The sequence below is a fragment of the Denticeps clupeoides genome, chromosome 12, assembly GCF_900700375.1.
Source record: "Denticeps clupeoides chromosome 12, fDenClu1.1, whole genome shotgun sequence".
In the NCBI taxonomy this organism is placed as follows: domain Eukaryota; kingdom Metazoa; phylum Chordata; class Actinopteri; order Clupeiformes; family Denticipitidae; genus Denticeps; species Denticeps clupeoides.
In genome coordinates, this window is record NC_041718.1 from 6,311,084 (window position 1) to 6,599,441 (window position 288,358).

The 288,358-nt window shown below is 41.6% G+C and overlaps 12 protein-coding genes, 2 long non-coding RNA genes and 1 other non-coding gene across 30 annotated transcripts; 8 read left to right on the forward strand and 7 right to left on the reverse strand.

Annotated features, from left to right (window-relative positions):
• Positions 1-4,335: 4,335 nt before the first annotated feature.
• Positions 4,336-31,804, reverse strand: angpt4 (angiopoietin 4). Its single transcript, XM_028997987.1, has 9 exons — positions 31,366-31,804; positions 16,323-16,478; positions 16,131-16,252; positions 14,636-14,868; positions 13,250-13,362; positions 12,128-12,229; positions 11,444-11,610; positions 9,551-9,681; positions 4,336-7,301 (listed from the first exon to the last, which is right to left on the reverse strand). Exons 1-9 carry the CDS (start codon positions 31,675-31,677, stop codon positions 7,141-7,143), a joined length of 1,497 nt encoding a protein of 498 aa, XP_028853820.1. The 5' UTR covers positions 31,678-31,804; the 3' UTR covers positions 4,336-7,140.
• A 12,191-nt stretch (positions 31,805-43,995) lies between these two features.
• On the reverse strand, positions 43,996-53,870 carry rspo4 (R-spondin 4). Its single transcript, XM_028999148.1, has 5 exons — positions 53,781-53,870; positions 49,353-49,541; positions 48,745-48,882; positions 48,170-48,346; positions 43,996-44,729 (listed from the first exon to the last, which is right to left on the reverse strand). Exons 1-5 carry the CDS (start codon positions 53,845-53,847, stop codon positions 44,629-44,631), a joined length of 672 nt encoding a protein of 223 aa, XP_028854981.1. The 5' UTR covers positions 53,848-53,870; the 3' UTR covers positions 43,996-44,628.
• A 7,462-nt stretch (positions 53,871-61,332) lies between these two features.
• Positions 61,333-66,047, forward strand: psmf1 (proteasome inhibitor subunit 1). The gene is made up of 7 exons (XM_028998615.1): positions 61,333-61,505; positions 61,947-62,099; positions 62,179-62,261; positions 62,344-62,520; positions 64,741-64,794; positions 64,902-65,060; positions 65,148-66,047. The coding sequence occupies exons 1-7, from the start codon at positions 61,377-61,379 to the stop codon at positions 65,197-65,199; spliced, it is 807 nt and encodes a 268-aa protein (XP_028854448.1). The 5' UTR covers positions 61,333-61,376; the 3' UTR covers positions 65,200-66,047.
• Positions 66,048-69,185: 3,138 nt separating this feature from the next.
• Positions 69,186-73,437, reverse strand: tmem74b (transmembrane protein 74B). 2 transcript variants are annotated; one of them, XM_028999024.1, is made up of 2 exons: positions 73,370-73,437; positions 69,186-72,100 (listed from the first exon to the last, which is right to left on the reverse strand). In XM_028999024.1, exon 2 carries the CDS (start codon positions 72,037-72,039, stop codon positions 71,311-71,313), a length of 729 nt encoding a protein of 242 aa, XP_028854857.1. In that variant the 5' UTR covers positions 72,040-72,100; positions 73,370-73,437; the 3' UTR covers positions 69,186-71,310. The 2 variants fall into 2 exon arrangements, with proteins under 2 accessions (XP_028854857.1, XP_028854858.1); XM_028999025.1 differs by lacking the exon at positions 73,370-73,437 and adding an exon at positions 72,927-73,012.
• Positions 73,438-74,646: 1,209 nt separating this feature from the next.
• Positions 74,647-76,798, forward strand: blcap (bladder cancer associated protein). Of its 4 annotated transcripts, none has more exons than XM_028999220.1 (2): positions 74,647-74,784; positions 75,494-76,798. In XM_028999220.1, exon 2 carries the CDS (start codon positions 75,630-75,632, stop codon positions 75,891-75,893), a length of 264 nt encoding a protein of 87 aa, XP_028855053.1. In that variant the 5' UTR covers positions 74,647-74,784; positions 75,494-75,629; the 3' UTR covers positions 75,894-76,798. The 4 variants fall into 4 exon arrangements, with proteins under 4 accessions (XP_028855053.1, XP_028855054.1, XP_028855050.1 ...); XM_028999221.1 differs by lacking the exon at positions 74,647-74,784 and adding an exon at positions 74,814-75,004 and having other exon boundaries at positions 75,540-76,798; XM_028999217.1 differs by lacking the exon at positions 74,647-74,784 and adding an exon at positions 74,818-75,004.
• A 249-nt stretch (positions 76,799-77,047) lies between these two features.
• On the reverse strand, positions 77,048-102,569 carry ripor3 (RIPOR family member 3). Of its 2 annotated transcripts, XM_028999215.1 has the most exons (23): positions 102,286-102,569; positions 91,968-92,076; positions 90,013-90,162; positions 88,988-89,066; positions 88,767-88,790; positions 88,340-88,393; positions 87,478-87,627; positions 87,048-87,111; positions 86,924-86,967; positions 86,706-86,831; positions 86,179-86,324; positions 84,671-84,800; positions 83,826-84,422; positions 82,658-82,797; positions 82,342-82,380; positions 81,729-81,897; positions 81,485-81,614; positions 81,227-81,388; positions 80,936-81,094; positions 80,373-80,575; positions 78,368-78,451; positions 78,120-78,210; positions 77,048-77,891 (listed from the first exon to the last, which is right to left on the reverse strand). In XM_028999215.1, exons 2-23 carry the CDS (start codon positions 92,063-92,065, stop codon positions 77,791-77,793), a joined length of 2,940 nt encoding a protein of 979 aa, XP_028855048.1. In that variant the 5' UTR covers positions 92,066-92,076; positions 102,286-102,569; the 3' UTR covers positions 77,048-77,790. The 2 variants fall into 2 exon arrangements, with proteins under 2 accessions (XP_028855048.1, XP_028855049.1); XM_028999216.1 differs by lacking the exon at positions 82,342-82,380.
• LOC114801492 (U1 spliceosomal RNA) lies at positions 89,703-89,873 on the reverse strand. The gene has a single exon (XR_003751539.1). It is a non-coding gene; the product is annotated as a U1 spliceosomal RNA (small nuclear RNA).
• A 3,691-nt stretch (positions 102,570-106,260) lies between the features above and the next one.
• Positions 106,261-148,542, forward strand: chd6 (chromodomain helicase DNA binding protein 6). Of its 4 annotated transcripts, none has more exons than XM_028997431.1 (38): positions 106,261-106,521; positions 110,413-110,462; positions 120,537-121,066; positions 124,815-124,962; positions 125,098-125,247; positions 125,368-125,433; positions 125,507-125,565; positions 125,811-125,928; positions 126,058-126,144; positions 126,536-126,670; positions 126,812-126,933; positions 127,136-127,379; positions 127,485-127,661; positions 127,819-127,962; positions 128,071-128,326; positions 128,426-128,636; positions 129,733-129,928; positions 130,487-130,651; positions 131,423-131,602; positions 131,720-131,830; positions 132,522-132,724; positions 133,294-133,493; positions 134,004-134,163; positions 135,054-135,143; positions 135,296-135,399; positions 135,763-135,892; positions 135,995-136,070; positions 136,185-136,239; positions 138,017-138,251; positions 138,603-138,811; positions 139,122-140,984; positions 141,490-141,641; positions 141,761-141,976; positions 142,095-142,577; positions 142,709-142,966; positions 143,252-143,395; positions 143,484-143,588; positions 143,999-148,542. In XM_028997431.1, exons 2-38 carry the CDS (start codon positions 110,436-110,438, stop codon positions 145,100-145,102), a joined length of 8,913 nt encoding a protein of 2,970 aa, XP_028853264.1. In that variant the 5' UTR covers positions 106,261-106,521; positions 110,413-110,435; the 3' UTR covers positions 145,103-148,542. The 4 variants fall into 4 exon arrangements, with proteins under 4 accessions (XP_028853264.1, XP_028853260.1, XP_028853265.1 ...); XM_028997427.1 differs by lacking the exon at positions 106,261-106,521 and adding an exon at positions 106,653-106,811; XM_028997432.1 differs by lacking the exon at positions 106,261-106,521 and adding an exon at positions 106,653-106,811 and having other exon boundaries at positions 142,095-142,211.
• Positions 148,543-149,956: 1,414 nt separating this feature from the next.
• On the forward strand, positions 149,957-154,212 carry LOC114800964 (mitogen-activated protein kinase kinase kinase kinase 5-like). Its single transcript, XM_028998901.1, has 15 exons — positions 149,957-150,030; positions 150,695-150,897; positions 151,372-151,432; positions 151,612-151,699; positions 151,860-151,933; positions 152,018-152,073; positions 152,162-152,209; positions 152,326-152,368; positions 152,483-152,552; positions 152,654-152,785; positions 152,979-153,029; positions 153,160-153,241; positions 153,363-153,428; positions 153,617-153,814; positions 153,868-154,212. The coding sequence occupies exons 2-15, from the start codon at positions 150,763-150,765 to the stop codon at positions 154,210-154,212; spliced, it is 1,449 nt and encodes a 482-aa protein (XP_028854734.1). The 5' UTR covers positions 149,957-150,030; positions 150,695-150,762.
• A 146-nt stretch (positions 154,213-154,358) lies between these two features.
• Positions 154,359-156,627, forward strand: LOC114800272 (uncharacterized). Of its 4 annotated transcripts, none has more exons than XR_003751365.1 (6): positions 154,359-154,581; positions 154,698-154,760; positions 154,970-155,372; positions 155,540-155,676; positions 155,924-156,030; positions 156,113-156,627. XR_003751365.1 is itself a non-coding variant. In XM_028997435.1 (6 exons), exons 3-6 carry the CDS (start codon positions 155,247-155,249, stop codon positions 156,489-156,491), a joined length of 780 nt encoding a protein of 259 aa, XP_028853268.1. In that variant the 5' UTR covers positions 154,360-154,581; positions 154,698-154,760; positions 154,970-155,246; the 3' UTR covers positions 156,492-156,627. The 4 variants fall into 4 exon arrangements, 3 of the variants coding, with proteins under 3 accessions (XP_028853268.1, XP_028853266.1, XP_028853267.1); XM_028997435.1 differs by having other exon boundaries at positions 154,360-154,581; positions 155,893-156,030; XM_028997433.1 differs by having other exon boundaries at positions 154,363-154,581; positions 155,890-156,030.
• Positions 154,371-157,324, reverse strand: LOC114800274 (uncharacterized). The gene is made up of 3 exons (XR_003751366.1): positions 157,113-157,324; positions 156,101-156,503; positions 154,371-155,587 (listed from the first exon to the last, which is right to left on the reverse strand). It is a non-coding gene; the product is annotated as an uncharacterized LOC114800274 (long non-coding RNA).
• A 14,430-nt stretch (positions 157,325-171,754) lies between these two features.
• Positions 171,755-175,156, forward strand: LOC114800965 (mitogen-activated protein kinase kinase kinase kinase 5-like). The gene is made up of 13 exons (XM_028998903.1): positions 171,755-171,975; positions 172,450-172,510; positions 172,690-172,777; positions 172,938-173,011; positions 173,096-173,151; positions 173,240-173,287; positions 173,404-173,446; positions 173,561-173,630; positions 173,732-173,863; positions 174,055-174,105; positions 174,262-174,343; positions 174,465-174,530; positions 174,719-175,156. The coding sequence occupies exons 1-13, from the start codon at positions 171,841-171,843 to the stop codon at positions 175,154-175,156; spliced, it is 1,344 nt and encodes a 447-aa protein (XP_028854736.1). The 5' UTR covers positions 171,755-171,840.
• A 622-nt stretch (positions 175,157-175,778) lies between these two features.
• LOC114800933 (uncharacterized) lies at positions 175,779-178,809 on the reverse strand. The gene is made up of 3 exons (XR_003751450.1): positions 178,598-178,809; positions 177,586-177,988; positions 175,779-177,072 (listed from the first exon to the last, which is right to left on the reverse strand). It is a non-coding gene; the product is annotated as an uncharacterized LOC114800933 (long non-coding RNA).
• Positions 175,781-178,112, forward strand: LOC114800932 (uncharacterized). 4 transcript variants are annotated; one of them, XR_003751449.1, is made up of 6 exons: positions 175,781-176,066; positions 176,183-176,245; positions 176,455-176,857; positions 177,025-177,161; positions 177,409-177,515; positions 177,598-178,112. XR_003751449.1 is itself a non-coding variant. In XM_028998860.1 (6 exons), exons 3-6 carry the CDS (start codon positions 176,732-176,734, stop codon positions 177,974-177,976), a joined length of 780 nt encoding a protein of 259 aa, XP_028854693.1. In that variant the 5' UTR covers positions 175,781-176,066; positions 176,183-176,245; positions 176,455-176,731; the 3' UTR covers positions 177,977-178,112. The 4 variants fall into 4 exon arrangements, 3 of the variants coding, with proteins under 3 accessions (XP_028854693.1, XP_028854690.1, XP_028854691.1); XM_028998860.1 differs by having other exon boundaries at positions 177,378-177,515; XM_028998857.1 differs by having other exon boundaries at positions 175,783-176,066; positions 177,375-177,515.
• Positions 178,810-180,539: 1,730 nt separating the features above from the next.
• Positions 180,540-191,520, forward strand: rbl1 (retinoblastoma-like 1 (p107)). 2 transcript variants are annotated; one of them, XM_028998141.1, is made up of 22 exons: positions 180,540-180,796; positions 182,944-183,077; positions 183,295-183,495; positions 183,601-183,665; positions 184,110-184,238; positions 184,415-184,581; positions 184,952-185,016; positions 185,392-185,578; positions 185,675-185,841; positions 185,942-186,054; positions 186,134-186,237; positions 186,519-186,656; positions 186,818-186,982; positions 187,278-187,443; positions 187,650-187,877; positions 187,952-188,130; positions 188,434-188,610; positions 189,252-189,323; positions 189,411-189,495; positions 189,587-189,732; positions 189,827-189,991; positions 190,518-191,520. In XM_028998141.1, exons 1-22 carry the CDS (start codon positions 180,638-180,640, stop codon positions 190,686-190,688), a joined length of 3,183 nt encoding a protein of 1,060 aa, XP_028853974.1. In that variant the 5' UTR covers positions 180,540-180,637; the 3' UTR covers positions 190,689-191,520. The 2 variants fall into 2 exon arrangements, with proteins under 2 accessions (XP_028853974.1, XP_028853975.1); XM_028998142.1 differs by lacking the exons at positions 189,252-189,323; positions 189,411-189,495; positions 189,587-189,732; positions 189,827-189,991; positions 190,518-191,520 and adding an exon at positions 189,054-189,243.
• Positions 191,521-288,358: the final 96,838 nt, after the last annotated feature.

The window sequence follows — 288,358 nt, forward strand, 5'->3', positions numbered from 1 at the left end:
GACACACCTGTTCTCAAAACAGCCCGCACTCTTTAGATTTTAAGGATGCATTAATGAGCCCAGCAAGGACCTGGCTGTGTCTCGCTGCACAAATCAGAAGCGGACCCTCAGGAAGACAGATAACAGGCAGTGACTGTGTGTGATATGAACCTGTTTGAAGCAGGGTGGTAGTAACCAAGGGGTAACACACTCGCCTGTGAACCAGGAGACCCAGGTACAAGTCCCACTTACTACCATTGTGTCCCTGAGCAAGACACTTAAACCTAAATTGCTCCAGGGGGAACTGTCCCTGTCACTACTGATTGTAAGTCGCTCTGGGTAAGGGTGTCTGATAAATGCTCTAAATGTAAATGTAAATGTCTATGTCTGTAGGTAGCGCACGCAACTCAAATTTGTCTCCTTAATTACACTTTCTTCTGTGTTTTCCATAACGCGACTTTAGTCTGGTTTACACCCGAAGAGTTGCGGCTGATACTGACCATGTCAGGACCAGCAACATGCAGTATACTCTATCTGACAAGGGCCTTTCATCTTCTAAAGGGACGAGCGAGCAAAAGAGCGTGAAAGAGGGAGGGAATGGTGGAGAATTGCTCTCCCCCTCACAGGCAGGTGATTTATCTCCTCCCATTACAGTCTCACAGCTCATATATTTACTTTACAGCCGCTGGACAGCAGATTGGAAACATGTAGTGAAAGGTGACGGGGACGTTTGCTATTTTTGAAATCTTAATGCTGGGGTTAATGTCGCCAGAGAGAAACATGTCTGTTATTTCCAAGGTAGGGGAAAGTGACTGTCGTGGATAGTAAGGCATGTTTTTATACGTACTATGCCTCCGCTGCTGGTAAAAATAAGCGCGTGGTTGTAAATCACAGCACACGTTGTTCTATGAAATAAATAAAGAAGCGTGTTATTCAGATTTCAGCATGCAATTCAAATAGGTAGCAGACACCGGCCCTTCTGGAGTAATGGTGAATCACAGCATGTCTCTTCTCTAACTGGTTCTTTTTTCAAGGTTTCGCCACTAGGGAGGCTGGCAAGGCATTATGTGGGACAACTAGTGTCTCAGGTTATGCAAAATAGACGGAAAACTGGGCCATTGCTGAATTCAGGTCCTACCGTGCCTTTGCTCTGTGCCAGTATAAAAAAATGTGTACATTTACCCATCCATGCACACCTGCATGGTAAAAAAACAGAACATGGCATGAGTATGTGCAAGGTGCACAGCCAGCTCTTTTTCTTGGTTTGAAGACAACCTTTTAAAATAGATGAAGCCCGTATGGATGATTGACGGCTCTCACACACCCTTCTTCCTTATTCTATATTATTTAAATGCCATCTCATCATTATGTTCAACTCACAAAGCAGCGCAGCACAGTCACTTCTCCTCTTTTCACACTGGGGCATCAGCAGGCATCACAAACGCAGTCTCCAAGCGATCTTCTGCCGAGCCTAACTTGCTGATGTCATCGCTTTATTCCCAGCATTCCGATTAGTTAATTAGTGAATGGCATGTTACCCACATTCCCCTGCACTATGTCTTGTAGAGTGCTGTGAAAATTCCCCCCAAATGAGTATTCTTGCGTAAGCACATGGGTATCTTTGCAGTCTCACTCATGGTGAACTGCCCAAATAACAATGATGCAATGAGTGGGGTCAAAACATCAATTGATCACTGTGATTGGAGGATTGTTCTGTCCTCTCTGCATTACTAGCTTACTAACCACATGAAAAATGGCTTATATCTGGAAAATACACACTATTGTTCAAAATGTTCCCATGAATAGAAAAAATACAAGAAAAATAATAACGAGTCACTGACAAAACCGACATTTGTTGATTAACTAGATACTGCACTAGTGCAAATTTGGCTTGTTATAGTGTTTATTTAACCAGTGCAACTGTTTTGAGCTGAAGTGAAAAAATTTAAATGGGTTTTTTAATCAGTGATGCTTTTAAAGTGACAGACTAATGAACACAGCATTCCATTGAATGCTCCTGTCTATGTATGCAAACACATTTTACAAAATGAACAATGTCTGGACTGGAGTTTAAACCCATTTAGAAGGACCAAACAAATGTATGGTAAGCAAATGGCAGAAATGTAAAAAAAAAAAAAAAAGAATGAATTAAAACATTTACATTAAAAACATTTTTTATTATTATTATATATATATATATATTTTTTTGTCATTTATTAGCCTAAGTGTAATTTGATCAAGTGTAAATTCAGACTGCTGCCCTGCCAGCTTACGGGCTCTGGTCTTTCGTCTGAACCGGTGAGTGTGACAGAGTCAGACAGCTGCATCCAGGAATCAACCCCTCCTGAGTGTTTTGGAAAAAAGTGGCAGGGCCAACATTACTCTTAAATCTATTATGGGCATGGCAGAGTGTATTCTGACGGGGACATAGATTTCAAAGCACCACAAAGAAGTCTGTTGCAAGTGGAGAGTCAAAGCATAATGTGGGAGTCAAATATTTATGAAACAGCGACCCACAGATCCATCAAATTAATTTCATTTAAGCTGTATATAGAGTGTTGCTGTCCTAATTTAAATTGCTTTAATTATAGTGATTAACTGCTAGAACACTCCCAGCAATGCAATGGGTTGGCTGAGTTGCATTATTCAGCACTGCCTCCTTCTGGCTGGTGGTAAATAATGTAATATATAGTATTTTCAAAGTGTCTGTGTGTGAGATTAATGATGAAGTCAGGTCAAAGATCCATATTACAGTAGGCGTTTAAGATGCAGCATATGGCCTTGTTGCTAGGCACAGGGTGAACCTTGAGTGGAACAGACATTTTAAGAAGTTTTCTCATGTTGAATGGAAGTGGAGCACATTTGATAACCTTCATTTCCTTCTACTTCTTCCAGAGAAACATGAAACACTGCTGCAGGGACTAAATGAAAAGAGAGAGAGGGAGACAGCATTGAGGTCAGAAAGAAAGCAACACTTCCAAAAAGCCAGAATGTTTAGTCACAGATTCTGTTCCACTTCTTCCCAGTTCCTGTGATCCATATACAGGTGCACATTCACCTCCCCAGTTAAAATACAGCTAGAAACCACCTTCAGAATGCTGCACATGTGAAAACCTCCTGTTTTGCTGCATATGACCTCATCATACTTACATCATACACAATGATAGAACATCCAACATCCAAGCATCTTATTTATAGACTTTAGACTTGACTAGCCATGTCTGCTCTTGCCACCAGGGAGCAACATTTCACATGTCTGGCCTGCAAAACATGAGGTCTACGTGCAGACAGTCTGCTACATGAAAACCAAACGGCTGCACTGGTACCTTACTGGTCTTTAACACTCTACATGGAACACATTAATGCACACGCTTAAGTTGGCGTCAAAAAAAAGGATGCAGCAAGAAAATCTAAATGAACAAATCAATACAATGTATACAAGACAATCATAGAGTCCTAGTGCCATCTTGTGGCTCAAAGGTGTTTTCATGCAATATAAAAAGTAAAAGAGCATCCTGGAAGCAAATCGTACCCTGTAGTTGCATCATGATATGTTCAGAATAAATGTCGGCAAGCTTTTTGTGTGGTTGTTGTTGCAGGTCGCCTCGAAAGCAGACTTTTTTTTTTTTACATGTCCTTTAAGTGTACTAGGCTGGACAATATTCAGATCAAAGCTGATTAGATCAGTAACACTCATTTTTTAGTCTATTCAGAGCAGAGTGATAGACCCATGCATGAATAAGTCTATCAACGGCCATCAATTCACACAGTGATTCACAGCCCTTTTTCATGACTGTCAAAGAAAAATAAGTCCATTATTTGGGGCAACTCAGCTATTTCCATGGTCCAAAGATGGCAATGGCTGGTCATTTAGGGATTGTAATTATCTTTCTTGTCCCAGCATTCTACCACCAGAGCAAGCGCCAACTGCTATTACCAAAGGAAAGGGCCCAATCTAAAACAAAAAGCAATTTGGAGGTTGAAACTTCCATTTTGCCACATCAGGAAGTCAGCTGGGGAGTGCAAAAGTGTGTTTGTGTCAGTGTGCTAAAATGCAACATTTCTGCTAGAAGATGGGAATAGAGACAATTATCCTGGGCAAAGAAATACCACACAGATAAATTGATGTTTATATTTTCGGAGTTTTCAAATAATAAGACAATGATTATGCTACACTTTATGAAACCTTTATTGTAATGACTTTATTGTTTAATTGAATTGTTTGCAGGGGGCCTTACAACAAGTTGCTGGACCTGCAATTCTGGACATGCTAATAAAAGCTAAAAGCTAATGTCAGCAGACAGCATCGCTTCGGCAAATGTTCAAGCGCCCAGCCTTCATGAAAATTATGGCAGAAACTTAATATCTTAAATGATGATTTTATTACTAACTCACTCACCCACTCAGCTTAGTTTTGGCATGGGAACTAGTGCAGTGGAAAAGCGTTCACTCCAATTACTGTCTTACTTTAATTACTGTTTAATTCGGACCACGCATCGGATGAATTAACAAAGACTTTCATATTTTGTAAACGGTGATAAGATGCTTTTACATTATAGGGAAATATTATAGCTTTTCCAGTTTACGCTAAAGGAGAATGGCATTTAAATTCTTTTTGCATTTATCTGCTTCCTAATCTTGCAGTTATTCATTTTGGGTCTCTTTACTATAACTGTTTATATGCTGACAGATTTCACCACTCATGTTTTATGCTTAACCCCTCTAACATTACAGGAAACGTTATACATAGATAACGTAATTTAAAAAACAACAACATGCCATCTTAATCATTATTCATATGAGCAGATTTGCATATAAATTCAATCTGCCATGCCATTTACAGTAATTTAAAGCATATCAGTACACTGCATGTCGTACAAGTTAATTAGATACGTATATTGATGCCTCCTTGGGGGTTCAGTATACATATGGCACCATCTGCATTTAATATTACTACTACTCATAGTCTTAAAAAATTAATTGGGATGATGGAAATGCTTCTCACTGAAGTAGAAATATAAAAAGTCTTAATGATTCAGAACCAAGTCCTTGGGGAAAGTCTTTCTGAACATTGGTGAGCTGTGTCTACATGATGAGAATGCAGATATCAGTAAGACTGTAATCAGCATTTTAATTGATTTAACTTTTTCAAGTCATATATGTATATGTATGGTTTCCAAAAATACCACCAATTAATAATTAAACTATACTGAATTAAATGTAGTTCTAATGATTATAATACTCTTTTCATAAGATTATTTCTCATAGATCTTGTGCACTGTAAAATCCTGTAATCTGTAAGTGTTACACAGCTAGAAAAGAGAAAATGAAAGAAATTAAAATTCTAAGCGAGGCTTGCTTGCTGGAGCAAAGCTAGCCTTGTTAAATAATGAATAAATGAAAAATAGTGTTTTAATGTGACAGGCCTTTGTGATGTAATGAAGTGACTTTCAGTGCTCTTTTGTTACATTATCAGAGACATGGTGGGAAAAATAAATAAAATCAGACCGTTAACTCTGCACAAAATGTTGTTCTCTCATTCAACAAAATCTAAAACACTAACATTAAATCTTGCAGTGTTGTTACTGGATCACTCCCGGTACTGCTATGTGCTGGCTAAAAAGGTTATCAGAAATCAGGCATTTAACTTTATCTTGGCTCCTGGATCATTTCATAATTGTGCCAGTTGACTTGGAAAAACTGGTGTTGTTTCTTGGCTTAATGTGCAATTTTAGACTTATGTACTTTTTATTGTTATTACACTATTCTGTTTCTCAAATAATGTCAATTTGGTTAAATCATGTAAAATCACCATTTGCTTCTGCAATTAAATGAACAGAGGGTGTATATCCCAAAATGTTTGCCTTGATTGGTCAGCACATTGGCTGAATGGTGAGGATTGGTGGATTAATGACCTTACCAGGCATCACGAAATAAACTGACACTCATAAATAACGGGACTCTACAAAGGACAAAAGAAATGCTTAAAGCTAACTAGCTTATAATTCTGCTTAAATGGTAGGTATTGAGGATATTCAGTCCTGCGTCTGACCACAACTAAACCCATGTGCATGATACAGGGGATGTATTGAGTAACATAAATTCTGCTTTTTGTTATTTTAAAGTCTTTTAATGTGGAGAGAATAGCGCAAAAGGAAATTAATATTAAAGCATCTTCAAAAAAAGAGCACAGGTATACGATGTGCAGAATGAAACACCAGTGCTGCAGAGCGCAGACGACCTTTATCAGATTGATCACCCCTTGCTATGACATTCCTTACATTTTGGTCTCTTACTGCAAGGATAGGCCATTCGGGGAAGCAAGAATTATGTAAAGTGCATCTTCAGAAGGTGAAACTGACATGCCCCATTTGACTGTGAACTGCTTTAAAATGCAACACACACGCTTCAGCTGCACACATACATACACACACATACACACACAGCCATGCACACGTTTAGACAGATGCACAATCCAGTTATTATGTTGAGTGAAGGGAACAGAAGATCTTTTGGTTTGTTTTTACGATATGCTGAAAAAAAGATGAAAACATACATTTGAAGGAGTGTCAACATCATTCATCACTCTTCTCCCACGTCTCAAATTGGGTTGTGATAGATTCCCAGACGCTGACACCCTCCCCATTTGTGCCTCTTTTTCTCCTCATCTGGCCAATATTTGTCTCTGTCAGCCCTCATAAACCCGTGGGTCGCTCAACCACATCTCCCCAGGCTTACTTAACGCCGTCCTGACGACGACAGCTCCAGACTGCAGCGAAACAATGACAGAGTGGAGGAATGCTGTTGAGGCAATCTGTTGACACGATGTGGTACACAGTTTGAAACACAATGACAACGGGACTTGGATTGGGGAGAGGCAATCAAGCGAAGCGACCGTGGCCAATCCAGAATGTGGGAAGCTGCCAGAAGATGGAGCCTCAGACAGTCTTTTCCACTTGTCGCCCGACTGCGGCTCTGCTTATAGTAAATCTGATCCAACCGTCCAGTAACTGACGGACTGTTTGTTATTTAATGTGTTAATTTACAAATGTTTTTCTTTGTCCTCCATCGTCCCCGTCCCCCCCCTGTGCTTCCAAGGCATCTTGGCCCCAGGCCTAACGCTGGCTGCCATGCATACTGGCTCCTCTCCAGGGGTGCGCTTCAGAAGTCGGCCGGTCGGATCATCATGGCCGTGGAGCGCAGGGAGTAGCTGGGTCCTCGAAAGTGGTGCCACTTGATGCCATTGAGCTTTCGGACGTTGTGCCCTACTGTGTAATAGATGCCGTTCAGGTTGGAGAGGCCACAGGCATCAAACCACCAGCCTGTGAATCAACAAGTGACAAGGTCACAGAGGGCAAATCACTGCAAAACATTGTCATAAATGTGTTGCAGTATATAAAAATAATGTCTTCAGCTTACATTTGTACAAATAAAACATGGGCATTTTGCAACACCTCTGGATTTGACAGTTACCTTTTGCATCAGCATGAATAAAATGTCAGGATGAATATAATTTTTACTGACCGCCATCCACATGTAAGTGGAGAAGCGTGCCTGTGTAAGCGCTCACATTAATCTTACAGTACAGCCACGGTCAAAATTTGCCAACTAGGACTAATCAATTGAAACCATTATACATTCATTTAAGGCAAGTACAACACAGCAAGTACACCACAGCTGGCAACTGGTATAGCAGCTTCAAAATTAATATTAAACTAACAAGAATATTGTTATTTTACTGACTGTTGTACATGCAGCAAATGAGTGCTTACATTAATTAAAATTAATTCAAACTATGCCTTTTGTAAAGTTCTGAATTAGTAGCGCTGTTACACGCATTCGGTTACGTCCCATCCCTGGTTACAGGTGCAAGGCTGTCCGTCTCGCCGCAGGAGAGGTGGAAAGGGACAGTTAAAACGAAATGGACACCTCAGAGCGGCATGTGCAACCTGCTCATCCTGTTTTCATTCCTCCTCAGTCGGCGGAGTGTTTTTATGGGTCTTATTTCAAAGCAAACTCCGGTTCGGTGATGAAGGTCAGAGTCTGGCTGTGCAGACGGACAGCACACGCTCACCTTTGATTGATGCAATATCACTCCGCAGCATTTTTGTTTAGATTGGACAAGATTTGACCACTGGATTCTACGTAAGGTCTTTGATTGTGAATCGCTATGCAAACAGCCTCGAACCCCCAAAGATTTCCAGCCGGGCAGCTACAATTAACTCGGACAACTTTCAGAATCAATCAAGAAGCACCGGATTAAAAAGCTATTTGTCTTGGAGTTGATGTGGAGAGCCAGATCTCCCTGACGTTGCCCTGGAGTGAAAAGCTTTGATTGGAGAATGTTGTTTGTGTGAGGAAACTTTGAACTTTGATGTGTTGTGCATAGTACTGTGACAGGGTTCGGGGAACCTTTATCAAGATCAGATGAAGATGGGGAAGAATGTGTTTGTGAGATTTTTGCAGCTCTGCACTGGAGAATGAAGAATAGTTCGGGAAAGTACTGTATGGTACAAGCACTCCTCCACTCCGCATGATGTATGCAAAGGAACAGCAAATAATTTAGACTGTATATATTAACCATCTAATGGTTATTAATGAATCAATTAGAAGAGGAGTGAGATTGTTGTACATGTCAAATTCATTAAATGTTCTTTCAATGGCCACAGTGTAATGAACATTGCATATTTCTTTTGATGTGAGAGGCTGTTAATGCATATGAGAAGTAGCAGTCTTTTATGTTCCTCAATCACACATTCATACACTTTCTGTATACATAACATATATACATATAGTATATTGGGTTATCTATTTTTTCAGTATTTTTTCATACTTCCAGGAACATTTTGGAATGTTATGTAAGACATAGTAAATTGGACATGTTCAGGGATTTCTAATCATTTGAGGCTGATAAGTAATCTAGATGTTTAGTTTGGTGCCAACTGTGGTCCAAAACATGTGGTCCAAAAAATTATTTTTTGTTGTCTGCTGACAGCGACATGATAAAGCTCTAAATTGAGGACAAAAACTGAGGTTTCTGAAGAGGGGGGAGGAGAGAGGATCTCAGGGTTGCCAGACTGGGCAGATTTGCTCATTGAGAACAGGTATTGAGGAAGTCTAATCTAATTTAACAATGTGTAACTGCAGATAAACACCTAGTTTACAATTCCAGCTTTTTGTGTGTTTTTGGGCAATCAGATATTTGGCACTGCTTATTGGATTATGCACATGTGAAGCAAGTCAAAGTATGGTGCATGTGCATGGAGAGCTGTCAATCATTACCCTACCTTATTTGACCTTCTTTATAAAAACGTGATTAAAGTTAGTATTTTTTCTCTGCCTCAACATACAGATGACTTCAAGTGATTCTTTCTTCTTTATCTAAAATTGACCTGACATTAATGAACAATTCCCACATGCTACATCTATCATTGGTAATAGGGCCTCTATTTTTTTGTTTTGTGGTAATACAAATGCATTCACCAATATATTGAAATAATTTAACCATACCATATGCAGAAAGTGCAGTGGTGTTGATTTGCAGTGTTTTTTGAGATGCACAGAGATTTACCTCCTGTAAGCATGAGGGCACATTTGCAGAGGCAGTTGTCATTATCTGAGTCCCGGGTACTAAAAGCTGTTCCATGGGAAACCAGGCTGCTCTGCTGCCCTGCTGTTCCACTGTAGCCTCTGAGAAACAACCTAAAGGGAGGAGAAAAGGTGAAGAAACCATGCTAGTAGAGCTAAGAGTAGTGCTCATTTGTGAGAGGGACCACTAAATACAGTGGGGCAAAAAAGTATTTGACAGCAACTGATTGTGCAAGTTGTTCCACTTAAAAAGATGAGAGAGGTCTGTGTTTAAAAAAAGAGATTTAAAGAATTTATATGTATAATGGTGCAGAAAATAAGTATTTAGCACCTACAAACAAGCAAGAATTCTGGTCCTCACAGACCTGTTACTTCTTCATAAAAAAATCCTTCACTCGTTACCTGTATTAATGGCGCCTGTTTGAACTCATTATCTGTATAAAAGATACCTTCAAACAGTCAGACTCAAACCTCACCATGGCCAAGACCAACGAGCTGTCTAAAAACACCAGGGACAAGATTGTTCACCTGCATAAGTCTGGGATGAGACAATCTACAACAAGCAAGTGCCTTGGTGAGAAGAGATCAACTGGAGAAACTATTATTAAAATATGGACAACCTCCCTTGACCTGGGGCTCTATGCATGACCTCAACTCGTGGGGTAGAAATGATCTTGAGTACATTGAGGAAACAGCCCAGAACTACACAGGGAACTGGTCAATGACCTGAAGAGAGCTGGGATCACAGTAACAAAGTCGTCATGGATTAAAATCCTGCAGTGCTTGAAATGTCCACCTGCAAAGCCAGCACATGTCCAGGCCCGTCTAAAGTTTACCCGAGACTATCTGGATGATCCAGAGGAGGATTGGAATAATGTTACATGGTCAGATGAGACCAAACTAGAACTTGTGTTTGGAGGGGGCAGAATGCAGAGTTTCATCCAAAGAACACCACACCCAATGTGAAGCATGGGGTGGAAACATTATGCTTTGGGGTTGCTTTTCAGCAAAAGGAACAAGATGACTGCTCCGCTCCGATGAATGGGGTCATGTATTGTGAGATCTTCATCAGGGAGAGCATTTAAATGAAATGGGGCTGGATTTCCAGTATGACAACGATCCCAAACACACAGGGCAATGAAGGAGTGACTACATGAAAAGCATTAAACGGTTCTAGAGATGCCTAGCCAGTCTCCAGACCTCAATCTAACAGAGAATCTGTACCCAGCGACAGTCCTGAGACATCACAGCTCTTGGGAAGATCTGCATTGAAGAACAGGCCAAAAATACTACCTTGACATTTGATCTCTGTCATTGTCAACCAAGGTTACATTACCATGCATTGAGGTGAACTTTAGCTATTCATACAATGTGATTTCTGGAGTTTTTCCATCTTTTCTCATCTTTTTCTGTCGGACAACATGCACAACCTGTGGCTGCCAAATACTTTTTACACCACTGTATAGCTGAATACACAAATCTTTGTGAATATGGATTGTAATATTTCTGTATATTAGTAGATATATTTTATAACTATACTATTGAACTTTACTGTCTTATCCTGGATTGTACAGAATTGTGCAAATGTGAAGGAGAAACAAACTTCCTGGATTCCCCTTTGGTTCCACTTTAAAACATTTTCTTCCTTGGCCCATGTTACATCATTCCATGCTTTGATGCTGCATATTATCACAATGGTAGGTCAGATTAATGTTTCTTTTCCCAGCCTCTGCCAAAGTTTTTCTTTCCAACACTTTTACCACCCGCTGAACTCATTATTAGACCATTAAGAAACACTATGGGCTGATTAAGTTCTGGCTGGAATGAAAAACCTGTTTGTGACCTTTTTTTAAGGTGAGAACAGTGTGGCACCTGCCTGTAATGCTGTTTCTCGCTGGCCAGTTGGAATCGCTCGTACTGGGAATAAGGTGCATTCCCCTCCCAGTCCTTCAGTTCCACTCGCAGAGAGTAATGTGCCTGACTTGTCATCTGGTGCACAACTTCATTACCTAACCAGTGCTCTGCCACAGGGTCACCGAATCCCTGTAAGAGACACACATTGTCATGGCAACCCCTATCTGATCGCAAGCATCGGCCCATGATATATCATTTATCATGAACAAACATCTGCACTCCAGCCTTGAGACAAATATAAATACATGTCTGCTGCTACTCCCATTTTTGCTCTTGCTTTTTCAAGTTTAAACAAGTAAATGCAGAGTTTTCTCAACCACTCAAGCACAAATGTGGTGCAATATCAATAGACCCTTCTGACAAAAGCCAAGCTCACAGATGTGGCTGCTCTCTCCATTGTGCATGTCTAGTGATTCATCTGAATTTGGCAGCCCCTCTATCATGATTTTCACAGGATAAGTTAGAAAACATTCCTTAATTTTCAATCAAAGTATATTTTCGATTCACACCGTGCACCGAAAGTTTAGCAGACAGTTTGATGTGTTTGAACATGGTCATCTCTAATGGATGGACGGTGAGCCAAGATTAACCACAGATAAACTGCTCCAGCAGGGAATTTGTTTTCTGATACAAGGGGAATGGTTACCATTTTGTAGTCATTCCAGTTCTTTTGGAAGTCAGTACTTCCATCAATTCTGAGCTGAAACAACGTCCAGCCTCCTCCGCTGGTTTCCATATCACAGTAGACCTTCAAGAAATGGAAAAAGATGCATTGATAATCTCTTATTTATAATGTGAGTTTGTCCATTCACTGTATGCTACCAGCCATTAGGGTCTGATCAGAAGACAAGTTCACACTATGCTGTGAAGAGCCGCAAATACAAAACAGCTCACTCTGTTTACAGTTTACAGACATGTTATTTCATAGTTTTGAGAAGAAAATGGTAAAAATGGTCATTAAATGAGTAGGTGTGTTACCTGGTAATGTGTTTTTATATTCAATTGTAATTAGGAACCACTCAGTAAATTTAAATATTCTGACAGAGAAAGTGCATCTTTAAGAGCAGAGTATAAGTTAATCAAGCTGAGACCCATAGCTATCCAGCATAAATCAAAATAGTCTATCTGATATTTATTCAAATGTGTTCTTGTCTGTGTATAGCACCAGCCAAAAGTTTGGATGCACTACTCATTTATGAGGCTTGCATTTTTTACATTATTAAACAAAACTGAAGACACAGGACTATGAAATAACACAGTACACAGTAAACACAGTAAAGGACAAAATAGCAAACAAGACAAAAAGTTGAACATTTGTGTCTCTCCAAATCAGGGAGCATTTTCTGTGTTGGCAGCATTTCACACTCTTGGCTTCTCTCCACTGCCTTAAGTCAGACAACAGGGACAGTTTCCTAGAGGTTTATGCTAAACACTTTTTATCATTCACTCATGTTAATGAGCGTCTCATGAAGCAGCTTTTGATGATGACAATTGTGAACAAAGCAGCAATGAAGGTAAAAAGAGGCGACTCTGAAAAAAATGATTTATCAAACATACTTCACTTTCTCCTGATACAAAATATAAAAATATCTTTCTTGAATCGTCAAAATGCCCTTCGTCTTAGTCTCCATAACAGCCACAGAGTATGTGTGTCCAAAATTTGACTGATAGTGTACGTCCACTGCCACAAACCTGATTTGTTCATATTTCTTTTGCAGCCAGTTCAGTTTTGTATTTAATTAATGTCAAACACAAAGTGAACCATCACCTTGATAGACTCTGTCATGTTGCCGACGTAGATGTGGTAGACTCCACTGACATTATGTCCAGCTTTAAAAACCTGGGCACAGTCGCGAAACCTCTGTTCTTTCAGTATTGGCCCTGGTGATAAAAATACAACAACATAATAAAGGACACACGACCAATGCGATTATTCAATTAACATTTGAAAAGAGCATTTGAATGACACACGTTAGCATTTGAATGACAAATGGGAACATAAACATATTTTGCATTGAGAAGCTTTTTACTAGAGCTTTCAAGTTAATTGTCCAGGGGATGTCTCATCAGTCACTTATTTTGATGAACCTTCAGGTAAGAATAGTGGAATTACAGTTGGACATTGGGGTCATTGTATATATACATTTGCTTTAAATGATGCATTAAGGTTAATTACAAACTTTAACTCTAGGGTTAATGTGTGAACGTATGAGTGCAACTGCCACACTCATAAAGGCTTTTCATAATTCTTCCTCTCATTAGTTTCACCTTTTTGTGGTGGAACAGCCATCCGCACATTTTTTTTTCAGGAAAGCTGTCTTCCTGTAACAAACGTAGAATGACTGGGACCAAATCCAGCCACATCTGTCTGTGGAACGTGACGTGTGCAAAATATCTTTTAATCCATATGAATTCACGCCAAGGTTAATAACATTGCAAAAATATATAATAAAATGACTGTGAATGGTTCACCCATGTTCCCCTTCACGTTCTCTTATCATCACACATGAACTCACTTTCTTTGTTAACATTAAAACACCGCACTTATATTTGAACCAGCAGCCAAGTTGATAATGTAGCAATCACATCACTATCTGTAGTCTCCTTATAGCTGATGTTTTCAATCATCTACAACCACTAGAGAGCTCTAGGCAGTTCTAAATACACTTTTGAAGTTCTTAAAAAAGGACATGTTTTTGTTCACACACTGGAAGAAGTTGAATGTGAATTTTCCTTTTTAAATACAGATGTACCCCTCTTTTTAAACTCTCTATCTGAAACCTGATCAGTTGTTGGGTCTCCTGGGATGATCATTAGGCCTTAAAAATGAGTTTTGTCCAAACTAGCAGAAGTTAATGAACCGAATGTGTGCTGCAGACGGGGCCTTCAGACTCATTATTCATGCCCTAATCATAGCTAATAGGGCACAGATCCCTAATTGATGCAGATAATAGCTGGATGTGGTTGTTTCGAGGTTCACACTCCTGCGGAATAATAATATTGGGGAGCACTGTTTTGTTATCCCGCACCCTTGACTCCATCAACAGAATGTAAATCACCTGCGAACTGGAAATATCCTCTGAACAAACTCATAAAAAAGCGAACTGTCAGCTCAGAACTGAGATGAGTACAATGTGTTCCAAGAAGGAGGTACCTGAGCCCCCGTGCACCATGCCGATGAGAGTGTGCACGGAGCTCATCAGCTGCTGCTGCTGCCTCTGCAGGGCCGAGTTGTTGGTGCTCGCGGCTCGTAACTGCCCCTCCAGAGCCGCGATGGCCTCCATCTGCTGCTGCACCAGATCCTGCAGCCGCTCCTTCTCCTCCTTCATGTCCTCCAGCTCAGTGCGCTGCTGCGATTCCAGGAACAGCACTTTGTTCTCCAAGTGGCTAAAGAAAGTCACAGCCAACAGTGACAAATTGTACATGGCACCCCAATTTCCATCACTCAGACCATTTAATTTTTCAGGTATTTTGAAATAGATTTTGAATGATGATTATGAATCTGATGACCAAACCCCTGAAGAAGATACCAACAGAAGCCAACATGAACAGCAGCTATACATTCCAGTAGCACCTCTGGAAGTTCGCACTTTTCTGCTTTAGTGCTTTGGTGATATTGAACCATAAAGAAACATGTTCAGACTGCGCTGTAGTAAAAGAGTGCAGAAAAGAATTGCTAAACAAGATCCTGTTTCACCAGATACCCTGGTGATGCTCTGCCAAGTCCGCACTGCCTTCTTCAGCATCCAAAATGCTCGGACAGGGGACTAATTCTGGGAGTCAGCCTTACTTTTTATGATCTTTATGAATCCCTTTGTTGCCAAAGCAGTATATCTGAGACCATCTGCTCCAGGCAGTTCCATTCGTTCTGTGTGGTGGGAATTGTGGTTGGATGACAGCACTGCCAAGATTGATTATTATATAAAAAATGTAAGCCAGTCACTGATCATCAGACAGTTTGACTTGTTGCTCATTCTTTGGAGAACTTTCACCACATCAGTCTTATGTATATTTAACCCTAGAACAAATGGTGGAGTGTGTTTGTTGGACTTCTTTCGTCTTCTTTTTTGCATTCAGTTATCAACAAAAGCTACCTTTATGGTGGCATGCTGCAATTTGATTTTTAAGTGGGAAATTATGAATTATTATAGTTAGTCATTTGCTGACTTGGCTTTTGGGAAGCATTAATCGTTAGCTTGTGAAGGATTTAGGTTGTTTTTGCACACTGTGAGAATTTTCTTCAAATGGCAATGAAGGGTTGACCAAGGAATCCCCTTGTGGAGATCGTTTCGGTGTGATGTATGTGCCTAATTATAATTGTCTGTTAGACCCCATGCGGACCGCCAGCTAAACAAAACAAGCTTCAGCTGTGAACTGAAAGTTCAGGAAAGATGAATTGCAAAAGTGTATCTTTAAAATCTAAAAAAAGTTCCATGTCAGAGTGCATGATGTGGACTTTTGTCCTGCAATTATTCAGCACTAAATATAGTCATTTAAGAAAATTAATGTTTCCCATTTCCTTAATATTTATTTCAAAGTGCGCTTTTCAGTTTCTTCAGCTTTAAAGGGCTTCAGTTTTATCTCTAGATTAATATGAATATTTTGAATACTTTCAGAATGCATTTGTTTTTTAAATGTATGCGTATTACCTGTTTTTGTCCCGGAGTTTCGAAATCTCTGATGTCTGCATCATTAGCTCCTTCTCCAGTTTGTTCGTGGATAGTGAGTTCTCCAACAACTGAATCTCAATTCGTGAGGTCTGGTTCATGACCTTAGAGAAATCCATTCACAGTGAACAAAATGTCTGTTTCTGGACAAAAAAGGCGTGAACATTACTTTACCTTGGCCTCAACTATATTTAGTTTCAGCGTTTGTTCTGCAGTCTTGGTCAGCAGGTTGGTTCCTATCTCCAACATGGTCGCTGTTTGGTTGTGAACAGCATCTGTGTGAATTTGCACAATCTCTGTCTTGATGTTCTCCTGGATGTAGTTTTCTAACTAGATAAAAGAACAAAGAAAAAAAAGTGGACAAAAGGGGAGGGTAGGTTACAGTAAAAAGAGTGGCCCTATATGTGTGAAACTTCAGCCCTCTGAAATTCTTGAAAATACATGACTAAAAAATCTATTGGGTTCCCCACACAGATAAAAAGAAAAAAAACTTTGATATCAGTTGTCATCTTCATTTGTTTCAAAATGTGTTGAATTCACAATTAACCTGTTTATTTATCATATCTTCTAAAATATTCAAGCTAGGTATCAAACGCAGAGAATAAATATGAGAATATAAATGCAAGCAATGTGTGAATACGTATGATGTTACATTCTGAAGTAGGATTCATTCATTCCAGAGCAGACTCCAGAATGATGCCAGAAAATCATTGATGTGGGGTGACCCTCAGTACTGGAGTTGAAGAGGGATGAGATAAAAACAGCCAAAATCTTCGCCCTTCTAAAATAAACATGCCCCGTTAGATCCATTGTGCTAGTTTATAAATTAATTCTTAGGAAAATGTGGAATCCAGCAAATAAAATGGAATGCGTGTTTCCCGTTGACGCTCAAGATGTTCGCACAGCAATGCAACGTAAACGCATGGTCAGCCATGGCGAACCACTCGGTTCCAATTGGTTTGCCAAACTCGGCAGTTCATGCAAACAAATCAGCTGATTCAAGAAGTGATTTTATTAACATGGTTCTAGTTCATAATGCAAGTGGGTACAACTTTTTCTGTATTTGATACATTTTTAGATTGATTTCAAATGTGAAGGACTTTTATATAAAAGATTTTAAGCGCAAACATTCAAATGGCAATTCATTTTGCAACTGGCAATGCTATATTCAATCTGAGCATGTAATTTGATATAAAATTTTGCAATTGGCAATTAAATGTGCGAAGTTCTGATGTAATCCTTAGTTCATTTCAAAGTGTTTTTAATAAAAAATAGAACAACAAATCACTGAATTGCAAATCTTTTTGCAATTTTTTTACGACTTTCAGAAGCACCTTGTTGGAAAATGTGTACCAGTACATTTATTTAAATAAACAATAATACATTTCACAATTTTAATATTTTATGAAAACATTTTTAGTTTGTGATTGAAATTTCTGATATAATTTCTGATATAATTTCATTTTCATTTTTCTTCTTCTAAAAAAAACATTGACATCGTTTAACTCCAACTGTTTATTGTCATACATGCATGTTCCTTGCCTTCATAACCCCATGTCCATGGGAACGGGTCTTTCAAGGTGCAGTTTGATGAAACCACCGTTCCTTGTGCAACTCTTAAAATCGCGAAGAAAATAAATACGGCATCCCTGGGATATCAAACGCACAGATAAGGACCTTGGTATGATATATTTATCCTTATTGAAATAAACAGGGCAGTCCCTGGGGCAATTTCCCCCTCCTGATGTGGTCAGCAGACATTTGGACGGGGGCTTTTTGAAGTTGTGCGTATTCATCAGCGTTAATGTGTCCCCAGATCATATCTTTGTTTGACGAGATGTTTAAACAGAAGGGCTGCTGGCTTAAATTATGCAGTTCTTTTCTGTTAGGATATACTCACCTGAAGTCATATGAGTGGCTGCCTGATGACTGTGCTATAAAAATTAATTGACACAGTTTTTTGGCTGTTTCCTCAAGAGGTTGTGTGCTTTGACCAGTTAATTGACCCTAGCTTCCTGTCTTTGGATTAAAATTACACAAGACATGCCCATATTCAGAGCTTGAGAACCCAGATAGGCTCTCTGAGTGCTTGCTTCAGCACTGCTAACCTAAAACAGATGTGTTGTTTCATTTGGACTGGAGTAGGAGCTACAGAACAGGACATGCTGTGACAATAAGGTAGAGAGAACAGTAAAACTCTTTCCCTGCAATAAAAAGAACACATACATGAATCTGGGATTATCAATCGGAGATTTTCATGATTGAAAAATATATGCCAGGGTACTTTTTCATTTTTGAGTTCGGGACAAAAATAATTAAAGTGCATGTATGTCAATTGTCATTTAACAACTGACTTTGGGTTGATACTTTCATGTATCATGAAAAATTTATACTTTTCATGACTTATTTCATGATTTATTAGAATATGGTTTGTGTGGATAATGAAATATGGGATAATTGAATTAAATGACAATATATAAACAATATGTAGCAAGACATGAGGTCAATGGTGTATTTTAAACTTGTGTTCTAGACATATATATGTTGGTTATGGCAATGATAAACAATCCTGTTGACAGAAGTTTTCGTGTATCTCCGCTTCCTCCCTGTGTTCATCCTTCAAATACTAGCAGTAAAAACATTTCATTCAAGTCACCATGACTTGAACTCAATTAACTCTCCTCAACTTAGGTGTAAACACCAATCATCAAAATTGCTCACTCATCAATCAGAACATAAAGAATATAAATAGGCTGGTCAGAGGCAGGTCAATGTTTTTGGAACAATGGATCCAAACAATGAGAGCAAGAGTCCAGCCTCTGCTGCTCAGTTTCATGAATGATTCGACCATAGATTTCCAACGATGCATGTCCCTGTATTCTCTCCATCATAGGCACATGGATAGCCTCTAAAATGTGCATATGCGGTGCTATCATTGGAGCGGAAGCCGAAAACCAACCAACTACAGCCACATACAACCACATCACATTCATACATTTGGTTTATTTATAGCAAATGAAAGGTCCCATGACATAGATTTTTTGCTTTTCGGTCTATATATCGGTCTTGTTGGTCCCATACGCTATCTGAAATCTCTTTCCAAAATTCAGCCTTGGTGCAGAACTGCAGCCACTTTGAGCCAGTCTGTGTCCGTAGCTTTAAATGCTAATGAGGAGACGAGGAGGAGAGCAGCCTATAGAACTGAGGGGGCATTCTCGTAAATTACGTCAACAACACCATTCACCAACCACAATGTTTGGTGCAGACAAGTGGTGTCATAATTTTTCCAGATAAATAAAAAAAAATTCAGAGGCTCGCTCCTTTGGAAGCCATGACAGTCAGTGGATTTCCTTTTTTAGGGAAGGTGTGCAAAATTCTCTGGGTGGGCAAAGCATGAGAAAGGGGAGGTAACCTGACGACACAAACTGCCACTTTCCGAATGGCGAAGCAGAATGAACAAAGCCCTCTTTACACTTGTCACAATTTATAGCCACGGCAGGACCATAGACAGGCTAGAGGAACTCATATTAATGTTAAATAATCTCACAAAATGAAATTCATTGTGATAGAAGAATTAAAGTCCAAATAATTGACAAGGGAAGTCCAGTGTGTGGACTTTAGCTAACAAAGTGCATGACAAAATGCATGACACAGCTAATACATGCCACATCAGCATTACGGTTTATTTTTTATTCTTTTTACTGCACTTGAGAACATATGGCAGGTGTAACAGCAGATGTGTTCTGAGAAGTATTCTAAAAGTAAATGCTAATGCACGCTGAACACAGACACTTCTTCATGCTGAGTGCTCAGTACATGTATTCCAATCTCAAACTCGCACTGGTTGTAAACCCATCAAATATTAGACAACGTTCACTGAAATAAGCTTTTCAGTCTCAAAAGAAAATGCCTTTTGTAACTGACTTGTTGTTTACTATGTAGTCCTTGTCATTTTGAGTTTTTTGTGAATTTGTAAGCTTAAGTGTGTTTGGCATGCTTATATACAATTCCATTTCATAAATAGTACTTAGAATATTTAGTTAGTTTTGTTAGTTCGATTCGATTTTATATTATGATATCTAATTTATATTATTTTATTTGTTTCATATGATCACAAAGTTTGATCTTGTTATAATAGATGAACATGCAGTGTTGCAATTGCATTGATAGCTATGGGGGAATTGTTTCATTAAGAAAAATTGATCATGTGCTGCACACGGGCGTTTCCCTGATTAAAACCCCACAGTCCATGCCAGCATTATTCTACATCACAACCTGAGGGTAAAATGTAGTCACTGCAAGGAAACGATTAACTGCAGTTAGGATATTGATCAATTTAAAGTGGTGTGACCTTTTCTTCTGAGTTCCTCTCCCTCCCTTCTGCACAATACTTCATTCTGCTTCCTATCTTGATTAGTCAGGGATTGTGTGGAATAATCAGCAATCAAGCATGTCAAACCTAAGATGTTTCTTTTGAAATGATGTAGAACTGTGACATTGACTTTTGCAGACTGCACTTCTAGATTTTTACAGTTTTAATGACACTGACTTACAGAAATAATATTGCGTACAGTAGTAATGTTAGATGCTTTTAACACACGCTGTCAAGGACTCTCAACCGTGATTCAGGAGACCAGACAACTGTATGAGAAAAATGTCTGAAGTGCCAAGGTCATTATTCAAAAGCTTCAAGCATGGCAAGATGAATAAAAACTTGTTCCACACAGTTTTTGCACATTTCTCTGAAATCAATCCTGATTATGTAACTCAAAGTTTGTTTATCCATCTGTCAAAAAAAACATTTGCTCATCTACGATTGTGAAAATGAGAGATTATCAACTCGGGGGCTTCCAGTAGCCTTCGCCCTTCACATTTGGCTGATTAATTTCAGATGGGGATCGAGCAGTGGTGATATGTTACAGGGTTATTTCCTTCAGTGAGAACAGGAAATAAATTTGGCCTCAGGAAGGACCGTATTATAAACTAACCAGATGTGTCAATCAAAACCCTCTGAATTGTGTGACTTGGGCTGTGTTTGAGTAATTTATAATAAATATCACATAGCAAATATGCTGTCTGGGAGAGATGGCAGCTCTGGCTCTCATGCCCTCGTTTGAAACATGGGCTGTCTGGAAATGTTCTCTGCCCTGTATTTAATATAGCAGGCTGCCTGTTGTTGTTTCAGCATCATATATTACACCAATCACAGCTAATTAAATGTTGCAGTATACATGACCTGTAATGGAGAAACCAGTTCCCTGGTTGGAAAGAAGCAGGATGCCAAAGGGATAAATATTGAAACATACATACAAAAAAAAAAAAAAAACCTGATGGAGGCTATAATTTTTATGCTGGATTTATGTTTATATTAAAAGGTACATTAAAACATACAAGGATCTTGTCTACAAGGGAACCTTCATAATAATGTAACTTCTGCAGCTATATTTGTCTGATGCAATGAATTTCATACATGCATATTGCATTTTGAACAGGGCCACTGTTGCACCATTATCCAGCAACAGTAGGAAGAGTAATAAATTACCTTTTTTATTTAATACACATTATTTTAAAATAATTGTTGTACATATGTGTTGCTGGAAAATAACTAAGGATTTTTTTGGTTTTTAATTTCAAGTTAAGTTTAACCTATTTGCTTTAAGTCAGATGTAGATGGTAACCTCATTACATTCAAATAATCAACTTTGAATGCAAGGGGGTGTCAAAAAGGGAAGTGAAGTACATTTGAAATAATCACATTTGCAAAAATTTGCAAAAAAAGGTTGGAACATACAAACCCATGGACTGAGCAGATATTGACGAATAGAGACACATCTGCCTGTTTTGATTGTGACATTTATTTATTCAACTTCTTCCACTGGCTCATGCCCTTGGCCAGAGTTTGTATGTGTGGTGGATGAATCAAAAATCCGGTTGTGTATCCAAAATGACAGGTTCAGATCCAGAGGGACAGAGGTAACTGTGGCAATACATTACAGAGCATTTCAAAATGTTTATTGGAATCAAGGCCCACCCTTAAACATGGCTGGAAATTAAAATCCATAAAAACTGTGCTGCAAATATTATGATTATGCATTAGTGTTTAATCCTGTTTAATTCAACTTCTCAGAACAGCATAGTTTTTATAAGGAGTCATGTGTTTTACTCGTTCACAAACTCACTTTGAGCAGTTCTTTTCTAGAGAAAGTAGGTCTGAGTTGATGAAGATGTCGGTGTGGGAATGTTCATGTAAAGTAATGGTTTTCAGGTGGTTAATATTGATGTATAATCCAGAGTGAGATTAATCTGTTATCATACACAAGCACATTAACCCCTGTTCCCGCTTCCAGAACTTGGAGCGAAATGATTACTTTCACTGTATGTGGAGACGTTTTGATGTGAGTGTTTTTCCCCAGTCCAGAGGGGGGCCAACAAACCTCTCGCTCATGTGGACCTCAAATCAGGTGCAGATGGGCAAAGTCAACACCGGGTACTGCCCACAAGCTAAAGGTCTCTTTTCATGTCCTTTCTCAGGCCAGCGTATTTATTTGTTCACTTGCCCTCCCCTGTGCCCGCTGGTTCTAAGGCCCGTGTCAAAACACCACCCAATAATACATCACCCTTACCCATGGCTGCTCCAGTGCGCCGAGCCCGGCAGTTCTATTTTAATGGAGCCAGTGAAAAGCCTTGCGTGATTCCATCTCAACGTCGAATTTATAGTGCATTTCATCACAACATGGTCGGTGATGGTTGGGTGAGAGAGGGATTATTTAGAGTGGCACGGTGCCCATCACCCCGCTATGCTTATTAAAGCATGGGTGAATGTAGCTCCAGAGGACGCTGCCCACAGGGGATGGCAGGCTCAGCCTCAGTGCCTTCGGATAAGATCTCCTTAATTGAAATCACATTATGATCTGGACACTAAGTAGGGGCAGAGTAAAGGTCCTCCCCACAAATTCCAAAATAGTCTTTCTGTCATAACAGATACTTTTGACTGGATGTCTGATGCCTTTTGACACGTTTATGTCTTTGATCGTTGAACACTGTATAGCGGATTATCTTCCGTTGCTCCCAGACATTCAGTAATTCCCAATAGGAACGAGTCACCTTTCCACAGCAGCAATTACCGCTCCGCCACAAATAGTACTCGCATGAAGGATAAAAGATCCTGTCCAATTAAAGACACGACCAATTAAAATCTGTCATTTTTCTAAAAATGTGGCCATTGTGCACAGAGCTTTGTCGGCAAAGGAACAGAAAAGCTAGTTAGACGGGGCAATAGAGAGGAATGTTTAGCCCCTTCATGGCTGAGGACCCTGGCCTGATGCCAGTGGGTGGAGGATGGAGGGATGGGGTGAGGGGAACCTGGGGATTTGGGTGGAAGTCCTGAAGCTCCTCTGGCCCTTTTGGAAGGACGTGCAGCAGGAATGTCGCCTCCATCTCCTGACCCCCTGTTGTATTTCCATGGTTACAAAGGGCTCTTGGTCTAACAGGGTTAATTTTGATAAGGATTCATCCCAAAAAAAAAACTCTGTCCTGAAAATTACAAATTTTGTTGAATAAAGATATCAAGATTTATAATGCAGCCACACAATGTGTTTAGAGGCGGACAGGCAGCATATGGAAACAGCTGGGGTTTTTTTTCGGAAGACACAATGGAGGAGGGTCCCCAGTGTGTTCTCGACTGGAAGCGGCCCTCCTTTCTCAGAGCAGAATTCATTAATGAGCCAAACGCTGCTGTGGTCTTTAGACTGTTAGCCAACCCTGTGATTACGAAGGCCGTTCAGAACCACTGCTGGTTTTGTCATCTGAAAACTCCCCCTGAGCTGGTCTTGCTTCAAAGCTTGTTGGAGAGGATGCTTGGGGAGAAATGAATTCAAATAAGAAATCCAGAAGACGATGCATATATCCTTGCTTCCTGACAGAAAAGATGTATGCTATGATCCGTTGCCTTAAAATATGATCCACCATGGGAAGTAATAGTCGTAGCAATATTCTGTCAGGCATGTACTACGAGGCCTGCCTTGGATGAGTATTTATGAATGTTTTTTTGACCTAGTAGCTACTTGCTTTGGATAAATTTTCTCTTCCAACAGTTGGGATCTTTCAGATCCTTTTCGATAGGATGTTGCAGTTCCTAAATAAATGTGTTCCAGTGCACTCAGTTTCTCTGCTCCGGATGTAGAAGTGATGTGATTTGTTTTATGTCTATTTACAGAATGTGAACCTCTAAATGCGACATATTATGCACTCTGGCTTCTTGCTGGGTTAAGCAAAGGCTTGGAATACACTGCTCAAAAAAATAAAAGAAACACGTAAACAACACAATGTAACTCCAAAGCATTTCACTGCATATCATATTGTGTATGACTGTGTATGTGACAAATAAAATTTGAATTTGAAGTCAATCATAGTTCTGTGAGATCAAACTGTCCAACACTGTTTGACAATCAATTTGACATGCTGTTGTGCAAATGGAATAGACAATGGAAATATAGGCAAATGCAGGCAATTAGCAGGACAACTCCAATAAAGGCGTGGCTCTGCGGGTGGTGACCACAGACCACTTCTCAGTTCCTATGCTTTCTGGCTGATGTTGGGTCACTTTTGAAATGCTGGTGGTGCTTTCACTCTAGTGGTAGCATGAGACGGAGTCTACAACCCACACAATGTGGCTCAGGTAGTGCAGCTCACCCAGGATGGCACATCAATGTGAGCTGTGGCAAGAAGGTTTGCTATGTCTGTCAGCTTAGTGTCCAGAGCATGGAGGCTCTACCAGGAGCCTGTACAGAGACGCGGTGGAGGCCGTAGGAGGGCAACAACCCAGCAGCTGGACCGCTACCTTGCCCCTTACCTGGGGCAAGGAGGAAAATGCAAGACAATTCTAGACCTCATGGAGTGTCAGCAGTTTCTGTAAGACAAAGACATTGATTCTATGGACTGGCCCGCCCGTTCCTCAGACCTAAAAAATCAAATCACCCTAATGAGTGTCAGGTGATATTTTACCTGTATTTATTGGCACAGAAAATCAAGGCTTAAACCTGGCTCGCAATACAGGACACATTCTCGTGCTTAAAGGTTATTTTCCATTTGACACTCATGACACACATTAAGACACAAATATGAGCTCCATGTGTTGTGTCAACAGCGCTCAGCCTGAGGATGCTGGGTACTATTTACTTGCTGAACATCAGAATGGAATGATGGAATCAGAACACAATTCTTTATTTTTGCACCTGGCATGAAGGGGTGAAGGTTGATAAATGAGTTTGATTGGGCCAGATTCTAACATTAATTGTCATTACCGCAGTTGCACATTTCTGCTGGACGGGAACCATGTTTACTTTGGGAATCTGTTCTTGCTGCAACCAGGCTCTGGGTCACTGCTGACCCTGTGTAAAGGCAAAGCGCAGCTGTAGTACGGGAACTAAGATTCCTCTCCCAAGCTAACATAAACAAATCAAGCTATGTCTAATGGACACCGCTGTGAATAATGCTGCACGGGGACCGGGCAGAAGGCAGTCAACCGAGCCCAGAACAGACGGGCGCAGGCTTCACCAAGGACACATTGAAGGGTTTGTATAGGATGCTCTTTTCATTGAAAGGTCTGTCAGATAGGATGCAAACAGTGGTCCTGAGTGTTTGGATGTGATTGATAAGAAAAAGATTTGAGACAATATACACACGCTTATGGAGCATTTTTGTGAATCCCTTTGCTTCATCCCTTATGAAGCAAACATATATTGCTATATATGAGAAAATATATGAGAAACGTCCTTATATATTTGCGATGCCTTTTTCAATATATAATCTCATTTATCCCAATATATATCCTAATCCCAATATATCCCAATATAATCCCAAAATATACCAACATACAGTACTATGTACAATTCACAATATATGAATACACACAAAATATATTGTCACATAATATATTGGGAAATATATTTTTGTTGTGTATGGGATGGTATATATGTGTGGCGGATGCATTTATATTGTGAACACACAGGATCATAAGGTAATGGCAGCCAAGACACACATATATATATATATCAAACATACACATTAAAAAAAACGTTGAAATCCAATTTTATTGGCAGAGTTTATGAAGGACACACATTGAGAAGTTAGCAGAGAAAAAGTGTGAACAATTATTTCTTGCAACATAGTAAACATAGTATGCACTGTTATCCATGGTACCTAATTTACTGATAATTGTGTGAATACATAACAATATAAAACCTGCCTGAAAACAGAACGTAATGAAGAGGAGGCATGTTATTAGGACAGTACTAAAAGACTCTATCCACAGCATCACTAGGTCCCCTGGTATGATGTCATAAATGTATTTACTCGTAGTAGATTGCAAGACAGATCAGGCCTAGACTGAGTACAACCTGTATAGGGGTGTACTGTGCCCTGCTTTACTTCTTTTGGGAACCCGGCATTGTGCCCTGTGAATTTTACACAGACTCTGGTTTAATGTGATACTAAACAGTATAACCCTAACCCTAGGTTGCTGTAGATGGATGATGAATAAAATAATTCATGTTTGCTTAATGTTATCTGTTTTGCATCAGAAATGCATGGGATCAAGGGATGATATAAATTCTGTGACTTAATGCATGCTGTATTGAATCAGTCTGGCCATATGGATTTTTAAAAACATTTTTTTTGTGCATGTGCATAACTGAACAACCACTACAGTCTGTAAAAGAAATTAGGTGGACATTTGGTGTACTAGCGGTTTCTAGAGGAAATTATTGCATTTTCAGGAGAAGATAAATACTGTATGTTTTTTGCTTCCACTGAGATTATGTTACTTATTTTGTTGCCATTTATTTTTTATTCTATAGACAAGAGCAAAAGGTCAGTTAACATTGAAATAAGTTCACTTCCCATAAACTCTCTAGTAAACATCAAAATTACACATAATACTTTACTTAAGAGCTTTCATCAGTTAATCGAAAAGTGTCCGCCGTGAATAATCAACACATAAACTTTATCAAAGCAGCACACCACGTGCTCCCAAAATCTCCCATCAGTCCATTCAGTTCCATAAAAAGAACTGTTTCAGTCGGTATACTGATTTGTTGCTTGTGCCTAGTGTAATGTTAAAGTGTTTTTGGCTGTGCATTTCAAAACCTCTCAAGTTCTCCACAGTTCCAAAAAAAAATTGCTTGGCAACAGGTAGACTTCATAATCTATCACGCTGCTAACCGTCCTTGACCATCCCAGCCAAATTAATTAACAGACCAGGCCACACAGCAGCAGATTTTCACCCTGATAAAAATCTTGGCGACTCCACCATTTATCGAGTGCTTGAAGAATATTTCATACTACCAATAGAGTTGACTTTTTTTTATGTGTGTGTGTTTGTTGCAATGAGCCACCAATAATACAGTTAGCACTCATTGCACAAAAATATTCACCAAATATTTTGCTCTAATGAGAGACAGTAAGAAATTGTCACTGTATTTAATAAAGAACAGCTACTAAATGAGAAGGTCCATGAAATCAGGGTTCCTCTTACAGGTTGATCAGGCCCTGATGTTTATTTCTAATCAGTCTCTGAATTTGCTCTTCTCAATCAAAGGCTAACTGCAGCGTTTGAACTTTTCCACTCCTATCTCAAAAGCAGTGGAAGGACAATGGAACCATTGCACAAGGCTGACTGCAGCTGTTACTGGAAAAGGAGGCAGTGGTTTCTTTTTTTTATCCCTACTTTCTACAGTGCTGAACAATGTCTTCTTCATTTGGCTCTAATACCCGTGGACTTGCCCCTGACCCTAACTTTTAAAGGATCGCTTCAGTAGATCAATCATAATTTAGCTTCTGGGCAATTCCATGGTACACCAAGCCTCCAACAAACGATCCAGTTCATTCACTGTCACAACAATAATCATTGGTTGATTTCAGTCCTCTATACCTTTTACAGCAGTTACAGCAATTCAGCAAAAGCTGTGTACAATAAACAATAAGATGACACATACAACATACAACATCTTAGATAAGATACATACAACATACTATATGATGCCACAAATGATCATGTGTACAACCAGCATTTGGTACACTACAATAAATAATAAAAACATATCTGGGACCATTAAAAAAACATACAGTAGATATAGGCCATTAAAATGAGTCACAAGCCAATAAGTTTAGAATCTCGCCTGTGAACCAGAAGACCCAGGTTCAAACCATACTTTCTTCCATTGTGTCCCTGAGCAAGACACTTAACCCTTGCTTAGGGGGACTGTCCCTGCTGATTGTAAGTTGCTTTGGATAAGAGTGTCTGATAAATGTAAACTCGATTAGAGTGGGTGTCCATGCTAAATGTGTGGCGTATCAATTTCATTTATTAAAAAAGACTGAATGAAAAATCTGCACATGTGCTAAAGAAAGCTAGTAAATAATCTAATCAAACCCTGGAGTTATTTCATTTTTCAGGCATGAACAGGCCAGACTGATCCCTGAATCACCTTCAGTGAATCGCCCCCTGGTTCATTCGTCCACGTCTGTGACATCGGTGTGTATTTGTGTAATCTGGTTGTAATCACGGCTGAACGATTGCTCTGAGGCAAGAACAGGCGGACCGCTCTATTAGAGGTGATATCGGAGCGACGCGAGACGCCCTTATCCCGGGGTGGGAGGCGGCCGCAGATAGCAGCTCGCTCTCATGTCGACCGGTATCTGGCCGCACCGCTGTCAGTATCACCGCCGTTCGGCTTTTCAGAGACACTTCCTCAAGAATGATAAACACGAGGGCAGTGTTTATTTAACAAACCAAAGCCGGCTGCGCGGCTCTAAGCCCGTCTTTCGCGCACAGAATCCATCAGGCCCACTGCGGGCCTGGACCCGGCTCGAGGTTCGAGTGTTACAGCATCAAACATTTTGAGGAGCACAAACTTTTTTTTGGTTTTGAGATGGTCAAACTTTTTCTACGTCTTTCCCTCGGCATTTGCTCACATTCCTCACATAATTCAACCCTTGTCCCTCTGGTCTCATAAATGTGTCTCCTTGTTCCCTCTGAACAGTTTGACACATTCAGATGACCTGATCTGAACGTCTCCATCCACATTGTGAATCGTTGCCTTATTCGTACTTGAATTTTTTCCCCCATCGCTTCTCAAAACTAATTCCATATCATATTTCTGGACTCCCAGAAGGGCATAATATTTATTTTGAGGTTTTCTGCTGCAGCATTCCTCACGACAACAAGCATCCAGCTGTGGTGACTGGGATGAGCTTCACTGCTGGGATTTTCAGTTTTTGACAAATGAGCAATCAGGCGGGGCCTTCGTCAGACTCTGAGGGAAGCCCATTACGAACGTCTTTATGAGGCTGTAAAAAACACTGGAAAGGCTCCCAGTTCCCTATAAACTCCACGGCAACGATTCCCAGCATCTCCTCCCATCCTCTGCTCAGTTCCCCAGAAGTCCCCAATGAAAAATCAAATGAGCTGTAACCACGAGAAAGACGCTTTGGGGACTGTTTAGTGAGCTGTTGAATTAGGAGGAACACCCTGTATTAAAACAATCACACAATTGCGGTTGTTTCAAGGAGTGACACGTTTTTTTTTTTTTTACAACCCGATTTCCTGGACATTCAGAACATCTCGGGTAGAATGTTTGCTTTTGCTTTTATTGTGCCTCAAAAGTGCATGGATAACAAGTCCTGATTGCTTTTGCCATTAACCATTATTAGGCTGATATTAAGCCATGACAGAACCTTTGTGCAGACAAATGTGATTTTAATGACTAACATTTTTAGTGCAAGGTTTACTTTAAATGGCAATTCTGAAGTCTCCAAAATGATGAATTTTTAAACTAAATGTTTGATTTAAACCTAGATGTAGATTATAACCTCCTCCATTAAATTCATTAACCCTAAGCAGGCAAAAAATTAGCTTAAAAATAAGTTACTTACATTTATGTTTAAATGTATGGTATTTGGGAGGAGCTCTTAAGCAGAGTAATTTACCTAAGTGCACACAATTTTTAATCAGTGAATACAGCACATTCAGTAGGGCCCAGGTTATTCATAAAATTATTCTAGAACTGGCCTCCAACAGTGCAACTGAAACCATTTTTTAAGGCATTTGGTAGAATAGACACTTCTAACAGTGTTACCAACGTTTTTTTTTTGTTTTTTTTTTGGATCTCCTGCTGCCCAGTGCCCCTTTAAAGGTCAAATCTAAACCGTGGGGCATAAACTAAGTGAAGACTTTTATTTCCCCTCTGCAAAGTGGACAGGCTTCACTCAGACCTGGGTCTCAGCCATATCTCAAGCGGTTCTTAATGGGACATACAATCACTAATCCTCCACCCTTTGAAGGTGGGTGAGCTCTTTTTCAGAGTAGCCTTTGGTGCTCAGCCTTCAACCAAAAAGAAGCAAACCTTCAAATGGCTTCCTGTGAATTCTCTCCTTTTGTCTTCAGAGTTTCCATGCTGAAGGTTGATTGTCACTCTATATCAGGTCAAGAGCGCTCCACCGCTTCAAAGCCAGAGTGGCTTACATCCCTTCCAGGGCATGGCTTCATTTAAACTCAGCCATGTGGCATCAAACTAAACAACCCTGTATTTAGTGCTGCCTCAACGCCTGTGTTTATCGGACGATAGCTACTGAACTTTAATCCCGGCCAAAATTTTATACAAATAGTTGTTAGTAATAATGAATTGAAATTAACCCATGAGAACTTGAAAGATAAAAAAAGATTAGGATCTAAGGGAGGAAAACAGGAAGTGTTTTAAAAATTCTATTATTTTTATCGGGATCTGACCCCTATGTCAGAGGTCACACTCCTCACGCTGACATGAGCCATTCTCGGACTCTGTACTTGACCCGTGGCTTTTTATCGACTTGGGTGGTAAGCGCAGATGCGTTCCCGCACAAGTGTGAACAGACGGCAGCTTTATCGCTACCGCCCATCAGTCGCTTCAATCAAATCAACCGTTTGGCAATTTGTTGTTGTTTTTTTTTTTTTCAATATAATTCTGTCATTTTTTCATATGTTTTAAAAACAACGTAACCTGTCACTGCGAGCAGAGCATGTTGATCCTGGCATGGAATCGTTACATTTAACAAAAGTGAAGAAAGCCACATGTACGGTGTATTAATTGCGTTCCAGTGGTTTCACATGAGTTATGGATAATATCAACACGGCCCACCCAGATAATCGTCCCAAACCACAAAGCAGCGTCCAGAGTCTTACCTTCTGGAGCCACTGCGTGTTGTTCACCATGGCCGTCTCCAGGTGCTGCAGCTTCCGAGAGTCGCTTTCGGCCGGCGGCGCGTCCCTCTGCACCAAGTTGACGCCGCCGTATTGGTCAGGGCTTTGCTGGCAGCTGTCCACCTCTGGCAGGATGAAGGTGTAGCTGCAGCGGCCGTGCTGGACGCGGTGCAGCTTCCTCCGTTTCTCGCCCCTGTTGCCGCGCTTCGGGCCCCCGCCTCCACCGGCCCTGCTGGCGTCCGCACTGGCCGCCACAATGCTGGCCACCAGCAACCCCCAGCCGAGGACCTTCATGGTGACCCCCACCGTCGCCAGGTATGGGGCTCGGCTCCTGGATGTGAGGTGTGGCCGTACCTGCAGACTCCTTCTGTGGGTCCCTCGCTTACACTGTCACAGTGATGATGCTCATGGCTCAGCGAGAGATGCTGGAGGTCCCCCCCCCCCCCCCCCCCCCCCCCCCCCCCCCCCTCCTGCTTAATTTCGCTCTTCCTGGTGAATTATCGTCTGCTTTAATGTTGTTTTCACTCTGAGCATCGGTCTCCTGTCTCTTAATAGGCAGGGTTTTCCCGCAGGGTCCGGTTTCCTATAAACTCTCGGTGGCCTCCACAGTTACGTGAGAGAACCAGAGTCGAACGCTGACCCCTCAAGAAGCCACCAGGAGAGACTGGATAGAAGGAAGAAGGGAGAGAGCTGCTCCAAGCTCTCTATCTTCAATCTCCACAAAAAAAAAAAAAAAAAAGGTCTCAGGCAGAAGAGAAAATGCTTCCCTCTGTCTGCAGTGGCTCGAGTTTCAGAAGTGACCACGACTCGACGGCTCTGCCCCCTTATCTGGGGGGTTGTAAGGGAAGGGGGTTGGGGGGAGTCTGAGGGAGGTCTGTTACAGCACACTCTGTCTCAAAATCCCGTTCCTGCTCTGCACCCTGCCACCTCTCGGATGAATGTCTCGGATGCTCGGCTCCCTCATCACCATTAATCGCTGCTGTGTGTGATTTTCAGAATTACGAATGTCTGCGTAAAATACTCCAGCTACGGACGCACGAGTGTGCACTGTTTACCACAGGAGCTGGGATTTGTGTGACTGCGTGTGACAACCCCATCTCGCATTAAAATACTGCCACCTTGTGCACTTTATTACCTGCGCATGTTTTATTGTTCTGCTGCAGTTTATCTTCGCATTTTTATAGCTTGCAGTTTTATGTCTGTTTTATGTTTGCATTGAGTGAAAAATAAAAATTTGAGTGTTGTGGAGTACAGAACTGGCTGAACTACATATGCATTAGTTAAGAAGTAGTTAAGTAACAGGTAATCCAGTCTCGTTCTTTTTTGCAAAGTGATTTAAACAGTTAAAAACAGGAAATTCTCACATTATACCATAAGAAGGGTTCAACAGTCAGAACAGGATGAAACCAGAGGGTTCAGTCCACAGCAGAGGTGAGATTTGGTCGATCTAATGATCTAATTAGCAGATCGTCATGTTAGGTGATGTGTTGATTCAGGAAATATTGCACATGGAATGGTTAACACAGGAACCTTTTAACACTCCCCATCCCCCTGGAGTACATGGTCAAATATCGATTGCAGCACAATTTTGTACCCACTGCAGTTATCAATATTTTGCATTCCTGAAGGACATTCAAGAATGTACATATGGACTGGGGAGGGAATGAGAGTCATTATATTTCATCAATCTGATACTAATGTTCTGGAACGTCTGCAAATCTCTACAACGTGAATTAAAACCATAAGGTGCACTCACTGAAAGCCCTGAATTCAGTCTGTACTCTTGCCATGCGCCTGCGTTGCCAAGTTTTGGGCCCGTCTCTCACTTTTCAGTCCGCTGTGTTCGTGTGACTGTAAAGTACCGTGCCCTGTGCCCACGTATTTGTTTTTACATAAAGCTTATTTTCGGTTGGGTTGTGGTGTGCCTGTTCCCCTTGGGGAAGGAGGTCAGGCACAGTGACTCTTTGCCCTCGCAGAAATTATTCACATGGGAAAAAGGAGAAGGGGGAAGACCGGCTCTCTAACGTTTTATTTTGATTCAAATTTAGATCTTTTTTTCATCCAACACTTTCTCTTTTTCAGATGAAACTTAAACTCTCCTATTCACCTTTCCTTTGGGAATGTTCAGATGCCGTTGGATCTAGAATCCATTTCACATGGAGGCCGCTTGAGTCAAGGACACTGCAACGCTTTGAGAAGATCCCTATGGCACCCACAGGAACCCTCCATTGCTTTTCTGCCGAACAGTTGGAGAACAGAAAGGCCAGCACTGTCAGTGCTTTCACTTCCATTTTGCAAGATGTTCTTCAGTGTTGACTTTTCTCTATTCTTCGTTTTCCCCCTCTGTCGGGACCTTTTCCCTTTGGCTGTTACATGATTTGTTTTGGTGGGAGTTCAGGTCCAGGTATGTTTAGTAAAATGATCTGTCTTTTTTTAAACAATTTCAGACATTTGTTCAATATTACATTGAATTATACACATTGGTAATTGCCACAGCATTAAAACCACCTGCCTTGGGCTCTAGACCCCCTTGTGTCACCAAAATATTTGCTCTGAAGGTGTGCTGTGGTATCTGGCAGATAGACATTAGCAGCAGATCTTCCATGCCCTTTTAATTGCACAGTGGGGCCTCCAAGGATCGAATTTATTATTACAGCATATTTGACAGATGCTCTATCAGATTGGGATCTGAAGAATTTAAAGGCCATGTAAATGCTCTGCCTTCTCAGACCATTCCTGAACATTTTATCTGTGTGGCCAGACCGAAAGAGACAAGAGGGAATATCACGTACATGATGGGGTTTGTGTGGTTTTTCAACAGAGGTGGTCCAGTTTTGTCAGAGGACAGTTTGGCATGACCAGCATTGTTATTTTTTATCAGTTTGTTCTTCATCTGACGTGTGCTTGCCTTCATTTTCCATGCTAAACAAGAATCAATCCCAGAGCATTCCTTTTACAAAATTTCACAGGTACTAAGATCTACATATGGGGAACATATGTAGATATTACTTTTGAATTGGCTATTCAGTCAGACTACTCTCTGTATACATGCACAGGAGGGATTTATTGACTGACTGCAGCATTTCCCAAGGCTTGACTTGGGTGACAGTGGTCGATCTCCTCCTTTCCTGAATTGCTTTAAAACACGCTGGTTGAGCCATGTGCTCTTTTTCTAATATAATTCATTATACTTTTTACTGTATTGCTATACATCATAATAATAGAGTTGCATTATTTTTGTACCCTGGGGTTCTGTTCTGATGTGTTTTTTTTCTTTAGTTCATTACATTCAACACATCTGGATATAGAAATGTCCTTATCATAGTGGATACACTGTATTTCCAGCACAAATGATGTGTTCTATTGGTCAGCCTTGGCTTTAAGTTGATGGCATTTGGGCCTAGAGTTTTAATGAGGACAAAGGATTATTTGTTCTTATCCTGCCCTTTGTTCTCAATATAACATTTTGTTATATTGTACTATAATGAATCTCTTAGAAAGAAATTGAAAGTGTTTAAAATTAGCATTCTGCTCCGAAGTTGACCCCTGGTGGTCCACCCTGAATGGCTTATGAATGGGTTAATGAAACACTTTAGAGGAGATTTGAAACATTTTAGGACATATTTTGTTTTGCAATGCAGCCTAAAACGTAGAAGCATTGCATTATTTAAGCAATACATCCCTACACAAATATAAACCTGAAAAGAAATTCAAAGCACCATCAGGAAGAAACTGGATGCCATTAGAAAACACACTGCAAAAGCTGCGATGGTGCCCCTGCTCTGTCCAGGACCACACTGGCGACCCCACTGTTATTTTTCTCCTTCAGTCTGTTATTTTTAAATTTCCATTCATTTTATTTGCAGAGATTACAAAGCAGCATTGCTGTGACGCTACAATTGCAGAGGAAAACGTTCTGCTTATGAAATTGAATGCTGTATCTGACGTTTGATTGTTCTGATGCTATCGATTCTTTTATAAATTTTATATAACTGCCCGTATCTGTCTTATTGAGAAATAGCCACGTTTTAGGACTGCTCAAAAGTCGAATATAAATAAATATTGAAATATTATACTTGCCTGTAAGAACCGTGGACATGTCCCCATTTACCAAACACAGATATGAAAGTATTCTCAGAAAAATATCTTCAAAACTTGATCCTGTGAGGTTATCAATTAGATAATATGTAATGCACACAAACATATTTCTTTGTATTACAGAGCAATACAAAGAGAATGATTATGTCATTTTTATGTCATCCCTTTGTGGGCCATTTTATTGATATCAGACAGATTTGTGCTGAAAGAACCTTTCCATCTTCTAAACCCTTCTGTGTCCATCATACTAATGTTCTGTTCAGATCTCATGTTTAAAGTCATGTCAGACAAAGTAGAGTTCATCCTTGAGGAACACTTACATTATTTCTTGAAACATCTCAGTTTATCTCTTTCTCAAAATCTGTGACTTCTTTAGCTCCCATATCTTTTTAGCGCCAAATAGGAAATGTGACAAAACTGGTTGACAGGAATGCTTTTAGGGGATTAGCTTGTGGATAAGTGGAGACCTATACATACATCGGTTTCCTCCTCTCTTGAGGAGCTGCACACTAAACGGCCTCTTAGGAATCCAAATCTGCACTGCAGATAACACCTAGGTCCATCCTCTCTATCAGCACGTACATAAATCTGGTGGAGAGGGACTGGAGATGAGATGAAACAACTGTTTGAGATTCTATGAGAACATGTTGAGTTTGCACAGTGGTAAAATAAAATAAGATTCTACTGGCACCCAGTGTATAGCAGTGTATGCGGTCCACACCATAGCATGAAAAGCAATTTTACAGGTTTAAATAATGTTTCTGACATATATTTTTCAAATGTTCCACAGTGTTTCAGTGATCACTGGATAAAAGTTTGCCTAAGGCTGCTAATGTGTCAGTGAAATAATCTGTATGCGTTCATATAAACCGTGTTGCATTATGAAGAGGTGTTTATGGGAATTATACTGCAGCTTAGCCATAATTACTCCTTAATCGACCTAATGAGGCACGAACGCTGGGACCTCGTGCGGCTGAAGTGCGGCACAGCCGTTGGAGACGCCAGATGTCCTCGGACTGAGTGATTTTGACGTTTTAACAGGAGCGGCAGCGGGACGCTGAGGTTTAGCAGCCACAGAAGCAGTGTGTTGCCGCTGCTAACGGGCAGCTTCAAGGTCCCAACGTAAACGTTCTGCAGCCCCATCTCTGGGACGCCTGTACCCTCTCATCCATCAAAGTCAAGACTCAAAGTGATTCAGAACTTTGGATTCCCCTCTGTTTGCTTTAACGTTTTATCTATTTGCAGGTACTCGATTACAAATCTGACCTATAAGCCCTGCACTCGTCGTGTTTTTATAGAGACCCATGGGCTCCTCTTGAAGAAGTGAAGGCTGCTTTTTTTTTAAAAGTGTATTTCGGAATGGTGCCATGTGCACTTCTGGCTACAGTCTGGAGGCCTGCGTAAATCCTATCTTATCAGTGTTTTCCTTACCAGATTGGAGGCTTTTCTCTGATATCAGCTACACTTGTAAACACTTGACTATTGGTTCTGTTTCACTTGGAGTTGGCTGAATATACTATATTTGTAAGTTCAGAGTTTTGCCAGTAAGTATCAGTGTTTTGAAACGAAATGAACGTTCATCCCAAAGGCTGTGTTCGTAGTAAGAGAAGAAAGATATTTAGGGAAATTGTTGTAAAGCTATTAATCTTTCACAAATATTTTATTGGAAATGTAAAGAGACTGTGTGGAATGTCTGTGGCCATTTTCACATTTTGACATTCTCAGTTATTGACCTGCTCTTTACTCTTTACAACTGGATGTTGCCTGAATGCATCTGCTCTAATATATTCAAGTTTTTTCTTTAATTGTTGCTCTTCAATAACCATTTAAATTAAATATAATGCAGTTCTAGTTCTAGTGACAGTGGCCTGCAAATAATTGAACTCTGCCCTAAATTTCAACCCCAAGTCACCAAGTGAAACAGCAAGATGTACTTCTTCCTTCCTTCCTTCTCCCAGGAGACTTGTTCTGTACCGCTCAATCGCTGTGCATTAACGCTCAGCTATTGCACACATATCTGTCTCTAAATGCCTGTGTGTCATTCTCTATCACTGTCATCCATGATTAGCATACTCCAGAGAAAGAATGCACTCTGCACTTTAATATGTTCCAACTGAAAATTGAGCACAGTCACACAGTCAGGGATCATTTAAGTCCTGAGTAAGCAAACACATTACGGCAGGGTTGCCACTTGTTTGGTGTTCTGAAATGTGAACATCTGCACGGGGGAAAGAATCAATCTAAAAAAAATCAATACAAAGACACACCAGGGAGTTATGATGACAACCTCTCTCAAATTATAGAGATTACAGTTAAACACAGTCAAAGGGATATACATTTATCTGGAAAAGAGAGTAGAAAAGGCAATAAATGTGGTGATTAAAAACCTGTCTTTTATATGGAACAAATGTGGTATGGACCTTCAGTCAGGAGATCCAATGACAGAATGTCATAGAAATGCATAGAATCAGTACATGCAGTGCTTTTGGGATGGAGATGAGATGAAAGCTGACTTTTCCCTATGTGAGCTGCACAATGTCTGACTATTCCCCAGCCTGTGGTGTGCAGATGAAAACTCTGCTCCCATGCCAAGCAATTATTCCAAGAAGGATGATTAGAGTACAATGCAAGGACATCTGATTGTGACATATTGGTGTATTGTATGTATGTGCTTCTCGTGGAGGAGCTCTGCGGGTCTGTGTAGTGTTAGGACTTCATCCATTAATCCTCCTACGTGTTGGCTGCTTCCTGTTACCAACAGCGACCTTCCCTTGGGAATTGTAATTTATGGAACTCTAAGCAATTGGTCCATGAATCGCGTCCACAAAATGTGCTTAGCCAGGGAAGGGTCGAAACAAGACAATGTTTCTTCTGAGCAGGGCTGGTGCTTTCACAGTGAGGAGGTTTCACACATTGTGTTTTGAAAAATGGTGTTGATTCACAGAGCAACACAAGACTAATAAAAGCATATAAGATGCTATAATGTATGACTCTTTGTTCATGTGTAACTGTACAAGGGGTAAATCTTTTTGACAAACTAGCACAATAAAATGTAGCATCACATCTTATACATTATCAGAGAAGAAGAAGATAAAAAGGGCAAACTGGTTCATTCCTCCAATCCAAATACAGCTAACCAGCAACTAGGCTTTTTCTTGTCCTCTAACAATCATGCTAGTTGTTAAAGAATGTATTTAAGAATTTAATCAATTTTGGAATAAGACTGTAACGTAACGAGACATGCAGAAGCTGCAAGTCTTAAGGCAAAACCAAGAATGTAAAGAGCTTGAAAATGATCTTAATATGTAATTCTTAATATGCATTTGTCATGGCCAACGCGCCTCCAGCCCGCTAGAGGGCGCCTCACCAGCCTGGGAGACGACGACCCGGAAGAGGAAATGGAAGCGGGCGGTGGCAAGTATAAAAGTGAGGTAACCCCAAGGAGACACGCCCGCTCTTTGTATGAGTTTACTTGCCAGAGACGCTAGCTCTCTCACCCCCGACCTAAGATAATTGTGATTCCTGAAATACGACCTTCGCCTGCCCACGACTTCGAGAATTGCCTGATCCCCTGGAAACCACGAAAAGAACCCCGACCGGAACTTCCTGGCTATAACCTCTGCCTGCCCCTGACCTTGAACCTACCTGACCCATCGGTTAAGACGGGATTCCATGCTCCCCTACCTTCCTGACGCCCAAGACCTACTCCCGTCCAGTCCAAGATCCCGGACCATCCTGAAACCCGCCGTCTTCCGGTTCTCCTCTGCCCCGGTCCTTCCCAAAGATCCCAAACTGACTCCCTGCTGCGTTGCAGCGCGTCCATTGCGTCCTCATTCCTCGCCGGCCAGGCGCCTCCGGTCCTCCTGCCCCGCTCGCCCAGTGTCCTCTACCGGTACGACGGCTTATCCCCACGCCCAAAGTATGTCTGCAAGTACGTCATCGAATTCCCCTCGTGACAGCATTTATAAATGAACCAAAACAGTTGAATGTTCAGGCTCAGGTGCCAGATATTCCAACTCAAAGCACTTGTTTGTCCCATAAAGACTACATCCAGTCCCAGCAGGGAGCTATCATTATGATGTGTATGATATCATTCGGTGATATTGTGCACCCGTGTATCGTGATACGTATCGTATTGTGAGATCCTTGCCAATACACACCCCTAATATATTTTACAATACGATACATATTACATGGGTACACAATATAACAGAAGGATATCATACGGGTATACGTATCACGATACATGATACAATTATATCAAAATATACTATTATTGATACTGTACATATTGCAATATTCAGTTCACTATGAATTCACAGCTGAATTACAAGATGCTGTGTGCGATCATTCATGTTTTGCAATTTCACACTGCCTGAAATGCCAAGCAGTAATTCAAAGTACCCAGCTGTACAGCGCCATCTACAGGAGTGGAGGCTGCAGTCGCACTGACTCTCATCGCTGATGACCTCACTAAACGCTAGACAGCACCACCCAGTGGACTAAACTATATCAATATGTGATGTCCCTGTATAGATAAAGTATCACCAACTTTGAGCTTCATGAAAAAGGCTGTGAATACTTATGTACATGAGATTTCTCAGTGCCAAAACCTCAAGTAAACTTTTGTCATTATGAGGAGTATGTAGAATTCTGAGGAAAAATGAATTTAATCAATTTTGAAATATTTGGAATAAGGTTGTAACATAAAAAAATGTGGAATAAGTGATGCGCTAGAGATACAGCCAAGCTCTTACTAGACTGAAGACACCAATTCAGGTAATATCTATAAAGTGTTGATTGGCCAAAAAATATGCATGTGGAGACTGAGCATTGTTGCCAAATTGGATGGCTTTCTGCGCAGTTTGGCAGATTTGAAGGGCTTTGGTGGACAAACTAAAATTTGACATCATGCAAATGTATTATTTCACCTTATTTTAAACAAACCCTTAACAATTCATCACATTTTACCCAGAAAATGTATATAAACAGTACTGTTCAAAAGTTTTAGGTAGGTGTGAAAAATGCTGTTACCTAAAAATGCTTTACATTTTTTTTATACAAAATGTAAAGTAAGCAAAAAATTCTTAATGTGTTACTACCCTTTGCCTACAAACCAGCATCATTTCATGTTCTTTTTCTGCCCTGTTGCTGCACTTGTTATTATCCCCTGTTTTTGTATTCCTGTACATACACAAATGTGTCTTGGTGTTGTGTCCTGTGGAGAGCTGTTGATGAAGTTGTGCAAATGCATCCTTCCATGTCTGCCATGCAACCCACACCGTGATATAGGATTATATATAGGTTGTGGAAGACAGTTTAATGACACAGGACATACACCATGGCAAAGCTGAGCCCAGCAACAAGACACAGTAATACTGCCGGAGCAAAGTCCAGATTTTCCAGATTTCAAAGCAGACTGGGGTTTCAAGATGTGCTCCTTCAAGCTCTTTTGAAGGAGTACAAAGAACCGAGCAATGCTACACACAGTGGCTGGCCCAGCAGATGAAAAACATATCAAGCTTTTTTCCTTCAAAATCTGAATTTGTCAGAAGTGAAAAATAAACTAGTGACACATTCATTTTGAAATCCTCCAAAGTTTATAGCATTTTTTCAGACCTGCCTAGAACATGCACAGTACTGCATGTACAGTTCAGGCCAAATGTTTGACACACCTTTTAATTCAGTGTGTTTTCTTTATTTTCATGACCATTCACATTGGTAGATTCTCACTGAAGGCATCAAAACTATGAATGAACACATGTGGAGTTATGAACTTAACAAAAAATAAGTGAAAACATGTTTTATATTCTAGTTTCTTTGCTCTGATTACTGCTTTGCACACTCTTGGCATTCTCTCAATGAGCTTCAAGAGGTCGACACCTGAAATGGAGCCTTCACTCTGGGGTCCAGCTCACCCCAAACCATCTCGATTGGGATCAGGTCCGGTGACTCTGGAGGTCATGTCTCCACTTTTTGTTAAGTACATAACTCCAGTGATGAAACATGTGTTCATTCATAGTTTTGATGCATTCAGTGAGAATCTACCATGTAAATGGTCATGAAAATAAAGAAAACACATTTAATGAGAAGGTGTGTCCAAACCTTTGGCCTGTACTGCATGTGCTGATAATTAGCACATACAGTACAGCACATACAGATAACAAAGTAGTCTCAAAAAACAACTATTTATGTCTTTTCAGCCTTTCAGTTTCTCAATTTAGTTTCTGTTTGGACCATTTTTTTAACAATATTGACTCACAGCTATTCTAGATCCACCCTTCAAGATTACTTTGGAATGGAAAATCAAGGGAGTAAAAATGAGCACATAAACATTGTACCCAGTTGGAACTTGGTTTTCTTCTTGTAGCTGTTCTTGGTTTGTTTTGTCAGTGAATTTGCATTTTTGTCCCTCCCCTTATACCACATTTCTGTCTTTCCAAATTACTCATACCACTAGATGTTACTATGTGAGGGGTCAGGACAATTAACCAATTTACTGTATCCGCTAAATATGGAGCACACGGGCCTGTTAGCTTAAAATAAAGCCACAGCATTTTTGAGGTATCTAATAATTTAAATAAATTACACACTGGAACCTGAGTAAAACGTGTTTAATTTCCGAATGGGGTCACCAAGCACATCCCCCTCTTTCCCCCTGCTTCTCTGTGTCTCGATGGTGCTCATGTGTGTACTGAGACTACTCGAGTTTCCTTGCTGAGTGATAAAAATCAACATGCAGAAACAGAGCGTTCTGAGAAGATAAAGAAGTGGGATGGAGCTTCCAGTAGTTGATCGCAGATGTTTGTATCTTGTGTGAATTCGCTCAGAAAATATACAGCCGCCGAGGAATGAGGGGAACGTGCCAATTTTCTGTCATGGTTGCGGAACCAAATTATTTCCAATAAAAAAACAATCGTATATGTCAAACAATAAGACAACAAAGTCTATAAAATACCAACTACATAGCAAAATAAACGATAATTATAGATCAGATGAATCATACTACAGATTGCATCATGGTCTTTGAGTGTTTTCCTTTACACTCTTTATTGCATAATGAAGTATATATATGTAAAAAGACCTTTGCTGTGATTAGAAGGCTTAAAAAATAATGGTAACATGATGGTGCACGGTTTATTCGCGTTGTCATGTTAATGCTGGAAGTTGCGTTGGGCCTGGTTCTTGGCCGTTGTTTTGCTGCCCCCTGTATAACCTTTTCTGATGCCTCTCCATGTGTCCACAGCTTTTAATACGCTCTGGATAAATATTGACCCTTTTCCAATCTGGACAAAAGGTCAGCATGTCTGCTGCACAAGCGGTTCATTTCTCCGCTGGGACTGGATGTATGGCTTTATTGGATTTAGCAAGTTTGAATTCAAGACTTTATGGTACAAACACATGCTTTGAATTGGAATAATGACACCTGAGCCTGAATGTCCAACTGTGCTGGATAATCTATAAATTACATATTAAGATCATTTCCAAGCTATTTACAATTATTGTTTTTGCAAATTAAGATTTCTGTGCTTAGTGAATACCGCCCCTCTGTGGTCATACAATATGTTCATTTTTATAAGAAAAAATGTGACCTGTTTATTGAAAAGACATTTAAAGCCTTGAATACTAGGACATATTTTGTGGTGTAGCTGAAATTTAACTGGGGTCAATAAGAAGAATCATACTTTATTTTTAGAGTTTACTGATATGAGAATGGATGAATATGGATGAGTGTTGTTTATTTTATGTATGTACATTCATTGGCTATTAAATATGGTCTCCTTTCTCACCATATATTAGCTTTGTCCGGTTTTCACATCTAGTCAGTTGGCTGATTTCTAAACTTCTGAGATATTGTAGTTTAATCATGGATTTTAAAGAGTAAACCTTTAAGAGCTAGTCTTTTTGATAATATCTGTTAATATCTGCTGGACAGTTTTGAGTAGCATATTCTGGCAGTTACTTACTACCATTGTGTCCCTGAGCAAGACAATTAACCCTGAGTGTCTCCAAGGGTACTGTCCCTGTATCCACTGCTTGTAAGTGTCAATACAAGCGAATGTGTGAATAAGGTGCTTCTATTTAATTCAGATTTCAAACAATCTAATTAAATTTTTTTTACCGTTGAGTATGTAATTTTGCATCCATAATCAGATTTGGAGAAAGGAACTTGAGATAGAGGGTAAGGCTTGAATAGCTGAGTGATGCTAATTCTCTTTCACACTCTAGAAGAAAAAAAAATCCTTGTCTTAGACACATGAGTGTCAGTTCTTGAATTTGCAGTAGCAGCCCAGAGCCACAATGTGGCGCAAGAGATGCAAATCTTATGTAAACAAGTATTTAGTATTGTATTAAAAATTTTAATGGTATGTTTTTCAATGAATGACATACAAAATATTTATTACAGTTAAACTAAAAATACATTCTTAACCATCAGAAAATAATCAGTTAACAATTCAGAGTAAACAATTTCTTCCACTGGAATATATATGAACAACGTATAAATAAGCCATATACTTTTTCCTGATTAATTTAGCATTTATAGTACATAAGTTTATCTTGGAATGAAATGCAACAGGAATTATCTTGAATCTGTATGTCTTTGTAAATTTCTTCACATGTAGATTCTAAAAGGAACAATCACCCACCAGCCAGTCTCACATAAAAATTATTATGAAAAATACACTTTTTTTTTCAGGTCAGCAAGACCGAAACATTTGAACTGTGAGCTCGGTATAAAACAAAAGAATGAAAATCTGTATAAAATACTGCATTGAGAGCTTCACAATTTATTTTTAATTATATTGGACAACTTCATGACATGATCCCAGTATTAATCAGCAAACAACATGATCGACAGTTTCCTTGTCTTGTACAATAAGAATAATGCATTTTCATTTTTTTAGTGGTCATTACTGCAAATAGATGCATTTTCTGTACGACATTGTACATTCATTTTGGATTCCTGCTTCCAATGTAGCTTAAAAGTATATCTGTTTGTAGTAAACATCAAAAGTATGATAATGACTTTCTTCGTCATTCTGCAAAATAAACGTTGGCAAAGAAAATATACATGCATTTGTAATTTTTTTCAAAATCACCTCATTGTGCCCATTTATTTATATTTTCTTCACTGGTTCGGCCATGTTAAATTCGCCCAGCCACTTCAGAAGGGTCTGTCACTGTTCTGTTCTTCACGTGCTTCAGCAGTTTCTGTGCTTTTTGTCTTCTCTCGTGTTTTCTCATGTCTGCAGAGGGACGAAAGCATAACACATGCAATGGTACTGTATTTGTGTACTGTGGCTCTAGTAAATGTAAGAGATACAGAAACATTGATGTTATGTCAAAAAAAAAACCATCTGACATTGTGGTACTAATTCACAATCAGTTCGAAAATTCAGTGCAGATATTCAGTTCTTGGGTGGCCTCAACTAAAAAAAAAGAAACACTAAAGCATTTCAAAAGGGAGGCAAACTGCCTCCAAAAGAGCAGGACACCCAGGATGCGCCTTTTACCTCATGATAGTGATAGTTTTAATTAAATATCTCAATTAGATATATAATAAAATTGATGATTCTAACAGACACTGGTTGGTTAGTTATGAAAGAGCTCTGTGGGGGTCTTTAAGGAGCACAAAGAACATATGAACCTACGCTTATCCTTCTGCTTACGCTGGTGTACAACAAGAGTGGGGGTGTAAATGAAATAAACACCCAGGACCTTATTATAATCCTTATATCACTAGTTAAGGATAACCTAGAAATGTCCTTATTTTTGAGTTGTCACTTCATTCATTATTAGAATAACTCCAACAAATTGACATCTAGAATTCCCAAAGTCTGACAGGCTGTAAATGGGGCAAATGGAGATATATTTTATGTAAAAAAAAAAAAAAAAAAGTCATATTGTCTAAGTCATATGTCAATTCCTATTTCATATTCATTTTGTAATGTATTCGTTACAAACCTATTTCATGTTTTTCATGGAGCAGTGGTATGAGTGCGGTAGTAAAGGTGCTCTCATCTCCAACTGATTTCTGCTTTTATAAAATATCATTGACATTATCCCAAATCTGGCCACTGATGATTGATGAAATGAATTGGTTTTAATAAAATAGTAAAAATAATAAAAGTCTAAATCAAATATGATAATGTCAAGAAGATGGCATGAACAGTGCATCAGACTCTGTTTTAGTGTTTCAACCAAAATAAGCCACAGTTTATTGTCTTAACTGCCAGAAAGCTGAGCGGCACATTTGTTTTGTAAGATTTAAGACACATGTTAGAAACCAAACTGTTTTGAAAGGAAGAAAATGTTTTCCACATGCAGTTTGTTTGAATGAAATATGGTATTTTGGTTGGTTTAATCTCCCCTTTTAAAATTCTTATTAGAGTTGTATAATGACCCTGGCATCCTGTATTAAAAGTATCAAAAGGTCCCAATGCCATATTAATGTTTTATTCAAGTCAAACCCATGAATTTTGAACAAAATATGTTTAGTTACATATTATATTATATATATTATAAATATATATTTACCAAAATTGAGCACTGTTTTGTTAACCTCATAATTATATACATGGTCAACAGAGAGTTTAAAAATCTCCTTCCTCCTGAAATCTTTCTTTTAGCAGGATGTTTAATTGATTGTTGACATGAAACTGCCCCCAAATGTCATAAAAATACCACATATAATTTGCTAAACAGCCTGACAGAGGATTGCACAAGTGGGAAATCTGGGTGACTGTACGGATTATAACATGCAGCCTCTCCTAATGAGGCCCAGAAGACCTTCTGTGCCTGATGTCCATCAAGCTTTTCAGATCCTTCTGTAGTCACCTCATATGTAATAACAGAGTATGGAAAGAAGATTTCCAATCAGATCATCCATCCCGCTCCTTAGACAGACCACCAGGGAAATGAAAAACAATACAGAGCAAGCCTGCAAGTTCCATTACTAGGGGTGAAGTAGTAACTTGTTTCAGAGTCGAATGTGATATTGAGAACTTCAGGAAAATACAAAATGAGTTAGGCTGGTGTCACTGTGTTAAGTGAAGTAAATTATGAAGTAATAACGTATTAAGCATCCACTTTTAAGCTGATTGTACAAGTCCACAAAGCAGGGTCCGGGATTCAAACTCAAAACTTTAGAGGTCACCATGCCACCATGCCAACCCACCCTCATACCATAAAAAATATCCAAAAACTTCACACAAAAATACAAAAAAAATTAAATAAAAAAATTACTAAATTAATCATTGACAGGCACGAAATCTGGGTGACTGTACGGATTATAACATGCAGAGTAGACAGAGGACATACTGACTACAGGACTGACTGTCAAAGCCCTGTTCCAGGGGCGTTCATGCCAAGTGAAAGTGAAGTGATTATCAATGTGATACACAGCACAGCACACGGTGACACAACGAAATGTGCCCTCTGCTTTTAACCATCACCCTCGGTGAGCAGTGGGCGGCCATGACAGGCGCCCGGGGAGCAGCGTGTGGGGACGGTGCTTTGCTCAGTGGCACCTCGGTGACACCTTGGCAGCTCAGGATACGAACCTGCAACCATCTGATTTTGAGTCTGCCTCCTACCCTGCTAGGCCACCACTGGCCCGTCATGTTTAAAGCACGTTTATCCCCATGCTATCAATCGCTCCCTTCATCACTAACCAAAAGGCTGGCATCACAAGCTCATCTGAAAGCAATACAACTGGATAGAAGAACTCTAACTAATCTGGGGGGCAGCTGAAGAATGCCTGTGAATAGTATGTAGCCTTTTTGGGGCATGTGGGTGTCATTAAGGGGCTGGAGATGGCTGTTTTGCAGCTTAGTGAGCGAGATCATGTTTCGACCTCTCCTAATGCCCCTGGATGTCTGATCCACCCCTGATAATGATAATTACAGCTAACAAACGATTCCCAGTGCAGCATCATCTTCGAAAGCTGGGCCAGGTCGGCAGGGTTCCCGTTTTTTCTTCGGTGTTGCTTCCTAAACGTTTTATCACAAAGACATGAAACTGTCTTAGTACCAGGGTTTTAACTTGTGACTAGCTTCCACCCAGCCATCTTGGATCACATCTACTTATTCACTTGGCTGAGCACAGTTTGCGCGAAAACCTAGCAGACAAAAGCAGCATAGTATGCAACAAAATAGTTATCCTCATATTTACACAGTAAAGCCTCCAATCTTATCGAGAAAGGGAGATAATGTCATGTCCAACACCACGGAAGGAAAAGTCTCTGCTTCAGATGCTGCTTAGTAATGATAACTACGGATAGGGTGGATTGTGGCAAAATCATGTTTGTACTTTTGAGCACACTGAACAAATTATGATTGCTTCAGGAATCAAAACAAGGACCCGGGTGGAGATCATTTTCATTCATTAGGTACTATGTTGCCAAGTCCTTGCATGTCAAGTTTGAGCCTTTTTAGTCTGAAATACGGGCGTACAAGCCAGTTTCTTCCCACAAGCCATCAGACCTTTAGTCAGAACTGGATCACGCACACACTCCACTTACATAGCCACTTGCTAAGTGGGCAACAATTGTCACCTGTCACTCCTGTCACTAAACTATATTGCTTTAATAAAAGAGCAAAGATGAATTCCTAGATTGTGTACTTTTTCTTTGCAATGTGCAAATGTATTTGCAGGCAGTTTGAGATCCACGCTGCCTTCTTCTCACCTCTTGAGCACCTCTTATTGATGCGACACCTCTTCCTCTCACTTTGCGGAGGATGCAGCAATGCCGACTCTTCGCTAACTTTCCATGGGAGGAGGCGGGTTCGAATCTGCCAGCCCCACTTGACTCCGCAGCTTAAACCGTTGCGTTGGCAAGGACTCCACTGACTCCAGTTCCCTTCTGGATGAAATAAAAAAGACGCGTTTCACAATATGATCTAGGGTGAGAAGATCTGTATCATTGGCTGGGAAAAGAAACAAGTAGCACGATTAAAAAATATATCTAAATTTGATTTCTTACTTTCCAGCACTTCCGGTTTTGTAAAGTACTTAATGAAGACCATCTTACGGTAATATAGAAATACTGATTTCTTCACATGCAGTGTTAAAGACTAAGATAAACTGTAATGATCCCTTACAGTTTATAGCATTTAGCAACGATCACATGTCCGGACAGGAGGTAAAACAGAGTCAAAGCTGGTGTACAGAACCACTAATCAAATGAATCTGCATCAACAGCACATTATTAAGGGTTAACTATCATCTTTTTGGAGCCAAAAATACGAAAAAAATACCAACCAATGCAGTCTGTTAGGTGAGGGACAGTCCCTTCTGGACAGCTGCTGAAACATCTGCCTTTGAAGAGCAGAAGTCCTCTTTTACATTTAGTGCAGAAGTCTTTGTTAAAGCATCTGTCGCACTCAGGGCCTTTGCATTCTGTGGAAAATGTCAGGATTCTACTATTAAAAATCAGCTGCCATATTGTGTACAAGCACCGTTTTCTTATCCTTCGCTTGTGTCTGTGCAAAATAAAATCAAACATGTTCTTTATTTTTCTTTAATCAAAATCCTAGCTGCCATCAAAAACTTGTATTATCTGAAATTGGACAAACAATAGAAAAAACTGAACAAGGTTAAACCCAATATTGAACTAGACTGAACTAGAGTAAACAGGAGGGTTAAGTGCAAAGCAGTGGTTCTCCAACCTTCCCTTGCTTGGTAAGATTTGGTTGATCTGATCATCTAATCAGCTGTTCTTCAACAATGGACATGGAAAGGCTGCCGTAGAAAAGCCAAGCCTTTTTTCCCAGAGCTGTGCAGAGACTATCCATTCAACATTTCTATGAAATTTACATTTGTAATCATTAAAATGTATTTTCGGTGAACCTGGAAGGCAGCGTGCTTACTCATGCAACGGTTCACGTCTTTGCCACGTTGGCCGAAGTGGCCGGCTGGGCAGGAGTGCAGGCAGGACCCGCGGTGGGTGATGCCCCACCTCTGCAGGAACAGGAAGAGCTTCTCGGGGCAACGCACACAGCCATTTTCCACGGAGCACTCAAGGCAATTCCAGCAGTCCTGCACATTGTCTTTTGCGGCTGCAGAAAAGTGACATCATCAAAAGTTCTGCTCATCTTCTGTGTTAACATCTTGCTTTCTGGTCCTAGATCCAAAATCTAGTTAATCTAGACATTTCGTGGTTTCACTCTTGTGGCTCAGCTGGTGAGGTACATTGCCATCAACACGCCAATAACAGTTTCATATCTGTAAAAAAAAAAATGGGTTCCACCAGCTGAGCCAAAAAAACAGGCTAACTGATAAATGTAAATACAGGGACCAAGCAGAACTAATTGGCACCTCACAAGGTTCTTTGCACAGAACCCGTGTGCCCGTCTGCACATCCCAATGTGTTCCCTTTCTGACACCAATGCAAAAAGACATCTAACGTGCACGAGGTTAAACCGTGCTAAAGCCGGAAAAAAATGCATGTGAGGGAAAAAAGAATTCACCGCAAGATCGGCTTTGGATAAAGAACGGACTCAGGTATTCACATTCTGTGTTCAGCACATCAACTCAGCATTCAGCATGTCATTTAATTACAATGATTACATATTTCTGAACTTTAGGTTACTTCGATGGTGCAACATCTTGTGTCTACAGGAGTCCTTGATGAAGAAAATATCTGATCTATAGTTTATAAGTATAGCCAGAAAAGCATAGGAAGCTAAATGTAAAAATGACCTGACTCTAAATCTGTATTTCTAATATCATTTCAGTCTTAAAAATGCTTGTAATTAAGTCCACCCTATACACCTGCAAGGTGATCAAATACATTATTTTTCATTTTCAATTGTGACAGTAAACAATTAAACTGCTACAATAATTAGGACCAGCCCCCTTCTAAAACAAACATCCCACCCCCATTCCATCCCTTGTGCTATTTATCAATGAATGTATAGGTCTATTGAGTAAAATACCATGAGGAAGAGGGCGAACTTGACAACTTTTTTTTATTTATCTCTGTAAGCGGCATAGCAGGTGACGAAAGGGGCGGCCCGTGGCATAGGCAATATAGGCGAATGCTAAAAGCAACATCCTTCCAGGGGGCGCCACAAATAATAATGATACGTAAATTTCCTACGAAGCCACTGTGATGCACCCACCCCCTTCCCCCTCTACTCGGCAAGCCAACAGGGCCAATAATCGGCAGAATTACAACACTTTTCTAAAAGTAACACCATAAAAAAGGGAATTATTTTGCAATAATGTAAAAGCGTTGCACAAGCCTCAACGGCGCCGTTTTTTTTACATTGCTTAGTGGTAAAATGCTGTTCGGTGTTCATGTGCAAGTGCTGTAAAAACATTATTAATAGTACTGATTAGGAATCAGATAGTCTACTGTTGCAGAGACACTTTAACACGAGAGTAGGCTACAATAGGAGCACACACGCCTGTATTTCAGTGAAAATTCTTTGGGAGTAAATCTGACACATAACATCCACACCGTGCATGTTGTTTCAGGATAGTAGAAAATATTAAATATGTTTTCCCTTAATAAATACAAATAGTACACAATTGGACTCCCACCATGTGCACAAATCATAAGCATAAAATATGTTTGATAAACCTTGTTTTATGTGTTGTTGTTGTTTTTTTTTTTTTTTTTTTTTATTAGTTTACTTAATTAATTTTGTTTTGGAAGTTTATGAATATTGAGGTAAAGGATGGATTTTGTTAAAACCAAGCCATAATGAATTCTTTTCAACCCAGTGTGTCAGTATGTAAATTCATTGAACAGGTTTTTAGTATTTTCTGGTACTCAGAGATGCTGTCTGCTGTCCTCAGATCAAAAGGAATCCTCAATTGATCAATGAAATGTGAAATTTAAAGCAGATATTTAAAGATATTTTAAACCATTATATAATAAAATGTTATTATGCAATATATAAATAAATTCATTAAATCTATAAAACTACCAAAATCACCCATGACATAAGATTATTTGGAATTTGAAACAGTTTGTCATTGGATAGAATTAGAAGCTGTCCTCGTTTAGTCATCCTAATGGTTCCTTGTAAACAATATAATCCACCTTCAGAGTAAATACTGGATATCAGATGATCTGGTGCAGACTGTGACTCCTCTATATCGAAGAAATGTTTGGAAAAACCATTGGCTCCGTAGAATATTTATGTGAAACAGATTTTTATCCAAAGGATGCATGTCTCAAATTACTGGATTAAATGCAGATGACACTCTGCTAATATTGTCTGTCTTTTGCTTACTGCTCTTTGGGTAAATGGAAGTAATCTAAAAAAAAAAATCGGGAATCTCGAAAATACCCCAGATGGCTTAATGTTCAACAAGTGTCAACATTTTCTGGGGGTCGGATGGGGAAGGGCATCAACAACTAGCCCATTCAAACGCCATGGGCATAGGGCAATTGCTGAAATATTTTATTTAAAGAAATTCATCTCATTTCGAATCAGCACTGACCAGTGTTCGGTCCATGACAGTTTTATACGGGTTTTTGAATAAGAATGGCACAGGATTAAATGAATAGACCAAGTAAGATCGGTATTTTGGACTTGGTCGTGACATCTTCAATTATCTGTATATGATATATAATTTGGTTTGGTGGAGGCGGTTGTGATGGCTGGTGCTGATTCAGCTGTGTGAGGTTGTGGTCTCCACTCTTTGAAATCAGGATTGCCTCTCTTTATATCCTTAACAAAGGACAGGATGGTGATCAGAAACATGTGCCCCAATCCCAGAATGCCTTTGGGCTGTTCCTTTGGCAAAAAAAAACACACACACACACACAAATAATGGGGTACTATCTCCTGCTCTGTCTTCATCTGACCTCCAACAGGCATGAGCATTAGGAACACATTTTGCCCCTGGAAAGAGCCCTGCGTTCCACCATAGTGCGATCTGACAGGGCGGTGGGTATATTCAGCTCAGCGGAGTTGGATAATCAGCATTTGATCATTTTGCGTTTCGACCGCGAGGCCGGGAAATGCTTAAAAAAAAAGAAAATTAATTACTTTTGGTACTACTGGTGTTTTAGTGGGTTTACATTTAGGTCCACATCACAAGACATCAGGTACTAGAGTGACGTTTTCTTCATTTCAATTTTTTTTTTTTTTAAGTGGAGATTTCATATAAATTTATAATATAATATCAAAATACATGAATTGTGAATGCACTAATTGTACCCAAGCTGTTTTGAAAGCTTGGCCAAATTTGAGAACCGTGTATTTCCTAACTAGTGTGTTTAAACGTGGTCTCTACTTTATCATATCAGCAGTCAGTCCTTTTGATTTACCTTTGAATCCTCTGCATGGGAAGGAATCCAGCTCAGAGTCTTTTTTTTTACATCAAAGCAAGGCTGAAGTGAATTTATCTCATTATCAGAACTGAGATACGGCCTCTTGAAAGGCGATAAATCGAAGGGAGATGAAATGCTCATTAATAGAGCACATTTTACGCAGACACGTCCATTTCTCCTTTTCTGCCATGTGTCACATAAAATAAAGTGACTTACGAATAAAAAAATAATAATCTTTCACATACAGGACTGCTTGAGACATTTTAGACTATCACGTTTTTGCTATACGTTTCGGAGCTGGTACTGGTTAATTTAATGGCAGACGGCCAGGTTTATCAGCCTAGAGGGTGTAAACATTACCAGCTGCCACAGGCCTACGGCCCGTATCACACCAACGAAAGCTTTACCCTGGCTCACAGGTTAAAAATCATACGAATCCACACCAGAAAAAGGGGTTCAACGGTGCGATCAAAAACCAACGGGAAGTCATTAGTTTAATTGCAGATTATTTCCGTCATTTTAATAGGCTATATAATATTACCTGCTATTTTCACGAGAACCATGAAACATTTAGTGCGCCCCGGAGGGAGGGCTCTTGAATTTATACATCATGTCCATTAGCAAAGATCATAAGCATAATTATGTTCAACAACAGGCCAACAAAACATGTATGTGTGTATAACTTATTATATTTGCTTATTAACTCCCTGGAATCTGTGACAGAGATTGTTATTTCCCATTTTAAGAAAAAAAGATTACTGGGACATAACAGGCCTGTGTGTTGGCAAGATGAAACACATTAATGTAATTATTTACGCATTTTATTACGCAATGCAGTTAGTCTGTAAAGATTACATATATAAAAATAAAACGCATCTTACAGAGCGCACATTAAACTGCGTCTAAATCGAAATAAACTCGGTAACCTAATTCGGATCATCCACGCATCACAACACGCGGTGCGGGTGGGGGCGTGCGTGCGTGCGTGCGTGCGTGCGCTCCTCACCTCGTCGCGCCGTCGCGATGAAGACGCAGTGCAGCAGGCTGAGCAGGGCGCGCAGTCGCAGATGCATCTGTGCCGCTCCGCCGCGCCGCTCCGCCGGTTCAAGCCGCCTGCCGCCTCCCCTCTGCTGGAGGACGTCAATTAACCCCACCCTCCCGTGGACTAATCACGAGCCGTGGAGGGCTCCAATGTATGTGGCTGCCATTTTTTGGTTTAGAATATTTGATCAAGTCAGGAATAAAAAAAAAAAATACTTGTTGAAGGGGCTACATCTTATTGGCCCGCAATTGTTATATAAAGCAGTCAAAAATGTCATTTTTTAACTTTTAACTCTCAACATCTGCACGATGGGATCGTCATTCTCATTTCCCCTTGTCCAGCAGTCCCTTTCTTTCAGTGGCCCGCTGGATGGTGCATGGTGTCTGATTTGATTTGCTTCTCTTTGCTCCAGTTCCAGTGCACTTTTATTATGGGTCTCGAATGTGACTGGATTACTGGAGGCACTTCTCTTCTGTGTTGGGGTCAGCATACATTTGTAAAAATGTATTATTTTAGGGATGAGATTAAATATCGTCAAGGCGTGCATTTTAATAAATGATCTCAAATCAAACATACGATACCATCTCCATGTCGAATTAAAGGTCCAAATCCGATTTAGTACCGAGTAGAAAGTAGCCCAAGTCCAAGGCAAGTCTCTATTCGTGAATATATAACCTGATTATTGTGCATCACTGCTGATTGAATGGAACTTATTTAAATGTGGCGATCCAGCGAGCGCATTTACTGTAAAACTGTGTTAATCTGCAGAACGTGGCGCCGCGGTGACCAGGCCTCGGCCCCATGCACACCGTAACTGCCTGCATGCGCTGCAATTCGAGATAAATCCCTGGGCAGGGGGAGCCTCTGGAGGGAGCCGCGTGATCGGGGCTGCCTTTGATAAGGGAGCCGGGGAAGGGAAGAGGCTCTGTGTGCGCATGACAACGTGCTGAATGTGCAACAGATGAGGGCCTCTGTTGTGTGAGTTATGGGCTGGTTAGTGCCACGACACGGTGCCGGTATCTGCGGATCGTGGCGTGGACGCTACGCGCTGCGTCTCATCTGGGGGCTTCCCTTGTGGTGGCCGCTTCTGGTTTACAATAATTCTCTGGAGGCCTTCTTTTCAGTGCCAGCTGCCCGCCTTCCCTTGTTAAAGTGAAGACAGTCGCAAGACGCAGGGATCGATTTTGGAACTGCGTGGGGCGTGTCACCTCGTGTAAGGTCAGGCATCCTCAGTTATAAACTGGTTCGTTCTTGTTAATTTTGTTTTTATGGACGACTCTCACACACACACACACACACACACACACCACGTCCTCATTATGGATGATTGAAACCCGCACCCGTCAATATGCTGCATGTTTCGTTATGTTTTTAGCGCCAGTTTGATGGCAATTTGATGGCAAAAAAAAAAAAATGAAGATTATTTTCTGGAATAATTTTCCATGTTTGAGCAGCTCTAGAAGTGTGTCTATAAGATGTGATACTCATAATTGTCAATACTCACAATAGTTCAACGAACAAATATTTTTGAATACTGAACTGAATCAATTATTTCACATACAGTATGATGAACATGAACATGAGTGGTGTTACCTCTGACAAAAGTTCACTGCACACCGCATGCTGCCTCGTTATTGATCCACAATCAATCTAATCGTGTCTAATCATTCTCATGAAATCAGAGTGGGCCGCCATTACAGATCATGTACTGACACCCAGCATGGCTGGGGCTGGCGGAACTGACAAATCAGCTGAAGTCACTTTGTACCATGATTTGAATCAGTTTTATGAACAAAGAAGAACAGAACTGTGGCCTATTTAACACAAAAAGGAACACATGGTCATAACAAGTTCAATTTAAAAGAACTATGAATGTGAACTAGTCCATTTTCATTTTTATGGACTAAACGCTGGACTAGTTTATTTTTCAGTGTCAACTGGCATCGCACTTTAAAGTGTGTAATAATATCCAGCTGCTTGTGTCCTAAAGCCTTTCATATGGGTTAGCTTTTACCTTCTGGATCATGCATTATAGGTTCTGGCATCTCTAATAAATCCTATTTTGTTCATACTTGTTTTCATCTTCATCTTGAGGACTGATCATAATCATAAATGCAGACATACTGACAAAAGTGAAGGAATGCTGGGAAGATTGCTCATCAGGATTCACTGTTGTGATGAAAGGGATTCCATAAGGTCTAGACCAGGAAGCGCATTTCTGTTCTTACAGGGAGGTCAGCTAATTGTTTTGCCACTGCATACAGATTTCACTATGAGGTTGCATGCAGCCTTCTGCTAAACGCGCATTATGTATAACACATTTTATATCGACACTGAATAAATAAAAAAAAAAAAAATTAACGGATCTGTGAAGACCATGAAATCGATCACTTTGTCTCTTTTTCACATTTAATGTCTGCATTTGCTGCAAAAGGGATGTTTCCCTAATGCTATATATAAGACACAGTGCTCTGGTTATTGATGAGTGTTGATCATCTATTTTCATGTGTTATTTGGATGTCTTGATGTGATTACAACAGAGATGAGATTTTTAAAGTTTGTGGACCGCACCGTGAACCGGTGTCATTATGAGTGAGAAGAACTTGCGTCAGATTGGCCAGTTTAAATATAATATTTCAAGGAAAGCTGAGGAATCCAACTCTTGTTAAGGTGTGGCAGTTTAGGCAGTTTTGTGCATGTTTCATGCATTTTTGGATGACTGTGGGAGGAAAAAATGTCTCTTCACTTGCTGCCTTATGTATCCCACTTTGAAGAGTACTAATTAAACAATGAACTAAACAATGAGTGTTATGTATGTCACCATCCGTGGCTTTAAAGACTTTAAATTTATTGAGAGTAACTTGGAAAAACTGTCTGCAAGTTCTAAAGAGCTTCTTTAGAATATAAATAAAAGTGTCCTTAATAAAGGGTCATGTTAAGTTTGTACACATTTATCTTAAACTACATATTTAATTTAAAATATTGTGAATGCTTTACTTTATGACCAAAAGTCTGATGAATGGGTTCTGGTAATAAGATTGTACGTTTTTAGTTTGGACACTTTTGCGGTTTGCATGTTTGTTTTAGGACGTTTCCATTTGGCCCCAGGAGGTGACTCAAAAAGCAGAAAACGCTGGAGTATCAAAGGGACTCGACGAGAAGCAAACAAGAAAGGTTCAACCACATAAGAACATAGTTTAGCAAAGATTTACACAGGAGCAGAGCGCTGGAATCAGGACCAGATGCTGCACCTGGGCATTGTGTGTGTGCCGCATGTGCAACACACCATGTGTATGTGTGTGTGTGTGTGTGTGTGTGTGTGTGTGTGTGCCCCTGCAACACCACGGTTCATAGAGGAGTGGAAGTCCATCACATCATCAGATGAATAGTTTGCAAAGAAAAAAATGCAACAAAAATCAACTGTCACTGCATTTTGTGTAGATCTACTGCGCAGAATCAAATGCTTCTACGCTGAATGTGTGATCACTTGCTTCCAGCCATTTATTTCAACCTGGGTTTAAGGATGGAAATCAACCTGCACTCAAAGTTCACGTGGAGGAACTGTGTTAGGAATGCGACAGGAAAAGGGCCGTCCTGGCCTCCAGTTGTGTTGTGTCCCTTAACAAGCTCCAGGCCTGACTCATCATTACCATTTTTTCTTTTTAAAGGACCTGTGCTTTCTCACGTTAGACCGCGGTCAACCTAACGCCGCCACATGTGGGACCACGTTCGCCGAGAAACTGAGGCAAATGTTTGCTGAGAACAAAAGACACTGGGGCTCAGCACAGGAAGTAAGAGAGCAGTAAAAGTGTCCGCATCATACCAAAATGCAGCAGTCATCCAAAATACTTCCCAAATAGCCAGCAGGTGGCCCGGCCTTGGAGATATAATTTCTTTAAAATAATGACTTTGTGAGCAGTTTAAGGTTGAGCAATTGTGTGTTTCTGTTTAATGGTAGACTGATTTCAACTGTATTTGCAAAATTATGTGTAACCACTTATTACAAGGTAAAAGCTTCTATTAAAAACAATTCTATAAAAACACAAATTAATATTTGCTGTCATTGTTTTCATAAGGTTGGTGAAGAACTTGCCAGGTCTCATTCCTGTCGCCTTGTAAAACAGTATTGTTGACATAATTTACAGAAATGAATCGGTAAAAACAAGATATGACTGCTTGCTCTTTTTACGAAACCCTGTGGACATACTTTGATGCCACAGCAGACAGCCCTTTGGGGAGCACCAGGACATTTTATGGTGGCTTTGCATGCCGTGAGCACATTGATTACCATGCCAGTGGTGAGTGCGGTTATGACATTTCATAAAACAGTAACCAACAGCCATTTCAATTTCTTTTCACCTTTCACTACTGAAAAACACACTACTTGTGTTTATTTCTTGTTTTTCTCTAAGTATTAAGTATTTTTCTATTCCCAAATTATACCAGACTTTCAGATTTTCAGATGTACAGGGTTGGCCTAAAAATTGGTGGCGATAGTGGCCTAAGATGAAGACAAATTTACAGATTTAGGACTGGGTCCTTTCCCATTTTAATGATTATTTGGGGGAACTTGTAAGCCCTATATGTTGCAGGTGTAGAACGGTACCTTCCCTTTTTCAGCATTCTCTATGGTCATAAAACTGGATATAATAGTCTTAGCCCACATGGTCACACACCTACCTATGAACCAGACAGCCACAAAGTTATATATTCAAAACCCACTTACTACCATCGAACACATGTGGAGTTATGTACTTAACAAAAAAAGGTGAAATAACTGAAAACATGTTTTATATTCTAGTTTCTTTGCTCTGGTTACAGCTTTGTACACTCTTGGCATTCTCTCGATGAGCTTCAAGAGGTCGTCACCTGAAATGGTTCTCCAACAGTCTTGAAGGAGTTCCCAGAGGTGTTTAGCACTTGTTGACCCCTTTGCCTTCACTCTGCGGTCCAGCTCACACCAAACCATCTCGACTGGGTTCAGGTCCGGTGACTGTGGAGGCCAGGTCTCCACTTTTTGTTAAGTACATAACTCCACATGTGTTAATTCATAGTTTTGATGCCTTCAATGAGAATCTACCAATGTAAATGGTCATGAAAATAAAGAAAACACAAAACAAAGGTGTGTTCAAACATTTGGCCTGTACTGTATATTATGAGTCCATTAATCCAAGCATGATAAGAAAACTAGTCAGTGTGGTGGTCTGGTGGGTAAAGAAGCGGATCTGTAATTGGAAGGTTGCAAGTTCAAATCCTGAACCGCCAAGGTGCCACTGAGGTGCCACTGAGTAAAGCACCGTCCCAACACATTGCTCCCTTGGCACCTGCCATGGCTGCTCACTGCTCACCAAGGGTGATGGTTAAATGCAGAGGACACATTTCCTTGTGTCTCCGTGTGCTGTGCTGCGGTGTTTCACAATGACAATCACTTCACTCTCACTTTCCTAGTGCTTGCCAGGACACTTGAACCTCTCTTCTTGAGGTTTTTGATGATCTGATAAATGGTTGATTTAGGTGCAATGATAGTAGTAGCAATATACTTGCCTTTGAAGCCCTTTTCATGAAACGCAATGATGACTGCATGTGTTTCCTTGCAGGTAACCATGGTTATCAAAAGAAGGACCATGATTTCAAGCATCCAGTCTACTATTCTAACTCAATCAGCATGACAAAATGATCTCCAGCCTTGTGCTCCTCAACACTCTCACTTGTGTTAATGGGAGGATCAAATGATCCCAGCAGGTCCTTTTTTCTGGCAGGGTTTAAATGCAGTGGAAATGGATTTTTGGGGATTTTAAGTTCATTTTCATGGCAAAGAGGGACTTTGCAATTCACCTGATCATTCTTCATAACATTCTAGAGTATACGCATATCCCCATAATAAAAACAGAAGCAGCAAACTTTGTGAAAACCAGTATTTTTATCATTCTCAAAACTTTTGGCCACGACTGTAAACCCCACAGGTTCAAGCCAGTATTCAAACTCACATCTTTGGAGGTGTGAGAACTTGTCTATAAATGCCATGCGACAGTGTGACTCCCTAAGCCTTTCAATGTCCCAAAATCGGCCATTGTATGCTAGAAGCAGAAGCTGGTCTCCAAAGCTGCTAAAGACATACATGAGCAGAAAAGGCCCATGTGCTAACATTTTAATTAATTGTACCAAAAGAAGGGCTGAAAGTCAGAAGCAGCCTGAATCTCAAAGATTTGCTTCTGTTCAATCTGTTTGCTATATTTGCAAAGGGGAAACAGATGACAGGGTTATCGTTCCTGAATGCAAAGACCACAATGAACGTGAAGACCACATTCTTTAATGATTTATTTTAGCACAATGAACCACAACAGAAATGCTCATATGTGGTTATCTGTGTGTAAAATGGGCATCACAGTGACTGGGTGGTTTTGATTATTAGGGGTTGTTTATGCCAGTGTTGAAAAGTCAGCTGTTGCCAATGGTGTTGTCTGTGGGGGAAGTTGTTCAGGAATGTTATCTGTTAATCAGGACTGTTTCATACATATATATACACACACACACACACACACACAATGATTTCTTAAATCAGTATAACCTATGAAGCATTTACATTTAGCAGATGCCCAGAACAACGTACAATTAGTAGGGACAGAGAAAGGGTCAGTCCCCCAGGAGCAGCTCAGGGACACAATGGTTTTAAGTTGAGTTTGAACCACTCATTATATCCAGTATTATATTATTCAACCATTATTAAAATTATACATGTAGAGACATTCACCTTTATCTTCTCCCCAATTGTCTCTCACACAACTCGCCCATAATTTTTAGTAATTTCTCATGTATATCTACAGCTATGTGTTAAAACGTTGTCTGTGTGAAATTTGGTATATGTGACTTAGACTCAGTTTTTAAAATATATAATGTTATTCTGAAATAATTAATTAGAAGAAATATCATACATTATCTATGTGTTATCAATGTTTTACTGGTACATGCGTTTGCTTTGTAATACATAAGCTGAGCCCATTATGACTCATTTAGGGTAAGCTCAGGTATACAGATGGTTTTAAAACTATTCTATTAATATTAACAATAATAATAACTTAATAATTCAGTATTTCTTTGGATTTGGCACCACACCACAACAAAATATTTTTTAACATTGCCTTTAAGTTTAAAGATTTACATTGGAATAATATGAATATAGAGTTTATTTATTTCAATTATGATATTCAATATTTTAATAATTATTATAATTATGCCTGCATTCATGTGCACTGCAGAATATTAAAGATATATAAACCTCTCCAAATTCATGCAGCTCACAATATAAAACGGTTCAGCACTGCCATCTACAGGACACACAAGCATTTACCGACACATAAATATTCATGCTTGAAATGATACGCTTTATTTACCGCGAAACAAGTGAGCTAAGTGCTTGTGTGACATGTTGGGACTTTTTTTCTGTTTACTGATCGTCGCCAGTGCAGCTGCTGCGGAACGTTTCTTCTCCGCCGCGTTTCCGCCCGGAGCGCATTCGCGGCCGGAGCCGCTGCCGCGTTTGTTTTGATCCCCGCTGGAAAGATGGCTGGGCTGGAGGTGCTGTTCGCCTGTGTGTCCGGTGCCGTCGCCCGGCCGCAGGATGCTGCGGTGTGTTTCGTCCACTGGGAAATAATCAGAAACGGCTATAAATGTCTGGGGACCGGGGACGAGGTGAGGTGCCTCGTCGAAATGTAAAAGGAATTAAAAGTGACTCAGGAGGTGCAGCATTTTCGGATTTCTGTGCAGTGTCGTTTATTTAAACCGTGGCATGTAGGTTTCATAGAGCAAAAACTATTTTTAATGTCTGCAGCCTGCATGAGCATGACTTGCAAAAACTGTCAGTCCCGTTAGAAACGAAAGTAAAACTTAACGCGAGGTTATTGTGGGTTTTTAATTCGACGGAAAATTCTGGAAAATTAGTCTCTCGTTTAGAATTATGCAGACATCTACACGTAATCATAGCATTTCTTACTGAAAAGCAAACAGCATAAAGTCACGATCACATTACATTAATCCAGCATCTGAAATGTCTATATATAAAAAAAAAAGAACCCTGTAGAACATGATGTCACGACATCGGTAATATCTTGTAACTTCTTGTCCCTTGCGCAGCCCCGTCCCGGAGAGAAGACGTCAGAGCTGCTTCCTCCTGGCTGGAATGCCAGCGGCGAGTTGTACACCTTGAGATACCGATCCAACGATGGCAAAACTAATTTGCTGTTCAAAGCTGTAACTGTGGACTCCACACTCATATTCAACTTAATGGTATCGTTCGCAATCTAGACATTCGTTGTCGACCTGTACTATAGTTTTTTTAAGTATTGAAGTTTTTCCCCTCATCCAGGATACGATTACTGAGCAGGTATCAGATCTGACGGTCAATGTCAGTGATTACATCGACTCAGAACATCTGAGGGAATTTGAAAGGTCTGTTGGAACAAAATATATGTTATCTGCTGCATTCAATTGCACTTTTTGTTTTACTCATGAGCCCCTCCATTACTCATAGTGTTTTCAGGAATACAGATGACTTGGCTCAAAAAGTGAAGTCCAATCTGCTGCCATCACCGAAGGTTGAGAGCTGTAAGAAAACAGAAAAGAAGAGCAAGAGGGACACGGCAGCAGTAACCCGACCAGATATTGACCCTTTACGCATCCCCCAAAGACCGGGCAGACAGCCAGACTGGTGAGCTGTCAATTCAATTATTGGTTCCTTAGCATTTTTTTTTAGATAATTAAAAAGAAAAGAAAATCAAATCAACATTTTAAAGAGGAAAAGTTTCATGTTCACTAGGAGCAACATTAGATCAACAGAATTGGATTAAAAAATGAATTGAACTGACATCCTCTCCAGTTGTAAGTAATCATGAATTGAAATTCCTAAAAAGAGAATGACTAAAACGGACTAACGGACTTGATGCAACAACACTCTTATTGTCTTCATGTTTTCTTTTTCAAATCTGTCTATCTGTCTATCTATCTGCTTGTTTGTTTTTATTTATTTATTTATTAAATGTTGCAACAGTCCAGGAGGGACCGAATACTGCAGGTCAAAGCAGGACCAAGATGAAAGTGAAATATCTTTGGCCTTGTTGTTGACGCCTACCCCCATCCCAACCTCACATCTAACCCCAGTCTATTTTAACTTCTGTAAGCAGTAATGTCTAGATGTCAGCTAGTATTTTTGGAATGTGACTCTTAATCAGTATCCAAATGTTTTATTATTTCATTATTAATTTCTTGTGCACCTAGAAGGTGGACAGATAAAAGTATGCACCTGATTATATATAGTCATTCCACCAGGATTTAACTTAACTTTTTTTTTTTTTTTTTTTTTTCTTTTGTGATTTTCAAAATTTGATAATCTCCCCTGGTTAACCCCATCCAAAGTCTACATAGACCTAGTAAAACACTAAATGTGTGAGAGAAGAACAAAATTGACAGGCAGACAGATAAATCGCATGACAATTCTAAAACTGGATGGCTGGATGCAATCTCTGGGTCAAAGATGACAGCAGTGTTGCCAAACAGCTGGGACTTTACATAAGGGTATTTTGGGTCTTTTTTTTTAATTATGCAATAGAATTGAAAATATGCAGCTTTGCAAAATTAGGCAGTCATTTACTATTTTTGCATGATTTAATGATCAGTATCCCAATCTTGCAAATAACTGGAGAGACTATATATATAATTTTTCACTCTTTGTTATGTTGCAGCCATTTGCTGCAATGCAAGTTAAATTTTTCATATTTAATGTACATACAGCACCCCATATTGAGAGAGAAACACAGACCTGTTGACATTTTTGTAGATTTATTAACAAAGAAGAACTGGAATATCACATGGTCCTAAGTATTCAGACCATTTGCACAGTATTTGGTAGACGCATCATTTTGATTTAATATAACCATGAGCCTTTTTGGAAACCCCCCCCACAGGTTGGATGGTAAATGTTGGTGGGCAGCCATTTGTAGGTCTCTCCAGAGATGCTCATTTGGGTTTAAGTCAGGGCTCTGGCTGGGCCATTCAAGAACAGTCACATGGTTGTTGTGAAGCTGCTCCTTCGACCCAGTCTGAGGTCCTGAGCACCCCCGAGAAGGTTTTCATCCAAGATATCTCTGTACTTGGCCGAATTCATATTTCCTTTGATTGCAACCAGTCTTCCTGTCCCTGCAGCTGCAAAACACCCCCACAGCTTCACTGTTGGGACTGTATGGACAGGTGATGAGCAGTGCCTGGTTCTCTCCACATGTACTACTTTGAATTAAGGTCAAAAAGTTCTATCTTTTTTGGTGTGTGTGTGTGTGTGTGTGTGTGTATATATATATATTTATATATGTGTGTGTGCTCAGTAGAGGGCACCTCTGTCACTTTAGCTCATGTCCTCCATCGTATTCAATATTTACAGCTGTGGGACTAGAGTGTGGCTGCATCTATTTTTAAGCTGTGGAGGTTTTTTGGGAGGGCTGGATAGGGACTGGCTGTGGGGGCAGAGCACTGCAGAGGACAACTATCGCTGCCTGCCTTCCTAATTACCTGTCTGGTTCCTCGCAACCTCCACCTCCGTCTTAATCTCTCTTTTTTTTTTTTTTTTTTTTTTTTTTTTTTTTTGATGATTTCAGAGATTTGACAGAAGAAGTGTTGACCTCTCACCACCCTGCTGAATCACAGCATTAGCTCATGGAGAAGCAGATTCATAATTCCCTATTTCTTTCTATTATACTATGTTTGTGCCCCAATATAATGAACATAATACACATATTGTTATTAATATCTAAGTGCTAATAAACATTTGAATGTAGATTAACATTTTCAGCATCCTTATAATTTTATTTATGTTATAGCCATATGGAATAAAATCATCAAATGTCCTGCAGATAGGGTAATACATTGCCCTTTATTATAGGTCAGACCCTATGGCTCCATTTGCTGCAGGGGGAGCTGACCTTGATCCATTTGGGTAAGAATCTTACCCAAAAAAAGAATTAACAAATTGCTCCTATAATGACATTTTTGATTGTCAGTGAATTGGCCTTGTTTTGTGTTCCATCCATTCTGCATTCACAGCGGTCGATCAGGAGGGATGATTGTCGATCCGTTACGGGCTGGATTCCCTCGATCCGGGTTTGATCCATCAGCCGGTATTCCAGGAAGTATACCCCCGGGTGCTGTTCCACCTGGAGCACGCTTTGATCCAGTTGGACCAATGGGAAGATACAGACCTGGGTAAATTTCTCAAAATGTCCCTGCACAGTTAAAGACCTCTCGATGTCTATGTGTTTTTTTTTTTTTTATTTGTGTTTGTGATTTCAGCCCAGATCCTGATCATCTGCGCCCACCAGAATATGATGACATGTTCATGTAAAAGGAAACTGTCTCAGCTCACATAATTCCACCCCAGTGCCCGACTACAAGATGGAATATAAAAGATGTTGAAGAATCCTCTAAATAAATAAAATAGTGCTGCATAAAATAATGCTGCAAAAATAATGGTAGTGATACTAAAACAAATTTAGGCCAATAAATCTTATGCTCATTACTTGATTTTTTTATTTCTTTTACTTTGGTTCCCATGTTTTTGGAACTTGGATCTAAGGTTTTGGTGCAAATTATTCTATTTATAAGGACTTTATTTCTCCCTTGTTTTCCATTTACCAAAGTACTTAAAGTTTTATGTCTAAGACATAGTGAACATACTGAGTGTTGCAGCCATAGCTGTCAAAGCACAGCTAACAAAAACCCATGTTGGCAATTGTGCTTTTCATAGAATCAAAATAATTTTTTGGCGGGAGGGCAGGTTTTAATATGGTTGCCCTAGTTTCATCCAGGCAGGTTTTCAGATGCGTACATATTTGTAATTTTGAGGTTGCTTGAGGCCAATAGTATCCCAATGTCAGTCTTTTCAGTTCATAAAAAGATTAAAAAAATACAGTGGCCTGCTGTGCGATTTTTGATTTGCACTATACCTTTAGTTTTTTAAATAAACTGCAAATAAATTCATTTCGCAGATCTAACAGTCACAGCAAAGCTCTTTAATCTGTACTCAACTTTCATAGAAAACAGCTATTTCAGACATTCTTAGTTTTACCATCTAATCAGCTTTCTGTAGGAAGGAAGAAATCACTACTGATGTAAATGTATTTGCCTCTTGCTTAATTATACAATTTTCTCACTTTCTGTGCAGTTTGTTCTTAAATAAAAACAGCATTCATATTGCTCTTTGTTTTCTTTAATCTGCATATCTGTATACTCTAAATTATTTTAAACACAATGGTTTATTTTAGACCACTTGGTGGTGCACTTTATGGATCATCTGTACTGCAGGATGTGTGCAGACTATTCTGGAGTTGTGATTACCAGACTTACAGTGCAGAAAATAGTGTACAGTACAGTAATACTTCACAAGGCTTTTAAAACTAGATTCAATTAGAATTTTAATCACAAACATGCAGTGAGATGTAGATATAAATAACAAGCTTACAGAATGTGGTTAATGTGAGAATAATGTCATTTGAGTTTTGCACTAATGCATTATACTGCATAACTAAATAATGTGTTTACTGCAGTCATCTTATGCATTTAAGACACTCAGTGAGTAATTAATCTTTTGTATTTCTAAAGACTTTATAGTCATAGTCGAATTTTCTTAATGAACACTACAGTTTTCTTAGCTTTATTAACTCAAACCTCATATTAACTTTTAACCAGAAAGCTAGATACATTGGGTGATTTGTATTTTTTTTATTTATTTTGGGGGGGGGGGGGGGGGGGGGGTTGCTTGTGAGGAACCCAATTCTTATGTAAATGCTATGTAGCTGCAACAGTTAAATATTTAATAGGTTTAGCAGTTATTTATGTGTTTTAATGGGTTTATGTTGACCGTACATCTGCCCTTGCACATATGAAGTTTTGACCGGCGGAGGTCTACAATGGGGAAGTATGGTGCCTGAGTTCTGTCAGTCATCACTATGTCACCATTGTAAACACTCACTCAGTTACTATCTGTAGTCCTCTGCCAGAGCCTGGACTCACCCAGAGTGGGGCACCAGCCTGCCATGGCCTTTCATCATTTAGTTGGTCTTCAGAATTAATGTCGCTCAAACGATAAGGCCTTACGTCTGTTACAGCACTGGACTTGTCTCACCTTTTTGGCTGTTTTGACCCTCGGGTATAGCGTAAAATTGGCAGGGGCGGTCTGGTCTCCGTCAAATTCCTCTTCCGAGTCCAAATCCAGGCTTTGTGTTTAGCTTCAACAGCTGGTTTAAAGAACACGTATGTTTCAAACCCCTGACTGGCAGATGTGGCCTGTCAATCAATATTACCAAAAGAGGACAGGGCCGCTGGCCATGCTCCTGCCATAGAATTTCCCCTCGGCCCTTCCCGGTCAGGAGCCAGTGCTGTTTGAACGTGTGTTTACAATTTTTCTTTAAATTCAGACATTTTCAGACGTGCACAGATGTAAATAAGGAACCACTGACAGCAGCGCCCAGTGCAAGCAGTCCCGTGCCCTTGAGGCAGACACAGCTATTTGTCATTGGTGAGGAAAGCCGAAGCAGATGTAGCAGAAATCGATGCTGCTAATGGATGGCGCAGCATCCCTTCGCCAAAAAAACGTCGCAAGCCAAAGCGGCATCGGTCCCCGAGAACGAAGATGACGGGATGTGACCGATAAAGTGGAAGGAATACTGGCCTCGAATTTTCTTTGTTTTCGCGCGAGTGTCACCTCCTTCGAGGTGCTACTTGATGAGCCACGTGCAACCCTGTAGACTGTCTCTCGCCGCCGTCTCGGGGTCCAGACTGTGAGCAGTGAGTCCTCTGGTGACAGGCGGCCTGGATGCCAGGAAGCTCGGATTGCCTGAGGATATGTTTAGCTGTAGGAATGAGCCAATTCATTCTTGTGTGTGTTTCTGAAGATTACGGCAGGCCATGTGGCATTTGCTAAGCAAGCGAGCTGGAGAAAGAGTGGGAGGAGGCGGAATAATGAGAGAATTGTGGCAGCGCACTTCAGCTGATGTACTGTAACTCATTTTATTTATTGCTTAAATACATTGAGAATTATGAGACTGCCAGGCCTGCCCATGCGGCTTAAAAGCCTAATACATCAAGGTAGCCCTTGTGTTAACAGTGATTTATGTTGGTAATGTGTAGTAAACTTTACAATAAATCACCGACTCCACCTTTGCATCCAAATACAAACACGCTGCTTTTCTTGTTGAGATGAACAGTTGGGGCAAAAAATGTCAGTGTGTATATACAGTGGCTGAGTGTTCAATTTTGTGAGATCATAATTAACCATTCCCATCCTTAATGTGACCTTTAACCTGTGACCTGTACAACTCAACTGAAAAACAAACAGAAAGTTTAGCGGAAAAATGCAAAAGTCTGCATTTAAAAAAATTTAAATACTGTGCCACCACATTTATTTACCAGCGATTCAGCATGATCACAATCCAGCCATTCAGATCATACCTGATCATGAAATCAGGACAAAACACAGACTTTTGGGAGCAAGATTTCGCATCGGATCCTAAAACATGCTGACAGATATAATCTATCGTGAGTTCATGTATTCAGCACTCTGACTCTGTAGTGCCACTGATTCACCAAAGGCTCTTCAATGCTCTGACTCTAAATCAAACCTGTAGTTCACTGTCATATTTTGCACAGACCATTTATATTACACCTGCTTGAAATAAGAACACTGTGAACTCTTGCTTTGGAACACAGAATTCAAATTTTATAACTATGAATGCTTGTAAATATGTATATATTTATTGAAGACGTAAAACTTGGAATAATTTCGATGATATTATTGAGATCATGCAATACAGTGAAACATAGGCGTCATGTCCTGTCACTGGTGGCCCTTGGCCACAAGGGTCTGCTACAGAACACAGCACTGTAGGCAATCTTTCTGTCAATTACGTGTAAGCTGTCTCACTCTTTAGTTTATATAGCCCGTGTGTTTGCTTCATCTTCCAGACATTCTGCCAGTTTGGGGCTGTGGCACTTTTTTTGGTTTCTTTCTACTGAAATCTCTGTGCCCCCACTGGGGTGACCTCAACTAGTATAGTATGACCTCACTTTTCTAAACATGCTTATTAAAGGTACATATTCTCCATGTGCAGCACTTCATAGAAACAATCATCATAGTGCACACACATAGGAAAATTAAATTATATCAAAATAAGGTCTTTGTGCACTGAGATAAACAATAAAAGCGGCATTTGAACATACACAATAAAGGACATTTATGGTATATAAAATATAACATATAATGAATATAATGAAGCCAAATCAGAAAAGGGGAAATGGCCAACTCAGGAGGCATATAGACTACAGACAAAGGAGCAAGTTTGGTTATTTAATACATAGAAATAATAGTTTCAAAAAATGTTACATTGATGTTTCTTGATTATGGAGTACATGAGGTGCCAACCTCCAGATATCAAATTTTACGACATTTCACAAAGTACACATGCAACTTTAACACTTTTCTCCGGAGGGTTTTTCTGTCATGTTCGTGCTGCCTGTTTGAACTGTGCTCTTTAGAAATCAGGAGTAAATTTTATGAGATAACAGTCAGTGACTTTGACATACATTAAGTCTTAAAATATGTGAACATCATATTTTGGGCTTTTTCAACCTTAACTAAATGAAAATTTTCACTCTTGTGGTTATGTACTGTATAATACTCTTTGTTACATTCATAACACTGTCCTGTTGTGTGAAAGGTTTGTGTCAGCTGCACACTAGGGGAAAATCCACAGGCACAAAAGAACATTGAGTCTCTTTTCCCATCTCCACAACAATCGCTGCAGCCTCGACTGCCTTCAAGAAAAGAATTCGGGTTCAACTTGACAAAAGAAATGACTAATTTGGGTCAAAACATAAAATAATCAAACAATTCCAACAGGACAAGTAGCCCAGTGAATATGCATTATATACTCATGATCACAGATAGCATTTTTGTCTAATATATTCCCTTGGTATTCAGTAATAAGTTATTTCACAAATATGCTTAATTTAAAAGGAATGATACACTAATAACTATAGTCTAATAGATTACCTGGATGGACGGATAATGCTCAGTGAGGTGAGGAAACTGGTGAAGGGTTTATGTGTATTATGTTTATAATGTATATTCAGGCACATGTTCTTGCAAGTGATACGAGCCACTAAATTAGCACTGGTCTCCTCCGAGGCAGATGGGCGCAGACGACCTCAGTTTTCCTATTTATGTGCTTCTCAAACCGTAAAAAGTGACTCATCCAACTCCTGCCCTCTTCTGCCAATTATTTCCATGTGCTGTGACCCTCCCGGCCTCCCCTTTGTCGTTTTCCTTAGGGTGACATTTTGATGATTTTGAGTTTGCAGGCCTTGCAAATGGTGTGTACAAAACAGCGTACAGTGTATGGGAGAGGCACTGACTGAATTCCTGTGCCCACAAAACATCTGCTAATTAAAGACGGGCTTACAGTGCAGTCAAGCCCAAATGGATTTTGAACGGTGCATTACATATTAAAGAGGTTTTAAAGAGGTGTACTGTAATGATGCATTCCTTTAATAATTGAACTACAATACAATTATTGAGCCACAATACAAAAACATCTCATTAAAAAGACAATTGTTTCATATTTATGGAAACAGTGTCCTTTAATGTCAGGAAATACCATCATGTATTATTAAAAAAACATCTGCACACTAACAATAATTTGTACAATCATACTGGGGATAAGCATTTCAATTAATCTGTAGTAGTATACTTTATATAATAAGTAGTGTACATTATATGAATGCAAGAAATGCAAGGGTATAAGCATCAAAATGTCTCCCCACACCACAGTTCTCCACCCCAAAGGATACAATTGTCCTCTTCTACTCCTTCCCCAATATAAGATTTTTTTTTACCCTTCTATATCCTTAAAATTTGTTATAGGTCATATTCTGTTGTACAACACAATTTTCTCCAAAAAAAATCTGTCCTACACCTAAACAATAAAATGAGCAGATATACTCGTGGTAAGGTAAGGTACCTATAGGTAACAGTAACAAAATTGAATTGTGTATACATCCACATTTACACAAGACACCTCGACTTATTTTCTAAAAATCTGCAGCTCGGACCTCAGTGTGTACACAACATTGAGCGATTGTGTCGTTTAAGGCATATTGCATCATGTACAATTCCATATATGACATGACATCATTTGTGATGTGATATAGAGTCGATTATATAGACGCACATTTCAAGTCTGGAGAAGAAGCATAGCGTGTTTTCTGTCGTTCCCTTGTGTGCTTTTCGAAATAAATATCTTTCAGCCTTTCACTCGGCTGAAAGGCCACTGGTACGGTTTTAATGGGGTATTGGGAAGTGCTCATCCTCACACACCGTTAGCAGCTTATTTTGTGATATACGTTAGGCTTACCTTTTTTGTAATTGCTTAAAGCAGCTTAAATATAAGGTACCGTTGTCCTACTGTTCTTGCATCCCGCTGATCGACACTTGATTAGAAACGTCCGCACTCGTGTCCGGCCCGGTGCAGGCGCCGTTAGTTTCGCATTCCACCAGCGTCTCCCTGCCCTCCCCCTCCAGCTGCCTCATTCGGAGGTTTATAGATCCATAGGACTTCCTGGGTCGACCCGACATGGCGAAAGTCCTCTGGCGGTACAGCTCGCCTTTACATATGGACACCATGAGCAGGACTGAGAGCAGCATCCCACCAAGCGTCAGCAGCCCGAGGCCCGCGATGATGCACTTGTCGAGATGGGAGCCCAGCTGGGCATAGTACATCTCCAGCTTTTCCATCTGCCGTGCCGTCACTGTGTCTGGATCTACTTTAGCCTCTCTGGGAATGGCGTAGGCGATGACCACCAGAACAATTCCGCTGACCAGGAACACCAAAGCCAGAATGAACCCGTAGTCGACAGAGCTGCCGCTGAAGTCTGTCTCGTCGTCCGAGCGAGGGGACAAGTCGTCATGCTGAAAGTTCTGGGAATGGGGTTGGTGGTCTCTGTCCTGGCACAGGGTCCCTCGCACGTTTGGAAGGATGTCCAGAGTGAGTTTGGTCTCCTGCTCCTCATCCTGGTAGGAAGCGTTCTCAATGCCACCAGCCACTGTCCGTGGTGCTGACCGGGCCTCGTGGGTGGCGCGTCTGCGATTGTCCCCCAATTCTCTGAGCTCCACCGCATTCAAAGACTCCATCTATATTCAGGCAGGGCGCTCATGTCGCATCAGAAACTGGCACCATTCATTGTCACACTACCTGCGAGATATGAGTTTTATGAACATTACTCAATTACAATTAAAAAAACGTTATTGATTTCATTGCTTGTCATTGTTAAGAGTACGGCATTGTATTATGTACAGTACTGAAAATTTTAATTATAAACCTGGCCAGTGAGCAGAAGCACCAACTGAGTTTGTTCACGTCAGCACGACTATGCTGGTTAACCAACGTAACCTGTCCAAGTCAGCACAAACCATCGCTACCAGCAATGACCAGTGTCTGTTGTAGCTGAAGATGTGGGAAAAACAAGCAGCCCACAGAAATCTACATCAAAATTCAACACCAATACGCCTTCTTCAGCACGATTATGTTCATGAAACAGACCTTGTGTTTAATGGAGAGTAAGGTACAACACGATAACATTTTAAAATATGAATGCATTATTATCTGATGTCTCTAGTAAATATACGTTCATGGTTGACCCGGAATGCACATTCACAACATTTCTGACAGAACTGACTATTTTATCATGTTCTGACTGTTGAAAGTGTCATGTGGTTTTTTTTTTAATAATATAACCTGTTTATATTATAGAAACCTGCAATAAACCTATTTCTATTGTTTATTCTTTATAACAATATTCATATTGTTATGCATTTTTATGACGATTATAATTTTGATTCACATGTGATCATTGAACAACATGAAGAACATGTTATTTCACGATTTGTGAACATACAAGCGGATAAAGAAAACGTTTCTTCTAGAGCTGCTTTCCACCAGCAAAAGCAGCGGGCAGCCGGGATTTATTGGATCGTAGCGTGAATGTGAATGACAGTCCGCCACACGTTCCATCCATCACCTGACACGTCGGCGACAGTGATCACACGGCAGCGGGCTCGTTATTTCCACGGTGAAACCCACCACCACGCAGGGGCGGCAGGCGAGCACGGACCGGAGGCTTAAAAAAAAAAAAGTCGCAATCTCGTTTGGTGCACGTCCCCTATTCAGGATTCGAAGAATGGTCACCAAATATGCGCAAAGCGACACAGAAAACTTGACAACGATGTTGACAAGCGTGCAAAGCTATTCGTGTTAAAGATGCGTGGGATTAAAAAAAACAGATGACCTTGATGCCCGTTAAAAAAATCCCAGATCGCGTTTCGTGAACCTAATGTTAACATAATGTAAAAATGAAAATAACAACGCAAAAAATAATGTTATTGCGAGAACTAGATGAGCACGGATTACCCGAGCGTCACCTGAATATAAACACCGGTCGTGATGACAGGGCTGATCGCCTACCTGGATTTATCGATGATCGACTGATAAAATTGCATCGCTGGAAGATGCTGGGTGTTGCGAGGGAGACCGCTGAGAGAGAGGACGGGGTTGCCAGACTTGGCAAATCCACGCCAAACGATAACACTGTGAAGGGGATGACTGAACTGTTTTTTTTTGTTTGTTTGTTTGTTTCAAAATTAATCTTTTGCGTGAAATCATAATTAACACAAAACGCGGGACTAGTTTATGTCCAGTCTGCGGGGTCTTTTGAAAGTAGTTAGTGTAAAAAAGCAGAAAATACATGGCAATCTCAGCGGAGGGCCTGGCCATGCGCGAATGGACTACTACGGATCTGAGGATCCCTCTCTTGATATCTCAGTTCAGTATTTATTGTTCCAGATATTGTGTTCAGTTGGTTGGCCTAAAGCAGACATTATAAAAGTAGTCTACTTTTAATGAAACGTCTTTAAAAGTTACCTTTTTATGGAGTAAAGGCTGCATAATTACATCCAAAGGAAATCATGCATCATAGCAAACCTTTGGCACATTTCTTAGAAACTGATACTTTCACCCACTTAATACTTAAGACAAATTATAACACTTCACAAAATTTAAAAGCATATTTGTGTTAAATTAAATTTGGTTATCTTTATATTTACCTGCATTTGCTATGATATCTCAATTTTCAATATAAATATGAAATCACACTCAGCGTCTTAAAAACAGATTAAGACGAATCACGGGGCCGGTTCCCCTTTTTTTCATCTAATCCATTGGTTTCCTGAGCAGTGAAAACCCAGGAGAAGAAATTGTGGAATTGCCATGGAAACAGTGCAGAATCAAGCCAGTTGTGTGCATTATTTATGCTTGTGTCCAGGCTTGTTATATTTTAAGGCATTCACATGCTTATTATCGTTTAGTATGTTTATTATATATTTGCAGTAAATTACAGTGAATCAAATCCTAATATGTGTAATATATTTAATTGTGGTGAGGTTTTGTAATCAGGTATAAGTTATTTAAACATTTAAATCAAGGTTTACTTTAAATGTTGGTGAAAAATATTCAATGAGAGGATAATGCTGTCAGTTTTTTTTAATACCTGTTTTCAAACTGTCATTCGATGAAACCAAAGACAATATTAACATTTTATTAGTCACAGAAGTGGGAAATTACAGCCGTTTCTAATCCGAAGGTTAAATTAAATACAACACTGGTTAGTAGGGTGGATCTCGTTGCTTAATTCCTGAATTCTCTTATGTAACCTGGTGACGACCAACAGCAGGCGACAACTGGTTTTGCACCCATAAGAAGCCTTATAAAGGGAACTTTACACACAAGCCGTCCAGACGTATGCATGTACAGAACTACGGAACGGCGGTGACGGGAACGTGGAATATTCATAGAAAGAAATCTCAGCGAAGATTTCGGTTTAGGTTAGTACAGCTCGGTGGTAGGAATACGGAGCGTTTAAGTGCGCACGACTGAACGTGGGACGACTGAACCGACATTTAGATGCAGGCAACGCCTCAGGCACCTGAAAGCACGGGGTCCTTCGACAGCGCAGCAGCTAAAGCTACGAGACCAGCGGCCGTGGCAGCAGCGATGGAGTTGTGCTGCGCGTCCGAGCTCGACTGAAACCCGGAGCGATGTCAGGTCGGCCGCTTTCTTCCACACGCTTCCCGGTCTGGTTGACTTATATCGCGCGGTTCGTTACGTCCCGCTCCGCGATAGTCCCGTGTTAAAGCCGCCGGCTGAGCTGTCTTCTTCACGGCGTTCGCGCTAACGTGGCCCTTCGCCGCCGCGGAGCGGATCCGTGTCCGTCTGATTCGGGCCCGCTGGCGGATTCTGTTCGGTGGTGAGCGGCTTGTTTCGCACAGACGTAAAAAAATAAAAATAAAAGAACTCCTATTCGCGTTTTGTTTTCCTCCCAAGAAAAACAGGACTTACTGACGTCAGTGAGCAAAGTTAACTATCAAACTGCTGGGCCGTGATTCGATAATGGCTGCAGTTCATAAGATCATGTCTATAATAATTATAAATCTAAACTGTTGACATTATCAACCGTGCTGCTTAATTAATTGACTTTTTTTGACTAATGTGTGAAGTTTGCCGTCTTTTTTTTCATTTTTCTGTGTTCCTAAGGTCTTACCTGAACGTGCATATCAAACTTGATCACATGCATCTACAGCAGCTGTTGGCAGTCCTGTCGTGATCGCCATTCCACGCCTCCCTGGGAGCCCATTGTCAGACGCCGTTGCCCCCACATCTCAGAGAGACGATGTACTGCCTGCAGTGGCTGCTTCCGGTCCTCCTGATCCCAAAGCCTCTAAACCCGGCGCTGTGGTTCAACCACTCCATGTTCATGGGGTTTTACCTACTCAGCTTTCTTCTGGAGAGGAAGCCGTGCACCATCTGTGCCTTGGTGTTCTTGGCGGCGCTGTTCCTTATCTGCTACAGCTGTTGGGGGAACTGCTTCCTCTACCACTGCCACGATTCCCCGCTGCCGGACTCCGCACACGACCCCAACATTGTGGGTACCTAGGTTAGCTGCAGTAGTGCACCTCGTTTCATGAGACCACGGACCCTGGACAATCTTTATCTAGGCTGTGAGTAATGCCCTCACAAGGAGCTCTGCACTGCTGAGCCATGCCTTTGTTTCTCCCACACGGTCACCTTCTCGTTTGTTTCAAAGCTGCCACGTACGATCACCAGTTCTAAAAAATTGCATGGATTTCCTGCCCTTCCCTAGGTTCAGTGCATCCATACGGCATACACATTCTATTAACCTCGCAGAAAGGCTCCAGACGGTTTGAAAGATATATTTGTTTGTAAGTGTAGAATTACAATGTCAGTGGTTAGCCTGTGGCAGAAATGCGGTTTTAATGTGGTGGAATAGCCGCTGTACCTTTTTTTTTTTTTTTTTTCAGAGCCCAGGTGCCACGATGGCTTTTAATGAAATAAAGTCTCACGTTTTCTGATCAACAAGGATCTCTGGAGGGTGTGATCTGTGTTTTAGGGCTGTGCCTACACCACTCACCTTTGCAGTGGACTTGAAGGTTCCTTGCTGTAACAGAGCGAGCTGTGTTGAGGATGGCGGACGAGTTTGCTCTAGCACAGGATAAAAAGAAAAGTGGACCCAGTTCACAAGTGATTAAAAATGACCTCTGCCAGTGTTCAATCAAATATTGGCAGTAAAGGGCTCTTCATTCTTTATAGGGACTAGTGGGGTGTGTGTATGTATTCGGCCGTATTATTTCCCCTTTGAATTGTTGCACTGGATGGTGGATCTGCTGATTATTTTGCTGCTAATCGACTACAGACCCACAACACTGCTTCATTTCTTTTTGCATTCTCTGCTTACAAGAAAAACGTTGGCAATTGACTGAATCCAAGAGTACTTGTGAATTGTGGTGTGATTTGTTAGCCATTAAAAGAGATTAGAATACATATTTTACTATTTGTGAAACATTATTTGATTTGAAGTGGATTTATTTTTTTTTTCTCCCCCAAAATTTCCTAATGATCACTTGAATTATAACTATTTTTTTGTTTGTCAGTGCTTGAAAATGAGAAAGTAGTAAGGATCTAGGAAACTGTTGGTTAAAATTAGGTTGTATTGGTTAAATTTTATTTAGTGACTGGCACATTTACATCGTAGTTCTAGTGATTTATTTGGACTACAGGATAAATTTGTAACCCAGTAAATGGATCTTTTTTTTTTTTTTTTTTTTAAAGTAGTTCTTGATTACAATCAGCTTTATTCTCTTCAACATTTTCATCACATTCATGGAGTACACCATAATTCAAACAATTCTGCACAATTATGTACACTTATTGCTTTGGCCCCTGTGAATACACTTCATCTTAATATTGCTAAAAAAAATTGTAAGACCTATCTTAATATAAATATTTCCATAAAAGTGTAATATACAGAAGAATAAAGGGACAATGACCATATGTAAATGATCTTATCTAAGAACAAGAAAGACAAGTTTGTGTCTGTAAATGAGTCTCTGGCCAGAGATCTGGCCACTCAGCACCACGTTAGCTTTATGGCATTTCTAATGCGTCTTAAAATGGATTTTTTCCAAATGCAAAAATAAGTTAATGTTTCCATAGCTGTAATACCCTGTGGGGCAGTGGTGGTATTCCGAGCCACCAAGGTGCCACTGAGCAAGGCACCGTCCCCACACACTGCTCCCCGGCGCCTGACATGGCTGTCCACGGCTCTCCAAGGGTGATGGTTAAAAGCAGAGGACACATTTCGCTGTGTCACTGTGTGCTGTGTTTCACAATGACAAATCACTGCACCTTCACTGTGAACAGCAATCTAAGCTGGTTGAGACAGAGCAGCTCTTGCGTTTCAGTGAAGATCAGTGCTCCTGTATTTTGTGAGGTGGAGAGTGAGGGGAACGGAGGAGTCCCGTGATTTCTCATTTCTATAGAATTGTGATTTCTGTGTCCAGGTTCAGGTAAACCTCTTCCTGTAGCTCACTGTGAATTCTGTCCATCCTCTGAAATGCAACATACCCCTTCTTACCTGGAACAAGGAGAAGCAAGCCAATGTCAGTCAGGAGGTTCATGTGTTCACGGTATAATAAAATGTTCATCAGAGACTAATGATTTAAATGACAATAATGCACAAAAGCCTAGGCAGTTCTCAATGCTCAACTCAGCCAGTCCCTGCCCACTTTTGTGAAGTGGTAACATTTAAAGACTTAGTTAAAAATATGAAACCAATGAAAATGACTAAGGATGACATGGTTACCAAAAGACAACACAGTCTCTTTGGCAGCATTGCGAAGGTCTTCATCAGTTGAGCGCCACAATTCCGCCACCTGCTCAGCACTTTCTGAAGCCTGGAAATATGATTTATTTATTTTTTGTTAGTTAGAATTTACCTTCATCAACTGTTAAATTGCTTCCACATGCAAATTTATTTCAAATAAATGTTCTATTTATGACTTTTTTATATATACACCATTAACTTTCTGAAACAAGTGCCTCGTTTCTCACCTTGAGACACTTCAGAGCCAAACAGGCGGCCAGCTGGAGCTTCACATCACTATCCTTCAAGACCTCTGTGTAATATACTACAGCCTGAAGACAAATACATTTTTATGTGTTACATACATTTTTTTGTATTAAGGCAAATGATCAGAGCATCAAAGCATCACACCCTGGCTAACTACAGCCTACTTAGAGCTATGTAAGAATTGGTGTTTTCGTGTGTTAACTGATTTTGGGAGTCGGCCACCACTGGCCACGCTTTGCACCTCAAAATGCTGAAAGCAGCGATTGCCATAAATGTTTTCATTGTTGAAGTGTATTCTGTTACAGTAGATAGAAAGGATGTTTAGTAAAAGCAGAGGTGGCAGGTGGGATGGACGAGGCTGAAAAGGGCTGTGTGAGCAGAAATGACTCAGTACAAAGCATGCTGGGTATACAGGTATGGTGTCAACATTGTACAGATGCTGATGATCCTTGCAAAAGACTGAATATTGCTGTTGACTGAACTCTCACTGGTCACATTATAAGAAACACCTATTCTGTACCAACACTATGAATGTGTTGTTGTCACAAATAAACTGCTCGAACAATGAAAGGAACACTTTGAAAACACATCGGATCTAAATTTTGGGGGAAAAAACATACATAATGTGCTAGGAAAAAGCTCACATCTTTATCAACCTACAAGGGGCTTAATTCAAAGTCACCAAGAAATTTAAACTGATAAACTGATGCAACTTGCTAATCCAAATGGCTGAAATGTCATTGCACTGAAATGTCAAAATGATGCAGGGTGTCGTAATCTATACCTGTGTCCCTCCATGGATCTGCCTCCCCAGATCAACACTGATCCATAACCAAACCAATTGTGGTGAACAATGTTGCAAGTCCAGAATATTTGTTGTGTATAACTTCCATTGTGTCTTTTGTATTCGTGTTGCAGCATTTTCATTTGTGTGGACCCTTCTGAGCCACCGTACAAAAGCACAGGGTGCCAGTACTAGTGGTCTGGTCATAGTCGTTCATGCCAGTGGCCAAATGGAGGTCACTTTGTTGGGCCGTACTCATCCTGTTCCTCCCTGCTGAAAAGAAGCTGACACCGGTCCGTCAACAGTCCTGTCAAACTCTACAAGAGTAAATGTCTCGTGGAAACCCCTCCTTGCTCTTGAAACTGTGCTGGTAGACTCTGCAAACCTTCAAGAAATTGCACATATTGATGGCCTTCCAGGTGGAGCCTGCCTGTGCAACCTATGTAGGGTACAGACATCGTCTCATGCTACCAGCAGTAACGCTGTTCCTAGTAAGTGGGGTTTGAACCTGGGACTTCGTGGTCCTCTGGTTCATAGGCAGGTGTTCACTGGGCTAGTACCACCCCAAGATGAGGAGAGGACAAAATGTCTATGGCCTCCACCGGCAACACCCTTCCTTTTTTTCCGAACCGTCTAATTGTCGCTTTGTTAAATGTACCTGTTGTTAAATTTGTCCACACCAAAACAGCCGACACTGAGGAACAACCCCTCTGCTACATAGCTGACGAGATCCAAAAATCCTGGTTTACGGGCTGATACCTGATGCAAGTATCAGCCTTGGTTTAGAGCATGTTGTAAAATATAGGAAAAAAATACAGAAATGTTACCTAAAATAAAACAAAAAGGATTCAAATTATAGAACTTATAAAGCTGCAGTTATTTTATGCAGTCAATGCTTAGTTTTTCCCCCGTTTATTCACAAATTCAGATGTTATATTGTATGATTAATAAAAACCACACACTGACCCACCTAAACAATAATTGGTTAATAGTCCTATGTGAATGTTATCTATGTAAAGTGACATGTTTGGTTCACCATTGATTTGTGTGTTTTATACATTTGTCGAGCAATCGCCTGTACACCTTTACAGTCTATCTTTAAGGAGTTTCAAATAATGTGACCACTGTGGGCGCAGGTCATAAGAAAGCAACTGACACAATACTGTTATGGACAGCGGCGGTTTTGCTTGCCCCTTCTGTACCTTCGCCCTGAAGGATCTGCAGCCTGCAGCTCGGCACAGACAGGAAGCCGCCGCCCGAGCGACTTTGTGATTGGCGTCTGCCTGTAGGCCTGACAGGATTCGCAGGGTTCGTCCCAGAGGCTGTAGCTCGGCGATGCGCTTCCCTGACAGCTTCTCCAGCGCTCTCCTCCTCTTCGGGCTTTCTATGGCTGACTGCAGGTACACTGTAACACCCGGCAGTCCAAGGTGGGAATTATTATATGGGAACTTACAGCTTTCAGCATCACTATATTAGACCAAACTGTTAACCCCAACAGTCTCTAAAAAAAACCTTCTTTTGGTTAAGATCTAAAGGAAAAAATAAAACGTATACCACAAATATATCGTTCATACAGGAGGTAACATTTCAGCCAGAACTGGCAAGTGTGTGTGTGTGTGTGTGTGTATGTGTGTGTGTCAGTTGGGCTGTTTTGCTGGTCAACTCCACCATCAGTCCCTCTTGAGACACTGCTGGAGAACGCATAAAAAGTGCACGTTTTCCGTGCCCAATTTTTAATGACGTCGATTACTACACAGCAGCCTACCTTCTTTAGAGAGCCGCGAGATGTGCTCGCCAAAATCAGCCAGTCCCCATCTGCTGAAGTAGCGGAAAAACTGGAAGACGGTGACCCGGTCCGTGTTGCAGAGGATCGTGGGCACCATTCTACAGCTGGCCTGGATCTGCTGCAGCAGCTGCATAAACACTGCAGACGGGGGAAGACGCTTTATGACTTATGCAGTGAGATGACGGTGCACTGGGGCCTAAAAAAGGCCAGATCTTGGGGCACGGTGCCCACTAAATGTTTCATTTGTGCTTAAACGATTGAATCTCCAACCTGCATCTGGCTGGCCTGGCAATTTGGCCTTGACTTTGTGGATGAACCTTTTCCTCAGGGTCTGCAGAAATGCTTCAGCAGAGCTGGAGAAAGGCGATTCAGGGCCTGAACACTCCTCCCAAAATGACTGCAGGATTCTTTGTTTCTGACCAGAGGGGACGGCTTGAAAAAAAATGAAATACAAAAAATTACATCACTGGAAAACGTAACTAAAATCAATTTTTTTTTTACTTTTTGCAACCCTTCAACAACACTGACCATCTTTGAGGGACCATTCTCCACTCTTTCCCACTGACAACTTGCTGATTTCTTCCAGCACTTCAAGTTGCTGCGTGAGCTCCTCCAAAATGTCCTTCCGGACAAGCTCGGATTCTGAACTTCTCAGTGCCTATAAATACACGAAGGGCATAGTATCATTGCTCCAAAGGCAGATCAATGTAGTTTAAATGTGCTGTGAGCTCTGCGAGTGGAATATTGATATTCCAATGCTCGACATGCTCACCCTCAGTAGCACTGCGCAGATGCTCAGATGGGTCTCCAGACTTTGGTCTAGGCTGTAGATGCCCGTGCTCAGTGGGAGATGTTCTCCGACGTCGCGCTCTGTCTGTGGGGGAGACCCCTGTGAGATGAGCCCCAGGCTCCTCAGTGTGTTGTCCTGAAATGAACTGATCCTGTTGAGGAAATGTTCTTTTCATTTTTTTTTCCTTTTAATTCCAGCTCATCGCAGACTAACCCCTGAACCCCTTAATTTATTTTTTTTTTTGCTCTGGCCATGAGAATAGTTTAAAGTCATATTTAGTTATACATTATGAGCTTTTCATACAGGCTGTAAAATTATTAGTTACTCCCACTAATTATCTGCAAAGCATTTTCTGTAAACCATTCCCGTCATTCAAGCCTTCTGAGCCTGACATGTTCTGACCACTAGAGAGCACTGCTGGTATTTTAATCTGGCCATGTCCTCTCCATACAAGTATTCTAAACACACAAAAAGTTCTAAATATAACTTCAAAATATAAATAAAAAACATTTGGGCCAAAACTGTGGACTTTTTGTTATGCAGTTGCAGGTGTTGAATTACATTTTGTTCCAAATCTCCTACAATCCATACTCACACATTATTGGTGGTTATGCAGTGTGCATGTTGTATGTGTCTGTAAATGAGACCAACATACTTTTCAAATAAACATGGTTTAGATTGGCACTATAGCATGTTGTAGCTAATGTATGAAGATGGAACTAGCATTCTGTATTGGTCAGCATAGGTAAATTAGGTATATTATTTATGACAATTTCTGAAACATCATTAATTTCCGAATCGATTATTGATTTCTTTGACCAAAAAAAAAATCACCAACATCAAACATCAGAAGTGCTACAGGATTCCCTTTTTGTGAAAGAGAATATGAATTTGTCCTATTTTTCACCCACCCTGTGTCCCGGATGCGAACACTGCCCATGCAGGAGATCTCGTCTGCGTTAAAGTCCGTGGAAAGGAAGTCGAAACTGCCCAGGACTTCATCTACGGCCAGGGTCTCATTGGAGGAAGCCTTGGACGTGTCGTGCTCATTCTGGAAGAAACAGGTTCTCACTGTTTGTTCTCTTGTGCAGTGCAGTTGTCCAAAGTGACAGCTTAATTGTGAACGTAGCTGGGAAATTGCAGGTGTTGCATTGCTAAAGCATGAAAATATGCAGCGCTCGCTCCAACATACAGTATGTTCATTCTTTCTGCTGCTAAACCCATTTGCATCACTGCAACGCCTGAGACAACACTTTCAACCACAGAAATGAAGTTGGTTTATATACAAACGTGGACAAATAATCCATGTAAAGGAGGAAACCCTGAGCTAGGACAGGACAGTTCAATCTGATTGGTCATTGTCTTCTAGTCTTACGCTTTGTCATGAACGTGGTTCACAGCCACCAGTACTATGCGCATTGGCCCCAGTCCCTACAACAGCGGTAGACACATTTCTTCCACATTCCTAAATGTTGTTTTGTGATGTTCTGATTTCTCAAAAAAAAAAAAAAAAAACGTATGTGCTAGGCGGAGTTCTGGTGACTAAGAGGAATTTCATAAACTCTTTTTTAAAATGACGTGTTGTGATTAGATGTAATGACTGTTTCTTCTTTAGCTCAATGAGGTGTGTGTTTAGTCCATGTGAGCTTGTAAGGAATGCAGTGGCTAGAGGTGGTGAATTTGATGAAAGTCATTCAGAAGCTTTCACAGCCAGTCCGATTGCTGTAACAGTGCATGTGTTAATGTTAACGCTAGAAGTATTTCTAATCATTTCTTATAAAAGTTTGAAAGATCTGCGTAAAATTTTCTTGTGCACTGTACTGGTGGACCTAAACCATGCCACCTGTCTGCATGTACATAAAACCGCTTTAAAATTGACAGGCAGCAGATGTGAGATACAAACAATTACATACTTATCTCAGCACCAAAGCATGCCATACATCTGTTATGCTTTAGTTGCAAAAAATGTGCCGGCTCTTTGTGCACGGCCACATTCCTGCTGGGTGGCTCGGAACAAAAGTGGGAGATGGAACAGGGCGTGAGAGAAAGAGTAATGTCAGAAGGGTCGTCGGTGCTGACCTTTAAGGTCTGGCTGAAGTGTTGGACCTGCTTCTCCAGCCCCCTCAGCTGGGTCTCCGTGCATCCCTGCTCCTCCAGGGCGGAGTCCAGGGCCGCCAGCAGGGTGCTGATCCTCAGCGCCACGGCCCTCCTCTGCACGCCGCCCACCTTGGCCTGCGGCGAGGCATGCTCCGGCCGCGCCGTCTCCGCGGAGCGCGGCTGCTCGGCCTGCGAGCTCCCGGCCTCGACGTCCGTCTCTTGGCTCGTGTTGAGTGGACTGTCCAGGCCTGGGGGAGCCTGTTCCCCGTTCTGCCTGAGGATGTCGGGTGTGCTGTAGCGGTGGAACAGCAGCATGGACTCTCGCCGGCTCTCGTCGGGACTGGGTGGGCTGGTGCCGGGACGCGGGGGCCAGTTCTCACCCATCGTCTCCTCTCGCAGGCTCTTTGAGGGATTATCCGTCGGGGTCCGAGGGGATCCGCGTTTATCAAGCTCCATTTGCTTGCCTTGCTCATAAGCTTGTGAGGCATCAGACAGATAGCTGAGCAGGGACACCCCTCGGGACTCTCGGGAACCCAGGGAAAAGGAGCCCTCAGGGTCCTTGAGCTGCCTGACCATGGACTGCGGATAAAACAGAGGATCGGCCTTCAGAACACACACCTCTCCCTGTTTGCTCCACACATTACAAGTTCCAGATTTCAGGACTGCGCTTAATCTGAGGGAGAGGTCAGAAAACATTCCTGGAAGTGGCAGGAAAGGGGGCGGGGGGGGTCCTGCTTTGGGTCCCTCAGCATGTGTGCATAGAAGAGATCTTCTTGTGATGCAAAAGAAGCAGAAACATGTGTAAGATGGGTGTTGAGGTAACTTACGATGAAGTATTTCTCTGTGAAGCTGGGAGTGTTTGGGGGGGTCCAGCTGTACAGGGAGCCTTTCCTGCTGGGGAGGGATTGCCGGCTGGGCGAGGAGAACAAGGGCCGCACCTCTCCACTGTCGAATGGACTGTGGACGGAGAGCAAGAGGAGGGCAGTGGGGTAAAGAGTGTCGGAGAAACGTTACTGTTGCATCTGTACTGTAAACGTAAGAGCGGCCATCAAGGCCAGGCAAGGCTTTCCTTCCTTCTAAATAACAACATCTGACTCCTGAAGTTGCCCACTGACTGTTATTCATGTGTCATTTAATGAGCACCATGCCTTTCCATGACTTGAAAGCGACTGGTAAACAGCATTATTTCGAAATCTATCGTGTCTGTTTAGTGACATGGGCACCACTGTTGTTGATTTCTCAGAGGCCTTTCGCTGTTTACGGACTGGATTCGACTCGGAATGACAGAAACCGCTGCCGCCCTCAGATGAAAGAGAGCTGCAGCATCGTGGCCGGGGCGTCGCGTAGAAGGTCTGGACGGAGTGAGGCTGGACTTTTAAGATGTGTTTAATTTACCGAAGCTGTAAAAGGAAACCATGAAAATGTCCTGCACCTGGTGCCTGTAAGCCGGGCGAAATTGAATCCGCCGCAGCGCAAGGCCGGAGTGGCGTGTCGTGTAAGCGAGTGTATATATGTGCGCTGGGTCGGCGATCAGCTGTTCTCTACCGCAGCTGTACTGTGTTACGTGGGGGAGACTGACAGATGGAGAGCTAAGGCCCCCATTCACACTCCAACCGACCCAAATCTCAAACAGCTGCAGTGAAATAATAGCCATTCTCAGACCATTGTGCAATTGAGACCACTGTTCTGGTTTGGGGTATTTATGAAATATAAGTGAACGAGGTATAGTTTGTGTGGGCAATTTATTTCGTGCTGGCCGTGCAGACAACATATCTCTCATATGTTAATACAGGCTACACATAGGACACAGGATTTTGATATTGGTCCAATATTTTGACCAATAGGTATGGTCTCTCGTGAGTTTCAGTAGCCATAGCAGGCGGTGGCTGCAGTCACTTCCACCCTTCTGTCGAAACTGTGACTTCACCTACTGATTGTACTAGACAGTTCCAGTTCTAAGACTAAGACTAGGGAGTCTTAGTTCTAAATGTAACACTAGGTCAACACACACAGCACACATGTGACCATTTTTAAATCATTTAAGAAAGCACACAGGAGTGCTTACTTTTGCTGCCATGCTGCTAGCCAATCATAGCCTGCAAATGAAAAACACCTTGTAATGCTAAATTCTTTATTTTATTACGGTGTATATAAATGCACTGCTAGGCCTTTCACAAAAGATGTTTAAATGACTGTAAGTCACAGACTGCTATGCCTTGTTTTTTATAATAAATGCTACCACAGCACATGGATAATCTTCAGCAGTGGTGACCGTCAATGTTTTGCCATCGTTTTGCGGCGTTCCAGATTGCTGTCGTCAGTAGACTGTACTTACTTCCATACCACCTCCAGCTGCAGTTTGAGGGTGCCCAGCTCTGTGATGTCTACCACCATCATCTGTGGTTGGGTCATGAAGAAGTCTGCACTTTTGCATATGACCATGCCAACCAAAATGGAGCCCAGTCCTTTGACTTCCGTCACCTGATGATCAAAAAGCACCAGACTATAGTTATTGTTGCAGTTTTTTTTATTATTAGTACTAGTATATGTGCTCATATTTTTTAACAGGTTCATGCCATATTTATGTTGCTTTGGGCGTGTTATATGAAATGAATAAGCATTTACTTATTCCAAGAGGACAAATTCATCATTTTTGGATGAGATTGAAACTATAAAATTATCCATCTGTTCCAGCAATCTGCATAGTATCTGTAGTGTTCTAGTACAATGCATAGTCTGTCTATGCCAATGAGCCTCTAAACAAAAAGCAGGAAGCCATCCATCATTACAGCCAATAGAGCTGCTTTTTGACAGGAAGCTCTGTTTGTTCAGGTGTGTGCAGCTCACAGGATGCTGGCTTGCCTTTATCTCAAAGTTCTCATGGATATGAGGGAGGAAGATCATCTCCTCTTCATCCCACAGCTGTCTGTCGTCCGTCTGGATCTTCCCTCGTATCCGCCACCTTTGCCGTCCCAGCCTTATTACTACCTATAGATAAAGCGTGTGTGTGTGTATTTCACAGATTTCACAATCATTTTAAAATAAACAATTGTGTAATAAGAGCATAAATAAAATCATACCTCATACTGATCACCTGGACAAAGGCGGGCAAATCCTATCAGACCTAGAAAGGAAGTCGCTTTGATGAATACCAGGGTGAGTTAGATTTATCTTGCTATGAAATGCCTCCAAACAACAAACCACCTTTCATTTTGATGTGCAGCTCCCCCAAGAGAATCTCCAGCTCTCCTTCCATAGCACTCATATCCTGAAATGATTTTAAATGTCACTGTTGTTACTGCTCTTACTGAGGAAATGGAAGCACACTTTTGTTTTTGCTCAGTGAGTTTCTTCAGCTCTGTGCCAGGAATTTCAGGTCATCCTCTTCCATGTGTGACCTACATTTTGGGTATTTGAGCGGTACAACATAAGCACAGGACATGTGCCACATCTGTCAACCATATCTTGTATGGATAAGCATTTAAATGGCATTGAAATGGATATACAAGCAACAATAAGCTCAACATTTGGTTCTGCTTCAATGCAAAAGATGGCCCTGCAAGTCAGAAACACAATTTCAGTGGATAGTCTGCGTGTTTGCAGGTAATGCGTGTGACCCCTAGGTGACCCTTACCTCCAGACTGTGTCTGTGGTTGCGGCTAAGTTCCAGGAGGCTCTCTCGGGAGGCCCGAGACGATGGGGAAAGGGAGAAGGCTCGCTTCATGTTGACGGCTCCCTGGCACAAGCGCCACTGGATGCAGTATGTCTCATACAGCTCTTCCACCTGGACAGCAGACCAGTTCACTATACTAACTTCAGCATTTATTATACACAGTATGGGCTCAACTATACAGTCCTGATTATATACACTAAAGTCCCTGAATATACACATTTCAGATTATATGCCAATATATTATATTCCGATTATATGCGTCACAGTCTGAAAGACGTAAAATATATATAGCACAGCCCAGTTAACAAAATGGTAATGGAAATGAAAATGACACATGTACTGTACTACCTTCCGAACTATATATTAAGATGGCTATTGACGCTCACTTACTACACCTTAATTCAGCCTATGACTATAGTAATACATAAACTGATCTCAGGTTGTCCACCCAGCTTGAATATGCATTAAAACAGTTAACTATAACTGAACTGAAGGGTCTTCTCTATTCTCCTCCTCTGTGACATTTGAGGGAGTGGGTGTAGAAGGTGTAATTTCACCACCCATTACATTCACTCAATTTTCCCGTGCAAGAGAGGTGTATACTTGTACACTTGTATTTTGTCCCATTTTGGCTAATGATGCTCACGGCAGGATTCGCCTGTGTCTCATCTTGCTACAGCAACCACATTAAAATAACTACAGTGACACAATCCGCCAATCACGCACATTTTCCATCAGATACAACGTGTGCACAATTTTTTGTGGTATACATTTTCCATACAGCACAGTAAGTAAACTGTTCAGTGGTCGGAGGAAATATTACCTTGCTGATGTGGAAGTCCAGTCGCCTTATATATCTCTCTAATGCACGGATCTCCTGCCATTGTTGGAAGAGCTGCATTAGTATGTGATGTTTAAAGGGCCACATATTCAAACTGAAATGAATTAGATGTCTGACGCGTCTCTATTTAGACAGATGGATGGATCTGGATCTGTAGCATAAACAGCTAGTCTGTATATTATGGTTAGAGCTCTTTCAGACCAGAGGGAGACTGGATGCCAGCGAGAGGTTATTGATGCACAGCATTCCAGACCGCAGTATTAGAAGTAATTGTGCTATCATGACCATAGCAGAAAATGAAAAATTGAGCTTTGAATTTTTTCATTTAGAATTAGAGGGATTTGAGTCTTGTGTTTACTGAAAAGGATTCTCTTTGATGAGTTTCTCAAATAAAAAATTAAAGACTTACCTTTTCCAAATCATAAAGGAAAGCCTGAAAATATATATAGATAATTGTAAATGAAAAATATATTTATACATATTTGTTCATATTAATAAATGCATTGATTTTAAAACATTCATCTATGTAAGGCATCTATATCTGCTATAGATTTTGTGATATATCTGTGGTTGTAGCTCAGTATGTGCAGCACACTCAGGGAGATTGATGGCACCATGAGGACGCCTTACCAGTCTGGAGTTCCTCTTAGTGTCTCTCTGCTGGGAAGACAGGAAGTCCATCTCTGTCTGATGGGCCTCCAGGTACTCCCTACCAAAGCAGGAGCAGGAAGAGGCAAATGTGCTGGTCACCATGACAACTTTCTGGAGTGTGCATTAAAGCTGTATCAAGTACAGTTTTTTTTTTTAGCTATTACAACTACACAAAGCGAATTTTTTAGCTATTACATTAGTCTTTTAAGACTAATGTAAAGGTTCAGTCATTTTGAAATAAAAGTTATAAACAATAGCAACCTAGTGGGTAACACTCTCCCTTATGAACCAGAAGACCACAAAGGCCCGGGTTTAAATCCATTGTGTCCTGAGCAAGACACTTAACCTCCAGGGACTCTGTCCCCGTAACTACTGATTGTAAGTTACTCTGGATAAGGGCGTCTGATAAATGCCGTAAATGTACATATATATATATAAACTATGTAATGTAAATATACAAACATTGTGAAATCATTGTTGAAAGTGAAAGTGAAGTGATTATCATTGTGATACACAGCAGCACAGCACATGGTGACACAACGAAATATGTCCTCTGCTTTTAACCATCACCCTTGGTGAGCAGTGGGCAGCTATGACAGGTGCCCGGGGAGCAGCTTGGGGGGACGGTGCTTTGCTCAGTGGCACCTCAATGGCACCTTGGCGGATCGGGATTCGAACCGGCAATCTTCTGAGTACAGTGCCGCTTCCTTATCTGCCCCCCATTAGGCCACCACTGCCCTAAAACAGTTGAGATTCACACATTTGGGGAATTCGCCGGAGTCAGCACAGCCAGAGTGCAATGGCTGAACCTCACTCTGGCTGAACCGCCTTCTTGATCACGGTATTTTCCCTGCCAGGTACGTCATGTTAATTTCAGGCATATTTATTTTGAATTCATAGTACACTGTTTTGGCAGATCTTAAAAGAATCTTTCAAAACAAATATATTTTTTCCTTCCATTTTTTTCCTTTTTCTTTTTTTTTGCACTGCATTCTTATACTCACTTGAGTCCTTTGCGTAAAGCCTGGAAGATTCTGTCCACCTGCTCAGGTTGCTGACCCCAGATAGTGCCAGCCACCCGGCTGTACGCCGGCATTTTGGGAGATTTTCCTGACTGGCCTTTGGCCCTGAGAGAGCTGCGTGCTGACGAGACCCTGCAGAGAAATGGATGAGGAGAAAAGATGGATGGGATGGGCCTTGAAATAAACTTGTCCAAGAACCAGCACCTGAGACACATTAGAGCAACATGGGTCTCTGCATGTTTAAACATTTTTTGCTTCAGTCCTGCCTGATTTTAATCATGTTAAGAATTTTCCAGCACTTACTGGACGCTTGAAAATTACCCTGATCTGTTGTGTAAGGCCTCCTTGAATTCAGAGGGTTGAAGGGGGTGTGGTTTTGGAAGGAAGCAAACATTAAAACATTTCATCTCCACAATTATAGACACTAACAACATCCAGGCTTGAAAATGCTCGTTTGACACGGGTTGAACCCTCAGTATTGCAGAGATGAAGCATCGGTAAAAAAAAAAATTTAAATGCAGGGTTAGTCCACGACAGGACTTTTTCACAGCATTGTTAAAGTTCCAGAACATGGCCCCCCACAACCACTCTGTTCATGGAAACAGTATGTTTATGATTTTTTGAGACACTTTATGAGTCAGTGGTTGAAGCCTTACATTTAGTTTGGATCATATAGTTAAATTGCAAAAATAAACAAACCCCGTTATATGAGGGACGTAGTCAGTGTCAAGGGTCCCTTTGTTAGGAGCGGGAGTGAGGTCACGTTATTTAAACATGACTGTTTATGTGAACCTTGGGACACACACCAGTGGGCTCACTTTAGCAGCTGTGTTTCTTACGTAAGTGTGTCAAGCGGCCACACGCTGCCTCCTACGCACACAAACACATGCATAACTCAGCCAAAATTTTGCATTTTTGAAATATTGTCATGTTTTTGAGATTGTATAAATGTCATTATGTGGCTTTAATGGTTTGAACATGAGATTTATGTTCAATTTCTCCAAACACCTGCACATATTTGCACGAGTTATCAGCATTGCCGATACCAACCTGAATTTGACTTGGTATTGGATAGAAAAGGAAATCAGTGGTATAGCACATCCCTTTACTTTACTTTACTTTACTTTACTTTACTTTATTTTGCAGCTTTTATCCAAAGCGACTTACAGGAGGAAGACACCAGCAATTCTCGTTCGATTTCTATAGATTTTAAGTTTACAAAAACTAAGAGCCCTGATATATATATATATATATATATATATATATATACACACACACACACACACACACACACACACACACACACACACACACACACACACACACACACAATGTGCAGTGTGTACGCGTGTGTAAGTGTTAGATTTGTCTGAAATACTTTTTGAATAAGTGGGTTTTCAACTGCTTCTTAAAGGTGGTGGTAGTCTCGGCTAGTCGAATGGAGCAGGGCAAGTCCAATAAAGGAGAACAGAGTTGATAGGAATCGGAGACCCCGTGAAGAGGGAATTTTCAGTCTCATATCATTTGCAGATCTGAGAGGGCGTGCAGGAGTGTAGCTAGGTAGTATAGTATTGATATAGGAGGGTACATCCCTAGTGGAAACTGCTCCTGTATACGGATTCAGCTGCAGTGTCAAGATCACGTTTGGCAAGGTAACTGAAGCATTGCATTATGGGATCTGTAGTTTATCTGTTATCATACATATATAGATCTATATAAAGTGATCTCGCAGGACGTGGTTCTTGTGCCACAAGCTTAACACCCCTGAAACAATGTCTGCATGAGTTTCATCATGCTTGCAGTACAGTATTTTTGACCGATGAGGCTGTGATTGGAATACAGGCCTGGAGGTGCCGCAGAAGGGACAAATCACCCATATCCTTGTCAACCCTAATTTAAATTGAGTAGTTTCACGGTCTGGGCTGAAGCTGTGTTACCTGCGTCTGCTGCTCACAGAGCTCAGTCCAGTGAAGGATCGACTCCTTTGCACCATGCCTCCCTCAGACGGGTTCTCAAACCGCAGCTTCACCGACATCCCCTCTCTTCCTGGACACACAACAAATACCATTGCAATGTCACACTCAGACAGTACGGAGCAGTCAAGTTCTAACCTTCAAAGCACATAGATTGTCCACCATCACAGATCCTCTTTGAGGTTTTATGTCACTTCAAAATTTTAACCTTTCGCCCTGCCTGCACAACTCATTCAAAAATTAACTGGCAATATATATATGTAGGCAGGTTGCCGTTTTCCTCAGGTTCTTCTGTCCATCTGTGTCCTGAGACAGACCCGTCTCTGTGGTCCACAGCTGTCAGTGCTGTTGCAGAGAAGAGGAAGAAAAGGAGGACAAGGAGGAGAAAGATGCATAAGGATGTCTGGATTGCAAATGCAGAATCCCCTCCAGTTCCCCCCTCTCGCTTCCTCCTCCTCTCTCTGTGGAGCAACTCATATCTTGCCTCCTGCAGAAGAAAGGGGTAGCGCTAGGCACCTGATGTTCCATAAGATGGCTCACTAAAGGCTGCCTTCTGAATTTCACCGCGGCATCACACCTTTTCACAACTTCCTATTGAAAATGGCATGGAGTTCCAGACACGGTCATTTGGAAATGTCCACAAGGGAGATAGAAACTCCCTTTGCAATATACAGCGGAAATGTTTATTTCCATTAGTAAACATGTGTGACTTTGAAAAGCCATTATGACCGTTTTTAAGACTGCTTCCAATGGGGGTGGCAGAAAGAAATGTTAGGCTGGCCGACGTTTCTAGCATATGACGTTTTGCCTGTGTGGACTCTTCAATGGGCCAGGCAGAGCATTTGGTCAGGCAAGCTAGTTGTGTCCTGAAAAAGACATTCTGAGAAATGTTAAAATCCTTCCTATGCTCAGCTAATGAGACAAGAACATGGATCCATTTCCATTCATCTGAGAAACATCAGGTTCAGTGAGAAAGGGAATCAGTTGACACAACGGAGCCATCCCACATATGTTCTACATTGTTGAAATAGCTGAAAGTGCAGCACACGTTGTTCTAATAAACATCACTGGACTCTTCAATAGGCCTATGTATAGTCCCTGTGGTGTTTGGAGGATTCAACGCTTGCGTATTTGAATAGGGAGGGCAGTTTAGATGCATGTGGTGTGAAGGGGGTCATGTAAATAAGACTGATTGAGTCGATTTAAGCCCTTTTAATCTGAACACTGTGTTCAATTAGACTCCTAAACCCAGTGCTCACTTCATGACATGCGGGGTTCCTTAGGAGCCACAGCCAGTAGAAATATTAATGCAGGAACAAAGCCCAAATTGGACAGAGTGTTATATATTTTTTTTCTTCTGCATTTTTTTCTTTGGAAAAGAATACATAAAGTATGTCAGCCAGCGTATGCTACACTGCTGAAGCTCTCTGTGTGTGGGTATGTGTGTTACTTTGCAGATGGCTGTCATCCCATTAGCTGTTTTAGTGAAGAAACGTGAAGTTAGTGAAGAAGCAGCTTTTCTTAGTGCTCTGTAATGAATTCAGATCTGGCAGACAGAAACATACAAACCCTATAAATACAAAAGTCTTAGGACTCCAGAACGTTTAACCAACATGGACTTTAATGACACTGCATTCAAATACAAAGATGTTAAGCAGAGCATTGGCACCTTTTCTGAACCATAGACCTTAGCAGGTGTTGACCCCGCTCTGTAACTTTGCTTGGTCTTCTACCTCATGGATAAGTTGCAGTAGTTCCTAAACACTTCCACTTGTGCAAAAATACCACTCTCAGTTTACTCTATGCTATACAACAGGGATAAATCTCACAATCCACCTGATTGCAAGGGTACCAGGATCCAAAAAGAGAGTTCATATCCATGTGGTGAAGGGGCCCAGACACAGTTTAAATTATTAAGTCCACTTTATCACACTGCTAGTCACCCTTTTAAGCACAGACAGTGTTAAATTCACCTTAGTTAGGCTGTCCTAGTTAGGGTACCGGGCCACTGTTGCACAAATATACCACTATTTCCACATATTTCAGTATCAGTCGTACAATGTCACCGTCTGCCGCTGCTTCTGTTTTTTTCTCTCCGGGTCACCACAGCCACCACCACCGTAACAACTAAATTACAATGCTACTGGACCAGTAGCATCATAATGGACACAAGACACTGGACTACATTTTGGACTTCTCCACCTCTACAACTGTACAAGTGTGGGGGGTGTCAACTGTAGGCCTGTCAAAGCACATTTTAGGCTATATAAGAAATAAATATTGTTGTTGTTGTTGGTTTGATTGAAACCCATGAATTGAGTATGGGGTGTGTTCCAATACTTTTGTTGAGTCGGCGTATATTCTTTGGCCAACCCTAGTCATTAAATGAAACAAAAAGAATAATAGGTGCATTGTATTTGATCTTTGTGAAGCTATAAAGGATATTTTGTATATTAGCAAGAGGTAGTATAATTTTGTACACTAATGCCTTGGTTCTCAGCCTGTGGTACGTACTGTATGCCACTGATTCAGGTTCTGAGATTATTGCCAATTTCCCCAGTTGCTGTGTGTTTACATGAACTGTGGTTATTTTTCTTAACCTGACATAACCCTGACCTTGACCACTGTACTGACAGTGGATGACACTAAATAATATTCAAATTAGGATTAAAACCGTCTTTTGTAAAATCTAGTTAAATACGCCTATGATGCTCTGCTTATTCAGGTGGGGAGCCAAAAATTTTAGGAGGTAAAAAGTTTTAACCACCTTTATTGATTATCACTTTGTTTTATTGTTCTCTTATGCTTAATGCATAATTAATTTAAGATGCCTTTCCACCATGCTGAACAGACTGAATATTTGCTTTCTTGTTGCTTGGTCACCACTTAGGGACTAATGTTTCTTTCCTACTGCCATAAGATTTTTCAGTCATAGTTTTTCACCGAAGAAAGAGCTTGCAGGGGAGGTTTAGTCATGACTGAACCCTTACTCTGTCATGGCACCTCCACGAGGAGAGCTCAGCATGCTGGCCCTCTGCCACCGATGGACAGAGAGCCCTAATCCAATGCTCGTGATACGCTGCTGCTTTCTGACTATGAAAGAAGAATACATAAAGTGTGATCCAAAAAGGGACAAGGGCTGACCTTTTACTTGAAAATGAACTTATACTGCTGAAAATGCGCATAGTGCTGATGTTCACAAGCCACTTCTGAAACAAAACTAGATGTTGACAATTAATTAAAATTATATTTATGCATAAGATGGTAAATGATGGTCTTATGTTTAAGATGTAATTAAGTAAAAGTAATTGTTTTTTGTCATTTTAATACACAGCAAGCACAGAGCATGGTGCACACAACAAAATGTGTCCTCTGCTTTTAACCCAGTGGCCAGTGGTCAGCCATGAAAGGCGCCTGGGGAGCAGTGTCTGGGGATGCTACCTTGTTCAAGGAGACCTCATTGGAACCTTAGCAGCTCAGGAATTGAACCCACAACCTTACGAGTTACGAGTCCACTACCATATCCGCTACCGCACCACACCTATTTGAATCTCCAATTTGTGAAACAATTGTAACACCAACAAATGCTCACTACAGAAGTTCGATTTCCAGAACCACTCGCTGTCCCTCTGTCATTCTGATGTTTGATAAGTGCTATTACCACTGGTTTGAAGGAGCCTAGCTGAGTCACACTTGGCCAAACGTGCTAAGCTTGTGGGCCTTTAAAACAGATTAACTGAGAATTCATGAGTGGAGAGAGGCCATTAATCTTACTATGCACTGCATACCAATGCATATTTCTCTGGGCTGGCCCCTTTTAGCCATGGAAGATGACAAAAAATATGTATTCACAGACACCAAAATGTATTTTGCAAGGAGGCAAAAGGTGGGCAGTAGAAATGGAAATCTGAACCCCAGGCAGTATTCGGAGAGAAAGCCAACGTCTCATGCTCCAGTCAGAAATACATTTTGCCAAGTAGGCTACAAAACCATCATATATGACTTAATGTGCAGGGAGCGCCAAGTGATTTAAAATTTTTGCACTGGTTCCAAACATGTCAATAACCTTGTCTATCCAGGTCTGTGCTTTATTTCCACCTTCCCAAAAAGGTGGGGAAGTTTTGGGGAAGTGTCTTCTCAGACATGTGCAAATTGTTCAGCCCTGTGCTCTTTCTGCAACTGATAGACTGTTTTAAACAGTACCTAAGTAACTATGCATACAGCAGTAAACCAACAGGTTTTGATCTTAGTATTCTTCTTAATGTAGGCCACTTTATGACAGCTCAAAGACTGCAGTGTCATTAAAGTGCATACTATTTTGTAGCATAATTATAATTCAAATGTTAAGCGTTTTAGTGTTTTTAGCATATTTTTTGCTCTTTTTCTATGTAAATTCAGACGGCGTGCTACGGTGGTATCAATGCATTGTATTCTCTTTTGAGTTTGTGTGTCTGCTTACTTTAGGAGTCTTGTGCAAATACATGTGTGTGAGTAGTGTGTGTATATGGGTCAGTAATGTACAGATCTACAGGGGATGTAGATCACACATCCTTACACAACCCCGCCTAAAAGGCACATATAAATCATTGCAGGGTCCACAGCAACTGTTAAGACCTGCTCCAAAGTGGGACCCTGAGGAGTTTGCAGATAGAAACTCACACACAGGTCCAACTTCACCATACGGACACATATTTTAGATGTGGTTAAAGGAGGCCCCCTCATAAAGACCATGAACAGAATGTGAAGAGATTGTAAACCCCTGCACTAATTCTGTAACAGCAAACCCACAGAAACCCATAGCACTGCAAATCAGGAGAGAACCTCTGTAAACACGCTTTTTTTCACTCATGGGCTGGGCCATAAACATGTTAATAGTTTCTGGAGGTCTGCAGGATGGTGGAAACGTTTCTTCCAGATGCTGCCCCTCTGAAAGAGCTGTTGTCAGCTGGTCCTGTGAAACATTCCAGAACAATTTATGATGTGCGTTCCCAGTAAGTAAGTGATTGTTTTGGTTGTTGTGCCTAAAGACAGATAAAAATATCTAAAATAATATACTGTGAAATTACATTCATACGGCTTTTTCTGATTAAATCGCCCAGTGCATGTTTGGTGTCAAAATACATTTTTTCCATGAATAAACCAGTTGATTTCTAGCCAGTTGTTTCCAGATCATCACTTTAATGCACCTGTTTTAAAGTGTAATCCATGTTTTAGAAATAACTGAATATTGAATTATGGAATTAATAAAAATTACCAGGTCAAACAAGATTTGCATTAAGTGCGAGATAATTCGGACATCTGCGTATAGCTTTAAAAAGAGGTGACAGCAGGCCACCAATTTGTAGTCAGACGTGAGGATTTTCTCCCTCTGCTGGAAACGCGAGCGAGGCTGGAATTTCGTGATGCTGAGCGGAGCAGATTTGTTCTGACAGAGTGTGCTTAAGAGCCTCTGCACTAGTGGACCCGGACCTGCTGGACATATCTGCATGTGTTTGAAGGGTATAATCTTTTGCTTTTCTTGGCCTGGAGCAAAACCATCAATCCCTCTCTCCGTCCCTCTGTCCGAGCAGGTTGTGCAGCGCACATGCAACGCACAATCCGTCTACCCTGACTCAGACCAATCATGCTTTCTATATGCCACAACATCACAAAGTCTTCGCCACAATCAAAAAGAGTACGGAACATATGTTCAAACCTTTTTTTTCTTTTTTGAACCTCAGTAGATTTTCAGCATTATTACAAGCATTCAGCAATACGAAATAAAGCTCGAAACATGTCCTGAACAAATTTATTGAATTAAGACAGGAAATGGTTGGGTTGCATCCTGTCTAATGTTTGATTCAAAGCATAAACAAAGCAAGAGCAGAGTCGCGTTCAAAAAAAGATGCAAATATGCCCGTGGTATTTGAGCAACCACTTGAAAAGGCTGACTGGTCTGCGCAGACAACTAAAGAAAGGTTTAATTAAGGATTCTCTAGTTGACATTTTTGGGCTGCCTTGTTTTGTTTTTAATGGATCCCAGAGTCTTTGGAGAGCTGGGCATCCTGTTTTTGTGGAATGCAGTATGGGTTATAGGTTTGGGGTAGTTTGCTTAGGAGGACATGGGAATACAGGGAACAAAAACACAACAATCTTCCCCTTGAGCCTGAGCACCGTTGGGACATCTCTGCTCTTTAAGTGGGTTGTTTTCTTTGGTCCAAGGCACGATACGTTCATCCAAAGTCACAGAGTCAGTATATAAGTGACATTATAAAATGTGTAAAGAGTATCTACACATGGTATGCCTATGGAGTCTAATTCTGTCACTTATCCGGATATGAAACCAAAATTTGTATCTTCTAACTTTATCTACCCCTAGGCCAGGAAGGGGTTCCCTTTAGCAGACAAGCCACATTTACTTCTTGTTCATGTCCCGAATAACTAACAATGATCCCACTGTACTTGCATTCCCACTTTTCATGTCAGACTTCCATGGGTATGTATGTCTTTGCAACATAGAGTTAAGGTTTCAGAACAATGTGGGTAAATATTGAGAATCGTATGGATTTTCATTGCAATGAAGAAGACACTGGCTACAAACTTTGTGTGTATGTGTAATGGTGTTCTGATCAGTGGAACATAATACAGTAAGATCATGCATTATTACCATGCCTGGTTTTTAAATGATGTGTCTATGGAAAATAATCTATGTCTATTTTCGAATTCAGAATAATGTATGATGGTTGAATTACAACCTCTTTTCCAGAAGCAATAATTAGCCTTGGCCACAAGAGTTTAATAAATAAATTAAAATTGGACAAATAGGATGCTTTATGGAATAGAACACTATTCTGGGACTCTGAAGTAACAAATGTGTCTCTAATGTATATCTATTTATAACTTTAGAACTTCTCATTTTACCAGCCCTGGTGTAACCTTGTTCAGAACTTGTTGGTCATGAGGTCCTTTAACAGATTCTGATAGATTAGTGCACTCTCACAATATTAAATACCCACTCCCAGGGGTATGAAGAAGGGTCCAGGAGGATTGCTCCATCATATTCTGCTGCCCCCCGGGGGCATCTCAGCTTGGCTTTTAAGTAATTCTCTTTTGGCCTCAGTTTGATGTGCAAATCTTATCCTTCTTCCACTTCTCTCCTTATTTTCCTTGTCTGAATGGCTAAGGTTTCAAGGCAAGTCTGAATGGAAGAAAATGGCAAATGGCAAACAGAGTTCACTGAAGAAGTGAAGGCCTTCAATGAGTGGGTAACACAATGGGGAGCGCCAGGATCGAGGTTCTCCCACCCTTGGCAGAACTTGCATCTCGGGGAACCCGTGAAATCTTGCAATAAATATTCATGCAATACCTTTGAAACAGGCATAGTGACCGTTCCAACATTTTTAAACCTCAAGCCAGTAATTCCATACATGAATAATGGACTCTCTTTCCCTATGTTAGAAATTAGATCTTATATCGCGCTGTTATTTTTTCTCTCTTTTTAACTCAGATTTGGCTTGGGTCCCCACTCTTCCCACCCGGCAAAGCTGATTTCAGATGGAGAGGCTGTACAGTGTCTCTCCACTTTCCATACATCCTGTAAAACGGCCGCGCAAATTCCAGACTGCCATATGGTGTCCTAACATTAAAACCGTGACCATATTTGGAAGGTCAAGATTATACAAAATGAGCTATCAGCTGGGCTGGCTTGACCTGCTCTTCGTATCACCAGCAGCCTGTCATTTTTCTTAAGAGGTTTCTTTTTCACAGACTTGAGCATCAACACACCCACAGCACTACTTGATGGCCGCACGCTCACGAAAACATTCTCCATTCCTGTTTCATTTTTCTCTCCTCGTGATGAATATCCGCCATCTCCGTGTAAAAGGCCACGCGTTTGCGGACTGCTCTGTGTCACCCTGAGACCCTGAGCCTGCGCTGTAAGTGCCAGACGGACTGTGGGTAATTGGTTATCCTTTGTGGTCTGCAGTTGGCTGTCTGAAAGCGAGCAGCGGTGAAGGTCTGAGGGGATGCCTGCGCATACTGACACTAGATACGACCAGCCTAGATGCACGTAATGCCGCTGCTGCATCAACTATTATCAATGTGTCTTATTTTAGAGCCCTGTAGGATAGCTACACTTGAGTGTCCTGAACTTTCCTGGGTTTGAAATAACAAATGTCCAAAGGGGAGGAAGGGTTACATATCCTCTTCTCTGTGTTTTTTTTTTATTATCAAGCACTCCTCCAGATGAAATGTGATAGTGAAATTGGAAGAAAAATCAACATTGTAAGACATGGATATTTGTATGAACTCCAATGTACAGCATAACTATTTGTTATGTGAAGATTTTGGCCATTTTCATGTTGAGCAATACAAGCAAATAACTATCTGGCAATGTATTCAAGACTCCAAATTTGAAGAAAAAATTGTGGGAAAGACACATTTTTCCAAGAAGATTCCAAACTCTTTTAGGTCAAACGTTCCAGAACGTACATCGACTGAAAACATCTCTTGTTTAGTTGTAATAGACAACGGCTCATCGCTGTCATCTCTGCACTTCTTAAAAGGTATTCCCTTGTCTTCAAACAAATGTAAACCAGCTCTGTTTGATTCACAATATCCAAAATATTAAGAATCTACATTTTATAAATGTGAGCTGATCAACTGTTCTACTCCATTGTTCCTGGTGGCTTCTTGGTTGAATACTAGAGTGATAAACATTAAGCAGGACAGGAAATTTGACCTGGCCCGTACATTCCTCATGATTTGACAAGAATGCATTTGCACAGGAAATGCTTGTCGATAAACTTAGTTCTAAATAATATGTCTGATACAAAGCCAACATCATTCGTCATACAGCCAGCTTGTTGGAGGCCCTTTCTTTCAGGTGGGACAGGGGACACATGCCAAGATAAACTGATTTAAAAGTTGGTGTTTTTTGCGAGAACACAATGAGATTTCCCTGTTTCATTGTGTGTAGCTTTAAATGATAATGAGGAGGAGAGAGGCGGGACAATGAGGAGAGCGACCTACAGAAGTTGAGGGAGCATTCACGGAAATTGTGTCACCAACCACGATGTTTGCTGCAGACAGGAAAAATAAAATGAACCCACTGGTTCTTCAGAGTTTTGCATGACGGAACTAAGAAAAAATGCATTTGTGCTCATTTTTACATCCAATCACAGAGCAACTGCAATGCTTCCCAGGTTTGGAAGCCATGACGGTCGGTTTTAGGGGTTAACCTTTCCCATTATGATGATATAAGGGGAGAAATTGAGCTGCCGTTGCCATGAATGGCCAAAGCACTCTTTACACCTATCACCATTTCTAGCCACTGCAGGACCATAGTCAGGCTAGAGGAACTCGTACTACATTTACAGCATTTACCAGACGCCCTTATCCAGAGCGACTTACAATCAGTAGTGACAGGGACAGTCACCCCCTGGAGACACTCGGGGTTAAGTGTCTTGCTCAGGGACACAATGGTAGTAAGTGGCATTTGAACCTGGGTCTTCTGGTTCACAGGCGAGTGTGTTACCCACTAGGCTACTAACACCAATGATGAATAATCTCAAAAAGGGAAATGCATCATATGACATTATTTAAATAGCTTTGAAATTCACAAATGTCATCAGGTTCATAAAAAAAAAAAAAAAACATTCCTGCTTGGGAGTTTGACATGTTTTCTACTAGAGTTCGGTTTCGGGTTCTCACATTAGAGCACTGGCATCACTAGAGGGGTGAGGGGTAGGGGTGCATGAAACATGACGGAGGGCATATTTGTGGATTCAAAAGCACAGCTAACGGACCCTGTCAAGGTCTCGGTGCAGGACAGAGGGTTTCTCTGATGAGGTCAGCGCTCGACATGCCTCACTTTCACAATCGCCAGTTGTTGCTCGGTCTGTGAGGGAACGTTATACACACACAGGTCATTTCCGGCCGACCGTGGCCCCGGCTGAAGGTCCCAGTTGAGCTATCTGCCCCCGGAGACATATATTAGCACACGGTTTTCCATCTACACGTGCCAGCGGCTGAGGAGGAATTAAGCCGTGGTGTTTGAAATGGAGCTCTCCTTGCCACAGAGCAAGAGGAGACAAAGAAAAAGAATTCATTTTACGCAGGCCTCACAAGGAGGCAGAAAAAAAAAATGACAGCGGTGCTGCATGCATGACGGCGTGACAGAAGTTCCAATTCGGTGTCTGCCATGCATTCCATGTGCAGCCCAATCAGGAGAAAAGGAAAGTGGATCCCAGACATGCAACAAGACAGAATGAAGATGTGTAAATAGCAGCCGTGGTCTTACCTGCTCTAAAACACTCCTACTTCCGAGCCACGCTGCCTCTGACGGCGATGTGAAGCGCATGTGTGATCATCTCCAGCATTGTGCATGTGTGTGTGTGTGTGTGTTTGTGTGCGTGGGGCCAGGCATATGATGCCTGCTCGCTCCTGATAGCACAGTCCTGTCTCAACGCCGAGGCGTCGGGAGGTAGAAATGACACTTGATTCCAAGAAGCAACGCTTACAGGGTGGGAGGAAAAGAGGCTGGACACATCAAATGCAGCTCGCCTCGGTGATCCCGCTCTCTTCCCTCCCTCTCCCCGACTCCATCTTTCATTGTCAGTATTACATTTTTTCCCCCCCTCTCTTCCTCACAGAGACCCACGCGGTGTACTTGTCAATTCTGTCCGTTTCTTTCCCCCCATTTTGGCCCAACCATACGTGCTTGGCCAGTTTGGACTCGCACACATTTTGGCAGCTGAAGGAAAATGAAGATCTTGGAACAATCCCGCAACAATCTGTACGAGTCTATTTAATATCCTCCAAAACACAAAAGCATATTTTCACAGAGACGGTTGGGGAAAACTGCCAAAAGCGCTTCTCCCCGCTTTCTGAGGCACAGAATGGCCTCCTCACCCCCACCCCCCAGCCGAGTTCTGGGTGAACGCCTGGTTTCCTCGCCCCACATGCATGAGCTGATAAGGAAAGAGAGAGCCAGAGAGAGAGAGAGCGAGAATCTTTGTCAGATGGTGGTTAGGGGCAGATCCTTCACTAGCTGTAGACAAAAATCTACAGAAATAATGAGCGTCCTCAATGCTCATATTCTCTATAGTGCCTGAATGCTCAGTATGAATGAAGGGAGTGTTGCACTTGATAAAAGAAAATGAAAACTGTATAACTGCATACTATATTCATTTGTTAATGTCCCGTTCCATTTTACAGCAAGCAAGTGTGGTAGTAGCCTAGTGGGTAACACACTCGCCTATGAACCAGAAGACCCGGGTTCGAATCCCACTTACTACCATTGTGTCCCTGAGCAAGACACTTAACCCTAAGTTGCTCCAGGGAGACTGTCCCTGTAATACTGATTGTAAGTCGCTCTGGATAAGGGCGTCTGATAAATGCTGTAAATGTAAATGTAAATGTAAGTGGAAGAAATCTGACGCCACACTACTGCCCTCTACTGGGAATATAACCCTACATATGGTGCCAATAAAACAGTCTTTGTTGTGTACCAGCACTATGAAGTAGCAAAATCTAATTATTTCAGTGTTAACATTTCATAATTTATTTAACTATCTAGCTTTTTATAAGTGAGCCATTAGGTACTATTGATGAGATGTCTATTTTAAACATCTCATATGGACAACATAGGCTTGATGTTGATAAGGGATTTCCTGCTGTTGGGGTGAAGAGAGCGGACAGGGAGGAAATAGAGCAAAATGGTATAATTTGTGTCACTGTTTATGATGTGAATGTACTTTACATCTTTTTTTGGCACGTGACAAATAAACACGGCGAAAACATGATGAATTCTTATGACTAAGAAAGGGGTTGTTTCTGCCTTGGACCTTCAGATTAACAGAATATGACCTGAAAATTATTAATTGTCACGTGTGACATGCTACAATGCAGCACCCAGGTAAATGTGTCCTCTGCATTTAACATCACCCTTGAGAGGAGCGGGCAGCCATGAAAGGCGCCAGGGAGCAGTTTGATTATGGGTCCACTTCTTTGGTTCTTCACCCATAACCACTGGTCTGGACGTGACTTTAGAAAATGGATGGTTTATGGAACAAGTTTTTTTTTTCTGTTAAATTATTGGCCTTTTCACTTGATAATTAGTTCTTCTCCTTTCAGGCTTTTGAAATTACTCTCTATTGTACTAATAACTTTGACCTTGTTGCACTGACTGAATAGTATTGCTTTTATATCAATTTTACAAGATTACAATGTAAAATGTCGTTCTAGTTTCTTACATAAGAATTATAGGGTCACTTGAAAGAAATCTCCAGATTTCTACGATAATATAACATCACCATTAATTAAGAAAAACCCAATTAATCAAACGAGACAAAAATAAAATGACTAATCATGTTTATTGACAAAAAATGATCCAAAACTACATATGTGAACATTTGCTTTCAGTTTTACAGACTTGTGACTGCAATTCAGGATTCATTTTTCTATCATTGGTGTTTAGCTCTCCTGTCCCAGATGCATGAGAACAGTCCCGAATCCTGGTACCACCAGCACGTTTTCACAAGTTGTTATGCTGGAATTGCATTTTTTGGACTGGTGCTCCACCCAGGGTTAGTCCCCGCCCGTCCCGGCACGCCACAACGCAGATCTACATGTTAATGATTGTGAGTGTGTGGGCTGCCAGATGTTGCCATGTAAAACTCCAATTAGAAACCTCATTGGATGTTTCCTCTATCATACCGCTTCCCCCAGCACTCAAATGGATGAGAAAAACAGCTCTTCACATCGATTCATTTTCTTTACATCGAATCATCATCAGCCTGCGATTTGAAGGTTGTGGCTGATAAATGCATTTCGGCACAAAGAATCAAGCCTTCATATGTATTGCAATCACAAGTTCGTACATCTGACTGTCAGTTGTACAGGTGCAAAACCTCAGCTGTACAAAATGCGCCTTCCCAAAAGTCGCTCCCTTTGAGATGATATGTGGAGTAGAGAAGCCTTTTGCCGCTTTTATCCCAACCTGGCAGTGTTTAGTTACACTCAACCTATTCTGGGAAACGCTCTGTTGAGGGACACATGCAGAAGGGGCAACGGTGGCCTAGCAGGTAAGGAAACGGACCCCTAATCAGAAGGTGCCAGTTCAAATCCTGAACTGGCCTCCTAGCGGGCCTTTCATGGCATTTTGTGTGCACCGATGACAATCACTTAACTTTCACTACACACTTAAATCACGCATCTGAAAAATGGCCAATCATGACGTTAAATTTACAACAAAATGTTACAGGCAAGTGTCTTGAGGAACAAAAAATATAGGCTGATCATGTGCTGCTTAAAAATACATACAGTACAGGCCAAGTTTGGACACACCTTCTCGTTCAATGTGTTTTCTTTATTTTCATGACCATTTACGTTGGTAGATTCTCACTGAAGGCATCAAAACTATGAATGAACACATGTGGAGTTATGTACTCAAGAAAAAGTAGAGACCTGGCCTCCACAGTCACCAGGACCTGAACCCAATCTAGATGGTTTGGGGTGAGCTGGACCGCAGAGTGAAGGCAAAGGGGCCAACAAGCGCTGAACACCTCTGGGAACTCCTTCAAGACTGTTGGAGCACCATTTCAGGTGACGACCTCTTGAAGCTCATCGAGAGAATGGCAAGAGTGTGCAAAGCAGGAATCAGAGCAAAGGGCGGCTATATCAACTGAGGCAGCTCCATCACCCCAATCACTGACTGGAGCCATGATTTTAATTAAAGGGCCAATTTTAACCAACAAGGTGCAGGCTCAATCAACGCAAGAAGGTGGTGTTCGGTAGCAATGGTGGTTGGAAATTCAGCTCGAAGGCTGGCCTGGCATTGAAAGCAAAATGCAAGTTGAACCTAAAATGCCTCGCCAGTCGGATTCTGCATTATGCAAATTCTTACAGCAAATATGCAAATTACGCCAAGTTATTTATTTACCCTGTAAAGGCCGCATTAGACTGACAAATACTGCGCTTTCTACCTCAAGATCGCTCATTCGTCTCTGCTACCTAATATGAAACTGGTCTTCCCGTTTAGTCTATAGAAAGAAGAGGGAACCTTCCAAAAAATCTTCCAATGGCCGTCGTCTCTAAAGGGATTCGTGGCCCAAACAGTCTAATTTCCAGACGAGTCATCCCAGAGATGTCCACAAAACCGAACTTCCAGTCCTCACGAGTTCAGAGTCACGCCGAAAGTGCGAATTTCTCCCTATGAAGTTCTTTTCCGGCGAACTGCAGCGCCGTGTCAACGTGTTTGAATTAAACCCAGGAAATTTCACATCCGGGACATGAAACGCGAGCAAAGACGTGGAATGTTGGACCTTTTTTTTCTCTCCTCGGGCGCCGTAATGATGGAGTAAAAAGCACCATGATTGGTGGATTCAAGCAAGAAGAAACATAAAACCGCCGGAGAGCCGTAGCCTTCGGACGAAAATACGGTGAACGCTGACCCATCGGCGTCGAATTATCCCCAAAAAGCGCGACCTCGTCTCTCCCGAAGGCCGCCTTTTCACGCACAGCCGTCGTTTGCCAGGTATGGACGCGGCCGGGCGGCTACGAAGCTTCCATAAATGCTAAAGAACCAAAAGCGCACAATGGTGCTCGCAATATGTGGCTCTCGCACAAACTTGGAATGGCGCGCCCTGACTGACAGCTGAACGAACCAATGGGAATGGCGATCGACCCAGCTGCGCTGGGATGCAGCCAATGAGAAACGGGACAATTCGGGCCCAATTTATGTTAGGCTGCCGTTGCAGTCGGCCAGTGCTAAACTTCACCAAATAATAGCTGTTTGTGTTTTGGCCGCGGCAGTAGCCATTTTAGGTAAGTGGACGTTTTAAGTGGGTTCCTTCTTATTTCCGCGCGGCCGCGGAGGGCTCCCGCGCAGCGGGCCCGCGCCGGTTTCGTGCGGAACTCGTGCGTCCCTCCTGAATGAACTCCTCGGCTCCGCGCTGTAGTAGGATGAAGAAATCGCGCCGAGTTTTCTCCCCTCGTCTCCCCCCTCTCGCTCTCCCTCCCCCGTCTCCCACCCCCTCTAATTTTTATGCATTTTTCTAAACTGTCATGGCGTTTTTGTGCCCTTGGAAGTAGACGCGGCTGGGAAGCGCGGGGCTGGGCGAGCCGACGTCCGGGCCGGTGCGCGCCGCGCAGGTAGGTGAGGTCGCGGGCGGCGCGGGGCGGCGGAGGTGTCCCCTGCGAGGAGTTTAAGGGGCTCCCGACACGTGGAAAGGACCGGAATATGGAGCACCTTTGCAGTGACATTACAGCTAGCAAGCCGGCTAGCTCGGCGGCGGGCTAACGTCCGCGCAAGCGGGACGCGGGGCGCCTGTTGTTGTTGCATTTAAAGGCGATGTCGTTTAGTTTTACTTCCAGGAGGGCAGACGCTTTCTTAAGGGCCACGCTAACTTTTTCATTTTTTCCACCCCCTCTTTTCCTAAGGCAACTTATAGACTCGCAGTGCTCGGCGTCTGAGCGCTGCAGGCATATGCGACGAAAAGACAAATTATTGCAAATCATCTTAAATGTATTTATTTTTTTGTTTTATTCTCTCCCGTCGTCCCGAGCTTTGTTGTGTGTAATTGCGCGTACGCGGTTGCCGCACACGAGCATTAACGCAAACGGGCACAACAAAGAGCCAAGCGCAGGCAACCCCCCTCCAAATCTGGTCACACCAGACACCTGCAATCGATTAATATAATAATAATAATAATAATAATAAAGTCTTGCCGATTACCCTCATTTCGCGATGAAAAGTTGCCCACGTGTTTTTATTTTCCTGCTTGAAGCCCTCCCTGCTGGGTTTGAGCAGGTGATGAAAAGCCCACCTGTACCTGTACAAGGTGGCATGAAATGAAATTCTGAATTTTTAAAGATCTTGTTTTATTGCAAAGTACAGAATTGCATCCATGATTACACTGAAATAAAAAAAAGTGGTTCTGTTAGTTATGAAGACGCAATTTAGGTTAAAGCCCAGAAGAAAGTAGCTGTGCATCTTAATATAATTAGTATGTAATTAATACAAATATCTTATTAGTTTAAAATACTTCCTTTTTTTTACATAATCTAACCTGGAGTTAGATCTAGAAATGTTGGTTATAATATAATTATTATAAACTAGTAAAAAGCAAAGTGATTGTCATTGTGAAACACTGCAGCACAGCATGCGGTGATACAACGAAATGTGTCCTCTGCTTTTAACCATCACCCTTGGGGAGAAGTGGGCAGCCAAGACAGGCGCCCAGGGAGCAGTGTGTGGGGACGGTACTTTGCTCAGTGGCACCTTGGCGGATCGGGATTCGAACCAGCAACCTTCTGATTTTGGGGCCGTTTCCTTAACCGATATCCTTTAGATATCTTTTTACTGAAAATTGTAGGCTGGGTAGATTTGGCCAAAAATGTAACCATGGTTATTCATATTATCATATTAATTATTATTGGTTTGTATGATCATCATGATACCTGATTCACATTTTACTTCGGCATAATGGACTCATCAGTTCAACACAGCAATAAACATTGTAGTAGTGTATTAGAACAAAATGATAATAATGCTATTTGATGCTGTTAATGCTAGGGCTGCAATTAATTAAGTAATTTTGGAAGTGGACTAATCTGCCTTTTCAATTTTTTGCCTCTGTGGCTCACATGCACACCAGTCAATTTTACCCTGTTCTTCAGTTTCTATACTAATTTTAAATATTGATCCATGAAGCATGAATTTGCAGCTTGCTTGCTTCCTTTATTGTATGTATTTGTAATATAATCAAATGAACAGCAGCCTCTGCAAATGTACAAAATGAAATAAGAATAAAACCTGTCATACAGCCAAATGAATAAACCAAAATTATTCTCAATCCTGCTCGGTCCAAAATAATGCTTCAAATATAATTTTACATTTAGTTGGGGGAAAAAAAACTTGTGGTCAAAAAGGCCTCAAATATAAATGAAAACAATGCCTTAGTTTAAAATGACCATTATTGTAAATAGTTTACAACTGCAGTACAGGAACATTGCTCTGGAGTGAGGCTGCTGAGAAGAAATGCACACACCTTTGTGGGTAAGGAAGCGGACCTGTAATCAGAAGGTTGCCAGTTCGAATCCCGATCTGCCAAGGTCCGACTGAGCAAAGCACTGTCCCCACACACAGCACACGGGTGCTTTTCATGCTCACTTAGTGATGAGTTAAAAGCAGAGGACACATTTCATTGTCACCATGTGCTGTGCTGCATTGTTTCACAATCAAATTAAGTTTACCACACATAAGGTACTGCCTAATGCCAGTTAAATAATTTTCCTGATATATTTTTTTATTTAAAGATTCATTTGTAAATAATACTACTTTCCTAAATAACACTTGCCCTGAGTCTAAATGTCATATAAATTGTTTCTTAGTATTCCTACAACCTAAAGACTGTCACATGTGATACACATGTGATCCACACAATCACTTCACTAACTAGCAAGCGTTAGATAGCTTTAACATGAGAACTGGACACTGCAATAATTAGCTGATTTACTAACTGCTTACATATCCTTCAGCCTGATAAACTAACAAAGCATTACGATAACATTGGTACCAAAATATAATATCTTAACTTATCTTAACTTGCACAAACTTACCTATGTCGACACCCCATCTCCGCTCCACTGTGCCTCAGTTTCAAATGCTCATGCATCATGCTTTGTGCTGCCGTGGGATGAAAAATCCGTTCCACCATGATTCATGCAGGCTTTGCAGGCTGTAGGAGCTACTGCCTCCAGGACTTCCTGTAGTGCGTTGCAGTTCCAATTGAACATCAGGGGGGATGCTGTGTACAACAGTACCTCATGTCTATCGCATGTAATGTAGCCCTCTTCTCCAAATGGATTATAATCCATTCCAATGATATTTTTAATGCAATTTGTCAGCAATTTTTAAAAAATAATTGACTAATTGATTTAATTGTTTCCCCTTTAGATGAGTTTCCCCTTTAGCGTGAGTGAGACTAAGGCATATTGGGTTGTAGCTCCTTGATTTTGTCCTGTCCCAACTCCCAGGATATTTGAGGCCAGTAGCCTGTGCCTGTGAAATACCTGATTGAGGCGTGTTGGGTGCAGCAGAAACATGGACTGGCTGGTGACCACGGGTGTCAGGAGGCTGTAGGCATGAGCTTCTGCAGTGGAGGCAAAAAAGGAAAAAAGCCTACAGATTCTCGCAGTTTATAAAATACCCATGTTGTGAAGATGCAGCCTTCATTGTGATCCTAGATCTCACACGAGACAGTGTTTCAGTTCGACAATTTTCTAGCTGTTTAACACAACATTTATTTGCAATAAATTTATATACATTTCTGTATAAAAAGTTGTGTTCATCCCACTAATTTTGTTATAGATTTTTTTTTGGTGGCGTTTTAATCATTTTAATCATTCAATTTATGTTTTCTAGATGCAGTCCAGCTCTAGAGAAATATGAAAATTCAAAAGAAGGACAAACAGGTTTGTGCCTTGTGGACTTTTCTTATTTACACCCACTCTGGTTTTGCCGTGAGGTCGATCACACTGGCTTCATATTGAACAGAAAAAATGAGTCATGAAAATGTGGCAGCAGCATCCTGCAGGTGAAATGTGCATGAAACATCTCAGCTGTGATATTTTAATATGCAAAATATGTATCACGTCAATATACTGGGTTTTCTTCTTTTTTTTAAACCTCTTCTATGTTGTAAGTGTCACTACTCAGGGTGTATGTTAATGTGAGAAGTTTATGAGAGAATTAATGAATTTTAATTTAAGGTTAAGTGACTGATTATGTTGAGGGTAGTTTGTTGTAACAAACAAGCACACTTAAGATTTGAGTGGAGGAGAAGGGAAAGCATCCTTTCTGCTCTCCTGTAAGACTGCTGATGCGCTATCGGAAAATGCAAGATCACGTTTTGTCAAAACGTAAGCCCGGTGTGTGTTTTTCCTGCTCCTTTGGAAGTGCAGTTGCTGCCTCACCAGAGAGTAGGAATTTGAACATCAAAGTGTTGGTGCGAGACAGTTTGCTCAAAGTTTGTTTCCAAGTGAATGCCCAACATTGATTTTCACTGTACTGGAACATTAAATATGCAGATTATAGTTCAGCAGCCACCATCAATCAGATTTACTCTTTATTATAATATGGAAGCGGTACAAGTTTGGACTAGTCTACAAGTTTAATGTATATGTGGACATGTGAATGTATGTATGTGGCTGTCAGTATTGATTATATTGAATTATTGTTGTTGTTGAATTATCTGATTAATCCCGCTCAATCAAACCAGGGTATCCAAAATGCCTTTCATTCTCTGTAATTCTAAAAACTACTCAAAGATACACAACTTCTTTTGTCTTTACACTGTATGCCTTGGAATAGCGTTGTGAAATCATATACATTCTCTTTAATAGATGCGTATTGTTTATTAGCATTGAGCAGTGGCTTGTGCAGTGAATAATTGGTAGGGCTTGTGTCGCTCTCTGGGTTGTGATTTAATTTTGATGTCCAGTGCCGGTATTCTTCATCCAGCAGCCTCTAGTAGCACGACTTGGTCCTCGGGTTCGAGTACTGACTCCTTGGTCAGGAAGGGCTCTATAAGCTTTGAGGGAATGGGGGTCCCAGTGCTACTTCCAGCATGCTAAAAATTCCAGCAGTGCTTCATTCATCTGAATGGATTAGTCCATACCTGTTAGTGGAGGAGATTGTGGCAATGGTTTGCTGCACTTTCAAAACCAACAAGAATTACAAAGTAGCCAATCTGCAACATGTTTAACCATAATCACAATGTGTGTTGTCTGATTATCAAAGTTAATATAGAGCTTGGAAATCACGGCAGGGCTGCACGTGGCTCTCACATTTTTTGTTATTCCCACACAATCTGCTATCATTCGGCAGGGATTTCCATGAGTAAAGCAAAAAGTAAATAAAGATCTGTCTGCGTGTGCCATCAGCCATCACTTGCAACAGTTGTCAAAGTTTGACAGTGGTTAAACGCCTACAGTGGTTTGGGTAAATTCCCAGGGTTAAGTTCAGCTGTTGGGACATCGTGTCTGGATGGGCTGCAGTAGGGTAAACCTCAAAAAACAATGAATCCTTCCTTACTAGAAACACAAAACCACTTTTAATCTTGAGAACCACACTCACTTGAGAAGGTGGTTTCAAATCAGGCTTCACAAGATAGGGATTTTTTTTTTTTATTATTATTCCACTAACAAATTGCGTCTGTGTTTGATAAATCAGACCAATAGACACTAGTGTTGGATCTTCATCACTTCTTATAGAATGTTTTGCAGTTAATAGTCTTAAATGCCGTAAATGTAAAATGTTATCAGACACCCTTATCCAGAGCGCCTTACAATCAGTAGCTACAGGGACAGTCCCCCTGGAGCAACTTAGGGTTAAGTGTTTTGCTCAGGGTACACAATGGTAGTAGGTGGGATTTTGAACCTGGTTCTTCTGGTTCATAGGCGAGTGTGTTACCCACTAGGCTACTACCACCCAATGTGTTATAGACACAGCAGCCATAATGTTGTAACCACTTATTGTCGTTAAGTAAGTAATATTGATTGTTGTTACAGTGGCACATATTAAGCAGCATGTGTCCTTGAAGTTGAGTGACGGACGAACCTTATAGTGATGGCCTGATGAAGGAATGATAACCTGTAAACTGTCAACAGGATCAGGGGAGGCTAAGACTAATTGATGACCAATTGATGGGGAGTGCAGGATGACCTGTGTTGTCAAATCCAATGGTTGATCTGGATCACTTAAAAAGGTGTCAACACAGTTTGTGTTGAATGGAGCCCTTTTGCACAATCAAAGGAGCCCACAATGGAAACCGATCTCAGCCACAGGGCAGCAAAAGAAAGAGGCCTGGTCTGATTGATCAGGTTTTCTTTTATATAATGTAAAAGAAGGCATTTTCACCAAGCCACACTATGAGAAGAATGCCTGCCAGCAGTTTGAGGAACTCAAGTTTGGGGTGTTGAATTCTTCAGACCTAACAGGACCCTAGAGTGTGACCAAATTTCTCAATATTGCGATTTAATATTGAGGTCGCAACAGTGCAACCAGCTGTTCACCCAACAGACACATATTAGGTCCGTATTATACATTTTGAAGAGCGGAGCCCTCTTCTAATTGGTCGCAGTCCAGATATACTGGTTCACTTTGGATGTGCGCATGCTGCAGTCAGAGAGAGGTGAGTAGCCTGGACCAGTCATGGAGTGAATGTAGGCACAGATTAGTGATTTAATCAGGCTTTAAATCTGTTTTTACATTTTTAATTCTGAATTCCATGTTTTCTGTCATAAACATAGTTTTAGGAGCATAAATATGTGATTATGGAGTGGGTGGGGAAAAAAATAACCTGCAAATCACAATGACAAATCACTGTTCAACAGTGTTTGGACCCACTTGCATAATTAACAAGTTTTGAATCTGCTAATTTGTTTGAATGACCAAAAGTTTGCTGACATGAGTGACTCGTGCTAGTTTGCTTGTTTTTTTATTTTCGTTTCTGATATGAGTTATAAGAGTTGTTCTTCCAATTCCAAAAATAGTTTGTAATAGTGGTCCGGATTAGTCACTGACAGACTCTTTGACCATGCATTTACATTGCATTGGTGTTTGCAAAAGTCCCGTTTTATTTGTTTGGTTCCGTGATTCAGTTTGCGTTTTCCACCTCGCAGAAATCATAGGGCCATACTTTTAAAATCCTGAACCCATTGTGGATACCAGCCAGTGCAAAAATGACTGTACCAAAATGTTATGAAAAATGTATACATTCTATACAATGTCAAAGCATTTCAATTAGATGTGGGGAAAATACATCACCTGACCGCTCATTTACCTTGTGAACCTGGGCAAAATGATGAAAAAGCACAATGCATCTATAAAACACATTTGCTAGACCATGGCTTATGCTTGTATTTTCTCCCCCTGTAGTATCGAAAATATTATTGAGTTATTATTATCAGTATGAAGCCTGATATTTCAGTATTGTGACAAGCCTACTCTATACCGATACTAATGAACTCTATAAGTACTCTATAATATTTTATATATAGCAGGGGGGTACACAGGAACATTTTTTTTATATATATATTTTAAGTCCGAACACAATATTAGGGTTCCTGGAAAACCTGGAAAAGTCATGGAGTTTGTTTTGACATATCAAACAAACATATAGTGTCATGGAAAAGTCAAATTTGACCAATTAATGCATAACGAAGTACATAGTTCCCATAAGACTGAGAAACATGTTTTCTATGTTTACAACTACATTATTTAAAACTAGAGCAGTCTATAGTATCTTTGCTAGCTTTAAGTAGTGAACCACTTCATATGGTACTGCATGCGTTGTGAATAAATGAAAAAACGAATAAATGAAAGAAGTGTATTTTAATGTTTTTGATGCAAGCAAAAAAAAAAAATCACTCCTTATTTCTCAGTTTTGCAGTGGTTGGCCTAGCGGGGAAAGAAATGGACCCGTAATTGTAAAGTTGCCGGTTTGAATTGTAAACCACCAATGTGCCACTGAGCAAAGTACCATGCCCAGGAGTACTGCTCCCCGGGCACCAGTCATGGCTGCCCACTGCTCACTAAGGGTGATGGTTAAATGCAGAAGCCACATTTTGTTATGTACACCGTGTGCTCACAATGTGTTTCACAATGACAATCACTTTACTTTCATTCTGCAGAAGTGAAAAATATATGCATGTTGTGCAAACGTGGAGAGAGAAGTGACGACACAGCCATTCTTATAGTTAACTTGTTTGACCGTGGCATTTAAAATATTATGTTTGAATGTGAACTTTACTCCCTTTTCGAAACTCTGCATATAATTAGGAGTGATGGTCTTTCAAATGCTTTGCTACAGTGCATCCGGAAATTATTCACAGCGCAACACTTTTTCCACATGCATAACAGCCTTATTCCAAAATTGATTAAATAAATTTACTCTAAACACAACACCCCATAATGACATTTCTTTTTGAGTACTCACATGTACATTTAGTATTCACAGCTTTTGCTCAATACTTTTATTGTTTTACCAAGACTTGGATATGATGCCACAAGCTTGGCACACCTTTCCTTGGTTAGTTTTACTCCTTCCTCTTGGCAGCTCCTCTCAGGCTCGATCAGGTTGGATGGGAAGCGTCCCGTCGCAGAGTTGTCCAGAAGCCACTCCATTGATATCTTGGCTGTGTGCTTAGGGTGGTTGTCCTGCTGACAAATGAACTGTTGTCCTAGTCTGAGTTCAAGAGCACTCAGGATGTCTCTGTACTTTGCTGCAGTCATCTTTCCCTGATCGCTTAGTTTACATGACTGGCCATCTCTAGGAAGAGTCCTGGTGGTTTTGACATTCTTCCATTTACAGATGATTGAAGTCTCAACGTTAGTAAATTTGCCAAATTCTGAGGGGAAAAAAATTGTAATCAATTTTGAAATAAGGCTGTAACATAACAAAATGTGGAAAGTGATTCTCTGTGACAACTTTCCAGATGCACTGTAAGTTTGTTGTGCTGCTCACTTTGATAGCGACGCTTCTTGCAAATGGTCTTGTCCACACCTTTATCCATTCATCTGGTTATCTAAAATACTTTCCGACTAGGGCTGCACGATTTGGGGAAAAAGACATATTGCAATTATTGAGATCAATATTGCGATATGCGATTGCAATATGATAAAGGGCACTTGCTTGTATATCAATGAAAAGTCGCATACAAATTACTAATAGTGAAATGTTTAATTTCAAAGTGAAACATACAAAACTACTTATAACAACTTGAAATGCCCAGTGCTTTCAAAATACAATATTCTACAAAATTAAATAATCACAAAAAATTCTTTACTTTAAAAAACATTACTGTCAAACGACAAACCCTGGTTAAGGCTAAACAACTGTTTTGATTAATACGGGATTTTATAATGGCCAATATATATAGTTCTTACGTTTAACCAAAACGTTGTTTGGAGGCTGACTTGAAAACAGGGATGCATAGCTTTGCTAGCTTAGCTAAGGTTAAGATTTGTAAACTGAGGTGAAATTTCTAAATAAATTTCTTTAGGAAACCTTCAAAGTTTGAAAAAAGTTAACTAAACAGCTAAGAACAGTCTAAATAGTTAATGCTTTGTTTAGCCAAAATGTTGTTTGGAGGAATGCATAGCTTCGCTACCTTAGCCTAGCTTATCTAAGGTTAAGACTTATAAAACGGGATTTTATAATGGCCAAATATATTCAAAACAATTGTCCAGCCTTACCTATGAAATGTAATCCCCGGGATCTGGTTTGGAGCGTACAGCGGTTTGTACAGCCCCAAGAGTGAGGCATTTTTATGCACTTCTCTCCATAGACATGTATATGCTTCACGCCACAGCAGAGCCTATCGCAATATGGCGGCGACGTTGATGTACGTGTACCCATATGTCTATGTGAGTCACGAATCTGAGGTCTCCATTGAACCGAATCGAAAGTCATGTGACCAAACAAGTCACATTTAAATCGCAGCTTTTTTGCGTTTAAGTAATCGCACAGATTGACATCGCGATTACGATTGCGATTAGATTAATCATGCAGCACTATTTCCGACTAATTTTTTTTATACTGCATTTTCTGTCGAGCATTGTGCTGCAGAAGTTTAACGTGTCTCATGTAAACATGGAATCCTCCAGGTAGCTAGAAGAGGGGTTGCCCACTGCAGTGCCTAAAGAAAATAGTTTTTTTCTGTCATAGATTTCCTTGAACTGATAGATGCAAAACTGGAATTTAAGTATCAGTAGAGGGGTGATTTGATACAAAATTTTAGTATCTGCTCAACCATTGTCTGATTGTAGATGTTCCTTTAGTCTAGGGTCAGGTGTGTGGCAAATCTTTTTGCAAGGAGAAATGGCTCAGTATATTTTGAAGAATTTATTCCAATAGAAGAACTATGGAATAAGATCTAATGCAGTAGTTCCCAACTTGCATCCCAATATTTATCTTAAATGTTATACCATTTTTACCAGGATGCATAGCGGTTTTACCAGTGGTCTTATCTTCTCAGCAGTGTGTGCAATAATAACTATTAATGGTATGGTCAGTCGTAGATTTTTTTGTTGTTGATACTATGATAAACTGTGCCAGTTTTCTTTTTTTTTCTTTTTTTTTTTTTTTTTAATAAATAGAGACAGCGTCTGCCTCTAGAGACGTTCCAGTGATCTCAGATGAATCAGGCTGCCTCTGTATGATTGGGATCTCCCTCGCTTTTAGACACCAGCCTCAGTCTGCCCCTGATGTAAACAGATAAAAGTGCATTACACTTGCTGACTGTTGTCATTGTGATTTAAGAATGTGTGATGTAGCTACAGTAATAGTTCCCACCTCATGTGATTGTTGTTTGTGTTACACGCTGGTGTGACACGTCTTTGAGGCTCATCCGTTTTCTCTGGCCGGCCCCCAGTGAATTAGCCCTTCTGCTTGGGCCAGTAAAGCCTCCTGCATTCACCCAGGCACCTTGCAATAGACGTGTGAGTGTGTGAGTATGTGTTCCCAGAACACCCATGGGCAGCTGTGCCTGTATTGACCTGACTGCAGCAGATGGCGTTTGGCCATCGGAAGCCGATATTGATTCATACGGAATTTGATTGCAGCTACTGAGAGTGGGTGTGTATGTGGTGTGTATTGTGATGGTACTGCAGAACGTCACAAGGCCAGCGGGCTCTCTCTGTGTGTGTGTGTGTGTGTGTGTGTGTGTGTGTGTGTCTCATGCAGTCTTGCATGAGAGACATAGCGCTGTGCGGTGTGGCAGCGGCGTTTTTGTGCACTGGGAGCCTTGGGAAGAGTGGAACCAAAATGCTTGAATTCACAGTGTAATGGTTACACGCTGTACCATAGTTCCATACACGTGTATTTCAGTTCTAGAGTCTCCGGTGTTTAGGTGACTACTGCAAAGTTAGAAACTTGTGGCCTCATTGCTCAGCTGAAACTGACCTTGCCAATTCATTTGCCGTAATGTTGACAGCGGTGAGTTTGGTTACAGACACCCTGCATTCCGCTCCCCAAGTCATCGGGCCCACCCGGCTCGTGTCTGCTGTCAGATTCGCCCTGCTTCCCATCCACCACCCCACCCTCCGTCTGACAAGTGCAAAATGGAGGGGGAATCGTCACGCATTCACAGCGCCCTGGCCATGAAAGGGTTACCGCGGAGACTGCGTGTTTACGTTGCTGCTTCCTGCAGCTTGGTACAGAGCCTGTTTCCGTGGCGACGGCCCTGATTTCCAAGCCACGGTGGAGTCTGTGATTCATTGACATTATCCCCGTACCTGCTGCAGATAAACCGCGGCTGGACCGGGCCGGTGGACGCTTCCAAATGTATGCTGGCCAGTTGAAAATAACGCTGGGGTTAAATGGGACCGCCTGGGCTCATTGTCTCTTTCCTCTGCTCACACTTACCCGGCTCTGTCCGCACACTGCTCAACGATGCACTCTGGGGATACTTCAGGCATGGGACAGTCGTTTAATCATTCATTTTTATTTATAATGGCATGGGACAACATGAAACCCTCATTTAAGTACGAATGAGGTAAACAGCTTTGGTGACTATTTCATTCTTAGGTTTCTTCTGAGACTCTTCCATTCGGTAAATCTCTGGTTAAGAGTCTTAAGAGACACTAACCACACTAAACCATTACAGACCTTTTGAGGGTTCATCAGAAATGGCTGACTGTAATAAGACTGTAGAATGGTACAGTAGAGGTTGAGTGTGTTGGTCTTGCATATAGGCACTGAGGTGTAGTGTTACAGCATCAGGCCGGGACTGTTTTAGACGAAACAGTGCCTTGAGAAAGGCTGTTCGTGCTGGAAACAGTAGCTGTGCGTTACGTTCTGTCATTCATTTTCTCTTTTGGGTCTGAGCGGTTGAACTGTGTGGGGGGGTAGTAGCCCAGTGGGTAACGCTCGCCTATGAACCCGAAGTCCCAGGTTCAAGTCCCATTTTCCATTGTGTCCCTGAGCAAGACACTTAACCCTGAGTGTCTCCAGGGGGGGGACTGTCCTTGTAACTACTGATTGTAAGTCGCTCTGGATAAGAACATCTGATAAATTCAGTAAATGGTACAAGGTGTTGGAAGGACTACATACTCAAACCTATATATCTTCGTAGAGTTTTATTAATGTAAAGGAGTTGCACATTTGAACCTGATTCTTTTTAATCTTGGGGAAAGGTTTCATTACACTTTTCCATACATTTTCAGTGTGACTGCAGAGACCTGGATGTCTGCTGACTCCTACACTTCTGACAGGAAGCTCCTGGCTCTTATACCGCATGGAGCGCATTAGGAATTAAACACAAAGCCTCCGAGGACCTTTACACTGTCTGGATTCTGTTGCGACCATGTGGAATTAACCAGGCGCTGCGTTCATCACGTTTAGGTTCCAGAATCTTTGACTGTGAAGGAGGTCTGGCCTGAAAAATCATGCTGTAACGTGTCTTATGTGTGCAGATTTAAATTAGCATTTACAGACTTAATGTATGCGGATGGTTGAGGTCTCATTATATCTTTAGCTATTCCACGGGCCTTGCAGGAAGCAGAACGTGTTTTTGGTCTGTGCCGAGGAGTGTTTGGTTAGCTGAAGGTTTCATGAGCTGAGAAGGTGAGTCCTTTTGAGAAAAACAGAGATATCATTAATTTGATAATTTTTTTAATTTCAATGGAACGTATAATATCATAATATTTGGTACTTATTGTTTTGCTATTGTGCCTTGAAGTACCTACACCAGGGGTGGGCGAAGTCTGTCCAGCTGTAGGTTGGTACCGAATTGCCTTTTCCGAATTTTCATTTTCCGTTAGTTACACCAGGTGGTGCATTAGGTGCAGATAGAGCTGAAGATCTTTGCCAAAACCTGATGGGTTTTACACTGACTTGCATGGTAAATGTGGCAAGCACTCAGGGCCAATAACCTGGTTCATGACATGTTTTTATAGGTTGCAAAAAAAAAAAAAAAAATTTTTTTTTTATTTATTTATTTTTAAAGCCACTTTATAATAAAACGCAGACCGTTCTGAACACTCCCTCAACTGCATTTTTACGCTGTTGTGATTTACCATGTTTTGTTTTTTTAAGTGGTTACCTGAACAAAAGGATACACTTGTTTTACGAGGTGGCATGTACTTATTATGGGATTGAAAGAGGTTGTATTTCATACATGCATTTTCATTCCTTTGTTCTTCTAGATATACAGAAACAGATCAAATCATTAAACATGGGGACACAAACTGCACATATCTCAAACATTTTGTTCCAGTGTGATTTATAAAGTTCAAAAGTATGATTACTTTGGTGCAGTCGTTTGCAGTGTAGGAGATCTGTCCTTGACTTCCTTCATTACTGATTGTGAAAATATGTCTCATATGTATGCATATGGTTCTGGCCTGGCCCTTCTGTCAAATATTAAGTCAATGTGGCACCTGAGCTAAAAAGTTTGCCCATCCCTGACCTACTTTTAGTATCTGTTATTCATTAGTCCTTTGGAGCATTTTCTGACATCACTTGTACCTGTCTGTTCTTCCAGATGTGCGCCGCCCATCTGCTAAAGCACAGCCCTTCTTCAGCAGTCAACACTGCCACTGACCAAAACGCACAAACCACATTTCATGTTGGCCCACTGGGCAAGGAACAGATCCGCATCATCGGTGGACAGACCAATCACTGCATGGCCCATACAAAGCACTCTGGGGCATGGGAGGTGGGGCCCGCGAGTACAAGCCTCAGTTCATGTCCGCGGTCACCTGGTAACAGTGAGGAGGACGATGGAGGGGGAGGAACCCGGGTGAAGAAGAAACGGAAGAAAAAAGACAGGAAGGAGCTGAGTGCGTGGCAGATGTCCGAGCGAGAGAGTGAATCCAAACCAAAGAAAAAGAAAGAGGTGAAAGAGGGGAAGGAACTGCTGCCACGCAAGTCAAAAGCAGCCAAGGAGCCCAGGAAGACCAGGGAGCTGACGGCACCAAAGGAGTCGAAGAAGGGCAGGAAGCCCAAGAATAAGGCCCTGGGAGACTGCAAGGCCGTTTCATCTCTACCCAGACAGAGGGGCAGAAAGCCCAAGTGAGTCTACATTTCATTTTATTGTACAACATAATACACAGTTCCCCAAGGAATGTTAGGTTGTAGCTCATAAAAGAATGGTCTACTACATGAGACAAAACAAGGTTTCAAAGATTTTTCATACGTACAGAGTAGAGTGTACATGGCAAAAGGGTGGTAGTAGCCTGGTGGGTAACACACTCGCCTATGAACCAGAAGACCCAGGTTCAAATCCCACTAACTACCATTGTGTCCCTGAGCAAGACACTTAACCCTAAATTGCTCCAGGGGAGGACTGTGCCTGTAACTACTGATTGTAAGTCGCTCGGGATAAGGGCGTCTGATAAATGCTGTAAATGTTATGAACTGTTATGAAATGGAAATTCTTACTTGAATCCTTTACAGAAAAAGCAACAAACATATAACACATTAACAATGCAACGTGTCAAATACAAGTACAGCCATATAACAAAGCAGTATGTTGTTGAGTTAGGGTATGACTCTAGAACTGCATGTACATAAATCTATTTAAATGACTTTTATGTCATATACCAGCCATAAACACAAACTTATTTCTACTTGTTCAGCAGAGATCTTCAGTGAATCGCAATTTAAATGAACTGCATTTTGGGAAAATGCTGTGGTTTAATGTGGAGAATGGGGATACAATTCACAGTAAACTTCCTGTGGTTCACGCACCAGACACACATGTGGTACTCTAAACCAATCAGAGATCAAGAACGGTGGGTCCCGCCTCTGATTGGTTGTGGTCCAGATATTCTGCGTTAAAGCTCTAATCGTAATAGGGCTGCAACTAACGGTTATTTTAATAATCGATTAATCTGTCGATTATTTTTTTTTTTTATTAATCGTTGAATTCATTTCCAACCCTTTATTCAAAAACAGAACCAAAATCTTTAGAAAGTGCACAAACATGTTGCTCCTTGAGCTGTTATAATAATAATAAAATATAATAAAAATTGACTAACACAAAAAAATACACATGTATGCTTTACATCTGCCAAATATAGAACAATACAAATCAGGAAATTTAACAGGATTTGTTTGAATGTCAGAACTTGTTCTCTACACTACACTGCAGATGCACACACTCGCAGACGCACACACTCACAAACTCTCATACTAACACACACACATACACACACTGCAAAAAATGCTTTTCTAACTTAGTAGTTTTGTCCTGATTTCAGTCCAAATCTCCAAAAAATCTTAAATCAAGATACATTTACTAGACACATGAAATTGCATAAGAAATGATGTCTTGTTTTCTGATAAAACATCTCAAAATTAAGTGATTGTTTAAAACAAGCAAAATTATCTGCCAATGGGGTAAGAAAACTAATCTTAATGAGATATCTCAAACAGAAGTTTTAAGCATCACTTAATTTTCTCATGCCATTTTTCTTGTCTATTAATCTTGATTTAAGATTTTTTAGATATTTGGACTGGAAACGAGACAAAATTACTAGGTAAGAAAAGCTTTTTTTGCAGTGTAGCTATACATGACAACAGATTGAAAAATGAATGGTCCAAAAAAGGCTAGTGAATAAAAACATGTCTTTTGTCTTTTAATGCAAAGTAACTTATAGCACCCCTGCTTTACTACTGTTATTAAGGCGCTAACGCTAACTTGTCATGCTTGTCAAGCTGGATGACGGGTTAACATTTACATTTACAGCATTTATCAGACGCCCTTATCCAGAGCTATAATCAGTACTTACAATGACAGTCCCCCTGGAGCAACTTAGGGTTAAGTGTCTTGCTCAGGGACACAATAGGCGAGTCGTCCACGCGGAGACGCAGAGAACAGTCCGAACGCTGTTTCATCCCCCCTCCACACCTGTAGGTGGCGCTGTAAGTCCCCGTCTAGTTCTCCTCCGCGGCGAGTTAAACACCAGCACCAGGGACATTACGTTCCTCACTTCACAGCGGAACTAAAGTAGGATTCTGTAGTGACTTCCCCATGCTGCTGAACTCCCTTCCTCCTCATCAAACACGCGTTTCAGGTGCTAGATCATTGCCGTGGTGCTCCCGTGCCGTGCCATGTCGCTTTTGCATATTTTCGCGCAGATTTCTCTTCCTCCGCCATGTATCTGTCCTCTACCTCCGCACGTTTTTTTTTTTTTTTTTCTCCGCGCTGTCTATGACGCGCCAAACTGCTAGCATCTGTGCGCGAGAGAGACCGAGTGTGTTCACTCCGCTCCGCGCTTAAATAAAGTTTTTTTAAATAATCGAACGTCTCCGCGTCGCGCGACATAACGAATCGATTAGGAAATTCGTTGCCAACTCTTTTAGTAATCGATTTCAATCGGTTCGTTGTTGCAGCCCTAAATCGTAATATTCAGCCAGACTAACTGCTTTTTAAAAGTCCATATCCGACATTATTGTGGTGGTGGATGCCAACCAACATGCTTTACATATTGTAGTTTCAAATTTTTTTTAACAGCATTTAATGTTTTTGTTTTTTTCACACCTCAGACTTTGCTTTTTGTTAATAGTTATTGGCTAGCCTCCATTTCAGCGCCTCAGCATCCTTTGCATCTTTTTGCTAAACAAAATGAATCACTCGACCACTCATGGAAAAGCACAATGCATCTATGTTTTACATGCAGCAATTAAATGTACTGGCCCAGCGTCTCCTCTTTCAGTAACAGACAGCAGCAAACAGATCATCAGGCAGATAGATTAAATCAAGTTCAAGCCCTTAAAACACTTGCACTTTTAATTTAGATTTTTTTTTTATTTCATTTATCTTTAATTACAGCTCAGTGAAGCACTCTAATCACAAACACATTTGAGTTAGTTACCTTTCAAGTAGAATTGTGCTTCAGATAAAGAACTTTAACCAGATAATTAGTTAAATACGCTGATGTCGAAAATGATAGGAAAAATTAGATAAGAAAAAGATTGCACACCAGTGCAAAAAGTACAGACCTGAAGTGTCTTGCTAAGGGACACAATGGTAGTAAGTGTGACTGTACTCTTCTGCTTCTTAGGTGAATGTCCTACCCACTACGCTACTACTCACCATACTCCTATTCAGTCTCGATCATGGTATCTGCTTTGTTTTTAGAATTCACCTGGTCCACGCTGGTTAAATATCAGCCATTATTGCATCTTGTAAAACAATTTTAATATCTGACCATTTTGAGCAAAGCGAGAGTGTAATGGGAGACTGTCCTCAAGTTAATCATTTAATAATAAAAGCCAGAATAATCCTGTGGGTTACCCTTTTTTTTTTTTTTCTTTGAGTACATCTGCTCATTGCACACTGTAGTAAGTGAGGCATCTTGCGTGAATGTTAGCCAGCCCCAGATCCTACGGACTATGGGAGGGCTAAGATGCCAGGGCGGGTTTTTTAAGCCTGCCCGCGGGTGTTTGTGTGAGGTTGAGGAGTAATCTCTGAGGTCTGAGCTGCTCTAGGGAGGAGGGGTACAGGAAAATAAAAACATTTAAAGTGGAGTGACCTTGGTGGGTTCGTCTCACTTCTCCTGGAGCTGCGGTGTGCCATGTTTTCATTCCAGCGCAGCTCTGGCTCACGTGATTCTAATGATCAGCGGATTATCGAGCCCTTTATTAGCTGAATGAGTTCTCGTCGATGTGAGGCTTACAGGACAGAGGTTTGCAGGATGGAAAAGGTGCTTCGGACGGAATTGTGAAGAAATAGGCAAAGAATCACCCCTCCTCGGCCCGAAAACCATTCGGTAACGGCCTGAGAATAAAGCGCCGCATGTGGCATGCCTTACAGAGAGCATGGTGCAGTTCCACCGGAGAAGAAGAAAAAAGGGAAGAGGAAAAGCGAGGCACTGCCGGACGGCGGGGAGAGCGACGATACCACCTCGCTGACCACAGTGGGCGCAGAGGGCGAGGAGAGCAGTGACCCCCTGGACAGTGCTGTGAGTACTGCTGAACTGCATGCTGGGAGGAAGTCTACATCTGCTAGCCTTCCTTGCAGCAGAGGACCGATTAGCTGATGATCCCCCTATCTTTCTCGTCCCCTCTCCCACTTTCTGACCCGCTCCGCTGCGTAGAAGCGGCGCTCTGGACGGCAGGTGAAGCGCAGGAAGTACAACGAGGACCTGGATTTCAAGGTTGTCGATGACGACGGCGAAACCATCGCTGTTTTGGGAACCGGGCGGATCTCCGCGCTCTCCTCCTCTACCCTGGCCTGGCAGGCAGAGGTAGCACACTTTCACTCTCTTGTTTCTTTCGCGGCCTACTTCTGTCCAGTCACGTCTCCATCACATGCGTACATGTGCTCACCATGTCTAAAGTGACTCACTCCACCCGTCTGGTTTTAGGAGCCACCGGAAGATGAAGCGAACATCATTGAGAAAATTCTCTCCGTTCGACCAGTCAAGAGAGAGGTATTGTGTTCACCCTCTGTTTGATGTACTTACTGTTTAAATTTTTATCTGTCTTCTCTTTGGTCTCTTTCAGACAGACCCAGGGGATCAGCCCGAGGAGTTGGAGGAGTTTTATGTCAAGTACAGGAATTTGTAAGTCTTTTTAATTAGGTGTTACGTCCTTTTATCTTATTATGCACTGCTAAACCTTTTTGTGGTTTCCGAAATAAACAATGCACACTGTTCTCAATCTGCTGCTTACAATTTAATGACAAAATCTACCAAATCTGTTGAGTAATGACTCAGTTCATTAGCATGAACAGTCCTGTGAATGGCACTCAGCATGAGGTGTTCTGCCTTATTCTGAAGTCAGAGCTCTAACCCCTTTAAATTCGCAGCTCTTATCTTCACTGCAAATGGGCAACCCTGGAAGAACTGGAAAAAGACCCACGCATCCACCAAAAAATCAAGCGCTTCAGGAACAAGCAGGCACAAATGAAGCACATTTTTACAGAGGTAAATGTTCTCCTAATTGTTTTTTTAGAATTGTATTTTTTTATTTATCTATGTAATAGTTATATACTAGTAATAATACATTTCATATATCAGTGCATGGTTTATAGCTGCAGTGTCTCCCTTCTCTAGCCAGATGAAGATCTCTTTAATCCAGATTATATAGAGGTGGATCGGCTTCTGGAAGTAGCCTACACTACAGACACGGAGACTGGAGAGGTGAGGCTTTCCAATGTAACTCCCCACTTGTGCAGGTATGCATGTTACCCTGTACTGATGTGGAATGGGTGCTGATTAGGGTGTGCGTTCACTGGCTGAGGAAAGGGAGCACCATGCAAACTGCGTCTGCAGCAGAGAAGGCAATGTGATGAACAGTGAGGTGCTCTTCATCCCTGGAAGGAGAGACCTCTTCATTAGCTTCTTACAGATATGCTTGGAGGGTTTAACCCCATCCCTAGGACCATACGGAATGAGGCTGCTTGCATTAAACGTGTGTTTTAAAAGATTGGGGGGGGGGCAGATTTTCAAATGTTCATCAAGGTCATGGACCTCAAATATTTTTGTTATGGGGATCCTTAATTTTTAATTCTGTGTGATCATTTTTCTTTAGGAGGTCACACACTATTTGGTAAAATGGTGCTCCCTATCCTATGAGGAGAGTACCTGGGAGCTCCAAGAGGATGTTGACCCTGGAAAGATCCGTGAGTTTGAGGACCTTAAGAAGATCCTAGAGGTGAAACATGTGGTAAGTTAATTTTATATCATTATATAGTATGAGGGTTGTTATATGAATTTTCAATATAACTCTTTCTATTCTTTAATATACTGTAATATAAAGCAGAGCCACATGTATGTCACTGAATGAAGCAACTTTTTTGGGATGCAGGAGAGACCATTATCAGACCATTGGCAGAAGCTAGAGAAGTCTCGAGAATACAGGAATGCAAACCAGTTGAGGGAATATCAACTGGAAGGCATGAACTGGCTTCTCTTCAACTGGTACAACAGGTAAGCCAATGGTTACAAGGAGTCGTTTGCTACCTTATTACAGTCAGACCAGCACAGTTCAGTTCTTCATATGGTTTATGTAATTCCACACCCACAAATTCTTAATAAAGAACCTGTACTTACATTCATATACTGAAAATACTCTGATGTAACTCTATTGCTGGATCTGTAACCATGTGGCTCTGTCTTTTCTTTCTTTCAGAAAAAACTGCATTCTAGCTGATGAGATGGGCCTAGGCAAGACCATCCAGTCCATCACATTCCTGTATGAGATCTTCAGCATGGGCATACGGGGTCCCTTCCTCATCATTGCCCCCCTCTCCACCATCACAAACTGGGAGCGGGAATTTCGGACGTGGACTGAGATCAACGTCATTGTTTACCATGGGAGCCAGATTAGTCGTCAAATGATCTTGCAGTATGAGATGTACCACCGTGATGAGCAGGTGTGGTCACAAATATAATTACATGATATAAATACACAAAATAATAAAAATTCCAAAATACATAGTTGTAAATTAAGTTACAACCTTCACAATTTCTGCTTGCAGGGAAACATCATTACTGGGCTGTTTAAGTTCCACGGGGTGATCACTACATTTGAGATGGTCATGGCAGACTGTCCAGAACTGAAGAAGATCCACTGGCGCTGCGTGGTGATTGACGAAGCCCACCGGTTAAAAAATCGTAACTGCAAACTCCTGGAGGGATTGAAGCTGATGAACTTGGTGAGATGTTTTTTCTTCAAAAAGATGTTTTTTCTTCAATTTAGCTTAAATTTTGACCTAGTGAGCTGGAGCTGTTTGAGCCCAGCAAATGCTCTTTGAACATCAGTTCAGGTTGTTCACAATACATAACCTGTTTTTGATACCTTTCATCGTCCAGGAGCACAAAGTGTTGCTTACTGGCACACCGCTACAGAACTCTGTGGAGGAACTCTTCAGTCTGCTCAACTTCCTTGAGCCTCTTCAGTTTCCCTCTGAGAGCACCTTCCTGGAAGAGTTTGGGGATCTGAAGACAGAAGAGCAGGTGCGCATCATGGCTAAATTGTAGACACTAGCTAATTTAGGAAAATGCTGTAGTGTCTATTTACAGGATCAGCTTCCTGTTACAAACCAGTGTTCCTGTGTTTTCTAGGTGAAAAAGCTCCAGGCCATCCTTAAGCCTATGATGCTGAGGAGACTGAAGGACGATGTTGAGAAGAACTTGGCACCCAAAGAAGAGACAATTATAGAGGTGGAGCTCACCAACATCCAGAAGAAATACTACCGAGCCATTTTAGAGAAGAACTTCACCTTCCTGGCCAAGGGAGCAAACCAGCACAACATGCCCAACCTCATCAACACTATGATGGAACTACGCAAGTGCTGCAACCACCCATACCTCATCACTGGTAAAGGCTTCCTCTTCATATTAGATTGAGCACAGTAGGACCAGGTTTGACACACTTACTGAGGTTTTTTTTTTGTAACACATTATTTTGGTCTTGCAGGTGCTGAGGAGAAAATTCTGGAAAGTTTTAGAAAATCCCACAATCCAGATGCCTATGACTTTCAGCTACAGGCCATGATCCAAGGGGCAGGAAAGCTGGTGCTTATTGACAAGCTGTTGCCCAAACTCCTTGCTGGAGGCCACAAGGTCCTCATCTTCTCCCAGATGGTGCGATGTCTGGACATCCTGGAGGACTACCTCATTCAGAAGAGGTGAATCATGACTGATCAGTCTTACCCATGTGTGCACTTTACTTTCACAAGAAAGAATGTATTCAATGGGGGCATTTAATAAAAATAAAATAGTGAAGTTGTCATTTTGAAGTTGTCACACTATGAATACATCGAAATGTGTCCTCTGCTTTTAACCATCACCCTTAGTGAGCAGTGGGCAGCCATGACAGACACCCGAGTAGCAGTGTGGGGATTGTACTTTGCTCAGTGGCAGTTTGTGATTCAAACAGGCAACCTTCTGCCACAAGGCCACCACTACCAGTGTGGACATGAAATCTCATTTATTATATTCCTTAAATTGTTTAAACCTACAGGAAAAATACTGTGGTCAATGCATAAAAAAAAAACTCTGACAGCAGTTATTTATTAACATTAAATAACTGCTGAAATATAGCCTAGACCTGACTTGACTACTGGTATGATAGTAATACAGTTGTTATTTTATTTTTTCTTTTATATCGGTCTTGTTGGTCCCCTAATACTGTATCTGAAGACTCTTTCTGAAATTCAGCCCTGTTGCAAAATTAAAACCACTTTTAGCCAGTCACACAATGAGATTTCCCCAGAGTTCCCGGCGTTTCTGTGTCTGCAGCTTTAAATGCTAATGAGGAGGAGAGCGGCCAATAGTTTCTTCATTAGGGCAGGGGTGGGAAATTCTCTGGGTGGAAAAAGCATGAGAAAAGGGAGGTCACATTTACCCTTATGACTACATAAGGGGATAAATTCCAGAGCAGAGCGTTTGAGCTGCCGCTCTCTGAACGGTGAAGCGTAATGGCCAAATAACTATTTACACACATTCCCATTTCTAGTCACTGCAAACAGGCTAGGGAAGCTCATATTAATGTTAAATAATCTCACAAAGTGAAATCATGGGATCTTTAATATCTTGCAAATGCTCTCTTGTGTCGCCTGCCCACTACACCCCTGATTGGCTCAGGTTACACTATAGAGATGACCATGTATGAAGTAATTTTATATCATTTATAAATGTTGTATTTTCCCCCTCCATTGAGCTGTGGTTTTCATTGTGTGCCATTAGGTTCCAAAATTTACCCTTTTAATTTTCTTGCCTCAGGTACACCTACGAACGCATTGATGGCCGGGTCCGTGGAAACCTGCGGCAGGCTGCCATTGATCGTTTCTGTAAAGTCGACTCAGACAGATTTGTGTTTCTTCTGTGTACTCGTGCTGGAGGCCTGGGCATCAATCTCACCGCTGCTGACACCTGTATCATATTTGACTCTGACTGGAACCCCCAGAATGACCTTCAGGTGAGGTTGATGAGTATGGCACAAGTGAAAGTGATTATTTGTCACGTGACACACCACAGCATAGCACAAATGTTGTCAATGCTTTTAACTTATTCTCTAAGGGAGCAGTGGGCAGCCATGAAATGAGGTAGACATGGTGAGCAGTGTGTGGGGATGGTACTTTGCTCAGTAGCACCTCCTTGGCAGGTTGGAGTTCAAACCTTCCAATTATGGGCCTGGTTCCTTATTCGCTAGGCCAGCCACTGCACCGTAGTAGTAGCTTAGTGGGAAACACTCACCTATTAACTCAAAATCAAAAGTTCAAATCCCCACTTACTACCATTTTGTCCCTGTCCCTTAACCATGAGAGTCTCCAGGGCGACTGTCCCTGTAACTACTGATTGTAAGTCCCTCTGGATAAGGACGTCTCATAAATGCTGTAAATGTAATTCTGGAGAAGTCTTAATATTTCTCAGTAGGCCAGCCCTCTATTTGCATCTTATCAAATACATGAAAAGAATATGTAAATAATAATGGATTTGTCTCAGACTTTAGTTATATGCAGTACTTTTTTTTCAGGCACAAGCTCGCTGCCACCGGATAGGTCAAAGCAAAGCAGTGAAGGTATACAGGCTCATCACGCGCAATTCCTATGAGAGGGAGATGTTTGATAAGGCCAGTCTAAAACTGGGCCTGGACAAAGCTGTTCTTCAGGACATTAACCGCAAGGGTGGCCTCAATGGGGTGAGTACCTGCCAGTTAACCCTTTCCCATCCAATGCCATGGCAACAGACATATATATATTATTCTGTTAAATTTTGATGACCATAGCTCACTATATTTGTATGTGCATGGATTTGAAGTTGCTGTGACTTATTTCCATCAACTGAGTGCACTAAAAACATTCAGACCAAATGTGTCCATCACAGTGCTGTGCTCTGTTTTCTATGGGATGTGCGCCTGAACAGCATCTCGCACTGGGCCTAGCAGATGAACCAGCGCCACACCAAGTGGCGAGCAATGCTCCATGAGACTCTGCAGACACAGCAGTCAACATTGAATATTGTTGAATACTCCTTGAATAATCCTTGAACTCTTGAACACACAACCAGTAGAAACAAGGCATCGAAGTGCCACTCAAACCAAGATGGAGGGGAGGTTGATTACACTGATTTCATTCAAGTGCATGAACTTATTTCGACACCAAGTCAGGTTCTGAAGGTTCAGTTGCGTTTTGACTGTGAACGTTGCTCCTTGTTGGCAGTGTAGAAATTGCACGGGATTCCTATAGACGTACTTTTCAATTCGTTTACTGGAATAATTGTGTAGTTATAAAATGCATTATGTGGTGGGATCGTGAGGTGGTGCTCAGCAATGGCGTGGTTATCACGGTCACATTTTATTTTATTTTTGTTTCTGTAATCTGTGTGTGTACTTATTTCTTTCTGGGCGAGGTTGACTCAGGCAATTGTGGCATATTATGGACATGTTCTGACTACTTGGATGCTACCAAAGGTGCAGCAGCTGTCCAAGATGGAGGTCGAGGACCTGTTGAGGAAGGGGGCATATGGCGCCTTGATGGATGAGGAGGACGAGGGCTCTAAATTCTGTGAGGAAGACATCGACCAGATCCTACAGCGGCGAACCCAGACTATCACCATCCAGTCAGAGGGAAAGGGCTCCACTTTTGCTAAGGTATTGTTTTTCAGAGGATTGAGAGGCAGTGAATGATTTCACACAACACTTTGTATCGCGATGGTATGGTAAAGATTGTGTTTGCCCCCAACCTATTCCCTTTAATGTTATCCACAGGCCAGCTTTGTATCTTCTGGAAACAGAACTGACATATCGCTGGATGATCCAAACTTCTGGCAGAAGTGGGCTAAAATCGCTGAGCTGGAGATCGACTCCAAGGCCGAGAAGGTAAAGTGGGCTGCTGGGTGACTCAGCCGAGATCTCATTGGTCTCATTAGCATCTCATGCTGGTCTGCTGCCAACTCTCCATGTTGGGTAAGATTAAAAGACACAAGGAATGTGGCAAATTTTGGAGAATCGGGGGGAAACGATAGATGAGTGAGATATTGCGAATAGCTGGAGGGGGAGGTATGGGAGGCATGCGGAGCCGAGGAAGGAGACGAGGAGCTGAGTGACGAGTGGAATCATTTGAATATTTGGCTCTCGTCTTGCTATGAACAGATGGGTCGCATTAATGAGAAAAAAAAACGTATGAGAATCAGGGAAAGGAGAAGGTTGAGCTAAATGAGTCTTGTGCATTTGGTGTGCGTACGTGTTTCTGTTTTTAAACTGTGCTTTGGCTATTAGCGTTACTGCAATATGTTTAGTGCTGGTGTTACATGATGGACAGCGTGTACGTTGCCTGTAGTGTTTAAGACGCTTAATTAACAACAAAAATGTGGTAAAGGAAAGCCTGAAAAGTGAAATATTTAATCAAATTTTTTGGGGTGTGGGCTATTGCTGGGCTTGTTGTGGGGTTAGAACTTTGTGTGACTTTGTGGTCGTCTGCTTCGTAAGAGATTGTCTAACCCACTAGGCTACCACCACCACCACCCAATTACTTATATAGTGATGTATCGGTTCTTTGTGTTTTGGACAGGAGAGCCTGGTGATTGACACTCCACGGGTGCGGAAGCAGACGCGACACTACAACTCTTTTGAGGATGATGAGCTGATGGAGTTCTCCGAACTCGACAGTGACTCTGAGGACAGGCCCTGCCGGACACGGCGCCTCAGCGATAGGAACCGGCGCTACATGCGAGCAGAGTGTTTTCGGGTTGAGAAGAACCTGCTCATATTTGGGTACGTCCAGTTGAACCATCTGTTCAGCAGGTTTAAAATTTGTCAAGCCTGTGCTTATTTAAGATTTGTATTAAAAAGTTTAGCAGAGTCTTGCTAAAGGAAATGTAGCTATTCTTCACTTTCAGTCAAGCTGGTTTCAGTGTCAAACCTGGGTGTTATCTTGTCCATTTATAGTTCACAGATTTTTGCAGGTTTTGCTGTTTTTCATTTGGTTTTGGTGTTTGTAATTGCATGAATGCAATTTTAATCATAGGGTTATCTTTAATTATAATAATCAGTTTTGATTATTTATTATAGATAATAATGGAGAAATAATGCTTTACAATGAACCTCTACAGCAAAAACAAGTCTGTGAAGGGACAGCCTCTGCCTACAAATCTAGAGAAAGTGTTCGAGACTGTTACTTTTCCTGAACTCAGTATTGTTAAGATGCATTTTGTGACCGTGATCTCAAACTAATGCAGTTGTGATTAACATCTTGTTTACTCCTCTTTTGGCACATTGTTGGTTTGTGTCGACTGTTACTGCTTCTCGTTGGAAGACTTGTCCTGTCTGTGCCTTGTCTGCAGCTGGGGTCGCTGGAAGGACATCCTCACCCATGGGCGCTTTAAGTGGCACCTGTCGGAGCGGGACATGGAGTTGCTGTGCCGAGCACTGCTAGTTTACTGTGTCCGGCATTACAAAGGTGATGACAAGATCAAGAGCTTCATTTGGGAACTCATCACTCCCTCTAAAGATGGACACAGCCAGACTCTACAGAATCACTCCGGTGAGAAAATGCTGCCCATGTGTATATAATATACTTTTATAGAACTGCCTCATTGAAATTTATTTTAATGCTGTGTGTGTGTGTGTGTGTGTGTGATATCTCAATTCTTTAAAAGTTGAAGTGGAACTGTAATGGCAATTACCCGTACAACTTGAAACTGTTTCATTTTCATAATTTTCCTCCTGGCTTTAAGTTCTCAAAACTGCTAACCATGCTGATCATCAAAGTAGCTGACCCCTCAGCGTGGGTGTAGCACTCCTCTGTCAACTTTAAAATGGTTGTTTCACCAGATTTTCTGCAGTGCCGTGCCTCACCCTTCATCTTGTATTCTACTTTAGGTGCAGATTCATTGTCACCTTGTGCATCTGTTAATTGCCGCAATGCAAAAAATGCAAATAGTATACATTATCATTCATCAAATAAAAATATTCAAATTAGATTGCTGCACTTATTTGAGTCATTTGAGATTGTGCTCATGCCTGAAAACATGGATTGTTTGAACATGTTCAGGTTTGTCTGCTCCTGTTCCACGGGGTCGTAAGGGCAAGAAACTGAAAAACCAGCTTTCCCAACCAGAGCTGAAGAATGCAGACTGGCTGGTGCACTGCAACCCAGAGGTGGTGCTGCAGGATGACAGCTACAAGAAACACCTCAAGCAACACTGCAACAAGTAAAATTATCCTTACCATATCTTATGAACGTATGAACGATGTCTGCGCAAAAGCACGGGTAAAACTAGTACACAAAAGCAATGATTGGAATAACGGTGTTACAATGACTCTGTTACTGGGGGGCGGAGTAACTTACCATGTAACGGGTAATGAAACCAATTATCTGTTTCCATATTTAATGACTATAACATGTGGAGTGTTATAGTCATTTTTTTAAATCCGACTTCAGCCACTGTTGCAAGCAAACTTTTCTTTTCTTTGTTGTGGGTTGAGACAACAGTAAGAGTTATAAGTGGCTAAGGATAAACTTCCCATAAGCCAAGCAGAGGCAGAGATGGACTGGTTTTTACACAAAGCACAGCAATGGCGAGTTTTTCAGTGGAAATACAGACATGACTTTTCCCTTTTTGGAAATAAATGTAAGAATGGATATGTTAAATGTCTTTATCCACGTTGGTAGTATGCAATTCAGATCAGATGAAACTACTCTCATGCTTCATCAAAATTAGTGGCCAAGAATGTGAAAGTACTAGCCAAACCCAGATGAGGCTAACTTATGCTCAGCTAATGAAGGAGGAGGTGGAGCCATGCCCTATATATTTTTTGTATATTTTAACTTGTGAGATTACGTAACATTCACCTAGACTGTCTATGGTTCTGAGTGGCTAGAAATGGTGAGTTCTTTCGCCCCATCTAGGTTTGATATGACTGTGAGTGACATTGCCCTATGAAGGCAAATACTAACCTGCATGCATTTATGGCAGCTTAGCAGGGGAAAAAAAAAACAGAAACATCACACATGTCATAGAAAGAGATTAGAGATTTATGAAATGTATACCTTAACATGTAGCAGCATTTTAGAAACTTTTTATGATTTATTTTGCTGCAGGGTCCTACTGAGGGTGCGGATGTTGTACTACCTAAAAGTGGAGGTCCTGGGAGAAGCTGCTGCTCAGGCTTTAGAAGACATCCCAGCCAGGTATGTCCAGAAGCAGTGTGAGAATTTTCTGCCATTGCTGCCAGTTGGCCTTGTTAATCAGATCATGTGACTGTTGTCTGTCTTTTTTTTATTAATTTGACAGCGTTTGCTATGAAAACAGTGGTATAAGAATATTCTGTATTTTTCTGCAGCAAACTAGAGGTGGCTCTGCCTGACATCGACTACATTGAGATTCCCACCTGCTGGTGGGACGCAGAGGCAGACAAGTCTCTCCTCATTGGTGTTCACAAGCATGGTAAACTCTTGTCGCCTTACTTTTTTTTTTTTTTTTAATTACACTGATGGTTTGGGCCAATACTTTTAAAACAACGTTGTAAACAATTCATTTTACAGCTGCCAAGCCTAAAAATATTGTTTCAAACAACCAGTTGAGTAATTAGTCCAGAATCAGAAAACCACTTCTCAAATAGTTGGTTGAAACATAATTCATTGGTCTCAAAATGTACTTTCAGAATCTGAAATATCCACCTCTGACAGCCTCTGTCATACTGAGGTCCACAAAAGTGTCTCTCTTTGGTAAAATGAGACTAACTGCGTAAAGGCAGCGTGTATTCATGTACATTGATATTTTTTTATTTTTTTCTCTTTCCTCCCTCAGGCTATGAACGGTATAGCGCTATGCGGGCTGACCCCAGCCTGTGTTTCCTTGAGCGTGTAGGGATGCCTGATGTGACCGAGCTCTCTGCAGAGCAGACCGGTTCAGAGGTCGTAACTGACACCACTGAAGCGTAAGATACTTGCTTTTTGCTTAATGATACATATGAACTGTGTGAATGGGTTTGTTTGCTGGTCCTGAAGAATTTCTGCATTTTTTTTTTTTTTTTTTATAGTGTTTGTAAGAGCAGTGAGCTCAAGGAAGAGACTGAGAACAAGCCAGAGCAGTGTGAGGAGAAGGATGAACCCAAGGTATGGGCATTTTTAATGCTACAGCTGGAGTTATTTTTTACACCATAATTTCAGGTAGTTCTGTTAAATCTGTTTTTTGTTTTTTTGTTTTTTTTTCCCCCTCTGTTCTGAAAGGACGGGGCCAGCTCTTTTACAGATACTTCAGACAAACAAGTGAAAACTGTCTCAAGTGAGTAATGTTCTGCTCAGCATACATGCCAGTAGATATTAAACTTCATATGTTTCATTGGAGAAAAAAAACAAAAAAAACTGTACTTTGAAGAGAATGAGGCATGTTGTGAATACAAGGGAAAAGAAACTGCCTGCACCCAAACAACCCTGACTTGGGGACTCAACAAGATCTGTGAGCAGGATCCTTAATTCTGAAGTTTTACAATTATTAATCACGATTATTCATTATTTTAGGCAAAAAAAATTGTATTGCATTTTCTATTTTAAACCAAACCAAACAGATGTCCGAAGGCAGGTCACTATGAAATGTATTTATTTATTTATTTGTTTACTTCTTTAGAACATCCATTTACCTGCATATTTGGGAAAAAATAACCATAAACAGGGCATTGAACAGGCATTTTGTATAGATTTGTCAAGAATTTTTGACAATGAGCTAACTATGCAATATATAGTGGTGTCAGAACAGAAGAACAGGCTGAATGTGACATCTAGTGTATATGTCTATTAGGGTTGCCACATTTTTCCAACCCAAATGAAGGACAAATGAAGTAATTGTGCAGCCCTACTTGTAACCTCTTAATATTTTGGTGAATTTTTAATATATGTTTTTCATTATTGTGCATGATATTGGAATTGTGTGTGTGGGAGAGGGAGTCGCCAGTGGATGTGTTCTGTGAGAGTTCTCCTTATAGTAATAATTTCTCTGTTATTACTGAATCAGGAATAGCCTAGCGATGAGGCAAAAGTATAAAAAAACATTTTTATTTCCCCCAAGCTGTCAGTAATCCACCGGTCATGGTGCGCTGTGCTCTTACAGGTTCACTAAGTACAGTGTGTGCATGGAAATGACTCAAAAATAAGAAACTGAAAATGTCGCAGTCGCTCCCTAATGGCTTGCTGCTGTACAGGTACTATGAGTCTATTAACACTGACAAAGGCAAAAAGAAATCAAATTTTAGAAGGAAAATTAATTATTATTAATTAATATCAAATATTTTTTAATTACTTAAACCACAATTAATATTGTATTAGAAGAGCATCTGGCCCTCAGTGTCTGCCAAAAAAAAAAACTGGCCCTTGTACAAATGTAGTTGATTACTCTGATGCAGGGTGTTAAATTCCATGAGTGGCCTTTAAAAAAGGTCTTTAAATTTGGCTTCCTTAAACCTGCAGAAACCCTGTATGAAGGATTCAGCACCAAAATGTTTACATACAGATACAAGACTGTGATGTGGGGGTGTCCATTGAGAGAGTTGTTTTTCCATCATATGCCACAGATGCAGCTCTAAATTTGGAGAATTTGGAGGCCAAGCTAACGCTTTGAACTTTTTGGCACTATCCTGCTGAAAGAGGCAACTGGAATGTGTTGACACATAAGGGTATTTGTGGTAAGCAAAATTAGTAGGTTAAACAGGTCAAAGAAACATAATCTTTAAAAGGACCCAAGGTTACCTAGCTGGACATTGACCATTTCCTATAATGCACTTTGCTATAATAATCTCTATAATAATCTCTTCCTCAGATAAATTGTTCATACCACATGTCTGCTCACATGATCTAAAAGGAACTGTGATTTTATCAGACCAGGCAACCTTTTCCATTGCAGGCAGTGAAAAGTGGTCAGTATGGGCAAACGGGCCTATATGCAAAAAGCTTGAATGCAACCTGCAAGCAACATTTGGACATGCTCTGAGGCTGAATTTGGCTATTGTGCAAGCCAGAAATACATGAAATTGTAGTTTTCTGCTTAATCCTCGGTAATGTCTGTTTAGGTGACCTGGTCCAGGAGACTGTGGAACCGGGTAAAGCCCACTGGCCCGCAGGCCCTGCCCTCACGGCTCGTGTACGGCGGCTAGTTACAGCGTACCAGCGCTACACCCGTCGTGAACCTCTCCGCCATGACTTTCTTCTGCCAGAGGGAGCTGGGCCTCTGTCCTGGCAGCTTGGGGAGGAGTTCAGACGATGCACTGTTGAAGCAGACTCGCTGTTTCTCGAGTGGCAGAGGAGGTAAGACATTTTTGGTGGTCGTGGGAAACATTTATCCATACTTGAGTTAAAAGTACAGAATCTCTTTATTAGTTATGATGTAGAAATACTGACTCTCGGTCTGAGTCCTTATGTCAAGAATCTGAAATGTTACAGGGACGGTGATGGCAGTGTTGGCCTAGCGTGTAAGGAAGTGCATCCCTAGCGCCAAGGTGCCACTGAGCAAAAGCACCGTCCCCACACACTGCTCCCCGGGTGCCTGTCATGGCTGCCCACTGCTCAAGGGTGGGCGGTTAAATGCAGAGGACTCATTTGACTGTGTGCACAGTGTGCTGTGCTTCACAATGACAATCATTTCATTTTTACTTACAGGTGGACACGCCGGGAACAGGCGGATTTCTATCGCACAGTGACATCTTTTGGTGTGGTGTATGATCCAGAGAAGAAGATCTTTGACTGGACCCAGTTCCGCTCCTTAGCTCGACTGGAGAGGAAAACTGATGAGAGTTTAGAGAGATACTTCTACAGCTTTGTGTCCATGTGCCGCACGGCTTGCCGGCTGCCTCCAAGAAAAGATGAAGGTAAGGATGAACGTGAAGAAATTTTATTGTAAATGCACTTTGATTTTTTTACACATGTAAGTAAAAAAAAAAAGTTTTATTTGGAAAATTATTTCATTATCCATTCAAACTAATGAAGCACACAATGTAAAATGGCAGTCTCTAATGTAAATAGCATTTTCTTCTCTCACTGCAAAACTGGTGTGTTTCCATGCTGGACCAACCTTTAGGTCCATGGAATTTCTCCATGGTTAATGTGTTGAACAGCTATGGGTGCAAGAATCTTTCCACTTTTTGTTGATTTAGGCTTAGTGCTCTGTCTCTTATTTAGGTCCTGTGGACCACTCACTGCTTGTGGACCCAATCACAGAAGAACGAGCCGCTCGTACCCTGTATCGTATTGAGCTCTTGCGAAAAGTGCGAGAACAAGTTCTTCGCCACCCTCTGCTGGGTCCACGGCTACAGCTGTGCCAGCCCAGCCTCTACCTGCCGGTATGGTGGGAATGTGGAAAACATGACCGGGACCTGCTTATCGGTATAGCCAAGCACGGCCTGAGTCGCACTGACTTCTACATACTCAACGATCCCCAGTTGTCCTTCCTGGAGGCGCACCGGAACTATGTGCACAAGGAGAACCATGGATATGCTGTTCCTGGCATGCCGCATCATCACTGCTGCCTGTACGAAGCCAGCCTCGGCCACTGCCACTCTCCGCAGTCGTCCGAGTATCATGCACCACCCCCGCATCACGGCCACCCGCACATTCATCCTCACATGCACCACCCTACAGACGTAGTGTCAGCAGACCCTGCTAGCACACTGGCTATGAGTGCTGGGTCCAGAGAGGGCTTCCTGGATTGCCCCCCTCTGGAAGAGTCTCTAGAGCTGGCATCACTGCAGCACGATGGCCTGGCATCAGACTCTCTCCACGGTAAGCCCAGCAAGGAGGCTTTTAATGGCTTTCCGTTCAACTCTGCATCTGGTGGACAGAGTATGCTCAACTCCTACGGGGAGCAGAGTGAGCTGAATGGAGGCCAGGGTGACATGGACTCCATTGCAGGGAAGCTGCGCAGCGATGTGTTAGTGGGGGAGCAGGGTTCGTCGGAGGAGACGGGACTTATGACTCCTTCTGTAGAGCTGGACGAGCTGCAGACGCCATGGGAGAGCTCAGACCACGCCACAGCCACGGACATGTTCAACGAAGCCGATCCCATTTTGGGACCGACCACGCTGGAGTCAGAGTTTCTTGACTCCGGAGACGCACCTGATGAGGGCCAAGTGGATGCTTCGCTGAATGACTGTCTCAGTATGCCCAGCTCCGACTCGCAGAGTAACCCTGTGGACCCGCTGCCTTCCAGCTTCATGCTGTTCAAGGAGCTGAGCGTGGCTGAACCCTCAGTGGAACAGACTGACCTTTCTGCCAGCCCTCCAGAATATGTCCCACCTCCCCTCTCGCTCCCAGATATAAGCCTCCACCACACAAGTCCCACTGATGAGCCAGAGGAGAAACTGAGTGACTCTGATGTGACACACAGTGTTCCCAGCCCTGTGGACGGTGCAGAAAGTGTCAGCTTTGAGTTTGAAAAGGAGGACCTGTCGAGGGACAGCCACAGTCTTGTGGGGACCTCCCAGGGGCCTGAGGAATCTTCACTTGGCCCTTCTGAAGACACTTCAGAAGAAACCACAGAGGAGCCCGGATCGGTACCCCCACGGGAACACAGTGTAGAGAATTTAAGAGAGCCTTGTGAGGTGCCCTTAGAAGAATCTAATGATGTGCAACTGGTGGATCCTCACTTAAGTGAGCCCTGTGATGGATCTCTTCAGGAACCTTGCGAGGATCCTTCAGAGGAAGCTACACCATCAGACCACTCAGACGTACACTGTGAAGGACACTCAGAATCTGCTGTTGGGAGCACCCTCAGTGACCCAACCCTGTCCTCTGTGGAGCCCTCTCCGTCCTCTCCTTCTCTGGTCCCTTCCTTGCCCCTTCCTCTTCCAGATGCACCTGTGTCTCCACAACCTAGCACAGTGTTCCACATCAAGCAAGAGTTCCTCCAAGAGCCAGCTTTATCTGTAGTCAAGCCGGACCCTGAGGCCCTGGAGCCAGACAGCACCACACTTACACCCACCTTGGAGCAGACTGACGTACTGGAAGTGAAGGATGAGCTGAAGGAAGAGAGAGTCAAGACCCCAGGTAGTCAGTCTTTTCACTCCCATTCCCATTGGTTTTCCAAAAGTACCTAATTTAAGCAATTGCAGCCATCACAGAAATTTATAACTACACATTTCTGAATATGTTTTGAGTCCTCTGATCCTAAGCGTCCTTACATGTAAATTATAGTAATTATGAGGATTGTTGATATGACTTTGATTTATATTTCTGCTTGTATTCCCACTGGACCCCTTCTCAGCAAATCTTTACATGATACAACACTCTCAATTGTGATTCTTGACAGCGGTTTCATGAGAATCCCTCAGTATTCTGCATTACTGTGCAAGAACACTAATAGCTATGAATGGAATGAAGGCTGGTTGTCAGGGCAACTCTTCGTGGCTGTGGTATATTAAAAACTTTCCTGTTTTTAGAACTATGAATTTAGTGCTGTCTGTCTAGGACACTTTCCAATCTAGTCGTTTTTTTCCCTTCAATGCCTTCCGTTTTATAATATGAATATCTTTTCACTTTTTGCTTGATTTAGCGTTGATGATGGATAGCTTTGTTGAGGTCCCACGTTTCGCTCCTCCCATGTCTGTGTGTGAAATGGCAGACAGTCTCCATGATGTCCGTGAGCCTACTATTGCCCAGCTCCTGCAGGAGAAAGCCCTTTACTCATTCTCTGAGTGGCCTAAGGTATGCAGAAATCCACACTATCTATGGGTTTTGCAGGTTAACTAAAAATATTTTGCTATGAGTGCAATTCAGTGGATTAATGTGTTGCTGCTTTTTTTTTTTTTTTTTTGCCTATTTAGGACAGGGTTATAATTAATCGTATTGACAGCGTTTGCCATGCCATTCTGAAGGGCAAGTGGCCCTCCTCCAGCCAGCAGTATGATTCTCCTGGTACTCTAGGAAACGCCTGTGTGCCCAACACCACCCATCAGCGCCTGGGCTTCATGACCGCCCGAGTACAGCCTACCCAGAGCCTTAACTTCAGCATGGCTGCCACAGTGTCTGGGATACATAAGGTAAAGAGTCAGTAACAGCTGCTATTATGCCCTCTGGATTGGTATTTTTTTCATAGGTTTCTGTCAAATCAACATGATTCCAAATGAAATGTAATTATATTTGTTGTCTCTGTTTCAGGAGAGGTTGGTTACCCCTCCATTCCTGCCAGAGCTGAAAAGACCTGCCGGCAGACGAGGGTTCGACTTTGAGCCAGAAGTGCTCAGTAAGCCATGTCACTCTGGCGAGAAGATCCAGGTGGGTGTTTCCCATCGTGGTGGCTCTCTTCTACTAAATGGCTGGCAGGAAGCTGCAATAGACCTATCAAAACCAGGGGAGTTAATGATTGGTGGGGAGCCAGGCCGCGTAGGTCACCTGACCCATGCAGTTCATTCAGCTGCGCATAAGCTGGCCCCTCTGGGCTCCATGCAGAGCTCTCTGGGTTTAAATATGGCGGACATCCTGCAAGCAGGCCTCATTCATCCCGTTACTGGGCAAATCGTTAACGGCACCCTTCGTCGAGATGATGCTTTCATGAGGCGGAGACGAGGCCGCAGGAGAAATGTGGATGGGCCTGATCTGGGCTTTATCAGGAGCCGTGGACTTCATGTCCCAGAGCAGCAGGTGTGTCAGGGGAAAAATGTATATTGAGGGTAAAAATACAGTTATATTATATACTGTACTGTATATTGTGCCCTGACTCATTTTGGATGTAAACTTCACTACCTTTATCTGTATCTGTGTTCTGTTTATAGCCTATGCTAGATAACATCAGCCACTCTGCAGTGTCATCTACCACTGCCACTCCACAGCCTGAGTGCCTGTCCGCTCCGCCGGTGCCCCCTAGTCCATCGGGCACTCCAGCAACCCCTGGTCCATCTGCAACTCCTGGACCTCCTGCTCCTCCACTACCAGAGGCCCTGGGACTGGAACGGGAAGCAGCCAACAAGGGTTTAATGGAGTGGCTGAGACAGAATCCTAATTACAGCATGGAAATTTCACCCTTTGCGACAGTGAGTCGAAGCCCTCAAGCCACATCCATCCAGTTCAGATATAAAATACCTGAAAGGTTGATAAATGGAAACAGTTATAGATTGCTCTTGCCTAATTCCAGATGTAAGACATGAAAAATTCAATTTGTGCTCCAAATTTTTGAAATGCAACATGATAGATACCTTTCCCCATAGAGAAGCAGGCCCAAAATGATCTGGCACGTGTCTTAAATCTTAACCAACTTGTTTGTACCTACAAAGCCACACAACAGCAGTTTATTGAAATAGCATTTGGTTTTGATGCAGTCCCAGAATGCAGCCATTTTGCACAGTTTTGTGGAGCGTCCTAAGCAAAGGAGACATCGCTGCAAAGACCCAACCAAGCTGGACATCAACTCATTGACTGGGGAGGAGCGGGTGCCTGTAGTCCACCGCGGCACAGGCCGCAGGGTAGGAGTGTGACCTGATTTTTGCTCTCAGATGGTGATTTAACTACCATTCGTTAGTTTCTCTTATGCTGTTTTTTGTTCTTTTGCAGCTGGGTGGTGCCATGGCTCCAGCTATAAAGGAGCTTTCACGTTGGTTGGATGCTAATTCAGAATACTGTGTGGCTCCAGACTGGGCAGAGGTGGTGAAACACTCGGTGAGGACAACAAATCTGTCCCCCCAAGTTCAGACTTGGAATTTCAGGATTTTTTTTTAATTCAGCCCCTACTGGTCTTTTTGGTCTGCAAAACAATGTCCTTTCATGAGCATTACGTAGTCCTCTCATGAAAGAGAAGAAACAAAACAGAAGCATTACCAGTTGTTTGCACAGTGATTTAGTTCAGAAAACAGAATATGGGTCAAGAACTGCTTGTTTCCATCATCTCGTGTCCTGTGCTCTCATTGGTAATTCAAACAAATATGTAGCATGCTAGACATCTGGCTGCATTTCAAATCAACAAAGGATGTACCTGAGAGTTTATGTGGGCCAGCATGTAGTCTAAACATGAGATACACCTAGAAGGTCTGATACTTGTTAATGGTAATCATGTCTATATGTGGTTTCAGGGATTCCTTCCTGAAGGAAAGTTCACCCGCATCCTGACTGAACCTGTTAATCGGGACCCAGGGCCCCGCCGGAGAGGTCGTCGTCCTCGTAGTGAGATGGTCAAAACGGGACCAATCCTCCAAGAGTCTTCATCTAGCATGGGACCTTTGTTCATGAATGGTGGTCTGATTGGAAGCATGGACCTGGTCAGTCTGCAGAACCTGCGGAACGTTCCGGGTATCCCACTCACTGGCCTGATGGGATTCCCACATGGTTTTGCTGCTGTCTCAGCAGGAGAGGATGGCAAGAATGGCCTCAGTATGCTACCCATGATGCTTCATGGAATGGCAGCGGTGCAACCACCCATGTTTGCCGTGAGTGGCCTCATGAGCCAGGCTCCATCTTCCTCGTCCACATCTTCCTCCTCTTCTACACCCACTCTCTCCACCTCTGCTGCCTCCACCACAGTCACCTCCACCTCGGCTACTCCCAGTCCAGCCAGCGGCTCCAGCCCTGCCCCTTGCCCCACAGCAGACAGCACTGGGAATCCTACAGCCTCTGAGAAAAGAAAGGACGATAAAGGTTTTGTAGAGGGGAAGGTGTCCGGGCCAGCACGGGACCAAGGATTAGCCACACCCACCACCCTTCCACCATCCAGCATCACTGGGAATATCAGTACCACTGGAAGCCACCTGACCTTTAACCCTTTTCTCATCCCTGGGATGCCCCAGGGTTTGCTGTACCCGCATATGTTCCTGCCCCATGGCAGTATCATGGCACTGCCAGGCATGGCCCCGGCAGACATTTCCAGCAGCCCGAAGCGGAAGAAGAAGAAAATGAGAGATGAACATGGAGGAAGCAGTGGAAGCCCCCAGGTGGATGACACGGCTACGAAAGGCCCCAGTGACACCCCACTGGTGGACAGGGATGGTGTAACACCGTCAGAAGAGGGACCTCAAAGCCAAGAATTTGACAGCAAAAATCTCTCTCCTGAAGTTTCCACTAAGAACAGCGAAGAGAAACAGGAGGAACCAGATGAGGGATGGATGAATGAAAGACTCCCAGACAATGAGGAGAAAAATGAGGAAGAGGAAGGTTCAACAAAGGGTGAAGATTCACAGTAGGCACCTTCACCCCGCTCCTTCTACTGTGCATCCGAGTACAGTTTGTGACGTCTCTGTTAATGTCCATGTAAAGACTTGAATTATCCCTGTATGTTTATAGCTCTACCCCTTCAAAAAAAACTCTTGGTTCTGCTTTCAGAGTAAAGCAGGAAGAAAGGACACCTCTGCAAAGCAAGTGCAAACGTGACACTAGGACACTTAACCAATGTTAAAAATTGGATCATGGGAAATATTGTTTGATCACCTTGCAGTAGAACAGCCCTTGCCTTGTGTATCATCCACTGTAGTTTAGTTCCGTCAGGCAGGGAGGGAGTGCAGTACAGCATGGGTGTAGCTACAAAGGGACAGAGATTCTTTTTCCTCGATGGTGTTAACAGGGTCATAGGTAAGTTCCCACTTTTCACTTTCGACTCCCAGCAATTAAGCGACTTGTCACACTGAGTAATTTAAAAGGAGGAACCTTGAGAAACGTCATTAACCCATGACAAGCTTCCAAACGGACAGTGCTGTCGAAGACAGCTTGGTTTTTTGCGATGCTGCTACGAATTCATTCTAACGAAAATTTTCAAATCTATTGAATTAGATATATTAAAAATGCAAGCTACTGTATTGATTTACAGTGAATATTAAAAAAAAGACAAATGTTAAAGAATAATGCTTGAAATTGATGGCAAAGAACAATCGAGAGTTTGACTTTTAATATTGTATTTAAATGGGAAAATAGGTATTTCACATGTCACTTTGAAAGATGCCCTTATGTCCCCAGTGTCACAACAATTAATGCTGTTTTGTTTGTGAACAAATGCAGTTATTCGTGTGTAGCCCAACGTTAGTGCCATAGTGGAGCCTTTGGGAGTCTCGAGCGAGGACACAATGGCAAAACAAAAAGAGGATTATGATGGAACAGAGGAGGGGGAGAAAATGGGGAAATGTGTCCATGCCAGTCTGTCCACAGTGAACGGACTCCCGGTTTTGACCGCAGAGGTGAAGAAAAGAGGGTTTTTGGTCGTGGTGTGGTCTGCTGTCCCTCGGATGCATTTTGAAATACTGTCTTAGTTTGATCTACTTTTTAAAACCAAGAAAATGTAAATCTATTTAGCCGTATATTGCTGTTACTTTTGTTTACAAGCACACCATTTTTTTTTTTTGTTTTTCCTCCAGCACATCGCTGCATATTGGGGAAAATGCAAAACTCGGTATCAGTGTTTCTTGTATTTAACATGCTGTACATTAGATGGATACAAAAGGTAGACTTTTACCCCCACCCCCCACCCCACCCCCCGAACAGGGTCTCTTTCTGAGGTTTCGATTTTTGTTTCTTCTTTTTTTTTGTTTTTGCACAGTCCCTTTGGTGAATGTTTACCTGTAACTGTATTCTGTCTTACATTGTTCATTTCTTTTCTTTCTGTGTGTGTATGTGTGGATGCATGCGCACGCTTGCACATAACATGGCCCGCTAAGGACATTTGTTGTAAAACTGTATTTATATCTCGTCTTGCCCTGCGTCACCTTTTATTGTTATACAAAATGTTGTTGTTGCCTTGTCACAAACCTGTGACTCCATAATTTATTTTTTATTTTGTGTTCATTTCTTCTTTGCCAAACTTTCACCAAATACGACATTTTTATTTTTTATTATTGTTTTTTTTGTTTTGTTTTTTTTTTCCTCCTCATTCTCCTCATTTATCTTATGTTGAACTTACAATGCCTTATTTAGCAGTTTTTATATGGGTGTTTGTTACATCTCCATGATGGAAAGTATATATCTGTGTACTTTGTGTAGAGTATGATCATTAGTGGAACGAATTCTCAGTTGTACCAGGTTTGAGACAAACAGCCCCTTAGTTGTATGAATGTGTGCCAGTACAACACACATCCACCCGTTCAGTCATATTTATATGGAAGCAGCCTGTACACTAATATCTCTGCACATCCTTACAAACATGATATGGGAAGACGAACCATATTTACACTCCAATGTAAACACTGCATTTAAAGCACAATTGGGAAAACGACAAGACACAGCAGAATTTTAATTTTTTTTTAAAATCTGTATTACGGTTTTCCACAGTATGTGTTTTGGCCAGTCAATGATGGAAATTCTGACACTGTTGTTTTCATGTCTGTTCCCTCTTTTGATGTATGTATACTTTCCTAAATTTCATATGGTTTACATGTAGCTGCTTCTGAGGCCTTCTGTTTCCAAAATTTGGGATTCTGGCATTCAATATCACTAAGTCAAAAGTGTGAGGGTACATTCACATCACCGCTAGATTACAGAGTTTGAGATGAACTGCCCGACACAAATCATGTTACTCCACTCTGGCCCATGTGGAAACCCGCATGTCTCAGTTTATAAACTTGAAAAACTGTACGTCAGTGTTGCAGTGACAGTCAACAACAATTTATCCAATGTCCAATATTACAACACTCCACAATCTCGTATCATTCTGTAGTTAAGTAATTAATCATGAAGTCAGCAGATTTTTCTTTTCGTGTATGTGTTGCACACCGCTTTGTCTCAGTTTTTGTGTATTTATCTGTACTCTAACTTATACATAATGTTTGCAGTTTTCTAAACATTTTGCCCTGTATCACATACTGTACAGTACTGCAATTTTCCCAACAATGAATGTTTATTAATTAACAAGAACTATCATTGATTTTGTTTGTATGCCTTCTGTTGGAACAAGTCTAATTTAAATGAGAAAAGATTCTGAAAAGTTTTGCTAAGGTGGTGTACACCCTGAGTACATTACTGGGTTTCAATTGATCAATATAAAATGTTTGTCTCTTTTTGCCTAATACACACTTGGCAGGGTTTTTGTACTCTTATCCTAATCTCAAATATACCAATTAGGCTAATAGAAAGATTCAAATAATGTGGTATTTGACAAAATCATGTCTACTATATCACATCAAAGTTTACTCCTCAAAGTGAAACTTCAGTTTAAAAAAAAGCTGGTTATCTTTCCCAACCACGGAGAAGAAGTAAGGTCAAATGTGCAATAAATTATAGTTGCATCTGTTGGGCCAAAATTAGTTTAATAATTGCCTCTGGTCTCAGAACTCATTTCTAGCTATTGTGAATATTTGCACGTATTGGGAACAACGCAGGGCTCTTGTGTTCTGCTGTCTTTGTGCTTGCATGCCAGGACATGCTGGAATAGGGCTTGGTGACCATCCTAGAAATACTCCAGTTTCAGAAGGCATTGCGCCTGCATGCTCTAAGGTTCCGTTCTTCGGCTGCTTGCATTTAGGGCCATAGTTCGCAGCTCACGTGGTGACAGAAAACGCCAGTGTTTACTTGGTGGTTGTACTGTACGCCATAATTTCATTAAGCCAGGTTCGCTGTACATGGGATCATCTTAATAAAAGTGATCTGTTGGTCTGAGAACAGCAAAATATTTGAGAGCTGTGGGTTTTATTCTTTTTTTTTTTTTTTTTTTTTTTTTTTTAAATCATCATTATTATTATATTTTGTTAGTTCCTGTATACCCCATATGGACCAACCACATAAATAAAAACAAAAACCTGGTATGTGATCTTTTATTGTGCAATAAAAGATGACTTTCAACTTTCAAGTGTATGTTTAAAATCATTTTAATTTAAACTGACTAATTGCGATAACTTTGTATGTTTTGACCTTGCCAGATACAGCTAAGTGGAAGAGGGCCCTGAAAACTGTGCTCTTGCAAGAATTATAAAAGTATTAGAAGGTGGTCTGTGGAATATGTAATGCATGTATGAAAGATGCACTACCTTGTGCCTCTATGGTAGAAATAATTGACCTTGTAAGACTGCATGGAGCAGTGGTGGCCTAGCGGGTAAAGAAGTGAACTTGTAACCAAAAGGCTGAGCAAGTTACCATCCCCACACTCTTGCAGCCCACTTCTCACGAAGGGTGATGGGCAGAGGACACATTTTGTTGCGTGCACCATATGCTGTGCTCGCTGTATACCACAATGACAAAACAATCACTTTCTCTTTCAAATCCGACACTGACTGGTGGTTCAGCAGAATGGGGGCTTAACTCACCAACTTCACTCTGAGAGAGTTTTATCCCGGTTTATGGCTAAAATACAAATACGTGTCACCCGCAAGCCTGTGTTGAGCTGAAACCATGTTATCTATAAGACCGTATGATTAATTATTTAATAGAAACTGAAGGTAAGACTGGAAATCTTGAAATATAGAAGTGAGTTGTTGTAGATGTCACCATAAGATGGAAGAATTCAGTGTATTTCTGAATTTCTCACAAAGGAAGGAAAAGTTTACATACACTCAGACAAGCAAATTTATAATATGTTTATCAAACTGCTCTTTATGAATTTCTAAATGTTCAAAACAAATACTTTAACTTATGTCATGTACTGCTGCAAGATTACTGCCTATTTATTTAATGTCAAATAATAAATATAATTTATGTATGTTATTTTGTGTATAAAATTTTTAATATAGTGCATTTACCATAAAAATGTACCAAAGGCACACCTCTATGGCCTTGTCACAGGGAGCTTCTGCCTCACACTACCCGCCCTAATATACAAATAATAATTATAGATTAAAAGCTCTTTTATGTACATGTAAATTTCTATAAATTTACTGAAATAAAAACGACCAACACTACATTTACATTTTACATCTGCTATTTCATTATGGGAACTGAAGCATTAAAAACGCTGTTCAGTGTCAAATTCACTTTTATAATGTATTTTATTCAGTCATTTATTTACTTCTTTTCAGCCAGAAACACTAAACCCCGTGTGACTGGGGCAGGACTGTGTAGCAGCAGCGCCCCCTTCTGGCCGCGGCAGGGATTTATTCACACGCCGCGCGTTTCTATAAAATAAACGTAAATAAATGCGTTAAAATGTCGGTCGCTCGGCAACGCAGCCCAAACAAACGCTTTGCAGCATTAGAGTGAGGTAACACGCTTCTAGCTCTTCTATTATCGTGTGGTGTTCGTAAGTGTTTATCAGAAACTACATGGAAAAAATGCTTAATTCATTGTGTAGGAGCCGCCACCATGTTTAAACCAACTAAATTCGGGTTCGTGTTAAATTAAATGGCGTGTAAATTACCTGTGTTTAGATGTAATATTGTTAATTAGCCGTGACCTGTTTAGCTGAGTCCTGCTAATCTCACAGATATTTTAATGCTACCAAGCTACTGGAACGCGGCTTATTTTTATTTGACTACTCTGCATTTCATTAGTACTGTAAGAGTTAAATGGTGGTGGTGGGGGGGGGGAAAGAGAATTTCTTGTCACCCGAAGTACATGCCAACTTGACTGAAATTTACAGAACTAATATGAAATTATGAAACGTATATGAAATATACTAAAATGAAACGTATATGGATATGGAATTAAACTATTGAGTATTGTTTATCAACTTGTCTCCATAAACAAATTAATTTCTCTGTTTAGCTGTTGCCTTGGTAACTAACCTCAACAGTGTTAATCTCACAACAAACTTTTAAAGTGGTATAAAATGTATATTATTTTTACTTTTTATTAGTATTGTAGGGTGGAAGGTTTATGTCTGGTGGTCACTTGGTAAATTAATTTTCTTAATTTCTCTAATTCAGAATACTGTGAGCAGCACGACGAGCGACAGAGCGAGCCCACAACAAGCACTGCAATCATCACCATCCGGATGAGCATCATCCCATCTGGTGGATCAGTGAGAAGATCTGACACCATGGACCTCCTTGAATGGAATCATTACATCGATGAAGAATTCACATTGTTGGAGACTATTGGATATGGCGGTTATGGGGAAGTCTATGCGGTAAATTGACTTTTGTTTTGAACTTACATTGTCCAGGAGATGTGAATAAGGCCACAATCTATATTTCTTTTAACATCATCAAGTAAAATAACATGAAAAAGGAATTTGATACAAAATAATCTGCCTCTCAGTTTTATATTTTTGTGCAATGGGATGCACAAAATGAGTCAATAATGCCATATTATTGAACAATTCATTACATAATATGTATGATAGCATCAAATTGTTGACCACAAGGTCTTTGTATACTGTAATCCCAAACAAGATAGCAGAACCAAAAAAAATTAGGCCAATTATCTAAATGATTGATGGCATGGGTGAAAGTGAGATAAACGACAACACAGCATATAAAAAATAAAAAACAAAATAAAAGAATGAGTTTATTCCAATGTACTTTCTGTGAACAGATGTTTTGCTTTTGTGTTTATTGTGTAGAACAGCAGCTGATGCTTTTCTTTGCTCTTTGTGCTGCAGGCCGAGAAGCGCCACTCTGGCGAGCTTGTGGCCATCAAGGCCACATACATTGATTATGGAGGTGAGCAAGGGACTGTGTGTGTGGGTGTGTGTGAATGATCTGTATTTAACCAGCACATTGTATTTAAACAGCCTTTTTGTGTGTGTTTTAGTTCAGATGTGTGATGTAAAATTTATCAGTGCAGTGAGTTGGTAACGAGTTGTGTGTGTATTCATAATGTGTTGTCTGTCATTCTGCAGATGACATCCAAAAACCCCTAGAGGAAGTACGCCTGTTGAAGGAGTGCGAGCATGAAAACTTGATCAAGTTTTATGCCGCCTACTTGCAGTAAGAAGCGTGGAGGGTGGGGTGGGGCTGGGAGATTTTATACCTGCTTACTCACTAACACAATAGAGCATCCAGAGCTGCTGCCCACAGCTGGAGAGTTTCCGTTTCTAAAACCTTGTAATCATGTGACTGGGTCTCATCATTTGTCTTTCTTCTTTAGGGAGGATGAAACCTCGACCCTCTTCATCGCCATGGAGTACTGCGGTGGAGGCTCCCTCTCTGTTCTTTATAAAGGTAACACTGCAGCCCCATTCAGTGTGTTGTCTTCTCCTGTGTATTTAGGGTGCCATTTCATGTTTTGCATTGTTGTCTGGACAGATTGGGGCGCATTTGGAGAAGACGAGACAGCCTTTGTCTGCCGGGAGGTCTTACGGGTAACAACACAACTTCACCACTTTAACACAAATAAACCTATACATTTGCAGATCTGTTTGTAATGTACTTTGTTTTTGCCTCCACTAGGGTCTGCAGTACCTCCATGGCATCGGCATCCTACACAGAGACATAAAGGTATCTCATCACATACAAAAGTTCAGGCTTTTTAACAGTTATATTTACCCAGGATAACATTCATTACAAGCGCACAGGCATATTTAACCTGGTAGCGTCTGTGTGTTGGTCCACAGGGAGACAATGTCCTGATTAATGATGCTGGAGTTGTGAAGATCTGTGAGTACTGCCTTCCAGAAACAAGTTATTCCACCACTTCCTGTTTAGAGCAAGAAAGAAGCTGGATGAATGTGTTCATACTTATGGGTGAAAGTGATTGATCTCTTCCTGCAGGTGATCTGGGTGTGGCAGCAAGATTGTCTGACCCCATTGCCAGATTCCAGACAGCTGGAACACTCAGTTGGTAAGTTTCTTTCAAAAATTCATCCTTGTGTCTGTGTGTCACTGTGCTCACTTCTCCTCCCGTGTGTGTGTGTGTGTGTTTGTGTGTGTGTGTGTACACAGGATGGCCCCCGAAGTCTTCTGTCCCCAGATGAATGGAGGCTATGATGAGAGATGCGACATTTGGTCGCTGGGACTGATGGCCGTTGAGGTGGCTGAAGCCCAAATTCCATTCTACTCCATGAGCCTCAACTGGTAAATACACACACACACACACACACTCCTGAACTCAAACACATAGACATTCATCCTTTTTATTAACAGCTGAGTTAGTGTAAGTGTTAAGAACTGTTTAAATAAGAAATTTGGACTAAAAGTGAATACACTAGCCCCTTGTGTGTGTGTGTGTTCTCAGGGTTGATATATTTCTGTATGTGTGTGTTTTCAGGATTGCTGCCAACAGAGCATCTGCATACATGAACCTGAAGAAAGTACACTGGTGAATGCTTTCTTCATTCATTCATTCATTCACACACACACACGCACGCACACACACACACACACACACACACACACACACACACACACCACTGGAGGATTGTAATTAAACCAGCCAGTTCTCTTCTCAGGTCTTTGGAATTTAAGGACTTCGTCTATCAGGCCTTAATTCCAGATCCAAGGAGACGCCCTTCTGCTAAAGAGCTGCTTATGGTAAAGAAGCACAATTTAGAATTTAACTCTACTGACACACACCCTGACTACCCTGGGCTCATATTTTTTCATATGAATAAATTGCTAGCAGTACTAACACTGTGTATCTGTGTGTGCGCAGCGTCCATTTGTTAACAGACCTCACCTGACAGGCTTTGTGATGGAACGCCGGCTGGAGCAGCAGAAAGTAAGTCTCACCACATAACCCACACATTACCCACTCCCTAACACTGAGTCTACATGTTTGAGGGGAATTTGAGTGGACTGTGGATTGAACACTGAATAAATGAAGGTTCAGTGATGACGGCTGTACGGCTGATTTTTTATTCAGCTTCAGGTTTATCATGTGTTAACTTCATCTATGGCTGCTTACAGAACCAGATGCTGAATTTTCTGCCTGAGCAGGACTTTGAGGAAGAAGAGCAGGAGCTTGAGCAGCGGCTTGTTCCTGACGAAGAGCGGTGGCCTGCTCCCGACAAGGACGAGACTGCTCCCGACGAGGACGAGACTGCTCCCGACGAGGACGAGACTGCTCCCGACGAGGACGAGACTGCTCCCGACGAGGACGAGACTGCTCGTGACGGGAGGCCCGCTCCCGACGAGGACGAGACTGCTCGTGACGGGAGGCCCGCTCCGGCGAGGACGAGACTGCTCGTGACGGGAGGCCCGCTCCCGGCGAGGACGAGACTGCTCGTGACGGGAGGCCCGCTCCCGGCGAGGACGAGACGGCTCGTGAGGGAAGGCCCGCTCCCGGCGAGGACGAGACTGCTCGTGACGGGAGGCCCGCTCCCGGCGAGGACGAGACTGCTCGTGACGGGAGGCCCGCTCCCGGCGAGGACGAGACTGCTCGTGACGGGAGGCCCGCTCCCGGCGAGGACGAGACTGCTCGTGACGGGAGGCCCGCTCCCGGCGAGGACGAGACTGCTCGTGACGGGAGGCCCCGCTCCCGGCGAGGACGAGACTGCTCGTGACGGGAGGCTCCGGCGAGGACGAGACTCCTCGTGACGGGAGGCTCCCGGCGAGGACGAGACTCCTCGTGACGGGAGGCTCCCGGCAAGGACGAGACTGCTCGTGACTGGAGGCTCCCGGCGAGGACGAGACTCCTCGTGACGGGAGGCCCGCTCCCGGCGAGGACGAGACTGCTCGTGACGGGAGGCTCCCGGCGAGGACGAGACTCCTCGTGACGGGAGGCTCCCGGCGAGGACGAGACTCCTCGTGACGGGAGGCTCCCGGCGAGGACGAGACTCCTCGTGACTGAGAGCGACAGCCTGCTCTTCTCCGCTCCTGATGAAGAACACGGGCTTGAGGAAGGACAGCAGCCTGTCCCTGACGGAGAGCAGGTAACACTGCAGCACTGTGTCTTCTCCTGTGTGTTTTAGGTGCCATTTCATGTTTTGAGTTTTTTACAAATGATTAAATTGCTTGCAGTACTAACACTGTGCGTCTGTGTGCACAGCGTCCATTTAACAGACCTCCCTTGACAGGATCTGTGATGGAACGCCGGCTGGAGCAGCAGAAGGTAAGTCTGTTGGTCCCCCTGTCTCACCACATAACCCACCCATTACCCACTTCCTAACACTGAGTCTACATGTTCGAGGGGAATTTGGGAGGACTGTGGATTGAACACTGAATAAATGAAGGTTCAGTGATGACTGCTGTACGGCTGATTTTTTATTCAGCTTCAGGGAGTGTTGATCATGTGTTAACTTCATCTATGGCTGTTTACAGAGCCAGATGCTTAATTAGACATATAGAAGAACTGGAGCCAGAACCAGAGTGTCCATCATTTCAACAACATCATCGTTGTCGCCCTCACCAGACCCTACGAAGAATTGGAGTTTTCTTCAGGCGGGTGATTTGTGATATACGTAGACCACTGTATTATAAAATATGATTTAAATAATTATTCTTCTTGTTAACTGTTATTAATGTGAGGCGTGTAGTTTCTTTTTTTCCCCATGTCTGATAGGTCGGGTTTAGGGGAACGAGCGGATTTGAGGACAACATGGCAACACCACCACGGCTCTCAGAGTCCTTCAACACCCCACAGGATTCTGTCCAACATCCACTGGTCCTGTGCAGAGGAGGAATTCACCGGATTCATCTTATTGAAGCTGCTGGAGAACAAGTGGTAAGTGATTGTTCTACTGTAACACAGTGTACGTAAAATAGTCGGTCAAGAGTTTCCAGGAAAGTGGCCTTTAAGGCTGCAACAGTAACACTCACTGGTCAGTCCACTTTCTTCTCTGATTTTTTTATGTTAAATATTAGTTACACTAATACAAACTTATCCTGTAGTATCATGGTGGTGCTGGAGGACCCCACCTATCTGCTCCACGAGACAACCTGAAGGTGGAAGAGAGGCAGATTGGGATTGAGAGCCACTCACCAGAACAACATGGGGTGGCATTTGGCCTGCTGACTAAAACAAACAGGTACATATTTTGTCCTCTGGAAATTCTTTAAGCATCTCCACAGAAGGAGATTGTGAGTGCTGGGTCATGGATTTGAGCTCTTTTATTTTTTCTTTAAATTCACTGAAATGACTTTGCATGTGTAGCACTAAGTTGGGAAAAAAAAAAGTGTTCTGTCATTTCATTTTTGAGTTTTAAGAAATAACTTACATGAGATCTAAATTCTGCTTTCAGTAGAAATTCATACAGTCTGATTGCTCCACACCAGTCAGTCATCCCCGAAGACCAGAAGGAGGAGGAGAAGCAGACTGGGACTGAGAGCCACTCACCAGAACAACATGGGATGGCATTTGGCCTGCTGACTAAAACTAACAGGTACCTACCCTGTCCTGTCCTGCCCTCTTTTGCTGCGATTATACTGAACAGGTTTGATTTTATTTCTTACTGTGTGTTGCAGGATGTTCCCAGAGACACTGGTGCTCCTTCAGGCTTCAGTTTTTGAAGGCGACTGTATTACCACTGCAGCGCCAGAAGGACCGCTGTCCTGGCCGCCGTTCCTCCACCAGGCCCACAAAGGGCGCGCAACCACCCACTGGTTCGTCGATTCGAAATCGGAAGGGCCGACGGTCCATAAACATCCGGCGGCCAGTGCTGCAAGCGTTCTCGGACTGACCCAGCTTCACATCGACCTCCACGTTCTCGACTTCTCTTTAGGATCATCCTTGGCGGGTCCTGTTCGCCCTCGACGGTGCCAACAGACTGCCCGTCACTGGATTCTCCGCCTGCTCTCTCTTTTGTTTCATCCGCCGTCCTGCTCCATCTGTTTCACGCTCTGACAAAAGCCCAACCTACCAATCAGTGTAATATAACACATGTATAATACAAACATAAGACTATGTATCTATGTAAATATTTGTAACATTGATTTGTCATGTTTCCTGTTCTCATAAATAAATCCTTGTTTGTTCCTGAGTCGAGCGTATGCGTTCTCCCTGCACCGTTTCTTATCCACATAGCTGTCACGGACGCACATATCGTTTTTGTATTAACCCTCTGTAAACCTTGTCTAGCATTATGCAATATAAGAACTAATAAAATTCTAGCCTGCACAACAACAATAACGTTATTGTATACAGCAGTTACAAATCTGTTTCATATGCCAGCTATAACTTAGTTCTTTTCTCAATCCTTCATATTACCACAGTAATATTACATTAACCATGTTCATCTCTTTTAACCATTGGAATAATTATCTATTCAATCTGTAGAAGTAAACTCTCAGCTACTGGGTTCTTACCATTACGTGGAATTTTTGTAACTTTCACGTTAAAACATTTCAAACACACCTTTAACTCATACTAATACAGACAAAGAAGAACTTCATCACGACATGAACTAACACATTTCACATATTTGCAGACGGTTCTAGGGCAATTTTACCGCATGGTTTCACTCACCAAGACGAGCTTTTCACACGAACACGGCAAAGCCACAGAAACCCGCCGCTCCAGCTCCCATCAACGAATGCGACAAGTTCCAACAATTGGCTTCAATTTTATTTTCCAACATTAATCACCGAAATGTCCGATACAGCTCAGCACAGGTGATGTACAGCCCGTCTCCATCACTTCCACAGTGCAGACAGACCGAGAAACAACTGAATCTAATCCGCCACCTGGGAGGCGGGACAACCGCAGCTCCAGACCAATCAAAATCCCCATCACCCAGCATGACAGCTGAACCGAAGAGACCCACACATCCTCCTTTCAAATTAAAGGTTCTTTGAAAGTAAAATGAATTTTCTCTACACGGTAACAACTCTAATGGCCATATTCCCAACACTTTCTCTTAAATTTTTAAAGAGCTGCTTTAGAACGGAAACATTTGCTATCAGCGGTGCTAATTGAGATTCATTTTTCACATCAGAGAGAGGACACTTGGGGACTGACAAATGTTACATTTTCTGTCTTTTTCATACTCTTCTTCTTACATACAGATTTAACCTCTTCTCTTTTGAGTATGCCTCATACTTGTCTTGTCAGTTTTCACTTTTGCAGTTTTTCTTCATGTTTGCCTGGGGATTACATGTACTATTGTTTAATATGCATGTTTGGACTAAACAAGTAATTGAAGGTAAAAAGATATTTGTGGAAAAACAAATATTTTATTCAATTGGATAATTGTTATTTGCTTAGCGCAGCTGAAAATGCGCCATCGAACTGATTCACACATTCTTCACCGTTGATCAACCAATACATATAATGGTATTGTGGCAGAGTTGCAGATTTACATTTACACTTACATTTAGAGCATTTATCAGACGCCCTTATCCAGAGTGACTTACAATCAGTAGTTACAGGGACAGTCCCCCCTGGATTAGGATTAAGTGTCTTGCTCAGGGACACAATGGTAGTAAGTGGGATTTGAACCTGGGTCTTCTGGTTCATAGGCGAGTGTGGCGCTTCACTAGGCTACTACCACTCATGATACAAGACTTTTTTGTTACAGGAACGGAACTGTCCTCCCAAATCCCTTTATGTGTATTGCTTTTTTTTGTTGGGACACCTTAAGATGGAGCGGGTCTCCTGTCACGAGGAGGTGAACCAAAAGGTTACAGGTTCAAATCCAAACCATCAAGGTGCCACGAGGACACCTTGAGCAATGTACCGTCCCCAAACATTTGCAGCACACTTCTCACAAAGGGTGATGGGCAGAGGACACATTTCATTGTGTGCACCATGTGCTGTGCTCGCTTTTGTCACAATGACAAAACAATCACTTTCCCTTTCAGATCCGACACTGATTGGTGACTGGTGGCTCAGCAGAATGGGGGCTTAACCAACTTCACTCTGAGAGAGTTTTATCCCGGTTTATGGCTAAAATACAAATATGTGTCACTCGCAAGCCTGTGTTGAGCTGAAACCATGTTATCTATAAGACCGTATGATTAATTATTTAATTGAAACTGAAGGTAAGACTAGAAATCTTAATGTCACCTTAAGATGTCACCATAAGATGGAAGAATTCAGTGTATTTCTGAATTTCTCACAAAGGAAGGAAAAGTTTACATACACACACTCAGACAAGCAAATTTATAATATGTTTATCAAACTGCTCTTTATGAATTTATATAATGTTTAAAACTAGGGATGCACCAATACCACTTTTTTGGAGAACGAGGACTTGCATTTCAGTACTCGCCGATACAGAGTACTTAATAAAAACATTATTTAAATGTACAGGTAACAGCTTTAGTCATATAATTTAGCAACAAAACAAGGGACCAGTTTGGAATTAAGAACATTTGTTTAATGAAAAGCATGTTGTATACCCCATGTCTGGTTATGCTAACTAGCTACACGGGGCTAACACTGCTGCTCCAAATATCCGTGTGAAACTAAACGCAGAGGAGGCTTGCAGTAGGCTGTGGAGTCGTGTATTTGGGACATCATATCTGGGCTCCAGAACCTGGAGGAGACGCAGGAATTCCCACATGTTCTACCTCCGAGAGTGGCTGGTCACTCAATGCAATGTTCTCGTGTTATTTGCTTGTGTTATTTTCACAACTCGTGAATTGTTTTGTAGTCTTCATTCAATTTGAAATAGTTCCACACGGCTGACATGTCTCGCCTTCTCCCTGCTCTGAGCTCGGGGCGGGGCCCCTTACAAGCTGCTCAAACAAACATTTCTCAGACTGTGGGATCGGCCCCCGGTATCGGGGGACTTTTTAAAACATCCCTATTCAAAACAAATACTTTACTATGTGATGTACTGCAGCGCTGTGCTCTTACAGGTTCACTAAGTGCAGTGTGTGCATGGAAATGACTCAAAAATAAGAAACTGAAAATGTCGCAGTCGCTCCCTAATGGCTTGCTGCTGTACAGGTACTATGAGTCTGTTAACACTGACAAAGGCAAAAAGAACAAAAAATTTAGAAGGAAAATTAATTATTATTAATTAATATCAAATATTTTTTAATTACTTAAACCACAATTAATATTGTATTAGAAGAGCATCTGGCCCTCAGTGTCTGCCAAAAAAAAAACTGGCCCTTGTACAAATGTAGTTGACTACTCTGATGCAGGGTGTTAAATTTCATGAGTGGCCTTTAAAAAAGGTCTTTAAATTTGGCTTCCTTAAACCTGCAGAAACCCTGTATGAAGGATTCAGCACCAAAATGTTTACATACAGATACAAGACTGTGATGTGGGCGTGTCCATTGAGAGAGTTGTCCATCATATGCCACAGATGCAGCTTTAAATTTGGAGAATTTGGAGGCCAATCTAACGCTTTGAACTTTTTGGCACTATCCTGCTGAAAGAGGCAACTGTGTTGACACATAAGGGTATTTGTGGTATGCAAAATTAGTAGGTTAAACAGGTCAAAGAAACATAATCTTTAAAAGGACCCAAGGTTACCTAGCTGGACATTGACCATTTCCTATAATGCACTCTGCTATAATCTCAGATAAATTGTTCATACCACATGTCTGCTCACATGATCTAAAAGGAACTGTGATTTTATCAGACCAGGCAACCTTTTCCATTGCAGGCAGTGAAAAGTGGTCAGTATGGGCAAATGGGCCTATATGCAAAAAGCTTGAATGCAACCTGCAAGCAACATTTGGACATGCTCTGAGGCTGAATTTGGCTATTGTGCAAGCCAATCAGATTTTTATTATAGAATATGTTTATCCAGAGAATACATGAAATTGTAGTTTTCTGCTTAATCCTCGGTAATGTCTGTTTAGGTGACCTGGTCCAGGAGACTGTGGAACCGGGTAAAGCCCACTGGCCCGCAGGCCCTGCCCTCACGGCTCGTGTACGGCGGCTAGTTACAGCGTACCAGCGCTACACCCGTCGTGAACCTCTCCGCCATGACTTTCTTCTGCCAGAGGGAGCTGGGCCTCTGTCCTGGCAGCTTGGGGAGGAGTTCAGACGATGCACTGTTGAAGCAGACTCGCTGTTTCTCGAGTGGCAGAGGAGGTAAGACATTTTTGGTGGTCGTGGGAAACATTTATCCATACTTGAGTTAAAAGTACAGAATCTCTTTATTAGTTATGATGTAGAAATACTGACTCTCGGTCTGAGTCCTTATGTCAAGAATCTGAAATCGCATGTTACAGGGACGGTGATGGCAGTGTTGGCCTAGCGTGTAAGGAAGTGCATCCCTAGCGCCAAGGTGCCACTGAGCAAAAGCACCGTCCCCACACACTGCTCCCCGGGTGCCTGTCATGGCTGCCCACTGCTCACGGGTGGGCGGTTAAATGCAGAGGACTCATTTCGCTGTGTGCACAGTGTGCTGTGCTAATGAGTTAATGATTGGTGGGGAGCCAGGCCGCGTAGGTCACCTGACCCATGCAGTTCATTCAGCTGCACATAAGCTGGCCCCTCTGGGCTCCATGCAGAGCTCTCTGGGTTTAAATATGGCTCTGCAGTGTCATCTACCACTGCCACTCCACAGGCTGAGTGCTTGTCCGCTCCGCCGGTGCCCCCTAGTCCATCGGGCACTCCAGCAACCTGGTCCATCTGCAACTCCTGGACTTCCTGCTCCTCCTCTACAAGAGGGGGGAAATTGGGAAATGTGGGAAATGTATGATGAGCAAAGCTACGCACCTGCAAGTATCTAAAGAAATTATGAGAAGACTATTTATAAAGCAGTTGTGAGAAAGAGGCAAAGACATTGTCTATGTATAGGTCTTTAAAACAGCGAATGCCAGCTTTTGACCACATAGAGGACAGATCAGAGGACAGTTTTCTTGGTCTTTATAAGTATTGTCTGCGTAGTCTTGGAATGTTCTTGTTCCAGATAAACTCAGAGATCACAGAGTCAACTTTCTGAAAAAATGACTGAGGCAGAAATATTGGTATGCATTGAAATAGGTAAGAAAAACGTGGTAAAATATACATTTTCACTGTATTAACACTGTATTAACACATATATAACAAGAGATCATCTGCGTAAAGGAACACTCTCACCTCCTGCCCATTCCTAACAATTCCAGTAATCTGAGTGTTAGACCTAAGTGCAATTGAAAGAGGTTCAACTGCAAGCGCAAATAATAATGGGCTTAAGGGGCAACCCTGCCTAGTCGAACGATAGAGGGGAAAATATTCAGATTGAGTATTATTTGTTCTAACAGATGCTTGCGGTGAGGAGTAAAGTATTTTAATCCATGAAATGAAGTTTGTTTTAAGCCAAACCTTCCCAGTGTATGAAAAAGATAGGGCCATTCCACTCTATCAAAAGCCTTTTCAGCATCCAGTGATATGAGGACCTCCTGAGCTGAGAGATCCGAAGTGTTATAAATTGTATTAAACGGACATCTAAGATAAATCCTGTTTGGTCTGCAGAGAGGATGCTTGGAAGGGTAGATTCCAGTCTTGAAGCCAACAATTTTGATAGAAGTTTAAAATCCGCATTCAACAAGCTGATTGGGCGGTAGGACGAACAGCACAAAGGAACTTTGCCCTTTTTTAAAAGCAGTGAGATGGTGGCTTGTGAAAGGGTTTGAGGAAGTCAGTCAGAGTCAAACGATTCATTATACATGTCTAGAAATAATGGAGCCAGTTGATCCCAGAACTTTGTATAGAATTCACAAGGAAATCCGTCAGGTCCAGGACATTTTCCACTTTGCTGAGACATCAGTGCCAATCTAAGTTCTGCAACGGTGATTGGATCTCTAAATCCTCAGCAATGGATGTGTCTATGGAGTGACTATGCAGTTTGTCAAATAATTATCAAAGATCAGAGGAGTAAAGAGATATATAAAATTCCTTAAGGCTTTGATAATTTCTAGAGGATCAGGTGTGCCAATAACTTGTTGGCCTTGTCTCCATGTTCATAATAGTTAGCTCTGGTTTGAAGTATCATTTCTGTAGCTTGATGTGTCATAAGAGTGTCATACTCTGCTTGCACAGAGACGCTCCTTGTATAAGTCTGCGGATTGATTGATGGCATATTCATTATCCAAATGAGAGATATGCTGCAACGCTGATATATCAGGGGTTTAATTGAAGCTAATAAATAAGTCAATCTGTCGTGAAATGAACATATTAAACTCTTCATTCAAAAGAAGTTGAGTATTAAGCTGCCATGGTGCTCTAGTGTAATTAAATTTCTTGAAAAACATATTAATTGAGATTGATGCATGGTCTGATAAGGCAATGGCATCATATTTACAGTCTGATATGGATGCTAGTAATCTATTATCCACCAAAAAAAGATCAATACGTGTAAAAGTATGGTGAATTTGAGAAAAAAAGGAGTATTCACGTTTAGTAGGATTAAAGAAGCGCCAGACATCAGAAACAGCATATTCTTTGTTAAAAGATAAAATAACCTTAACCGACTTAGAAGGAGCACAAACTGCAGAAGAAGAGCGGTCCAAGTGGGGATTAAGACAGCAATTGAAGTCACCCCCTAATATTAGATCATGAATTTGGCCCATAACAATCACGAATCTCCCATTAGGGTCAGATACTACAATTGTATGTACAAAAGGAACAGATTTATGCAGTAGTATGGCTACTCCTCTTGCTTTCCCTGAAAATGAAGAGTGGTAGGTTTGATTGATCCAGCCCTTCTTAAGTCTGACATGGTCTGAGGGTTTGAGGTGTGTTTCTTGTAAAAAATATTACATGGGCACCTACGTGATGAAGATAATGGAAGATCTTACTATGTTTTATAGGATTGTTGAGCCCCCTACAATTGAGACTAGTAAATAAAATGTTGCCCCCACCTGGGATCGATACAGAATTAGCCCTGGTCATAAATAAAAAAAAAAGAAGAATGTTGTCTCAACGTAGAACTCTGCAATAAAGTAGGAAGTGAAGTAAGCTGAGTGAAAAATAAAATTAAGAAAGCATAATAAGACAAATCAGAAAAAGAAATAACTGAAATAATAACCAAGACCCCACCCCAGTGTACTAGTGTAATGCGCAGTGTAGCCGGATAGAGAAGTCCAAACTTAATGCTCCTTCTTCACGTTAGCAAATGTCGCTCTTTTCTTCGCCACCGCTGCTGTAAAGTCCGGGAAAAAAGAAATCTTCTTGCCCATGTAGAGAAGAGGAGACATTTATTCGGCTCTTCGCAGAATCTGGTTCCGAACCTGGAACAGGTTCACTCCAATAATGAGTGGACAGAGGTTCACCATCTTTGGACCTGGGACGTAAGGTATGGTGGGCACGATCCAGTACAGGTTTCTCATCAAGACTGAGTAAGTCCTGCAGGAACTGAGCCACAAACTCTGTTGGTTGTGGGCCCTCCAGACCCTCGGAAGTCCCAACAAGCAAACATTATTCATTCTGGAGCGACTTTCCAGGTCTTCACATTGCCTGGACAGGTTATCTACCTGTGCTGTTAGCGTGCTAATGTAGCTCGGTTAGCTTACAACAACAATTTATTTCTTATATAGTCCAAAATCACATACAGTATGTCTCAATGGGCTTTGACAGGCCCTACAGTTGACACCCCCCACACTTGATCCTTCTGCACACAAGGAAAAACTCCACACAAAAAAAAACTCTAGGAGAGAGAAAAAAAGAAAGGAAGAAACGTTGGGAAGGAGTGATACAGAGAGGGACCCCCTTCCAGGGTAGAGTGAGCCTGCAAATGGTGCCAGTGCAGGGTTGGGGATGATATAATAATAAGTCCTACAGTTGTAGGGTTGGAGAAGTCCAGAATGTTGTCCAGTGTCATGGTCTCGATTATGTGTCCATAATGATGTTACTGGTCCAATTGAAGATCCCTGAAGCTGTAGTTGTAACGGTGGTGGTGGCTGTGGTGACCCTCTGGTTCGTTTGGTGGTATGTCCTTGTTTAGCAGTTGTCAGAAACCAGGATTTATTTGCTGGTCTCTTCACTGGGGTCTGCCAGTAGTCTGGGTGCTTGATTCCGTGTCTCGGAGAAAACAAACAGAAGCAGCGGCAGACGGTTGCACTGTACGACCGATACTGAAATATGTGGTTATTGTGGTATATTGGTGCTACAGTGGCCCGGTACCCTAACTAGGACAGCCTAACTAGGGTGAATTTAACTTTGTCTGTGTCTGTGTCTAACAGGGGGACTCTGTGATAAACTGGACTTTATAATTGACACTGCATCAAAGTGAAGTGAAATGAGTGTCTAGGACTTTAACAAAAAGCCAGAGAAAACAGATTAAACACTGAGAATGTGTCTGAGTCCCGGACACTGACAGGCAAGCTGTTCCACAACTGCAGAGCTCTATAGGAGAAGGATCTGCTCCCAGGTACCTTCTGTACTTTTGGTACCAGTAGTGACCCCGCACCCATTGATAGAAGGGGGTCGTGGCGGTTCGTAAAGAACTAAAAGTTCACTCAGGTATTGCGGGGCGAGACCATTTAAAGCTTTATAGGTCAAAAGTAGGATTTTGTAGTCAATCCTGAATTTGATGGGTAACCAGTGCAGTGATTGTAAGACTGGGGTGATGTGGTCAAATTTCCTAGTTCTAGTTAGAACTCTGGCTGCAGCATTCTGTACTAGCTGGAGTTTACTCATGCACCTACTAGAGCATCCAGACAGTAATGCATTGCAGTAATCTAACCTTGATGTAATAAATGCATGGACCAACTTTTCTGCATTATGCATTGAAATTATATTTCTTATTTTGGCAATATTTCTAAGGTGAAAGAATGCTATCCTAGTGACATTATCTACGTGCAAATTGAATGAGAGACCTGCATCAATGATGACACCTAGATCCTTCACTTCAATACTCGGTGAGATAGAAAGGCTATCCAGAGTTATTGTGTAGTCAGCCAGTTTATGCCTGGCTGCTTGAGGCCCAAGGACAAGCGCTTCTGTCTTGTCAGGGTTTAACAGGAGAAAGTTGGTGAGCATCCACTGTCTAATGTCCTTCAGACAATTCTCTATATTGTTCAGCTGCTGCCTCTGATCTGGCATTGCTGACAGATACAGCTGTGTGTCGTCAGCGTAGCAATGAAAGCTAATACCATGTTTGCGGATGACGTCACCTAACGGTAACATGTATAGGGAAAAAAGTAACAGACCTAGGACAGAACCTTGTGGAACACCAAACTCTACTTTACTATGTGAAGACGAAACACCATTGATGTCCACAAACTGATATCGGTTGGTCAAATATGATCTGAACCATTCAAGGGCTGTTCCCTTAATCCCAATAACATTCTCCTACCTGGCAAAGAGAATAGCATGATCAATAGTGTCAAACGCTGCACTCAGATCAAGCAGGACAAGCAGCAAGATGCGTCCCTGATCAGAGGCCAACAGCAGGTCTTTAACCACTTTAACCAGCGCTGTCTCAGTGCTATGATGAGGTCTAAATCCCGATTGATATACTTCATGGATAATGTTACAGTCTAGGTATGCACTCAGCTGCTGGGCTACGACTTTTTCTAAGATTTTTGATATAAACGGAAGGTTGGATATTGGTCTGTAATTTGAGAGCTGACTTGGATCAAGATCCGTCTTTTTAATCCGGGGTCTAATGACTGCTACCTTGAATGAACTTGGTATGTGGCCGGTACTAAGCGACGAGTTAACAATTTTGAGGATAGAATTTATAATATCGGGTGCTATTTGCTGAAGGAACCTTGTTGGAATCGGATCCAAAGCACAAGTACATTGATTTGACGACAAGATTAATTTGATTAATTCATGCTCTTTAATACAGTTGAATCGTTCTAATCGGTGGTCAGCTATTAGAAGATTATTTTCCATGGAAATATCGGCAGAGCTATTTGTTGTGCTTTTAATCTTCTCTCTATTCGCGTATTAAAGAAATTCATTAAATCATCGCTACTATGATGATATTGAGTGATAGTATCTGTTTCTGTCTTATTCCTGGTTAGTTTGGCTATAGTTTTAAACAGGAATCTGGGATTATTTTTGTTTTTGTCAATAACGAGGACATATACGTTGATCGAGCTGCGCTAAGAGCCTTCTTGTAGTTAAGTAGGCTCTCCTTTCAAGCTATTCTGAATACGTTTAATTTACTTCGACGCCATTTGCGTGCGCGTGTGATCATTATACCAAGGAATTAAGTTTTTATCTCTTTCTATCTTCCTTTTGAGGGGAGCGACTATATCTAACGTTCTACGCAGTGTTAATTCTAGACATTTGGTCGCTTGGTCGAGTTCTGCGGGGTCTGACGGTGAGTTTATTAGCGTTGATAAATCTGGTAAGGTATTAATAAACCTCGGTGCCATACTTGATGTAATTGTCCGTTTGTCTCTATAACGAGGGGGGTTGAGTTTGTTGTGTCTGAGACATTTTAAAAGCGATCAGGAAATGATCTGAGATCATTTCAGATTGCGGAAGAGTAACTATATCTTCTATATTTAAACCAAAGGTCAGTACAAGATCGAGCGTGTGACCACCTTCATGAGTAGGTCCTGTTATATGTTGGTTAACTCCAACTGTCAGGAGAAAGACAGGAGTCTTCTAATTTGTCACAGTGGATGTTAAAGTCACCGACAATTAGGGTTTTATCCACAGATACAACTAAGTTGGAGACAAAATCTGTAAATTCACTAAGAAACTAAGAAAGGTCCAGGGGGTCTATAAATAATAATCAATGGAATGAATTTAGGATTTTTATTTTGTGAGACTACATGAGTTATATTGGTATGTAGAATCTCAAAAGAGTTAAATCAATGTCCGGGTTTATGAGTAATACCGTGGTTATCCTTATAAATTACTGCAACACCACCTCCTCTTCCAGTTTAACCTGTCTGCTGCCTGGTCTCGGCTCTGGCGAGTCAGTTTTGTTTTTTGGTTCTAAGACTATGAGCTAAGTTTTTAGACAAATGAGTGGTGCCCGCCCAGTTGGGGTGGATGCCATCTCGCCCAAAAAGACCAGGCTTCCCCCTGAATGTTGGCCAGTTATTAATAAAGCCCACTTAATTTTTTGGACACCACTCCGACAACCAGCGATTTATATCGAGGAGCCTGATACAGGTCTCGTCGCTACACTGAAACTGCGGTAATGGGCCAGAGCAGATTACTTTATTCGACATCGTTTTAGCCAGTTCAAGCATCTCTATAAAATTATCTTTGGTTATTTCCGACTGCCGTAGTCGGACGTCGTTAGCGGCAACATGAATCGCTATACTGGAGTACCTGCGGTTATTTTTTGCCAGCGATTTTAAATTTGCGCAGATGTCGGGTGCTCTGGCTCCAGGAAAACACAGGATTTTATTCGTTGGTGCCGGTATCCTCACGTTTATAACTAGCTTACCATCATGATTTGTTCGCCTAACGTTTGAGATTAGTGATTGTCTCTCCTTGTGCAGTCAACCTGCCATCAAAAACTTCCAGAGCCACCGTTATCTCCCTTCGGACAGTTTCCGAAATAATAGAGTCAAGTTAATCAAGGATGTCGGTTTGCATCTCGTCCATCATTCGTCTCATACCCAGCAATAAACTTTCGTTAGCGTCTGACTGTGAAGTAGCTTCCAGCTCAAGAGAAGATCGATGTTTACTGCGGCCTGACTTCAATTGCTCAGTTTTTCCGCGGTTAGCCATTGTGCCATACACTAATAAAGTAAAGAAATAGGCAAGCAGCTTTGGCACTAACATTTCGTGTGAAAAAGAGGGCAAATGAAGTGCACTTAAAAAGTAAAAATTATATAAAAAGTCACCCTTCTGAGGAGCCACGGGAAAACACGTCTACATCCCCCTGTCTCTGCAGCACCCCCTCACGTGTCTTAAATCTTAACCAAACTGTTTGTATCTACAAAGCCACACAACAGCAGTTTATTGAAATAGCATTTGGTTTTGATGCAACACTAGTATTAAATAACTTCCCTGAAACAATGATATAACGAACATGTATATCCGCAATAACACTGTGATGATCAAAGGAAATGTTTGGATTAATGAGAATTGAGACACCCCTAGCTTTTGCCTGAAAGGTAGAGTGGTAGTGCTGCCCTCCCCAACACTACATAAGACCAGAATTAACTTATACATAATGTTTGCAGTTTTCTAAACATTTTGCCCTGTATCACATACTGTACAGTACTGCAATTTTCCCAACAATGAATGTTTATTAATTAACAAGAACTATCATTGATTTTGTTTGTATGCCTTCTGTTGGAGCAAGTCTAATTAAAATGAGAAAAGATTCTGAAGTTTTGCTAAGGTGGTGTACACCCTGAGTACATTACTGGGTTTCAATTGATCAATATAAAATGTTTGTCTCTTTTTGCCTAATACACACTTGGCAGGGTTTTTGTACTCATATCCTAATCTCAAATATACCAATTAGGCTAATAGAAAGTGTCACGTCTTCGGGCTTACGGGGGAAGGACGCGCAGAGGTCTGACATGCTGGGAAGGGTTTTATTATTATTTAATAAACAAACAAATACAAATAAACAATGGCGCGGTGGCCAAAACGGGAAATAAAAGGGAATAAACGTAAACAAACCCGCAGGCGTGTGGCGATTGCCAGAACTGAAAACACTAACACACGGTTACAATGTCAAGTTCACAAAAATGCCGGAGATCTAGAAGGGGCAGAAACATCCGGCATTTATGGGGCGTCAGGATTGGAGTCAGGTGTGGAGCCCAGCTGCAGGCAATCCTGACAGAAAGATTCAAATAATGTGGTATTTGACAAAATCATGTCTACTACATCACATCAAAGTTTACTCCTCAAAGTGAAACTTCAGTTAAAAAAAAGCTGGTTATCTTTCCTAACCACGGAGAAGAAGTAAGGTCAAATGTGCAATAAATTACAGTTGCATCTGTTGGGCCAAAATTAATTAATAATTGCCTCTGGTCACAGAACTCATTTCTAGCTATTGTGAATATTTGCACATCAACGCCAGTGTTTACTTGGTGGTTGTACTGTACGCCGTAGTTTCATTAAGCCAGGTTCACTGTACATGGGATCATCTTAATAAAAGTGATCTGTTGGTCTGAGAACAGCAAAATATTTGAGAGCTGTGGGTTTTATTCTTTTTTTTTTTTTAATTATCATTATTATTATTATTCTATTTTGTTAGCTCCTGTATACCCCATATGGACCAACTATATAAATAAAAACAAAAATTTGGTATGTGATCTTTTATTGTGCAATAAAAGATGACTTTCAACTTTCAAGTGTATGTTTAAAATAATTTTAATTTAAACTGACTAATTGCGATAACTTTGTATGTTTTGACCTTGCCAGATACAGCTAAGTGGAAGAGGGCCCTGAAAACTGTGCTCTTGCAAGAATTATAAAAGTATTAGAAGGTGGTCTGTGGAATATGTAATGCATGTATGAAAGATGCACTACCTTGTGCCTCTATGGTAGAAATAATTGACCTTGTAAGACTGCATGGAGCAGTGGTGGCCTAGCGGGTAAAGAAGTGAACTTGTAACCAAAAGGCTGAGCAAGTTACCATCCCCACACTCTTGCAGCCCACTTCTCACGAAGGGTGATGGGCAGAGGACACATTTTGTTGCGTGCACCATATGCTGTGCTCGCTGTATACCACAATGACAAAACAATCACTTTCTCTTTCAAATCCGACACTGACTGGTGGTTCAGCAGAATGGGGGCTTAACTCACCAACTTCACTCTGAGAGAGTTTTATCCCGGTTTATGGCTAAAATACAAATACGTGTCACCCGCAAGCCTGTGTTGAGCTGAAACCATGTTATCTATAAGACCGTATGATTAATTATTTAATAGAAACTGAAGGTAAGACTGGAAATCTTGAAATATAGAAGTGAGTTGTTGTAGATGTCACCATAAGATGGAAGAATTCAGTGTATTTCTGAATTTCTCACAAAGGAAGGAAAAGTTTACATACACTCAGACAAGCAAATTTATAATATGTTTATCAAACTGCTCTTTATGAATTTCTAAATGTTCAAAACAAATACTTTAACTTATGCCATGTACTGCTGCAAGATTACTGCCTATTTATTTAATGTCAAATAATAAATATAATTTATGTATGTTATTTTGTGTATAAAATTTTTAATATAGTGCATTTACCATAAAAATGTACCAAAGGCACACCTCTATGGCCTTGTCACAGGGAGCTTCTGCCTCACACTACCCGCCCTAATATACAAATAATAATTATAGATTAAAAGCTCTTTTATGTACATGTAAATTTCTATAAATTTACTGAAATAAAAACGACCAACACTACATTTACATTTTACATCTGCTATTTCATTATGGGAACTGAAGCATTAAAAACGCTGTTCAGTGTCAAATTCACTTTTATAATGTATTTTATTCAGTCATTTATTTACTTCTTTTCAGCCAGAAACACTAAACCCCGTGTGACTGGGGCAGGACTGTGTAGCAGCAGCGCCCCCTTCTGGCCGCGGCAGGGATTTATTCACACGCCGCGCGTTTCTATAAAATAAACGTAAATAAATGCGTTAAAATGTCGGTCGCTCGGCAACGCAGCCCAAACAAACGCTTTGCAGCATTAGAGTGAGGTAACACGCTTCTAGCTCTTCTATTATCGTGTGGTGTTCGTAAGTGTTTATCAGAAACTACATGGAAAAAATGCTTAATTCATTGTGTAGGAGCCGCCACCATGTTTAAACCAACTAAATTCGGGTTCGTGTTAAATTAAATGGCGTGTAAATTACCTGTGTTTAGATGTAATATTGTTAATTAGCCGTGACCTGTTTAGCTGAGTCCTGCTAATCTCACAGATATTTTAATGCTACCAAGCTACTGGAACGCGGCTTATTTTTATTTGACTACTCTGCATTTCATTAGTACTGTAAGAGTTAAATGGTGGTGGTGGGGGGGGGGAAAGAGAATTTCTTGTCACCCGAAGTACATGCCAACTTGACTGAAATTTACAGAACTAATATGAAATTATGAAACGTATATGAAATATACTAAATGAAACGTATATGGATATGGAATTAAACTATTGAGTATTGTTTATCAACTTGTCTCCATAAACAAATTAATTTCTCTGTTTAGCTGTTGCCTTGGTAACTAACCTCAACAGTGTTAATCTCACAACAAACTTTTAAAGTGGTATAAAATGTATATTATTTTTACTTTTTATTAGTATTGTAGGGTGGAAGGTTTATGTCTGGTGGTCACTTGGTAAATTAATTTTCTTAATTTCTCTAATTCAGAATACTGTGAGCAGCACGACGAGCGACAGAGCGAGCCCACAACAAGCACTGCAATCATCACCATCCGGATGAGCATCATCCCATCTGGTGGATCAGTGAGAAGATCTGACACCATGGACCTCCTTGAATGGAATCATTACATCGATGAAGAATTCACATTGTTGGAGACTATTGGATATGGCGGTTATGGGGAAGTCTATGCGGTAAATTGACTTTTGTTTTGAACTTACATTGTCCAGGAGATGTGAATAAGGCCACAATCTATATTTCTTTTAACATCATCAAGTAAAATAACATGAAAAAGGAATTTGATACAAAATAATCTGCCTCTCAGTTTTATATTTTTGTGCAATGGGATGCACAAAATGAGTCAATAATGCCATATTATTGAACAATTCATTACATAATATGTATGATAGCATCAAATTGTTGACCACAAGGTCTTTGTATACTGTAATCCCAAACAAGATAGCAGAACCAAAAAAAATTAGGCCAATTATCTAAATGATTGATGGCATGGGTGAAAGTGAGATAAACGACAACACAGCATATAAAAAATAAAAAACAAAATAAAAGAATGAGTTTATTCCAATGTACTTTCTGTGAACAGATGTTTTGCTTTTGTGTTTATTGTGTAGAACAGCAGCTGATGCTTTTCTTTGCTCTTTGTGCTGCAGGCCGAGAAGCGCCACTCTGGCGAGCTTGTGGCCATCAAGGCCACATACATTGATTATGGAGGTGAGCAAGGGACTGTGTGTGTGGGTGTGTGTGAATGATCTGTATTTAACCAGCACATTGTATTTAAACAGCCTTTTTGTGTGTGTTTTAGTTCAGATGTGTGATGTAAAATTTATCAGTGCAGTGAGTTGGTAACGAGTTGTGTGTGTATTCATAATGTGTTGTCTGTCATTCTGCAGATGACATCCAAAAACCCCTAGAGGAAGTACGCCTGTTGAAGGAGTGCGAGCATGAAAACTTGATCAAGTTTTATGCCGCCTACTTGCAGTAAGAAGCGTGGAGGGTGGGGTGGGGCTGGGAGATTTTATACCTGCTTACTCACTAACACAATAGAGCATCCAGAGCTGCTGCCCACAGCTGGAGAGTTTCCGTTTCTAAAACCTTGTAATCATGTGACTGGGTCTCATCATTTGTCTTTCTTCTTTAGGGAGGATGAAACCTCGACCCTCTTCATCGCCATGGAGTACTGCGGTGGAGGCTCCCTCTCTGTTCTTTATAAAGGTAACACTGCAGCCCCATTCAGTGTGTTGTCTTCTCCTGTGTATTTAGGGTGCCATTTCATGTTTTGCATTGTTGTCTGGACAGATTGGGGCGCATTTGGAGAAGACGAGACAGCCTTTGTCTGCCGGGAGGTCTTACGGGTAACAACACAACTTCACCACTTTAACACAAATAAACCTATACATTTGCAGATCTGTTTGTAATGTACTTTGTTTTTGCCTCCACTAGGGTCTGCAGTACCTCCATGGCATCGGCATCCTACACAGAGACATAAAGGTATCTCATCACATACAAAAGTTCAGGCTTTTTAACAGTTATATTTACCCAGGATAACATTCATTACAAGCGCACAGGCATATTTAACCTGGTAGCGTCTGTGTGTTGGTCCACAGGGAGACAATGTCCTGATTAATGATGCTGGAGTTGTGAAGATCTGTGAGTACTGCCTTCCAGAAACAAGTTATTCCACCACTTCCTGTTTAGAGCAAGAAAGAAGCTGGATGAATGTGTTCATACTTATGGGTGAAAGTGATTGATCTCTTCCTGCAGGTGATCTGGGTGTGGCAGCAAGATTGTCTGACCCCATTGCCAGATTCCAGACAGCTGGAACACTCAGTTGGTAAGTTTCTTTCAAAAATTCATCCTTGTGTCTGTGTGTCACTGTGCTCACTTCTCCTCCCGTGTGTGTGTGTGTGTGTTTATGTGTGTGTGTGTACACAGGATGGCCCCCGAAGTCTTCTGTCCCCAGATGAATGGAGGCTATGATGAGAGATGCGACATTTGGTCGCTGGGACTGATGGCCGTTGAGGTGGCTGAAGCCCAAATTCCATTCTACTCAATGAGCCTCAACTGGTAAATACACACACACACACACACTCCTGAACTCAAACACATAGACATTCATCCTTTTTATTAACAGCTGAGTTAGTGTAAGTGTTAAGAACTGTTTAAATAAGAAATTTGGACTAAAAGTGAATACACTAGCCCCTTGTGTGTGTGTGTGTTCTCAGGGTTGATATATTTCTGTATGTGTGTGTTTTCAGGATTGCTGCCAACAGAGCATCTGCATACATGAACCTGAAGAAAGTACACTGGTGAATGCTTTCTTCATTCATTCATTCATTCATTCATTCATTCATTCATTCACACACACACACACACACGCACGCACACACACACACACACACACACACACACACACACACACACCACTGGAGGATTGTAATTAAACCAGCCAGTTCTCTTCTCAGGTCTTTGGAATTTAAGGACTTCGTCTATCAGGCCTTAATTCCAGATCCAAGGAGACGCCCTTCTGCTAAAGAGCTGCTTATGGTAAAGAAGCACAATTTAGAATTTAACTCTACTGACACACACCCTGACTACCCTGGGCTCATATTTTTTCATATGAATAAATTGCTAGCAGTACTAACACTGTGTATCTGTGTGTGCGCAGCGTCCATTTGTTAACAGACCTCACCTGACAGGCTTTGTGATGGAACGCCGGCTGGAGCAGCAGAAAGTAAGTCTCACCACATAACCCACACATTACCCACTCCCTAACACTGAGTCTACATGTTTGAGGGGAATTTGAGTGGACTGTGGATTGAACACTGAATAAATGAAGGTTCAGTGATGACGGCTGTACGGCTGATTTTTTATTCAGCTTCAGGTTTATCATGTGTTAACTTCATCTATGGCTGCTTACAGAACCAGATGCTGAATTTTCTGCCTGAGCAGGACTTTGAGGAAGAAGAGCAGGAGCTTGAGCAGCGGCTTGTTCCTGACGAAGAGCGGTGGCCTGCTCCCGACAAGGACGAGACTGCTCCCGACGAGGACGAGACTGCTCCCGACGAGGACGAGACTGCTCGTGACGGGAGGCCCGCTCCCGGCGAGGACGAGACTGCTCGTGACGGGAGGCCCGCTCCCGGCGAGGACGAGACTGCTCGTGACGGGAGGCCCGCTCCCGGCGAGGACGAGACTGCTCGTGACGGGAGGCCCGCTCCCGGCGAGGACGAGACTGCTCGTGACGGGAGGCCCGCTCCCGGCGAGGACGAGACTGCTCGTGACGGGAGGCCCGCTCCCGGCGAGGACGAGACGGCTCGTGAGGGAAGGCCCCGCTCCCGGCGAGGACGAGACTGCTCGTGACGGGAGGCCGCTCCCGGCGAGGACGAGACTGCTCGTGACGGGAGGCCCGCTCCCGGCGAGGACGAGACTGCTCGTGACGGGAGGCCCGCTCCCGGCGAGGACGAGACTGCTCGTGACGGGAGGCCCGCTCCCGGCGAGGACGAGACTGCTCGTGACGGGAGGGCCCGCTCCCGGCGAGGACGAGACGGCTCGTGACGGAGGGCCCGCTCCCGGCGAGGACGAGACGGCTCGTGAGGGAAGGCCCGCTCCCGGCGAGGACGAGACTGCTCGTGACGGGAGGCCCGCTCCCGGCGAGGACGAGACTGCTCGTGACGGGAGGCCCGCTCCCGGCGAGGACGAGACTGCTCGTGACGGGAGGCCCGCTCCCGGCGAGGACGAGACCTGCTCGTGACGGGAGGCCCGCTCCCGGCGAGGACGAGACTGCTCGTGACGGGAGGCCCGCTCCCGGCGAGGACGAGACTGCTCGTTGACGGGAGGCTCCCGGCGAGGACGAGACTCCTCGTGACGGGAGGCTCCCGGCGAGGACGAGACTCCTCGTGACGGGAGGCTCCCGGCGAGGACGAGACTCCTCGTGACGGGAGGCTCCCGGCAAGGACGAGACTGCTCGTGACGGGAGGCCCGCTCCCGGCGAGGACGAGACTCCTCGTGACTGGAGGCTCCCGGCAAGGACGAGACTCCTCGTGACGGGAGGCTCCCGGCGAGGACGAGACTCCTCGTGACGGGAGGCTCCCGGCGAGGACGAGACTGCTCGTGACGGGAGGCTCCCGGCGAGGACGAGACTCCTCGTGACGGGAGGCTCCCGGCGAGGACGAGACTCCTCGTGACTGAGAGCGACAGCCTGCTCTTCTCCGCTCCTGATGAAGAACACGGGCTTGAGGAAGGACAGCAGCCTGTCCCTGACGGAGAGCAGGTAACACTGCAGCACTGTGTCTTCTCCTGTGTGTTTTAGGTGCCATTTCATGTTTTGAGTTTTTTACAAATGATTAAATTGCTTGCAGTACTAACACTGTGCGTCTGTGTGCACAGCGTCCATTTAACAGACCTCCCTTGACAGGATCTGTGATGGAACGCCGGCTGGAGCAGCAGAAGGTAAGTCTGTTGGTCCCCCTGTCTCACCACATAACCCACCCATTACCCACTTCCTAACACTGAGTCTACATGTTCGAGGGGAATTTGGGAGGACTGTGGATTGAACACTGAATAAATGAAGGTTCAGTGATGACTGCTGTACGGCTGATTTTTTATTCAGCTTCAGGGAGTGTTGATCATGTGTTAACTTCATCTATGGCTGTTTACAGAGCCAGATGCTTAATTAGACATATAGAAGAACTGGAGCCAGAACCAGAGTGTCCATCATTTCAACAACATCATCGTTGTCGCCCTCACCAGACCCTACGAAGAATTGGAGTTTTCTTCAGGCGGGTGATTTGTGATATACGTAGACCACTGTATTATAAAATATGATTTAAATAATTATTCTTCTTGTTAACTGTTATTAATGTGAGGCGTGTAGTTTCTTTTTTTCCCCATGTCTGATAGGTCGGGTTTAGGGGAACGAGTGGATTTGAGGACAACATGGCAACACCACCACGGCTCTCAGAGTCCTTCAACACCCCACAGGATTCTGTCCAACATCCACTGGTCCTGTGCAGAGGAGGAATTCACCGGATTCATCTTATTGAAGCTGCTGGAGAACAAGTGGTAAGTGATTGTTCTACTGTAACACAGTGTACGTAAAATAGTCGGTCAAGAGTTTCCAGGAAAGTGGCCTTTAAGGCTGCAACAGTAACACTCACTGGTCAGTCCACTTTCTTCTCTGATTTTTTTATGTTAAATATTAGTTACACTAATACAAACTTATCCTGTAGTATCATGGTGGTGCTGGAGGACCCCACCTATCTGCTCCACGAGACAACCTGAAGGTGGAAGAGAGGCAGATTGGGATTGAGAGCCACTCACCAGAACAACATGGGGTGGCATTTGGCCTGCTGACTAAAACAAACAGGTACATATTTTGTCCTCTGGAAATTCTTTAAGCATCTCCACAGAAGGAGATTGTGAGTGCTGGGTCATGGATTTGAGCTCTTTTATTTTTTCTTTAAATTCACTGAAATGACTTTGCATGTGTAGCACTAAGTTGGGAAAAAAAAAAGTGTTCTGTCATTTCATTTTTGAGTTTTAAGAAATAACTTACATGAGATCTAAATTCTGCTTTCAGTAGAAATTCATACAGTCTGATTGCTCCACACCAGTCAGTCATCCCCGAAGACCAGAAGGAGGAGGAGAAGCAGACTGGGACTGAGAGCCACTCACCAGAACAACATGGGATGGCATTTGGCCTGCTGACTAAAACTAACAGGTACCTACCCTGTCCTGTCCTGCCCTCTTTTGCTGCGATTATACTGAACAGGTTTGATTTTATTTCTTACTGTGTGTTGCAGGATGTTCCCAGAGACACTGGTGCTCCTTCAGGCTTCAGTTTTTGAAGGCGACTGTATTACCACTGCAGCGCCAGAAGGACCGCTGTCCTGGCCGCCGTTCCTCCACCAGGCCCACAAAGGGCGCGCAACCACCCACTGGTTCGTCGATTCGAAATCGGAAGGGCCGACGGTCCATAAACATCCGGCGGCCAGTGCTGCAAGCGTTCTCGGACTGACCCAGCTTCACATCGACCTCCACGTTCTCGACTTCTCTTTAGGATCATCCTTGGCGGGTCCTGTTCGCCCTCGACGGTGCCAACAGACTGCCCGTCACTGGATTCTCCGCCTGCTCTCTCTTTTGTTTCATCCGCCGTCCTGCTCCATCTGTTTCACGCTCTGACAAAAGCCCAACCTACCAATCAGTGTAATATAACACATGTATAATACAAACATAAGACTATGTATCTATGTAAATATTTGTAACATTGATTTGTCATGTTTCCTGTTCTCATAAATAAATCCTTGTTTGTTCCTGAGTCGAGCGTATGCGTTCTCCCTGCACCGTTTCTTATCCACATAGCTGTCACGGACGCACATATCGTTTTTGTATTAACCCTCTGTAAACCTTGTCTAGCATTATGCAATATAAGAACTAATAAAATTCTAGCCTGCACAACAACAATAACGTTATTGTATACAGCAGTTACAAATCTGTTTCATATGCCAGCTATAACTTAGTTCTTTTCTCAATCCTTCATATTACCACAGTAATATTACATTAACCATGTTCATCTCTTTTAACCATTGGAATAATTATCTATTCAATCTGTAGAAGTAAACTCTCAGCTACTGGGTTCTTACCATTACGTGGAATTTTTGTAACTTTCACGTTAAAACATTTCAAACACACCTTTAACTCATACTAATACAGACAAAGAAGAACTTCATCACGACATGAACTAACACATTTCACATATTTGCAGACGGTTCTAGGGCAATTTTACCGCATGGTTTCACTCACCAAGACGAGCTTTTCACACGAACACGGCAAAGCCACAGAAACCCGCCGCTCCAGCTCCCATCAACGAATGCGACAAGTTCCAACAATTGGCTTCAATTTTATTTTCCAACATTAATCACCGAAATGTCCGATACAGCTCAGCACAGGTGATGTACAGCCCGTCTCCATCACTTCCACAGTGCAGACAGACCGAGAAACAACTGAATCTAATCCGCCACCTGGGAGGCGGGACAACCGCAGCTCCAGACCAATCAAAATCCCCATCACCCAGCATGACAGCTGAACCGAAGAGACCCACACATCCTCCTTTCAAATTAAAGGTTCTTTGAAAGTAAAATGAATTTTCTCTACACGGTAACAACTCTAATGGCCATATTCCCAACACTTTCTCTTAAATTTTTAAAGAGCTGCTTTAGAACGGAAACATTTGCTATCAGCAGTGCTAATTGGCAGTGGTGGCCTAGCGGTTAAGGAAGCGGCCCCGTAATCAGAAGGTTGCCGGTTCGAATCCCGATCCGCCAAGGTGCCACTGAGGTTCCACTGAGCAAAGCACCGTCCCCACACACTGCTCCCCGGGCGCCTGTCATGGCTGCCCACTGCTCACTGATGGGTTAAATGCAGAGGACAAATTTCACTGTGTGCATCGTGTGCTGTGCTGCTGTGTATCACATGTGACAATCACTTTAAATAAAATAATTGAGATTCATTTTTTCACATCAGAGAAAGGACACTTGGGGACCGACAAATGTTACATTTTCTCTCTTTTCATACTTTCCTTCTTTGATATCGAGGACAGTTTTTTAAAAAATAATTATTTGTTTCATTGTGTTTTAGGAAATCAAGTTATTAAGGATTGGAATCGATGCATTAAAAGAAAACTCATAAGGGACATAAGATTATTGCACTAAAAACACATAAATGAAACCCTGGAACAATCCACTGAAATTACACTGGCTACTTCTTTTTCATGTCTCTGGATAATCATATTCTACAATAAAATCACAAAAATCTGATTGGCTTGCACAAGAGCCAAATTCAGCATCAGAGCATGTCCAAATGTTGCTTGCTGACCCCTTTTCACTGCCAACAATGGAAAAGGTTACCTGGTCTGATAAAATCACAGTTCCTTTTAGATCATGTGAGCAGACATGTTGTATGAACAATTTATCTGAGGAAGAGATTATAGCAGAGCACATTATAGGAAATGGTCAATGTCCAGCTAGGTAACCTTGGGTCCTTTTAAAGATTATGTTTCTTTGACTTGTTTAACCTACTAATTTTGCTTACCACAAATACCCTTATGTGTCAACACATTCCAGTTGCCTCTTTCAGCAGGATAGTGCCAAAAAGTTCAAAGCGTTTAGGGCTGCATCTGTGGCATATGATGGAAAAACAACTCTCTCAATGGACACCCCCACATCACAGTATGTAAACATTTTGGTGTTCATACAGGGTTTCTGCAGGTTTAAGAAAGCCAAATTTAAAACGTTTTAAACGTCCTTCCCTTAAGGAAATTAGAATGTAAATGGCGATTAAGTAAATTAAGTAAATGTTTTATTCTAAATAGCATTGAAGGAGAGTCTCCATAACTATAGGAAGGCAGACTCCATAGTGAGCTAGAAATGATCACTTCATCCATGGTAGCATGAAAGCATGTTGTACGTCGCTCTGGATAAGGGCGTCTGACAAATTCCATAAATGTAAACCGAATTCTAATTAAGAACGGGAGAAAATGCGAGTTCAGATTCTTTAGATAAAAAAAGACCCGAATGTAGGATGTTTTTCTCTTCTGGAGCTTGACATGCCCCACTAGCCCCCTCTAGCGTCCCACCTTCACCCCCTCGGCGTGCCTTTGTTGTCACGTGCGTCTGCGACCTCCCCATTGGCTGAGGCGAGCCCGATTTCGCGCCAACCGCGCGCGATGCATTGTGGGATACCATCCGGAGGCTCAGGCGGAGGACCCGTCGCCTTCGCTTCCTTGGGGCGTTTGTTTACGTCCCGGCCTCGCCTGCGACTTTGGGGATCCGAGCGGCTTTCCGAATGCGGGGGGACGAGTCCGACTCAGAGTCCGGGAAGGCGGACGACGGCGCGGTCCGGAGGAGTCTCGACGTCCTTTGTCAGGAGCTGAATATGGACGAGGAGACGGCCGCCGAAGCGCTGCAGAACTTCACGGCCATCTGGAGCACGTACACCCTGGAGGTAGCTCTCCAGTTCGGCAGGCGCGCCTTACAGAAGCACGACCCGTCAATATTTTACTATTTTACAGAATTCCGACGTTTGAATGTCGTAGCGCGTCTTCCTGACTTGTTTGACGCCACTGAACAGGTGTTTAGCAGGATTACGGGGCGACCCGGGAAGTCAGAACACCGGGTAGAGGTCGACGTGCTGACGGCCGGACGCTGGTGCGACGCTTCGGTGCGGGGAGAGAGGTTTTGCGGGCCGCACTTCGTATTTAAAGGGCCTGCAGGGTGATGGTAGCCTAGTGGGTAACACACTCGCCTGTGAACCAGAAGACCCAGGTTCAAATCCCACGTACTACCATTATGTCCCTGAGCAAGACACTTAACCCTGAGTGTCTCCAGGGGGGGACTGTCCCTGTAACTACTGATTGCAAGATAAGGGCGTCTGGTAAATGCTGTAAATGTAAATGCCTGCAGGCTCGGCGGTGGGTGTGCGCGTCCTGTTCGCAGGATGGCGGTTTCTTTATTTGGTCTGTGTTTCTAACGAGGGGCTTCTGCTGATTTCGCACAGAAATGTTTGCACAGATAGTTGTTTGCTGAATATTTTGCCTTGTTGATGTATACTGTATATTGTTGTACAGTACAGGCCAAAAGTTTGGACACACCTTCTCATTCAATGTATTTTCTTTATTTTCATGACCATTTACTTTGGTAGATTCTCACTGAAGGCATCAAAACTATGAATGAACACATGTGGAGTTATGTACTTAACAAAAAAAGGTGAAATAACTGAAAACATGTTTTATATTCTAGTTTCTTTGCTCTGATTACTGCTTTGTACACTCTTGGCATTCTCTCGATGAGCTTCAAGAGGTCGTCACCTGAGATGGTTTTCCAACAGTCTTGAAGGAGTTCCCAGAGGTGTTTAGCACTTGTTGGCCCCTTTGCCTTCACTCTGCGGTCCAGCTCACCCCAAACCATCTTGATTGGGTTCAGGTCCGGTGACTGTGGAGGCCAGGTCTCCACTTTTTGTTTACTTTTGATTCATAGTTTTGATGCCTTCAGTAAGGACTGTACTGTATGTGCTATAATGCTGTGTTTTGATATGTAGCCAAGCTAATTCATCTTCAGCCTCTTATCAGTCATAATAAGAGATACATGCCTGCTGTATAATAGTGCAATCACGTTGCATATTCTCAATACTACAACATATTTGTTTTTGATATTAGGTCTGAAAACTCGAGAAGACGAATAGGAATGTGTTGAGGCTGTTGTGCATGTCTAATCCATTATATTGGTGAACATTTGGTTTTAGAGAAAACTGTGAAATGGTTTGTTGCTTTTTTGGTTAAAACATATATGGTTAGTCTGCCTGCCACATTAATACTTAGTATTGTAACAAGAAAGTGATTTATTAAAACACGAGTTGAATCCTAGGATTCCGGATTGGGAACATTACACCGAATAGGCACAACATTACACCGAAAAGGACAATTTACTCTAAAATAATATCAGAGAACACACTTGGGGACAGTAGTGATTTTAGCCTTTTGATCCTGGTATAAAAAAAATTCTGTAACCTTTAAACAACTCCAGTGTGCAGCTGTTGTGGAGGAAATGAAGGTTTGTGCAGCTGCTCCGGGTGGACAGGTGGGTGGGTGAGCGGGTGCTGCCAGTCTCGCTTCCTGCCTGTTATTTTTTGTGCTTAGCACGTTTCAGTGTTGTTGAATGCCATATGAGTGGAAGGCAGGTTTATCAGAACATAAGAAGATTTCTTTCCAAAGAATGAATGTTTTTGCAACATTAATATTCAATATTGAAATAATTGATAGAATGGAAAAAAAAGTTTTGCTAATATTTAGTGACAGGTAGACATGAAATGACACAAAACAGACTGGTGACTTGATGGAATTTGACATTTATAAACGAGTGTTCAGCTCTGCATCACAAATTTTTTTCTAATAAGAGTAAGACATTTTCGAATAATTTTTTTATGTCATAATTTAGTCATTTTTGCCAAACAAAATAGATAATGATATTTCCTTTAGCTTGGATATAAAAACGTATGTGCTGCTGACTAGTTTTTCTGCGTTCAAATAGATGTAATTCCTGATATTTCTATGTGAATGAGAATTTTGTTTGATGTTAACGATGACTATTCTCCAGGGTGACGTGGTCCACTGGTTGGCATGCGCTCTGTATGCAGCCTGCAGGAAGGGCTCGACCCCCACGGTGGGGAAAGGGCTCATGGAAGGCAACTTTGTGTCCCTGACCAGAATCCTCAGGTCCTCGAAACTGAGGTCAGTGCAGACATCCCCCATGTTATTTAAAAGGAACAAATGCACGTTTAGAACAGTAAGATCTTAATGACAGCCATTTTGGACGTATCTCCATTGCGTATGGTTCTTTATAAAGATGTGTACAACTGAGTATTTTTTACTTATTTATTTTAAATGACTATTATGTCAGACATTTGTGTGGCATCTTTGTTTACCTTGTGGGGGTTTTGTTTTTCAGCTTAATCCAGTTCTTCAGCAAAATGAAGAAATGGTCAGACATGTCCAACCTGTCCCAAGATTTTCGGAATCGCATCAGTCGCCTGGAGAGGAATTTCGAAGTGTCAACCGTGATATTTCGTAAATATGAGCCCATATTCATGGACATGTTTCAGGACCCTCAAGGAGAACCGCCCCGTCAACCCAGGAGCAGAAAGCACAGGTCCGCCCCATTTTTCTACGTCTACTGTTTACTGTGACTGTGTGCATGTATTCACACTTAGTGACCTGATTGATTCCAATATCATAATAATTTCTTTGTCCTTAGGCGCCTTCCTTGTCACATAAGTGATGTTTTCAAATTTTGCTGGACACTCTTTGTGTACACCAAAGGTATGACTTTTTATTCCCAATTTCCATACCTTTGATTTCTAGCATTATTTCAGCAGACCAGGACACAAGGTGAACTTGCAACAGGCATGTAGTATATTCATTTTGAGAAACGCAGGGAGAGCTTTTTTTGTGACATTTTGGGCGACTCTTTGATGCTAATTAACAGCTTGCTCATGATCAATTTGCAATATGAAAAAGAAATGTTGATGCCAAATGTATATTGAAAATAATAAAATATGGACAACCATGTTTTAAATCACAAATAATCATAAACCATAACATTTGGTACATTTGTCGTTACAATTATACAGTTGGGATTTTTGTCTGGGATGCGAAGTAATAAATGATTATTTTGAGAATTCTTTGTATGATTTTCCAAATAGTCTAAATAGACAAAGTCTACTCTATGTAGCTGTGAATTGAAAGTCTTCCCCATTTCTACAGGGAACTTCCGCATGATTGGAGACGACTTGGTGAACTCTTATCACCTCCTGCTTTGCTGTCTGGACCTGGTGTTTGGCAATGCATTGCTCTGTTCTAATCGGAAAGACCTCATCAATCCCCTCTTCAAGGGTAATTCTGAAAACATTCTTATGCTGATTTCATTGTGAATTTGAATGTCATGAAAGTTGCAATATTTCAAAACCTGCCAGTATTTGCCTACAGTCCTGCACAGCTTGCAGAACCACGCGGTTCTGAACGATTAGTCTTGTCTGAAATCCTCACACTCGTTATGCCGTTCCTTCTAGCTCCGGGGTTGCCCAGTGATTTCGTCCGTAATGATTCGGCCACCCCTGCCGAGCCTCCGTGTGTGATTGCCAGGCTGTGTGAGCTGCATGATGGGCTGGTGGTGGAAGCCAAAGGCATAAAGGAGCATTACTTCAAGCCCTACATCAAACGTCTGTTTGAGAAAAAGGTGGATTTATTATTTAGGATTATACAACAGAAAATATGAAGACTTATGAGTACATGGGTTAACACTCACTGGCCAGTTTATTAGACGCTTGGTTTCTGCTCACAGTAATAATAGGGGCAAGATATTTAACTGTTCTAGTGCTTTAGAGTTTTGACTTACATAAAACTGATGGATTCTTTTATCTTTGGCTTTAGAAAACTTTAACGCTTTATGTGGATTCTCAGGAGAAAAACATGCAGTCATATTAACTGGAAATGACAATTTGCTGCATTGGGCTCAGGGATCTTGGCTCATTGTCGGACTTGAGAGGAGGTGTGTGTTTTGTGTCACTTGTTGCTGTTATATCGTAACCTAAGTGTCAATGTTTCAGATTTTAAAAGGAAATGAGGAAAGTCTTACAGAGCTCCTGGATACTCCCAACTTCATTGATAACAAGTAAGTTGACGATAAACTTTGTGATTTGAACTGATGCTATATCAAGTAATGCTATGATGTATATCATGGGGCAGTGGTGGCCTAGCGGTGAAGGAAGCGGCCCCGTAATCAGAAGGTTGCCGGTTCGAATCCCGATCTGCCAAGGTGCCACTGAGGTGCCACTGAGCAAAGCACCGTCCCCACACACTGCTCCCCGGGCTCCTGTCATGGCTGCCCACTGCTCACTCAGGGTGATGGGTTAAATGCAGAGGACAAATTTCACTGTGTGCACCGTGTGCTGTGCTGCTGTGTATCATATGACAATCACTTCATTTTCACTTCACTTCATCATGAAAGTTAGCAGTGGTTCACTGTATGATGTTGTGTGTACTGCAGTAAAGCCATTAACAGAGAATATGAGGAGTATGTGCTGACCGTGGGAGACTTTGACGAGCGTGTCTTCCTCGGCGCTGACGCTGACGAGGAAATCGGGACGCCCCGGAAGGCCGTGTCTGAGCCCCCAGGAGGGCCGATGTCCGCACGAAAGCAGGTGGAGTCCAACCTGCAGCAGCATTTTGAGAAGGTATTTGAAACAGAATCTTCAGGAATGTCGTCTTCATCCATGTTCTGTTTGTTTTGCCTCCCGAGGTTCGTTTAACCCGCGTCTTTTCTGTCTCAGTCGCGCTCACTGGCCCCCTCCACCCCTCTGACTGGGCGGCGCTACCTGAAGGAGAAGGACTTGCTGGTCACCCCCGTGTCGTCCGCCACACAGAGCGTGAGCCGGCTGCAGAGCATGGTGACTGGCCTGCGCAACACTCCCAGCGAAAACCTGCTGCAGATCTTCAAGTAAGCGGGCCTGCTCACACACACCTGAGCTCTTGTGGTCTGCTGAAGTGGCGGTGATGTTGTCTTATTGTGGAGAAATGTGTGTGTGTGTGGCTGGCAGGTCTTGTTCTCGCGACCCAACGGAAGCCATTTTGAATCGCGTTAAATCACTGGGCGAGACGTTTAAGCAGTACTACACCAAACAGGAGGATGATATGCCAGGCTCACACATGGGTGAGGCACCATGTAATTTGTGATCGGGTTCTAATATTTTATGTATATTTATGGTATTAAGATCTATCAATTCTCATAGATTTTGCAGAAAACCGGTTGAAGTTGGCTGAAATTCTCTACTACAAGATCCTGGAGAACGTTATGTCTCAGGAAATGAAGAGGCAGCAGGGGAAAGACATGGCTGTGGGTATTAGAGGTTGACATCATAGAGATTCCCATGACTTGACTAGTGATGTGTTTCCATGATAAAGATGAAAACCACAATACTGAGACTGTCATTTTAATAAATATTGTTAAAGGTCAAAATATGCTCACAGAAAACGGCAGGGTCTTGCTTGGGGTTAAGTGTTGGTTTAAAAAAAAAAAAAAGTTGCAATATTTTTACTGTATGTGCTGTTAAATATACAAGTGCCTAGTGCTCTGACGTCATCTTTAATCAAAGAAACATTATGCTGTGTCTGCAGTTTTTGCTGGAACAGGACATTTTCCATTCGTCATTGCTGGCCTGCTGCCTGGAGGTGATCCTGTTTTCCTACAGTTCCCAGAAAACGTTTCCGTGGATCACTGAAGTGTTCAAGCTGCAGCCGTATTACTTCTACAAGGCATGTGTGATCTCTGTGTGTTCTCTCTGTTTCTGTGTACTCTGCTATCGACCAGATAAGAGACAAGCACATGAGTTATACATTTAGCCTGGTGGTACATGGGTCAATGTGTGTGTTCTGCTTCATGTTCTTTGTGTGTGTGCATGCTGCTTTTTGGGCAGGTGATAGAGGTGTTTATCCGTTCAGAAGAGGGCTTGTCCAGGGATATGGTGAAGCACCTGAACAGTATAGAGGAGCAGGTGCTGGACAGTCGGGCTTGGACCAGAGACTCTGCGTTGTGGGAATCCCTGAAGAATGTGCAGAGTAAAGTTCCCACAGTGGAGGAGGTGAAATTCAAATGTTGTAAAGATGTATTTGTATGACTGAATGGAAGATATTAATGAAATCATAAATAATTGTTACCAGGATTAAAACAAAGTAAAATAAGGAAACAGAGCGACTACTGACCTCTGATTCTAACAGTGATGAACTAAATCATAGACTTCATATAACAGGTGACACTTAGTGTTGTGCATCTGTAACATGTACTCATATACTCATACATACCATTTTAGAGGCAAAAAAAAAATTGAATAGAAATGATGTTTTACTTTGTGACTGACATCCCCTGTTCTCTTCCAGGTCAATTTTCCCAGCAGTTTTGAGACCGGGAATAGTAGTGGCGGCAGCTGCAATAACCACATCAGCGGTCCATGCCCCACTAATCTCCCCCTGGTGGCGCTGTCCCCCATCATCCATCCCAGAATTAGAGAAGTGCGCACTGGCCTGGGAGGCAGCGCACGGAAAGGTATACCTTTCATTTCATGCTCCTATGTCTCTTAATCTCTCAGTTCATGAGTCCTCTCCCCCCTATATAACCATGGAGGATGGAATAGTAAACTGGTCAGGATGATGATAACTTTCCATGTTCGATTCGATGCGAGCTATTTTTTTCTCATTGTTGTCTTCCTTTTGTTTCTGAAATTATAAATGTGTTTTCTCCCTCTTTCCCAGATGTGCCTCCCTCTCCCATCTCCTTACACGATCGCTTCAGTTCTCCGTCTGCGGGCAGCGCAAAGAGGCGCTTGTTTGGGGATGACTCTCAGCCTCAGTCCCCCATCAAAGTCCTGACGCCCATCAAAATCATCCCCACCTCCAGCGAAGGCACCCTTGCTTCCCCGGCAACCACTGTGCTCTCCATGGCAACTGCCAATGGTCAGCAGGTCAACATCCCCCTGCCAGGTAATGCAGTTCTCTCAAAATCTAGGTGCGTGTGAGTGATGTATTCATAACTGAGCATTGTTGCGTTCCCGCAGTGAAGAATGAAATTGGCGGGATCACCGTGATCCAGGTCCAGCCTGCAGATGTCCCTCTAACGGCCCAAGTGCTGCTGACCACCTCACCCAGTCGAGCCGCTGTAGCCCCGCCTTCTGTCCTGGACCATTCCACAGTCAAGCCCAGGCGCACAGGCTCACTCGCACTCTTCTTCAGGAAGGTCAGGAAGATCTGACTTGTTCATTCTCTGGTTATTTATTTATTTATTTTCCCAGAAAGGCACATTTTTTAGTGTCATCATCCAATTATGATGATACTTTCAATCATGTTGGCACTTGTTTTAAATGCATTGCATTTAGTTTCTTCTTTACAATCCCTGTTTTCTCATTTTTGGTGACCTGTCCTCTTCTTCTGTCCTGCCATGATTCCGTTATTTTATGATTTATTATCATTCCCCCTGCATCGTTTCACTGCTCCGCCTATGTTGTAGTCCTCCTGTTGAACTCCCAGCATGTCTGTGCAGGTCTACCACCTGGCCAGCGTCCGTCTGAGGGACCTCTGCCTGAAACTGGACATCTCGTCGGAGCTGAGGGGGAAGATCTGGACTTGTTTTGAGCACTCATTGGTGCACTACCCCAGCCTCATGAAGGACCGGCACCTGGACCAACTGCTGCTCTGTGCTATCTATATTATTGCTAAGGTAAATTCCTCCTCAGCATTCACGTTTTAGTGAGTTATTCTAACCAACTAAATTCTGGTCATCAGCCAGAATTTAACAATAAGGAATGCTGCTGCGGTCTGTTCATTTTCTCCCTATAGGTGTATAATGACATATAAACGATTATTTGACCTAACATAGAATTTTACCGCAGCTTACATTCCTGTTAGGAAGAAAATCATGCCCACTCTATGCTCACTCAAAAATAAAAGATGTTGTTACAAGTGCACCTATTAGTAATATGCGTACATAGTAATAATCTTAATTAAATGTCATAGCCCTTAAAAGTTAGCGATGTGTTAATACTGGATTATGTTTATAGACCCGACACCCTAGTTTTTATTATCAAACTCTGCTGTGATGCAAGCCTTACAGGAGACTTGCTATTATTTGGTGCTACCCTTTTAATGTTTGTTTTATTGTAGAGGAATGCAATGGGACTCATTCTCCAATTATTATCCTCTTCCATCCATTACCTTTGCTACTCACTGGGCATCTGACTGATTAAGCCTGAACCTCTCGCTGGAACCCAGCGCCACGCATAATGAACATCATTAACCAATATTACACTCAAAGGGCCTGTTATTTGTTTAATTAATGGCATTTTTAATTGATCTGTGCAGATTACAAAGGAAGAGCGCACCTTCCAGGACATCATGAAATGCTACCGAAGTCAGCCGCAAGCCACCAGTCATGTGAGTACTTAGTGCTGAGTTTCCATCTTTTTCCATTAAACAACAAAAAAAAAAGACGAGACATGATGGTTCCTCTGCATTCTGCAGGTGTACCGCAGCGTTCTTCTTCGGAGAGTTTCCAAAGCATCCTCAGCTGATGAAAACATGGAGGTGGATGAGCCAACAGAACAAGGTAAATGTAATATCCTGAATTTCGGGGAGTAATTATTTTTAGGACTTTTTTTTTTTTTTTTTTAATTTAGTTCTTTCTTCCTTCCCTTCAGCTATTGAGAAGAGGGCCCAGCAAAACCAGGCCAATGGTCAAAGTGAGTCAGAAGAGGAGCGCGGTGACCTCATTCAATTCTACAACTCTGTTTATGTCCTCGAGATGAAAAGCTTTGCACTCAAATATGCCAGCATAGACAACCGGGTACAACAGTCTTACACTTTCTGACCTCTGTATTGGTTTATACATTAGGTGTCTAGGTTTACTATTAATGTTTGTTTGAATTATTTTCATATAGACTGAGGCTCCCCCTCTGTCCCCGTTCCCCTCGGTGAGGGCGCAGCCTCTCTCCCCCCGAAGAATCTCCCAGAGGCACTCAATCTATGTCTCCCCCCACAAGAACACTGCTTGTCTCACCCCCAACTCTGCCTACACTTACAGGTTCAGTGGCAGCCCCTCCAAGGTAAGCTCACCCAGGCTTGACTGTCCTACATGTTCATTTGAAGTGTTGACTACCATTATAAGGATGAATTCTCTGTCTGTGTGTGCGCCATTTCCATCGAACCGGTGTTGTAGTTCATTCAAGTGTATCAACTGTCATTAATCTGCTAATTGAATTTGTGAATAGAATAGAATGCAGTTTTGCCCACATGAATTTCAGGTCAATCAAATAATGCAGATTTGAAAGATTTTTTTCCACATTTTCATGTCACATATTATAGACCAGTCACATGACCTTCTCAAATAGCGTATGGTATGTCTGAGTGGAAGTAGAGACAATGGTGTTCTTACATTTACAGCATTTATCAGACACCCTTATCCAGACACATGGCTCATGTAGAATCAAGATGGTTCTTTGCGCTGTGAAAATATTGCTTTTAATTTTTCAACTTTGCTACTGTGGGCTTCCACTATAATGATGACAACTCATCCAGAAAGGCAGAAGGCTTTTTGACTTTCTTTTAACCTTCTAAATGTCTACTTCACAGGCACTTAGTGACATAAACCGCATGATACGTCAGGGTGGTGTGAGTAAAAAGAGAGCCTTCACAATGGAGGGTGATGAGACAGAGTCCCCCACCAAGCGTCTGTGTCAGGAGAGTGAGGACGTGCTCCTCAAACGCCTCCAGGATGTCGTCAGTGAGCGCGCCCACCACTGACCAGCACTGGACTGACAGGCCACGCCCATTCGTCCCCTGTCCAACTCACCCAGAAAAGCACCAGCATCCCAGCCCATGTTTGAATGGAGCACAGCTAATGTTTGCTTCCATGTACAGTATTTACATGGACAGGCAAATCCTGAGTTGTGTCTGCTCCAATCATGTCCCCAGTCTCAAACATACTCCTGTGAACCTTCCTCTTCATGGGACTTTAGAGACACCCTTTGCTATAAAGTATATTTGTATATTTGAATAGACCAACTCACACACACACACGTGTGGCTTCTTTGAAAATCCAGACTATCTTCATTCAATTCGGATATTGTTCCTGAACGCTGTTCTTAGAAACAGCATTTTGTGGTAATGTGTAGCATCTACACCTTGTTTGTATGACTTTTTAGATTTTTTTTTTCTTTTATTATGTTAATTTCCTTAAAGATCTATGTATTGACCCCTGCGCCCATACAGTGTTTTTGAAGATGACTGTAGTTAATTATTCATCATTTTTAGTCTGAGCAGCAATATTGACCATATGCTTTTAAACTCCTGTTGTAAAATTATTGTATTTTTTCTCTCCTTTCTTGCCTCTGTAATATTTTATAAATAGTTTTATGAGTTTTAATTTACACAGTTATTAAAACTGTAGATTTTTTTTTTCAGTATAAGATTCCATTTGTAAATCTCCCTGTTACTTTGAGGTCTGTGAAAACTTACCATACATTTACTCCATGCTTTGCTTCTTCAGCATTTTGTGTCATATTGTAGTGTGTTATTGTAACCCTTAATCTCATTACAGTGCCTTTCTGGGTAAATTAAAAGAATGATGATGGTATTTTGTGAAATGTATTTTTTAATTCTTATAATTGCTCCTTTTATAGTTACTTGGCATGGGAATTTTTTTTGTTGTTGTACCAAGAGGAGATTCTGGCATTTTTCTATCATGAGCAGCATCTCTAACGTGCAGGTTTCCCTTCCTGTGAGCCAGATGCTTTCACCCGTTTGTCTAGCTGAATGTTTGCCTATCCTGCTCTGGGAAAACCTCCTGACAGAACATTCTAATTCCAACACCGCACTACTGACAACCTGTCTGCCTTGTTACGGTTGAATACGGTTTTGTGGAGTAAAAGTCCTTAAGAAACAGTATGAAATGTACTGGTCACAATTTGGCCCTTGACTGATATATTTCACTATTTTTCCTGTTTCAGAGGTAATGAGTTGCTGCCAATCGCATCCTACATTTGAATTGCTTTCACTGAAACGAGTGGGGCAGTGGAGGCCTAGTTAAGGAAGTGGACTTGTAATCGGAAGGTTGCCTGTTCAAATCCGGAACTGCCAAGGTGCCCCTGAGCAAAGCATAGTCCCCACACACGCTGCTCCCTGGGCACCTTTCATGGCTGCCCACTGCTCACTAAGGGTGGGTGGTTAAATGCAGAGGACACATTTCATCGTGTCACCGCGTGCTGTGCTGCCAGGAGTCACTTCACGGTCATATTTGGTGAAGTTAGATTTATGTTGTTGGTGCCTCATCGCTCACACGTTTTCACCTCCCGTCTGCTACAGTTCATCTTTGAATCCTGAAGCGTATTACAAAATATGAACTGTTCGGAGAACAGCCATTTCATGACTTTTTGTCAGAACGATCAATAATGCCAATGCTTTATTAGCACTCCGTTCAGGAAATTGTTTACGGTGTGCGCACAGAGCCTCCACTGGATGGCACTAGAAGACTTCTTCAGGCTTAAATAATCCCATCTTTACATCTTTCTTCACCGACTGCGGCAGCAGGCAGTGGCTTTCAGGGTCATCTTGAAAAGTGCTTTAGGGCACGGTTGTCTGGAGAGATCGGCCTCAGTTAGTCTCTTCATATGCATCATTTGTAATGAACGAAAAAGGTCCTTTCTGTTTTTTTTTTTCTTGAGCAGATAAAACCACCACCGAAACTTCAGCAGGAAAACCCTGACAGCCTTTGCTTTTCGTGCTGGTTGGTGTTTGTAGTGGAGATAAGAGCCTGCAGCTCTGAAGCGGTGAGGCCCGGCTGATGGAGCCCGGCGCCCCCATCCCACCCACCCTGCTCTTAAAGGGGGTTGGAGAATCCAGGCGCGTTGTCCATTTGTTGGTGGATCAATCTGCTCATTTGGACAGGAGATGGAGGCTCTGGTAATGGAGAAGAGATAGGGGAGATGGTGTGACGGCCATGATAACACCCAGTAAAAGCTGAAAGGTGGAGAATTTACTTTTCTCTTTAAGGTTTCAGTGAACATGTGAGAAAAAAAAAGTACGCTTTCAGAAAGTGATGCTGAAAGAATATTTCATCAAATACAATCATGCAGTTCATATTATTTCAATGAAATTCACTTTAAAAACGTCAGACTTAGACTCTTTCTCTAGATTTCAGTGTAAGACAAATAAAAAGCAGTTTAATCACATTGTTGAGTTTTCATTAAGTGCGGATGCCATACGTTAAATTGTATTCCGTATTTATAATATACAACTCTCGAAATGATGAAGCACTTCAAACTATTTTGACTGCTGACCTGGTTTTGAGTAGTTTATTGGAGAATATGAAGTACATTATATATTTTACACTTACAGAAGCCCATCATTTAAGAAATAAGTGAAAAAGAAACTGATACTGTAAACTCATAACTCGTTAAAAGAGAGATATCATTAATCTCACAGGCTCCATAACAGTCGCAGGAGATGCCTGGGCCAATCCTGGGTCAGTGGGTACAGGGCAGGGACCTGGATTTGAACCTCCAAAGCTGGAGGTGTAACAAATCACAGTTTTTTCAAGTCAATGCATGCAAATACATGCAGGAGTCGATTGGGACACGATGAAATGATGAAATGGTTCGTGACTGTGTTCAATAAATGATGAACTTGTTATTTATCGAGGCCGGTTAGCAGCTGTCTTGTCGCTGTCGACCTGTTTAATCTGTTAATGGAGCGGAACAGTGGCGCGGACGTTGCGGCCCGGCCTCGGCTCCACTCTCCTGATGAGGTTCCTGGTTATTGATTCCTTTCAACGCGCTCCCACACCTCCACACGTCTAGCCCGGGCGGCCTGCACCTTTATCTACAATCTAGTGGTGTTATTACCACTGATCTCTACTTTCAGGGCTATCAGCCCCCACTCAGCGCTGAAGGTCAGAAAGCTGATTTATCGTCCGAACATGTTATATGCACAGGCTGGCATGGGCGCGATCGATCTCGCTGTCAGGAGAACGAGAAAGATATTCAGGAGGGCCTGGAAAATATCTCAATCTGCTTTTAACGTGAAATGTGTGAGTTACTGCACTACCAAGGGAAAATGATGAGAACTACTGAACAGTCAAGCCAGAGAGACGATCATTATTTTATAATTAACAATAATTATTGGAGGCTTTTTTTAAAAAAAAAGTATTCAGACTATGAATAAACTGAGAAGAATTCTCTTATGCATTTAACCTCAGCAAGGAAAAGTAAGCATTTCAGTTCTTATAAAGTGTTTTAAAATAGAAAAAGCAAGCTGTGCGTCTGTTCCATATGCTTTTTTAGATCACACGGCCTGACATGACAGACTGCTGAGAGTCACCTTTCATTTGTCTCAGTAATAGAAACTGTCAGGAAAATCAGGCGGAAACGCGCAGTCGCTCTTTCTCTCATTACATGAAGAGCGGCTGCAGCATTCCCGGACGATTCATCACCGATAAACTGCTCCTGTATGCGTGGGACGCAGGCAGGTGAGGTTTTACCATCACTGCTGGCCCTGCCCTCTGACACAGTCGGAATGGAGACGATGCCGTCGGTGGGAGCTCGGCCTCGTCACCCCTTTCACATTGGAGTCAAGCCATTTCTGACAACCTGTCTGTCACTGCGTGTCGAGTCGATTGCTCGGCTGTTTAGTTTGACTCATGTGGACCTGAGCTGCTGCAGGCTGGAGTGACGAGGGATTTGAATTACGCTGTTAACTCTTTACAGCTTTCTGGATGCAGGATCAGGGAAAACTGGCAACCGTTTTGTTGCCATCCCTAATTTTTTCTCCCAAAAGAGAGCATCTGAGTGAAAAAGAGAAATAGTTTGGTCAATATACAACAAGTTATGCTAACAATTGTTTAATTCATGCTATTTTCTTGTGTAAGAGTTAATACACATTAATATAAATCAATAAATATTTGAAATATTTGATGATGCATACTTTTGACCACCCTTTTGTGCCATTTTGTTTGCTGCTGGGCCAAAATGAAAAAAATCGTGCTTTACACAGTTGTGAAATTGAAGGATTTAATGAGGGGTTGATTTAACACAGAAGACCCAGGTTCAAACCCCACTTACTACTATTCTGTCCCTGAGCAAGACACTTAACCCTGATTGTCACAGTCTCGGGGACTGTGCCGGTCTGGATAAGGGCGTCTGATAAATGTCGTAAATGGAAATGAATGACATTCTCTCAAATGTATGTAAATGTCTGGGGCAGTGGTGGCCTAGCGGTTAAGGAAGCGGCCCTGTAATCAGAAGGTTCGAATCCCGATCCGCCAAGGTGCCACTGAGCAAAGCACCGTCCCCACACACTGCTCCCCGGGCGCATTGTCATGGCTGACCACTGCTCACCAAGGGTGATGGTTAAATACAGAGGACACATTTCATTGTGTCACCATGTGCTGTGCTGCAGTGTTTCACAATGACAATCACTTCACTTTCATCTGAGCAACAGCAACAATAATGCACCTTTAAGATTTTTCACATTACAATGAGGCATTTGTTTAGTTGAGCTGGAATTACCCTAAAGCATCTACCATATGCATAAATATAATAAATATATACCAAAAATTCAGACAAGCAGTCATTGACTTAGTTATTATGAAAGCTCCAAATGTGAGTTCTTCCACTTTCAACCAGCATTACCATAATTCTGAACATAATGGACTAGAATGGTCTGAGGTTGTATGTGAGAAAGATGTATTTGTATTTGTTCAGCTTGGGGCCTACTTTACAGAATGAGTTATGAAAGGAACCATGCTGGAGTTTCACAGGTTGTTAAGGAAGCAAAGACAACAGAATCGCTTTCATCCTCTCCAAGTTGCCCCGAACGTTGCAATTTGCATTTAAATGACACAAATTAAAGCCGGGCCCTAATATTTAGGCCCCCTCCTTATTAACGGGTATTAGAAAGCGGTGTCAGAGACAACAATGGCAGCTCGCTCAGTGTCAAGGTCTGTAACAGGCGAACCTTTCCCCACTCTAAATCGCGCGCACTGTATGCAACGCTGCAGATAAGAGTCATCAAATGTGTCTGGCTGCTCTGTCTTTGTGTGGCATGGAGAGTTCAATTAGCTTCAATGGGTTCCTTGTAAAAATGCTCTCCCACAGACCGTTTCATCCGTATGGAAATGAGGTGTGTCGGCTAACAAAGTGAGGGAGAGCGGGGGAGAAATGGTCTTATGTTAAATTACCGGCATATTAAGGCACTGTGACTCCCAGAATGCTTGGGGGGGTTTGACGATACAGTCCTTTGTCTTCCTTTTTATATGCCGGGGGCTACACAGGGACTGCAGGTAAATACAACTTTCACCATCCATCCAGACTAAACAGGGTGACAACAAAAATCTGAGGAATTATTTTGGCTGTTATTTAGATCTTGGACTAAATTACTATTTTTAAGATGGGGTAAAACTCAAGGAAAATCACTTTTTTTCCCCTTGAACCAGTGCCTTCCAACCTTTTCAGTCAAGAGATCTCCTAAAACAGGAAAAACAATCTTATTGAAATATTCACTTGTTATGTTTATTATATTAATTCTAATTGGATTTTAACATGAGCTTGGACATTTCTTCCTTCTATTAACTGAAAAGTGCCAGTATTGCATTATTATTGCAAGATAGTTCAGGATTTTACCAAAACCCAAAGACAAGCGTTACATTTACATTTATCAGATGCTGTCACAGGTGGGCTGGACATGGCATGAAGGAGGACGCATTCGCACGATCACAGGACAGGGGTTTAATACAGACTTCACAAGACATGGGAACATCTACACGCACAATGACCCGACGGTGAACAGACACGAACAGGATAGCTTTATACAATTATATAAATATACACCAGGGGAACACAATCAGGGAACATTACACGAGACGAACATGAAACTCCGGTCCGAACCCCGGATCCGGAGTCAACCCCTGCCGGTCCGGATCATGACAGATGCCCTTATCCAGAGCGACTTACAATCAGTAGTTAGAGGGACAGTCCCCCTGGAGACACTCAGGGTTAAGGGTCCTGGTGGTAAGTGGGGTTTGAAAAGGGATTGTTAAAAGGGATTCTTAAAATGGGATTCTTCATTAGCAGTGTCACACATTTTCTAAGGACTTGATCCTTGGAGGTACTCAAAGGATCCTAGGTAGTCCTTTGGTAACACTTGGTCCCTTGTTCTTTTGGTTGCCTTCTAAGGGTAACAGACTATGGGAAATGCGCAAAAATTATGTCCCAGGCACCTCGTCAATGTATGTAAAATGTTCCTGCTGGGATCAGCCTTGTTTGTTGGAAGCATGGCTGGACCCTGGTTTAGAAGGGCTATTAGAGGGAAGGGGGGGGTCAACGAAAATTACTACGGTATCAAGCATCAAGGTCATCAAGCCAGTAAACACTCATATGGAGACAGCTTCACGTATAAAATAAACTGTTCATTCCAAATCGCTCCAAGTGTCATTGCGACGCATTTTCTAATTTAGGATTCCTGCAAAATGTCAGGTTTATCAGTCAATAACAAATACGTAGAGTATTCAATGCTGTGCTCAGACATTATAATTAATCTTCAGATGTATAATTTGTTAAATAAAAAGCCGAGGTGGAAAGTAATGAATTACATTTACTCACATAACTGTGATTGAGTAGTTTTTGTGAGTAATTTGTAAGTGTATTTGAAATGAATAATTTTACATTTAACCCTGCCCTCTCCATTAAAAAATGAAATGCTCAAAAAAAATTCAGCTGAACTGAAAGGAAATTGCACAGGCGTTCACGGGGCATATTTCTCAGATCGCAGACAGCAGTGGCTCACTATGAAACTAGTGCTGGGCCCTAGAGCCAGTTCTTTACCAGCCAACCAAAAAAAAATAGGCATCACAATAGCCATTGAGAAAATAGCAGTGTAGTATCTGGGGCAAAATGCAACACAACAACCAATGAAAACGTATGCTGGAACTCTTCATGTTATTCTGCTAATTGTAATGAAATCTTCCAAAAATGTTTTTGACCCCAACAATGATGCTCTGAGCATCATTTCAAGCAGAGAGCAAGTCATTTTTTGTTTTAATGTTATAACAAATTCACAATTAGTTTGGCACAATCAACAACTGGGGCAGTGGTGGCCTAGCGATTAAGGAAGCGGACCCATAATCAGAAGGTTGCCAGTTCAAATACTGGTCCGCCAAGGTGCCACTGAGCAAGGCATCGTTACCACACACTGCTCCCCGGTCATGGCTGCTCACCAAGGGTGATGGTTAAAAGCAGAGGACACTTTTCGTTATGTCACCGTTTGCTGTGTATCACAATGACAATCACTTTACTTTAACTTGACTGCTGTTAGAGAATGTTATGCAGATATTTTGCATCAGTTATTAATGCAAATTAAGTTATTAAGTGTCTGTAGCCTAAACTTTTATAGGCTGCAGCATGAAATTGTGTTGTAATAAGTAGAATAGCCTGTACAGTGCATCTGGAACGTATTCACGGTGCTTCAGTTTTTGTCAGTGTGCTCATTTGTCAGTAAAGACGACTGATATATTTATGTTTGCTATAGAAAGAAGAAAAAGTACAGTTTGTTAATAAGGAATTGTTAAACATTTTCACAGTTCTGGATACTTTGGTTTTGGCTTTATTTTATCTTTTTATTGTAATGTTTGAGTTGCACCTTACATTTGGTACTTTTGTGGCCAACTGTGCTTAAACATTTTATGAACATAGTTTATACATTATACCACCTAAAAATGGAATAAAAACAACTAGTGCTGTATTAAATTTATGACTAGTCCTTTTTTACATCAAATAATTGAAATAATTGAAATTTTTCAGTAAATTTTCCACCTCTGACCAAACATGTGTTCAGGTTAAATGCAAACCAATTAAACAACCCAAATTATGTCTAGTTCACGTCCTTGTAAGGTACTTGAGGGTAAAATGAATTTTCTTACGTGTATTCTCTATTCCAGTTTTCAGTGTTTTTGGAAATTATCATAAGCAGAAAGGATGAAATTTTTATTGACTGTGAGGTAAGAGCATCTTATCACCCTTTTAGCTTGGAAGATAATAAACTATATAACATAACATAAACAAGACAAAGTAAAAAAAATAATTATTACAACTTTATCAGCTGCTGTGTATATTTTGTCATAAGGTCCTTGGCGCTTGCTAAAATTAGCTGGCGGCCGCCATCTGTTCAACACGGTAAAAAGTGTGAATTTTTAAATAATTACTGTAAAACGTAAGTGCCACACACACATTGCACATCTGTAATGTCTTTAACCCAGAGCCCCATACGAGTCAGTGTTGAAAGCCAGTTCATTTATCCAGCAGACGTAGCATCTGCTACGACTCTGATCAACGCTGGAGCAGGGCTTCATTCGAGACCCGACCAAGCACGATGCTCATGTCAGCTGTTTGTGAGACGTGAGTATAGAAAACGGGGGACATGTCCGAAAATGCTCCCGGATACTGAGTCCAACTCTGCCTGAATCACAGGCTCAGATGTTTACTGTCAGTCATAAGTCTGATTTCATTACTTTCTATTTTCTGCTGAGCTTCACGGAACACCATCTGCGATGGGAAAATATTGCAGTATAATTTTTTTCACCCCTTGGAGATGAAAATGAATGTGTAATCAGTTTTCTCCCGAACTCATTCATTCACATCCCTGTCAAGGTAATAACACATTTATTATTTCCATTTAGGAAAGGTGGTAAAAGAAATTTTTAGTAATTTTTTTTACTGTAATTACATCGTGTCTGCTAGCACAAGATCTGCTGCTGTTTTTGGTTCGTCTGTGCACCTGCCCTCTGAGGATGCCCTCTGTGGACCAGTGTGTGGCAACAGTACCTTGCACAAGAGGACCTCAGTGGAACCTTGGCTGTTCTGTATTTGAACCTTTCAGTTACAAGTTGTGCTGGGGCAGTGGTGGCCTAGTGGGTAAGGAAGTTTGCTGTTTGGTCCCCTGAAACTGCTCCCCAGGCACCTTTCATGACTGCCCACTGCCCCGTCTGCAGAGACATTTCACTGTGTTCACTGGGTGCTGTGCTGTGGTGTCATGTGACAACTAATCACTTTCCCTTTCACTACCCGCTAGGCCACCGCTGTGTTAGATGTTAACCCAGTGTGTTAGATATTACTCAAATGCTGGCATTGACCTGAACATTTTGGTTTCTTCTAAAAATGCATCTGAATAATTAGCATTGTCTTACATTCCTGCTCTAGACAACAAAACACAATACCAGACAAAACACAAAACGCAATATGATATTTTGCAACATGTTTCAGTTTTGAGACATTATATTTGGAGTTGTCCTAAATTCAGGCCAATGCAGGCATTGCATTCAGTCCCCACTGGGGCAGTGGTTGGCCTAGAGGCTAAGGAAACGGATCCATTATTGGACGGTTGACAGATCGAATCTCCAACCACTAAGGTGCCACTGAGCAAAGCACCGTCCCCACACACTGCTCCCAGAGCGCCTGTCATGGCTGCCCACTGCTCACCAAGGGTGATGATTAAAAGCAGAGGACACATTTCGTTGTGTCACCTTGTGCTGTGCTGCAGTGTTTCACAATGACTTATCCAGAACTACTTACAATCAGTTGTTACAGGGACAGTCCCTCAGTCCAGGGGCAGTTTTTTGAGAGACTTTTGAGAGACCCATGTAAAATGGGCCCTAGATTTAACCAAACCATGACAATCTCCAGGACTTGTAATTTGTTGGATGTTTTTATTGTGTAATTGGTTTGACCTGATCACATGTTAGTAGAGATGGATTTACTTGGCTTCTTCGGCAGTGAAATATCAAGTGCATAAGATAAGTTACTGTAACGATCCTCCCCGGTGTCCAGTGTTAGCTGGGCCTGGAGGGCATGCACCAGTGTTCCATATACAGTCTTATCAATCTGCTCTTCACTGTGTGTGTGGTGAGCATTAGTGTGTGGGGTACGGTGTGTGGCCACCCAGCAGATCTTTCCCTGTTTTCACTTCCTCTTCCCCAAAGTAGAATCCTATGCGTTTTCCACATTTATTCAATAAAGTGTTTCTTTTGTTCAAGCACGTGATATTGAGAGATATTAATATGGTCATATGAGACTTGTTTTTAAATCTCCACGTGTCATGGCTCAAGAGATTTATTTGAAATATTTGGTAGTGCAATTTTGCAGGTAATCAACACAATTGGTATTTCAACTGTCAGGTGCATGTGGTGGGGAATGAAGGAGGACGCAAACGCACAACTCAGAAATACAGGTTTGAGCAGACATGAAACATGAAAATGAAGTAAACATGCTGAATGACAGAATGAGGATGGTGTCACAACCATGCTGGCATGACGAAGCAGGTGCACGGAGAAGAGGACCGGACCCCTTTCGGACCTGATCATGACAGATGGGACACAGCAAGGACACATTTACGCTAGGGCATTAACAGAAATAATGCCCCCTTGAGAGAAGTAACAGGTTGTGTTATTTTCTCTCTGTGTGCTTTTTTGTGCAAATGACAAACTCCATGACAAAAGGTGGTCAGACATCTTACTGAAGACCTGTAAATTTGACAATTGAACTAACAGGAAGTCAACCTCCTACCAGTGTGTGTAGTTTGTAAGTATATATTTTGGAGGGGATGTATGAAGGACATGAGGATGTACACAGCAAAATTGACGGCTGTGATTGAGCAAGCACAGATGACATCATGTCAACTTGCCGACTTGGGTTTATTGATGGATCAGTCAATCTGAAAAATTTTTTTTTGTTAATGACCTAATTTATACAAAATAAAATCAAGGACATCATGGAGCACAAAACAACCAAGCGCTGGGAAAGGTGAAGTGATTGTCATTGTGAAACACTTCAGCACAACACAAGGTGACAGAATGAAATGTGTCCTCTGAATTTGGTGGTAGGGTGGTAGTAGCCTATGAACCAGAAGACCCAGGTTCAAATCCCACTTACTACCATTGTGTCCCTGAGCAAGACACCTAACCCTGAGTGTCTCCAGGGAGGGACTGCCCCTGTAACTACTGATTGTAAGTCGCTCTGGATAAGGGCATCTTGTAAATGCCACAATTGTAAATGTAATGTAAATGCATTTAACCCATCATTCTTAGCGAGCAGTGTGCAGCTCACCGTCCCCGTGTATGGGGAAGGTACTTTGATCATGGGGACCTCAGTGGCACCATGGCGGTTTGGGATTTGAACCTGATGTGGATACTGTGGTTTACTGCAGATTAATTTTTGTATTGTCAGACCTTAAAAAGCCCAGGATGGATGGATGGTTGGTTGGATGGATGGATGTTCACCTCTATTTCTAATTCTCATGTAAAATTTGTGTGGATCATTCATGTTGTTCAGTTCTACCAACCAACGCACTGGACCAATCAGATCGGTGTGAGAGGGTCATTCGATGCCACCTGTTGCCACCTTTAGCAGTCAGTCATCAGCCTGTTGCCTGAGCTCTGACTTGTCCAGCCCTCTAACACTGTTTGGTGTGGCCCTCACCCTTATTACCTGCACTTCATGTCCACAGGGTGCCACGTTTACTTAATGCTGAGCTGGCAGGAAACATAAACTGTCACATCAGGCACATAAGGAAGTGGGGCTTATGGCTCTGAGACTACATTAGCGCAGTACTTTTCCCCCCATGGTCCTCCTCTTGTCTAGATTTACTCCGGGGAGCCGTACATTCTCCGCCTATCAATCTGTGCCTTGAGCCATTACGTCCAATTGAAGACAAAGTGCACAGCAGGTACTTATCAATCAGGCTGCTCTCTCTGGTGCAGTGATAAGACAAGGGGCAGGCTGTCCTCCGCAGGGGGACACCCTGCTCCATATAAATAAAGTCAGGGCCTTCATTAGGAAGCTTATTTATCATGGTCGTTCTAAATAAATCCCCTTTATCACCACCTCTTTTTATCCCCCATTAGGTTTTATGCAGGGGTCCCCAAGGAAGACCATTGGTGAGTCACCGTGAAGTTCAAGTAAAGGAGATAGGACAGTGTTTGGTGAACACTGAGGCAAACACACAAAAGAATGAAGACTTTCTTGGAAAAAGGCTGCTCTATTTGTCATGTTTGGTTGAGTACAAGAATCCTGGGAACATAGCCAGGGTGAGTAAATATTGCTGATGTGCCTGATGGAAATGCATTTGACCATTTTCACTGTAATCACAATGTAATGCAGTTTAAAATGCATTCTCCGTAAACACAAATAGTGTATTTTTTAGGAATATGTTAATTGTACAGATTATTTTGTACAGATAACTTTTAAAATAGATTACACAGATTTGTTTTGTTTAGTTCAATAGTCACAAATGTTTGAAGAGAGGTTATGTGAGATGGTAAAATGTTAATCAAAATGTATTTTATGGTTTCATACACCTCCTCTTTTGCCACTTTCTTATTAAATATAATACTGTCATCAATTTTGCTGTTGCACTCTTGTGTATGAGCTGCTTCCAGCAACACTAGTATAAGAGCATAAATTAATCTGCTGCAATGTTGTCAGTCCAAAAATTTGCCAAAAACCTTTTAACCTAAAGCTAAAGTTTTAATTGGAACACATTTATAGCTTTAGATGTATGTATTCATTTAATAAATGCCAGTCAACCAGGTATTATTATTTAATCTTCTATGTCATCAGATGGGTTATAGCTCCTTTTGCTAGGAGCTGTTTTGAAGTAATCATGACAACGGAAGGGACAGAACAGGCTCATAAAACAGGACAGTTAGATTTGTCCTCCTTGACTCGTCTGTGAGCTATGATATATGGCTTATGGGACACTGTGTGTCAGGATTCATATATGATTTGACTTTCAGCATGGTAATGACCCAAAACCCAGGTCCAGGCTGTCATCGTGTGTCTATCACACATTAATCCTTCCACACAGACACACAAACTAAGCCTATTTAGAGTCACTGCTCGAACCATGCTTCTGGACCATGGAAGAAAACCATAGCATGCAGAAGAAACTATTGTGTTGGTCCACAGTACAAGGGAAGTACAGAAGTAAAAGGTATGAAAGCACCAAAGATGTGTTTTATGATGGTTCACCACGATATACAAAGAGCCCTAACACCCAAGAAAATGTCAACTTTGGGTATGTTTAACCTTCTATCCTCAGCACCAACACCCACAGTATAATAATCCATCTTAATTCCACTACACCATGTAATGCTTCAGCTGCGGCACGTCTATTTTGCAGCATAAGGTGACGCTTGACTCCTTCTCACCAGGCTGCATTCAGTTGATACATCCTGGAGTACAGGGTCGTTGTTCAGGGTAAGATTAGCTCCGAAGTCAGAGCACGCGCTACAGCAACCAATGTGAAAAAGGCCCTTCTCTATAACGGGCTGAAAGTTCTGCTTCTTTACCCCACTGGATCAACCAGATGGAACACATATCGGACCTGATATGGATTTGTGCCTCTTGGATTGAATAGAAAAACTACCAAATTAGCAATGCAGACATAGATGTTTAGAGCCTTCTCAAAGGAATAATGTTGCCATTTGAAGTCCACCTATATTTAGTCCTGACCAGACTGCCAGCAAGACTGGGTACTGCTGGGAGTTTCAAATGATTCCAGATCACTTAACAATCTCCTTCTAGGTTAACAAGAACAAAGCCCACTGTTGCCTGTGAAACCCCAGGAGCCTTGTGCAGAAGGTCAAAAACAGAGCTCGGATCAAGCCTGTGCATGCCGCCAGATCTTCTTAGAACCATCGCAATAGTATTCACACTTCAGACACAAAGGGGTCAGACCCATGCAAAGTGAAAAGCGTCACCAGATTTGTTAACCAGAAGTTTCAATATTGCAACGTGTCACAGGGCAGAGCAGAGCCCTGTTTATTGGGTGGTGTTGTCACCATAATGAGTAAAGAGACTTCACACACGTACTTCATGTATGTTCAAAGGTCTCTCAGTATTTAGAAGCAGCTTGTCTTCCATTGAGTGGAAGCGAGAAGAAGAAAGAATCTAATGCCTCTGTGTGTAGAATGTCACATGGAGAAAGCGCGACCTTATCTGTCTTAACTGGCCCTGCACTGCAGGGTCCCCATGGTGAACAGGAGTGGATGGAGGCAATCAATGCTGTCACATACAGACAGAAAACTGGGAGTGCCAAGGGAACAGCAACAAAGTGTGTGCGTGAGACATTTCCTGACAACTCTTAATTATTTCTAGCTGACAACTCTTATTCTTTGATTGACAGCTATGAGGAAAAAAAACATTATAACCATTGTGCAACATGCAACCAAATAAAAAACAAAAGAATGTTAACAGGGTGCAGATGAAGGACCCAATCTTCTGAAATGTAACGGTATACTCAGCAAAGTGAAGTGATTGTCACTTGTGATACACAGCAGCACAGTACACGGTGCACACAGTGAAATTTGTCCTCTGCATTTAACCCATCACCCTTGGTGAGCAGTGGGCAGCCATGACAGGCGCCCGGGGAGCAGTGTGTGGGGACGGCTCTTTGCTCAGTGGCACCTCAGTGGCACCTTGGCAAATCGGGATTCGAACCGGCAACCTTCTGATTACGGGGCCGCTTCCTTAACCGCTGGGCCACTGCTGCCCCCAGCAGAGGGTATGTAGTGTATGTATAGTGTACTAAAAATACTGCCTTTTTATAAATATGGCAGACATTATTTGCAGAATTTAAACACCAAGCTGCTGTCAAGGTTGCCCAACTGGGAGGAGTTGCAGGTAAGCTACAGCCAATGAGAGCACAGGACGCAGAATAAATGAAAGAGGCTCTGTCTGTGTGCACTGATCATTACCTTTCATTTTTCTTTTCACATGTGCATATTGCATAAATAACCTGTACAGCATATTCTTTAAAACTCAGAGGGCAGTATGATCTGAACAATTTCTGGATCATTTCAATACTGTCAGATGGTTGCATTTTTGTGGCATTATTTTTCAAGAATTATTTTTTTTGTCCAATTTTACACAAGACTAAAATCTGAGAAATCAGTGGTGTCTTTTTCCAGAGAAGTACGTGTGTTAAACTGACAAACAGAAACCCCCCAACAAGGATCCATAATATTCATGAAAACATACAGACATCTTGCAGATATTATTGATTTGCATCACTTTAAAAGTAGTAACAAGCCAAGGCTTACAAAAAATGTTGTTACGGCCATTTTGACACTGTCCCTCTGCCCCGGCTGAGGTGGTGTGGAGGCTTTCATCTCGTCTCCTCTGGGCTAAGCGCAGTTGCGGTGAGTGATGGCGGCGCTGCCTCTGTGGCTTGTTGTTTGCAGGAGAGGCAACAAAAGAGAAAAGAGAATCACAGTAATTTCACACGAGGTGTTTGGTGATCCTCCGCTGTTTTGGACCACAGTGCCTGTCCCACTCTCCCATTTCTCTTCACTCCTCCTCTCATCCATTCCCCTCTGTGTCTTTACAGAGGCGATAAAACCACCCTCCCTCTGAAAATCTAAAAAAATATATCATAATAATAAATGATCTGTCACTCGAAAAATAGGACATTGTTCAAATGCCTAAGCAAATGAGGAAATATGTGAATGACAATCCATTTCCTTATTTTTATTATTATTGTTATTATTATTACTACTACTACCAAAATGCAAAAATAAAAAACAAAAATCACAATACTATAAAGGCAGGAAACGTGATTAAAAGTGCCGGCAATCGATACGTCTTTTCAGAATTTATTCCATCCTTTCAGTAGCCAGCGCTGCGCTGATGAGTGGGGTCAATAACGGTGATGAATGCTTCACCGTATTACTTCTGTCTCTACATGTCGTAATTTTACTGCAGCAAGTTAGATATATCTGTGCCTTTCAGCACGGCGAAATGGGATGAATTTCAGTGTGTGTGTGTGTGTGTGTGTGTGTGTGTGTGTGTGTTTGTGCGTGCGTGTTCTCCTCCTCCATATTCAGCGTCCTTGTTGAATGAATGAGTGGCCTCAGCATCTCAGCACATCCAGTTCATTTCTCACCGACTGGCCTGACATCCTGTCAATGATTCAAGAGAGATGGGAACAACTCCTAATAAAATATCCATTTAAATTCAAACTGTGTTTTTTTTTTTTTTGGAAACGTTTCATGATTTTTAAGGGCCACAAGTTCGTTTTGTCTGATGTTTTTGGTAAGATGGTAGTTTGATCTAAAAGAAGGCAAAGTAATATTATCTTGGGTGTTAAAGGGTAAAATGGTGGCACAGGGATGGAGTCTGTTTTCGGTGCGGCTGCTGCATTGTTATTCGTAGCTGCAACGCGAGGTGTACATTTTTGATAAAGCGCTGGCGTAAAGATAAGCTGGTGGAGGGCAAAGCCACAGGAAACCTCCATCCCTGATCCTCAGAAGATGCAGTATTGACTCAGCCACAGACGCGGCACTTCAGCTCACTTGTCGGGGCGTCAAGCATGCTAGGAGTCGGATTGGGAATGTGCTTTAGGGGAGTGCGATGGATGAAGGCCAGCTGGGACTCTCACACATAATCAACTTTCCTTTTCTGATCCGCCAAAGTCACCCTGGCCATTTAACTGGCAAACAGTGGATACCTGGAGACTCCAGAGCTTTCACTGCGTCTTAGTGAGAGCTTTCATCACAACAATATCACGGAAAACACAAGAATGTATCAATCTCCCATGAAACTTTCTTTCTGGAACTCAGCGTCATTCAGATAAGTAATATTAGCAAGGTGCAAAGTAACTGATTGATTGTTTTGTTCTATGTTTATAGCTCTACTGTGTAATACATCGAATGATAAAATAATAAATTGATGAATACACAGCTGCTGATAAAAAATTCTGTTTCTTAGACAGAAAAGTACTGAATTATGGGGTGGGTGTCAAATCTGTTGTTCTTACTTATCTATGCACACTAACCAGCAATGCATTTCCATTTGCAAATCACAACAAGGGCCAGCTTATTACACTATGTGATAAAAAAGTCTGTCTAAGTGTCATATGAATACCACAATTTGTCACTACTATTCAGCATAGAGCAATTAACATGCAGCTTTTAACATGCAACGTCAGTCTTTACACCAGACTAAAAGAGTTTGTGTTTTGTACACCTTTCCTTTCCTTGATTTATTGGTCTATTGTTATTTCAGCAAGTAAGGTTGACATTTAAGGCCAGCAAGGAGGACTTTTTATTTTTTCCCCATCAGAAGAAATAAACTAGGCTGCACTTTTAATAGAGTTGCTAAACCCCCACAACCCCATTGGACACCTTTCCCACCTTCTTTCTGACTCTTCTCAGGGGAGGTCTGAGTTTTTCTTCCTCTGTGATTGAAAATGTGCTCATATGATTAAAAATAGATCTCCCGCTTTTTCTTTGCAGCAATAACCTTTTATATCATAATCATTGATCCATCCCAGACTGTTCTGCAGCATATTTTAAAATATTCATTCTAATTTTCAGTCATACTGATGCTCATTACATTTTCAGAGATGTTATCATATTGCAAAGATTTTTTCACATTATAAAACAAAGTTGATAAAAAAATATGGAAAGTGCAAAAGCTGAACTTCAAACAATCCAAAGTACCAGAAAAAAGTGAGATAAAGTAGATGACAATAGAGTTAAGCTCGATTTTCCAAATTAATATACTAATGTCATTGACCTGGGACTGCATGAAGTACCTAACCGTGACCCATGTAACATAATGGCTCAGTGGATGACACTTAATAGCAATTATAGGTATATTAATATTTGGTATGTTAATATGTTTCACTGGGGATGCATGTGACACTGTATGTCTTGGGGACGCTCCCCAGCCCAGGCAAATGGGGAAGGTCGTGTCAGGAAAATTTTGCCAAATCAACTGTGCGAACAGGCAGACCAGATGATCCACTGTGGTGACACCCATGGGAGTAGCCAAAGGAGGAAAAAGAAGGTGATGTTTATGTTTGATATAATTAGCACACAAGGAGAAACAAAAGACACTGAATGTGTAAGTTGTCCCACTTAAAAAAAATTAGAGAGGTCTGTAATTTATATAATAGGTACACTTAAACTGTGAGAGAAAGCAAAAAATCCAGAAAATTCAGGTTGGTAAATAATTTATTTGTATAATGGTGCACAAAATAGGTATTTAGCACCTACAAACAAGGAAGAATTCTGGCCCTCACAGTCCTGTTACTTCTTCATGAAGAAGCTCTTCTATCCTTCACTTGTTAACTGTATTAATGGCGCCTCGTTGAACTCTTTATCTGTATAAAAGATACCTGTCCACACCTTCAAACAGGAAGACCCCAACCTCCACCAGGGCCAAGACCAGACAACTGTCTAAGGACTCCAGGGACAAGATTGTACACCTGCACAAGTCAGGGTGGTAGTAGCCTAGTGGGTAACACACTCGCATATGAACCAGAAGACCTACTTACTACCATCATGTCCCTGAGCAAGACACTTAACCCTAAGTGTCTCCAGGGGGGGGCTGTCCCTGTAACTACTGATTGTAAGTCGCTCTCGATAAGGGCGTCTGATAAATGCTGTAAATGTAAATGAGCCAATCTACAACAGGCAAGCAGCTTGATGCGCCAACTGTTGGAGCAATTATTAGAAAATGGAATTAATGACAATCTCCCTTGACCTGGGACTCCATGCAAGATCTCACCTCGTGGGGTGCAAATGATATTGAGAACAGCGATCAAACAGGCCATAACTTCATGGGGAACTGGTCCATGATCTGAAGAGAACTGGGACCACAGTAACAATGGTTACTATTAGTATCACACTGCGTCGTCATTGATTACATTGCCAACATTACAGTACAATGTATTAAGGTGAACTTTTACTTTTGACCAAATAATGTTTCTGCAACATTATACAAAAAACACTTTAAAAATCATACAATTTGATTTCCTGCATTTTTTTACATTCTATCTCTCACAGTTGACATGTACTGTACCTATGATGAAAATTACAGACCTCTCTTTTTAGGTGGGACAACTTGCAAAATCATTGACCGCCAAGTACTTTTTTGCCCACTGTAAATCCTTACATTATCCTTACACAATGAACAAATCCTTGAACAATGATATTTATTGCAAATTTGGATGATTTCACTACACAAAAACAAGTTGGAAGCTCCTCTGCCATTTAAGCAAGCCTATGTTAACCTGCTCACTTCACAATCTGACAGCCTCTATTGGATCTAATATTCATTTATTGAAAAATAAAACAGATATTTTTTGCTTAGCCTCAAGAAATTAGCACACTGATTCACTGATCCCAAGTGAAACTGAACACTGACACAGTTTCAGCGCAGAGAAGTGTGAAGAATCTGCTTTCAGGCAGCTCTAGCCTAACTACAGAAAAAGCGAATAATTCACCCCACAACTGTGTGGTTGTTCAGTATGGCTGTTTGGAACACGAAAAAGAAACAAACCTGCAGAAGTAGAAGAACAAATGGCATGTCAACTGAATAAGGCATCACTTTCAGGTCCCTCTGTGTTCCGCAGAGGTGCCAGCCCAGAGCTTGCCTTGAAGGTTTATTTCACAGAAAACCCCAAATTCATCGTTGCAGGTGTGAAGGCTGCTGGATGCCACTTGAGTCGGTATTCTGCTCTTCCTTCAGGGCTTTGCTGGTACAATGGTAAGATGGCCAACTCAATTTAATTGCTACACTTTCCTTGAATATGCCTTTTTAATATTCCACACTTATCGCTCTACCTGTCTTTCACTGCTTCATTGGTGCACTATGTCTCGCTATGATTTAGTATAGCTCTGTTTTGACCTTCAGATTCTTTTGAAGCCTTGCTGAGGATCCAAAAAACACTTGAAATACAGTGTTGTGGCTGACAGAAAGTCACTTACAAAGGCAAAATGATCACTCATGAGGGAGATACTTCGGAGGCCACATTCCAGTTGAAATTGTGTTTCACCTGAACAATGCAGCTTTGTCGCTTGACCCAAAGTTCCTTCAGGGCTCCTCAATCCCTGATTGTATCCCATCTGGTAATGCTGTGTATTGAACAAGTCCACAGTGACCATGTCCAGGTTGTTTTATGGAGGTCCTTCAAATGCCCATCTGCTTAAGACCATAAATGCAATAAAATTGGTTTAATTACAAAAATCAGATTCATTTAGGCTTTAGTTGATAATTGCCATGTCCTCTCTCCCCTGAGAAGTACCATCAAAGCAATTAATTGTATAATTTTCCAAGAAAAGCATTTTGTATCCTGTGCTCCAGTGCTAAAAGGGCAAATTATAATGAGTAAACGTTCCTGAAAGAAAAATGCTGTTTTTCTGTCTGTCAGAAATAATGATTTCTTGCATAATGGCATTCCATTTCACTATTGTACTGTAAATTAACACCCATAACTAAATCTTAAAAAATCTGCTCACTGTCCTTGGAGGCTTGACATGCAGTGTTTTTCTTCAGATGAGAATCCGAGAAGTGGGCGTTCATATGCTTCAAATCCCACCTGGTTCTCTGTTATTTTTTCCTTGTATGAGAATTAATCTCCGAGGTACACCTACGGCTCTCATACTCTGCTATCAAATTGCCGGAAATTTAATTCAGACAGGCACCCTGATTCACTGGCCATTAAAGGACTATTTCCCCCGCAAATATGTGGGCATATATGTGGGTCTTTGGGATTGTTATGTTTTAATATGTGTTTGTCCATCACCTCATTTTGTCCTCTTTTTATCTTTGGGGTTTGGTTGATGGAGGCTGGATGCTTAAAAAAATTCAGTATTAATGTATGCTGTTTGTGTAGAACATATGCCAGATCTTTGTTTGAAGCCCAGATAGCATGCTAAATGAGGTTTACCTGGATCACCATCAGAGAAAATTAATAATCATTTCTAATCTGTGGCCTCAGTCACCAGAAGACAATTTTGACAAAATATATATAATCTCCTCCATATATTTAAATACATTAATTCTACAATATGTTTTCAAAAGAAATTCCACATGTAGCTAAGACAGACTGGAGAAAATTTTGGAAATATATAAGAAATTTCTGGTTCATGCAGATTTAGATATGAATTGTGGCACAATGATGCTACATTTAATCCTTTTTATCTCCGTCAGATGTCGCATGTAACAGAGAATTGACCCAATGCTGAAGAACAAGGTATTTAGATTGGAGGTCCAAATTCTATTAAACAAAAACAGCAAAAAAAGACAAGAATTTAGAAAAATACAAATCAACTGTGCAGGTTGTGCATATAACAAATACTCAAAGGACAATGGGAAGCAAAGCACCATGGAAACATACCCATTATTTAGGGAGAAGAAGCAGGACACAATCACACAGACAAACCCAAAAGAATTGTGTTTGTGGGACATCACATTTGTATTCAGCTATTATAATATACAATTTACCTTGAGGTCACAGGTCACCACTCAAGTTCTGGAAATTCTGAAGGAAAATATGTCTGAACCTAATAAAGGATTTAATATGTTTGCTGGAATATGGAGCCACTGCAATGAACAAATTAAGACAGGAGCAAACCCCACAAAGATGGTTCTCTTAATAAGAAAGACATGATCTTCTAATAAAATTCCTATTCTTTTTTCAACAGACAGGCAGAAACGTTATTTGCATCATCTTAATTTAAACTGAAGCATAAAGCATTTGTAGACTAATGTCTCAGCATCTGTGAGGTCACGTTAGGTGTCAAACACACTCAGCAGAATATAATTGCCTGCATCACCTTGATTACCTTGTGTGAACCTTTTCAGTCAACTTTGTATGAAGCCACACAGGGAATTAAGATGCTAGGACTCTTCTCTGTGGCTGCTAATTTAAAATGTGAAAAAAAGAAGACTTGAGAACAACAGTTCCACCTCAAGAGCAATGTGCATAATGTCAGTTTGCTGAATTGCATGGTTGCTATGTATGCAGGTCAAGTCCAACAGTACATTGGTGGCACATGTAAACTGGTGATCTAATGTGGGAAGAAAATCAGAAAAACAACCTTACTTTAATGATTCAAGTGAACGTTTGCATATGCTCCAGATGCTGATTGTAGTGTTTTGACATCAAATTTAGATTTGTTCTTAATCTTATTAGTTCTTAATCTTATTACAATGCTTATTAGTTTTAGTCATATTTTGGTCTTGTTTCAGTCAATGAAAGATACATTTTAGTCAACTTTCTGAAATTATTTTGTCTAAATTTGTCCTCTCTTCACTCTTCAATGTGGTAATGCATTGGAAACAGATCATGATTAAATGTAAAAATAAAGCTTTTTCTACTAAAAGCGTCTAAAAATATATAGCTTTTCTACTAGATCTGTATTAGCTGGTCAATGTCCTGTCTTAGTCATGTAAAATAAAATCAGTGATGAGCATATTTCATCATATTATCTCTGACCAGACCACAGGTGCACTTCTGATTATATGACAACCATTAAATTTTCAACATGACCACATTTAATCCTCCTGAGTCAAGTTGTCATACTGGACAATGATTTTTTTCATCCCCTCTCACTGACTGGTCCTGGCACACAGCATTGCTTAATAAATGCATATTTTCTTTTATATTTTTGCATCGTTTCCATAATCTGTTAATTCCCCTGCAGTCACTGTGTTTAGCAACACAAAGGTTCCTGTCACGTCTTGGTGCTCAGGGGGGAAGAAGACAAATGACCAAAAACGTCCACATTAATGCAGCAGCGTCTTTCTGCTGCCAGCTCGTCCTTTTTAACAGGGTCCTAATCCTGGATGCCTAATCAGCGTCCTGTTATCACGCTGACTGGTGCTGTCTGTGTGGCCCAGCAGCCCAGCAGCACCCAGCCGTGACAGTTCCCAACAAATAAAAGGACTGTTTGCCAGCAGGATGAAATGCAGAGGTGGGACCTCCAACCGTGTCTTCATATTAACGGAGACAGCGGGAGGAGAGTGGGAGCGTCCTCGGGCCTCGCTCCGTGCACAGAGTAATCTCTCCGATTGACGTGTGTGGAGAGGCAAACACTTTTTAAGAAGAGCAGATATTTCATCTTTGGGGTTGTTTTCTTTTGTGCGACTGACAGATGTGTGCGGGTTTGATTTTTTTTTGCCGCGGCCTCCGTGGAGGAAGCGGGGTGTGATCACATACAAGGCTCAGAGATGAAGAGCTGGAAAGCTGAGCCATGGGTGTGCAAGGGTTTGTGTGTGTGTGTGTGTGTGTGTGTGTGTGTGATTATTCGAGACGCCAGTGAGAAATGGGTCTCAGGAAGTGTGAGCGTGTGTGCTGGAGTGTGTTTTGCCTTGGTTGCTGCTCCATTCTTCTCACTCAGTTTGATTTGCTATTTTTTATAATGGCTTGTGAAAGAAGAAACTAGGCACAGACCCGGCCACCCACTTTGGCCATACCTTTCAGAAATATGGCGTGACAAATGAAAACCGCACCAAAAAAAAAACACATTCACTGAAGGTTTATCCTTTCATAGTTAAACATGCTGGGCACACATACCAGTAAACAGGCACTTTTGGGTCTATGTAGGTATTGGGTCTTTGGGTGCTTGTATTGATTCCTTCTCTACAACAATAGAAGAATTCATCGAATGCCTCTAAGCATTACTCGACCCCTCCAGGTCAATCCAGAACACACCTAAACCTCAGTCTCTCCGATCCTCCAGCATTACCCGACTGGTAGCACCATTGGTCAGGGTAGGAAAGCATTAACCTATACCTGGTTCCTAGGTGGTGGAATGAACTTGAAAGTGAAGTGATTGTCATTGTGAAACACTGCAACACAGCACACGGTGTGTCAAAATGTGTCCTCTGCATTTAACCCATAACCCTTGGTGAGCAGTGGGCAGCCATGACAGGCGCCCGGGGAGCAGTGTGTAGGGATGGTGCTTTGCTCAGTGGCACCTCAGTGGGACCTTGGCAGCTCAGGATTCGAACCAGCAACCTTCTGATTATGGGGCTGCTTCCTTAACCGCTAGGCCACCACTTCCACTAGATGTTCAGATGTTCAGCCTTTTACTTACATATAAAAAATGGGGGTTCAGGTTATTATTGAACGGGGTGGAAGTAGCCTAGTTGCCTAGTGGGGTGGAAGTAGCCTAGTGGGTAACACACTCGCCTGTGAACTGGAAGACCCAGGTTCGAATCCCGCTAACTACCATTGTGTCCCTGAGCAAGACACTTAACCCTAAATTGCTCCGGGGGGACTGTCCCTGTAACTACTGATTGTAAGTCGCTCTGGATAAGGGCGTCTGATAAATGCTGTAAATGTAAATGTAAACTAAATGAGGGATTTCAATGATGAGCGTCTGTCAAATGCTGTAAATGTTAACAAATCACTAAATCCAGTCTTTTTGGCTAAGATGTCAGTGAGGAGTGAAGCTAATAGGCAAAGTGGTCTCTGCCATGGATGTGTTGTCTCTGCCCTGTTCATGGCCCTTAAAAATGCCAAACATCTAAATGCCAATTGGGAGGCGCGCTCCAGCCACGGCAGTGAGTGTCACGCGACTTGATGAATGCCTCCATCCGCAGATTCCTGATAAGTGCTCTCCGTTGTATTGTCTGCTCCAGTCAGGCCCTAAACAATCTGTCAGGAAGGTCCAGGGATTGGAATGTGTTTGGTGGCTGGAGACTGACGTATAGAATTATTATCTCCTCCCGGTTTCATTTGCAGATAGGTACAATACGAACACGTCATTTTTTTCTTAGTTTGTCTCTTGTGAAATTCAGCACTTGTGGTAATGATAATTCCCATTAGGATAAGACCTGATTTTCCCAGTGTGCTCAGCTAATGTCTGCCAGATAATCACACCAAATAAGAGAGTAGATGAAGGGATATTGGCAATCTGACACGGATGTCATCTATGTCACGTGAATATCATTTTCCTGCATTGATGGAGGATGAATCAGAGTGAAGTCTGCACGAAGAAGACTCATCTGAGAAGATCTGAGATGTCTGTTAAGACATTGTAGTGGATTTCACCTCATCCCCTTTGATGGATAAAGTGCTAAGCTCAGAGACTGGGCTGCTCACTTTTCTGCTCATGATTTCAACATGAGCTTTCCAAATGGTTAAGATCTTATAATTCAAGAGACTCAGACATGAGCTTCAATGAAATAACTTTCAATTGCTTACAATAGTGTTGGATGAAAATGAGATTTAAAACCAGGAAAAGGTTCCACATGGGTTTCAAGATACAGCAATCTAACAATTCATACAAAATATCTCGGCATTATTTGATTGTTTTTTGTTTGGACATTCAAGGATATTTTCTCTGTTAAAAACAGGTTAGTAAAAAACAAAAATGGTTAAAAACAGTGTACACATTCACAAAAGTAATACACAGCAATCTACAATTTACATGGGAATAGTAGCAGTAGTAACATGAATGATGGAAAGCTGATGGTGCAGATGCCATTTCACTGAACTACACATGGTTCCGCAGCACTTTCCTAAACTAACTAAATCTCTATCATAATCAACACCAGTGGGTTATGATAGATATTTTATGGGAGAGATAGTGATACTTCTGAACGTAATGATTGTCTTGATCTCATCCATTTATTTTGAGATAAGGGGTTGAGATAAGGGGTGGTAGTAGCCTGGTGAGTAACACACTCGCCTATGAACCAGAAGACCCAGGTTCAAACCCCACTTACTACCATTGTGTCCCTGAGCAAGACACTTAACCCTTAGTGTCTCCAGGGGGGGGGACTGTCTGTAACTACTGATTGTAAGTCGATCTGGATAAGTGCGATGAATGTAAATGTAGATAAAAAGGTTTATATGTTCAGGTTTATAATGAAAAGGGTTGTTTGATAGGCTGAAAGTACATGTATGTGTGTAGATTCTGTAAATATGTATAGCAGCTCTTAAAGGAATGTAATAAACACAGTGTCCTCCATCGTCCAAAAGTGGAAGAAGTTCAAAACTCTTTATAGAGTTGGCCAGCCACCTAAACTGAGTGATCAAGGAAGAACGGCCTTAATCAGGGAGGTCACCAAGAACCCGATGGTCACTCTGTCAGAGCTCCAAAGGTCCAATTGAACCTTCCTGAAGGACAACCATCTCTGCAGCAATCCACAAATCAGGCCTGTATGGTAGAGTGGCCAGATGGCAGCCACTCCTTAGTAAAAGGCACATGGCAGCCTGTCTGGAGTTTGCCAAACTGCACCTGAAGATCCCTCAGACCATGAGAAACAAATTTCTCTGGTCTGATGATACAAAGATTGAACTCTTTGGTGTGAATGCCAGGCATCACCTTTGAATGGCTGTGGACCGACGCTTCCCATTCAACCTGATGGAGCTTGAAAGGTGCTGCATAGAGCAATGAGTGACACTGGAAAATGATAGGTGTGCCAAGCTTGGGGCATCATATTCAAAAAGACTTGAGGCTGTAATTGCTGCCAAAGGTGCATCGACAAAGTATTGAGCAAAGGCTCTGAATACTAATGTACATGTGCTTTTCTCATTTTTTTATTTTTAATAAATTTGCCAATTTTCGCATTGTCATTATTGTGTGTAGAAGGACAAAAATGCATCAAATGTTTTTTTTTTAAATAAGGCTGTAACAACAAAATGTGGAAAAGGGGATATTTTCAAATTGCACTGTATGACAACCTTGCTTCTGCCTTCACTGCTGCACAGATCCACTCTTTTCAAATCACATCTGGGTTTGCCTACAGTGACACCTTTCTCCCAGTGTCCATTTTAAATTCATTATTTATTAGTTTAAAGCTGGCACCTGGCTTGTTAATAGGCAAAGGTGCCAAGCATCTGTCCCTGTCAGGGGTCTTTCTTATCTCATGGAGATGAACCCTGAATTCAGGGCTGACACCACACATCCATCTCCACAACAAGGTTACAGACCACCAGCAGGACAATGAAGATGGATGGAAAAGCCTAATGTGGTTGGATACGTTAATAAAATAGTGACACGCCGCCAAAAGGAGAGCAGCCGAGGGTGGGAGGATGACAGCTTGAAGGTCTGTGTTTTTAGCAATAGCCAGTCTATTTGAAACCTTTTAGAAAGTTCACTTGTAAAAACACGTAGGATTTCTTACAAATGATGTTCCAGAAAATCACTTATAAAATGTTTAGGTTCTAAATGTTTATTTCCTCAGTAGCTAATGGCTACACATATTCATATTTTTTAACATAATGTTGTTTTGCTCTAAATGTGCCACACTAATTTTCAATCTGGTAGTATAAATATAAATATATTGTACAGTGAACTTAATATTAATGTGTCCTTATAAGTGCAGAAATAGTTTTTCAATAACAAAGCCATTCTATAGAGATGACAAGTGACAGTGTCTAATGAGCCCCAATGATTACATTTAAGTTAATAAAATTACTGTGACACACATATGTCGTTCCAGTCACAGTCATCCGTGCAGTTGATTTTTGATTGTTGGATTTGCTGCAAGCACAGTGCTTAATCCGTCCTTTCCATTGACACCAGATGGGTCAGCTTTCCATACATTTATCCAGCTTGTTCAAACTTGCTGTGACTTTAATACAAAAGAACAACAAGGGGAAGGTTTGATTACAGTGTGTTTAAAATATGCATCCTTAATTATCTTCACCTTCTAATGATTTATTTCTCTTCCTGCAAATCCTCTTGTCTTTACATGTAGCCCCAATGGAAGGCCATTCTTCAAGGGCTTCAACCGCCTGCAGACGTCACGCAGCACAGTGTCTATAACAGTGGGCCATGAAAAGGCGGGAAATGGGTGCGGTGGGGCGCTCTAGATAACTGTTTTTGTCATGTAAAAAAATAAATAAATAAAATAACCAAAAATAACTGTAAGATGGGAAGTTGCAGGGCCATGATGTTCTGCAGCTTTGTCTTGCGTAGAGGTTCATCACCTCTTTGTTCTCCGTGTCTTTGTCGGGCGGCCTTCCCCGAGCAGAAGGTGTGAAGGGCCAGACATTTGTTTGGAATCCTTTTTGTCTTTGTCTGCGAGACCCACCAATGGTGTGACAGGGCAGAAACAACTAATTTTGATTGGTCTGTGGAAACTTCCTGGGAGTCAAACGTATAAAAGGATTTTCTCTTTTGGTCTCTGGGACTTTTGCTCCTTTCCATCGGGAGCTGGGGGATCCCCCCCACTGTTTCTGGGTCTTTGCCTTTTTCTCCTGCACCAGGTGACCTCTCTGTAGATTGGATCATGGCTTCTCTATCTTTGTTTTCTCCTGTCTTTTATTTGGGGTTTTTCTGTAACATTGGTACCTTTTTACATGCAATATTTACATGTAACTGCAATAATAATATACTGGTATTGATAAATTAGAAACTGTACATTCTTCTAACCTCTATATTGTGCCATGCCTCTTTCTGCAAGGTAACATCAGGCTGGAGTGGTTTTAATGCAGTGCTTTTGAGTAGAGAGTTGTTAACTAACTTCTTTTTACATAACTAAAACATAATTTATATTGGATTTAATTGGATAACCTATATCAAATATATTCAAACCCAAAATAACACTTATCATTATTTCCATATTAAAGCGGAAAAAGGGTTGGAACAGTTGAAAAAAGGATGCATTTCACAGCAATAAGTTTCCCTTTGTGAGCTGCTGGGGTGGAAAGTGAATAAGCTTTACTTTGTGTCTGGGTCCTCCAGTCGGCTCTGTGTAACAGACAGGCTGGCGGTGGTGCTTGTGGGGTCGAGAAAGAAACATTTCTCTATGAGACTGAAACTGTGAGAAGAACAATGGCCCTAGTCCCCCACTGACTGTACAAATATAGATGCATTTTTGTTAATTACCTCACCAGTCCTCTAAGCCTCCTGCTCATGTTGCTCTTCCCTGCTTAAACTGCACATATAAATCGCATGCGATTGTGAGTAGTTGCCTGGTCGGGAGGGGTGAATCTGTGATCGTACACCATGTTCACTGTACGAGGCCTGACACATGTTCGAGCAGCGATTTGGCTGGACTCGAGGAATTATCGCGCAAGTTCAAAACTGCCTCTGAAATTGCACAGTGTTTGCCCAGCTGCGATACTTGACACTGGCTCATTTGTATACTAACAGCAATTTGATATTTGCTTTTCCAGTAGACTTTCAGCTATTGTAATAAATCTTGTCCACATTCAGTTTGTTGGTCATCTATTGTTTTCTTTCAAAACCTCTAAAAGTTTTTAAGATTTAAGGGGACAGGGCATTTGTTTAAGGGGGCATTGCCCCATCTTGCCCCAGTGTAGAGCCAGCCCTGATTGGGGATTGGATTTTATTTTGCATTGAATTTTTTTTTAACTCTTCTCCCCTCTCCCCATGTGAGTCTTTTTTCTGTTTTTCCATAGCGCCTGCTTCCTGACCCGTCTACCCCCATGTGTAATGTTTGTGTATATGTACTGTCGGGTTGATGGACAGTTTTTCGCTGGTACTAGTGACTAGTGACATGCTGTATTGCAACCGCAGTAAAGAATTCTCATCATCATTTGTCCTCTTTTGTCTCCCTGTTTACACTGACACATTCAAATTAGATCAGGTTGAAATGCTTGTCTCTAAATTTTTTTTGTCTGAAGCTCGTTTGATGTTCATGGGAACCCTTTCGGGCCCTGACATGACTTCCTTACAAGAAAGCCTGGTCCAGAAAATGCACGGAGTGTAACATGGATGGGGTAAAGGTTAGAAAAGTCAAGGCGAGCACACAGAGACTTGGGATTTAGAAGAAGATTACACATCAAGATGTGACAGCGAAGTGAAATATGTAGCAAATGCCAGACAGGAGAGCGGGAAAAGGTCATCGACCTGGAGTGGGCCAAAAAAAATGCCTGCCGCTGTCCAGATGACATCTGTTGTGAGACCTGAAAGTTGAACAAGTTTTTAATGAAAATTTGATGCTGAGAGCTGAATTTGACCATAGGTATTAGGGATGTATCTTAACATAATTAAGGCATGTAATGGATTGTCTCTTACACATGTATCTCATATAGGGGCAGTGGTGGCCTAGCAGTTAAGGAAGCAGCCACATAATCAGAAGGTTGCCGGATCAAATCCCGGTCAGCCAAGGTGCTACTGAGCAAGGCACCATCCCCACGCACTGCTCCCCGGGTGCCTGTCATGGCTGTGATACACTGCAGCACAGCACGAGGTGACACAACGAAATGTGTCCATCACCCTTAGTGAGCAGTGGGAAGGTCTGCTTTTTTTACTTGGTAGGCCACCACTGCTATCGTAAATGGTGTATTGCATTGCATTGTAAATGGTGTATTGCAAGTCCATTTTCCAGCATTGTATTATAAGGCCATGCTCTACAATAAATACGACTCACTGTAAAACAAAATAATTGGAAAACTTTCATACTGGAAACTATCTAGAACCATAAGATTTTGACTTATCTGTGTTTAGAGTGTGAGAAAATATTTAGACAGAGAGTGGTGGAGAGATGATTTGGATTTTTTTTCCCCCAAATGAAGTACCATAAAGACTAGAACCTTGTACACATAACTTGGTGTACAAACCATTATAGGTCCCTGAAGGTTGGGGGTGGCTGATTCACAGCATTGGCAAAAAAGCATATTATCACTCAAGTACTTTTCTGAAAATACTGGTGAAATATTAACTATGGACTCAACTTAGGTTACATTGAAAAAGTATTTTCTCTGAAATACACATAAAGTTTAAATGTAGTACTGAATAGGACAAAACAAGAGTTTTATGGCAATGTCACCGGTGGGCTGGACATGGCGATGAAGGAGGACGCATTTGCACGATTTCACAGGACAAACATGAAACTCCGGTCCGGATCCCGGATCCGGAGTAACCCCTGCAGGTCCGGATCATGACAGTACTCCCCCCTCAAAGGCACTACCACCTGGGAGTGCCCCAAAAAACGGTCCATGAAAGGGGGGAGAAGTCCATAAGGACGAGTGGCGGTTGCAAAGCTAACTGGACCTCATGTGATCTAATAAAAAAAGCAGAATAGAAAGGAATAGAATAGAAAAAAGTGGAGATATGGAGCCTTTATTTGCCATTGCTTCTACTGTGCATGGTGACACTCCAAGACAAAAACAATTGTTTTTATATTAGAATTAAGTTATTCTTGATGTATGAAATTAGACAACAACGTTAACGTTAATTGTTTATAAATAAGCACTCAGATGAGTAGAAACTAGAGTGTAAGTAAAAAGTTAAAATATACAGATGGTATGAATCTTTGCAGTAAAAGTAAAAAAGTTGGCAGGAAAACTAAGTAAAGTACATACAGTGGGTCTTACATTTTTCACTCTAGTATACTGCAGCCATTTGCTAAAATCATTTTAAGTACTCTCTTTCCTCCACAGCACCCCATATTGACAGAAAAACATAGAATGGTTGACATTTTTGGCAGATTTATTAACAAAGAAAACTGAAATATCCTCATATATACATATATGTATATATGAGGATATTTCAGTGTGTGTGCGTGTGTGTGTGTGTGTGTGTGTGTGTGTGTGTGTATATATATATATATATATATATATATATAATAGTCATATCAATAAACTAATTACACTAAAAATACTCTTTAGCGTCTCTGGTGAGTATCACACTTTTTCATTCTTCATGACTTTTAGTCCACAAACAATTGTGATATAATGTATTAATAGCTACAGGCCAATTACAATTAATACAAATTATTTAAGACACTTTCTCATTTTTCTAAATGTTTTCCCAGTTGTGTTTTTTTTTGGCAGTCACCTTCAAACGAGAACGCCCACCATCTGTGGCCATCCATCAATTATCACTGCACAGAGTAATCAGAAGATGTTCAAATTTAGAAGGACTTAATTCACAATAATACAACTCTTAAAGTTAATGAGGTCACTGTAGTCCGTATTAGCAGAGACTGGAGATTCATTAGCTGAGCCTAATAAGGTGTAAAAGTATTTTCATTAGTGGTCATGAGCCAGCTGTCGTTTGATGGAGTGTTAAAGGTCACGGTTTGAAACCCAGAACTAAGGCTGACAACACAAGGTCCTTTGAGACAACACTTCATTCGCAACCTAACACAGGTTTTAAAACATTTTGCTAACCATTTTTGGAGCAGTGCATATGTGGATTTTTAACTAATTAGTCAATATTTTGCTTTGATGGTCGGGTAAGGGTAAAAATGATTTTAAAACGTAGTTTAAACCATTTGCACTGTGCCCTCTGAATGTTTAGTTGTGATTGTATAGTCAGTGCATACCGAAACAATGCAAACCATGTAAAACATGTAAAGTCCTACATGTCCTTCTAAATTAATATGCTAGCCATATACTAGCAGGCTGACTGATGCAACATATCAAAAGGGTCCAGGTCTAGATTAGCATATTCAAGGTAGAACTTTTATGGTTTTTATTGTGCCTTTTATACTGAAGAAGTTTCCATCTGTGTTGACATTTAACTTGAGTATTTGTATTAACAAATGTTGGAAAGATAAGCAAATCAAGTTTTTTTCTTGTTTGACCAACTTAAGCTGTCTTTTTGTGCTGGTAAAACCAACTCTAGATACCCCTACTTACCTACACACAGTAACTGATTTTCCTTTTAAGCAAGTTTGTCCAGTACCAGATGGACCTACTAATGAGATAGTGTTTCTGTCACGGCCAACATACAACCTCCAGCCCACCAGAGGGAGCAAGATCAGCCAGGGGGACAGCGACCCAGAAACAGTTGGCCAGGGGGGACGCTGCCCGCTCTTTATTGAATTTACTTCCCAGAGATGCTAGCCTTCTTTACAAACGCCTGATTGATTCTACCTTGTGACCACGACCTTTGCCTGTCCTCGACCTCGACCTTTTGCTACGACGATACTCTATGTTACCCCACCTTGCTGCCACCCAAGGCTTCCTCCCATCCAACCCATGCTCCTGGACTGTCCTCAAGCCAGCCGTCTTCCTGTTCTCCTCTGTCCTGGTCCAACCCAGCCTCATCCCCTCGCCTCCTTCCCCGCTGCTCCCCACGGAGCCAGAGCTCCCTCCCCGCCACGCTGCGCCGCGTCCCCTGCTCCACTCCCCTTCCCACTCACCTCCTGCCTTCCTCTCACCTTCTAAGCACCTCCGGTCATCCAATCCAGTTCTTCCAGTGTCCTCTCCCTGTACAACGATCCAAGCATGTCTGCAGGTGTGTCCCCAAACTCGCACATTGACAGTTTCGTTTTCACCGCAGTTTGCTTAAATATCTATATAGTAATGTTGGAAAATGTATATAAGTTATGCAATTACCTTTTATTACCTTTTTGACATATATATCTCATATGTATTAAACTGTATTAATCTTTTTAATATGCGCACTATATTTAATCATTAGTCTCTTGGATGAGAAACTGGTGGGCTAAAGGTTGTTTGCAGAGTGACCGCGACTTGATAAGAGGAGGCCTGCAGCCGCAGCGAAGCAAGAAAACAAGAAGACCTTGCGATGGAGCGTCTACCAAGAGACAACCCTACATGCAAATTATAAGCTTATATGGTGTGATCCTGTGATGAATGTACCGCCCTTTATTAAATAAAAAGAGAGGAAGCGGAAGAGACGGCAGAGCTTTTGGAGGCATGATCGTCTCTGATCGCTCTCCTTGCAAGTAAAAAGAGCTCAACTGCTTCATGTCATATCTCTCTGGTTTATAAGTGTTGGATAAGACGGATAACTCTAACAAGTAATATCTCTAAAGTCATTGTTATTTGCTACCTTGTACATATCAGTTATTTAGCAATAATATAAATTATTATTTCTAGTTTTGATATTATCTTGTTATTATAAGTCCTTCTTGAATATTACTAATGTTATTTTAAACTTTCAATTGTCTTAATCTTTATTCATTTACTTGCACTAAGAATGTTAATGACATAACATTTTTCTTAGAAATATATATATTATCTCAAGAGCCCCTTTCTGTCAGGTGGGCCACTTTTGAAAAGGTGCTCAATTTTTTCTATTAAATGCAGACCTGTTGGCATTTAGAATGTTAAGCAGGAGCTGCTCTGTTGTTGGCTACAAAGTTGAATCCGCAATTACAGCTGCAAAGAACATGAGTGGATGTGTTAATGAAGATTCCCCCATGAGTAGGTGCTCAACAGTCAAGGTTGAGTTGCAGTCAAGTAATTTGGGGTAAACATCAGCTTTTTTAATAATGTGCTTATCTGTGATAAGTGAACTGAAATCTTATGGCTGATGCTAAGTGCATCACTATGTGCTAAGGGTAGAGCTCGTTGGCTAGTGTTAAATACGAATTTGGGATTTGCATAAATAGAAAAAAATTACTTAGTTATCTTGAAGAAGAGAAAATACCAACCATTTTATTTGTATCTAATTATTTCTGTCACTCAAAACTTTTGTTCTGAAAAGTTCACCCTGACTTTTAATTAATCAATTGGTGTTAGAAATAGCTCATGTGAAAAGCTAAAACCCTACCAAATGATGTTTAATGCATTGAAATTAATTAGTTTAACTGAAAAAAGATTTGTCATTTAAGCAGGACAGAAAGGTCAAATTTTGACAAGACAAAAGTTTTGTCGCCTATACAGAAATGAACAAATTTACTGCAAATACAAAAATTAAGTAGTGGTGCTGTGAGATCCAAATTTAATATCTTGTATCCATGAGCTTGAAGGACTGCATCCATACGGTTTGGTAAGGATTCATGCAATTTTTTGATGAAGTCATCAGGAATAGTAAAGAAAGCAGTCTTGCATGCCTCCCAGAGTTCATAGATATTCTTTTGTTTTGTCTTCCATGCTTCCTCTTTCATCAATGATGTTCATGTCTGGTGACTGGGCTGGCCAATCCTGGAGCATCTTGATCTTCATCGCCTTGAGGAACTTTGATGAGGAGATGGATGTATGTGATGGAGCACTATCCTGCAGCAGAATTTGGCCTCTTTTATGGTTGGCAATATAAAAGATTTCTTCGTATTTCAGACTATTGATGTTGCCTTCCACCCTGCAGATCTCTCGCACACCCCCATACTGGATGATTTTCCACCACCAAACTTCACTGTTTTCTGGGTGAATCTCGGATCCATGCGGGCTCCAGTAGATCATCTGCAATATTTGCGGTGACTGTGGTATAATTCAACAGAAGATTCATCTGAAAAATCCACCTTCTGCCACTTTTCCAGTGTCCATCCTTTTAGCAGGCTGTGGGCCTTGGCAAATGCCACACGTTTTTTCAATTGTTTTTGTTTAGTGGTGGCTTCTGGGCACTTATTCGACCATGGAAGACATTTCGAGACAGAGTCCGACAAACTGATCTGGTTGACACAGGGACTTCAGGTGACCAGGTCTCGTGGAGCTCTGCTGCAGTGGAAAATGGGCTGGACTTGGATTTTCGAGCCATCAACATCCTCTGTACTTGATGCTGATACACATTGAAGGTGTCTGACACATCAGCAGTGGATCTGGTCTTCAGCCTCTTGATAATCAACCCTTAAGTCTCAGGTTGAATCGAAAAATCAAAAATCTTGAGTAGAAATAGATTTTAGCGGCACTTGAGGTCAATTTGTACACAAGCGATAAGACTTTTGTCAAGATTATGCTTTTTTCTATTTATGTAAAATTCAAGAATTCAAGGAACTACACCAGTGAACAAGCAAGTAGCAATGTATTTAGTGTCAAGTCAATTTTGTTTTTAAAAAACAGTCATTTATTAAGATTTATAACTATTTTGTCATTTTAATTAAATGTGCTACACTGCTGAAGTTGACTATTGTCATTTCAGCTGTATATGTGTTAGACAGTACAAAGTGAGATGAAACAAAGTCTCTCTGGAACGGTAAAATGGATTCTAAAATAATAATTAATGCAAAAAATTTCCTTGCATTATTTATTTATTTATTTTATAACTTTATTTTCTACCTCTGCAAAGTCCAAATTGGAGTGGTTCAAAATGCATTTCATTATATGTTAAACTGATATAACTATGCACGCGATGGATAAAAAGTCTTGAATCATTGTCCATATTGTCTAACTTCATTAACGCTGATCCTGCCAAATTTCTGTCTTACCTTTTAACCTATAGATTAAAACCAAGAAACAAAGTGATGTCTGTTCCTACTGTGGACGAAATGGAATGCCAATACACCTAGACAGAAAATGTACAGCAACAACAGTGGCTTGCACTTGAAGTTCATCGACCCACTGTGAAGACTACAGTTTACTCAAGAAATCAGTTTCTCCTTTGCACCATGGCTTGACTGTTATCGTGCTTTGACAAAAATTGATATTTTGAAGAGTGCACTCCCATTTATGTAGCTGGGAATTTTGACGCACCTGACCTTGACGCATTTAGCCCAGCAAGAAAGAAAGCTGTGCAGCTGTCTTCCAGGCCGTTTTGCTTGGCCATATAATGTATGAGCTTTTATCCAGGCACGTAGAGACCCACACCCAACACACACAGTATGTAACATGCGATTTGAAGATTGATAGTGTGTAGTTGATAGGGACACCCTTAAGGCCTAAATAAATAATGCGGTTGAAACATATGGGGCACGGTTTTAGTTTTACTTTACAAACAGCATCCATTGGAAACTAACACTGAGAGTAATGGGAGGTCTTAGATAAATCCTCTTACCTCGCTTCCATTATTAATGCACCATTATTTTTCACTGGGAGGTCAATAATTCTCCAATGACACACAATCATTCCGGCCCAAATTACACCTCTAATCCAACAGTGGGCTCAAAAGTGCCTGAGAAAAAAAAGTAAAATAACACTGCAAGCTCGTAGTTAATGAGGCTGGGTTTGAGAACAGGGCTTCTGAGCCAGTGAGTTAATGAGCCATTATCGTATTAAACCGGTCCCTGTGGACTCTCTGATGACTTTTCATAAATTATTTACATTTGAACTTCCAAATAAAAACATTTTGGGGTTGAAAAATGATGCACAAGCAAAGACATTTATTTCACCTAGCTGACTAGAAGAGTTCGACTGGAGTAGCAGTTTGCTGGTGAGGTACAAAATGTATAAAGCCTCCCTGATCTTTCCTTTTTCTATTAGTGGATTGTTCCAATTTTATTTTAAATCCACTGGGTGGGTCATGCACTGGAGCTGAGTTGTCAGAAATCCTCTGGTAGAAAGGGCCTTGACCTCTGCCACCTTGTCATTGTCCCCAGAGGGGGAAACCAGAATCAAAGGTCAAGTCTGACAATTCAGAGGGTGACCTTTGACCCATAAACCTTAAGAGGCTGTGGCCCACTAAATCAGGCTTATTCATTATGCAGAGCTCATGGACAAGTGAGCAAAAACCCTTAACTGTTTCATCTGTAGCAAAGCTCCGTGGACATATTTTATTCTTTCATTAACATGAAATATTTTAATGACTTGATACAGCTTGCTTAAACACAGTCACAGTTCTCACTTGCAATTACATTAAATAACTTGCATAATGCAATATCTACCACCCCACACCATCACTCTCCTAACTTCCAAAAGGCACAAATGGGTTAGTTATGACAAACGCCATTCCAACGTCACCCTGCTTACCTTCCAGTGTCTGCATGTTAATATGCCATCATATTTAAAAGATAGCCTGATCCCCACAATGTCACTATCCATTCCACTAACACCCTCCTTCTCCACCCTCCCAGGATTCATTTCAAGAGCACTGGATATAGGGCCTTTTCCTGCGTTCTTCTCTTCTCTGCCTTTAAATATGTTTCTTAACTTAATGTTATTTTTATTGCCTGTAAGCAATGTAGAGAGCAATATAAAGTTCATTGTTCTTCTGATTATTTTCACATCACTGTCATCAGCCCACTAACTCGCCCACCACTCAAGCTAACTCTTTCACCCTCACTCCTGCCTTCTTCTTTGTCTTTGCTGTTTATAAAAAAAATCACTCATTTGGGCATCCCAACTGTGGTCCAGTGAATTCCATGGTGGACCCATAGGGGTTAACCTACAAGAGCTAATGATGGCCGCTTGTTAGTCTCTATATTAGGCCTATATGTGTAACCCTGGTTAAGCTCATCTGGGATGCACCCAGCATGCTTACCACTGATGATGGGACCCAGCTTGGTCTTATGAAATGTTCATATATGCATGGTACCAAACCTGCATGTCATCCCTAAATACCTACGGTATTTAATTGAACACTGAAGTATAAATGGTACTCTTCACACTTCAATAAATATTATTATCTAACAACAGCAGCTGTTAACATTGATGTTATCCGCACGTTACTTCATGCTATAGAACCACCTCTCCTTTAGGTGAAGGATATTAATAATAGCAAAGGGGGGGACCTGTATAATGTGCAGCTCCTAAGAATAAATACAGTGGGAAAAAATAGTTCATATTATACACAGGGTTGGTGTACCTAATCATATCACCTCTATAGTTTTTTTCTTATTAGCACTATTAATCAAGCATGAAAAAATCATTCATTTATATCTCATGGCAAATGTCTATAGACTCCAGTCTCCCCAGTTTCAGTTTAGTCTAAAGACATTGATGCATTAGAAGAGCTCAATGCTTATTATTATCTAATATATCTGGTCTGATTTTAACTGACTTTTTTTAACTAAACAGATTTAAATTTATTTTAAGTTCAAAAAACCGAACCAGCCAAAAAAAAAAAGAGAAGGGATTGTCACATGTGATACACAGCAGCACAGCACACGATGCACCTTGGCGGCAACCTTCTAATTACAGGGCCACTTCCTTAACCGCTAGGCCACCACTGCCCCTGAGTTAAGGGTGGGAGGATCAGCCCTGCTTTGCACTTGTGCATAGCATGCTTACAGCCTAATGCACTGATTCTTTCAGAGAGTAGAAAATTGGTCAAGCAAGGTACATTGCAAATTTACATTTAATTTATGTAGTATCCATGTATAGCGTTGGGCTGCCCATATGACCCCCAGCACCAGTTCATTTAAAAGCCCAACCTAATCCCATTCCAACTTGTAGCCCACCTAACCCAAATAAAGCACATGTGAGCCATACTTGACTTAGTCAGGACAAATTTTTCTCATGACAAATTAAAACACTTATGGTACAAAATATGGTATTTGTGTTTTTGTATGATGACACCTTTTCAGAGATCATTTGTTCCGTATTCGACAAAACTATGCGTGTGCATCCTAAAAAACCCTGTGATATATGTCTTTCTCTGATCATGTTCATGAGCTTTGCCCGCTGCTTTGTGCTGCTGATGTTATTAAGTGCTCCTCATTGTACTGCAGGCGTAATCCACACCAGGACTCAGACAGGGTAAGAACTCTTCTGTGTGCCATGCCAGTGACAACCCGAGAGGCATAGACAGCGATTTCACACACTCGTTCGGGGCCTTGTGTAGTGCAAAAGCAATGCAGTCATATTTTTGGACGACACCCCTGCAGAAAGTCTCTGAAGGAGACCATTTATCATACGATGCCCATCCAGGGAATACTGTCAGTCCTGAAGATACACCGCTCTGCTGGTGTATTTATTTCTTTGTTTGTTGTCCAACAAGTTAAAGTAGAAAAAAGGCAAGTTGAATAAGTGTGTTACCTTTTTTTTCTTTTCGCTTTTGAGTATTTTGTGTCACAGTAGCTCAAGGTTGTGCATGGGACCTTCTGCAGTTGTATAATGTGTCGTATTATCGCTTTCTGCTGTGTGTTCAGCGTGGAGCGCTCAGGTTTGCCGAAAGGCTCTGGAGCTCAGCTGGACGCTGTAGATCCCAGAGCGTTTGGGCACTGGGCACAGCCAGCATTGGCAGCGATGGCTAAACAACGAGGATGCCAACACCGCTGGAGCCCAAGGCTCTGAAAGATGCCCGGGAGTCTCTTGGCTTTACCCCCTACCAAGAGTGGGGGAATGAGCTTGCTAAATCAGTCACTGGGCAAAAAATGGCATGGAAATGCCCCTCAACCCCAGAGAATTTGGGCTTTGACTGTAGCCACATAGTACTTAGTGAACAGAGGAGTCCTTGGCTTAGATTAGTTTAAACAGAAATATGCATCAGATGCAGATGGTTGACGAATCAAACAAAACCCCAGAATAAATGACTGGAGAGATTCATTAGTCGGAGGCATATTGCTGGCGTGCTTTGGGGTCCATTTGCCCACTTTGCTACAAGATTTGTTGCAAAACAAAGCATTATTCTATGATGAAGCTTTTATCTATCCTATTGAGATTGCTGTCTTCCAGAACAATGATGCCTCTATGTATGGTACAGAAGCATCATCAAATGGTTGATGAGCATGAAAATGGTCACCTTCAGCCACTGAACACCTGAACATCTCCACCATCTCCATCATCAAAACACCTAACGAGGGAATCTCTTTGGAAAAAGAACAAAGAGCACAGAATAACGCCGATATGGCTTATGGTCTTTTTCTCCCCTTGATTTGTCACTCATCTGTATTGCAACCGCACTCAATCCAGACACCACTAACATTTTACGATTCAGTGGCTTTTGGTTTTACTTATCCTCAGTCGAGTAAGAAGTCATTTTCAAAAGACAAACATCGTCTCCACCGCTGCGAGCTGCTGTTTTTAATGTGTTAGGGCTTCGTTATTAAAACCACATTTAACCGTTTTCATTGCCGGGCCCTTAAGTGGAGAAAGGCGCTGTGCAGTATTACAGCAGATATTTATAATGGGGTTTTAGAAGCTTTTACATCCTGTAAAAAAGATGCTCCCATTCGTCAAGAAGGCGGAAAACAGAAAGCTTTGCAGTTTCGCAGCCTTCCTGTTACGAGGAACGAGGCACGCTTACCGCTTTACCGCCGTAACTGTAATAATGACAAAGTCATTCTCCTTTCTGTCTGCATTGGAAGTCAAGTAGTCCTGGCACAATCACTTCTCCGTAAAACTTCAATGCATACTTAACATTACTGTTTTACAAAGTCTTCAGTTGAGGTGCTTTTGAAAAACTGTCAGCTGCAAAGGGGCGGATAGAGTTCAGAAATGCCGCCTGACTTAATTCTGGTGCCATTTATATATTTACTTATCTCGCGCTCCTGTTGGATGGGGAGAATGAATCTGCGCCTCGGAAAAACAGCTTTGCAAAGATTATCTTCTGACTGAGCTGAAAGTAAACCTGAACAAAAGCGAGGGTGATTTCAAAGACACAGCATAAGCCTGCAGTTCTGTCGTCCTCGTGTTTTTTTGTTCACAGTCTCCAGTCTGTGAGAACAGACTCTCTCTCTCTCTCTCTCTCTCCCTCTCTCCCTCCTTCTCTCTCTCTCTCTCGCTTTCTAGCAAACAAACACACATACCTCTTTTCCCTGTCACGCGCTCTCCACACTCTTTTGTGCGCCTCCTCTCTGTTCTTCAGTTAACGCCCTGCTTGCAGCCCCGAGATACGCTTATGCCATCAACTTTTGAAAAGATTCACGGCGGAGGAGGAAAGAGAAGAAGGAAAAAAAAAAGAAAGACATTTCTTGCACATCTGAGCATGACGAGTTTACAGATGACAACCCTTGAAAATAGAGCGAAGCACGTAGCGGGAGGTACAGGTTTTCATTTAGTGTGCGCTCCGATACACACCAATTCCGCAGAAACACACCTGTGGTGATGTTCTTCCACCTTATCTGCTTCGTGGCCTTATACGAGGCGCTCCGAATCACAGCTGGCTCTTCCACAAAGACTTTTAATATCTTTTATCTCGTCGCTATCTCTATCGCCTCAACACATAAGACATTGCGGGACTGATCGATATACAGTCTTCATAAGAAGAAGTCTTTATAAATATATAAACTGAGAAATTAACACGATCTTTAATGATGTTTGTTCATGTGAGGTAAGTTTAAACACACGCACATGCGTACACATTGCACAAAACAATGCAAAAAAATAATATATATATATATTATAATTTTTTCTTCGTCTAGCACTTAACAATCTCCGAGCAGCTCTTTGCTGACAAGTTATGCCTTATCAGGGCTCTTAGTTTTTGTCAACTCAAAATTCTATAGAAATCGAATGAGATTTGCTGGTGTCTTCCTCTTGTAAGTCGCTTTGGATAAAAGCGTTTGCAAAATAAAGTAAAGTAAATTCTCCAGAATGGGGAAGTTTTGCTAAGGTGTCAAGAGGAAATTTTTGTTTAATATTTGTCAGGATCCGGTCCGGCCATTATCCCTTACATAAACACATCTGGCTCATTACTGTAAGTAAGTAAGAGTTCATATATCAAATATAACTTGTAATATGCTGTAGCGTTTGCAGCCAATAGGGCTGGATTCGTTTGCATATTCCAGCCTCTAAGGGTGGCCAGGCGAGGTTCCGCTCACCGGTGAGTGGTGGGCGAGTTAGTGGGCTGACGTGTGGAAATGTGGGTAGGTAGAGCAGTGCAAGGGATGTGTAATGATCTGAGGTAAATGCTATACCTGTTCCAGTGAGTTCCATTCAATAAAAAGGCATCATGAGAGCTCAAAGCTCTTCCACTCTTTTCACCCCATCCACACCTGCCTCTACAATCACTTCTGTTGTGGCTTTTGCATTGGAGTTGACCCTTTTGGGCCACTGAACATTTGGTATGCATTGTACAGTAACTATGTGATCTTCATGAAGTACAATGTTAGTTTGTCTTTCCGTTTCGCAGGGAAGCACTTTGGGCCTAAAATATTGTAGTAAAATAACTAGACTGGGATTTGCCAAGTTTGGTCCTAGATTGCCTTTGCTCATATCTAAGACTGAAAGCGTCCTGGCATGATGCTAAAAATTCCTTTGATTGCAGCCAACAAATGCACTGGTTACGCACACTGGACATTTTTCACAGGCTTAGACTATGTTGTCTAAAAGATCTTTTCTCTGAAATGCGAGTCCAGGGGTATTCGATTACGACTGCAGCCTGTAGCACAAGATCAACAGGGTTGGTTTTCCCAGCACTAGATCAATAAAAGAATCATTTACAGGGGCATGCAAATGCCAGTTAATGCATGTAGATACGTGAGAAGAAGACAAAAACTGCAAGAAGAAAAATGAAATATCAGTTAGCAATGAAGGTCAAGATGAGGTCTGGATGACCAAGAAAACTTTATGAAAAAAATGCTAGGGGTTGATTCAAAACACAGCTCAAAATCTTCAGTGGAATACCTCAAGAGGCGCAGGCTGAAGGCCCCTGAGCAATGGCCCTCACTGTCCCCTTACCTTAACATCATCAGATCTCAAAAGAGCAGTTTCTTTACAAAGATGAATGGATGTAAAAGTTCCCAAGTATGAACTGAAAGACTATTCGCTACCAACAAATACATTTTATAAAGTTCTCTGTGTTTAAGGAGGAGGAAGGTCGAAGGTTAGAATGTCAAAGTGCTCCCTGGATGCCTTTCATGGCTACCCACTGCTCACAATTGGTGATGCGTTAAATGCATTTCATTGTGAACACACTGCACGTTGTGTACACTGCTGAGTATCAAATATGACAAATAATCACTTTCAGTTCAGGCCCTTCCCATGTTTTTGTATTTTGCACCTATAAAAATTTAATTAACAATGCAAAAGTGTCACTTTTCTGTGTTTTTGGGAACTTGAGGTCTCAGTTCCTGAGCTGCTCACACAGCAGGTTCTGTGCTCTGACTGAAGTTTGTGCATCTTTTCTGCAGTAAAATCAGAATTAATGGTAATTAACTAGGGAAAAAAATTATGTTGTAACATGCAGATGTGTGGTATTGAGTGGATGAGAATTTATTCAATTATTGATTCTACCCTGGAGCTCTTGATGTAATGTATTTAATTACTTTCCATTAAAAGCTTCATCAAATTTGTCAGCGGCAGCAAATGACATTTGGCTCATCCAGCTCAGATTAACGGAACTAAACTAAACTGAGAAAATTGCTGATTTGAACTCATGCTACACAGCAAGCCGTGCGTGTTTTGATGGGTTCGGCATGATGTGACCTGGGAATTATTAGAGGCTCCCTTGCTCTCTCATCGCTGCCAGTGGGGGGAGACAATGTGATTCTAATGTCTGTCCATCGCCTGTCTCCCCTCGGTAAATATTTACTGGGCAGTAATGCCACCCGAGCTTTTATGAACAGTGAGATAGGACATCAGAGGCAAGCTGACATTTAAATTTGGGCAGAATTATTCAAAATGCATTTCTCATTCTGGTGTCATGGCATTGTTGAAGTTCAGTGGGAGCTACTTTCTTCTCATGGGGTCAGAATTAAATAAATAAGCACATTTTAAAAAATGCCATTCTCTGATGTAGTGGCATCCAGCATGTTTTATATCTTCATAAAGCCAGCGTTGCACCCCCCCCTCCTCCAACCCATATGTTAAAGTTGGATTATGCCACGTCTTTTCTGTCTCCACACCCTTACTTCCAGACCTTCTGAGCTGACAAAAATTGGGAGTTGCATTAGCCTCTGCAATCTGACAAATCCTAATTAAACTTCCTTAAACCACAAAACCAACAGTGTGCGCAATTTCCCGTCAACATGAGTGGGATTTACTTCAAGCCTCCCCCTGTCAAGCCATCTCAAAGTAGATCACATGGAGTTTTGGGAAGGTGGACGGGACAGAATAATTAAATAAATGGTCTGAGTCTCCAAATTGACAGGATCCTTCCTGTGCGTCTCTCTGGTAAAAGTACGCACTTAATAGTGGAAACAGAAGGGTGATTATGGAGTGAGTCCATAATGTCCTTTACAGCTTTGCTCCCATTATTTCTAGCTGCACAAAAATAAGCAGCCTTCCGTACACCATCAGGTTTCAGCTCAGAAATATTTAACACACTGCCCTCATAACATTTTTTTTACTTCGTAATGGGGAATCTGTGTTTTTGTTAGGACTGTTTATAGACCCATTTACATAGAGTTGAACATGATCATTGGTTTCTCTAGTACATCATCTTTTTTCTAAGGACATCTTGCTCTTTGACCATCATTATGGCTTAAGTGAAAGTGAAGTGACTGTCATTGTAAAAAAACGCAGCACAGCACGTAGTGACACAACAAAATGTGTCCTCTGCTTTTAACCATCACCCTTGGAGAGCAGTGGGCAGCCATGACAGGCACCCGGGGAGCAGCGTGTGGGGACAGTGTGCTTTGCTCAGTGGCACCTCAGTGGCACCTTGGTTGTTCAAGATTTGAACCGGCAACCTTCTGATTACGGGTCTGCTCTCTTACCCGCTAGGCCACCACTGCCCATAAAAAAAGTGTCCTCTGCATTTAACCATCACCCTTGGTGAGCAGTGGGCAGCCATGACAGGCGCCCCACGAGCAGTGTGTGGGGACGGTGATTTGCTCAGTGGCACTTCAGCAGATCGGGATTCGAACCGGCAACATTCTGATTACGGGGCCACTTCCTTAACCTCAAGACCACCACTGCCCCTTAAAAAATAAGTGTCCTCTGCATTTAACCATCACCCTTGGTGAACAGTGGGCAGCCATGACAGGTGCCTGGGGAGCAGTGTGTGGGGACGGTGCTTTGCTCAGTGGCACCTCAGCAGATCGGGATTCGAACTGGAAACATTTCGTTGTTCACTTCTCACTGTAAGTAAAAGCACAATATTTCACTTCGGCCTGGTACTTGTGTATTCCCGTCTCACGCATCCCTCTCCTTCATTGTCACGTTTCCCAACCCCTAGACGGGGACGTGACATCTTTCACGTCCAGACACAAACCATGTTCATGAACCAAAAGTTATAATTCTGCTATGTAAAGAAAAAAGAATAAGGAATATTGAAAAAAGAAGATGACTAAAAACGACAAAGTGAATATGAAAACATTGAAAATGTACCTTTAAAACTCTCAACATCATTGTTCATTAAGCAAGGCTGCTGCTCCTTGAACCGTAAACCAAACATTGGCAGCACACAGCAGTCTGCACTGAAAGCCATTGCTGTCACCTCAAGGCCTCGTGTCTGCTTGTTAAGTTGATGCTTTTATGTCTGCCAATCGGCCTTTATACAAGCGAAAACGCCTGGCCTGACAAATGCTGCTTTTTTCCACCTCGATCCAATAGCATGTATTGGAACACAACGGCAGTGTTTTTGCACCAGTCCTTGGTGGAAACTGGCATTGGTGTTTCTGTATGATCATATGACAGCAGCTTCTAGCCACCATAACTTTTTGATTGGCAGTCTGGAGCGTCTAAGTGCTCATTGTGAGGATGTGAGGGACTTCAGCTTCCTTTCATTTTCTGACGGGTGTAAAGTGGGATGGGAATGTTCAGTTCAGCCACAGAAACTTCAGCAGGGAACACGTTTTTTCAGAGCAGAAATGCAACCTCCCTGCTGGTGTTAGGGACACCTTGCTGTGTGGCCTCAGACTAAAGCAGTCCTCTGGTGCTCAGCTAATCAAAAACCCTCCATGGCAGAAAAAAGACATACAGTGACATTTTTAGGAGAATATTTCCATTTTTATGCCGATAAATGCCGATTACACACTGAAAGACAGATTTGAAATAGTGGCAAAGAGCCTACTGTGTACAATACCTTCTGCCTACTGTATACAAGGACTGGTGACAATTTCAAGAAACCAAAAGAAAAAATAAGCTTAGAGACCAATGAAGCTCCATCATGCTATCGGGGCATTTTTCTTTCTTATGCCCACCAAATCAGAGAATACACTGACATCGGTCTTTCCAGCTGAGTGCAATATGTCTCCCATCTGTATACAACTGTGATGCAAATGGTCCCAATTTTGGGTTGTTTGGAATGGAATAAGGACCGTATGGTGAGTCCTAATTTGACTTGTTAGCAATCAGTAGAAACAAAATGATATGCTAGACCATTTTTGCCCAAACTACAGCCCCAACAAGTTACATCCCAACTTCCCAAATTTGTTTGTTATGGAGACTCTTAACATTATAATTGTAATGTGTTTTTGCTGCACGGTGGCGTGGCAGTTAGCGACCTTGAGTAGGACTTTTCATGCTCTTCCCTTGCTGGTTTCCTCCAGGTCCTCCAGCTTCCTCCAGCCTCCAAGGCACGAACCCTATGTGAATTGGTGACTCTGAATGAATCCCTACCCAGGGTGAGTAAGTTTTTCTGAGCACATATACCATTTTTTGAGCACTGATTGCTAAATGTTTGGATTTACATTTACAGCATTTATCAGACGCCCTTATCCACAATGGTAGTAAGTGTGGTTTGAACCTGTGTCTAAATATTCAAAAGTATACAGTATTTTTTTATTTCAAGCTATCTATTTTCTTTATTAGGCCATATTGAATTAAATGTTATGGGTTCATATTCAACAACATACACTTGCTGTGGGTCTCTAAACTATGTACTGACATTCTTCCAGAGAGTCAGATCCGGTCGAGCTGTGGAGAATCCTGGACCACAATTGGGACATTTGTTCACCAATATCTTGACATTCTCTCAAAATAAATGTAACGAATTAGCTCAAGAGGAAATATCTAGAATTAATTATAACTGGTTATAATTAACAATAAACATTTAGATTAGATTTTGGGATAAACTGTAGCAGAATTAATGTTACAATTACTTGATCTGTCCGTCCACGGAGCAGATAATATAATTATTTATCAATTCTGGGAACGATTATCCCCCCTCTTGCCAGGAAGGGTAGCTTTCCCACTAGCAGTAACTTAGCATGTAGCTTAAAAGGTCAACGTTCAGTGACTCAGCTGTGAGCAGCACACAGAAACAAACGATTGTGAATTTAAGGAATTTAATAAACACGGCTATAGGTAACATACAACAATTAGACAAACATATACATACAGGGTAAAGGAAAGTGATGAAAAGAGAATGGCAGTATTACACATCAATTAACCACAGCCTAATGAGAATCGTCAGAGAATTCTTAAGTTCACCTTAAAAAGGGGTTTACACGTGCATCTAAATAGTTACTTGCATTGGTCCTTGTTTCATGTAAGGGAGTCCTGATGCGGTAGGGTCACAATCCTCGATCCTTAGGTCTGGCGCTGGAAGTTCTTCTTGAAGGTAAATTTTGCCAAAGAGTAACAAAGTGTTGAAAGAGGTGTCTCGGGAGGGAGAAGGGAAGTTCTGAGCATTCGTGCCTGTGTGACGCTCCCTTTTGAATGCTTTCTGGCACGCCCATCATGTGGCCTGAATAGCCAATCACAAGTGTGACATTTTGGCGGGAGAAGTTCCCTTTGTCTGGGTTTACAACTGACCAGAATTTTTAGGGCTGGTCCAGAGAGAGACTGTAGTTTGTTGCAGTTACAATTTCTACCTTATAGAAATTGTATGATGTATTTTGTGATCACATGGTATGCATCACTGTTCCAGTAGTAAAGAGAAGTTCCTTCTGACACCAAGAAAGTGTATAATTACCTATAATTAAGTGTATAAGTGTATCTCTACTTTCCTACCTCCTAAAGGTCCTTTAGGAGGTAGGAAAGTAGAGATACACTTATACACTTAATTATAGGTAATTAAAGTTTACCTAATGCACAATAGAAAGTTGTAACTAGTATAATTCATACAAGGGAACGTACACACAACGCGTGCATATACGGGATCCACTTATAATCACATATTCCTAGCACAAGATACAGACAATATGTTTTAAGTGTGTGCGTGATTGTGTATTGCGAAGGTGGGGCCAGGCAGGAGGTCTTTGGAATGCTTTGAAGCTTGGAGCCCCGATGAGCAGTTTGCAGACCCCGTCTGCTTCGCATCGTCTTGGTGACAGTGGGGGCAGACGGGACAATCAGGCTGAGGGTCCAGGTTGTAATTTGTATGTAAATGTCAAAGGTTAAAAGGTTCTTTGAAGATCAACCATCTATGATCCTACGCAGACGCTACATTTGTGACAGTGGGGGAAGACGGGACGATCAGAGTGAGGGTCCAGGGTTGTAATTGGTATGTAAATGTCAAAGGTTAAAAGGTTCTTTGAAGATCAACCATCTGTGATCCTACGCAGACGCTACATAAACTTCAGGAAACTTTACGCTTAACTTTTCCTAAATGCCCCATCACAGACCATGTCTCCAAACGTAGTGGATGCTAGCTGTTCAAATGTCTGAGTGGCAATATCCCAGTGGGCAACCACAGTGGAATACAGAAGTCGTAGGTTTAAACCTACTCACCACCTTTGAGGCCCTGAGCAACACACTTTACCCTGATTCAGTGTAACACCGTGTAATAATGGTCAGATATGTGTGGTTACGTTTTTTCCAATCTCTCCATGATCAATGCTGCCGTGTGTCGAGCTCGAGCTCATATTCAGCATCATGTAGAGCTTTCATCTCATGATTGTTCCAACGTTCTCTGTGCGGAGCAATGCACACTCAGGTGTTCAGCTACAGCACAGAAATCTTCATGCTATCTCTGATTCTATTTGAGAGTATCTCAGCATTGCCATATTTCGGAGGCTGAACAAATATACTGCAGATCAGTCAAGCTCTCCCTTCTGTGTCTAGGTGCAAGGTCCTCATTACATGTTGAAAGACAGTATTAAGAACATAGTCATTTTTTTATATAATATAATGCCTAAAAAATTGTATATTAATGTTTATATTTGATTCATGTTGATGCTGAAATGCTGTATTAAACAGGATGCTCCATTTTTGGGACTAAATTGGTTACATTTACATTTACATTTACATTTACAGCATTTATCAGACGCCCTTATCCAGAGCGACTTACAATCAGTATTACAGGGACAGTCTCCCTGGAGCAATTTAGGGTTAAGTGTCTTGCTCAGGGACACAATGGTAGTAAGTGGGATTTGAACCCGGGTCTTCTGGTTCATAGGTGAGTGTGTTACCCACTAGGCTACTACCACCCTGGTTAGTTGCACATGAAACCCATGTGTGTGGAACTTTGAGACATTTTTTACAGGAAGTTATCAGACAAGCACACACACATTTACCATCATGTTCATGTTTGTTCTTACCTCTCTGAGATTGATTTGGAGTGGGGCCACTGCAATATGCCATCTGAAGAGTCTGAGCCAAATGCTGCACAGCTTCTCCTAGCTATGCTGATTTTCCTCATCAAATCAATAGTTAACGTTGTAGCAGTGAATGTGTTTTGACATTGAAGTTCATGCTATGACTTCATGTTGCAGGTTAAATTCTGCTCAACAGTACAAATGCTTTCCCCCTCATTTTTTACGCATCTCTTCTATAAACCTCTATAAACGTACAGGAAGATTATTTATTTAAAAAAAGTTTAATATGCTGGACAAAAACCTAAAATTCTCAAATCGTCTTTTATGCCCTTTGTTGTAGCTCCTGCCAAACATTTATTAACATTTTGGATTCCTATAACGAACCAGCATATCATGCTTAATTTTCAGTCTGAAAAGCAGCACTCAATAAATCTTCCCAAGCTAAATAAAAAACATTATTTAATATGTGATGCAGCAGCTCATTAGATGAGGTCTGTCACATTAATAAACCATGATCTCCCAGTCTCAGGTTTATAGTGTATTGCGCTTTGTGCTCCAGTGCTGACCACTTTCATTCCACAGCTTAGTGCTGATGCATTAATTTTTAAGCATCTAATATACTTTTACCCCCTTCCTGCAGAAAATGCTCATATACAACAATTGCAACTTTGACACTGAAACAAACCGTAATAAACATAAATCATTATATGATTCTCAGAGGAATCCTCCATTGTGCATCAGAAAAAAAAAGACCACCAAGGTGAGTTTCAAGAACATTTTGTAATGTATTTCTCAACCTCAGACTGAGAGTTGCCAGTTATATATCTGCTCAAATTTGTTTCGAATTTTACAAACTGACAGGTTACAGTATGTTTATCCATAAAGCATCCAAATAAACCACACCGTGCTGAGTCATCACTGCTTACTATTGCAGTTCTTTCAATATAGCTGCCATAATAATGCTGACAACAAATCACATCCCATAGATCAGAATTGGCTGCAGCACACGTGATTGATTGAGTACCTTTAGGTTATTTATGACACTGCTCTGGGATGTAGGTTTGCTTATGAACTGTAGATGTATGTATTTGGGAGCAGGTTATTGTGTCCCTACCAAATCTATGCCCTTGATACTGACTGATGAAAAGTAATATTGACTTGCCATCTGGGACACCAATAAATTCACCTGAAGAGATGCACAGCGAATTAATATTGGCCTCAATTACAGTCAACCTTTTTTTATTTTTAGCTCTTGGTCAAATTCTTGCCTTCCCAATCACAGGGCTGTCTCTAAACCAGGTTCCATTTCTCTGTGTGGTATTTTCCAGACATTTGGTGGCTCTCTCAAACATTTCAGTTTTATTGTGTAACCTTACAATAAGTAGCCTGCAAAGGTTACAGCATTTTTCTACATCAGTATGTCAGAAACACTATTTTACAAGCAGGCCTTATTGAGCTAAAACAACGTTCTCTAAAGGTCAATCAAACATAACTGCCATGACTGCATTTGTATTTTGTGATGTTCCAGCATATTGTATCATTTGGAGGCAAGGAGGAGCCCATATAAATAAAAGAGAGAGGTGGGACAACTTCATAAAAGGGTGTAGCAATGCAGTCAACAAAAGGGTTATTTCTTCGTTAACAAAAACTGTCAATAACACTTCACATATGGGCCAGTGGTAGCCTAGAACACACAGCAAATTTTTTTTTGCTTTTATATCGGTCTTGTTGGTCCCCTAATACTGTATCTCTTTTTAAAATTCAGCCATGGTGCAGAATTACAGCCACTCTGATCCAGTCCCACAATGAGATTTCCCCAGGACGCGCAGTTTCGGTGTCTGTAGCTTTAAATAAGGAGGAGAGAGGCGGGAAAATGACGAAAACAGCCATTCGCGGAAATTATGTCATCATAACAATTCACCACACCACAATGTTTGGTGCAGATTTGGTGTTGGAAGTTGTCCCCAAAAAATAATTAAATTAATAATAATTTCTTCAAAGTCTTGTGTGATGGAACTATACATTTGTGCTCATTTCTACATCCAATCACAGAGCAACTGCAATTCTTTGCATGCTTGGAAGCCATGGAGCCAGGTGAAGATTATGTTTTAGGGGAGGGATGGGAAATTCTCTGGGTGGAAAAAGCATGAGAAACGATAGGTAACTTTTCCCCTTATGATGACATAAGGGGACAAATTCCAGATCAGAGCATCTGAGCTGCCGCTCTCTGAACGGCAAAGCAGAATGGCCAAAGCCCTCTTTAAACACCACTTCTAGCCACTGCAGGACCATAGACAGGGAACTCGTATTAATGTAAAATAATCTCTAAAGTGAAATTTCCATGATAGACGACCTTTAATAACATTTGCCAATAACATTTGGTGAGGTGTCACTGCTAATGTCACTGCTTTCTTCCCACATATTTGTTATGACAATCTGAAACCTAATCAAAATCACTCCTAACCAGTCAAGACATGGACTCCATAGACCAGAATCAGTGCATCCCACATGTGTTTGATTCGACTGAAATCTGTTGAGTTAGGGGGCCAAGAAAACACTTTAGTCCCTTTATTATTGTCTGCCTACAACCACATTCACATTTAGCAATTGCCTACTTTTCAGTGACCTCAGAATTGGACCTCAGATCATGCATTCTGAACTGCTGGGCCCACAAATGGGGAGAATATTGTCAATGCTCAACTGAATCTCAAACATGCATTTGTATATTGTATGTCGTCTTCTTGCTAATCCAAAAAAATTTAGATTTTTTAATTAAGGACATAATGTAACAAAAGTAAAGTGTTATACAAATGCTGTGTACATGGGGGATATGACATTTACAAAGGAGCAGGTGAGCGTGTGCTTTATTCCTCTCACAGACGCTGATTCATCAATTGTGCTCAAATCTAAGATCATTCCAATGTCACATGACAGTTCCATAAATCAAATGCAGATTGGTTTGCACATTCTTTGCCTGCATTTGAAGCTGCACATGTTTCTTTGCAGGTTTGATGAATTGGGGTCAATATTTTAAATCGCTGCGTATCATTCACTGATGCTGAGACAAGTATTCCTAGACAGAATTCGGTGTTATTAAAAAAACTCTGAGACAGTTCTGTTAAATATGCAGCTGAATCTGAACTAAATATCACAAAGGTTCTCAAATACCAATCACAAACACAAGATCTACTGTCAAACCAAGATCATTATAGAAGAATAGCTGTATTCATACTGAAACTTGTGAAATAAAAGTGGTTGTCATTGTGAAACACTGCATGAAAGGCAGTGAGTTGGGGACGGTGCTTTGCTCAGTGGCACCTCAGTGGCACCTTGGTGGATCGAGATTCGAACCCCTGGAGAAGCATACTAGCATATTTTACAGAATAGAGTAGAACGCTGATTGCACAGAGTGAATTCCAGTTCAAAAAGTTCTAGCTACAGTTATGAGTGTTTATATACATGGTCAGGCTGTGACGGAATGTGGATTTTTGCAGAATAAGCATGAAATGCCGTGTACCTTACTGACTACTTTTTTTTGGGATGACTGCACCATTTGCTTTAGTTGTCACATCATCAGGTATGGTTGGTGTCTCTGCAGACCCCCTGATGCACTCACAGTCACTTGTCAGCTTCATGAACTTTAGACTTCAATTTAAAGAGGCGTCAGTCTGTAGTACAAAGGAGAGGTTTTGACTGTTGGAACTATCATGTGGAGTCACCTCTGAATATTGATGCTATCAGCTGTACGGCAGACTTCTCTCTCTTTTGATTAACTTGTCTGAAATATTCACCTTTATAAGGCCATGCAGGTGTTGTAGTGTGTACTGAACTTGTATGTACCGAGGAGATGTACATGTTGAGTGTCCCTGCACTGTAAAAATGCATGTGAATTTTACAGGAACTTATGGCCAAAAAAGGTTTCCAATAAAGGGCTCAGTACTTGGTCCTCTCTACACAAAACCACTTGGGATGGTAATTTCCTCTTGAGGGTGATCCTACCACTGCTATGCCAATGACACACAACTTATCTTCTCTTTTCCTCCCTCAAATGTACATGCCGCTTCAAAAATCTTTGCATATCTTAGATTGGATGGCAGACCATCATCTAAAGCTCTATCCAACCTAAACTAAACAAATTTTCATTCCAGCAGATTCTTCACCTCATCAGGATCTTTCTGTCTATCTCACAGATATCACCTTCTGCAACTGCACGCAACCTTGGAGTAACTATAGATCACCAACTCCACTAGTCGACTCACATCACCAATTGTTCCCACTCATGAAGATTCCTTCAGGTGTCAAATGTATATCAGATGTACCCGCCCTTATCTATCAACATAGGGTGTCTGTATCTCAGTTCCACTACACTAATGCTGGTGCCAGGTGGGGGTTCAGGTGCTGGGCCGAACTGGAAATAAACTGAGAAACGGTCCACATTTACACTAGACAAAAGTTCAACGGGGGCTGCATGATAATAAATCACAGGTCATGCCTAGTAAACAGAAACAAACATTTCAAATTTTGGCCCTCCTAAAGCTTCTATCACTCCACCCACCGCTTGTGATGTCATGGGTTGTTGTTACTAGGTCTCTTACTCTCACACAGCCCAACTGCTACACTCCTTCCACTGGCTCCCAGTAGCTGCCCACATCAGATTAAAATTACTGATGCTTGCCTACAAAACCAAACATGGGGTAGCACCTACCTCACAGCCCTTATTATACCTCCCAATCACACTACTAATTCATAATCAATAAATGCATAGGTCTATTGAGAAAATTACTGTGAGTGATCGTCTTTTTTTATGCACTCCCACCACACATTGCAATTCCTACACTGAAAAATTATTTGTAGGCTAATATGCCACAGTGCCCAATATTTCTCAAACCACGGCAGAGCAGCACCTCACTATGAAATAAGTGCATCTCCACTGGGTCTTAGAGCCTGTTTCTACCATCCAATAAAAAAAAAGAAAAAAAGAAAGGGCCTGGACAATAACCAATCAGAAAATAGCAGTATTGTATCTGGGTAAAATACAACACAACCACCAATGAAAAGGCATCCTAAAATTCCTTGTGTTTTTGATACTTGCAAAAGCCATTTGCCATTCATTCTGAGGGAATTTGGATTTATATTATACTTAGAATGTCTTGTAACTTTCTAATACTCCACAGCAGAGTGAATAAAATTATTTGTATTCATGATTGGGGTACTAGTACTAATTACTTCATTGATGGTAACTTGTGAGCATGTTATAAGTCGCTCTGTACAAGGGGTGTCTGCCAAATGCCACAAATGTACGTTAATGTAAATCAAACCTTCAACTCTAGGCTAATCAAATTAAGACTACAGTACTGGCAATAATAACACAGAAATCAATAATAACACAAAATACTCTTGTACAAAAGGCATCTAAGAGCAATTGTCATGGCCAACCAGCCTCCAGCCCGCCAGAGGGCGCCGGACCAGCCAGGGAGACAACGACCCGGAAGAGGAAATGGAAGCAGGCGGCGGCGAGTATAAAAGTGAGGTGACCTCAAGGAGACACTCATTGAATGAGTTTACTCACCAGAGAAGCTAGCTCCCTCACCCACGCCCAAGATACTTTGATCCATGAAATACGACCTTCGCCTGCCCCCGACTTCGAGAATTGCCTGACCCCCTTGAAACCATGTAAGAACCCCGACTGGAACTTCCTGGCCATGACCTCTGCCTGCCCCTGACCTTGAGCCTGCCTGATCCTTCGGTTAAGACGTGAATTCATGCTCCCCTACCTTCCTGCCGACCAATACGTCCTCCCGTCCAGTCCACGCTCCCGGACCATCCTGAAACCCGCTGTCTTCCAGTTCTCCTCTGCCCCGGTACTTCCTACAGATCCAGAACTCACTCCCCACTGCGCTGCAGAGCGTTCAATGCCCCCTCCCCGTTCTGATTCCCCGCCAGTCTCTCCATCACCGACCAAACACGTCCAGTGTCCTGTCCCGGTACGACGGCTTGGCCCCCTGCCCATAGTATGTCTGCAAGTGCGTCACCGGTTTCCACTTGTGACAGTAAGAGCGGGCCATCTCCTGATGCAGCGGACATAGGATCCATGCAAGAGACACTGGGCGAGCTGAACCGTCCCTGCAGCTGCAGCACGCCACGATCCAGGACCAACACGACACGCAGCTGCAGCAGCAGTGCGCACTCATTCAGATTAGCTCCACGCTCGCTGATCTGTCGGCGCAGGTCCACGCGCTGCAGTCTCAACCTGGTGGTCCCAGTCCTTCAGTCTCCACTCCCGCGGCCGCAGTTCCCATGCCACTCCCACTTATGTCTGCCCTGGCGGGTCTCGCACCGCCACCGCTTTACGACGGTGACCCCAAGAAATGTTGCGGTTTTATCACCCAGTGCTTTTATCACCCATCTGCTTCTTCGGTTCCAAGCTGCCTACCTCCCCGATGATGAAACGGCGGTCATGTACATTATTACCCGGCTAACGGAATGCGCGCTGGAGTGGGTAACGCCACTGGTAGAACGACGTGACCCAGTCTGCCACTCGGTCCCCGCCTTCCTGGACCGCCTCCAGACCATGTTTCAGAGACCGGGCGGCACGCAGCGTCACTGCGACTCATGTCGCTACGCCAGGGAAATCGGAGCGTATTGAATTCCGAACCCTGGCGAGCGACACTGAGTGGACTGATGCCACCCTCCACCTCACCCTCTACCAAGGCCTCCGGAAGGCGGTGAAAGACGAGATGGTGAATCGCGATTGGGGCACCAGGCTTGACCATATAATCACGCTGGCCACATCCATCAATCGACGTCTCGCCAAGCAGTCAGGGGGCTGGATGGAAGCCTGTTGGGCTCAGGTCGGGTTCTGTTTCAGACCGAACCCATACTCATCTGCCTCAGACCCAACCATATCGAAACCATGACCTTCTACCTGACCACGACTCCCCATGACCCCATCATGTTGGGTTACCCCTGGCTGACTGCCCACAAACCCCACATTGACTGGACCACAGGCACCATTAAACAGTGGGGACGCCAATGCGTCTGCCACAAACCTCGACATGCCACACCAGGGAATCGCTCTTGTCCCCAGAATGTCGCTACAGTACGACTCGGCCACACCCCTCAACCTATGCCATGTCCCCGGACCAAGTCCAAGAGGACAGAAACCACGCCCCCATGCAGCCGCATGGCCTCGTCCAAGCCAGTCCCCAAAAATTTGGACCCTTCCGAGTGACTCGTCGCATCGGCCCTGGGGCGTATCAGGTGGCCGTTCCCTGCACTCTGCGCGCCAGCCCTTCCACTTCTTCCGCTTCTCCCACCTCCGCCAGGCTCACCCATCCCCTCTGCAACCCCCCCAGTCTCTGCCACCGTCTCCTCAGCACATCGACGGCTCTCTGGCCTACAAGGTCCGTCGCCTCCTGGACATACGGAGGCGGGGCCGCGGCCTGGAATATTTGGTGGACTGGGAGGGCTATGGGCCGGCGGACCGGTCCTGAGTCCGGTCCGGCTCTGTCATGGTCAACATGCCTCCAGCCCGCCAGAGGACGCCAGACCAGCCAGGGAGACCACGACCCGGAAGAGGAAATGGAAGCGGGCGCTCACCCACGCCCAAGATACTTTGATCCATGAAATACGACCTTCGCCTGCCCCCGACTTCGAGAAATGCCTGAACCCCTTGAAAGCACGAAAGAACCCCAACTGGCCATGACCTCTGCCTGCCCCTGACCTTGAGCCTGCCTGATCCTTTGGTTAAGACGTGAATCCATGCTCCCCTACCTTCCTGCTGACCAATACGTCCTCCCGTCCAGTCCATGCTCCCGGACCATCCTGAAACCCGCTGTCTTCCAGTTCTCCTCTGCCCCGGTACTTCCCACAGATCCCAAACTCACTCCCTGCTGCGCTGCAGCACGTCCACTGCTCCCTCCCCATTCTCATTCCCCGCCAGTCTCTCACTCACCGACCAAACACATCCAGTGTCCTCTCCCGGTACGACGGCTTGTCCCCCCGCCCATAGTATGTCTGCAAGTGCGTCACTGGATTCCCGTTGTGACAGCAATATAACAGCAGAAATATGCTAGCCTTTACCATTTTTTTCCAAACCTCTATGGAAGAATTTCAATTTACACAGAAACTTGATTATACAGTGGCTAATAGAAGATGCACACACACTTTGTGTCATGAATATGACAAAACAAATGTCATAAGATTCTACCATAGTTCAGTTCAATTCACATGTTGCTGCAAATAATTTAATGAAATACCTCAGTCACTGTAAAACTGTTGTTACCCATGATACATATAGTAAAATTAAATTAATTTTGCAGTAAAAACAGCAGCAAACAAGAAATTAAAGAAAAAAGGAGGTTGGAACATTTCTAAGGGAATAAATGCAAAAACAGAAGAGACTGATGTCTTGAAACTAGAGGTGGGCATAGATTAATTTTCTTAATCTAGATTAACCTAACTGTAATATTGGAATTAATCTGATTAATATACATTCTAGATTAATCTAGATTAAAATGGCTCATTTGAATTCTGCCGAAGGCATTCAGAATATGTGTGCTACACAAATAATGACTAAAAGTAAGTCTTTGAGAATGGTTTTCTCAAGCCAGGTGGCGCATTAGACCAGGGGCTCATCTCCTGTTTCCAAAATGCATCACAAACTGCTTGAGAAAGCTGTTCTACTATGATAATTGGTGATGAAAATAAATTATGTTCAATAAGATGTACTTGTGTTTACCAAATGTTTATTCAGTTAAATAGCTGCATCCATGTTACCACATTACGTTTGATGTGGTAATTTCACAGTTCGAAGACTCGTTCTCGCCCCCTACAGTGCAATTCGGCTAGGTATACATCCGCGCTAAAATATCAAGGTGAAAGTCATCATAGTGTAGCGGTTCTTCTTCTGCGTTGTGTAACTTTTTGATTTTGTTTCTTGAACCACAAATGATGAGCTGACACCCAAGATATTTTCTGTGCAAAGTGTATTCTGTACAAAAAGCAAGGTCGCGTCAGAACATCGCGTCATAACATCGCTTCAGAACATCACGTCTTTCTGCACTTCTCTCTCTCACAACTAACGCCATGTGTCCAAGAGAACTGAACATTAACATAAAGCATTCACAATTTACAATACTGCATTCCTGTACAAAAAGCAAGGTCGCGTCAGAACATCGCGTCACACATATCTCTACAATATACAGTATTAAAAGAACATAAAAAATATTCACAAAATAACACACATGCAAAATATTATTAATTAAAATGAAAGAAATATGTAAACCCCACGCACCTCTCACAACTCACGCCATGTTTACATTTACATTACATTTATAGAATTTATCAGACGCCCTTATCCAGCGCGACTTACAATCAGTAGTTACAGGGACAGTCCCCCCCTGGAGACACTCAGGGTTAAGTATCTTGCTCAGGGAAACAATGGTAGTAAGCAGGATTTAAACCTGGGTCTTCAGGTTCATAGGCGAGTGTATTACCCACTAGGCTACTACAACCACCCATGTGTCCAAGAGACCTGAATCTCAAAAACAAAATAAAAGTCTTTAGAAAATAAGAAAATAAAAGACACAAGAAAGAAGAAATATACTTATAAATCTAGTGTAACATTTAACTCCAGCACAATAGCTTGCGTAGTATAGACCCAGCTCCCAACCCAACTTTGTGAATAGATTAACGGTGATATTTTTTCTATCGCCCGATAAGAGTCTCATGTTAATGCCGATAACGGCCCACCACTAATTGAAACATAAAAAAATGAAGCTATTTGGCTGCATTGCCAATTCCAGCAGAACTAGAGTAATCACAAATCAAAGGACAAAAGTTTTCAGGGCCATGTGGCACTTGTGCCCAAGCAATGTGGTAATGACGGACACACAGCAGAGGGCCTTTCTAATGGGCAAGTGGTGCTGGTCAGCAGCCAGGTAGGGCACAGTAAGTTTTATAAAATTGTGAATTGTGGGATTGTAAAACGATAGCGGGAATCTACATGTTTTAGTTGATACTAAGGACCTGCAAAGGGGAGATTAAATGAATGCAGAAAAAAAAAATCAGCTGCTCATTTTAAGAAACCAAATGGTAGGCAACAGTACAGCAAGAGGCATCTTTCATTTAAATGTAGATCGCCAGGGAGAAGTCGAGTTACACCTTAAAGGATAAACTGGAAACAATAGAGAGAACTGAATATTTAAAGATAATTTCACATAGCACCGGTGCCCAGTCCTGACACTTACTATTCTAAATGACTAAAGAACTTACAAATACATCACCAAAATAACAAGATTACAAGGTCAGCCTGGTTCTTCTAGTTATCTGTTATCTGTTATCAGAAAATTGCAAAGATCAATTCCTGAATTCCAAATACTATCAGCTTTAATAACATAGAGCAAAAAAGAAAATATTCACTTAAGATATGAAATAAAATGACATTTTTCATAATTACAACAATGCCACACAAAGGATGCAGATTAAAGTGAACACAGAGGTATGTTTTCAATTAGACAGACAACAACAACAACAACAACGACATTTATTTCTTATATAGCCCAAAATCACATACAGTATGTGTCAATGGGCTTTGACAGGCCCTACAGTTGACAATTGACCCTTCTGCACACAAGGAAAAACTCCACACACAAAAAAACTCTAGGAGAGAGAAAAAAAGGAAGAAACGTTGGGAAGGAAGGATACAGAGAGGGACCCCCTTCCAGGGTAGAGTGAGCCTGCAAATGGTGTCAGTGCAGGGTTGGGGATGATATAATAATAAGTCCTACAGTTGTAGGGTTGGAGGAGTCCAGGATGTAGTCAGTGTCATGGTCTAGATTACATGTCCATAATGATGTTACTGGTCCATTTGAAGATCCCTGAAGCTGTAGTTGTAACGGTGGTGTTGGCTGTGGTGACCCTCTGGTTTGTTTCATGGTATGTCCTTGTTTAGCAGTTTAGCAGACACAAAGTAGTAGGCTACAAAACAAAGGTTTCCTTGCTTTTCTCCCCATTATCATTCCACAAAAACGCATGACATTGTGAAAGTGGTGATTTAATCATTTAAAATAAACATGGCACAATGGCCAAAACCACAAAATCAGCATCCCATACGGTAAAGGCAGGACATGGCGGTGTGGGAGAGAGTAAGATATAAAGGGTGCCAGTTCACATGTGAATGGACAACACCCGGCTAACCCAGGGCTTTTTAAAATCCAATCTGTTTTCTCTGGCTTTTTGTCAAAGTCCTAGACCCTCATTTCACTTCACTTTGACGCAGTAACAATTATAAAGTCCAGTTTATCACAGAGTCCCCGTTAGACACAGACACAGACAAAGTTAAATTTACCCTAGTTAGGCTGTCCTAGTTAGGGTACCGGGCCACTGTAGCACCAATATACCACTATAACCACATATTTCAGTATCGGTCGTACAGTGCAACCGTCTGCCGCTGCTTCTGTTTGTTTTTCTCCGAGACACGGAATCAAGCACCCAGACTACTGGCAGACCCCAGTGAAGAGACCAGCAAATAAATCCTGGTTCCTGACAACTGCTAAACAAGGACATACCACCAAACGAACCAGAGGGTCACCACAGCCACCACCACCGTTACAACTACAGCTTCAGGGATCTTCAATTGGACCAGTAACATCATTATGGACACGTAATCTAGACCATGACACTGGACAACATCCTGGACTTCTCCAACCCTACAACTGTAGGACTTATTATTATATCATCCCCAACCCTGCACTGACACCATTTGCAGGCTCACTCTACCCTGGAAGGGGGTCCCTCTCTGTATCACTCCTTCCCAACGTTTCTTCCTTTCTTTTTTTCTCTCTCCTAGAGTTTTTTTGTGTGTGGAGTTTTTCCTTGTGTGCAGAAGGGTCAAGTGTGGGGGGGTGTCAACTGTAGGGCCTGTCAAAGCCCATTGAGACATACTATATGTGATTTTGGGCTATATAAGAAATAAATGTTGTTGTTTTTTTTATTATGAATTGTGTGTATCACAATGACAGAAAAAAATCACTTTCACTACAGAATTAGTGGAAGGTGTGTGTGTGTGTGTGTGCGCGCGCGTGCGCGCATACTGTGGCTACAATTTATGTCTGCCATGACAGCTGGGTGCCTTGCTGGTGTAGATGAAGGCACCTCAGGCTCCATTTCTTGAATCTCCATAGAGCTCCATGGAGGGGGGAAAAACAGAGACATTGGTTTAGTTCTAAACTCTGACAGTAAGTGAGATTGGACTGACTGCATAAAAAAAACTTTGTAAAACTTTGTGAGCACCAAAACATGAACAAAATGCATGCATGCTAAGCAGTGCAGCATTTCTCAATTATAACATTGGAATTTGAATCCCAAATAAATCCCTATAGAATTCTTTCCTTTAACACTGTTGCCTGAAATGATCCTTTTCAGTATCAAACTGCATCAGTTTTTTTCCCGTTAACTCGTTTGCTCATTCATAGAACAACTTGACAGTATATTGTCTCCATAAATAAGCTAATGAAGCATCCTACGAACATATGAGCACTTGACCTGCAGTTGAAGTGGAATGGAAACGTGAACAGCTGTTGTCGAATCCTGCTTGAGGAGACACCATATGGATTAAGAAAGGTATGTTTTCTCTCTGGATGTAGTCCAAGTGGAGGTTCAAGGTGTCTGTTTAGCCGCATTAAACTTGCAAATGTAATGCCGTGGGCTGGATTATTCCTAGGCAGCAGTGGCTTGTGGCTAATAGGATGAATAAAACAAATTCTTTCATATCTACTGACCTCAAATACTCTCTCCTCCACATACAACCGTCCCTCTACGCACAATTAACCACACACACACACACACGTCAAATAATATTCCTCATCATTCTGAAGTGATATGGTGCTTTCAAATATCTTGCTTTTCGTGAATTTTTGTTAATTAATGTTTTAGAAACACTTTATGAAAAATATTCCACTAATAAATATGCCTGACTATTCATGTGCTCAGAATTGGTAATTACAGTATTTCAGAATAAAGGCAGCAGAAGCCCTTACGCCTCCATTCCTCTCTGTACCAGTTTACTACCATCTATAAGACTGTGTATAATTGCTTCCTTCACGAGACTCTGCTGCCCATGCTGTGTGGATGTGATCTCTTTGAAGCCCTTGTAGTTGGTTTCCAGACTTTTCTTTTTCCTGAGGGTCTATGGCTCCATGACCGGTCCCTCTGCATATAACATTCATCTGCTTCCCTGCATCTTGCCAGGCCGTTGTTATGTTGAAAGGAGCTCAGATGAAAATTGACAATCACATGAAACTGAACATGACACCTTAGAGCTGACTTCAGGATGTTAACAATGTTTCTTAAATGTACAAGACTGTGTATTAGTGGAGAGCAGCTTATTGCAAAGCTCCATGATCAGTTGGTAGAAACCTGAGCGATTATGTTCAGAGGCGTGCTGGAGGAAAACCCCGCCAACACGTGTACTACAAACTCCAAACCGGGATTTGAACTCAAAACTCAATTGGGGGTGTGAGTCCATTTACTTTTTTGCAATTAAGTTCTTGGGTGCTACCTACATGTTTTTTAGGCACCACAGACTGGTTTCATGTAAAAAAAAAAATCCATGGATCCTGTAAAAGTGCATTACAAATACGAATTACACAGTGAGGCTTTTTCCAGTGTGTAGTCACATGTCAGAGTGTGTATACTGCAGAGACGTCAATAGCAGGGTGTCTCTTTACACGTCAAGTGTATCGCTGCAGGTAAAGGAGGAGGCACAAATGAACTACATGGTAAAGGTGGGGGGTTTAAATTAGTGAACAAAACAAAAATCAAAATGATGGCCAGAACATGAATGTCAGAAGAAAAACTCTCACCAAGACAGGTAAATCAATACAACAAACCACACTGAGGGCACAAGTTAAATCTATGTGCTAATTACATGGGGAGCATCCGTGAGCAGTCAAATAAAAACTGGACCACTGATTTGTAATCGGAACGTTGCGGGTTGAAATCCTGCCACTGAGGTTCCCGTGAGCAACCCTGCTCCTTGGGCGCCCTTCATGGCTGCCCATTGTTCACTAAGCGTGGACACATCATTTTGTTGTGTGCTCTGCTGCAGTGTGTGACAATCACTATACTTTCACACGTTTCACAAATCAGTAGACAGTCATTAAATGGAAATCAGCACTATAAAAAAAAGTTGTGAAAACTTAAAAATTTAAGTCAACCGTGTGCAAAGCATTTTTAAGTTTTCTCAACTTCACAAGAGAACTTTAAAACGTTTTGCAGCTGGTTGCCTTAAAATAAGTTAAAAAACTTTTTTTTTGGTTTTTACACTGTGTGTCAAATGTGGCTATGGTGGCCACTGAAAGACAGTGGTAGTTTTTTGTTGTTTTTGTGATACACAGCACACAACCCATCACCCTTAGTGAGCAGTGAGCAGCCATGAAAGGTGCCCAGGGGTCTCAATGGGACCTCAATGGCACCTTGACAGTTTGGGATTTGAACCCTTCGGTTATGAGTCCTTAGTTACTTCTTTCGGCACCCCTGCCGTTGCATTAGAGAAAACAACTTGCACAGAAGTGGGTGAATACAGGCAGTTTTATGCTGAAGCTGCAATTTTATGCAAATCTGATCCATTTGCTAAGAATGTGTGGACACTAGAGACAGATCACGTGGGTCAAGTCTAGCGTGTTAAATGTTTGCTCATGGAGAAATCTGGTTTGTCCTCTGGGCTCAGTATAGCGCCTCACTGACTTCGATGCAGAAGTGAGTTGTGTGATTTATTTATAAGCTGGAAATGCAAACACTATAAGCCATTTTGAGGAATATTCAGAAACATTGGGCAATAATAGAAGTTACATCTGTCAATATTGGGATAATTCACACAGTTTTTATGCTTGGAGAGATTTTTATTAATGCATTTTTACCGATACGGATCCTAAATTAGACAAATTGGCAAATTTCCATGCTATTGTAAGCTCACATAATAACGTAATGTAAGACTGAATACATCTCCCATGTGTGAAAATAACTGATCAAGATTTGATCTGATGATACAAACATTTCTTAGCGTAAGGGCGACACACAAATGTACAAACGTTGTGTGCTAATTCCAAATTTGCTGACCCAGGTGTTGAATTGCACAGCCTTGTGATTAAAGAAAAGCTGACAGCTGAATGGGACTTTTAGGGGACCCGTGTCAATTTGAAGTGACATGACTGTGAAATGACATCAGCTCGACCATGAGGTATAAACAGCCCACACAGAGCCACAAGGCGTGTCCCATGTCTGGCGCGGAATCCTTTGGAGGACACAGTCTATGAAGCAGACATTTTCATGCTTTGAAGGATGCGGCCTCCAAATGAAACGCTCCAGTCTGAGTCACCAGCTGTCACTGGCGTGTAATGAATCTTGGCAAAAGCACTCATTTCTATGCCAAATTTTCATACATTTGAGGCATGCAGCACAATTTCTATGTGGACACAGTTACTAAGTTGAGCCCTCTTTTCGGGACAATAAAAAAGTGACTTTTTTTGTAAACCAAACATTGCGTTTGTACATTTGTATTTGTAGGTGATATAGTAATGTAGTTTTAACAGAAATATCAGTGTGTGCCTCACACCTCCAACATTTGATTCCCGGGTCCGGCTGTGTTTGTGGAGTTTGCGTGCGCCTCCCTTGTTGCTCCAGGTTTCTTCCGGATTCATTCCACAACTCAAAGTCACGCAGACGAGGTGAACTGTTGATCCTAGGTGTGAGTGTGTGCGCCTCGCCCTAGGTGAGCCCTGCTGCTGTGACCCATATCTACATGGTCACTTCAATTTCATTTAAGCAACATAGATAAATGAATTTCATTTCACAATGCAAATATAAAGTATATTCATCGGATTTATTATGGGAAATTTTTGCTCTGTAACTAAGTGAGCCTAGCCTGCGGATAATTACAGCCTCTCTAGCATTAATAAGGTGAGTATATTATTTAAAAGGAATTTTCCTCTGTCCAAAAAGACTCCTTTCTGGCCCATATTTGAAGGAGCCTTAGAACGGTGACAGCATTGTCAAACCACATGTGACGTGACTGGCCTTCAAATGCAGCCCCGGAATGATGCATCCCCCAAACTGAGATGTATTCTAGGTATACGTACGTACAGCGCAGCACAGCACGGCATTCCCACAGATTTAGCCTGTTAGCTCAATGTCAACGTCTACATGGATGCTCTGAGGCTTGTTTAAGTCCGCTGGGTGGAAGAAGGCCCTTTGAGAAGCTGTGGCATGATCTCAGTGTGGGAACCGCATGGCCATTACGACGATAAGAGAAGGATGCAGAGCAACAAATGCACACAGCAACTTTTCCCGAAACAAGACAACATTTGATTGGGGAGACATCAAGGCAGAGGAATTTATCTTTGTACTTGCATTTCGCGCTCTGAAACACAATTGATTGGTCGGCGTTGCACATTTTTTGAAGAACATTAGGGCTTAGCGCATCTAAAGGCTTAATGATATAACAGTGGAGTGTTTACTGACAGCAAACAGACTCAGAGGCAGCAACACAGCGGCGGGGTCTTTAATCTCAGTCAGGGATTTTGAGGGCTTTAAAGAGAAGCTTTTTTATTTTTGAAAAACAAGCTGTTTTAAACAAGACTTTCCCCCCCCCCCCCCCCAGCTGTTAAAGATCAACCAAACCTATTAACCCCGAAGACACTCTGCAGATGTGTTACCCCGCCACTGCCCTTACTTTCTGCAGATGAGCACCATGTGGTAGTGAAATGTTTCTTCCGCCGCCGCGCTGCACGCCGTGTGACTTCTGAATGTGAAAAGGAACCCACGTCTTCATTATCACAGTGGTTTCCCACTGCAGGGAAATTCTTCTATGGCGTGAGTGAATTTATTTAATGAATAAATAAGTAAATGAAGTTGATTCAAATACAATCACAGAAGTCACACTTCAAATATTAAGTGATGGGCCTAAATGATGAAAGGAAGCATTTTGAAACTCGTTAAAAAAAATTCTGTAAGTCACACATGGCCCTATAAATATGGGGTTGTTTGGGTGAACACTCCCCTCATCTGACTGTAAAGGTAACTCGAGGTGTATTAACATATGAAGACAAAACAGAGTAGCAATTTTATCCAATTTTAATCAAACAATATTACATGAACTCTATTTCAACAGTTCAGAAGTGCAATGAAATGATTAATTCGTACTCTGAAAACATATTGTAATTGCCTGACATTGTAAATGGAAGCATGAAATACTAAATGTTATTTAATCAGGATGCTATTCATTTATAAAACATTAATTCATACATTCATAATTCATAATTTTGGTCACTTTGGAAGCAACAAATGCTGTTGTGCAAATGGAATAGACAATTATAGGCAATGGAAATTTTAGGCAATTAGCAAAACATAAAGGCGTTGTTCTGCAGGTAGTGAGTACAGACCACTTCTCAGTTCCTGTGCTTTCTATCTGATGTTTTGGTCACTTTTGAATCATGCCGGTGCTTTCACTCTAGTGGTAGCATGTGACGGAGTCTACAACCCACACAAGTGGCTCAGGTAGTGCAGCTCATCCAGGATGGCGCGTCAATGCGAGCTGTGGCAAGAAGGTTTGCTGTGTCTGTCAGTGTAGTCTCCAGAACATCTACCAAGAGACAGGCCAGTACATCAGGAGATGTGGAGGAGGCCGTAGGAGGGCAACAACCCAGCAGCAGGCGCTACCTCCGCCTTAGTGCAAATAGGCCAAGCAGGCCACAAATGTGCATGTTGCTGCCCAAAACAGGGTGGTATGAGGGCCCAACATCCAGAGGTGCTTACAGCCCAACACCGTGCAGCACGTTTGGCATTTAAACACAAAGATTGGCAAATTCACCACTGGTGCCCTGTGCTTTTCGCAGATGAAAGCCGGTTCACACTGAGCACAGGTGACAGAGTCTGGAGACGCTGTGGAGAACATTCTGCTGCCTGTCCAGTTTGGCGGTGGGTCAGTAATAGTGTGGTGTGGCATTTCTTTGGGAGGTCGCACAGCCCTCCATGGGTTCACCAGAGGTAGCCTGACTGCCATTAGGTACCAAGATGAGATCCTCAGACCTCCTATGCTGGTACGGTTGGCCCTGGGTTCATTCTACTGCAAGACAATGCTGGACCTCATGTGGCTGGAGTCAGCAGTTCCTGCAAGACGAAGGCATTGATGCAATGGACTGGCTCACCCATTCCCCAGTTGGATGCTTTAGTCCAGGTCAGGGAGGAGACCTGGACCATCCACCACCACATCAGGAGCATGCCCAGGTGTTGTAGGGTGTTATAACTATGTAAAGAACAAAGTATTTAATAAGAATATTTAATTCATTCAGATCTATGATGTCTTATTTTTGTGTTCCCTTATTTTGAGCAATGTATATTAAAATAAATACTTTGGGAAATGCAATAACCTGTTATTCTATATTAAGAGAAAAATGTCTTGTCATAAAAGTATAGTTTAACAACAAAGCTGTTAGCATTCTTGTAATTAATAAAGTAATGTTAAACGGTTAGATTTTTTTTAAAGCATAGATAAATCACAACCTTTATGTGACATAATGCACATACACTTGAAACCTGAAAAGAATGCACATAATTAATACATTGTTCCATTTTTGAAACAAAAAAATCTGATTAATACTAATAATGCCTGCAGTCAGTGCTCTTGTTCCTCCTGCTGCGTGTGTGATGTTCAGATTGGGACAGACACCTCATCACAGCCAGGGTATAACTGGGCCTGAAGCTTGAATTCTGATGCTGGCTGGATCAGTGAAGGACGCCAGCCTTTGGTCGGGCTTCTCAGATTAACCTTCTTTACTGAACCCATTTAGAAGCATCCCCAGACAGAACAGAAGCATTCTTACATTTTGTCATAAATGTGCAGTTCATGGACCTGTCTTAAAAGGAAGAACGCTTCATTATAGGGAAAGTACTGAAATCTCCCCTTTATTCTCACATTCATATGCCATTCCAAATGACCCATTTACTATAAAGCTTTGCCGTGACAGCAAATTATGCAGTGGGATGTGAATTGAAGTATTACAATGACAATACAATTTCTTTAGTATTGAACTTGGGACAAGTGTCCTTATTATTTCTAGATTTGAGTCATTGTGTGTTTTTTATTTAGTTTTTTATTTATTTTGATGGATCTACTTTGTCTCTTCTGCCTCTGCTTACACAGCATTCCTGTATTCCTGGTACTGAAGGGAGGGTGTGAGCTCTGCTGTTCTCTTGGTGGTTCTGATAACTTGGCCCTAAAAACGCTGGATGGGTGAAAGATGAAAGGTGCTAAAAGCGAAATGGTGCCATCAAAAAGGTATATATGAGAAGTGTGAAGGTTTCCCCTGTAGTACCACCACCATGCTGGAGAAATGAAATGACCTTTTATCTGATTTTGTAAAAAAATATATAATGCGTTGCTGGTCCAGACTGAGCTTGTAGTGTGGACAGAATTCAGAAAAGTCAGAGTTCTTTCTAGAATGGAGCAAAAAATATAAAATGAATAAAAAATTATAAATCTCTTACAACCAGTAGTTGTGAGCCTTGAGCAACATGTACATTTTTCTGTGTCAGGCAGAGAAAACTAGCAAACTCAGAACATGTGGTGGAACATGTTCTGCAGTCACCCTGTAGCGAAGCTGTGACAGCATTATCCTCAACAGGAACGCTAGTGAAGACCCATCTGCAAGCCATGCTGAGCCAGCAGGCACATGCTGAGATCTGTATATGAGGCTGCAGTCATTGCTGAGCTTGATGATGATGGTCCATGTGTGTCTAAAAATGGGTTGTTTGTCATATGATGTCAAACTGTAAAGATTTAATTTCTTTAAATTCAAATCAATGGAATTGAGATGTGTTAACTTCCTGTTTTGGAATATGAAATGGGATATGGGATATGACAAGGATGCAAAACTCATCTTGGAAAACCCACACAGTACCATTCAGTGTGTGGTTCATAGCATAATCAGAATCATTCCTTTTAATTTGCTGTCAGATCCTGCAGGGTGTTTTATTTAAGCCTAACAAAATGTGAGAAATATCAAAAACAACAAAAATACAGTGGAATTAATCATAATTGATCTCAAATTTAATGTAAAGATAATAATGATAAACAGGTTGGAAAATATAACATCCTGTTTTTTGTAAATCTAAATCTGATCTTAGCTATTAAATCTATTAAACATTTCCTAGGAAATGGCAGAGAAGCACTTGAAAAAGAGTACATCTGGAAGATTTGAACAGTTGTTTCATAGAAAATCTAAAGGGTATTCAAAATAGATAAACTATTAGATTAACATCTTATAATTACATAGGAAACCTGGACCATAGTTGCGTAATGCACTTCAATTCTGACACTGCTTAAACTGATTCCCTTTGTCTAACGATGGTCATGATCACCAGATTCCATGGTACTGGTACAATACACTCCATACAAAGGTCATCATCAAACAAGCCTTTCCTTTTTCAAACACTGTAAGACTTTCGGGGCTCTGAGGGGACCTTTAGTGAACCTTTTGCTGTCTGAGTTACCTGATGGATTTAGGGGATAAAACCGTAATGGATTGACGGAGCATTTTTTTCCCACACATTGATATTGGATGGATGAATTTCATTTTTCAAGAAGGATTTTGGACCCAACACACATTCATTCTATATATTTGTTCACTGTAGTTAGTTCATTAATTACTGTAGTTAAGACAAGCAAACACATAGTCACTTTAATTTTCAAAATGCATTCCATGCACAACAAAAATTAGTGAGGTTCAGACATTGATGAGTGTGGGTTTAAACTAATCCAGATTAAGGGTGTAAAAGTACAGTATTTGACTTACAATGTGGGAGAAAAATGTGTGACAGAACTTTAATTAAACAAGATATACTAAGTAATTTGGGAACTTCTAAGATAAAAATGGTAACTCATAGGGTTTCTTTAAAAGGGAGACTTTTAATGGCCTAAATGCTACCTCCCCAAATTCCATTGTCTGTAACATAAAACCTGGAGAATAGAGTAGTCTAGGCCTTCATCTGTCAATCATCATTCTCATTTCTGAGGTCAGTTTGTAAAATTAAATGTTCCTATTAACCTCGCATGACCTGCCCAACATAAACATGCCATGCCGGTGTTTTCCATGATGTTCATTCATCAGACTGCAGCACTCAGCCCCTTCCGTCCTGCATCTTTTAAAGTTCTTTTGAAAGACAGTGGGATCACAACACTTGTATTTTACACACACTGCATTAAAAATCCCACTCGAAAGTAACATAAATACTACAGACAGGGAATCGCTCGATTCTGATTAATGACATAGATCGAGTCGTCAGAGCAGTGAATGAAGCTGGCGCTGTGCCCCCTGATGGATTAGCAAATCAATTAGAACAAAATGATCAATTTGGAGCTGTAATTATCCCACCAATTACAAGTTATTATTGGAGTCCGTGTTCTATATCAGCTCCCTTCTGTGTTTGTCTTTCTGGTGAAAATATGTAATGAAGTCAATTGAAAGTAATTGATAAAATAATTAGCCACCATTTAATGAACCGATTATTAAAACGCAGAGACCCAAGGGGTTATATCTTATTAATTTTATTCTCTACATGGGGGATGATGTCAGATGGTCTGCAAATATCTATCTATCTATAAATATATATCTCTTTTTTTAATCTGACACATTTGCCTGAATTAATTGTAGCAATGCCAACTCTATCTAGAGCATTTATTTTCATATATCAGAATTAAACACAATTACAAATGCTTCCCACTGTACAAATAAGCCCCTTTAATTATTTCTTAAAGCGCTGATAAGCAGCTCGATATAAATGGAAGTGGAGCTGAATGTCACGCTGTTTGCTCACCTTTTTTCCCCTCCTCACGCTGTAAAGCATACAGACCCCATTGTTCACAACGGCATAATTATTCATTAAGTGTGAAAAATCGCAGCTGCATAACCCTGATTGCATTATGATGTCAAAGATAATGATAATGTCAATAGCTGTAACTGAATTAATGTCGCTGTACGATTAGTCGAAATCAGAAATGACTTCGGCCTTCTGTTATGGCATACATTATGAACATTAATTCAATTACTGGTTATATAATTGTGGGTATTAAATAACAAAAGCAGAATAACTCATCCTCCCTGATTTGATGAGATATAGTTATCATATACAAGTGATTGCAATGGCTTTGAAAGTTTTGCTGTGTTCATCTCTCCTTTGATTTGTTAAAATGGAAATGCTTGGATAACACTGCAGTTAAAAGATTTCTCCCCTCTATATGAGGATAATCTGAGACAAAGCTTTGTGGTTTTTGCATTAGAGAGAGTTTTTCTCAGAGAAATGTTTGATCTTTAGACATTGTAGATGTTCCTATATGATGCAGAATCAAATTACTGGGTCCTGAATTTCTGGATTACTCTACACAGAAAATTTATGGAACATTTTAAGATTCAACTCTCAATGGACATTTTCATGCAGTCAGGATCAAAACCCAGCACAGGGCTAATTTTTGTAATTTGCTGAAGCATTCTATAATTCTATAGAGTAGAGTACTTTTTTTTCTTTATCTGTAATAAGACTAAAAGGCTCATTGCAATCAGCATACTGCAAAGAGACCTCCTTTTCTCCCCATTGAGGAATGTATTGTCCATTGCCTTGGCAATGCATGTGTGTTTTCTGGTGAAAATAGAGCAGAACATCCACTGTTCCAGGTCCAATGTCATTGAACGTGTTTATTCACATTCTTATGCTAACAGCTTCCAGTGGTGTGATGCCCAGTGACCAATGCACTCACACTGCGGGTGCCAATCCACTTGATTAATGGATCCTGATCACTCCCAGCTGATGCAAATTAGACACAAGTGATCAGGACCCATTAAAAGAGTGGATAGAGCAACCAGGAGTTGCTTCAGTATTAATGTGGACATGTCCTTTTCGTTCCTGACTCCAAGTCACATGCCACCCTGTTGTTTTTTGCTCAGGTTTTATTGCCTTTTGACCATCAAATCTAGTATCTTTTCTTGTTTAATAAAACCCCTGTTTGTTCCAAATGATGAGCTTCTGTGCCTCTTTCCCCATCCAACGTGGAAGCATGACAGAATTCTCCAGCCCTACCAAGAGACGCAGAAGAGTAGGTCCCCTGATGGTGAAGAGGACGAGCTCCTACTGGAATAACCGTAGTACTGGATCATGCCCTGGCTTGATGGGTTAAGTTGATTGGACCAGCCATGTTGTCCAGCGAGGTCTGTTGGAAGGAGATGTTGGAAGGAAGAGCCGGAGGATGACGCCCACGAAGACTAGGCTGATTGTTGGGAGAATCCCCCCTGACTGCCTGGTGCGAGCAGAAGACAGTAAGAGAGAGGTGCTGCCAATCCTGCTTTGCAGGAAACCCCGGACGCTCCCCAAAAGGACGGCAGTGCAGGAACAGTGCTCAGTCCCACTGCAGAGAGCATCCACTCAACACCCTTTCCCTGACGCCGCACCCCACCATCGTCCGGCGCAGCAGCAGACCTGACACCAAAACCACTATCCACACTCCAAACACCACCTGCAGTAACACACCCTGTCCACTGCAGGCCCTGCGAGCATCCCATCAGCATCCAAAACCTGTTTCAAGAAGCTGCTCTCTGGTGTCCCCTGAGCCAAAGGAGGCAGCGTCAGCCGGCTGTGAGAGGGCCCTGATTCCTGCCTTCCTGAATCCTCCTCGGGAAGAGACAGTGGAGAGGCCGGAACTGGAGCCAGAGACCCCATTGTAATGTTTGTCTCTGTTTATGTATGTGTGTTATGTGTGTAGCCCTTGCATCCTCTCTTCTCATCCACCAGGTGGCGGCCTCCAGTGATGAGGAGGCCCTCAGTTTGGAAATCCGTGGCCCAATGGTGCCGGTCCAGAGCAATTAAGGGCACAGTACGGGTTGGAAGCTCCTGCTGTGGGGGAGGTGGGTGGGAAGGTAAAGGGGCTGAACCACCCACTGGCCGGTATAGAGGGCAGGACTGGCGAGGGCCTGGGTCAGCCTCCTGGGGGACTGTATGCCCACTATGTGCACTGTCATCAGCACAAAATATGTCTGATAAGCAATAAAATTCCCCTGATTTGTCTTTACAACTCGACTACCAGATAAGATACTCATTTTTTTAGTCCCACAAGTCATTTTTTCCATATGACAAGCTTCTACGCCTTCTTCTCCATCCCCATCTCCATGACAATCACTTCACTTGACAGGTGGGAAACCTTCAACAATGTGAATAATCATGTATTTTTGTACTATCATTTTCATTTTTAAAAAATTTGACAAAGAATTACTACATGTTATGATCCATTATCCTATGGGTTTTACTGTCAGGTTTGACTACAGCTGTGCTTATCACCTGTACCCAATCCTGACAGTGCTTAAAAACAGCAGATGTCCGCCCCTTCAGGAGGGACGGCATTTTCGTGAACTCAGGCATGAACTTGACTTCAGTGGGTGAATGTATTTGTTTTGAGTTCTGGCAATCGCCACACGCCTTCCCAGCATGTCACACCTCTGTGCTTCCTTCCCCCATAAGTCCGTAGTCGTTACATTTACATACATTCATAATCATACCAAGACTTTTTTTGAGTATCTGATCTAATTTTTAGCTCAACCAAGTCTCACCAAAGGTGAAAAGGTTTGAAAACCATTTTTGTGGTCCCCTATTTTATCCTGTTTTGACTGTGTGACCTTTTTATAAAATTTTGGCCAATGTCTAATGCCAAATAGAACTTTGATTTAAATTATAAACAATATGTTCTGTTTTACTCAGAGACATGCCCATCAATTGAGAACGCAAGAAAATGTTGCTGTGGTTCCAGTGTTATATCAGCATGCATATTATGTAACATCTGCTCAGAAAAGACATTAGTTCATTTGTAGGTTCATGATATATCCAGTTTGAAACAGAGGAAAATTTACATTTTAGTGTAGTTTAGAGTACCTGTTACATTGATCTGAGCCATTACTGAGGTCATGAAGAGTGGAGTAATAAATATTCAGTATGATGTGTGCAACACACATCATTCATATTATGTTCATATTATGGTTTTCTTTATACATCATATGTACATGCGGTGTTTGTGGCGTGTCTGGTCTGCAGCCCCACTGAAGGGATCTCATCAGGATGCACAAGAGACAATTTGGAAAATTTACATAAAACGCAATGTGATGGGCATCCTCTGGGCATGGCGGTGTTCCCTTCTGATGAATCCAAAGCGTTTCAAATGCCCACCACTAATTTGCTCAATGTCACCCCCACCATTTAATTTTCTAGGCCAAGATGTTAATGGGACTGTCTTTGTTTCTCTCCTTGTTATTTGTGCTTATTTGGGGAGGTTGGGGGGGAGTTACAACCCTGACAAAATGTCCCACATCTCGGTCATCTGGGGAGCCATGACAACCTTGAACTGCGAGATTAACTCAGACAGATTCCCCATCTCTTTATTTGAAGGAAGCCATCCAAGACTGAAGTATCTGACTGTGAAAGCAGCTACAGGGAAGGGCCATGGTGGCGGTGTGGGAGTCCAGCGGGAGGAGTGGAGGTAATTAAACCTCATAAGCCAAGGCGCTCCTCTCCTCTGCTAAGGTTACTAATGAGGAGAACCCAGAGCAGCTCAACCCGCCATCGGGGACTAGATGCTGGCATAGATGGAGCAGACAAATGAAGGAGAAACGCTGAGAATAGATTCATCCGCGGGTATAATTAATGCAATAAGGCTCAAGTGAAACAATTTTGCGGAGGGCAGTCACTGATATCTGCTGGAATTGTTCTATGATTTAACCCAATTGATTCTGAAATGTGTGGAAAAAATTTAATTGCCCCATATGCTGAAGGGGAAAAAAAGCCAGGTCATGTATTCAGCCATTGTAAGCCCTCTTTTTTGCCCTGTTGGAGGAGGGAATGAAATAGACCTTGAACACTCCAGGTAAAACCACCTTATAGTTAATTTACTGCTGTTTTTATTCATTATCTACCATCACTGTGGGACTTGCAGCTCAGTGAATTGTTTCATATAGTGTGGAAATTGGGCATAAATTAGCTTGAGACTGAATGAGAGGAGACAATAAAAGATGAAAAGCACTTGAGACACTTTATGATAAGTTAAAGAAATGCATTCAACATTTTATTAATTTAAATGTTCCTGCTTTGCTTTCTTTTTTCTGCTTTGGTGCTCATGTGTAGGGGACAATGTGTAGGGGAAACAGATATTGTACCAAATTCCACATTCCATTAAAATCCTTAAAGATCAAAGAAAAGAACAAACATAGCCACAAAACTTAAAGAGCCCTTCTGGTGACCCAAGATAAGGACAATCGGGCCATAAAAATCCAAGACACCCCTATAACTAGGAGACTGGGACTGAGGTCATGTAGTCTTCCCTCAAATGGCAAAGGAGAACAAAGGAAAACTCTTTCTTTAATTCTCCTGGATAATCTGAAACTACTGGAATAATACCAATTGTGTGACAATAGACTTTCATCTCCCATGTACCATACTCAAATGACATACCTCGCTACGGACAGGATGCAAATGAATATGCATGTACAGTTTGGTGTCTCTGTAACCAGCAATTTGTAACATGAGTGAATGTGGAGTGAGTGAATAGCGAGAGTGAAGTGTATGAGTCTTATATCACTTTCTTAATATGAGCATAAAAATGAACTTATCTTCAGTCAGAAAGTCTGGGGGGAGAAGCAATGCCAGCCTTCCCTGCAGCATGACACTCTACTACAGCCTAAGGCCTCAACCTGGGGTGTGGTCCCTCTACAGATAAAGTTGGCTTCCCATTTCCAAGATTTGAGACAAGAGAGCATGGAAAAACAAAAGAACAGGTAGAGGATTGGCAGAAGAAGAGGAACCAAGCATCAAAACCAGAACCAAGGGTACATCTTCCTGCAACTTTTCAACCTTCAACCACAATGATGCCCTGCCATCACGAGTCCACACCTTGTTATATTATTAAAATTAGTCGCATATTTTTCACACTTAATGAATAATTATGCTGTTGTGAACAATTGGGACAAGTTGTCAAACACATGGAATTATTAATAATGTCACAAATTGATTCATAACCACACATCTGGGCTCAATTTACCCTACAAATGGAATTACAGGATAACAGATGAAAATAAAACATTTTAAATGTCACTGTTATTGCATGGTATGGTATGGGTAAGAACTCACCTGAGAGTTCTGACATAAACAGTGAACAGTGAATGAGTAACAAGTGAATAGGTAACATTTGTAAGTTCACCTCAATAACTTCCGCTATGTCAATAGTCTTGATAGTAACATTATCTCCCTATACAATTCTTTAATTGTATTCTTATCCTAATTGTCAAAATGTCATGCTGCCTGATGCACGGCTACTTGGCTCTCACAGTAAGTTGATGTCTGTGCATCTCTATTCATTTTGTTAAAAACATCCACTAAAAATAATATGCCACTGACATACCACTGTACAATTACATGAGCAAGGATTTGATACTCGTGTAGCACTGTTCATGCCACTTAACGTTTGTGTGAGTTTCACGGAAGGGTGAATTTGTGTGTGTGTGTGTTTGTTGTTGCATTGATCTTGGATGGCCGTGTTCACTGGGCTTCACCTGTTCCCTCATTTGTTAAGGTCTGCTGGAATCAGTGTGAGAACCTTTCATCCTCACTGCCTTGCAGGGCTGCAAATTATAACATTATCAAAAACTCATTATACCGAGGACTAATCTACAAGTCTATTATTAAACTATTTGTATTTCAAATAAAATGATTTTTCTTTTGACATCTAACTCTGTGTTCCTTCTTATGTCACACAAAGGATAAAATGACTAGAAAACTGAAGATGACTAGAAAACTGGAGAAAAAGTTGCGGGATAGGTGAGCCACTGAATAAAATTGTTCAGACAGTGTCTAGACTAAATGAATAATGTTTGGATAACAGGATTATGTCACATGATTCCATCCATGTGACTGGGGGCAACAGTGAAACGAGGTAACGTGACTCCTATAAATTGGCAAGATGGCCACTGCCTGCCGCTCAGTCATTGATTGACATCCGTCAACTCGACTCGGCTCCGACTCAACCTTCTACGAGTAAGACCTCTCCTGTTCATCTCATCTCCTCTCTACTCCGCCCTCTCATCCTGCCCTGTCCCAAATTCAACCTCAAATGCAAACGACAACATCCGTGTGGTGTTGCGGCTCACGGCGGCTCTCGTTCGCATAGTAATTCGGAGGAAACTTACCTGCCTCCTTGCATCCCACCGCACCGGGGTTCCTCATTTTCTGCCACATGTGCTCACGTTCTGGTCCCTCGGCGGGACTGTGACAGATTATAAATTAAGACTGGTCCTAGACTATAGAACAGAATGAAGTTCAAAAATGCTTTTAGTGTAAGGACTGGGTTTACTAGAGGAATGGGATACTGACCCACAACGGTGTCTAACAGTGTGTTGATTTACTTTACCAGGCAGCTGAATCTCACCAATATCTCACATTAGAACCTGATCTTGCATACATTATTGCCTAAATAATTGTCAGGTGAGAGAGAATTGAAATAGATATTAATGTGGGCATCACGGTGACATGCCATCTCTGTCCTGACTTTGTGTATGCAGAGCTTGCATTTCTCTCCTCATGTTGGTGCAAGTTATCTCTGGGTTTATCTCTTGGGCAGTAGTGGCCTAGCCTAGGATAATCAGAAGGTTGCTGGTTTGAATCCCAAACCCCCAAGGTGCCACTGAGCAATGCACCGTTCCCACACACTGCTCCCTGGGCGCCTGTCATGGGTGCCCACTGCTCACCATGGTTAAAGCAGAGGACGCAATTCGTTGTCCCTGGAAACAGGGACAGTATTTTAGTTATCCATTGACTTGTTCTACCACAACATCTAGTTCAGAAGGCTTGTTTGTCTAGTGGCAGAGGTCTTTATTGTTCCTTTCATTGTAGATAGAATGTTGTACATTTTTTACATTGTTCCTTATCTGTTACAGCACACATTAAAATCTATAAATCTTGTACTTTTGCTGCTTAAGTAAACTGGAAGGTAAACACTTTTGTACTTTTGCTCAAGTGGACTTTTACTGGTGTATATTTACCTTAACTCAAGTACATGTCATGTATATTTCACATTTCTTTATTTCTTTCTCTAAGTAATGAAAACACCAGGAATTCTCCCTTCCATTCTCCAGGTTCAAAATCATAAAATCCTTATATTTAGTTTTATCCGCTACCTTTCATCTGACACAAAGTTTGCCCTATTGATGTAATCCAGTTCATAACTTCTAATAATCATGTTAAACACAGTGGATGGAAATAAATTATATGAAGCAAATCATCTGCAAATATGGGTGAGGCTTGAAGAAGCCAGTATCTAATAACTGCATTGCAGAATTTAATCTCTCACCTCTGACAGTTTCCTCTGCTTGTCACTGCTGGAGTCTGGTGTCAGTATCCACCCAAAGCAACCGCAGACTCAAGGTCAGCCATCTTCACAGCGCCTCCATTTCTCGCCGCCTGTGTTTGATCTCTCTTCACTGATGCAATATTGTAAACCACCTTCAGCAAAGCAACTGTTGACTGCTGATAAAAATAAAAACGCATACCTGTTTTTAGAACCTGGAGTCAAGGTTAGTGTGTGAAACCAAGTTTGGGTGATGACTGTCTGGCCAATGAAATATAAGGAAAAAAAGGGTCCATTTCTTTGCTTGACAGCTCTCTTAAATAGTCAGAGTAATAGTCAGAATATTTTTTTTTCAAGTATGAGCAGTCAAATCCTTCTCCTTGCAGGCCTTGGGCTCTAGGGACTGATATTGGACAAAGGATCATTGGACTAATTTTTTGTTAAGTTGTGTCATTTCTTTTTGTAGTTGCTGATCCTATGTTGTCGTCACCAGTTCTTATAAGTTCCTTCCACCTTTGCTTTCTGGTTTCTTAAAATAAAGCTCTTTTGCCTCACTTGCAACTCCACACAACATTACAGGCAGCAGGTAAAATATAATAATAATAATAATAATAATAATTATTATTATTATTATAATTATTATATTTTATTTTTTCCTATTCACATGATTAATTTGTCAGTGCTATTTAAATCCACATGGGTTTACCCTGGCTTTGTGCAAACACATCCATATGCATTCACGTGTAGTAACCAACTGTCACCCTGCCCATACTGATTTAATGATTTCCTGTGTGTCTACAGCAGGTCGCAGAAAGTTCCTTTTCCTCGATTAAAGAACGTCAGCCTGCATCTCTCCTTAATCACGCAGAGTGATTACAGCGCTGTGCTTTAGAGCAGCAGGAAGAGGAGTGATGAGCGTGGTGAGCATGAACCATTCTGAATAACCCTAACAGTACTTTCGCTCTTGTCGGAACAATTAAACTTTCCATAACAGCGATACGTGCTATTTCAGCTGATGTCCAGATGTGTCTTCAGTTTACAGCTGCAGCTTTGTGTCTGTCGATTGCATTGAGAAAAACAGGACAGATGTTTTGTTCCACAGTTCTCCTTTGTCTGTCCTGCCATATTTTAGGGACGAGGAAGGCGGTTGTAGACATGTTCTAAACCTGAGCATTTCCATTAAAACTCTTTTATACGCATCTTTACTTGCAGACCTTTACATTTGTCATTGTCAATTATTTAAATATTTTGCAAAAGCGATCTATTCCAACTTAGGCTTGGTGGGCCGAAAGTGGAAACTCATTAACTGGTGCTTCCTGAAGAGTGAAATTGCAATTGGCAAGATAAAAAGTGAAAACAATTTAAATTGTTAATGCTGAACAATGAGCTGGGGGTTGCTGATTGCGACTGGCAAACAACAACTTAATGAGAGTATCTGCAGGATTAAAGTGGCAGACATTTATGACCGCGATTGGGCAGACAGGCAGCATTAAATGGAAACGTGTCCATGCTGGTGTGTGGGTTTATTAGTACTGTGCTCTTCACGAAGAACGTTCATTCAGTGCAGATCCAGATTACTGTAATAGTCTTTACCCATTAGAACGCTGCCCATTAAGTCTCTTAACAATCATGCTCCAGCACCTTAATAAAAAAAAGTCCAAGCTTCAACAAGAACAAGCTTCAATTTGAGTCACACATCACAAGAACTAAGCTGAGTTTGTTTGTCTAGTGGCAGAGTGTCACAACGGCGAGCTGACAGGGGATGGAAGCGCAGAGGCGGGACTTTATGGGAAACAAGGATTTATTAATAACTGAAACAAAACCAGGCTCGATGGCCGAAAACAGTTAAACCAAAAAAGGGGAACAACATAAACTAACCCGCAGGCGTGTGGCGATTGCCAGAACTCAAAACTACTAATACAAGTTGCCAGGTCAAGGTCACGAAAAGTTCACAAAAATGCCGCCGCTTTTTTTTTTTGGCCCCAGGTTATGTTTCCAGCTGTAGCCAATCCGTACACAGAGGCTTTGACTCTTCCTTTCAGTGTAGTAGGAATGTTAATGTAGACTATGCAGAGTGTATTAATGTAGTAAAATGCAGACACCCATATCCTAAAAACGAAAATCCAAGGGTGAAGGGTGGACATCAGAGATTGGGTGGACCTGGTTAATCTCACTCCATTAGTTAATAGCAATGTATTTGAACTCATCTGATGTTACCTGGCCATACAGTGGCATGGCACAGAGATGTTACAGAAATACAGAAAATTCTAATTTATTAAGACAGGTAGATTACCATTGCAGTTAGATGAAAATATTGTATTTAAAATGGTACCAATGAAAAAGGGGAAAATCAAAGGAAAGGAGAAAGAGTGAAAGAGAGAGAAAGAGCAGGGAGACAAACTCCAGAGAGGGAGCAGCTGAGGGGTAAAAAATCCCCTGAATGAGGTCTGATCACTTTCTTTATACTGGACAAATCAGATTATCCTTTGATGTTTGTGCTTTGTCCAGAGAGAACCCCTGATACAGGAATACAGTGGTTATCCACCATCAACATGACTCTCCTGTCTTGCCACTTCAGGTGCGGCCTTTTTAGGTCTCTGGTGATACTTCCTGTTTGGACACAGCTTGAAGATAAAGTGGGGGTCAAAAAGTGAATTTACATTAATTGCATGGATAATATCAAATGTATTTGAACCCAACAATAACACTTCTCAATATTGCCAAAATTAACAAAACTAAAAGGGTAGACCAAGCTGTATAAAAAAGGTCAATAAGCTTTACTAAAATGATTACATAAGTATATAAAAGGAGGAAACTGCTGAGGCCAGAGTTGAAAGCCGGGGTGGGACTTTGTGTCAGGGACACAGGTCCTCCAATCGGTTCTATGCAACAGAAAGGCTGACAGTGGTGCTTGTGGGATTGAAAAAGAAACGTCTCTCTTCAACACTGAAACTAGGCAAAGAACAATAGAGAACTGGGGAACCTGAGACAAGCTCATTTGCATACTAACAGTGATTGGATGTTTAGCTGGGGCAAGGGGGAAACAAGTGAGAGGTAAAACCTATCATTTCATTTGTTCCTTTTCCTGTGGATTTATTATAGTAAATCATGTCTATATTCAGTTTATGGGTAATTAATTATTTTTATTCTCTACTTCTTAACATTTTATTTAAGGGGGCATGATGTTTGTTTATGGGGGCACTGTCCCCTCTTGCCCCAGCATAGAGCCATGCGCTCTGCCTGGTTGTTTGGTTTTTGCATAATTATGTGTACAGTATGCAGTGTATTTATATGTCCATCAATGCATTGAAAGCAAAAAAAATTCAGCAGATAAAATGTGGAAAGGATAAAGATTTGACTAACCTTGAAAAGTACACTATGGGAATTATGGAAAGATATTGAGTAAGTTGAGGATGTGTGATGCTCTGGTCAGTGCTCTGCTGGGAATCCTTGCTTTCTGCCACTTGTGTGGGAGTTACTTTGATATGTGCCTAATAATGCTCCCTGCCGCACTGCTGAAAAAGTTTGAGAACACAGCAATTCATTTGGCCACCAAACTTATATGGGAATTACTGTGGAAAAGCCAATAGGCACCAGCTTGGAATTTACCCGATACCAAAGCATACCTTCAGAGGTCTAGTAGATTCCACATGGCTCTACAGCCATGTGGAATCTAGTGTTGTTTTTATCAACAAAATTCATGATGAAATATCTTTGTCAACTAAACTTTTTGACGTGATGATAAGGGCGAGATGAGACATAAATGCTGGTCATGTGAACCTAACAAAAACAAAATGTATTATGTAATATTCTTGGATAAAATATTATTGAATAAAAACAAGACTAAATATGGTTTACAAAATAAAAACCATACCAAAATGTCAGGTCTGGGGTTCGGACCAAACTTTCATGTCCCTGGCCAGTGTTGGTTTTATGTTCTACAGGGTCCCGACGTGCTCAATGACCGCCCATACGGGCTGTTTTCTTATTAAGATGAACTACAATTTCTACAAGGTTTTGAAATGAACTACAATAACTCTCTGGACCAGCAGTAAAAATTCCAATGGGCCGTAAACCAAGACAAAGAAAGTTTCTCCCGCCAAAAATTCACTCTTGTGATTGGCCATCCCACCCAAATGGTGGGTGTTTCAGGGAACCATCAAAAATGCTTCACCCAGGCAACACTTGGCTCAGAAATCCTTTCTTTTGGAGACAGACACTTCTTTCAACACTTTGTTAAACTCATCTCTTGAGTTTAACCTTCAGCAGTTTTTACCTTCAAGTAACTTTGTTAAACTCGCTGTAGACTTTCTCTACCTCTTGAGGAACCAGAGGAAAACCTCCAGCTCATGCCTAAAGGTCGATGATCTTGACCGCATCAGGACTCTTTTGCAGAAACAAAGACCAATGCAAGTAACGTTTATAACTATTTAGATGCTTGTTTAAGCTTGAACCCCTTTTAAGGTGAACCTTGAGTCCTTGATGAATCTCATTAGGCTGTGGTTAATTGATGTGAAATACTGCCATTCTCTTTTCCTTACTTTCCTTTATCCTGTACGTATATGTTTGTTTAATTTGTTGTATGTTACCTATAGCCTCATTTATTAAATTCTTTAAATTCACAATCGTTTGTTCTGTGTGCTGCTCACAATCTGGAGTCACTGAACGTTGATCCTTTAAGCTACATGCTAAATTACTGCTAGCACTGCAGACTGGGAAAGCTATTCTTCCTTGTCCAGGGAATAACCTTTCCTAGAATTGATAAATAATTTATATTATCTGCTTGGTGGACGGACAGATCAAGTAATTGTAACATTAATTCTGCTACTGTAAATCCTAAAATCTAATGTAAATGTTTATTATTAATTATAACTCATTATAATTCATTATAAATATTTCCCATTATAAATATATTACAGCATAAATATTTTCATTATAAATATATTAATTATAATTTATTATAAATATTTCCCTATTGAGCGAATTCGTTACACAGTGCTGAGTCCGTTGTTGAATTTTACATGTTAGGTCACATTAAATAAAAGCACTGTTTGTACATTTAGTTTGGTTGTGTATGTAACAGCGGGGCTCCTCCTCTCCACACCCTTGTAGTGTTCCTTAAACCCCTAGACTTGTGACAAGCATCCAGAAGTCATACATGGATTGTTTATTGATTGGCACTTTTACAGGAGGTTGTGGGTCATCTTGTTAGCCACTCATCTTTTTAAGCTTAACTTTCATTAGTCTGCATATTTAACCTGTAGGGCAAAATTGTATCAGTGAGATAAAATATTCATTTAATTTCCAGTAATCAGTTGTGCAGAAATCAATTAACCTAATTACATAGAGACACATCTGGATGAATGCCCTAACCGATTTTTTTACAATGTGGCTCCAAATTTTTGTCTTATATCTGCATAAAAGCCACCCCTTGTTTACACCGGTAATTAAAAGTGACATGTATCGTCCATTACAAACTGGAAGTGCATGATTAGGAAGACTGTAGTGTTACCCAGAGAATACAAACTGAACTGTTGCCATGATTGTGTTATTTCATGTTTTGACCAAAAATACACAAAATTTGGATTCATCTTTTATTAAATTAAATTACATGTAAGAGATTCTACATGACATACAAATTATTAAGTTAAAACAGAACTTGGATGATGGACAGATTAGCAGCATCTGAATTTTTTTGCTTCTTGTCACACTAATTGTGGCGGCTCGATTAAAAGTCAGTAAAGGATGCTTCACGGGAATCAGCCCTAAAAGCACTCATTGCTTCATATTTTTGAGAAGCTCTTGCAATAAAAAAAAAACAAGAAAAACAAGAAAAAAAAACAATGTTTATTATTTCTACCTGGTGAAATATTAGAATAAGCAATGATATGGAGTCACTGATGGAGGGGGGCATCCTTTCTGCATCCTGTCAAATCCCCACAGAGAAACAACCCAGTCCGTGCACGCACCTTCCTCCTTTTCCCTCTTTCCCACAGTGTTCCCAAGTGCTAATTGAGATGCTGATTCCTTTAGGCTTACAGGCCCAGGCGTCTCTCCAGTGCTCTGTATGTCCTTTTTTTTCCTTCTTCCTCTCACTCACTCCCTGACTCATCCTCACTCTGAGACAGACAAGGCTTTTTCATATGGAAATTCTCTGGTCTTTCTTTTGAGTCAGCACAAACTCGTGCACGGCACGGTTCCCCGTGGCGCACCGCAGATTCGTCTTGCAGATTGCTCACATCTGTCTGAGCCGAGAAAAAAACCAGACATCTCAACCACAGGAGTGAAGATGGAAAAAAAGACTGAAACAAAAACAAATTTCTCTTTGCACCTCCAGATCAGTCACAGTGGTGGGTATCTAATATCCAGGCATCTCAATTTAAAAAAATTGAGTGATGCAAACTACGTTGTGGCTTGTTTCACAGCAGCACACATAAAACCATGGAGGAATGTTGTTTCGGGTGGACAGATTAGCTGCATCTGAAATGCTGACAGGTCTTAACATTTCTGGACCCTATAATAAAAATCTTAAATCTGACGTCTTCTTATGGTCAGTTTTTAAATATTTTTAATATTCCATCTGGTGTGAATACCTCAAATAATTTTCTCTTCAGTGCATGTGATTTGAATAAAGACAACAATTATAGAACTCAGAAACAATATCACCTATCACCCGTCTAATTATTTCAGATACTTTGTAGAGACTAAGGTGGAGCCATTTCTGATGCAATATTTAGTATTTTTTTTTGTATCAGGAGGACGTGAACTATGTTTGATGAATTAGATTTTTTACCTTTGTGCACTATTGTCATCATCAAAAGCCACTTCATAAGATACTCATTAGTATGAATGAATGATAAGAAAGTGTTCAGAGTAATAAACCTTTAGGACTGTTGGAAATCGTCCCCATTGTCTGATTTAAGGTGAGGGAAACTTTTTTCGTTTATCAATGCATTAATCTCAGTATAAATATTCATTCATTTTCAGTACTTTTTTGACACTGAGTATATTAATATTCACGCTGTAATGAATTAGCTCAAGAGGAAATATCTATAATTAATTATAACTGGTTATAATTAACAATCAACATTTAGATTAGATTTTGGGAATAAGCTGTAGCAGAATTAATGTTACAATTACTTGATCTGTCCGTCCACGGAGCAGATAATATAATTATTTATCAATTCTGGGAATGATTATCCCCCCTCTTGTCAGGAAAGGTAGCTTTCCCACTCTGCGTACTAGCAGTAATTTAGCATGTAAACTTAAAGGGTCAAACGTTCAGTGACTCCAGATGTGAGCAGCACACAGAAACAAACGATGGTGAATTTAAAGAATTTAATAAACACGGCTATAGGTAACATACAACAATTAGACAAACATATACATACAGGGTAAAGAAAAGTGATGAAAAGAGAATGGCAGTATTACACATCAATTTACCACAGCCTAATGAGAATCGCCAGAGAATTCTTAAGTTCACCTTAAAAAGGGGTTTAAACGTGCATCTAAATAGTTACTTGCATTGGTCCTTATTTCATGCAAAAGAGTCCTGATGCGGTAGGGTCACGATCTTCGATCCTTAGGCCTGGCGCTGGAGGTTGTCCTTGAAGGTAAACTTTCCAAAGAGTCAAAGTGTTGAAAGAGGTGTCTCGGAAGGAAGAAGAGAAGTTCTGAGCATTCGTGCCTGTGTGACGCTCTTTTTTGAATGCTTTCTGGCACGCCCATCATGTGGCCTGAATAGCCAATCACAAGTGTGACATTTTGGCGGGAGAAGTTCCCTTTGTCTGGGTTTACAACTGACCGGAATTTTTAGGGCTGGTCCAGAGAGAGACTGTAGTTTGTTGCAGTTACAATTTCTACCTTATAGAAATTGTATGATGTATTTTGTGATCACATGGTATGCATCACTGTTCCAGTAGTAAAGAGAAGTTCCTTCTGACACCAAGAAAGGGACCTTTAGGAGGTAGGAAAGTAGAGATACACTTATACACTTAATTATAGGTAATTAGAGTTTACCTAATGCACAATAGAAAGTTGTAACTAGTATAATTCATACAAGGGAACGTACACACAACGCGTGCATATACGGGATCCACTTATAATCACATATTCCTAGCACAAGATACAGACAATATGTTTTAAGTGTGTGCGTGATTGTGTATTGCGAAGGTGGGGCCAGACAGGAGGTCTTTGGAATGCTTTGAAGCTTGGAGCCCCGATGAGCAGTTTGCAGACCCCGTCTGCTTCGCATCGTCTTGGTGACAGTGGGGGCAGACGGGACAATCAGGCTGAGGGTCCAGGTTGTAATTTGTATGTAAATGTCAAAGGTTAAAAGGTTCTTTGAAGATCAACCATCTATGATCCTACGCAGACGCTACATTTGTGACAGTGGGGGAAGACGGGACGATCAGAGTGAGGGTCCAGGGTTGTAATTGGTATGTAAATGTCAAAGGTTAAAAGGTTCTTTGAAGATCAACCATCTGTGATCCTACGCAGACGCTACAACACCATATTCATGAATGGTAACTGTGAATGATCACTGTGATTATCTCAGACCTGTGGCGGTGAAGCAGTGTTTTGTCGTTTTCTTTCTCTCCTTTTCTTTGGTTTTTAGGATAATTCTGAGACAGGCTAATTGCGACAACAGCAAGTCATAAATCTTTTGACTGGATTGTAAAAACAGATGAGGGGTGGCATTGACAGATGATTACCAGCAAAGGGCCCACGCATGGTGTCTCCTGATTGATGGTGTTAGCATTAGATCCCGTTTGGTTAACACTCTGGAAGTACAAGCTGAAGCAGGTGATGAGCCCCGAGAAAAGCCACTCTGTCAGAAGGGCCAGCTTCATCCGAACCCGTGGCATGAATTCTGAACAGGGCATGAGTAAGTCTCTGTTTCTCATTTGCATAAAAAATCCAGTGCAAAACATGTCAGTGCTGACCATTAGCCTTGATCACAGCCCCCAGAGATGGGTAATTTCCTATTGAAGTGCAGCTTAAAGGTTCAAAAGGACAACAGGAGACATCTTTTGGTGTCTCCACAGATCAAAGGGACCTGCTGCGATTTGAGACCTGTGGACATGCATGCACACTTTGAAAATGGCACCGCTTATTCTTAATATATCGCTACAAAGACTTGTGGACGTCCAGCCTATCTGCAGAAAAAAGAAATCGTTTGAGTTTGGTCATCCATGTGCAGATAACCAGAGCGTGCAATTTGCTTTTGGGTTTTTTCATTGTCACCATGTTGCCTTGGTTAATTGTCTCTGTGTTGGTGTGTTAAATGACCTCTATTGCTACATAACCTAACCTCAGCAGCCAGCGTAATTACACCAATGTGTTTTAGGAATAGCTCGAGAAGAGGTGGCATGCTGTCGCGGTGGATCCACAAGGTCCTTGCACATCTGTTTTACATCCCTGTGTTGTCGGGCCGTATGTTCCCACCTTCGTGTGTGTCTCTCTTTGGTGTGTGTCCTGCCTCTTTTAGGTTGTTGTTGTGGGAGGAGCTTCCTGCCTACTGGCTCCCACTGCTGCTGCTGATTGGATGCCAAAAGATTTAAAAGGAGATCTCAGACTGTATTCGGGAGGTCTGCTAGAGATCTCGCCCTGTGGTTTTGGTTGTGGATGAATAGAATTTGTTGCCTGGGTGATTGTGTGTTCATTGTACACTTATACCCCTTTGTTAGACCTCTGTAGAGAGTGTGTATAGATTTACGGCATTTATCAGACGCCCTTATCCAGAGTGACTTACAGGGACAGTCCTACCCTGGAGCAACTCAGGGTTAAGTGTCTTACTCAGGGACACAATGGTAGTACGTGGGGTTTGAACCTGTGTGTCCTGGTTCATAGGCAAGTGTGTTACCCACTAGGCTACTACCACCCCTATTTGTGGTTAATTGTATATAGCTCCACTGTAAACAAATGCACTTTTGTACAGTTTGTTAGCCTTTGTGTGTCTCTCTACCCTTTTCATAAACCCATTTGTGGCACGTTCCTCTACACCCCTAGACCAGGACGTCAGTGTTCTGCGTCAGTGTTCCGGTTTCCGATATCGAAGCCCGAACCACACGAATGAAGTGAGATGCTGTTTGTGTTTATTTGTGTTTAAAACAAAGTTTAAGTGTGTGAGTGTGGACCATACTCTGCCCTGTAAAAAGGAAAGGACACATTTCTGTTTCTCCTACTCACACACTGCAGCTAAGACTGTCAATCAGTTAATTCCCCTTCCTGCAGTAGTAGAACATAATATCTTTGTTTCAGTATAAAGGATCAGTTTGGTCCATGTCATTTGCTGGTAGGACTTGTGAGGTGTGTCAGTTAGTTGCTGGCAAAAAATAAAATAAAAACGTTTAAAAGCAGTGGCTCATTATTAACGAAATTTTTTGTGACATATTTTTTAGTCGTGTGGGTGCGTAAACACCCCAAAACAGCAGGGGGAATTTGTCACTGGATGGGACTCTGCTTGCTTGGCTGTTGATTCTTTTTATTTGTTAAAATTTTTATATAAATGAACACTTCAAAGTATGCTCACTTTTTGCATGATCAGACACCATGTCCTCAGACGAAAAACGGTCAGGTTTCCCAGGTGAATTTTCCTTTAAAATAACAATGCGCTTTGCCTCTTCCATCCCTGCTTTTAAATACGAGGTGGTTGTTTTATTACATGTAACACCCCAAAATGCACCTCTGAATAATTTAGAGTTGGGATAACTTTATTTCAGTCTATTTTGGACACGTTTTCCACAGAGAAGGTTATGCCGTATTATCTGATGACTTTTTGGATCATATGATGACTTTATGAGGTCATTTACTGTGTTTCATTAAATTAAGTTACTGCACTTGTACAGACAGTTATGATATTGTGGAGTTCTGTACCTTAAAGAGGTCACTGTTTTTTTTTTTTTTTTGGTTGGCTGACACACTATCTCTACACTAGGCTGTGAAGGAGTGCTTGTGTCCATCTCAAGCATCTCTGGAGTGCCAGGGTGCTTTGGATCGGGATTACAGATGGAATTTCTTTCTTATTACTAGGCTTTAGCAGCCAAAAGTTCAGCAGAAGTGCTTGAACAATCCTGTTGTGATTTCTATTTTCATTGAGCCTCAACTTCATCTAGCAAAAGAAAACAATGTTCTACCTCCTGAGGAACAGGCCCTTTTTCTCTTTTTGGTGTTGTATTGTCACAGATTACATTTAAGGTGTTGTGTATTGGAGATTAACAACCTACACATGGCTCACAAAATATTGCTGTGCAGAGAAAATAGAAAAGCAGACTTTGTCAGGGCAAACACATTTAGATGTTTACGAGGTTTGAAGATTCTTGGAGCACCACATAGTGGATGTAAAATAAATAGCAGGTCTTTATTATTCTGTTAATTTTATTAATAAATAAACAGAATAATAATGCATTTTATTAATAAAATTAACTAGAATAATAAAATAAAAAAGAATAAAATAAAATTAACAGAATAATAATACATTTTATTAATTCCATGTATTATAATACATGGAATTAAAATATTCAGTGGCAATCTGGACCTGCTGATGGGTCCCAGGAGTTATTTAGGTCCTCAAATCCTGTGGAGTAGAGCAATAATGTTATAGAAACATATTGATTTGAAATAATGAATCGCAGAGCACAGATTAATTGGGGCTATCAGAGTAAAATGTAGCATTTGAGCCTGTAGAGAACAACACTGACTCACAATTGTGAAGCCTTAAAATAAATTTGGTCTGTCTCCATTTTTTGCAGTTACAAGACTTGCACAAACTTATCAAGACCAATTTATAATCACCAGTTCCCACAAGGTACCAAGCTGCCAAGGTGCCTCCCCATGCACCTTTATGGCTGCTCACTGCTTACTAAGAGCAAGTAAGAGTAAGAGTAGGCTACTAATGGTTAGTAAACTAATATGGTTAGTTTGATTAGATGGTTAGTCGGGTTTGATTAGCTTGTTAGTCAAGTTATTTAGCTTCACCTGCTGATATGAAGCACTGATAACAAAAAATAAATAAATATCCCATAATTCACTGCTTCAGTTGCTTTGCCAAACGCAATCTTTTATGCTGCAGCGGAATCTGTACAGGAGCAGTTTCCACTGATTTCCTTTTCACTCCAATACCAAGGAAAATTTAGGTTGGTATCGGCGATAATGATAACTCGTACCAGAGGGGGGCCAAGCACCTGCAAGAAAGTGTACCTCAATTGGTGTTGTAAAAGTTGACAACCCCAGAGCATCCAGCCCAACATAACTCAGATCAGCACAGACTAGCAACGATCCTCGTGCCAAAATAAAAAATTGCTGTAATTTTAGCTTTATCTAGTCCTGCTACCTCTAAGTGGGAACTATGGGTTTTCTGGTTTATTTTATTTCTGGTTATTTGTTTCCATAGAGGAAAAAAAAATTATGCACAGTTACAAAATGTTCCCCAAGCACAATTATATCGGAGTATATTAAAATATCAACTTAGTAGAAGGTCACATTTGAAAATATTTTTTTAAACCTGAGAAACTGGTTCTTCTAGAAAACTTTTTTTGTTGTATAGTAATTTTACGGGAACTATTTTTGAACTGCCACTAGTAGTGCAGCACTACTGATAAAGAGCAGGGCTCGTTTGCTAGTATTAGGTCAAAGGCATCTTCTGAATTTACATAAATACAGATCATGTTTTACAGATCATCTGGACTAAGAGAAACTAAGTACCCTTTTGTTTATGGGCAATTATTTGTGTCACATGATCTTTATTGATTTATAAACAGAGCATGATGGTTGACAGCTCTCACACACGGCAGCTCCTCATTCTGGGTTATTTAAACCTGCCGACATCACTACGTCACATGCACAAACATCTATCAGTCAAGCCATCAAAAAACATAAAATGCGTTACTGAAGAATTAATAAACTCCAGCAGTCCAATCTTTTGCTGATAGCATTGATGTTACTAAGTAATCAGTGGTGGCAAATGTCAAAAACACGAAAAAAAGTCTCAGAAACTGACAGATGCATGATAGCTGCAAAGTCCGTTTGCCGCCATCCCTCTGCCAGGCAGGTGCTCTTGTGAAATGACAGGTGAGCAGCGAGAGACTCGGCCTGACGGAAAATGAGCTCACCTCTCCCCAATGCCCAGTGTAATTAGAGACATGGTCCTAAACGAGCAGCATTAATGACCAGTCATCAGTAACATTTTGCCGTGGTGTTCGGTTTTCAGGCCGTGATGGAGATGGGCTCCATTGTGCTGGAAAAAGCCATTAATATCATTGACTTCCTGCCTGACAACTGCCCAGATGAAGAGGCCTGCGCTACGAGTGTCTGTTAATGAACAGCAAGTAATTATCACTGGAACCTGCCAAAGGCCGATTACGTAATTTCTGCAGATTTATCTATAATGCATGAAATTGATGGATAGGGCTCCCTTATTGGCAGACGTTTCTGCACTTTGTCTCTTGGCCTCATGCCTTTGCAAAGCGTGCAGCAAACACAAACAGATTTCTCAAGTAGATTTCAGAAAAATATACATTTACAATGACAATTTGCAGGAAATTCCTTCTAACCGTAGTGGCTGACCTCACTTACACGTGCTCACATTTTTTTTAAATAGTATTTCAGATGCTTTGGACATTCTTAGAAAGTGCCTAATTCTCCCAAGCACATTAGCCCTTGGATTAAATTCTGGGTTTGTGCGTCTTATGTTAAAGTAAGGCGTTAGTAAAGGCATTGAAGTTCCCAGTCTTTATTATGTTATAGTTGGGATGGATTTGGCGATCATGAGTTCTACATTCTACTGACACATTATTCCACATTTTTATTGGCATCTGTCGAAAGCCAACCTTGAAGTTACAGTGGAAAAGGGAGAATGCATAATCAAGAATGCATTGTTACACACATTATGGGTTATGTGTAAATGACAGAATCCACCCTATATAAGTATATATAAGTATAACAATATAACAATAAATCCTTTTTACACGACATCACTCACAATTCCAAGGATGCACAGCTGAATTAGAATCATCAGGAGACGGGGAAGCAAAAAAACATGATTTTCAAAGTAAGGAAAATCTACTTTTATATTAAATCAGGACTCTAATGGACAAGATATTTTAGTGGTAATTTGAATTAAATTTATTGTGATCCTCAAGTGCATATGCCACTATGATCTTTTATACCATATTCTCCATTATGGTCAGTTTTCATGCACGTTAACGTCCTTCAAATTCTTTGTGTGCCTTTGCAAAAAGGCAAGTGAGCAGATTTCATTCTGGGCACAAAACAATAAAGTGCATAAGCATGTAGCTGAGATGGCATGCTCATGGGTAACTGTGACATTTTTTACATAAAGCACTTCAAAGGGCTTATTGTTTTTTAATACGTCTTTAACTGGAAGGAAAAAAGATAATCCCAAATCTGATTCATGTAGTTAAAGATGAACTCTTACACAATAGTGCGATTGTTGTAAAGAGATGCTCAGTGTTATTTACAGTTGCCTGGCATTACAGTGTCTAATCTACTTCTGCTAAGCCACCGACCATTGTCATGCAACCGTCTAAAGAGGTTTTTTAGTCTCTTTTCAGTGACACAAAGGGCTTATTTTAAGCAGTTAAAGAGACACATAATCTTTTAAGTGTGTAGCACAAGACCATAATGGTCCCATTGCACTTGCCAGCTGGACAGCCCCCCCCATCTCACCCTGGCCCCACCCCCAAAGAGCAAAGAAAAATAAATAAATAATCGAATAAAAGTGATGCTTTTTTATGTTAAGCCATCGTTAACCTACCCATGAGGAGGAGGACGGGGTCTGAGGCTCAGCCTGTCTGTCCTCTCAAGGTTCTCTTTAAACAATGATGCATCCATGAAAGTGTCTCAGAAAAATAAGTGGGGATTAGCAGAATTAAGGCCATTTATGGAAAAAAATTAAAAAGTGGGACATTCCTCTCAGGAAGAACCAATGATTTTGAACTCCAGTTTCAAAAAATGTAAATGTTGCATAATAGTAAAGATTTTAATGTTGCATAATAGTTTCAAAATTCACAGAATTAGAAAATTGTTTACAGTTTACAAATAGTTTTTTCATAATTGCATTTTGAGAGTTAATGGCAATGCAACTTGTTCTTGACCATGTAAATCAGAATCGGAATTAGAATCAGAATCGGAATCAGAATCGTATTTATTGGCCAAGGAAGTTTTGTACTGTTTATAAATAACTATATCTACTGAATATAAATAATTAGTCATTATTTCATAAAAAATAAAGAAATGTGAATTTAAATATGATCTTCATGTTTGCTCTGAGTTTTTGATTGCAGGCTCAAGATATAAGTTATGTCGACAATGTCTTTTTACAAACACAAAACCAAACTAAACAAAAGCACTCAGGTGACCAACTCCAACAGTATCGCAGTATCATTACAAGATTTAGCTGTCGCCAGGGAGTCCATTCTAAATCTGACAGGGTGTCAGTGATGGAGGCGGAGATGCAATATGAAGAATTTATAGCCGCCGGAGTGTCAGGCAGACAGACGATTACCTCACACACGGTACCTCTGATGGGAGATGAGTGATTGTCAAACAGCAGTCAAGCTGTTTCTTCTCTCCTACGTTTGTCCTTGTTTGTCTCACTCAATCCAGCTGTCTGTCATCCTGGTCCTGTCTAACATTCTCTCCACCTCCCCGGATGTGGGTTTTTGTGTATATGCTCACACACATTCACACACACACACACATACCCAGCTGAGGGCACATTACTTGACTGAAACATTTTCACTATCTCTTCTGTGGTGTCATTGCAGAAAAATGACCTACACTTGCGTAGATTTCAAACAAATGCTGCTTAACCGTCTGTAAATCCACTTTATGATCTGCGTTAAACCCCGTAGTACACGCTACATCCAACAGTGGACCAAACGCTCTTTTACAATGATGTGGTTATCTCGGTTATCGAATGTTTCTAATCTGATAGAGTTGGTGCTATTGGGTAAAGGACAAATCAGTACAGGCTTATGAATAGGACTGGAAAGGACAGGTTACGTTAAGAAATGTTAAATCATGTATGTAACAGGATGTACTGTGATTGAAGTGCGCTTCTATAAATGCTTTTGAACAAGGCATTGAGGTGTGTGTGTGTGTGTGTGTGTGTGTGTGTGCCCGGTGGCAGTGACTGGTAAACACGCTCAAGGCAATTTGTTCCAGTATCCTGCATAAAAATGTAATGCATTGAGAATATTTTTACAATACACAAAATATGTATATTTTAAATGGCCGGGCTGTATTACTCGATGAATACAGACTGTCCTTTACAGAGTGTGAGTAGAAACAAGCCCTTGCACGTGCAACAATGTCAAATATAGACAAAACTTTTAGCTACTACATCAGGCCACTTGCATACCAGCAGCAACATGAATAAACTGTCAACATTAATATGGTTTATTATGGACTATTATCACAGATTCCTTTTAAATCCACAGTTTTATATTTATAGGATCTCAGACATTTATGGTCTGCTAAAAAAAACAACAACCCAATAACCCAACCTCAACCTTTTTGAAATGCGTTGCTGCCATCAAATTCAACATGGCCTTAATATCTGACACATGGTCTGTGTATTATTGTGAATAAATTATGAGTTTATACGATTAGCAAGTCATCGTATTCTGATTTTATTGACACTTTATGCAGCATCTCAACATGCTGTAATATGTCTGTCAACAGTGATTCATCTCACGGTCACAGTCTAATTGCATGGATTAAACCTAAGTTTCCGTTTTTAACTGTGTTTAAGATGCCGCAGTATGCGAAGTATAAAATTTTGAAGTCTAGTTGATATGAAATAAGACCCATTCTGATGGAAGATGCTGTATTTTTAAATAAAAGTACATTTCCGTCGCCAAAGATCTTATTAATTCATCGCAGGGCGTGACTTGTAATTACATTAAAGAGCAGTGGAATGTATTAATTTTCATGGGAAGATGCTTATTATCCAGGCTACATCTGTTAGACTTAAGCAAATAACATGTAATGATTGCAAAAATATGCAGCCCTCTGAGAAAAAAGCAGCCAAAACAAAGCTTGCGTTTTTGCTCAGCATCTGTTACTGACAAAATATGATTCCATTCAGATGTATTTCCCACAAGATCTGTTTCCTCCCATGGCACGCTGGGACTGTGAGTCGCTCGATGATGAATTGTTCTTTGCGGTGGCAGCACTGATGTGAGTGTCGGAGAAATGCGTGAGACGCTTTAGTTTATCAAAGGACTGTTCTTATGAAGGCTTTAAACACACATAAACACATACACAGACGTGTACACTGCTGGATATGACAGTAGACCATCAATTACCTTGTCATGGTAAAAAAAAAACAGGCCACAGATTTACGTGGCCTCCCACGTCCAATGTTGAGCGTTCAAATCCCAGCCTGGATCTTTTGTGTATGGAGTTTGCATGTTCTCCACATGATTGCCATGATTTTCTTCTAGGTTCTCCTAGGTTCTTCCTTCCACCATCCAAGGCCTGTACACCAGGTGAATTGGTGAATCTGAGTAGTCCGAAGGTGTGGATGTGTGTGTGTGAGTGAGTGAATGGTGTGTGTGTTTGCACTCTTTCATACAGATTTGCACCCTGCCCTAAGTGAGTCCCCACCCTAGACCTGGTGTCCCACAGTAAAAAATCTGTTACATCAACTTAAAAAAAAGTCATGCCACTAATTCTTGAGTAGGGATGTTCAGATCAATTCTAAATATTGATACTATTGATACCAAGTTCTATAAAGTATCAGTATCGGATCAGTATCGCCAATTACCAACCCAAATTTTACCTGGTATCGGAATGAAAAGAAATCAGTGGTAGCGCACATCCCTATTTCTGAGTAAACTGAACTTTTGGTTAGAAAGTGTGTGAAACAGTGGCTAACGTACTTAAAAACTCAAAGATAACCATCTACTAAGAGATAAAAAATAAAGTGTCCCATTATCCTACAGAACTGAAAAAAACAGGCAACATTAACATCAAAACAGCCCACAATTTAAAATTGTGTAGTATCGCCCTGGAGCATTCTGGGAAGCTCCGCCCCCTCCAGTCCTCTAACTTGTTTTCTTTTGTAAACTTTGCACTTAGTTATAGGGAGCCATATTTAAGCCATTTTGTTTACTTTACAAAGTAATGTTAATCTTGCCTGTTTTCTCAGTTCTGTAGGATAATGGGACACTTCATTTTTTATTTAGTAAAATCAACAAAATGCTTGCTTGATAACCATTTTAACCGGTTTTGTTGAATGAACAATATTTTCTTTACTGATATTTGATATTACTTTACTAAGCGGATATGGAAATGTTCATAGATTCCCGTAACATTCATGAATTTTTTCACCAAGATGCACCTGTTGTTTAAGACATAATTTCTTAATAGAAGTGATTCAA

Coding starts and splice junctions, on each gene's coding strand:
- angpt4 (XM_028997987.1), bottom strand. CDS start 31,677: ATGAAGGTCCTCGGCTGGGGGTTGCTGGTGGCCAGCATTGTGGCGGCC. Junction 14,869..16,130: donor AAACTCCGGGACAAAAACAG/GTAATACGCATA, acceptor GACTTTCTTTAG/CCACTTGGAGAACAAAGTGC. Junction 12,230..13,249: donor ACATGACAGAGTCTATCAAG/GTGATGGTTCAC, acceptor CATTTCTTGAAG/GTCTACTGTGATATGGAAAC.
- rspo4 (XM_028999148.1), bottom strand. CDS start 53,847: ATGCATCTGCGACTGCGCGCCCTGCTCAGCCTGCTGCACTGCGTCTTC. Junction 48,347..48,744: donor TCACCTAACAGACTGCATTG/GTTGGTATTTTT, acceptor TATTTCATCCAG/AAGGGAACTGGAGTCAGTGG. Junction 44,730..48,169: donor CAATAAGAGGTGCTCAAGAG/GTGAGAAGAAGG, acceptor GTCCCTCTGCAG/ACATGAGAAAACACGAGAGA.
- psmf1 (XM_028998615.1), top strand. CDS start 61,377: ATGGCTGGGCTGGAGGTGCTGTTCGCCTGTGTGTCCGGTGCCGTCGCC. Junction 62,100..62,178: donor CACTCATATTCAACTTAATG/GTATCGTTCGCA, acceptor CCCCTCATCCAG/GATACGATTACTGAGCAGGT. Junction 65,061..65,147: donor ATGGGAAGATACAGACCTGG/GTAAATTTCTCA, acceptor TTGTGATTTCAG/CCCAGATCCTGATCATCTGC.
- tmem74b (XM_028999024.1), bottom strand. CDS start 72,039: ATGGAGTCTTTGAATGCGGTGGAGCTCAGAGAATTGGGGGACAATCGC.
- blcap (XM_028999220.1), top strand. CDS start 75,630: ATGTACTGCCTGCAGTGGCTGCTTCCGGTCCTCCTGATCCCAAAGCCT.
- ripor3 (XM_028999215.1), bottom strand. CDS start 92,065: ATGTCGGTGAAGCTGCGGTTTGAGAACCCGTCTGAGGGAGGCATGGTG. Junction 88,791..88,987: donor CTAAGAGGAACTCCAGACTG/GTAAGGCGTCCT, acceptor ATATATTTTCAG/GCTTTCCTTTATGATTTGGA. Junction 81,095..81,226: donor GCCAGGCCAGCCAGATGCAG/GTTGGAGATTCA, acceptor CCCCGTCTGCAG/TGTTTATGCAGCTGCTGCAG.
- chd6 (XM_028997431.1), top strand. CDS start 110,436: ATGAAAATTCAAAAGAAGGACAAACAG. Junction 136,071..136,184: donor AGGAGAAGGATGAACCCAAG/GTATGGGCATTT, acceptor CTGTTCTGAAAG/GACGGGGCCAGCTCTTTTAC. Junction 143,396..143,483: donor ACCGCGGCACAGGCCGCAGG/GTAGGAGTGTGA, acceptor GTTCTTTTGCAG/CTGGGTGGTGCCATGGCTCC.
- LOC114800964 (XM_028998901.1), top strand. CDS start 150,763: ATGAGCATCATCCCATCTGGTGGATCAGTGAGAAGATCTGACACCATG. Junction 151,433..151,611: donor CACATACATTGATTATGGAG/GTGAGCAAGGGA, acceptor GTCATTCTGCAG/ATGACATCCAAAAACCCCTA. Junction 151,700..151,859: donor TTTTATGCCGCCTACTTGCA/GTAAGAAGCGTG, acceptor TTTCTTCTTTAG/GGAGGATGAAACCTCGACCC.
- LOC114800272 (XM_028997433.1), top strand. CDS start 155,247: ATGGCAACACCACCACGGCTCTCAGAGTCCTTCAACACCCCACAGGAT. Junction 155,677..155,889: donor CTGCTGACTAAAACAAACAG/GTACATATTTTG, acceptor TTCTGCTTTCAG/TAGAAATTCATACAGTCTGA. Junction 156,031..156,112: donor CTGCTGACTAAAACTAACAG/GTACCTACCCTG, acceptor TGTGTGTTGCAG/GATGTTCCCAGAGACACTGG.
- LOC114800965 (XM_028998903.1), top strand. CDS start 171,841: ATGAGCATCATCCCATCTGGTGGATCAGTGAGAAGATCTGACACCATG. Junction 171,976..172,449: donor GTTATGGGGAAGTCTATGCG/GTAAATTGACTT, acceptor TTTGTGCTGCAG/GCCGAGAAGCGCCACTCTGG. Junction 174,531..174,718: donor GCCGGCTGGAGCAGCAGAAA/GTAAGTCTCACC, acceptor GGCTGCTTACAG/AACCAGATGCTGAATTTTCT.
- LOC114800932 (XM_028998857.1), top strand. CDS start 176,732: ATGGCAACACCACCACGGCTCTCAGAGTCCTTCAACACCCCACAGGAT. Junction 176,858..177,024: donor AAGCTGCTGGAGAACAAGTG/GTAAGTGATTGT, acceptor CTTATCCTGTAG/TATCATGGTGGTGCTGGAGG. Junction 177,162..177,374: donor CTGCTGACTAAAACAAACAG/GTACATATTTTG, acceptor TTCTGCTTTCAG/TAGAAATTCATACAGTCTGA.
- rbl1 (XM_028998141.1), top strand. CDS start 180,638: ATGCGGGGGGACGAGTCCGACTCAGAGTCCGGGAAGGCGGACGACGGC. Junction 185,842..185,941: donor AACCTGCTGCAGATCTTCAA/GTAAGCGGGCCT, acceptor TGTGGCTGGCAG/GTCTTGTTCTCGCGACCCAA. Junction 189,324..189,410: donor AGCCGCAAGCCACCAGTCAT/GTGAGTACTTAG, acceptor TGCATTCTGCAG/GTGTACCGCAGCGTTCTTCT.